The sequence below is a fragment of the Meriones unguiculatus genome, chromosome 18 (genome assembly GCF_030254825.1).
Source record: "Meriones unguiculatus strain TT.TT164.6M chromosome 18, Bangor_MerUng_6.1, whole genome shotgun sequence".
NCBI classification, from domain to species: Eukaryota; Metazoa; Chordata; class Mammalia; order Rodentia; family Muridae; genus Meriones; species Meriones unguiculatus.
The window spans coordinates 54,921,264-55,209,621 of NC_083365.1; the positions used below are offsets into that span (position 1 = coordinate 54,921,264).

General features: G+C 41.9%; 1 protein-coding gene and 1 non-coding gene across 2 annotated transcripts; one reads left to right on the forward strand and one right to left on the reverse strand.

The window, feature by feature from the left end:
* Nucleotides 1-17,520: 17,520 nt before the first annotated feature.
* Phlpp1 (PH domain and leucine rich repeat protein phosphatase 1) lies at nucleotides 17,521-230,656 on the reverse strand. The gene is made up of 17 exons (XM_060371441.1): nucleotides 229,231-230,656; nucleotides 134,565-134,761; nucleotides 128,075-128,200; nucleotides 103,727-103,893; nucleotides 81,038-81,184; nucleotides 80,242-80,472; nucleotides 74,501-74,703; nucleotides 73,184-73,244; nucleotides 70,499-70,594; nucleotides 67,994-68,149; nucleotides 55,327-55,527; nucleotides 51,335-51,497; nucleotides 41,281-41,411; nucleotides 36,281-36,385; nucleotides 24,417-24,611; nucleotides 21,757-21,985; nucleotides 17,521-19,613 (listed from the first exon to the last, which is right to left on the reverse strand). Exons 1-17 carry the CDS (start codon nucleotides 230,654-230,656, stop codon nucleotides 18,441-18,443), a joined length of 5,007 nt encoding a protein of 1,668 aa, XP_060227424.1. The 3' UTR covers nucleotides 17,521-18,440.
* Nucleotides 85,198-85,304, forward strand: LOC132649107 (U6 spliceosomal RNA). Its single transcript, XR_009587541.1, has one exon. It is a non-coding gene; the product is annotated as a U6 spliceosomal RNA (small nuclear RNA).
* Nucleotides 230,657-288,358: the final 57,702 nt, after the last annotated feature.

Below are 288,358 nucleotides of genomic sequence, written 5' to 3' on the forward strand. Positions count from 1 at the left end.
ATCAACACCCTGGTAAGCCTCGCTCATGCACCTGCCAGTGAGAGCCCAGCCTGCCCTCACCGGGATGGCACACCATGGGCAGCCCTTCTCTCCAGTGTAGTGCTGGGAACTGGACATGGGCTCTAGAAATAGGTAGCAGGACAGGCTCCATAGTCATCCTAGAAGAAAGAAGTGGTCCATGCCCTGCTCCCAAAAAGGCTCGGGGGGGGGTGGGTGGCCAGGTGGACCTGCCCACCTGCCCACCAGATGCACTTGAGGATGGTAAGAAACACGAGGGTGCAGAACCCCCCTCACCTTCTCTCCCTTCACCTGCCCTGCCCTCTCTCCCTCAACCTCCAACCTCTACCCCACACCACAGCTTCAAGGTTGTCGATGCATTTTCTTCTCATCACCTGTTGCTAAGGAAAGCCCACAATATGCAATCCCACTTACATGAGGCAGGGTAATACACAAATATAGCCAGGATCGCCAGCATGCATGGAAAGGGCCGAGGGGGCAGGTGAACTGGTGTCGTATGCTTTTTTTAGAAACATGAACTTGTTCTGGACAAGAGTAGGAGTGGATTGCAAACAACAGGAATGCAATCAATGTCACTTGTCAACCAATACAATCAGTCACCTTTAAAAAGGTTTAAGGCCATAGCTTTTGTGAGTTTTGCCAGAATTCTGAGGGAAAACAGATCTGTTACAAAGCTAAATAAACTATGATGTAGTAAAGTCATAAAAACAAACAGACCAGTGGAACCATGTAGAAAGCCCAGACAGCTCTATATTTTGTCACCAGATTAGTGACCCTGGGAGACACTACAGGACACTAAGGAAAGATTTGTCTTTTAAAAATAGGAGGTTGGGTCAATTGAGGAACTTTATAAGGGAATAACGAACCTCTGCTCATAGTCCTCACATATGCAGAAAATACTCTCAGATGTGTTTTAACGGACACATACTAGGGACAGTGTCCTGCCTGTTTTGTTGTTGTTTTAACTTGACGCAAACTAGAGTTATCTGGGACCCTCAGTTGAGAAAACGCTCCCATCAGATTGTCTGAAGTACACTTTCCTGATTGACGGCTAATGGTGCTATGTGGTGCTACCCCAGGCAGGTAGTCCTAAATGTTATAAGAAAGTAGGCTGAAGATAACCGGTGGTGGTGGTGGTGGTGGTGGTGGTGGTGGCGGCGGCGGCGGCACGCCTTTAATCCCGGCACTCAGGAAGCAGTTAGGCACTAGACTACATAAAGAAACCTTGCTTCAAAAACAAAACAAAACAAAAACCAACACACACACACACACACACACACACACACACACACACACACACACAGATAGAGACAGAGACAAGAAAGCTCGCCACGGGGAGCGAGCTGGTAAGCAGCGTTCCTGCATGCCCTCTGCCTTAGTTCTACTTCCAGGTTCCTGCCTTGAGTTCTCGCCTCGATGGAATATGATCTGAGTGTTGTAAACCCAAATAAACCCCTTCCTCCCCGAGTCGCCTTTGGTCTTGACAATTTGCCACAGATAGAGAAACCTCAACTCGGCTGGAAAGGTAGCTCAGGTGGCAGGGTGCTAGCCTACAATACAGTGCATACTGTTGAGAGAGAGGGAAGCTCGGTTCACCGCGCCGTGCCTCAGCGTCCTCGGATAGGGAGAGCTCTAAGCTACAGAGAGAAGGCTGACTTGGGTTCAGGATTTGAGCGGATAGTCTATCAGGGTGGAGAAGACAGGCAACAGGCGCTCGCAGCGGCCAGTCACACGTACCCTTAGGAAGCAGGGAGAGATGCTGCTGCCTCTTTGCTTGTTTTCTTCTTGGTTTTCAGCCCAGGATCCCGTCCATGCAATGGTACCACCCCTCAGTCTCCTCCCTGAGAGCACCCTCACAGACATGCTCAGTAGTTTATTCAAAAATCTTGTCATGTTGACAACCAAAATAAATAATTGAAGGGGGCAGGGGTGGGGTAGGGAAAACAAGCAAAACAGAAGGACTTGGGCAACCAGGAAATTATTCAGCAAGCTGTAACAGGTGTCATATGTCCTTATGCACTTGTAAAAACCCAGAGAACATTATGAGCTGAAAAAAAAAGATAAATAAAATTAAAAAAAAAACATGGACAGAAACTATGGACTTCAGTTAGTGGTGCGCCTTTACACTAGTACTAGCAAGATGACACATTGGCCAAGGTGCTTGCTACCAAGCCTGATGACCTTAGTTCATGCCTACCGGCCCGCATGGTGGAAGTAGAGAACAGAGCCCTACAACTTCTCCTCTGACCTCCACATGGCCCCCTTGCTTGCCTGAGCACATACACACACACCATAGACAAATAAACAAACAAGGTGTAAAAATAAATGTACCATACTAACGGTGTGTGAAAACTGTGGGTGTTGGCGGTGGTATATGGGCACGCCACTTTTCATGCTCATCATTTTCTGTGAATTTGAAATTGCTTATAAATATTGTCTACTCATTAAAAAAATAACAGAATCAAAAAACAAAAAATTGGAAAAAGTATATGTAATTTTTATCACAAAGGACTAATTTTCTAATGTGTAAAAAGCTGAGAAACTGAAAAGAACTAACAACTTAAAAAAGAAAAAATGGCAAAAGATAAACTGATAATTCACTTAAAAATGAAGAAAAATGGTTCTTGAATGCCTAGAAGAGGTTTGGTGAATGCCTTTAATCCCAGTATTCAGGAGGCAAAGACAGGTGGGTCTCTGTGACTTCTAGGCCAGCCAGAATTAGATAGTGAGCGCCTGACAAAAGAAAAGACAGAAAGCCAAGAACACATGTCCCTCATAATGAGACAAGTTAGAAAAACTATACTGTGGTAGCCGTTTTAACCAACCAGCCCACATAAATATTAGAAGCATGTGTGCTGTGCTGATAAGTACAATGAGCATTATATGCTGAGCAGTGTTGGTAAGAATGCAGAACAGGACTGCAGAGATGGCTCAGTGCTCAAGGGAACTTACTGTTCTTGCAAAGACCTGAGATTAGTTCCCAGCCTCCAAAACAGCGAGTTCCCAACTCCCTGTAATTCCACTTTTAGGGATCCAACATCCTTCTCTGGTCTCTTTGAGCACCAGGCACACACATGGCACATACACACAAATAAGCAGTCACAGAGTCGCATAAAATAAATACATTTTTAAAACACAAAGAATGCAAAACAGCATGGTCTTTTGTGAAGGGGAATTTGGTAACATCTTCAGAGTCACTCTGCTTTTACCCTTTGAGTCAGTAACTCCACCTCAAGAAATCTATTCTAAGGAGAGAGTAGGGAAATGGCACCACAGAAGCCTTGTGACATGTGACTCGTGACATAGCAAACAACCCAAATGTCCATCCTTAGAATGAAGCCATCCACCACATGAAGGGTTATGTTTGCCACTGCAGGAAGCAAAGGGAAGCTCCTTCAACACTGACGTAGAGAAATCTCCAAGACCTATCGTTAGGCGGCAAGGGAAGGGATGGGATGCACAACCCTGCCATGGCATCCTACGCTTGGGAAATAGCTTTTGAAAAAGAAACAGGGAGAAAAAAGGAAGTCAGTAAAAACAAATGGTTGTAATCCCGCTGTTTTGAGGTGGAGTTTGGAAGCCTGCTGTGAGGCTGAGGGAAGCCTGAGCTTCATGATAAACTAGAGGCCAGTTTGGCTCAGAACTATAGAATAAGAGTGTATGTCAAGCTTATATATCATATATACATGTGTATACATATATCATAGACATATATCACATATACATATATGCTTTACGATATAGAGCAAGGGGTGGTTGAGTGACGACAACCAGAATGGATCTCTGGGCAGATCGTTCCAATATTAATACTGGAGCATATACTTGTATATACAAAATAAACCCCAGAATCATTAACAAGCACCCCATTTTCTTGGTCCCAGGTCACTGCAGAATAGCACTCTTACCCATACGCCCTTGCCTGCTATACTTTTTTCTACAGAATGGGATCTTAAATGGAATTTTAGAGAAGGTCATGCATTTTTAAACTGTATATTATGAAACTGTCAAGCATGTGGAAATAGAATAGGACCATGAGCCTAATGTCTATGAAGAAGGTGGCAGAAACTCGCAGAGTGAGAATGACTTTGGTCTTTTGTAAAAGCAGTATTTCTGCACATTCCTGGGGAGGGGGCACAGGAGCCAACACCTTAAAAAGCTCCCAGCAATCCAAGTCAGACCAATTTGAGCCTTTAAAAGAACAATGAATGCCATGACTTAAACACATAAAATATGTAAAAACTATGAACACACACGATCAACCAATCAACAGTCCCTAGTAGTGGAACCTAGGGCACTAACTCTTTTGAAGAAAAAAAAAATCAGAACTTATCATGCCTTTTCTGAGCAGACTGTAATTCAGGGCAACAAGAGAAGCTTCGTATTTATGAAAGAAGCCAGCCAGACATTTCCCAGAAAGTCACGTGGTTGACATTAAAGGGAAAAGTGGATCTAGGCTGCATCTCCGTAGATGCTCAGGCTGTACAGGGAGAAGGTGGCAGGGAGTTGGATTTTGTGCTGAACAGTAGTGTCTTCTAAACCCTTGTGTCAGTGTAGGGGTGTAATGAGAATGGCCCTCTCTTGTAGGCCTGTGTGTTTGTGTGCTCAGTCCCCAAACTGGAAGCGTTTGGGAAAGATTAGGAAGTGTGGCCTTCTTGAAGGCGGGCTGTCAATGAATGCGGGCTTTAAGATTTAAAAGTCCATAGCAGGCCGAGTCCTCTCCCTCCCTCCCTCCCTCCCTCTCTCTCTCTCTCTCTCTCTCTTTCTCCTTTTCCCGCTCCCTCTCTCTGTCTCTGACTGCTGCCTGAGGATCAGGACGTGAAGCTCTCAGCTTCTGCTCTGGCATCATGCTTGTCGGTACAGTACTACATCCCCTGCCATGATGCTCATGGGCTAGCAGTGGACTAAAGCTCTGAAACAGTAAGCAAGCCCCTGATTAAAGTGTTTTGTTTTTCCTCTTCTTCTTCTTCTTCTTCTTCTTCTTCTTCTTCTTCTTCTTCTTCTTCTTCTTCTTCTTCTTCTTCTTCGTCTTCTTCTTCTCCTTCTCCTTCTCCTTCTCCTTCTCCTTCTCCTTCTCCTTCTCCTTCTCCTTCTCCGTCTCCGTCTTCTTCTCCTTCTCCTTCTCCTTCTCCTCCTTCTCCTTCTCCTTCTCCTTCTCCTTCTCCTTCTTCTTCTTCTTCTTCTTCTTCTTCTTCTTCATCTTCTTCTTTGTCTTCTTCTTCTCCTTCTCCTCCTCCTCCTCCTCCTCCTCCTCCTTTGCTTCTTCTTCTAAATAAGAGTTGCCTTGGTCATGGTATCTATTTACAGCAACTGAACAATGACTAAGACAGTATCAGCAAGCCTTCAGAGGTTGAACATTTTGCCTACATGTCTATACACATGTAGGCCCATGGGAATACATGAACACTGGCAAGAGTAGGAAAGAGCAACCCCACCTTAAAGTAGAGAGGTTAGAAGGTAGCTTCCACTATAGAAGACCACATGCACAGTGTGCATGAAGAGGGGCCACCACACACCGAGGGTGCTCTTCCTTCAGACTGTTTCACTCCTCAGAAGCTCCTCTGGTTTAGAGGTCTTGCCATAGCCATGGCTGTACAGACGGAGTGCTGAACAGTGCTGATGGGTAATACGCAATGGCAATACACAGCACAGGGAGGTTTCTGCAAGGATCTGTGACACTGCTTTGTTCACCAGGAACTGGTGCCACACAGTCCTTCAGAGGAGCAAATCCCAGAAGATGAACCCCACAGGAAGCCAGATGACAGGAAATGGGATGGGATGCCAACTGAGTCCTTAGATCCCAGGTCAACTACAAACCTCTTCAGGCCTACTGGGTATGGTCCAAGTGCCTGGTAAATTGTGAGCTCTGGTGACTTCTTACCGTCCTTATCCTCAGTGCCCCCAGTGTCTCATTGTCACCTGGTCCAGAGGCTCTGGAAGCCTTGTGCAGAAGTGGTTCAGATTTCAAATCAGTCCACACCTCTTTTCAGAATCTACCAGTTTGCTGAGACAACACACAGGTACGTGCTCTCAGACTTTAACCATCCCTCCGTGTTTGACACCTTAAACTTTGGACATGGTGGTTCTCTCCAACATGCCAGTCTCTAACTTCCTGCCAGTTGGGCCATTTGGAATCATTGCTGGCGTGGAATTTGATTTGTGTGCCTAGGAGTGTCACACCTAAAGGAGGAGGAGAAGGAAGGGAGGAGCTGGTAGGGAGGAGCCCTTGAGGAGGGTGCTCGCTGCTTCCAGAGGCACTGGCAAGTGAGGCCATCACCGTTCAAAAAGCCTGAGGGAACCGTATATCCTCTTACACTGTCACCAGAAGATTCATTAGTTGTCGGCAGTGGAAGAGGTCTCGGACACAAGTGTGGCTGCTCACCTCATGCTCCATTGTCAAACAGAATCATATTTGGGTGGAGAAGCCCTTCCCATGAACCTCACCGTGACATGCCCTCATCCTCCAGTCACCCCTGGAGATCCCTCCACCACCACAAAGCCATCTCTGCAGGTCCTGGCAGTGGTATCTTCTGGGCACCACATGAGACAACAGCTTGTCTTCCTGGTGACCTCTTTCAGTCACCTCTGGCACTGCTGTCCTCTCCTGGCTGTGGGTCTGCCAATGTCTCTTCTTCCTTCATTTGCAGCCTGAGATTCTGAGACTCGCCTGTGGCTAGGTCTCACCCAGGGCCAACGAGGCTCCGGTGTCACTCAGCCACATAGCTGCTACCTATCTCAGTCCCCAGTTCCTGAGTGATTCTGTCAGGACCTGTTATTCTGTTGTGAATAATTACTGCCCTGGCTTTTGATGTATTCAGTAAGGTCATTGAGCTTGTTATGCAGAAAGAATTGAAAAAAGAAGCACCGGCTTTCTCCCCTCTGCTTTCAACAGCTGTGATTTTCCACCTAGGCTGCAAGAGAACAGTTCAGGGGCCATTCTGTGCTTAGGGCTGCTGCCCAGGGATCTTTAGGAGAAAGGGAGGTGGGCATCCTGTGCTTAAGGCTGATGACTGGTATCTCTCTGAGGGAGATGTGACCACAGAGCTCAGCTCACCAACTGACTGGCTGTTGGGGGCAAATGCAAATAGCCCTCATTAAGGCAAACCCCCAGAAACAGGCCAGTCACTGGCCCCTAGCACTGTTTAGGGATTCCTGAATTTCACAAGCCAAGATACTGTCCTAGTGGATTAGAATGGGCTCTAAGGCTGGCATGCGTACTATCCCTGGATGAAGAACAAAATCTGGGGATAGAATCACAGACTCACCTGGAAGGAGTAATATGACAAGCAAGACAGGCAGGTGAACCCAGGGGTAGCCAGGACAACCAGAATCAGGGAGAGGTGAGGAATCGGTCCCAGAGCTACAGCAGGTGTACCTGCTGGCATAGCTTTGGAGTTCTAGACTCCAGGACTGCATCAGAAACCACGCACTTGTATTGCTCTGTTACAGTGGCTCTAGGGGACCAAGGCGGGATGTGCCTGTGCCGATCCTTCCACAGCTTCGCACCCAGAGAGTCTGGAGATTTTCTCTACACATTGCTGAACCTGTTGATGGGCTGCCTCAAAACAGAAGCTTCCTACACTGCAGGGTACTTAATAAACACACGCACACACACACAGTCGCAGGTAATTATTACTGGGAGGTACATGAGCATCTGTGTACATTTGAAATTGTTTCTAGTGCTTCCAGGGAGGAAGAACAGTATATGACCAGATGGAAGCCTCTGTCTTCCATCTCTGTGTGTATAACATCAGCTTGCTCCAGGCTTCCTTCAGCAACACAGTTCTTTATGTTCTTGTGTTAGAAGTGGATCAATCTTGTGCTGGGGTCAATTGCTAAAGGGACATGTAAAGTTTCACCTTTTAGAACAAACAGCTTCCCGGAAGCTTCTGGGAAGCGGTGTGCTTGGCCTTTTAGATGGTTTCTGGTGACCAAAATCAGCTTCTCATGCTTGGAAGGCAGGCACAGAACTGGCTGGGCCACTGCCTCAACTCTGCAGTTTTTAGCATGTAGCATATGCCATTGAGATTTCAAAGCTCTTATTGATGAGTTTTATCCAAGCAGGTGGAAGGGAGGAAGGAACTGGAGGAGGGAGGAAAAGATGGAGGGAAGGAGGGAGAGGGAAGGAGAAAAGGAGGAAGAAGGAAATTAATTTAATAAACTTAAGCCTTTTGGAATCTTGACTTGAGGCAGTCATTTTTTAATGACTTTCCCAATTTATTTCCTGTCCTGTCCTGAAGATGTATCCAGGTAGAAGGGTTGGTGACTCAACATTAGATCACCACAGAGTCATAAAACTAACAGATTCTCATGAGGACAGACACTGGCTATCCCTCCCCGTCCATATATGGATGATGGTGCAGTGAGGGCTACAGACTCTTGTTTGAATCCTCTCCAAACCCTTGGGGGACAAAAGCCATGAATATTCTGGATGCTTAGCTCAAGTCCACTGTGTGAAAGGACTTTTGCAAGCTCTTTGTGTTGTGAGCAGCTGCATGTCTATAGGAAATAATATGGCAATTCATTTTTTTTTCTACTATAAGCATCCATATTTGACATACATTCTGTCAGCGCCACCTTTCCCCCTCAGCTTCCGCTTCTAATATTTAATTGTAACACGCTGTGGTTACAAAAAGCTGAATCCATTGAGATTAAAAAATGAGTTGAAAAAAGTGGAAGAGCACATTCTTTGTGGTGAATACTAATCTTGCAAGGCATTTTATTTCCGGGGAGTCTGCCAAGAGCAAGCACGGAAGAGTCAAGGATTGGAATGAGTCACTGCAGCCCCAGCCACAGGAGGTCGGAGGCACAGACAAGGAGAACAGTCAAGGGCTTGCACTGGAGGCCAGGAAGAGCTGTCACGTGAGCCCTAGAAGCAGAGAAGGTCTCCAGTCAGGTGGCAGAGTGAAGGCCCTCGACAGACTAACCTGGACTAAAGTGCAGGCAGTGTGGGGATCAGGAAACCCTGGGCCAGAGGGTGTGAGAGGGAGCGGAAGAGCCTACCTGAGCAGAGCTAGCTGGACCACATGGGAACAGGGAAGCAAGCCCTAAAGAACAGTTTAGTTTTTGTTCTAAAAACCTACCAGAGACTCCTCAAGAGCTGGTATGGTCTTTTATATTTTAAAATGATGGGTCGGATGGAAAATTAGTGGGTAGCTACCACAAAGGCACCTTTGACAGAAACTCACATGGGACATCATGGCAACTCAGATCAGCAAGCAGTGGATGGTTAAGGATGATGGCTTGGGATATGCCTTAATGATGAGTTGCTACGTGGAGGGATGGGAAATGGATCATTGAATTTGTCTCTGGGATGGGAGGAGAGCCTTCAGGTGTGACTACTGGTGGCATTTGTCATGATGACGACAGTTTGGGAGAGAAAGGTGAGCTTGCAGTGCCCAGTGAGCTATCCCTACGCAGAGCACCGGTGGACAGAGGAGCTCACTGTGCAGTAATATTTAAAGATAATGCCAGGTGTGCTGCTGCAAGCTATAATCCTAACACCACCAAATGGAAAGTGAGAATGAAAGCAGATCCACATGGGATCTTCTGAGGGCCGGGGACCGGCTGGAGTAAGAGCACGGGGAATAAGCTTGAGGAAGTCCTTGCCATGCTGAGAGGTGTCCATCTCTCTAGGCTATGGGTGCTAATTGCCAGGAAAGCAGTCAGAGTCAAATTAACAGAGTCTTGTGTGCTATGCTGAAGATGGGCGGCTCTGTTTGCACATGGGAAGAGGCACAGGGCCTGGTGGCACTTGGGAGGGTGAGGTAGATTGCAAATTTTAGGACCTCTGGAAAATTGGTGAGATCCTGACTTACAACCTGAAAACAAACAAACACGATAAAAGGCTGAGGAGTGTAAGTCAGTGGTAGAGCACTTACCTAATGTTCACGTCAGAGAAAGAAGAGGGGAGCGAGAGAGAGAGAGAGAGAGAGAGAGAGAGAAAGAGAGAGAGAGGCAGAGAGTGACAGACACAGACACACACAGAGACAGATACCCAGAGAGATAAGATAATTTGAGTGAAAAGGGGTACACCAACGGCATTCAAACCTACAGCCAAGGGAGTGATGGAAAAAACATACTAGGGCATTCTTTTCCTGGGGAGACATAAACAAATCCCCATTGACCCCACGTGGAGCACCGATGACAGACCAAAGAAACAATGCTGCTCACGTCCAGCTTGGTGAACCAATGAGTTTGTCGGGATTCCCTGAGAGTATGGAGTACTTGGTGAACTTTCTCACAGAGAATCCCCCGTCATAGCATGAGCTATATTATTATTGGAGTTCTCAAGTGTAGTCAACCTTGCAACTCCTTTAGGCAGGATTACACTGGGGGTGAGAGATGGAGTGGCTAGAATCTGAGGTGAAGCTTTGATTGCCTCCCCTTCCATGCAGGAATCTTAATACCCTCTCTTGTAAGTCATTGGCAGGCAATCACAGCCTGTCTGATTCCATGATGCCAAAGGCATTGTCAGCCTCAGAGGACTGAGCTCCACAACAGGGACTCATGAGGGTGCTCAATAATCTGGTTGACAGGACTTGGTGATGAAAAGGGGGTAGGATGAGTTGGTTGTTCCCCAGTGGTCAAACTGTGGTGAAGGAAAGGGAACCTGACAGGTTTGTGACGCTAAAGGCTGACAAGAAGGACAGGAGCCTCCCTACCTCTAGGGACCATAAGCTTTAAGGGAGAGGAGAGAGGAGAGGCCAAGGGATGGGCTCTGCGGCTAACATCCTTCAGCTCAGGAGGGAAGAAGTCAATAAGCTAAGTGCACAGAGAACCTGTGGTCAGAAGCCAGATCAAAGCAAAGTAGGAAGGAAGGCACCCAAATGTCTACAAGAGGACGATGATGGTGAGCAAGCCATCAAGTGCTGAAACCATCTCTGGGTCAGCTAAAGGTGCTGGGGACTGTGGGATGACCATGGTCTAGTGAGGACCTGAAAGTGAGGTCAAAGGACATAGATGGAACCCGCCTGGGAGGAGCTGGAGGTAGGAAGGACCAGAGTAAGTCCGCTCAAATGGAAGGCTCAGGAAGGAGGCAAACAGAGCAAGAGGTCCCAAGATGCTGAGCAGCTGCAGTGCGTTGAAGAATTCGGTTCTCTAAGCAAAACAACTGCCAATTTCACTAGCTAGGCTGTACCTGTGCCTACTAGCTGGTCTGTGGACTGACTGAACTCCCTAAGAGGAGGGAGCACGGAGGGTCATTGAACCCTTACCTGAGGTTCCAGCCATTTGTTTGCAATTCTGCCCTAATTGTACGTGGCCTGGCGTATGCAGGCTGGGGACAACTGAGTAAAGCGGGTTGCATCTACGTGGCTATGGGGAAGACACCATTCATGCTGGGTGAAGACTTTGCAGCACAACTGTTTTGGGGTCATCCATGCTCCTGTACACAATCCCTCACCCACATCCTGTAGATAAACCCAAAAAACTCATGGGTTGACTGTTGGTAGAATTACACGCACCTCTGTTGTTAGAATCTTCCGGGAATGTAGAAGTTCTTTAGGTCTCCACGGGGGAGGAATTCTGAGGCAGGAGGGTAAGGAAGGTCCAGGAAGAAAGAGAAAGGAGGGAGGTCAACTTAGGTTAGTCTCCTTTAACTTTCCTTAGGGAAGTGCTGACCATGACTGAGCAAGCGGTGGGGGCCCGCAGAGGCTTAGAACTTGAGCAGAATGGGAAGTGTCTAGGCCATGCATAGAGCTGGTCAAGCAGCTCCCAGACACACTGGGGACTCAGGGCTGGATCTGTGCACCAGGCCCATCCAGTGGCGGCATAGGGCCTCACGGATCTGCAGGACAAGCCTCTGGAGCCCTTGGGGCTGCATGTAACCATGGGTACAAGCCACAAGCAAGCCAATGTCCCTGGGGCTGGGGGGCTTGCAGGGCTGCAGTGTTGCCATCACCATGGGGCTTGTCTCAGCTACACATACTTCACACTGGAAAGCCAGAGAGGGACAGGGCCTGCCTTAGTGTACAGCACGAGAGGCATCAAGGCTGAGGACATTTTGGGTAGGTGGAGACTGTTGAGGTCAAGCAAGCAGAGGGTCAGGGGAGCAGGCATGCTAGAGGGTAGCAATGGAGACTGGTGTATCCACATTCTCCCAGGGCACGTCACGGACAGGTAAGCAGACCAGAACCCACTAGTTAGGAAGAGCTGGGAGATGCCTCATTAAGTGTTTGCATGTAGAGCGGCACCGGCCTCTCCCAGCCTTCTGTAGTCTAAGAACTGAGATCTGTGTGAGCTCTGAGCACAGTAGCTCTGACTGCCCTTTGTCCTTTCTGCTTGGTGCAGTGGGCAGAACTGGAGGTGAGCGCAGTGGACTGGAGCGCTCCTCTGCAGGAGGGAGGCCATCTGGGCAGCAAGGTATGGACATCAGACCCTTTTCCTTCCCGAGAGGCACAAGTCAGCCCTAACCCTCACGGAGCAGTGTGGTTGACAGAGCAGGGACAGAACACAGAAGCGCTTTCAATGGCCTGCTGTGGGCTGAGCACTGGGCCAGCTCCGAGTTCTTCCCTGCCCATGTGTCCCTACTCCACATGTCCCTTGTAGATGCATGCCTCTCCATAGTACCATCATTAAACATGTTCCAGAGCTAACCTTTGGGTCCCCCCTCAGGCACTCCACTTAACTGCTTTCACAGAGTGGGGGGTCCTACAGACGTAGGTGCTAAGTTTATGAGGGAGGTAAGACGCTTCTATCCTTAGACTCCCAGAAGATAAAACAACCCCCCATACCCTATCAGGATGCGACACTGTGCCATACACCCCAGCAGGATGAGGCAAAAAAAGATACGCAGACATATAAACACACAGCAGGATGAAACATACACCTAGTAGGAGGAAACACACACACACCACCAACAGCAGCAGGTTGAAACACACAGACACACAGATACTCACACAGACAGACACACAAACACATACTTTGAATTTTTTGCGCTTTTAGCTGTACTGTCAAGTTTTGCAAAAAAGTATCCCAGTTTACCAAGTTGAGTTGGCACTGTACAGAAATAAACAGCCATATTGGTCTAGAAACGTCAAACTTAACTGTTTCCCATTTGTTTGGGTAACACACTATTAATTATGTAAGGTCGTATCTGCATGGGTTTGGTTAGAGAAGCTAAGAAAGTGTTTATTAAACACCACCTCTTCAGAACATACAGTTTGGATTCTTCCCACAAACAAGAACCAGGTGAACTCTTGAAGCACGTCCTGGCGCGCTCAGACTAGAGGCGGAAGACAGCGGGCTAGCCACTTACATTTCTTTTCCTTCCCAATGTTCCATCTTGTCCCTAGTTCTGTGGAAGGAAGCCAGAAAGAACACGACACCCTACACACTGTAATCTGAAGAACACGAAGACGGAATTTTGTTGTGAGCACAAAGATCCCTGCACCCACAAACAACTCTAGGAATGCTAAATGAATGCTAAAATGAACACAGAGTTGCCTCTTCAAGGAAAAAAGGTATATGACCCATTTTCCACCCAGAAGGCTGGGAATGGAGGTCATTGGGTGCTCAGTAGCTTGGTGATGTGAGTTATCTGAAGGCCGGCCATACCTGTTCCCACAGCCAGGACCAGAGGTGGCTAACAGGCAAAATGACCTCTACGCTACTGGTCTGACTGAGATCAACCAGATCCTTCCCTAGACCCTTAGGACGTAGCTCAACGGTAGAACCCATCTTCCTGGAAGAAGTGATACTTTGAGTTGAGTTTCAATGTGCTTGTCTCCTTGAGCTCAGGGGGTTGCATTACACCAGGAAACTTTTTCTGAGTCATAGTGTGCCTAACTATGTTGGCAACAAATTGCTCAAAGTCAGACTCTAGAAGTTGGGACCAGCAACAAAAGTCATGCTGAACAGGACTTCCTTCTTGCCTCTAGCAGATGGATACTCTGCTGGGCCTGGCGTTCACAGAGGCTCCCACAGAATTTCCATTGATAACTGGAGGGCTCAAAGGTGAAGATTACACGCAGGTGACATTCTAACAGAAAAGGAATGCGTGTGTCTGTGATACGTGGCTGTTCCGTGCACGTCGCTGCCCCTACCAGGCCTGGGTCATCTTAAAATGAGGTACTTAGAGCCTGCTGAGGCACTCTATACGTGGCCATCAAACATATGGTAGGTCAGGAGGCAAATCAAGGGTATTGTTGGCTTAGTCCTGGCTTACAGGCAACTCTTAATGCAAAGCTGGTTTTGGCACTTTCAGGCACTATCTGGGAGGCAGTTTTATTACAGAATTGGAAAGGAGTATGGGTGAGTTCAAGGACTGGACATACAACACTGAAAAAAAAAATCCCAACTGCCATTTTAATGTCCTTTCAACAGATAAGACCAGTCATTAGAGGAAAGTCAAAGTTCACCGGAACAAGGCAGGAGACCAGAAAGTGAAAGATTTCAGTGTGAAGCCAGCAGCACTTCCCTGTCCTTAGACAGTACGAATGACAAGAGTAATTCCAGTTGTAAGCAGGAGGGAAGACATTCTACAGCCTTCTTTTGCCCCCTCCCCCTTTACACAGGGCAGAACACTGTGTTCTCAGAACAAAATGAACTCAAAGCCAATACACATAGCCCTTACTCACAGGTAAGTTCAGGGCAGGAAAACGGCCCAAAATAGGGAAGGTGGCTGGAGGGCCATTTGTCCACTTCTTCCCGATGTGTTCAGTGTCTTCTAGAAGGAAAGGGAGCCATCCACCAATTCTGGCTTCTGACATTTATGTGGGGCTAGAGTCCACCTGGTACTGACCTAGAGCCTTAAGGCCTCTCAAAATCAGCAGTCATAATCACACCTGAGCCAGACAGCCCAAGTCCTGTGCAGGCTTTGAGCCATCTATGGATTCTTGATCAAGGCTGAATAAACACTCAGCCAGATGGGGCGTGGAGGAGGGGGCAGCTCTCCATCCAGGAAGGCCAGTGAGGCAGGGTTCTTCCCTAACTGAGCAGGACTCAGTGTGAACTTTGCTCTAATTGATACAGCGAGTAGGGTAAGGGGATGGAAAAAGAAAAGAAAAATAACCAAAACAAAACAAAACAAAAAAAACCCAAAAAACAAAACCAAAAACTATCCCAAGTACGTCAGAGCTATTTGCACTTTCAAACACTTATCCAACATACCGATCATCATCGTCAGAGGCCAGATCAATGACAATGATGAAAGCAGTTTGCCGAGTCACTTGCACAACATGGGGGTTATGGAGAAGAGCTGAAAGAAAGGGGAAAAACAACAACTAGTATTCAAGGACGAGAAATACAAGGCCCTTTCTCCACCAACAGTTCGTCTTCTCTTCCATTTGCTGCTTACAAAGGCGTGTGTGCTGTGCTCCCGATTTTCTGAGCAGCCCAGCTTCCCGCTGGAATAATGACGTCTGTTACATGGAAGGCTCCACTGAGCCACTGACCTGGCAGTGGGGAGGCAGGTACAGACCACACAGCCCCCACTTTACGGAGAGTCTCTACTTTGCATCAGGGGAGGCCTCAAAAGCCCCTTTGATAAGTGCTCACGGAGAGTCGACCCTCTCCAACAGGGCACATTCTTTTTCTTGGTTAGGGCCAGCGGTGACATCACAGATGTTACTCTGCAAGACTACAAGCACACCACAGCAGCTTTCTGCTTTTCTTTTCCCCTAACCCTAGGGAAGGCAGGGTTAGACAAATGCTGGTAGTTATATTCTGGCTGCACGCTATTTCTGTATTTTAATTTCCCACGGGAAGTGCCCATCATAGGAACCAATGACACCTCCTCACAAAGCACAAGCTGACACAAGGAACAGCAGGCACTAGGAGTTAATGCAGCATCTCTGCCATACTCAGTGATGAGGATTACTTTCTAGTCCACGTTAAAGAAAACTGTTAAATAGTTTTTGTTTTGTTTTTTTTTTCTGGCAGAATGGAGTCCATGCCCCTCGTCCAAAGCTACACTCACCAGTAGGTGGCGCTAAAACAAAATCAATCAAAAGAAAGCAGGCCACACTGGTTGGGTCCCTGGCCCCAGAGTGGCCTGATGGACAAGGACAGAAAGCCTGGAGGCCCAGGATCTGGCAGACAGCATGTGGCTGAAAGAAAAAAGAACTGGTGTCCAGGTCCCAGTAAGATCATCAGTCTCCTGGGCGCTTGTGGGCCTAATGCTTCCTCTTCCCCCTTCATGCCCTTTCCCAGTGGTCTGGATTTCCTCACAGGAGGCAGAGGAAACACCCCTCAGGGAAACCCTTTCTCCTGAATACTCACTGTGCAGATGTCATGGCTTTGGGGGGTCTTCACATATTAAGTGCTTTATGTGAAAACCCAGTCCAGTTTTATAAGCAGCTTTACCACTATTAGAAGGTATCGTGGCTAAAAGAAGGGAATACATTCTCCTTAGGAAATAACTGGGGAGGCTCCTACATAAGAGCGCGGACACTTACTCTTGTCTGTGCCTCTTTAGTCCCTTCACATAGGTGCAACATAAGAAACTTCCTCTCTGCATGTACTATGTACCCCAAGTCTCCAAAGGGAACTTCTGTCTCCGCAGTTCCTTACATGCAGTGTGTACGCAATGTCTCAATGACAGAATGGACAGCAAGCACTGATGGTCCCGGGCATGCACAACCACACCAGCTCCATCTTGTTGCTTTCTCCCACATGTCTGCTGGTCCTGGTGGGTGGCTGCTCTGAAGCCATCATGGAGTCCACAAGTATTGACTCTGTTGACCACTGTCCACAGGTTCTGACCTCTCTGGAAGACCCATACGGTGGGTCCTCTTCTGCAAAGGTGACAGGTGAACTCTGCCCAGTGTGGGGATTTAGGCACTGATGAATTAGAAAGTCAGCCCAGCTTGACAGGAAATAAGGCACTGAGCAAAACTAGCAACATGTGTCTGGCTTCTCTGACCTATGACCCACATGGTGATACACAGTAAGGAGGGAAGGGCTAGAGGGTGGGGCAGGATCAGGGCCCCTGGGATGACTCTACTTCCAGTCTGAGGCAGGGGGCCTTGTCAGGAATTCAGCTCCGTCAGCTACTGGGTCCAACACCGTGCTGGAATGAATTAGCTCTTCTTCTGTGGCCTCAGGCAGTGGTCTGGGCTAGCCAAGGCAGACCTGAAGGGAGACTGATGGACACGGAAGCCACCTGTCTTCCACACACAGCTCTCACTTTGCATGCTTACGACAGAAGGTGCATTGACCTGTTCCTATGATCTCCTGGAGGAACTGAAAGCCAACCTGGCCCTGCAGGAGGTCCGCAGGTTCTCTGCAGGGCTCTGCTCTATGCGGTCTCCATCTAGCCTGCTTTGGTGTCTACCCTGAGTAATAATACAAAGAGAAGAATAACCCCAGCTGTGCATACAGTTGAGAAGAAGCTCAGTCTCACTACCTCATTCACTGCAGCTGAACCTGAATATTAAGGAAACAAACAAACCCCAAACCGTAGTGCAGGTTAACCTCAACCTTCCACCTATTTCTTCCAATCTGGAGCTGGTATCATTGTCTGAAGACATGCCTGAATGCGGAGACAAAAGTAGATGGATCCAGTATTTGTAAATTTCGTATTTATTATAACAAAAATTATGCCATGTCCATTTGTGCATTCTGCGTCAATATAGCTCTGGATGTGTGGATGGTCTAAGGGACTCTGTACAGTCATGCTGATTGTGGCAGCAGGAAGGGACACAATTAAAAATGTCTGTAAAAGGTTCTGGGATCCCAAGGGCAGGACCGTATTATCTGCACAGAAACACGCTGAGCAAATGGCCCACACTGAAGATGAGCTAGGGGGGGATGGGGCGGGGAAGGCTTTTCAGAGGGGCTGGGAGTCAGTTATTTAGGCTGTGTCCTTATACCGAGACTACAAACACTTTAAGCTTCACTATGTAACACTGAGCTATTTACAATAGGAATTTCTCAATCAACTGTTCTCTCAGAGAAAATTAGTGAATCCCAGTGACTTAAGTCACCTGACAGAGTAAAGCAACTCCTAGGAGTTAGTCTCCATATTCTACAAATGTCTATCATTTTCAAGACAAAAAAAAAAAAAAAAAAAAGCCTTTCCCCACAAAGAAATACACAATTACAATATTATTAAATCATTTAGCAATGACAATTTGCCCTGCCTTCCAAACAAACCAAACAACAAAAAGCCATTTTTAAAAATATTACATTATCATTAACTGTTTCTCTGTAATATATTAAACCTTTTGTTCTTTGTCTTTACACATTTGATATGTTAGGGAAGGAAGTTAACAAATTTAAGTCATATTGGTAAAGTGTCACTAGAGAAAAGTGGTAAATATTAAAAGTAACCAATACAAAGAGAACCTACAGAGGAGCTGCAGAGGCGGGCGGGGCGTGTCTGGGAGGAGGGCAGGAGGTAACAGCCCTGGTTTAACGTGAGCCTGGGAGACTCTCTCAGTCTTTCTGGTTAGTTTATTGTTTAGAACAGTGCCCAGACTGGGTCATAGTGGCGTGTCGTAACAGTCTGGCAGCTGATCCGCCTGGAACTGCCTCTGTGGCTGTGGCTGTGGCGGCTGGGGGGGTGGTGGCAGCTGCTGCTGCTGCTGCTGCTCCTGGTGATGTTTCATGATTTCTTTGACTTCCTCTTCCAGCTCCGGCGGTATGATAAACTGATCATCCGGATCTGGCTGAGCAGGGGCTGCAAAATAGCCCCCCGGCTTTCGGAGAGGGGCATCTGCGGCAACCTCTATCACATTGTGGCTCCTTTCCTGGGGAGCGACGGAGCCGTTAGCCCGCCGTCGCCCGATGGTCCCCACAGCGGAGAAGTCCGCCTTCTTGCACAGACCGGACTCATCCTCGTTGGCACTGATGACGATGCCCTCATCGCTGGCCTCAGCTGGCACCTGCAGCAGGTGCTGCTGCCTCTCCTTTTCCTTGGCCCGGCCGCAGTGAATGTCCACTTCCACCTCTACCCGGCTGCCATTGCTGAAGACGCCCTCAATGGGTTCTTCATCATCACTGTCAAGGCCGTTGTCGGAGAACGCGCTGGAGAAAGTGGCACTGGACAGCTGACGCTGGAAGGAGTTGGACAGGCAGACTGGGTGGAGCATGCAGCGCTGCTCGTTGGGGTAGGCGGGGCTGCTCTCATTCAGGACTCCAGATGGGGGCTCATCGGAGGCAGTAGAGCCCACCTCACTACTCATCTCAGAGGTGGACAGTTCACTGCTGATCTCGGATGCCATGCCACTGCTGGAGGAGGGCACACCCAACCCGTCTGGGGGCCGGTCCTTGATTACCATGTTGACAGAGGATGGGAAGATTCCGGGGCTAGGGGGTGGCATGCTCCCTCCAGCACTGAGCTCGCAGCAGCAGAAGCTGTCTTCAGTGACACTGAGCTGCACCACCACGGCACTGATGCTGTCATGGCAGCCGTAGCTCTGGGCCAGAGTGCACAGCTTCTTGGCAGCAGCCAGAGCATCCGGCACGTTGCGCACGGCTTCCACGGCCTCTTCAATGGATAGGCTGTCCCAGAGCCCTTTGCTGCCCAGGATGAAAAACTCATCCTGTGGAGTCAGAAGCACTGACTGGACGTGGGGGCGAGGCACCACACTGGGGTGGAGGAAGGTGTAGCCCAGGATGCGTGTGGATTCTGTCACTCCATTGACCTTGCCATCCTAGAAAGGAGAATTTCCAGAGAGACAGTGAACACAGAGCACATGTGGCTACCAAGCTGCCCACCTTCCCTCCCCCTTGCCTCAGGGCCACTGACTGGGCCATAGGAAAGTGCTGGGCATCCCAAGGAGGAGGCTTATGTGCCCTATGTATGGAATGGCTAAAGTGTAGATCTGGGATTGTAAGGAGCAGCAGGAACAATAGGAAATTAAGAGGGACCACATTTCTACGAGGTGGTCAGACCGATCCTTTCTCTTCGTGACAAGCTGATGTCTAGCCCCACGTGACAGGCATGCTCACTTGATTCTAAGGAGGTAAACCACCCCATCCAGAAGTACCTATGACAGGGACGGTTCAACCTCATGACTCTGCCCATCAGCACAGCCAGCATGAGGAAAGGTTAGGGAGTCTTCTGTGATCCCCCAGATGTTTGGGTCGCAATGCTCATATGTTTGGAGAGGCAATGTTAATAGAAGTACCCATTCTTAGGATTTTCTTGAACCCAGCTTCCAAGGTCAAATGTAGAAAGTAAGGAGCCTTTTCAAGCTAATGCTGTTCAGACCAGCGGCCAAATCCAGGCCACTTTCCAGGTAAAAGATAAATACTTTTAAAACCTTAGCTGCATTTGCTGCTGTGTTCTCTACCTTCCAGGTCTGCGGGTCTCGGCCTTACAGCCATGTCCACCCACAAGGAAGCTCTACAATGACGAACGCAACTTGTGTGAGTTTCTGGATGAGCAAGTGCTTCTGGGAGAGAGTGGCCCATGCTGCAGCTCCACCACCTGCCTTTGCCTGGGCATTTCCAGTTTCTTGTCCCTGGGTGCCTTTCCCACTGACGTGACCCCACCAGCCATGCTTAAAAGCAGGTGGCAGTGTAGGAACTGAGACGCGTAAAACAGGCTTTGAGGCATTTTCAAACTCTCTCGATCCTAGTAATAAAATCTGCTCCTGCCTGGTGTGGGGTCTGGCGAGAAGCACCCTGCTACTCCACCACCTGTCAGCTTGTGCTGTGAGGGCATTTTCAAGGTGCGGAAGGGATGAAGTGGAAACCCTTCACTGTGAAGGCTCAGCAGAGCAGGCAGAAGTGAGGAAAAGAAAAGGGGAGATCAAGGCTGGCCTACACGGCTGCCTTGTGCAGAAGACATCTCCGTTTTTGGTGTGACTGCTCAGTTCGCCATATTCTGGACCACTCTGGATGGTCTGCTACCTAACCTGTGTGCATCAGCCTTGTTAACCCTCATTGTCTGGGACAGCCAGGGAACTAAACTTTGTGGTGCGCTCAGCACTACCTTTTTCTCTTCTGGATACTAGCCTTCACCCCTCAATCTCAAATTGTGCATTGTTCTGTGAGTTTTACAGCTAAGAGGAGGTTAGGTTCTTGTGAGCAGATGTGGGTATTTCCAGGCTAATGGCAGGTGGCCAATATACTGGCGAGCCAGTAAACAAAGAACTACAAAGCAACTTTGGAAGTTTCACTGCCAACACTCATGCTATACTGTTAGTCTAGGTTTGTGTTTGTTTTGTTTTGAACAGCAATACTATTGCCACTTGGGACTTGGTCAATCTTTGTTGTGGGACTGTGCCCACACTATAAGCTGCTTAGCCATATACCTAGCTTCTACTCTCTATATGGCAATAGTACCCCAGTTTTGATGATCAAATGTATCTCTAGGCCTTGAATTTTTCCCTCGTGCCCTTTGAGAACAGTATTACTCAACTGGCAAAACAGAAAATAGTTGTATACTGATACAGACAACAGAGTTTATGTGTCAGACTACCCCTAGAAGGTGAGGCTGGTATCTGTGACTCCCACTTTACACATGAGAAAACACAGGCTTACGAGGGTTTAAAGCTTATATCCTTCAAGTGGCTGAGCTCAGACACAAAACCAGCAGCGTGATTTTAGGAGGGAGATCCACTGGCACAGTACCCATGAAGCACTCCCGCCTTCATGGCACCTGGTCAATGCCTGATTACTCTACAGTAAACTACAGTGACAGTCCACAGTAATCTAGAGACAGCACCAAGGCATTCACTTTGGAATACCATGGATTTGGAATTAGAAATCTACACTAATATCAAACGTTTCCTGGAGTCTCCAGCAGGGGGCGTGGCTCTCCCTGTTGTCTGAGGAAAACCCTCTCACCTCAGTGATGATGGCTTTGTGTTGCTTAATCCTCTTCCGCTCTTCTTCACAGCTCATGATGTATGACCTGGACAGAGGCAGTGGCTTCCCATTTCGACAGAGAACCGTTTGGCACTTGCCAACGTTAGCAGAGGTCAAAGTGAAGGGTCCTCCTGGGTCCACAGGGTCATGCTTGATGTGGCACAGGACGGCAGCACCACCGAGCTTCTGCCCAGCAGTGCCCAGCTTCCTGAACCCAGAGAGGAGAGTGAATACTCAGCTGCGGCACCACACACTGCTCATTCAGAAGAAAGATGGCACCAGTGCACAGGGAGCAGGCGCAGCCCTGCTGACCAAAGCTAGCTGGCTTCCGAGAGAAAGGTCTCCGGAACCGGACAGTATACGTATTCACAGGAGAGGCGTGTGCTCACGAAGTGGCGGCAGTGAACCTTTTGGTTAAAAGCCACATGCTGACCGGCCTGCAGTGTCTAGCCTGCGGCCCTGAGCCAGCTATATGGCTCCAGCACTACACTCCAAACATTAAGAAAGAGCTGCTTCTCTCCCCGTCCACCTCGCCACGTCCTCTCTGCCCTACACAAATCACAACAGGCATGAATACAAGGTATAATACACACACTGCACACTGACCCTAACCACCTTCCTTCTGAAGGATGCTGGCTTGCCCTGTGTAGCCAAGGCTTTCTTGATCAGCACTGTTTATTCTATAAAACCTACTGGAAAGGATTCTGGTATCAGACACAAGTGTCTTTCCTTGACCTTCCATTGTCCCCTAACCCATGTACTTATTGAATGTTTGAAGCACCTACAAATCTGGAGCATCATAAAGAGCAAAGCACTCTCTTTGATCACAGGTCCTACCAATGCTCATTCCTCCAAGCCTCCTGCAACGAACCTTGACAGTTATAAAAACAGAAACAAAAACAACAAAAAACTACGTCTCTTGCCTAATGAGGGCAGGAAAGACCCTGAAGCACTGTCAGAATCTAAGTTCAACGACTGGGAACAGGAGCCATGGAAACCAGGGCCACCTAGCCACACACACTTGACAACTTAGGCACAGAGAACATGCAGTTAGTAACTCTGAGGACTGATGTGCTCCCTGGTCCTATACCCTGTTACCTGTTATGGACAATAGTCACAAAGAAGACCCTGCAGGTGGGCCTCCCGTACAGATTCCATGACCAGATCTGAATGCTGCATGCTTCTAAGGTAGCATTACCTTCAAATACAAAACGGCTTGAACAGAAGTTTGTAACCAGAGTCTGCTAGAGTGCTATGTTGAATGTATGTGTGTGTGCGCGCACGCGCGCACACATGTGTGCATAAATGCCTCTGTACGTCTTTGTATGACATGCTGCGTGTCATCTGGGACAAGGTGGTGCTGAAATGTAAAATGTACTGTGTGGCCGAAGTATCCATGGGGGTCTCAGGATCCTGCCTTTACAGCCTATTGGGCCTTGGGGTACTTTGCTTTACCTCTATATACTTTGGTTTTACAAACAAGATATAAAGAGTAGCAATGCATATCTCACTGGGGAAAAAAATCAGGGCATGTAAGGTAGTTAGAACAGTGACTATTTGTTAGCTTTTATCACTGTGCTCAATTGCTGTCTGTACCCACTAGGAATCTGGCAGACAGGGGGTGTGCTGGAAGCGGGGCCAGAAACCTGCCTGCCTTGGCTCTGCATGAGGCAGACACAACTGTGGAGGCTTCTGGGGACAGCATTCCACAGCAGACACTACCTATCCTGGCTACAAAGCCATCGTCTGTGTTAGGTTACTCAGGGGGAGAGGAGGGAAAGAGAAAGACCTCAACAGTGCTGCAGGTTCCCATACACAGGATCCCCGTCAGTAGGGATCCTGTCAGAGCAGGGTCTGCAGTACATATTCCCAGTGACTCAGTGAGGCAATTCCTTTACGATCCATAAAACCCTCAGAGTAACAAAAGGACGAGAAACTCTTCCAATAAAGAAGTCCTCACAACATTTGTCCCTAAGGGCTCAAGTGGCACGCCCTAGTTCTTGCAGTGACCTTTAGGTGCAGGTGTAAGTGACAGGCAGCAGCCTAGGAGCCTGGAACACGTGCATCAACACTGAATAAGGGAGAAGACAGCATATAAAGAATGTTGTAAAACTAGCCTAAAATTTGACCTACTTAGTTTCAAACCAGTGAAAGCATTTCCTATTGGTCAACAAACTGGGAAAGAAATGATCCATTCCAGAGAGACATCCACACACCATTCAGGAAGATCTAAGCTGTCCCTGTGGTTGGCTGGGTGTTGTAAATGAAGAAGATATGTTATCAATAGAGGCCATGAAGTCCCAGCTCTCTGAGAAATGAGAGCGCTGTCACTCACTTAAGGAGTATAAGCACATCTCAGACTGAACCCTATGCCAGCCCTAATAATCAAACAACACAGACGGCCTGCATGCAGCTGCAGCAGCCAGCCAAACGCACACTGAGATCATCGAGTATCAATTTCTAATAAGACAGAAGCACCAAACAAGAGCAAGAAGCGGGACCTAGTGATACAAACTATAACTTCAGCACTCAAGAAGCTGGGGCAGGAGGGTTCTATGTTCAAGGCTACCCCGGGTTACATAGTAGGACTGTGCCTCAAAATAAACATAATAAATAAATAAATGGAAGAAATCATTTACCTTTGCATGACAATAAATGTATTGACCATGTATTCTTCCTCATTTTTCGTTTTCTGAAGCTCTTCAGCCAAGATGTCACTCATGGTGCACTGAAGGAGGTAGGGTACCTCCACATTCCGGTCTCCATCAAACACACCATAGAGGGCCTCCCGATTGTCCCGGAAGTTGTTCACAGACAGTGCTGCCACACACAGCCTGCGGAGTAAGACAGCATTTGTGATGAGCCCACCCGCCTTCTCTTTCTTATGCCTAACGCAATTCTCTCTGTCTCTAAGAATGCCCTGGCTGGTCTCTTTCTTCTTGTCTCCAAAAGGATTTGAGTAAACAGAGTTCAGATGGTTTGCATGAACTGATTTCTGTGTGGCTTCCCTTACCCTCTCTTCCAATATTAGTATTTTTAAAAAATTATTTAAAAATTTAAAAATTATTTATTTTTAATTTTTACGTGTGTGAATGTTTTGCCTGTGTGTATGTATGTGTAATATCTGTTACCTGTGGAGTCCAGAGTTATAGGTGGTTGTGAGCTGCCATGTGCTACAAGTGAACCCAGGTTCTCTGCAAGAGCAGCATCTGCTCTTAACTGCAACCATCTCTGTAGACTCTAAAGACTCATTTTGAATTATTTGTGTGTGGTCTGTGTTGGAGTGATGCTTGGACACATGAGTGCAGATGCCTGTGAGACTAGAGAGATCAGAGCCCCTCAAACTGCATTTACAGGCACAGCCTTGACTGGCCTGAAGGCCAAACTGGGAACTGAGCTTGACTCATCTGCAAGGGGAATATGAGTGCTCCCAACTGCTAGACCATCTCTCCAGTTACAATTTTATTTCTAATGGAGAAAGAGGAGAGTAAGAGAAATGAGAAATAATATTAGGATATAGCCTCCAACCTACACATACGTATAATAAATAGTTATTAAGGAGAACCTCCATATCAAAATAGAGTGACAAATAAAACATGGGGAGGTAATAAAGAGTGTGAAGTGCTTGGAAAAGAAAAGCTCAGCATTCAGCCCATGGTGCTGGCCCTGCTTATTCCCTGGGAAAGACTGAAGCTGCAGGAGGAAGAAGACACAGTGTTGGATGGGGAGGCCCAGGACATTGAACATAGGAAGGCAGGATTTGTCTCCAGAATAAAACCAAGAGGCCAGGCACAACACAGGCCTATAATCCTAGTACGTGAAAGGCTGAAGTGAGACAATCAAAAGTTCAAGGCCAGCCTAAACTACCTGGTGAGACTCTGCCAACAAACCCTACAAAAACAACAGCCAACAAAAACAGAGAGGAAAAAGGATTTGGAAAGAAAGTCAGGGCACTAGAGAGTGGTGGGATAATGTCAAACAGCTTAATATATGAGAGCGAGAGCCTTAAAAAGAAGAGAGACATAAGAACGTTACACATTTATAGCTACAATTTTGATGAAAACTATAAATGTATGGATACAAGAAGTTCAATAAACTATAAATGTATGGACACAAGATGGTCAACAAACTATAAGAGGAATAGGAAAAAAAAAGCTTAACTGAGAAAGAACAAAATCAAATTGCTTAAAATAGGGGAAAAGGCAGGAGGTTGGGGTGTAAGACAAAGCCATGAACGGCAGCAGATTTCTTGTGGCAAAACCAGATGAGACGACTGCAGAAGAGCATCTTTCAAGTACAAAGCAGAAAACAGTCTAGATTCCCAACCAGTGAAAACAGCTTGGAAAAGTTATGGCTGACGACCTTTCAGATGCACCTGAAGACTTCACTGTAAGAAACACAGAAAGGAGATTTGCTCTCTGCCGAACAATGAAGCCCAATGTAAAGGACAAGTGGGAAAGACAAGTGTTCTTGCCAAATGGGATGTGGCACCTGCCACCTGGAGGCAAGGGAAGCTGTTCACACCCAACAATAAATACGATGTGTTCCTCCCCTGCCGCCTTATATCTGGCTCAAAATGTCCGTGGTCCTGATGCTGAGAAACATTACTTTAGAAAGTAGAACACTCAGCTAAAAATACTAACAGTATATTTTGGAATTTTATAACAAATGGGGAAGTAAAAACGCAAGACAACAGTAGAACAAAGGTAGATGGAGAAGTTGAGATGTTTCTAACATTCTTTATGAAGTGATATAGAATTGGAGAGAAGCTGTACTAAGTAAAAGATTATACTATAATGATGCACACACACATACACCCTAAGGAACACACACACACACACACACACACACACACACGAAGATATCATGGAAAATGGGGATAAAAGCATTTAACCCAAAAGAATTAAGGAAAAAAAAAAAAAAGAACAGCTAAGATTTTTTTTTTTTTTTTTTAAGAAAATAACCAATTTGCAGGCAAATGGTGGGAACTAGAAAAGATCATCCTGAGTGTGGCATCCCAGAAACAAAAAGACACACATGGTATATACTCACTTATAAGTGGATATTAGACATATAATACAGGATAATCATACTAAAATCCTTACACCTAAAGAAGCTAAGCAAGGAGGAAGACCCTGGGTAAGATGATCAATCCTCATTCAGAAAGGCAAATGGAATAGACATCAGAAGAGAGTGAAAACAAGGAACAAGACAGGAGCCTACCCACAGAAGGCCTCTGAAAGACTCTACATAGCAGGGTATTAAAGCAGATGCTGAGACTCACAGCCAAACTTTGGGCAGAGTATAGGCAATCTTATCAAAGAAGGGGGAGATGAAAGACCTGGAGGGGACAGGAGCTCCACAAGGAGATCAACAGAACCAAAAAAATATGGGCCCAGGGGTCTTTTATGAGACTGATACTCCAACCAAGGACCATGCATGGAGATAACCTAGAACCCCTAACACAGATGTAGCCCATGGCAACTCAGACTCCAAGTGGGTTCCCTAGGAATGGGAACAGGGGCTGTCTCTGACATGAACTCAGTGGCTAGCTCTTTGATCACTTCTCTCTGGGGCCAGGGGCAGGCTTACTAGGCCACAGAGGAATATGATTTAGCCAGTCCTGATGAGACCTGACAGGTAAGCTAGGGTCAGATGGGAGGAGGACCTCCCCAATCAGTGGACTGGGGAAGGGGCATGGGAGGAAATGAAGGAGGGAGGGCAGGGTTGGGAGGGAAGAAGGGAGGGAGCTGCAACTGGGATACAAAGTGAATAAATTGTAATAAATAAAAACATTTTAAAAAAAAAAGGAAAAAGAAAACAAGCCAGGCTTGGTAGTACACACCTTTTATTTCTGCACTTGGCAGGCAGAGGCAGGTGGATCTTTGTAAGTCTAAGATCAGCCTGGTCTAAAAAGAAAGTTCTAAGATAACCAGGGCTGTTTCACAGAGAAACCCTGTTAATAAATTGAATCTAAACTTTAACCTATTTTCATTGGGTATAAATAAAATATCTAAAAAATTATCCCGCCGCCAAACCCAGAAAAATCAAACTGGATAAAAGCAAGATACGACTATGCAGTGCCTAGTATAAAGAGCATTTTAAATACAAAGACACAAACAGGTAGAAAAGTATTAAAGTTAAACACCAGCATATCACCTTCTAGCCACTGATACCCAGAAGCACTTGGTACCTGGATCCCCAGAGGCCACACCTGACTGACTCAGGTAGGGTAGGTGTCTTCCTGTCCTTCATTGGTCTCACCCCCAGCCCTGCAGCAGCCTGCCTGCAGGTAACACACCTCCCCTCCATTCCACGGACCCAGCTTAGCTCTTCTCGAAGTCTGCTTGCAGGTACCCTTTCTTGCACCTCAACTGCACTCACTGGACACTCCAACTCTTGTTCCACACCCAGGGTCCTCCTAGCCCTATCATCTCTGTCTTCCAGACACATACTTTGTCCTATTACGGCCTACTTGCCCCCACTCCCCTGTCTCCAACTCTCTGGGGATCCCACCTTTTGGTGTAGAAAGGATTCCCTACCTCTTTCTCACAACCTTTCTCAGCCATTTCTTCTAGCTCACTCTATTCTTTTCTGCCACCCACAGACAAGGGAATCAAAAGCCACAGCACTTTCCTAAGATCCAGAGAGGGCAGCAGAAGCCAAGGAACGAAATACCCATCTGACAAAGACAAGACCAGACAGCATCAGTTTGAATCACTGCAATTATCCTAAGTCCAGATGCCCAGACACCAATGCAACACTACAAACAGAAACAGCCAAGACACTATGCTTCCACCAGAGCCCAGCAAACCTGCTACAGTAGCCCTGGGAAAGGAAGCACAAGAGAAGAACTTCAAAATAGCTATCATGAATATGCTCAAGGACCTTAAAGAGAATATGAATAAATCACCCAATGAAGACAGTAAAAATACACAGTAGAATGAAATAATGAAAACATTTCAAGACATGAAAGTAGAAATAGAATCACCAAAACTAACTAAATAAATAACTGAAATAAAACTAGAAATGAAAAATTTAGGGAAAGAAGAAGCCAAAATATTTTATTTGCAGATGATACAGTTTTACATATAAAAGAACCTTAAAAATCCACCTGGCAACTTTTACAGATGAGAAACACTTTCAGCAATGTAGCAGGATATAGAGTTAGCACACAGAAATCTTCCTACACACAAATGACAGACTGAGAAAGAAATCGAGGAAACACATTTTACAATAGCCTCTCTCTATATATATTTCTTGGGATAATTCTAAGCAAGCAAGGGAAAGAATTGTAATAATAAAAACTTTAAGGGACTGAAGAAAGAATGTGAAGAAAATACCAGAATATAGAAAGATCCTCTAAACTTATAAATGGGTAGGATGAATACTGTGAAAATGGCCAACTTCCAAAAGCAGTCTACAGATTCAACAAATCCCCATCAAAATTCCAACACAATTCACAGAAACTTAACAAAAACAAACAAACAAACAAACAAAAACCCAACCAATTTTCAGCTTCAAATAGAAAAACAAAACAAAACAAAATTCAAGATAGCTAAAACAATCTTGAATAATGAAAGAACTACTGAAAGTATCTCCATCTTAGATTTCAAGTTGCACTACAGTAACAAAGCCAGCTTGGTTATAGCATACAAACATGATTAATGGAATTCAACTCAAGACCTATACATAAGTCCACACATGCCTGTGGGTACCAGATTTTTTATTTTTTTTTGACAAGCCAAAAATAGACACTGGAGAAAAGACAACATCTTCAACAAATGGTGCTGGTCAAACTGAATGGCCATATGTAGAAGAATACAAATAGACCCATATTGATCACCCTACACAAAACTCACCTCCTGATTGATCAAGGACCTCAACTAATGCCAAATACCCTGAATCTCGTAGAAGAGAAAGTGGGGAATAGTCTTGAACTCAGGAGGCAACTTCCTTATCAGAACATGATAGCACAGGCACTAAGAACAATTGCCAAATGGGACCTCATGAAATTGAAAAGCTTCTATGTGGCAAACTACCCCATTATTCACACAAATTGGTAGGCTACAGAATGTAAAAGATCTGTACCAACTACACATCCAATAGAGGGTTAACACCAAAATATATAAAGAACTAAAATAACTGGACATCAAGAAAATAAAAAGCCATTAAAATGGGGTACAGAACTAAGTAAGCAGAGAGTTGTCAAAAGAGGAAACACAAATGACGGAGAAACTAAAGAAATGTTCAACATCCTTAGTCACTGGGGAAATGCAAATTAAAACTACCTTGAGATTTCATCTTGCAGCACATGTTGGGAAGGATGCAGGGAAAGGGGAACACCTACTCACTGATGGTGGGAATGTAACCACGTTCAGTCACTATCGGGATCAGTGAGGTGAGTCCTCAAGAAAGCGTGGAATCTATTCACCTCAAAATGCAATACATTGGAAAATGACATGAAATGGACAAATTCTTTGAAATGTATAAATTAGTAAGTTCATGTTAAGCAGAGTTACTAAAGAAAACAGCTCATATAACTAAAGAAATGAGATGTTTGATTAAAAACTCTAGAAAATTCCAAACTGAATGGCCGGAATTCTCCTTCAAACATTGAAGAAAGATCTAAAGTTCACTCTGTACAAACTTCCAAACTCCCTAGTTCATTTTATAAAGCCAATGTTACTATGGTATCAAAGATAAGAAATGACATGAAAAAATGAAGATCAATATTCATCATCGAACACAGACTTGTTCAACAACTTATCAGCGACCTAAATTCCTCAACGTGTAAAAAGTGCCAATATAACATAAACACATGGAATTTATCTTTGAAACACAGGCCCAGCTAACATTTGAAAGATAACGAAAGCCAAAAAGATGGCTCAGTAGTTAGAAATACAGTTAAGAACTGCTTTTGTAGACACAGAGCTAGTCTGTGTCAAAAGATCTAGTTGTTTGAGAGTTTTGCCTGCAGAGATTTTTTTTTTTAAACCATAATACTCAACAGAGGGTTCAAACTGAAATTCAGTTTTCAAACAAGAAGGGCCTGGAGTGACCCTTAAAGCCTTATCTTGCCTTTTATTGGGACTATTTTCTTCAAGCAAACAAAGATTAAATACATTTATGGAGAACAAAAGAAAAAAAAAAAAGAACTGCTTTTGTAGACACCTGGAGCTTAGTTGTCACCAACTACATCTTCTGGCTCCGAACCCCTCCTAACTTCAGCTCCAGGAGGAATCTGATGACTCTGGACTTGGCACCTATACTTATGTTAACACACACACACAGTTACACAAAATTAAAACAAACATACTGACACCAACCTTTGAGCAGGGTGGGGTGGTACACACCTTTAATCTAGCACTTTGGAGACAAAGCAAACAGATCTTTGTGAGTTCAAGACCAGCCTAGTTTACACAGAGTTCCAGACCCACCAGGACTATATAGTGAGATTGTTGTTATTCAAGACAGTACAATAATAAATAATAAAAACAATCAAAGCAGTCTACCATATCAGACTCAAAATGGAAAAATGTGGTAATTTCTCATACATAGCTAAAGAATTTGGCAAAACATGATATCCACCTATTCAAAAACAGAAGTAGCATCTACTCTTTTGCCCCCAAGTGATTTGATCTTGTGCCAAGTAGAATGCTGGCACAAATAGGGTCAAGAGTCTCAAAGCCCCGTCCCCTACTGAGGAGCTACTGGCAATGGATGGCTGCTGGGAGGGAGAGTCACTCTGTCTTGAGGGTTGGCGCTGACAGTTCCCATGCCCCAGTGCACGCCCTACCCCCACTCCCCAACACATACAGGTGGCACTAATTAGATTTTAGTAGCTTATAAAAACAGACAATACAGGAGCTCTACAAGGACAGTAACAGATCCAAAAAGTCTGGGCACAGGGGTCTTTTCTGAGACTGATACTCCAGCCAAGGACCACTCATGGAGATGGCCTGAAACCCCTGTACAGAGGTAGCCTATGGCAGTTCAGTGTCCAACTGGGCTCCATAGTAATGGGAACAGGGACTGTCTCTGACATGAACTGAATGGCCTGCTCTTTGATCACCTCCCCCTGAAGGGGGGAGCAGCCTTACCAGGCCACAAAGGAAGACAATGCAGCCAGTCCTGATGAGACCTGATAGACTAGGATCAGAAGGAAGGAGAGGAGGACCTCCCCTATCAGTGGACTGGGAGAGGGTCATGGGTGGGGAAGAGGGAGGGTGGGACTGGGAGAGGAGGAGGGTTCAGGGGGGATATAAAGTGAACAAACTGTAATTAATAAAAAAATCCCTTAAAAAACAGACAATAGATATAAAGTTGGGGGAGGTATTGTGAGCACTACGTGGGGAGTTAGAGAGGAAAATGGAGGGTAGTCACGATCACACTTCATTTTAGACGTGTGTGACATTCTCACAAATAAAGAAAAAGTGCTGGAAAGGTAGCTCAGCAGTTGGGAGCACTTGCTGCTCTTGCATAGAACCTGAGCTCAATTCCCAGCACTCACATGGTAACTCACAGTCATTTGTAACTGTGATTCCACAGGGACCTGATACCCTCCTTTTGACCTTCATAGGCACCAGGCATAGATGTGGCTCACAAACATAAATGTAGGCAAAACATTCATACACACAAAAAATAAATCTAAAAATTAAAGAAAAAAGAAAGTTCTATCTATCCATCCATCCACCCACCTATCTATCTATCTATCTATCTATCCATCCATCCATCCATCCATCTATCTATCTATCTATCTACCAACCTACCTACCCTCAGTTTGACACAAGCTTGGGTCATCTAAAAAAGGACTTCAGTTGAAAAAATGTTTCCATCAGAATGGCCTGTAGGTTAGTCTGTGGGACCTTTTCCTGGTTAATGGTAAGTGTGGGAGGGCCCTGCCCACTGTGGGTGATACTACCCCAGACAGGAGGTTCTAGGTTATGTAAGAAAGCAGACTGAGCAAACCACGGAGAGCAAGCCAGTAAGGAGAGTTCATGGTCTCCTCTTCAGTTCCTACCTTTAGGTTCCTGTCTTGAGTTCCTGCCCTGCCCTGCCTTCATGATAGTCTGTAAACTATACCAAATCCTCTCTTCCCCAAGTTGTTTTCAGCCACAGTGCTTTATCACAGCAACGGAAAGCAAACTAACAACTGTGTTTAAAAAATATCTTAAAAACTCAAAGTAGTTCCTTTAAAATCAAGAGTGAAATAAGGTTATCTATTCTCCACTGAAATTCAATATAGGGCTTCAAGCCTAGCTACAGCAATAAGACAAGACAAAGAAGCAGAAGGGATACAAACAGGAAGGAAGCATCAAAACACCCCCCCACTTGTAGACAATAAATCCTATGCACCCCACAAGAAAATCTCAGAACTGCCAACAATTTGCAAAGCAAGAAACAAAATCAGCAGCTTCTGTTTAACAAGATTTCTGAGATGCTGAGAAAAAAAAAATGGAAATAGTGTATAATAGCTTTTTTAAAGCTCATAATAGCTTTAAAAACAAAATATTAAACAAACACTGATAACAATAAAACACACGGTAATAAACCTACCAAAAAAGTGAAAAACTTCTACAATCAAAATCTTAAGACATTAAAGAGAGTCATAAATACTAGAAGATGGAAAGACTTTTCATACTGATATACTGGCAAAATTAGTTTTCTGAAATGGCTACAGTACAAAAAAACAATTTAGTTTCATGTAATCCCCATCAACATTCCAAACATTGGAATAAACAATATTGGAATAAACAATCCTAAAATTCATACACCAACAAAAAGGCCCTGAATAGTTAATGCAACTCTGAACAGATGAACAATGCTAGATTTCAAATCACAGTACCCAACTAACTATTATAGAATAAACTACAAGGTCTTCAACAAATACAGACATACACACCCAGGGAACAGAACAGAGGACCCAGAAATAACCCATGCAGCTACAGCCACAACATGTGGCTGCTTCCTCTTCCTCCCCTATTTGTTTTAAAACAAAAATATCACTGACTCCATTTTGTGTTGACCACCTACTCCTGGGCATGGGATCTACCCTGAGGTGTGGTTAATATACCCAGTGACCCCGCTGGGGAAACCTAATTGCAGCTTTGTGGTCAAGAGTGGGAGTCTTTGTCCACTTCCCCTCTCAATGCTGGGACCCCAACTGGCTTGAACCTGTGCAGGCCTGGCTGCACCGCCATAGTCTCTGTGGCCACAAAATTTCTAACCAAAATGCTGAAAGCATGAACTGGAGACAAAATAGTCATCATCAGTAAATGATGCTGGGAAAACATTACATCCACATACTGAGGAATGAAACTAAATCCTCATCTTTCCTCTGTACAAAAACAAATTAAAAACTGATCGAAGACTTTACTATAAGGCTTAAAACTCTAAAAAAAATAAACTCAATTTTATAATCATCTTAAAATTTTATTATTTTCTTTGCTTGGGCACAGTGAAGTAGTTTTTTGTTTGTTTGTTTGTTTGTTTTATAATAATACAGGTGGACACTCTTAGATTCACTTTCTGCCAAAGCTTCCCAAGTGTTTTAGTGTGAGACAGGCCCAAATTACTCAGCTGCTTGGGTTCCTGCAGCGGATGTGAACCTACCTGAGAAGAAAACTCTCCATACAGGGAGGAGGAGAGCAAGAATAGACATGCACTGAGACTTGGAGGCAAAGGCACCGCAGTTCTCCCTGTCTTTGAGGTGGCAAACAGCTAGCTTCTTGCTGAGATGACCAGTTTGTTTAAAAAGAAATAATACACACAACACATCTAGAGATAAAAAAGACAAAACAACCATACCCCGCCCCCTCCAAAACACATGTGATCAGTCCTGGCATCATCAGACTCAAAAGCCTGAAAGTAAAGGAAGGGCTGGGGCCAGGCAGTGGTGCACACCTTTAATCCCACCACTCAGGGAGCAGAGGCAGGCAGATCTCTGTGAGTTCCTGGTCTACATACCAAGGTCCAGGGCAGCAAGGGCTACACAGAAAAACCCTTTCTAGAGAAAACCAACCAACCAAGCAATCAATCAAATAAAGTGAGGGCAGGTGCACTGGGGTTAGGAGGTTTGATTTGCCTCTGTTTTTTGATCTAGCTGATGGCCTGGAAGTGTGTTCACTCCAAGATAGATCACAGGCCAGTGCATTTGCCACTTACACACTTTTCTCAACCTTAAGGTAAAAAAAAAATATGCAGGAAAACCAGATCCAATTGTTGCTTGCTTAATTCAGATAAGTAGACAATAAATGTCCTAGAAGTAGAAAGCAACCACATCCTGGAATTCATGAGACAGTTCCTTTAGTCAAACATACAACTACCTCCACAAAGACACCCTTAGTGTCCTGAAGAATGTGCCAATCTCACAACACAACGAGAGCACAGCGTGAGGTTCAGCCAGAGCCCGGGCAGAGTGGAGGCAGCTCAGGTGTTCTGCCTTTGTGGAACAGTGGCACAAGGCCAAATTGCCCCACAGGGAACCAGGAAGGCATCCGCGCCTTTCCTATGCCCAGAAAAGCACAACCCTACTGTTTACTCCCCACAGAGGGCATTAAAAAGTCTGTGGTTCGCAGCCCTGGGCACTAGAATCACCTCAGATACTTTAAAACTTTCTAATTAAATGAGTGGTGAGGGGGCTGTGAGGGTCTCTCTGTGTCTTTCCCTGTCTGTGTTGGTTTTTTTTTTTTCAATTCCCCGGCCTCCACCTTCTGAGTTTGGGGATTACATGCCCATATGGGAATGCTGTTGTTTTATCTGACTAGTTCTAACTACACCCAGGATTTAATGAGCTTTTATTGGATCATTTTTCACTTTCTATTCATTCACTATTTTCAATACTTTGTGTTCTTATATCTTAGCCAAAGAAATAATGACTATTCTACTTTATAGGATTCTTTGCTTTTCTAATCATCATAGCTCCTCATACAATGTAAACAAGTCTGTGATCAGCTTGATTGCATTCTTAGGAAAATCCACATTTGTAACTAGGAGAGGGCTGATTGGTGAAAACAGGTTATAAAAAGAAATTCTAATAAACTTCTCCTAGTGACAAGAGAGGCAGATGAGGGAATCGAGATCAAAGGCTGCCAATCTACTTAGACTATGGGCATATTCCAGTCAGCCGGGAAAAGTGATCTTGAACATAGACAATCAGCTACTTCTCTCTTGGTAAACAGGCTTCCCAGAAAGATAAAGGGGCTTTTCAAAGGAGCAGAGATACATTTCAATCTCTAGCCTTTTCCAAACACTGGAGTCTTACATAGATATAATGTGTCAGCTACACGGTATCCTAGCAACATCCCTCACAAAAGGAGAGTATGTGATGCCAAGCAGGTCCCCTGCCTGGTGTTTAAACACTGAGGGTGAGACTCACTCTGAAGAAACATGCTCTAAGAAACTCCACAGGAGGAAAGGATGTGTTACCAGGTCTGCGAACCAAGAAAGGAAGCAGACGACAGGCAGTTTTGGTCCCAAGTGGGACAAGAACACAACGTACTTGTTTTTTACTCCTGATGCTTCAGTGTAACCATGACTCCATACTGCTGGGGCTCCAGATGCATCTCCTGCTGAAGGCTGGTCAATCTTGAAGCAGCGGATGTTACTAAGGAGAGAAAAGGTGGCAAGAATCATTAGGAATGGATGAGAGCTGCCACCCTCACCTGAGAAATGAAACTGCCAAGCGGTCTCCACCTTTGCTGTGTCTACTGTGAACGAAACACTTATCAGCGTCAGGAGCCTGCTCCTCAGGTGCTTTACATGGGTAAAGAGAACAAGGGCATGGATGCAGCACAAACAGCAGTTTTCTTGGTGACTATAGAGCGGCAAGTAGAGACTGACAGATTGCACACTACCTGTCTGCTCTTCTCTCAGTCTTGGCATGAGTAAGCACAACTTAGGACAACAGGAGATGCTCGGTTGATAAAGTACTTATGCCAGCTTGAGAACTGGAGTTTGACGCCTAGAATCTACACAAAAAGTTATAATCCCAGCACTGAGGAGGCAGACAGGACCCTTGGTCAGCCATCCTAGCCTAACGGTGAGCCCCAGGCCCAGATCCTGGTAAGAGACCTTGTCTCAAACAACAAAGCAGATGGCTCTTGAGCAATTAGGTTGATCTCTGGCTTCCATGCATACCTGCACATACATGAACATGAATACATACATACTTAAATAAAACTAAACTTAAAAGGAAACAAAAATTAAGTATCACGTTAAGTTATTATTCTTACTCCATGAAAAGAACAAATACCACAGTTGGGCCATGGTTAGAGAACCCTGTAGTGTTCATCTTCAGACCCAACTCTGTCCAGATCAGCCGTTCAAAGAGCCAACAAACACTACTGAGGACTTGGCACAGCCTAGATCTCCAGTTTTTTCCTTACCATCTACATTTAGGCTAAAAAAAAAAATACAACAGGCATACAAAATTTCATTAATAAATTACTAGTTCACTGCATGTTCTAAGATGTGAGCTTCAGATCCTCCCTCAGCTGTTAAAGGGTTCAATTGAACCAAAGCAGCAACATGCAGTAAAAAGGAGGAACTGCTCACTGTTTTTAAAGCAACCTATCAGATATCGCCTAGTGCTGCTGGGCAGGACATGCTGACCCATGGAAGGAGCCCTGCGAATGAGAGTGGGCACAATACAGCCTATTTATTGCATTATTACTATTGGGCTTTCTTTGCATAATTTAAACAAAAGAAAAAGTAAATACATGTATCATTTCTTGACAACCTAACTCTCTCTCTTTTTTTTTTTTTGGTCAGGAATCCAAGAATTTTAAATACCAGAATATTTTACGTAAGAACCAGTTAAAATTTATCTAGTGTTCACTCTAGTTGTAGAAATAGGTCACTGGAATTTCTCTGAAATTAATAAACTTAGCTAAAGAAAAGGTTCTAAGGGCTGCAGAGGTGGCTCATTGGGTAAATGGGAGTTGCTGTTTAAGGAGGAGGACCGGAGGACCCCACACTCACAAGGGGCTGGGCATGGCCGTGAGCACTGTAACCCCTGTGCTGGTTGTGGGATGTGGGGGTTAGGTAGGGACAGGAGGATTGCTGGGGTTTGCTGGCTGTCAGCCTAGCCACAGGTTTGGTGAGAGACCCTGCCCCAGAGTGGCAGAGCAGTCACCCCACACCTTCTCTGGCCTCTGAGAATACGCTTATGCGTGTTCAGGTGTGTGTACCCCCACCTCCACACACACAGTATACCCCAATTACTAGCCCACTTGGAAAACAGCTGCTATTAATATAAAGTTAATTCTTCACTTCATAGTGGGCTGTAAGTCCTCTTTTCAACAGTTTCAATCTTATCAATACAAGGCATAAAAAGTGAAAGTGTGTTGTGAGCTCACCGCAGGAGCTAGCACTAAGCTCTGTAAATGCTGTCATGTTCCTGTCTTCATCTGTCACACACCTGTGCTACCCTCCTGATTCTAAGGACAGCTGATGCTCCACTTCCAAAGACACCAGTAACCCTTACAGACCAAAAAGTTTTCTAATCATTACAGGAAAAACCTGAACGTCTCTGACTCATTCAACAATCTTTTGTAAGGAAGCAATCAGCTCTCTAGTTTAACCATGTAAGTGAGCAGGCTTTTGAGAAGATGGCTATGGGGACTGTCTGACATCCTGGCATCTGGAATGGGACTGAGCCCACGAGGCTCCGGCCAGGGAAGACTTCCTCTATGCACTCACTCTAGCTCCTGGACAAGTCCGATAATCCCTGGTCACAGTAATGTGTGGAAACTTCCAGAATTACTAAGAAAACACAGTCTCTGGGACTAACCAGAAGGTAACATTTTCAGTATTATGATTCATCCTTACTAATTATTTTTTAACTCTGAGAGCACAACGCCTTCACCACAAGAGGTAGGTCACTCCAGTAACATATGCTCATGCAAAGACTTTAACAGATTTATTTATGCAAATCTAACTGTGGGAGACTTTCCTATCATCTAGTATCTACTACCTATTTGTCTGCCTATCTACTTACCTACCATCTATCTTTCTACCTATCTATCATCATGCATCTACCACCTATGGCAGTTAAGCATATTGTTCTAATTATGTCACAAATATTTTCAAGTTATTTTATGCTAATTCTAAACACAACTATAAATAAGATGATAATTATCTCTGTGCTTAAAATACACACTAACTTTTTAAAATGAAAGCCTGAACTGAGGATTTAAGAACAGTTGATGACTTCTGGGGGATAAAGTCGGTTTTCTTTGAGGGTGTGGTAGGCTGACCACATTCCAGTGGATGGCCTCACACCTAGCAGTATATGAGTGGACTGGTTATTTAAACCCCACAAAGTTTCAGGGACTGGGAGGTAGAAGTTTATCTAGAAGGAACTGGGGGGAAGGGCATAGGTTGGGGATAAAGAAGCAAAAAAAAAAAAAAAAAAAAAAGAGAGAGAGAGAGAGAAAATGAATAAAAAAAATTTAGTACTACACAGACCCCTAACCTAAGTAAGAGTGTTTCTAAAGGTCTTGACAGGATGGGTAAGCCACTTTTAAAGGAAGCTGAAATAAGCTGGCTTCTCTTACAGAACCAATCCGAAATGTTCAAATATTTGCTTTTTTTCTTGATATGCTAATAAGCATGAACACCTTTTGTTTGTACTTCTTTTGTTAAATATTAACAACCTTGGCTCATTTTCTATTTGAATAAAAACTTTTTCCTTTTTTGAAAAAAAAAAAGGGGGGTTATTTTATTTTATGCACATGTGTTAACACGTGTGTGCAGGTGTCTGCTTAGGCCATAAGAGGTTATCAGATCCTCTGAACAGCATATGCTCTTAACCACTGAGCTCTCTCTCCAGCCCAAATAGAAACTTTTTTACTGGCTTATAAGAGTGCTGTCCACTAGCAATATCAAGACTTTAAATTAGTTTTATAGTATTTCTCATGTGTGTTTAGTAGACTAATATGTAGACTAATATATATGTACATTACTACACACACTGATTTCTCTTACTGAAAGTTCCTCAACCCTTTCTGACATAAAAATAATTTCTAGCTTATGAACAGAGTCAGATAATTTTATTCTACCTGAAATTTATCTGGTACAATTTCTCTATACAGCTAGTCCATATAAGGAGAAATCTTGATACAGTTCTTTTATATCTCTTGGAAATAGGTTCTCTCACTCTGTAGCTCAGGCAGTCCTGTAAATCACAGTATACCCTCAGCTGACCTAGAACTCATGGCAGTCCTTCTGCCTCAGTCTTCTCAGTGTTGGTTTACAGGTGTGAGCTATCACGCCTGGCACTGATCAATAAATACTCATGAAGATGAAAATACATGTTGATATTTCAAGGTACTCTTAGCTCTTGAACATCTCAGAGATGATGCCAGCCATTCCTGTCAGCTTAAAGGGCATGAGGAAACCAAGGTCTGAGGACTGAGGGAGTTAGGCTACACTCCCTAAACAGTGAAGAAAAAATCAGGTCTTCCCAGTGCTCTTTGTTTAGGGCGCATTCTGCAGTTATATACCAAATTAATTTTTTATTTAGTAAGTATTTAAAAAGCCAGCAAGTGAGCTTTAATTGGACCAGGTGGGTTCTACCCAGGAAGCTGGTCTTTTTTTAAGCTTTGATTTGGACTACCCAAAAGGTTCCTAATGGTCCATTCACCAAAATTCTAATATAGTCAGTTTTTCATAACATATCATGGATGACTTCCAGCAAAAGAATCCAGCAGCATATTATAAGAACATATGGCAGAAACAAAGACTACGCTGTTCAAGAATGCTATTTATAAAGGCAAGAGCCGACAAGCACATAGGAGGAAGCAGAAAGCACTCCACAGGCGAATACTCTGAGTATTTGCTACCTATCCTTTGGGGTAGGTTTTACATGTGCACATATTCACATGCACAATGCACACAGTTAATTTGAAAAAATGGGATAATATGTGCACAAATCTCTTTGTAAATTTTCTTTGTCTAATACTATACTCTAAAGAGCCTTTTGGTTACTACTATAGCCTGACATTAGGGTGTTAATGTATAAAATATTTGCAAAGCACAAGTTATTTAATTATATTAACTATATCTGGAGTTCTGCGATGAATATTCACACAGTGACATCTTTTCTACTGACGCTACATTAAACTTCAAGTGGTCACACTTTATCAACATCTACCATGAGCTCTATCAAGAAGGATCTAACTGCAACTTGTCTGCATTCCCTATTATTATTTTTCGAAGAATCCAGATTTTAGTATCTAATACCTTCTTTTACATCATCTACCTCCTTGGAAATCTTTCAGTGACATTTGCATTTAAGCATCACCATCAGGTTAGCAGGAGCCACTGGGATGTATGCTCCCATCTTGGACCATACCTTCTTTCTGAGTTCTCTTCTTCTGTGTAGATGGCTACTAAGTCAAAGGAATCTTCCCGTTTCAAGTGTTTATGAAGCCGTAAATCCCACTGCTAGTGAATGCTGGGGTGGGGGGTGTGACACAATGCTTCACAAATACTTACTTCAGCAGCTCCAGGCTTTTGTGGTCCAGGGTGAGGCGAGGGTTTCCAGTAAGGTCTAGCTCTTGAAGTTTAGGTGGCAGGTTTTCTGGTAACGTGATTTCACTTAGCTCATTACAGCTCAGGTCCACACACTGAGGGAACAATGGAAACAAGAAAGATGATCTGGAGCGGCTATAGGTTCCATGGTTGTGCTCTGCAGATGAGCACTGGTCAGAAAAAAGGCAGCTGCCTGCCACTCTACCATACATTTAAGGACGTGGCTACATAAACTCTTTTTACTTGCTTAGACTGCACTATTCACCTTTTCCCTTAATGCTTATCTCCGCATTTAAGATAAAGCATTAACTGGAAAAAAGGACTAGGTCTTTTCTCATTGCTTATATCTGTGCCTGCTTGGACCTTCAAGGTTATGTCAACATTAACATGACCCCAAAGGGCCTTCTCAATGCAAAACAAAAGATGAGGAAGACATAGAACTTAAAAAACAAAACAAAACAACTCCCTGGCAGCCTACAGACTGGGAAAAGTTCTTGACCAACTCTACATCTGACAAAGCGACATAAGGAACTCAAGAAATTAAACACCAACAAACCAAAATATCCCAATTAAAAAAATGGGTATAGAGCTAAACAGAGAATTCTCAACAGAAGAAAATTGAATGGCCAAGAAGCACCTAGGCCTTAGCAAATCAAAACGACTTTGAGATTCTAGCTTACACCTATCAGAATGGCTAAGACCAAAACCTCTCAAGTAACAGCACATGCTGGAGAGGGTTTGGAGAAAGGGGACCCTCTTCTATTGCTGCTGGGAGTGCAAACTTATACAACACTGTGGAAATCAATCTGGAGGTTTCTCAGAAAATTGGGAATAGATCTACTTCAAGACCCAGCTATACCACTCCTGGCCATATAACCAAAAGATGCTCCACTATACAACAAGGACACTTGCTCAACTATGTTCATAGCAGCTTTATCTATAATAGCCAGAAACTCAAAACAGCCAGGTGTCCCTCAATCAAAGAATGGATAAAGAAAATGTGGTACATTTACACAATGGAATACACTCAGCTATCAAAAACAAGGACATGGGGTGGAGAGATGGCTCAGAGGTTAAGAGCACTGGCTGTTCTTTCAGAGGTCCCGAGTTCAACTCCCGGCACCCATATGGTGGCTCACAACCATCTACAATGTGATCTAATGTCCTCTTCTGGCATGAAGGCACACATGCAGGCAGAACGCTGTCTACATAATAAATAAATAATTTTTTAAAAAAATAAACAAGGACGTGATGAAATAGAAAATATTATCCTGAGTAAGGTAACCCAGAGCCAGAAAGACACACATGGTATGTACTCACTTGTAAGTGGAGATTAGCCATAAAGTACAAGACAGCCATGCTACAGTTCATAGATACAAAGAATCTAAGTAAAAAGAAGGGCCCAAAGAAGAATGCTTGAATCTCACTTGTTAGGAAAAATCAGACATCTGAAGTAGATGGAGGAAGGGACCTGGGTGAAAGAACAGTGGTGAAAGGATCAGGTATGGGGGGAGGGTTGGGAAGAAGAAAGTGGGGGGACATCTCTGGGATGGGGGATGCTCCCCAGAGTCTATGCTGGTGACCCTAGCTGAGACTCTCAGCAGCAGGGATACGGAGCTGAAAAGGGTCATCTCCTGTAGCTAGGCAGGACTTCCAGTAGAGGGAGGGGGATATCAACCCCCACACAAAACCTTTGACCTAGCCAAACAATTATTGGCATGCCACGGAGAGCGCCCACTATTAATAATATCCTGCTGTACTTGCAGACAGGAGGCTAGTGTAACAGTCATCTGAGTGGCTTCACCCAGCAGCTGATGAAAACGGATGCAGAGACGCACAGGAAAACTTTAGGTGGCACTCAGGAAATCTAATGGAAAAGGGAGAGGAGGACTGAAAGAATCAGAGAGGTCAAGGACATCCCAAGACAACCTACAAAATCAACTAACCTGGGCCCATAGGGGCTCACAGAGACTAAACCCCAACCAGAGAACTTCCATGGGACGGGCCTAGGACCCCCACACATACATAACAGATACGTAGCTTGGTCCTCATGTAAGACTTCTAACAGCAGGAACAGGGACTGTCTCTGACTCTGTTGCCTGCCTTTGGATGCCCTTCCCCTAACTGGACTGTTTTGCTTAGCTTCAATAGAAGATGTGCCCAGTCCTACTTGACATGCTGAGGCAGGCTGATATCCATGGGATGTTGTCCCTTCTCTGGAAGGAAGTAGGGCATAGGGAGAGTGGAGAGGAGGGAAGAGGGCGGGACTAAAAGGAGAGAAGGGAGAGGAAGTTCCAACTGGGATGTAAAGTAAATAAATTAGTTAATGAAAAAATATAGACTATAGTTAATGTCTAAAAACAAACAAACACAAACATCAAAAAAAAAAAAAAAACAAAATAAAACAAAAAACCAAAAACCTGGACAAGAAAATAAATAACCCAATTACAAAAAGCTGGGTACAGAACTAATTGGTTTTCAAAAAGTGAAACACAAATGCTGAGAAAGACTTTAAAAAAATGTTTTACAAGCCAGGCATGGTGGTGCATGCCTATAATCCCAGCACCCAGGGAGGCAGGGGCAGGTGGATCTCTGTGAGTTTGAGGCCAGCCTGGTCTACAAAGTAAGTCCAGGACAGCCAACACTACACAGAGAAACCCTGTTTCGCAAAACAAACAAACAAACAAACAAACAAACAAACAAACAAACAAACTGTTTGATATCCTTAGCCATCAAGGAAATGCAAACCAAAACTACTTTGACATCCTACACCAAAAGATGTAATTTGACATATTCATATCAGAATGGCCAAGATTTAAAAAAAAAAAAAAATGACAGCTCATGAAGGCAAGGATATGGGCAAGAAGAACACTTACTCATTGCTGGTGGGAGTGCAAACTTATACAGTCACTATGGAAATCAGTGTGGCAGTTCCTCCGGAAGCTAGGAAAAGATCTACCTCAAGATCCAGATATACCACTCTTGGGCATATATCCAAAGGTCTCTATATACTACTACGGGAGACACTTGCTCATCCATATTCATTGGTGCTCTATTCATAGTAGCCAGAAATTGGAAAACACCTAGATAGCCATTAACTGATGAATGGATAATGAAAATGTGGTACATTTACACAATGGAAAATTACTCAGCTGTTAAGAAAATTATGGAACTTTATGTAAATGAATGTCACTAGAAAAAGGTCACCTTGAGGGAAGTAACCCAGATCCAAAAAGGGAAATGTTGTATGGTCTCTCTTCGATGTAGATGTTAGCTTTTAAGTTTTAGCTATGTGTGTTTCAATCCAAATAACCACAGAGCTTATGTGCCTAGTAAGGGACCAGTGGGGAGGAGGGGATCTCCCAAGGTAGGGCAGAGAGGTTAGTGTTATGAAAAGATAAAAAGGAAACTAGAATAGGAGGATCACGTGGGGGAGGGGATGGGAAGAAGGGGAAAGGAGGGAACATGCCGTGGTACGACTAACACCAAAGACTGTTTGAAAAACCATACAGAAATTTACTATTTGTAGAAGCATGCTAAAATATATAAATAGGACAGAAACCTAAAATGGAGTCACCACATAATAGGGGTGACAACACCCCAACTAGACATCTCATGCCACCAAGTAAAACTTCCAGTGCCAGGAATTTGTTACATTTTTTTTTTTGAGACCATTGGCTCAACAATGTTGGGAGACTGAGTACTTTCTACAACTTGCTGGTCAGTCTGTATTGCTGAAGAAAACACTTATGTTATCAAACATGGAGAGGCTGAGCTAGTACCCAATTATAAGCTATGACTTGTTTCATGGTACTAGAAGGTACTCTACACGCTTCTGGAGGAAAAACGGAATCATCAGTATCCTCCAGCTGCAAACTCTGAGATCTGCAATAGCAACATGCCTGCATATATACTGGTGCAACAGTGGCACAAATGACAGTAACAAACAACTTTTTGATTGGATTTAAGGCCTACTGCATGAGATGGAACCCGTACCTAACACTGCCAGAGTTGGCAAGAACCTGAAACTAGGTAGGTGACCAGCCTACGGAAAAACCTGTAACATTATTCTGCTAAGGAACATAGCAATAAAATGATATCCTGCTATAGCCATAGACCACTGGCTCACTGTTCCCACATTAGAGAGTGCAGCAGATGGGAATTAACCAGAGACCCACAACTGGACAAAGGCAGAGAAGTGAGACACTTTGGAGGACTCAGTGCTTAAGGAGATGCCTTCATCAAATCCCTCACTCAGAACTCAGACAGCTATACAGAGTAGTAGGTGGGAAGATAGCAAGAGTCAGAGTGGATGGATGACGCCAAGAAAACTGTTTTCAGACACAACAGGATGGACACACATATGAACTCACAGAGAGTGTGGTATCAGGCACAGACCTGTACGGGGTTCAAGCCAGATGGGATCCCAGTACTGACAGGGGGTTGTGGACATCAGTCCCACTGCTAACCAAGAAGTTGTTCGCAAGTGATGTCAAAGGAAAAATAAGCTTTCGGTAATGGGGTGTCATTGGGAATATTAACCACACTCCAGGCAGGCCACGTGCTCAGAGGTAGTTAGATTTCAAAGGAACAAAGTCAATGGTAGTTTTGTGGACTTTTGCTTCATTTTGCTTTGTTTATGGCACTTTTTCTTACTGGTCTTTTGCCTGTTTGTTTTGATATTTCCTGCTTTTTCACATTTATTTGTTGTTATTTATTTTTATTTTTGAAAGACAGTGAGAAAGAAGAACAAAGCTAGGTAGGGAAGGTGGGAGGTGCTGGAGGAGTTGGGGGAGGGCATAAACAAAATATATTAAAATTAATTAAAATTAATATAAAAAATTAATTAAAAAGTTCATCCACTGAACTTCCCCCAGACATGTAGGAAATGATTCATGATGCAGGAACACAGAAAAGAAAAAACTACCCTGGAAGGCTGCATAGTTGGTCTTAGGAATGCTAACAGCCAGTCAATAGGACAAAGAATTGGCTAGGTCAGTTGGGCAGGCAACCCATCTCTATCATCTTATATGTGACTACAAAAACCTTGAATTCTGAAATCACCACAGGAATGTTTGTCAGTTTGAGGCAGAATCAAGGTCTAAACTATAGATATTTCATTTTTTAAAAAGCTAGAGAAAAAAGATGCCTAAGAAGAGAAAGGTAAACAACCAGAAGTAGGCCTACCAACTGACTGAGCAAACTCTTCACTGTAAGTAAGAAGCCAAAGTATAGCATTGCTTTTCAAATAAAGGTGTACTTGGATATAATTATTCAAATGCAATTAATATTTAAACCCAATCTGAAGGTAGCTTTCTTTTCAATTGCTATGTACTAACTTCATTGATTTTTCTTGAATAGATTTTGGATTTAGTTATGAATATTTAAACAGACAAAAATCACAAACAGTGTATATATTTGTTTTCTAAAAGTCTATACTCTACCAAACAGTATTCAATTCTCCCAAATATTGTATATCCTAATATAAGAAATAAACTGCAAAATTTGAATTGAAGAAAAAGCATCCTGTATAACCCTAGAACCCTTGCCCCAGATATAGCCCATTGCAGCTCAGTATCCAAGCGGGTTCCCTAGTTAGGGGAACAGGGACTGTCTCAGACCTGAACTCAAGGGCTGGCTCTTTGACCTCGCCCACCCTCCGAGGGAGGAGCAGCCTTGCTAGGCCACAGAAGAGGACATTGTAGCTAGCCCTGAAGAGATCTGATAAGCTAGGATCAGATGGAAGGGGAGGAGGTCATCCCCCATCAGTGGACTTAGAGAGGGGCAGGGAGGAGATAAGGGAGGAGATAAGGGAGGGAGGGTGGGATTGGGAGGGAGTGAGGGAGGGGGCTACAGCTGGGATACAAAGTAAATAAACTGTAATTAATACAAAAAATAATAATAAATACAAAAAAAGAAAAACCTTCCTGTATTACAGATCAATTTTTTTCTTTTTACGTTTTAATACTGGCTATGGGTAGTCTGCGGCAATGTTACAGGCGACTGGCACATGCTTCTGTGTGCTTTGGTTTTACTCAAAGATCGTAGAGAAGAACCAGTATTTTCATGGTAAAGGAAAACGTTATTTTTTAAAAAGGGTAAAGCATTAAATGAAAATGAGATGAGATTTTTGACTGAAAAAGACCTGAAAGAAATTGTGAAGTCATCCCAAGCTGTCTTCCACAGGCCTTAGAGCAAGAGCACTCTGCCCTTCACCCACAGGAAATGCGAGCATGAACGGAGAGCATCCATGGCTGCTTCTGAAGTCCATTCCCAGTGCACCTTTGCACAAGAGCGTCGGTAAGCACTGGCCCCGTTCCTATCTACTGTAAGGTGAGGCACAGCCTTGAATCCAGAAGTATCTGGGCAAACTAGAGTTTAAAAACAGATGGAAACATAACCAGCCAGAGTGCCCCAATTTCATAGGCATGTTGAAATGTAGCCCAAGCTTCCCATTGGTCAGTGCCTGGGGAGGCCAGAACCAAGTGGCTTTAATGGCCACCTTCTGCTTGCTGCTTCTTTCCCAAGCCCTGTGATGGCGCTCTGCCCCAAACGAGAACTGACACCAGACTCCATGGCTGTCAGAACATTTCCTAGATGGCTGTTCTTGTATCTGATTCCAGGCCTTGGACGCTGGTTCCTGGTTCCTGCTGCTGTGTGTGCACCACAGAAGCCACCCTGACTTCAAACATCGGAGCCCAACTACTCTACCCACCTGCATCCTGACCTAGCTGCTTTCCATCCTCTGGTTTTCTGATGAATGCATCCTTTCCTTCTACCTTAACCCAGCCTTCTCCCCAGACTGTGAGGAATCTTTACAACAAAGCACACTCTCTCAGCAAGCAAGGTTGCTTGGTTCAGCTAAGTCAGGCTGAACTCTCAACTGACTTCGAGCTTGAACTCTCCTCCCTTGCTATCTATTTTCAGCTTCTTAGAGGCACTGATTAAAATAACTTAAGAGTCCATTCCTCAGGGATGAGCTTACGCAGCATGTCCACAGAATGTACAACACATACGAGAACCCGACAAACAGCACTTGCTGACGTGGTGTTGAAATCCCACAGCATAAGACATACTGACCAAGGTCTCATTACGGAACATCTATTTCACTCGCTTAAAAGAAATTCCACAAAAAATTACAGTAAGTTACTAATTTAAAAATTATTCAACTGAATATTTGGGTTTTAAAGCAGAAATACTACATTAGTAATGTAGCCTCTATGCAGTTCAGTGGACCCCAAAACAGAGAACAAATACCAGTGGCACAGCCACCTTGGTTTCTGGGACATGCCAGCCACCAATGGCCTAGAAATGGAGCCAGGCCCAGGTCCAGCCAGGCCAAGCCTTACGCTGTGATGTGGAACACATTTTTCTCACTAGCTGACTGAAATTAGTTGGTTATAGGGAGTTAAAACTAGCCTGGATACACGAGACCAGGTCTTTTAATAAAATTCATTTATTATTTTTTAAAAATTTATTATAGTTTATTCACTTTGTACCCCAGTTGTAGCTCCCTCCCTCGTCCCCTCCCAAACCCACCCTCACTCCCTCATCTCTGCCTATGCCCCTTCCCTAGTCCACTGATAGGGGAGGTTCTCCTCCCCTTCCTTCAGACCTAGCCTATCAGATCTCATCAGGACTGGTTGCAATGTCTTCCTCTGCGGCCTAGCAAGGCTGCTCCCCTCTCAGGGGGAGGTGATCAAAGAGCCAATCACTGAGTTCATGTCAGAGACAGCTCCTGTTCCCCTTACTAGGGAATTGACTTGGAAACTGAGCTTCCATGGGCTATATCTGTGCAGGGTCATGTCTTAAAAAACAAACAAACAGGAAAACAAAACAAAACAAAAAACAACTAATGCTATGAAGGAAGCTATGAATAGACATTTTCCTTTGCAGTGTGGTACTTAAGGGCACCTGGTGAAAACAAGCTAAATAAACCATTATCTTACCCTTTAAAATTATTCTGTTATGTTTTATAACTGCAATGAATATAACACCTTTATGAGATACACTGCAACTACCATTGTACTTTATTTTTAAGGAACAATGTGAATAAAATGTAGAGTATTAGGCTCAACAATAAAACTATTCTTTCTGTACTAAAAATAGACTCTATAGTCTACGAGCTGAAGAGGTGTCTTATTCAGTGAAATTACTTTCCCTGCAAGCTTGGTGACCTGATTTTGTCTCTAGGACCCATGTGAAGGCAGAACAAGAGAGCAACTCCACACAGGTTGTCTTCTGATCTCCAGCATGCCATGGTATACACATGCCAATACATTTATTGTATATGTATGTATCATACATACATAATAATAACAATAAAACAATTTTAAAAGAGGCTATAGGCTTTGTTTTGCAGTGAAGACTTCCACAGGTTTATTAATCATTTGAAACCAGGAATTTATTTTTAGAAAGTTGAAATGTGTAAATATACCATTTAGACTTATAAAAAAAAAAACAACTTTTTTTCAACAGCAATTTGGGCACATAAAAAAAATACTTGCTTTTACTCAAACTCCAGCCACCTGCCTCCTAAAAAAATTAATATGGGAAATGATACAGCATACAAAAATGGAATTAAAGGAAACTGATTTAAAAGCAGTACCAGAAGCAAGCAAAAGGGAGTTTCAGGGCAGCAGAAATGGCTCAGCAGCTGAGGATACTGACTGCTCTTGCAGAGGACCAGCATCTGGTACTCAGCATCCAGATGACAGCTCACAATTTCCACTTCAAGGGGATCCAGTGCCCTCTTCTGGCCTTCACAGGTACCATGTACACATAGAATACATTTTCTTTTTAAGAAGCAACACACACATACACACACACACACACACACACACACTAAAACGAAACTTTAAAGGGGGGGGTATAAAGTGTGCTATATAGAAAATAGCAGAAAAAAAGGAACTCAACAGAAATAGTAAGTACGGATTTTAGAATCCAGAAATTTAAGGAAAAAAAGCTAAGATAGGATTAGCTTTCACTCAGTAAGACCATATTTTGGCATGCAGATAACCTAGAACAGATATAGCCCATGGCAGCTCAGTGTCCAAGTGGGTACCCTAGTAAGGGGAACAGGGGCTGCCTATGATATGAACTCAGTGGCTGGCTCTTTGTTCACCTCTCCCTGATGGGGAAACAGTCTTGCCAGGCCACAGAGGAAGACAATGCAGCCAGTCCTGATGAGACCTGATATGTTAGGGTCAGAGGGAAGGGGAGGAGGACCTTTTCTACTAGTGGACTTGGGAGGATATGAGGGAGGGAGGGTGGAATTTGGAAGGGATGAGGGAGGGGTCTATAGCTGAGATACAAAGTAAATAAACTGTAATCAATAATAAATTAATAAAAAAGGAAAATAAATCATAAAAGACCGTATTTTGTAGGCTACAGTAAAAATCTGAGAAGTAAATGTCTATTCCTATTCCCCCACTTCTCACCCTATGGGTGCTAAGTCATGATAGTCAGTGTTAATTGTCAACTTGACAGAATCTAGAATTACCAGTGAGGATTACCTTGATTAAAAGAACTGATATAGAAAGGCCCATCTGACTTGTAGCAGGCCTACCTCCTGAGTGGGGGGGCTCCTGTACTGCATACATAGAGACTACGCTATGCCCAAGCACGCACTCATCCCTCTCTCTGCTGACTGTGAGTGCAATGTGGCTAGCTCCAAGCTCTGCTGCCCTGACTGAGAGCTCAAGTCAGTCCTTTCTCCTGTGAGCTACTTTTGTCAGGGTCTTTTACTGCAGCAGGTAACACTAATTACGATGTAAATACTGAAACTTAGGGCTTCACACTGTATCGATTTGTATTTTCAACAGGATATTTAAAAAGAAAGCAAACAAATAAGAAAGCCCACACCAGAACGAAATTCTCTGCACCTGAGACTTACATGACATTAAGCCAGGCACAAAAACTCAACAGGGACAAGGTTGTGTGGAATCTCCTACTAGCATGTCAGCCTGAGGGAATGCCGCCACAGCCCAGCCCCCACAGAGTCTGAAAAGCCACAAACCTTGACTTCCGGGAGCTGCATCACTTCAGGAAACACTTCGATGCAATTGGAGTGAGCAATCACTGTATGCATGCGCCTGCAATTCATGATTGTTGTTGGGATGGCTTTCAATTTATTCCCACTGATATCAATTTCTTCAAGTTCCTCTAGTTTTGCCATTTTACTAAAAGAAATGGATGGGAGAATCAACAATTAACTGTACAAATGCAATGAGAAAAAAGTGGAATTTATGACTTTAAAGGATCACTTATAATAGTCATTTTTATAGAAAATTTTCACTGTTGCTTTTGAGAAGCGAAACGTTTAATCATTTCCTTTCCTTTTACTGAACACACACTTAAGCGCAACTTTTAAGCTGATGACAAAAAAGAAAGTGGAGGTTCTTTTCCTCTCAGAATTTCTTGTACCATGCAGCTTAATCTGAACTCCAGTGGGAATCCTACTTCAACTCGTCAACAGCCAACATTAATTACCGTGCCTGCTTTGAGCTTAGGCTGAGAGCATAACTCTTTGTGTTGGGATGAATACTCAAGAGGATGCAGAGGACAGTACAACAGCTCTTATTAGGTGAGCTTTTGTCCTCAGATCCAGCACCCAAACCATAGTGGATTACAAAGTGGTGGTGAGGAGCAAGGTAGGTTGAAAGACATCTAATTCGTCTCTTCTCATTCTAGAAGAGCCTTCATTCAAGATAATTCCAAAAGGAACTCCTTTCATGTCTTATTCATCGTTTATGTAGATGGATCATCTCAAACTTACTTTAGTGACATTTTAATGTAATTTAGCATTTTATTTAAGAATATTTTTCCAAATGTGTAATTTTAATCATTAAACTAGGGAACACTTTAAGAACCAGAGTTGCATGCCTTTTCTGTCAATCTGGAGGACGTAAGTTCTTCACCAAGACAGCATTCACCCCTCAGATCCACTTCCCACCTGCTAAAGAGTGGTCAAAGACTGTGGGAACCCTCATGAGCTTACAGTCCCTGGCATTATTTCTACTCACGCTTCTCCCTGTCCCAACACATTTAAAAAATGGACCAACAAACACTACTGCTGTGTCACCTCTCAAATGTTAGAGATTATCTCTTTCTTGTCTTGATATAAACATATGCCTCAGATATAACAGTAAGTTTTCTTATGACATCATGTCTTTTCATATCATAAAACACATCCACCAGGCTATGTGGTTATACTACAAATAATAATATAGAAGCATGAGGTAGTTAATTTAATGACACTTGGAAATCATATGTATTTTAATATGTTGTCCCTCACATATTAAAAGATATATGAAGAAATCAATGAATAATGAGGCATGAAAAATAAAGGAAGATATGGAAATTAGGCCCGAGTAAGAAAGAGTTTTCATTACTCAACACAGAAGGAAGGCAGCTTAGCAACGTTTGACCGCTAGAGCATGCTCACAACCATCTGGTTAGTGGGCTATTTGGAGGGAGGGAGACAGTCTTGAGTATGAGAGATGCTACATCTCATGACCCTATGAGAGAGAAATCATAGCTAGATTATTTTTTTTCCAAGTACATAAAAGTCTTTTGTAAACTTCATCTTGGTGATTAACACTTGGCATGGGTAAGGAGGCATTGCCTCAGAGCCAATGATCACTTTTCACACAGGTGGCTGGGATAATCTCTTGTGCACTGTGTAAAAGGTGCCTTCTATTATTCAAATATTGATCTCTGTGCCAGCCCAGAGCTGAGAACTTTGGTATTGTTAGTGAACATCTTCTCCATCACCTTCAGACTAGTTTAATAAAGAGCTGAATGGCTCATAGAAAAGCAGAAGAGGATAGGCTTCTGGCAGAAATAGAAATGCTGGGAAAGAATCACGTTCCTGGAGTCATCAGCCAGCCATGGAGAAAAAAAAACAGGTGCTGGTGCTGAGGAGAGGTAACAAGCCACGTGACAGAACGTAATTAGTACAAACAGGTTAATTTATGTTATACGAGTTAGTTGGGAACAAGCCCAAGTTAAGGCCAAGCTTTCATATTAATAAAAGGTCTCCATGTCATTACTTGGATGGCTGGTGGGTCCAGACAGTCTGGTGATAATTGGTGTCCAATGTTGATAACAGATACCATCCAAAGAGATTTTTAGTCAATTAAAAAACATGAGAGTGACTGTGCCCATTCCCCAAACATTATCTTTGCATTCCACGGTAAAGTACAAATGCATAGAAGCAGCAGTTTAACCATCAACATCAAATGATGGGGAGATGGGAATGAAAAACCAAAGCCATGTCTGAAGTCAATGCATCCCCCTCTTTCTTCAAAAGACTGGGAGGGAGCCCTGGCAGCACAAAGAATATTATTTTGATTTGGTGCCTAGGCTGAGCTGCAATGACCAGCAGAATACCACGAGGGTAGTTTGCTCCTTTGATGTCTAGGTGTGTGTCCCAAGTCCTAACTTGTAAGATAAATGTCAGTGAAATGGAAGTAGAGTAAATCCTCTTGGCAAGCTCAGTGTATGGGGCTTTGTGAAGGCAGAAAGAATGCTACTGCTCCGAGACCAAACAATCAGACTATCCTAGGGCAGTCCTTTACAATGTCAAGCAATTTCTATGGTAGTACAGGTCACCACTATATTTTTGTCTTTTTTTTTTTTTCCTTTCCTTCCTCCTCCTTTTTGAGGTGCTAAGGAGAGGTGAGGAGCCATGTGGCAGAACATAATTTGTATAAATGTAGCATGTCTTCTGCATGCTATGTCAGCTTTCTGACCCTGTGCTACACCATCCAAGTTTCCTTGTATGTGTGTATGTATGTGTGTGTGTGGTATACATGTGGGTGGTAGTGCGTGGAGGCCACTGAATGTCTTTTTCTACTTCTCCCCACTCTGACTTTCAAGATAGTCATTTGTTTAGTGGTCTACTATGAAGGAAGCAAAAAGTTCGTAGGCCTTCTCACTTGAACATGGAGCCCAGCGATTGGCAAAGCTGGCCAAACAGTGAGCAGCATCTGCCTGCCTGCCTTCCCAGAGCTGGGGTTACAGTCATATGTTGGCATGCCTGCTTTTATGTGAACTCCAGGGATTGGAAGTGGGGTCCTCATGATTGTGGTGTGAGCAATGGACCCAGTGGGTCATCCCAAGCCAGGTATGAATAAAAATGGGTTCCTGGTTTACATGCCAACATGTTCTTTCATATACACAAATGGTGAACAAATGATTTGACTATAGGTAATATTCACTAAGTGCTCAAAAAATACCATAAAATAAATAAAAAACTACCCATGCAGTTTTACTCAATACCACATAAAAAATCAATAGGTTCAAATGGTCTCAAAAGTTGCTATTACCAACCTCCTCGACGGGGGAGTCTGCACTAAGTGCTAAATATGAACCGAATCCTATAACATGTATTTTTAAAATTTATTGCTTGTTTATATGTATGTGTCTGTGTGTGTGTGTGTACATGCTTGTAGGTATTTAGCAAGTCCAGAAGAGGGTGTCAGGTCCTCTAGAACTGGTGATATAGTTGCTTGATCTAGATTTGGGGTGTTAAGAACAAAACTTGGGTCTTTTGAAAGAGAAGCAAACCTCCAACTACTGAGTCATATTCTAGAAAGCTCTATGTCGTCTCTGTCTCTCTCTTTCTCCTTCTGTATGTGCAAGTATTTTTAAGAAGAAAAGCCTGTTTAAAAAGTGAAAGTCTCTGCATGGCGGTGATATACACCTTTAATCCCACCACTCAAGAAGCAAAGGCAGGTGGTTCTCTGTGAGTTAGAGGCCAGCCTGGTCTACAGAGCTAGTTCTAGGACAGGCAAGGCTATATAAAAAAACCTTATCTCCAAAACCCAAAAGACAAAAAGTTGTTCTAAGGCAATACTTGTGGATTTCAGCTTGCAAAAAAGAGAACTATAAATGAGGGAGGAAGAACAAACATACTTGACATCACTTTGGGCTGGAGCTTCCGCTGTGACATCTCCCCTTCTGTGAACATGTATGTAAAAACGTCACATTACAACCCTCTGTTACCTTGCTGGGAAGCTCTGAAGCCGGTTGTAGGCCATGTGCAGGATCTTCAGCCGTGGGTGCCCTGTTAACAAGGGCACACACTTATCCGTGAGGCTGTTGTTTGTCAAGTACAACTCCTGTAGTATGCTGGTCGTTTCCTCAGACAGTGTGGCTGGAGGCAGGGTTTCCAGTTGGTTCGCAGATGCATTCAGGAACCTCAGGCTGCAGGGGCAAAATGCAGGGAACTTCATTAATAAGCTGGAGCTCCCTCAGCAAATCCACAAGCTACAAGAGCGGGCAAAGGTAGGAGCTAGGTTTAGAAACAGGAATTGGTTTCAGGGAATTCAATTCAGGAGGCGTATGGATCCCCAGCCTACAATCTATGGTGAACATAACAGCAATCTGAAATTAAACACGGAAAAAAAAAAATCACCTTTTACTGAAATTCAAAGATCACACAAAATGCTTCTTTTTCTAGCTGGTAGAGAATGGAAGAGGCAAGGTTAATAATCTGACTTAGGGAAGAAAGCAGTAATCACTTCTTTTTAAAATAAGGAAGTACTTATACTCAAAACAATTCAGTTAGATCACAACAAAACTGAGGTGATGTGTTCCTTTTCATTATGATGTTTGTACACGTTTTACTGTCAAATATTCACAGCAATCTGAAGGAATCTACTCTGTAGCAAAATAACGGACTACTGCTAGCAACAGGAATGAAGAATTACAAACAATGAATCAATGGCTGAATCTCACAAAAACAGTGGTGAGAGCAGCCAGACACAGCTGGCTTGGTTACATCACTACGGAAGCCAAAGACAGACAAAACCACTGTGTGGTAATAGTTGTCAAGGTGGCTACAGTGCATGGGTGCGTAGGAAGTCAATACAAGAAGTTGTCAGATGTTTCTATCTCCTTGGACTGAGTGTGATTATACAAGTATGTTTACTTAGATGGTCACCAGGTCCTACCCTCAGGATTTTCCTATGTACTTTCCCATACTTACAGTATACTTCAGGAAGATTAATACTCAAACAAGCAGGCAAGACAATATATGCTGCCATGGTTACCAGATGATGGTGTGAACAATGGTAAAATACAAATAACAGGTTTATACCTATGATAACTCAAATCATTTCCTTCCACTTACTGTGAAACACAGGCTCAAGATCAATGCAGTGAGGACAGTGAGAGAACCCTTGCCTCAATAAGGTTCCATATTATCCAAGGGGCAGCATCGACAAGGTGAGCAGAGCATGTCACAGTTCTGGACTCAGATAGCAGGTGTGCATGTGCAGCAGCAAGGCATGCTGTGCTCAGCACACAGAGTCACCAGCCAAAGTGGTGGACAACTCCACCTGCCCACCACAGAGACCTGCATAAGGACAGACACCTTTCTCATGGTGCAAAAACATTCTGGTTTAACAACTAGTCAACATGCAGAGAAAAGCGACTGCAAGAGACCCAGCCCTACAGAGGACATCAAATCACACCCAATCATCCAGGCTCAGGGAGCATCACGAATGAGGAGACAGAAAGACTAAGAGTCAGAGGTGGTGGGTGTCTGTAATGGTATATACTCACTCATATAGACATGCAATACAGGATAAACCCACTAAAATCTGTACATCTAATGAAACTAATCGAGAGGACCCTGACTAAAACGCTCAATCCCCATCCTGAAAGGCAAAGAGGATGGACATCAGAAGAAGAAGAAAACAGGAAACAAGCTAGAAACCTGCCACAGAGGGCCTCTGAAAGGCTCTACCTGCAGACTATCAAAGCAGATGCTGAGACTTATGGCCAACTGTTGGGCAGAGTGCATGGAATCTTATGAAAGAAGTGGGAAATAGTAAGATCTGGAGAGGACAGGAACTCCACAAGGAGAGCAACAGAACCAAAAAATCTGAGCACAGGGGTCTTTCCTGAGACTCATACTCCAACCAAGTACCAGGCATGGAGATAACCTAGAACCCCTACACAGATGTAGCCCATGGCAGTTTAGTGTCCTAGTAATGGGAAGAAGGACTGCCTCTGACATAATCTGATTGGCCTGCTCTTTGATCACCTCCCCCTGAGGGGTGAGTAGCCTTACCAGGCCACAGAAGATGACAATGCAGCCACTCCTGATGAGATCTGATAGACTAAGACCAGAAGGAAGGAGAGGAGGACCTCCCTTATCAGTGGACTTGGGGAGGGGCATGCATGAAGAAGGGGATGGGAAGGTGAGATCAGGAGGGGAGGAGGAAGGGGCTTATGGGGAGATACAAAGTGAAAGTGAATAAAGTGTAATTAATAATAAAAAAAAAGAAAGAAAAAAAACATTTTTTTTCCAGCTGAAACAGGGCAGGTGAACATAAGTTCTCACAACAGCAATGATAGCACCCACAAGGCCATTGCAAACTCAAGCCAGAAAAAACCAAACACCAATCCAAGCATAAAGGGGACAGGTGAGCATAAGGTCCCACCACTAGCTGAGGGGATGCTGGTATTTGACAGTCGTCCGGAGATGAAAAGTTTTTTTTAACCATGTGTCCCCACGCTCTAGGACAGCCCCCTTCAAGACTATTTGGGAAACACAAATTAGACTCCTTAGATTAGAGGGAGGAAGGAAGAGTCTGAGAATGAGAACACAAAGGTGGACGGGTAGGTAAGTAACAGCTGATCTGGTAAAAGTTGAGCACATCGATCACATTGTATCAAATTATCAAAGCAGTATTCAAGTATTTTAAAATCCATCTTGGTTTAAACATTCGATATTGATTCCTTAGCATATGTTGAGGAAAAAAATTTTAAAAAGAAGAATATAGAATGTTGGATACAGTTATTTTTCTCTTGGAATATTTTAAAGGCTTTCTATCAGGAGCCCTTCCTGGTACTGTTCCTCTCAGTGCTCATACTCTAATTTAACACTCCAATTCTGCACACACACCCCACACCTATACACACACCCCACTCCACTACTCATCTGAGGAAAGCAACTTCCCCCAAATAGAATATTTTCCATCAAAAGAACATGTATTCTTTTGACATTTAAAGAAGAAGGGGGGGTAGGTAAGGGTTGAAATGGGCTGTAGAAACCATAAAAAAATCACAGGAAATTATAGCTGTGCGTTACAGACTAGAAAATAAAAGGTCATTCACTCAGTTTTCAAACTGGTCTTAACTTGGAAAAAAAAAACAGTTTTTGCTAGAATTCTTTATTTTTTAGGCTCCATTCCTACAAGCTGACTTAAATATTCCAGTTACAAACTTCCTCTGTACAAAATTAGAATAAATTAAAATGTAAGGATTGCATTTTTATTGCCTTTAAGATATCATGGAGCGGTGTCAATTGGGAAACCATCTAACAGCTATTAAAATACAATTCTCTACAAAATGTGCAGTTAAAGACACAGAAAAGACTGAAGAGAGAATGAATTCATGAATATTTGCATATTTTTAGGTCAGAAAAGGGAAAATGTTGTTTTAAAAACACTGACACATCACTGCTTATCCATAAAGCTGCAAAAAAAGATTTTAAAAGCCCTTGCATCTGAACAAGAGGAAGAAAATTATTTCCAAGGACTTCTCATTGGTGGCTTGAAATTGCCAGCTTTTATGGTACTCTCTACTCTCCACAGAAAATTAAGAGTCAGAAAAACCTCATACCACACTCCTCTAAGAAATGAAGCTAAGATAGTTGGAATTATGGGCGTTAGTGCCAAAGGATGGTTTTGACCCACATAAAGCACAATTCTGGTAATGCTAAACATGTGGACGAACACAAATTTTATTTTATCGCGATTTCAGGAAAATTAAATGCAATAGCCATTTTCTTAAAATAGTCTTTCTTCAATTTGAATATTTTACCAGGAGCCAAATTGAATAAATTTAATGATCTAGATGCCATTCTTCCTCCAGAAGGAACAACTAACTAATTTAATGTGCGAAACTGTCCAGTGTAGAGCAGCTGCCTAAAAGACTAGCTGCATTAACCCTCTCCCTGTCTTTATCCTACATTCCTCAAGACATGATGGTGTTAAGTATTCGTAAACTTCCCCTTACCAATTTCTATAATATCAGCATAAAACTGTTTAATGTGCTAAGAAATCTTTCAGCCATGTAGCTCCTCACGACATAATTGTCTAATTAAAGAAATGGCAATAAAACGCTATCTGTGTTTTCATTTATAAGCTGTTTTATAGAAAGCAGAATATGCCTCTATTTTCCATCTCCCTGGATGTTCTCATTATCCTAAAGATCTCACATGTTTCACGCAAACGGAAACCGAAGCCGAGAAAGGTGGATCACTTGGCGGTGGTCATACAGTGATAGTGGCACGGACAGGATTCTGTCAGTCTCAACAGACCATTGTTCCTAACACATCTCTACAGAATCCAGATGTAAGAAACAATACTAAAACCTTCCGCAAAGCCCCTTTCTCCAAAGCTGCCGGGGTCTAGCAGGATCTGCTGAAGCAGTGTGGAGACTGTGTTCACAACACATCAGACTCAATCCCTATAATCAATAAACAGCTCTCAGCTCAACACCTCTTCTTAGCAGAAAGCTAAATGCACAGATATGGTTCCTGCCCAAGAGCACTTGGGAAGCCACAGCAGGACTGAAAGACACTTTCTGCCTCTGGAGCTACCGTTCTGCCTCGGCTCACTATCTGCCTGGCTCTCGGTTGTCTTGTTTTATTTGATTTCCAGAAGTTCTCAGATATCCTAAAAATTTACAGACATCCTATCTCTGTAGAGGAGTGCAGGGTTTGGTGCCACAACAGACTTAGCCTGTGGCAGGATGCCAGATACCGTGCGTATTTGGACTAAATTTGGGATAGGTTGTAGGCCTTGTTCTCTATTTTAATCCAATGGCCAAGAATACAAAATATTCTACTTTTAGGCAGAATGCTATTTCTGTGGCCCATGTTTTAAGGTGTTATAGAATACAAACTACATTTCTTGTTATTATTTATCTTTCAACATCTACTTTGACAAAGCCTCAGGGCCTTTGCAACACTTGATGATGGTTACTTAGGATACATGGCCAGCCTATACAGGTAATACAGACGTGTAACTCCAAGTTCATGCAACAGCACTTAGCCTTACTCTGTGATATACAGTGATTTATGCCATTGTGGGCTTTCTGAGACAGCGTTTCACTGGATAGCCCAGTCTCACTTCAAACTATATATTCTCCTGCATCAGCCTTCTGAAGGCAGCTCTAATTCGTAAAAGTTAGTTACAATTCACTATGCTCATGTTATATCCCACTAAGCATTTCGAAAACATGATCACAATTATTTGTTGTTAATTATTTGTTGTTACTCTACTACAGAAGAGTAAGGAATGAGGGTAAAGGACACTCAACCTTACAAATTCACATCAATGTTATCTGGAAGTCCTAAGGACTTGGACAATATAACTTTAAATAAACCCACAGGAAAACAATACATATTTAACAAGCTGCTAAACTCAAAAAATTAATTTTAATGGCTTAAGTAGTTAACACTGATCCAGTACTGCAGATACACCTTCAGACCAAATCTGACCTGTCCTTCATGAGGCCCAGCATGTGTTCTCCTATACTGTGTTCCTATTTTCCTCTCACTAGTCTGTGTCTTAGATGACTTTAATACCTCTGAAGAGTTCTGGATCACTACTTTGTAGAATGTTACTTCATATGGGCTGTTCCATGGTTTAATAACGATAGAATAAGGCCACATAAAATTGCGGTGGCCTTCACAGGCTCAGATATTTGAATATTTGGTCCTCAGTGCATGGGACTGCTTGGGAAGGGTGTGGACATGCAGCGTTGCTGGGGGAGGTGTCACTAAGTGGAGACTTTAGGCTTTCAAAGCCCACACTACCCACGCAGCTCTCTCTTGCTGTCTTTCTCTCTGCCTGAAGAGAGCCCAAACGTTGTACCATTTTCAGTGCAGCGTATTAGGAAAAACACAAAGCCAATGTCACACTACTGTCAGCTTTAACTCAGATTACTCGGTCTTACCAATTATAACCACTTAAATTTCCACCTCCCGTTCCTGCCTTGTAGCTAATAAATTTGTAGGGAGATCAGTTAAGACTGTTAATATTCCCTTATGATATTTTCACTTTAAATTTATTTATCCATTTTTATATGCATTGGTGTTTTCTGTTCATCTTCTCCTATGTATGTAAAGTCAGACAACAACTGGCAGGCATTGACTCTCTCCTTTTACCATGTGGGACCCAGGAACCAGCTCAGGCCATCATCCTTAGTGCCTTTAGCAGACGAGCCCTCTTGTTGACTCATTTACTATCTTTTGCTTTCAACAATTTTGTTCAATAATGTTAACCCTCTCTTTACTTATAGTTAGCAATTTGAAATTAAACTGAAATTTCCTATTTATTTACTCATTTTTTTAAAACTTTGGGCAAATAAAGACTTGCAGGCATTTATTTTATTCTATGGAGAATAGTTCATTACTCTCATTTATCACTGAAACCATCTCAGAGACAGCATGTTTTCTCACATACTTTTGAGTTCATCTTGTGTTTTGTCGGCTCTAGTGCTAGAATCGATCCTGCTTTACATCTGTGTTTTTCAGGGTGTTTTGATATTTTCTTCATATAACCTTTGAACATTTCGTAAGTTTATTCCTAAGCATCCAATCTTTCTTGATGTCATTTAAATGGGACTCTGCAATCAACATACTCTCACTGGCTATTGCTTGTACGTATGAAGCCCCCTGATATGAATTTTATATCCTGTTACTGTACCCAACTGAAATGTTTAGAATGAGTGACTACTACCAACTCGAGATTGTTCAGGTATACTATTACGTTTTATGAAAAAGAGAACTCTTAGCTCTTTATTGCTAAGTCTCATGCCTGCGCTTAATTTTTGCATAATTTCATGGCTAATATATCCTATATAATAGCAATGGAAATAGAAGGCTTCCTAGTCCTGTTACCAGCCCTAAGCAGAAACACCCCAGGGGTTTCTATTAAAAAGTGGCTTTTAGAATTACAGTGTATGTACACAGAGTAATGAAGTAACCCTATGGCTTCCCATTAAAAAGTGAATTATGGTGTTTGCATGTAAGGGCAATGAAGTAACCCGCAATGCCTATCTTTTAATGAAAACCTTTTTCACATCATAATTCATGAAAACATACACAACATTTTGTTCATTAATCTATCATCTAATGAACATGGGTAACTTTCACTTTTGAGGTGAGTTTAATTCAATCAAATGCACTGATGTGTGTATGCATATGCTTCTGCGTGCCTGTGTGAGTACTTCTGTGCGATATCTGGTCTTAGCCATTATGAGATTACACACAGACACATATTTTTCTTCTATAGAATAATTTTTTAAAGGAAAGAGGTTTCGTCCCAACAGTTACCTAGTACTTATACCCCATTACTAAATCATTCCACACACACCTGAAAATGGTGTGTGTGGGTGCACATGAAAACATGAGGTCAGTGCTGAACTGGGTGCTTTTCTCCTTAGCTTTTTAGGCAGGGTCTCTCACTGAAGCAAGAGCTCACTAATCCAGCTAAATTACCTGTCTGGCAAGCCCCAGACATCTTCCTGTGAGCCTCCCAGCAGTTGGGGAACAGGCAGGAGCCACCACTCCTGGCTTTCTGCCCTTGGGGCTAGCGCTCGGGAGGCCTTCACGCTTGTGTGGCAAACACTTTTCCCACTGGCCATTCCCCAGGCTGTCCCTTTGAATTTTTATATGATCATTTACTGACTGACTTACCGATTTTCTACTGTAAGGTCTCCAGTTTCCTGCCAAAAACAATTCTTGGGATTGCAACTGTAAACGCCAGTTCAGCTCAATGTTTGTACCATCATCTCCAAGGACCTAAACGTAATGCCAATCGTTCCGTTCTCTTCTGCTCACGTTAATTTACCTCTAACTTCGAAGTTCTTCTCTACTGCATTTTCAGTTTTCACATTTGAGTTTGTTTATTCTTAAAAGAAAACTGACTGACACAAAAAGCTTAGGTCATAATTTCGTCATGTTGCTCCATTATTACTTTGCATTAATACTTTTGGGGAGTCTGATAACTATCTAAATATGTGCTCTTTAAAGTCCCTTTATCTTTTTAATACAGCCATGATAGGTTTTATTTTTCAGAATCTAAATCTATTAGATCTTAGAGTTGATCACTGAGTTTTTCCAAGTACATAAACAGTAGTTCTTTTCAAATACACTTTTATGAGAAAAATGTCTTGGACTTTAAATATTTGTAAATTTTTTTTCTGTCCCACTACTTTCCTTCAAGCTCTCAATATGTAAATTCTGTTTCTTTGGGGCCAGTTTTTCATGTCCCCTAGTTCATCTCTAACCCTTTTATTTCTTCATTTCACTTTCACTTCTCTGCTTTCTTTAAGCCTCTTTCTGAATTTTTATTTAGAAGTATTACCCTTCCTCCATCTGGTAATATGCTGCTCATTTATAATGAGTTCAATGACCTCTCTTTGAGTTTGTGTTTCTGTGCTTAACCTCCAAATTTTTTATCTTCTGTATCCCCCAGTGCTCACGAGTATATTTAATTTTGCTTGGAATGCTGTCTTAACAATAACGTAGGGAGGATGTGTGTTCTTTTGTTTTTCTTAGGCACTGTTACTATCCATATGATCATCATTTCCCTGTTTATGCTCATGACATCTGGTTATTTACAAGAGTCTTTGAAGGATTTTTAATTATGTGTACATGTGTGCAGGTTTGCTGTATGTGAGTACAGTGCCTGTGGAGGCTAGAAGGCATCACACCTCTCAGAGCTGGAGTTATAGGTAACTGTGAGAAGCAGAATCTGGATGTTGGGGAGTGAACCTGGGTCCTCTGCAGGGGCAGTACGCCCTCCTAAGCACTGAGCCTCTCTCTCCTACCTGTGAGGTTCTAAGTCATTGGGACCGTGCGCTATGCTAAGCAATTTTGTCTGGAATGACAACACATGGATGGTGCGTCCTCCAATGTTCTGTTCTCGACCTTTGCATTCCTGCTTTGCTTCCTTTCCCTTTCACCAACCCAGTGACTGACCCTTTACACTGCACTTACTGTGCCTACGTTTTAGATGTTAACTGTGGGTCCAGACTGCCAGCTCCCCTCTGCTCTCCTGCTAAGTGTCTCATTCTGTTTTGGTTTGATATGAAGCCTGAGAGTAAGCTGGGAGGAATGGAATTTGAGACTGCTTGCTGAAACCTGAAGCTTACTTCTTTTTCTTTTCGATCTATCTCTTTTGGAGCTCAGATGAGAGAACCTGTCAGTCAGCGGCAGCTAAAAGAGCAACGTTCCTTACACAGCTGCTCCAGGTCAGCAGCTCACAGTCTGCATATGCTTCATAACTGTCCAGTAACTCTCAGAGGCTCAGAGGCTCATCTTCAACCCCCGTCACTCTTGGTTAAGTGGGTCAGGCATAAATTCAAAATCTAACTACAAGGGTTCTGTCTGGAATTCACAGTTGTACACACCTCCCATCCTAATGCATCTTTGTGGTTTCTTAAGAACAGGTACCTTTTTTTCTGACCAGTACCAGAGCAAACAATTCCAGCTCATCTATCATGAGAGCACTAGTATATGTGTGACAAATGTCAGCAATGCCTCTGAGAGCACTAGTACGTGTGCTAGTTAAAGCCACCTGGACCATTCCAGTTAGCCCTATGAATTAGTCATCAAAATATGACACCTTTCAAAATCATGTAGTTGGCCATCCTCTGCCGTTCACCCTTTTCTTCCCCAGGTTCAAGGAAAATCTTGGAAATCTTCTGTGTAGTGTTCTAAATCTCACTGGCTGATTCTCTCCTTTGACATACTAGCCAGTGGATTTTGATGCTAAAAATCCCCGAAAGTGCCACCATGTACAAATATTTGAGAGACACGGGAGATGAAATATATGCCCTGTCCTATGTGCCACTAAACAATTTCTGTGGATGAGTCTTCTTTTGTGGAAATCTATTTGTCAGCAGAGCCTCCTGCAGTCACCTTGAGCTTTCAGTGTTTGGGAGACCTCGCATACTATAATTGTGAGACTGCCCTTGTTAAACATGTCCATTCTGGCTCTAACAGCTAAGTCAGTAGAACTAAGATAAATGCCAGGAATCTGCAAGTTCTCTAGAGAATTCTAAAGACATGCTTTTAGAAACAGTTTTAATCTACCGCAACCCTAAAAACATCAAAACTTCAAAGATAGCTTGCTTTAAAAAAAAAAAAAAAGTGGGCAACTCAGCTCTTCAAAATGCCAGAAATATCTGCCTTTGCCAAAAGGCACCAGTTGTCATGGTCATTTGATTATTCTCTTCTGATTTTCTGTTCTCTTTTAGTTCCTTTGATATTTGTACATATTCTGTGTGAGTCACTCAAACTTATGGTTTACGGTGTGACTAATATGCTAGATAGATAGTTAATGAGCACAAGAGAAATACCATGAACCTCACTGGCACATAGATGTCCCCACCCCCAGCTCCCACCTTTGGGCATCCCTCAGTCTACTCCAACCAAGTATTAAAATAGACCTGATTCCCACCACTCCTGGGATCTAGGCACCTTTTCTTTAAAAACATTGATTCCAGTTTTATTAGTTGGACTAATTCCATTGGAAAAGCTGTCTGGCCATCAAATGTGCATGAAGACACTAGGTGGACAGGGGATCAGTCACTGCCAAGATTCCAAGAAGGAACAGAAGGATGGCAGTACCCCTGGCTGTGACTCATCCACTCTAGCAACCCACGGGGAATTACCTAGCCTTCCTCTGACCATCTGCCAGTGACAGCTAGGAGTCTGAAACTCCTTCAGTGTTTCCATCGCGAGACCTCTCAACACAGAGCAGAAGGATGTTCCATAAGATGAGGATTTGAATTTTACCAGGTTACCCAATAGAACCAAATCCTGTTCTCTCTCAAGATACAAAATCACAATTTCTAAATATGTGGTCCGTCAAATTTCACACCCCTCTACAACTGTGAGCTATGAGCTTACATTTAATTGTTATAAGGGTACATGTACTTATATTTACAGTGTGACATTTTAAATCCAGTGTAGAGTATAAACTACCACTTTTGAAAAGCAACTCAAATCTCAAAGGTGTATGTAAAAATTAAATTTTTACACTGGTGATCAAGCCATAAGAATGCTAATAAGATGGGCCCTAAGCTCCTGGAAGAAAATGAAAACTTTACTAAAAGTCACCTAATTGAAAGTAATTTCCCTATTTGGTTACCAAATAACTCTGTTAACAGGGCAAGCAGATTAACACATACTATTTCTCAGTTATAAATTTTAACCTAGAGCTGGAAACAATTTTTTATCACAAAAATATTTTTAAAAATCTATCTATTGTTAAGATTTGAATTACGGAGCAAACTGAAAGAGGAATTTAAATGGTTACAGTAATGCTTAGAGCAACCTGTTAAAAACAGATAGTAAATTCATTTTGTCATACAACCACAAAGTGTTCTTCCTCGTACCAATAACCCAAGCTGTCCCTATTTTCTGTCTTTTCTATTTTCTTAAATCTAACTCCTATTGTATTCACTGTACAGTTTTGTTTTCAAACTATGCATTAGTTTAAACAAATTGGTGGTAACAGTTAAAGTCAATCATTTTCAGTGTCCCACAGCATCTAGCACTGTAGCTGAACCATCAACTATGATAAATCACAACTGAATCCACGTACAAGAAGTCTGTGACAAGCCTGATTCCTCAAAAGCCCCAACACTCCGGAGGCTTCTCTGACAGCCACTGCTTCACCTTCTTCAGTGCTTGCAGACCCCCACTGCCGACCATAACTCAAAGGGCCTACCTTTCTCTCCCCCTTTTCTCCATTTTCCTCCTCCTAGCAGCTCCCAAGATTTATAGCTTGCCTACTCTGTGGTTTTTCTCTCAACCTCCAATCATTTAAATGTTCACTGGATTTCACAAAGAAAATAGAATTTCACTTCACATTTAAATTAATCCCTCATAAAACCAACTTCTTCAAATGCTTGGGTACAAGTTATTGTTCAAAAGTAATTTGCTTAAATAGGAGAGGAAGCTGAGGAAATAGCTCAGTGATAAAATATTTGTCTATAATCCAGCATACATCAGGCCCTGGGTTCAATTTCTAGTACCTCAAAAAATTGATATTAAATTTTTGATTATTGGGAACACCCACCCATTGGGGGTGGCACCATTCCCAGGGCAGAGATTCCCGGATTATGGAATGGTGGAAATGAGTTGAATACTACCATGGACACATTAGTGCACTGTTCTCAGCAACTGACTGTGCATGTCATATGACCGTGCGCTTCAAATTCCTACTGCCTTAACTTCCCTATAATAAAGGGATTATAACCTGGAATTGTGAACCAAATAAACCCTTTCTCTCTTAAGGTGCTTTTATCAGGGTACTTAACCATGGCATTAGGAAATGAAATGAAGACAATCAGATAATTAAGCTAATCCTAAAAAGGCCCGCAGAACTCCTGTCCAAGGAGCAGTATAAGACTTCACATCCCATTCCCACTTATTCTTGGTGCAAAACTCCTTTCTCTACACAGAGCAGTGAAGTCAGTAAAGATCTGCAGGATGCCACTTTCTCCATTCTATACACATGATAGCTAAACCATTTATTCACATACCAGGGGAGATAATGAAGTTCCCACGATGATTAAATCATCGGTGACAGACACCGTCAGGTAAATTCTGAAGACAGTCAAAATGCTTTACCTGTCGGCCTTCATGAGGAGGTTAGGTGGGAGTTCAATGAGCTGGTTATGCTGTACATCCAAGACTTCCACCGATGTCCTCTCTAGCCTTTCAGGGAGCCTTGCCAACCGGTTGTGTCCTGCCAGCAATTTCCGGAGACTACTATTACAAAATAAGCTGGATGAAAAGGGACAAAAAAGCAGAAAGCAACTATTTATACAGGGCTATCTTGGGATGAGCATTAAAAAAGAGTAAGATTTAAATAACTATCATTCCACAAATTATACATTAATTCAGGGGAAGCCAACAGGTCATTTTAATTTATTAATTGTAGTTAATATATACAAGTGTCTTCCCTCTATATATGTATAGCACACGGGTGCCTGGTGCCGTGAAGGTCGAAGAGGGCATCCAGTCCCCTAGAACTGGAGTTACAGATGGTTGTGAGCCACCATGTGGGTGCTGGGATTTGAACTCAGTCTTATGCAAGAGCTGCCAGTTCTCCAAACTGCTGAGATATCTCTCCAACTTTAGCAGGTTTATTTTAACACAAACTTGGAGCTATTTGTATTTCAGTACTTTCTATATTTGTTTCCTAGAAGGAGACACTGAAGAGCTTAGTTTAATCTTGATTGACAAGGTGAGCATTACACAGCTGTATGCTTCTCCCACCCATAGGGTTAATTTCATGTCCAGAGTCTGAATAAACATGGCTGAGCAATCTTTAAAGATGACCAACAGGAAACAAAGTCTGCAATGCATGAAGCTTTTATAAATACAGCCAGAAAAAGTTGCATTTCACTTAATTTATATTTCATAATTCAGTCTTTCCCTGTTCTCTCCCCAGTGCCTATATGTTTTAGGAAGCCATAGCTTTATCCTATACCAAAGTACACACGCTCTTTTACAGAGAATGGAACAAGTGGGTTCAATTAACTGCAGTATGAATATCAACACCTACAGTGCTTCTGCATTAGAGCTAGGTACATCTCGGGCACTGTGTATGTGTGTGTGTGCATTCATAGAGACAACATAGGTGAGCACTGGCTATCTTCCTCAATCATTCTCTATGTTTTTGAGGCACAGCCTCCCACAGAACCCATGGCCCACCCACCAGGTAAACTGGCTGGCCTCTGGACTATAGGGACCCACCTGTGTCTGCTGCCCACTGCTAAGGTAACAGCCACGTGAAAACACGCCTGGCATTTATAACGTGGGTACTGAGGACCCAAACTCAGGCCCTTCTTCTTATGGGACAGGCACTTTATTGACTGAGCCATCTCCCCAGGCCCTGGTCATAATCTTACGAGTCAACTAAACGAAGCCTGAAGTAAAGATCCAATAAAGGCTAAGCTGAATGTTACTTATCATATATGCATTGACATTTTTGATTGTATATTAGTGGAAACAACTTTTCTCTGTCCTATGACTGGTTAAAGGTGTTGAAAAACACTGAATTTAAATTTTGGTAGCAACTGGCCGTCAATTAAGTTTAAATTAAAGTTAACTGTCAGTGCCGTGGTCAGAAGGGGCACACATCAGATACCAGGTGTCACACTTATGGCAGCACTGGGGTGAACACTACAGTCCTCACAGAACATCCTCCACAACAGCCGGAGAAAGACTTCTCCTTGTTTACCAACTACCTGGGTAGCCACATTTAACTGGAAAAGATTTATGTATATCTACAGATACAAGAAATCATCACATGGCTACCGTAAAAATCTTATCATTAAGGAACAAATTATGATGGACTGGCGAGGTGGCGCAGTGAGTAGAGCTCTTGCTGTGAGGCTGACAGTGGGCATTCGGATCCCCAGAACCTGCAAAAGCCGGAAGAAGTGGCACTCATGTAGGAAGTCCTTGTGTGTGCACGGGTAAAATGCAGATCTCCACACACTCCAGGGCTACTAGCCTGATGTAGCATTGGTGGGTAAAGACCTGACTTCCCAGCTGGACAGTGAGGACTGACTCTGGCCCCCACGTGTGCAGTGTGTACATCCACCTCTTTCAACGTTACTTAAAACAAAAATTATGAGAAGGTAAGTGTCAAAGGAGAAAAGGTGATTGTAGATTTCCTACTTCAAATTAAATTTCAAAGAAAAAAAGACAATCTACTCTTTGGAGGTTTAGCTAACAATATCCACCTGCCTTGTAGCCCACTACCACCAAAATTATATCCTAGGAAAAACAAAAATTATCTAGGGCAAGGTAGACAGACAGAGGTAGAGATTCTAAAGGAATTACAAATCCCAGAGGTAAACCACTTATAATGTTTGCTAAGTCTCCTAACATTTCTTCTGGTTTATTCACACTTTTAAACAAATACCACCAACTGGAATGGATTTACAATGTCAGCCTGACAGTCAAAGGCTTACTTTATTCTTCACCCACGACAATATGTAAATAAAAAACAATGAATGTGTTTTAATACAGAGTCTCTTGGGATTCATAACATGCTAATACAAACACTAAATCAGCATAGTATTTTATTTTGTATCTTCTCATTTGATCTGAAATACCTACCGGGCAGGAAGTTCACATATTTGATTATGGCCAATATCCAAAACTTCTAACTTCCGGCTTTCACATACCCATTCAGGCACATTTTCTAGGCAGTTTCTAAAGAGAATAATATAAAAATTACTATTTTAAAATTTAAATCTGGTCTGAAATATGTAGGGGTTTTTTTGTTTTTTGTTTTAATTTCTATGTGTCTGTGCGTGCATGTGCCCACTGAGGTCAGGAGAGCATAGGATCCCTGGAGCTGGAGCTAAAGGCAGTAGTCAGCCACTGGTGTGCTGGCAGTGAGCTCCAGTTCTCTGCAAGAGCAGCGCATATATTTTACTACTGGGCCCGCACTCCAGTACCTCAAATACAATTTCAGAGAAACAAAACTTTAAAATTCAACATGGACACAGCATCAGTATCACCTCCAACACCTAAAAGATTTTCTACAAGTCTTTAGAGACTGCTGCACACTCAGAAAGACGGTTACTATTGAGAAAATACACAGTGATCCAGTTAAGTCAAGTAATAAACTGACACATTTTTATTTTCAAATTTGCAATTTGTCATTGGCATTAAAATAATTCCCAATTCTACTTGGCATCATGGAAATACAGCTATTGAGAAAAATAGAAAGTGAAATGATTCATTAACAGTTAAAACTTAGAATTAATTATTTGGAAATGTTTACTTGGGAATTTGGCAATAATTACAGTTACTAGTTACAGTTACTAGAAACTGAACCAATAACAACTTTATTAAATTATCTGACCATTAGAAAAATATACTATACTTAGATTTCTTCCTTTAACCTTTAAATAAAAATATGGGAAGTAACCAGGTACACACAAAAACATATAGGTATTTCTCCCTTCTTCACCCCTCAGGCAAGGGATGCAAGCAAAGGCCTCACACATGCTCATCAAGATGACTTCATTATGAACAGATGAACAAATCTGAGGAAGTATGATGCTTGGGAAAAGGGCAGAAAAACATTTTAGAAAAATGGCAGACTGATACATGAAGTTAAAAAATTAAATTATAATAGTTTTGATTAAAATAGTAAAATAGAAGGCATTATTTTCCTATTATTTATATAGGTACACACTGCTGTGCTCCAAAAAGTGTTTAATTTTATAATAGTTAACTCCTAAACACAGATTAGCAAGATAGGGAAGCAGAAAAGACCCAGACATGAGATTTACAATGAAAGATGAACAATATTTAAGTGACAAATTCAGGTATCTGGCCTAGGAATTTTTTAACTGATTTATTTTTATTAATTACAGTTTATTGACTTTGTATGCCCCCTGTAGCTCCCTCACTTCTTCCCTCCCAATCTCGCTCTCCATCTCCCTTCTCCACTCATGCCCCTCCCCCCAGTCCACTAATAGGGGAGGTCCTCCTCTCCTTCCTTCTGATCCTAGTCTATCAGGTCTCATCAGGACGGGCTGCACTGTCTTCCTCTGTGGCCCGCTCAGGGTGAGGTGATCAAAGAGCAGGCCAATCAGTTCATCTGACCTAGGAATTTCAATGGATACCATTTACCATTACATTCTAGATGTAAGATGAAAATAGGTTCACTCTGTAATCAGCTCTCTGAAATATATCTGCACAAGGTATTTATATGTAGCTATGTATACAAACATGTTTTCATTTAAAAGCTAAAAAATTAAATCCAGAGTTGCTAAGAGGGGTGGGATTAAAAACCAAAGAACTTATGTGATGTTTGACTTTAAGTTAATAAATGAAACCGTAGAAACTTTTCTGGAAATTCATGAAACAATTCAAAGAACTTTATACCTAAGTTATAGTAAAGTTACAATTGGAATAATTTTCCCAATAGCTGAAAACCAAAAAGGTGCTTATTGTTAACATAGCTAAATTTGTGTACTTTCATGATGAAAGGTGAAGTCCTATACTGCCAGCTCACAGTGCCCTTGGGATTACAAAGGGTGATCACTCACAAGCACAACACAACCTGTACCCTCAAATGGCTGAAGAGCTGGCATCTTCAGAGAGCCAGAGGCCATGTGTTCTGAAACTCTAGTTATTTCCTTACTGAGTTTGAATTTTAGTGGATTAAAATTACTGGTTTCACTTGTGTAAATGCATGCTACAGACAGAGTTGGGCCCTTACATCATCAGGGAGAAACAATATATTTTTGTATTTTAGGCACTGGAATAAGTGAGGCTCATTGCAAAAGCAAAGCTGAATTGACGTCAGAGGCTCTGCCTACCTAAAAAAGCTAAGAGCCCAACATCTGGAGCTTTTGGCAGGTACATGTGTGTACAAAGTGACAAACAAGAACTTAGAGAAAACACACAAGATGGGTTAATGTATGTAAAGGGATATTGGAACCAAATCACCTTGAAGTCTCCAATATTTCAGCCCCAACCTGAGGTCCAAATTGTTCCCATGGTGGAGGGCTCTACCTCAGAGGTAGGGGCTTGCTTAGCTTGGATGAAGCCCTGAGTCTGAACTCCAGTTGGGGTGGGGGAGTGGCATCCAAAAGGCAGGCATTTGGGCTTTTTGTTTAGTTTTTTAAGTGAAACTTTAGATTAAGTTTAATTTTTATTATTTTAAAATAATTTGGATTTTATTTTCTTCAAAATCTATAAAAATCTTGGGGTAGGCTCAGATAGAAACATCTAAAGAACTCTCAAAGAAGCCAGGAGTTAAGTGAGAAGCTGTCTTCTTACCTGGAGACATCCATGTAAGACAGGTAATTCGGAACCGGGTAAACATCAAGCTGAACGAGCTCTAGGAGGGAAAACCACAAATACATTACTATGAACGTGGCTCTGAGGGAGAATAGCACTGCAGTTTTGCTGTCCTCTGTGTACTGTTTTCTTGTGTAACTTTAAAATTGCAGGAGAGCAGAGACATCTTCCAATACCATGTAAGACATTCATTCTCTGCTCCTATTTGTTTACATGGTTTCTCACTGTTAGGAGTGCTAACCTGTACCTAAAACATCACTCAAATGAATACCGTAATTTTAATACTCACATAGTATTCATAAAAGCAAAGGCTTCCTGCTTTTGATCCCTCATGACTGAAGAGCGAATTCTGGAGAGTCATAAATGGGGTCTGCTAATCAAGTTAGCAAGGTTTCCGAACTTTATGAAATGGACACCACTGTCTAGGTAGGGCTCTGTTCCTTGGGCCGAGCAGTTTCTGGAAGGCCTGCTCTCTTAGTTCACAAGTTCATCTAGCTGCCCATTCTGGTTCCAGCTGTGAGAGGCTTATCGATTAGCTTTTGGCCCCCACTCTCCTCTTTACACCGTTTGAGACACCCACCTTACAGTGGATGAGGCACTCATCCCAATTACCCTGACTGCAGGTTCTCTTAGCTCATGTGAAGTCCATCTTAGTAGGCTGGATAACTGGTGTGTGGATTTTCTTGCACCTCTCTCATCAGTGTAACTCGCCTACTGTGCTCTCTCAGGTTATGTCTGAAAGTGTCACTTCTATCACACACCTTTCTTCCTGAGGATCTCTCCTAGATCCTATGAATTGTACTGTATTCAAAGTCTCACTATCCGACTCACACCACACGTCCTATAATTAATAAACAAGCCCTAAAATTAACAGCCAAGAATCTTACTTTTATGACATTCCAGTGGGTACATAGTTCAGGTTTATCTTAGTAATCCCATTGTCAGTAGAATACAAAATTGCAGGTCTTGAAGGGGGCCTACAATGGATTTTCCTTCCACCCTCTAGTATTTAATCAAGGAGCCAAAGTAACAGTTTACTTTGCCCCTCACTTGAAGCAGAAGAAACAAATGGCGAGTAGGAACAATTTTATTACAATACACAAAACAAGCAATACACAAAACAATTAAATTGTCCCTTCTGATTCTGGTAAATACCAAGTGAACAATCTTCTTTTATGCCGTTTATCTTGGAAGGATTTGACACTTATCTTAGTAAATGAGGAAAGAATAACGTCAGTAAGGCACAGGTGATGGTGCCAGGTACACGGAGCAGCTTGGGCGCAGTCTGCCACTTACCGTTAGAAGAAGCATAGAGTGCTTTTAGGAAATAGCCACAAATGTTCAATGTCCCCAGCTGATTCCGTTCGCAGTGCAGAACTTCTATGTTGTTGAAAATCATGGCATCCAGATCAGTAAGTTTATTGTCTCGCAGGTCAAGCTGAGTGACGTGCTGCACGAAGTCCACTCCATCTGCTGCCAGCTTTCTGAGGATGTTCAGTCTTAAGGAGGAAGGATACAAGCACAAGCGACTTAACTACAGTACTGCAAATAAACTGCTGAATCCAAGCACTGTGCAGTAATGAGAAAGGACCCATGTCTCACCATAGTAGAGTTGTCTGTTCCTTCTTTAATCTTAGCATCTGGCCTTGTTTAACTGGCAAGATTCTCTAGTTATTTTTAGCTACAATTACAAGACATCTAGGCCTTTATGATATATTTTGAAACACAATTTAGGAGATAAAGGCTGGAAGAGGAGCAAGTCTTCAAGAGAAGAAAAAATATCCACTTACACACTTACTTCCAAAGAAAGAAGGTGAGAAAGTATAGACACCATACTGTAAAGAACTTTGGAAGCAAATCCAGAACCACCAGAGACACGCTACAGCTACAGTGGCTCCCTAAAGGAAGAGATGGGATGCACGGAAAAGAAGATGGGCAATCACAAAGAAAAAACTCAAGGATAATGACTTCAGGTCACATACTGAATGGGAGCACCAGAGATGGAAATGTAGGTACAGCGATTCTTGATCCTCAGGATCAGGACTGAGAGCCAAAGCTATTTCCACACATGGAATACTACACTACTTAAAGAGCAAAGCGCAGAAGACACTGAACACTGGCAAATAGGAGTTATTGAGAAATCATAAAATAAAGGACATCAATGGGGATCAACAGTTTTAGAATGGATTGAAACATAGGAAAAATGGTGGGTTCTTCTACCATGACAACTAGTTGGTTAACTGGAACTATTGCAGATGAGATGCCAAAGACAAGCATTAATGGATCAATATGACAAAGATATGAAACCGATTTAACAAATATAAATTAGTTTCCACTTCGAGAAAATAGATAAAAATGTCACTTCTTGGTACCAAGGTTGGAAAGAAACAATTCTCCCAGGTGAGAAAGCACTGAGTGTGTACACTTGGTTAAGGCGCTGGTACTACGCACACAGTTTAAGACCAGATGTCCTCTGCAGTTTCTGCCCTTTTAAAAACAAAACAGAGCTATGTATACGAACTATCAAGAGAATCATCAGAAGGCCACCGAGCGAAACACAAGGCTGAGCAGCAGCACAGGGCTAGGATTTGTCAACAACCAAGTCAGCACACGGCGTCTTCAAATGTCCCTAAAGTGATGCTTTGTTTCCTTCTGTTCTTGTTCTGGGTTGCAAGAATCAACATTTGGCTTTAAGCCAGAAATTTCTCTATTTCCAAATGTTCAATAGACTATCAGACTAAAAACAAGCCTCATCTTGGACACAACAGAACTGAAGGAATTTAAAGAATCTTTCATGTTCTCTACCAAATATACTTTGAGTAACCATAATGACATTATCATCTTCATTTCCAACAGCAACCCGCTCACAAGTTACTGCTTTGGTACTAACATGATAAAAATCTTTATTTTAATGAGAAAGTCTAGAAAGAAAGGAAAGGAAAAATGATGTTCCTATGTGTGGAAGAGTAGCCAGGAGAATTATCTTCTAGCTCCAGGTACAAACCTTGACCAATAGCCACCTATCTCTTATCTGTGAAATGAGAAAAAACATCTTTCTTATTCTGCAATATAGTTAGGAAATTGAAAGAAATGTCTGCATTCCAGTTCTATGTATACTGTGAAGGGCTGTGGTCATGATGATGATGAGGATAGGAGAGTGGCAAGACAAAGTGCTTCACAATGTTCTACAGGAGAACTCTAAGTATGTGATGGGTGCTGCAACAACGCACAAAATACAGAGAACCTACAAAGCAGATGCTACTGAAAAGAAAACACTCATGTGAATCCCGGGGTGTGAATGGCAGGGAGAAGCAGGTCACAGGGAGCTGCACTGTGGCCTCCAAAGGCAGGAGCAAAGTGCGACCTTCAAGCATACTACAGACTAAGCGGAAGGAGCAGTAACACGGCTGGCCACGCTCGTGTGTTGCTCTTTTAACAGTGTTTACCAAGGGCTTCACCTACAGATGCTAACACTGGGGGATCAAGGATGAGCAAGAGCACTGCCTAAGGGGCAATGACAAGGGACCTATCTTAGGAATTTCTAAGACACCACGGTTCACCACACACTTCCATCAAATGTGATTTGCTATACAAATCTAATACATCAGCTTTTTCTGTACAATCAATCTGTCATAAAGTGCTTGAATACAATAGCTATGTCAAATCACTAATTCTAAAATATGAGTTTCTAGCTCATTTTGGGAAAAAAGAAAAGAAATGGTTCCCCAGCCCACATTGGAGGAGACATGTGAGTGGCTCTAAGACAGAACCTTACTTGTACAGGACTTGTATGGTAGTGGGCTGAAAGCAGATAAAAGAGCTAGGAACACTTAGCTCATGCTTCATAGGTACAGGAGAGTATGTAAATAAAGAGAAACAAGGATACATTTTCCAGCTGGCAACTGAAGGGAAATTGGTCCCAAGGAAGACAAAAAGAGCTAAGGAAACATCTAAGAATGATTAAAATCAAGACGGTCAAGAAGAAAGATGAAGCTGTGAGTACACCCCACCCAGAAGGTAAAAATGCAGAAAGAGAAGCCAGCTAGGAAAGAGAATTGGGACTAGCTACCGCGGGGGCAGGGATTCTTAATGCTACAGAAGAGGGGTTTGATCAAAGACTGTCAATGTGGGAGAAAGGATGAAAATAAATGGTAGTTTTTTAAGTCTGAAATAACATTTCTTTTGGAAGGACATACAATAAAATTAGATGTTTGCAGCTGGGTATGGTGGCACCTGCCTTTAATGCCAGCACTGAGGCAGGTGGATCACTGTGAGTTTAAGGCCAGCCTGGTCTACACAGCAGGTTCCAGGACAGTCAGAAGATTACACAGAGAAACCCATAATTCCACAAACCCACAATTCCATAAAGAAAACAATAAATATCAACTTAGAGGAAACTCTATACCATGTTACTCTACTAGCTTTCATTGAAAGTGCAGGGCAGAAGTACAAGCAAATCTGCAATTTGCCCTCTGCTTTAGCACAGAAACCCAGAAGGATGCAGTTACCTATGCACTCAGTATTTACCAAATGTCCAGTGTCTCCTCTGATGAGCAGTACCTACCCGATGGCAGCAAAAAAGTCTCAAATTAGAATTAGCAATCTCAGGACTTCACAAAGCTCTAAGAAATGTTACTTCTAGACACATTAGAGCAATCTTATCTGTAAGTTCCTTCAAGAAAAATGACTGCTTTGTCACATTTACCACAAAACTGTGAAACTGATCTCAGGCTTATTACCTGAGGTCAGTGTCCATCATTGCTGGCTATAACAAAGCCCTAACACTGAGTCACTGAAAAAAAAAAATGGGACTAAATTCTGAAATAAGAAATTATATTCAAACAACCCAGAGTTGAATAACATTACATTAAAAAAAAAATTAACCAGGCAAAGTGCTGGTCCTTGTCTCAGTCTAAAAAGTTCTCAAACTCAGATAAATTACAATTTATATTTGCCAAAATAAGAATTCTAGCCCTGCACACCCTTAATACTCCCCTAGTTAGGAAAGCCTGCCTGCTTTAGGGTGAGGAGAAGATAAAACCAAGCAGTTCTGTTGACAGGATGTATGGTCCACAGGCCACACCACGTAAGGGAGAAGAAAGGGAGAAGATGCAGCTACTTTACTGAATGATGCTCAGAAAGCACCTGGGTTAGCGAGAGACGAAGGTGGGCTGTGAAACAAGAACAGGCCCACCTTCCACAAGCAGCAAAGATGCCAAGAGAGACAGCTGAGCAGGCTTCATGAGTCAGGACAGCCCTCAGTCAGGTAACAGCTGAACATAATCCCCGCTGGCAGTGCCCAGCAATTCAACTTAATTCTCTCCACAATTCCATAAAGTAGGTACTATTACTAACTGTAATTTGTAGATGAAAACCAGAGGCATAGAAATTAAAGCACTCGAGATTTACAATGCCTAGTAAGCAGACATTACCTTCTGGTTAATGGAGAATTAACTTAGTTGAAAAAGTACTAAACTAAGCAAGCTAACATTAAAGACTCAGTCTTGTATACTGCTTTTAAGGAGTTAAGTCCACGCAGGCACTTGTCTTTCTTTTAAAAAGGTAACATTTAAAAAGCATTCTCCTTGGGCACATATCTATGGCTCAGTTGTTAAGAGCACTTGCTTCCTTTGTTATGGACCTGAATTTGATTCCTGGAAGCTACATAGCAGCTCACATTTGTGTGTAACTCCAGTTCTAGGAGACGTGATACTATCTTCTGACATCAACAGGCACCAGGCATGCATGTGGTGCATACATGCATTCAGGCAAAACTCTCATATACATAAAAACAAGATAAATAAATCTTTAATGGAATGAAAAAACAGATCCTCCTTGTGTAAGGCTTCTCTGTGATTAAAAACTAACAGAGCCTTGCCTACCCAAAGAATGACTAAGCATCCATGGTCAGCAAAGACAGGGCCAGAAGGTTCACATTGGGTTTAAGTGTGATCTCTGATTTTACAAGGGATTAGCTAAACTTGGATCTGACAGGAGATTATAAAATTTATATTTTTGTGAAGAATGTTTGGATTTCCTCAGGGTCTGCTGTTATGTCCCCCTTTCAGTTTCTGATTTTGCTGATTTGGATAGTTTCTCTCTGCCTTTTAGTTAGTTTGGCTAAGGGTTTGTCTATCTTGTTGATTTTCTCAAAGAACCAGCTCTTGGTCTCATTGATTCTTTGAATTGTTTTCTTTGTTTCTAATTCATTGATTTCAGCTCTGAGTTTGATTGTTTTCAATTGTCTTACTCTTCTTGGGTGTGTCTGCTTCTTTCTATGGCTTTTAGGTGTATCATTAAGTTGCTTGTATGAGATGCCTCCAAATTTCTGGAGGCACTTAGTGCTATGAATTTTCCTCTTAGCACTTACTCCCATAAGTTTCGGTAAGTTGTGGCCTTCATTTTCATTGAATTTTCGGAAGTCTCTAATTTCTTTTTTCTTCCCTGACTAAGCTGTCATTGAGTAGAGAAATGTTTAATTTCCCTGTGTATGTAGGCTTTTTGTTATTTCTGTTATTGTTGAGGTCTAGTTTTAGGCCATGTTGGTCTGAGAGGATACAAGGGATTATTTCCATCTTCTTGTATTGTGAAGAATGGTAAGCAAAGCTCAGAGCCACTTGAATGAGTTTAGAAGAAATCAAAACAATTTAGCTTAATGGATACTTTAAAAAAAACAAGAAAGAAAAATATGAAGAGATGCTGCACTGTACCAAATGGCTCAGGTAAAATACAGATAAGAAAGACTAAGAACACTCTCCACTGTGTGCTCGATGATTTTCAGTTAACATCAACAGTTCTCTACCCCAGTGCGCCTACAGACTGATGCAAATTCAAACTGGGTTCAAGTTTACAAACCAAAGCAAGGTGGAGTCATTCATCAGTGGAATTTTTTTAAGGCAAACTTCAGGGATGAGCAAACCACACAATTTGACATTTCCTCCCTCTCAGTGATAGCCCACTAACCAGACAGTTTGGCTAACTCACCGCACAATACAAGCAAGTCACTCAAGTGGGATGTATTTCTCAAAAGAGGTTACCTTAGGTCCACGTGTTTAATATGAGGCATTCTTCTTAAAGCCTGTAGCCTGAGGGTCTCCATACAGTTCCCAGCCATGCAGAGTTTATCCACAGCAGTCAGCTTCTCCAGTACCTCTGGAATGTCAGTGAACTCATTAAAGGAAAGACCCAGATAGTTGAGCTGGTGCATCTTCTCCAACTCAGCCGGGAGAGAGTGGAGAAGATTCCCATCCAGCAGGAACGTCTGCAAACTATCAAAAAGGACAAGGGTTACACAGAAGAGTGTACATTCTTACACTTTATCATCAACAGACAAGTTCATGACGATCATGTTACTACAGGGCTGCAAAATGCACAAGAACAAGGCAGCAGCTAACAGTGGACAAGGAGGGGGAAGATCAGAAATAAGGACCTTAACCTTCTATTAAAATGGGAATTGTTACCAATCTTCTCAACTGCAAAGGCATACGTGGAAATGTGATAACTGTAATACAAACCAGCCCAAGTATATATCATTCCCTTTTTTTTTCCTTAAAATTAATTTCTTAAGACTTAAAATTCAATGACTCAGAAAAGAAAATGGAAACTCCTTCCATTTAGATGCACTCATTCATGAAGAACCTCAGTTGAAAACAACTGTATTTGATTTTCATTCAGCTTCTCTATACTCTTTAACAAGTGAACTCTACATAGACCAACAGTGCCTTAGTGCTAGGTCTGAGGCCGACACCTCGTTGGCAAACATAGCAAATTAATCAATATGATGTGCCACTTCTAAGCTTTCCACAAACAGCCCCGGTGGTTTAAAGTACTCACTTCTGCATAGCTCCAACAGCTGCTGGGACTTCTTGCAGGGCATTACAAGATACATTCAGCTCTGCTAGGGTTGGAATGCTGCAGACCGCTGATGGAAAGGCTCCTAGGTGGTTATTGGAAAGGTTAAGGCTCTTCAGTTTGGTGAATCTACATAAAACAGAAAGAAGAAACAAATGTCACAAATGCATGGCACAGCCTTGAGGATAATCCTGCTCAGCTCCATGGTCTGAGGGAGAACTCGAGGCCTTCAAGGTTTAGGAGTAGCAAAGCCAGAGAACAATTCTCGGTCCAAGGCCAGTGTTTTAACTAAAAGGTACACATATTCAGCAAGACCTTTTGCTGTAAAATCAAGCTGACTGAGGCGTAAGTTCTACTGGAACTTTTTAAACTGTACTGCCTTTTACACAATTAACACCAAGTAAATGGCCCTGGGAAGGAGCCTGAGCAAGCAAAGCTGGAAAACATGGCTTTCGTTGTCTTAGACAAGTGCAAAAATTTTCCTCTCACCTCCAACCCTACCCAGTATAACAAACTATCAAAGTCAGTTTCCTGGACGACCAAGGCTCTGCCTGCCCATTCAATACAGCACTTGATGCCGCTGCCCACACAGCCTTCTCAAAGATCTCATCTCAGTAAGGTTCATCACAGAGCTTCCAAACTCTCTCAACCCTCTTCCTCCATATGAACATTTTCCCCTTTATCTCTTCTCCCCCCATCAGACCAGTTCTCCTGGCCAGTATGTTGTCTTATTCTTGCTCTATAATCATCGTCCCTGAAAATCTCACTGTTGCCTGATCAGCTCACTCAATCCAATCACAAACTGCCTTTGCTCTGAGCCACCCTACCTCTTCCATCAAAATATAAATTTACCAAATCTTTATTCCCACCCCAATAAATCCTTCCACCTGCTTTATTTTTGGTAAGGTCCTTTTATTTTCTCAGTTGTCCAAGAAACCAGGAGCTGTCTTTAATTTTTACTTCTGTATGTACTCACATTTACACTCTGAACATCATTTCTATGTGAGAGGAGAGTCAATAAAATCTTCCCAAGACTTCCCCAGCCTAATACTTGAAACTAATACTTTACACTCTGCCAAGAGCAGACATATGATCACATGACCTATTTACTGAAATTTATAATGAAAATATTAAGCTGTAGTCCAAAAGAAATTTAAATTTTTATTCAACGTAGAAAACTGAAAATGTACCTACTGAACAAGGTCAGAGTCTTGGCATTATTTTTAATAACAGCTACATTACTGGATACATGAATATAGATATTTTAGTAATTTAAATTGAAAAAGGCAAATTATTGTTTAACTGAATCACCATTTTTAAGTTGTTTTCCATGTTATACTTTGATCCATTAGCTCTTCAAAGACACTTTTTATTGCTCTATAATCATCTTCCTTGGAAATCTCACTGCTGCCTGATCAGCTCACTCAGTCCAATCACACACTGCCTCTGCTCTGAGCCACCCTACAACACCCTCCCAAATACAAGGTAAGAGGACAGGCTATGCTATTCTTAGTGCAGCAGTTTGCAATGGATGCTTGAGGAACCTCCAAAGAGGCTTCTAAGACCCTTTCATTAAATTCCAAGGTCAAAACTATTTTTACAATACAAGGACTCACTCCACATGCTTTTGCTGCCTGTGTTTTCTCTTAGGGATCTAACAGAAGTTTCAGCTTGCATGTGCTTGTGAGAACACACCTGACTGAATGCACCAAGAATCCAGATAGACAATAAAAGACTTGAAAAAATAGAAAATGATGACATCCATTTTGAAATTTGCGTTATGAAAAACTGTTTTCACTAAAAAGTCAGTATTATCTAAACTTTATCTTGCTTTTTATACATAAATCTGCTTGAATTTCTAATTAAGTAAAAACATCAGAATATAGAATTCACATAAAGGAAGGCTACTGATGTTTTCCAAGTTTTGAGAGGGCAAGAAAGTCCTGGAATAGGGTTGCCAGATAAACTACAGAATGTCATTAACTATGGTATGCAGACAGTTAATTTTTTTCTCATTAAGTATGCATGGGATATACTCAGGTTAAAAAAAAAAATTTGTAACTCAAATTTAATTGGTCCTTGCTTCATCCCTTCTCCCCCTCAAATATGGCAGCTTTCCCTCAGAAGTCTTTGTCACTGCAGATGAAACCACATTCAAGCAAAACAGTGGCCCTCTTTCTAGATGCTTTCCACACTTAGTAAGAACAGGGCATAGCTTGAAATTTTGTACACTATCAAACTGAAAGTTTAAAAATATCTAGAAAGTAACCGATCCAATAGACATTATCCACAAAAAGAACAGGATTTCAAAGTCAGTACGAATTAAAGGGGGAAACAGAAAATGTGGCTTTTGGAGAAGTCAGTAATGGTGCTGGACAAGGTAAAACTCACTCTACAAATATAAAGAAAAGGAAGTACAATTATTTTCTGAATCAACTCAGTGACAAGGAACTAAAGGACTGAGGCCAGAAGTTCTCAATCTGTGGGTTCAGACCACTGGAAAACACATATTTCTGATGGTCTTAGGAGCTGAGTCATTGCTCAGTAGTAAAATTACAGTTATGAGGTCACCACAATATGAGGAACTGTATTAAAGGGCCACAGCTGTGGGAAGGTGGAGGACCACTGGCTTAGGTCATGGAAGTGGTCCTTACTCTTAGGGCCAAGCATCCTCTAAAGAACAGAACAGGACTTTCTTGCCATGTATCAACAGATACAACAGCAGTTGAAAAGGAGGGAATCCAAAGTGAGGTATCCGCATATAAGACACATACTGGTCGGGGAATCTCTCACCCAAAATAATTGGAATCATAAGTACTATAGATTTGGAGGAGTATAGCATAATATATAGTCTAATGCATGCATGTATGTATGCATGTATGTATGTATGTATGTATAAAACAGTACTTGGGAGATTTTGTCAGTATGGACCACTGGTTGAACATTCATGGTCACATGTTCCAAAATATTTATAGAGTATCATAACAATACTCAAAAAGTTTCATATCTCTGAGTATTCCAGATTTCAGACTTTTAATTAGGGAATAGATTTCGACTCCTAACACTAGATATGAGAGAAAAAAGGAGAGGCAAGAGATGCTCTGAACAAAGCCGGGGGTCAGAAAGGGGGTAACGTTATTGTTAGACAACTTCCTACTGATTAGGGGCATCGCGTTCCTTGAGGAAAGTTTGCTCTTTGCCAGCAGGATATCTCATTTCTTCTTTGCACACAACCACTTAATAAACTGTGACCAACAACCACCCAACAACCCACCCTGCCTCTTGATGCCTAGCATTTATTATATACCCTCTGAAAATTCCCCAGAATTCCAAATGTCACACAATCACCGAAACTATCTGCAGCTGGCAAAATCATGTCCTTGCTGGAGCATGAGGCAAACCACAGTAAGCTGCTGTGAACAATGTGAACCAGTCCCACATCTCCACATTAAAATAAAAACACACTCTTATAATATTTCTGTATTTAAAAAAAAATTCCAAGTATCACTACAGAGCCACATTCAATGTGGACACTCCTGTCTTTTTCTAACCAGAGTTTTGAATCTGTAGTGCTGTAATCTGTTTTCTGCATATACAGAAGAACTCCAAGAAGTCTAAGGTTTAGAGTTGCTGAGACAGACGAATTTTACTGCTGGAGAATTATGACTAGGAAAGTTGGGTTTTTGGAAATAATCTTTACTCTCACTGTGCTTTTTCCACCTCTTGGAAGAGTTTGGGGGACTGGCTGTTCAGGGATGGATGATCCAGGGCGTAGAAAATGTGGCCAAAGGGATTTGTGAGAATACTTGTCTATCAGAGTCAGATCCCACAGTTCGCAGCTCTAGAATAGGAATGTAAGTAGAGGCCCACATCCGATGTATTTCAAAGTTTAAATTATACTCAAGCTAGAAAAATGTGCAATAAGTTCTTTTCCTCATGTCAAATATACAGTGCCCCATAAGTATAGATTCAGATTACAGGCTCTGGGCTCCAATACTATACAGCAGCAGCCAACACCACTTTGAAGTTATTTTATTTCTCAAGCTCACAGATAAAATGGCAACACGTAAGTTGTGTGATGACATAGATACAGCCTTGACTCTAGCCATCTTTCAACACAGCACTGTTAAGAATTCAATATAGTGCTCGCTTCGGCAGCACATATACTAAAATTGGAACGATACAGAGAAGATTAGCATGGCCCCTGCGCAAGGATGACACGCAAATTCGTGAAGCGTTCCATATTTTTAATAAATAAAAAAAAAAAAGAATTCAATATAATTCTATCACTATACAATATAAAAACTATCATGTCAGTATATAATATAAAAACTATCAGTCACCATTCTTAGCCACGAATAAAAAAATATATTGTAGAAAAAAATGCTATCTTTACACTCATTTTCTCCAACAAGAGTGGACACATCAGCCATAGGAATAGTATTTCAAATACCTTATCTATTTACACAGAAAACAATTTCAGAATAGTGTTCCCAAACTACCAAAAAATATAAAGACTGACTTCACGTTCCAAAGTAAGTAGTCTATTTCAGAAAAAGAAAAGTAGCCGTTTCCATTGGGCCCACAACAGAGCTCAGAGGGTGAAATAAATCAAAGTAATGTGCACACAGAGCCTAAAACAGAAAATCTTGATCATTAAAATGATGCTGCATGATACAGCGTACAGCAGTAGACTGAGCAGACAGCCGCAACACTTCAGGAGTTGAGATTGACCTACCCCAAAGCTCTGAGGAACATTTTTGCTTTTCAGCACTACTAGCACAGCAAAGTCCAGGCCTTGGATAGACTCCAAAATTTTCAGAGACAAGATCAGTGACTATGGTTTGTTACAAGTTTGCCTTTCAAACTAGGGACATTAAAAGCCCCATGTATAATGAAGTACATGATTACTTGTTAGGAATGGGGCCTCAAGTGACAGGTGCAAAGTGGAGTCAGAGACAAGACAGTGGAATGAAAATATCCATAGCACTACTAGCCAGGTTGATGCAGTTCCTTATTCTCACCCTTCCTCTATTTACATCATAAAAGCACTAAAACCAGACAGGAGATGTTTACAGTGCTAAAACATCTAGGGCTGTCATGTATTAGTCTGTGTTATGAAGTCCTTACCTGTTCCTTTCTGCAGCTTCAGAGAGATAACCAACAAGCTGCAGAGAGGAAAAGCTATGCTTAAAACTGTTACTGGGGAAGCAGGGAAATCATTACTTTTGTCCCTTCCTCTTAAATAGGGCAACAACACACTGTGCAAATGTATCACTGTCTGTGCCGGCTAGTTCTGTCAGCGTGAGCTAGTGTCATCGGGTAGGCGGGAGCCTCAATTGATAAAATGCCGCCACAAGATTAGGGTTTAGGTAAGCTTGTAAGGTATTTACTTAATTAGTGATTGGTGGGGGAGAGACCAACCATCCAGAGGGAGGGGTCCTGGGTTCTGCTCCACGGAGAGCAAGCCAATAAGCAGCACTTCCCCACAGCCTGGCATCCGCTCCTGCCTCCAGGTACTTGTCCTGCCCGAGTTCCTGTCTTGATGTCCCTAGATGATGAAGTATGGTATAGAAACATAAGCCACACTCTTTTCTCCCCACTGTGCTTTTGGTATAGTGTTTCACCACAGCAATAGTAACCCTATCTAAGACAATGCCTATACTTAGTTTTAAATAAATTTTTAAACTAAATTGAGATATACTCCAAATACCCCCTTATGCTGACGGTATTTAAGTCTGTAAAAGTTGTCTTTTATAGACTTACAGAGTGGTTAGTTTCTTAAACTGATCACAAACGCTAAAACACATTGACTTATGTGCACAGGGTGCCCACTGTTACCTCCCAAATGGAAGCATCTGTAAAGCAGGGCAACCACAGGCCTACAAGCTTGCTTCATTCTGGCTTCCTAAGAACTTCTTAGGACAAACACACCACAGCTAATGAGGAAGACCTGTTGGAGGCTGCGCTGATGCTCATTACTGGCCCTCTCTGTAAACCTGCGTAAGTCATTATACCTGATTGGCTAATTAAAGAGCCTACACCTGGGCAGGGCAGAATGGGGTAGGTGTGGCTAAGGTTCCTGGGCTTTGGAGAATCCCACAGGTATCACTGGAAGGACAGAGGAAGGAGGAAAATGCCAGGATGGGTTAGCCTGGAGAAAACACAATGTGGGCCAAGGAAGGGTTTCAGTAATTGTATGAAAAGGCCCAGAGGAAAAACTATAAGCAAGTACCATGGGATTATGGATGAAAGGTAGTCCAATTGAGGAGAAGTAAGGTGAAGGGTATTGGATGGGGGGACGAAGGTGATTTGGACAGTGTAGGTAGGAATATATGCCCAGTCCAAGGTGAATAAGGCAATTATGAAATCTAACAGGTGTCTGTGTCTTATTATTTGTGATAACAGGTTAGACAATACTGCTGTGATAATCACAGGGCTAATAAACATTATATAGTCCAACACCCATTTTATTAATTACTACAACATAGAGTCATTTTTATTCAAGGACTGGAAAGAACAAAAGCTAGTGTTCTACAGCATCAAAAGTGAGAGAACCAAATAAATACAAAGGTAAAACAAACAAAACCCCTGACATTCTTCATAGATTGTTTCCTTCTGGGCTTATTTGTCACAGTTATAAAACATACTTGATTTTTCTAATTCTTAGAATTTATTCAAAGTTCTGTTTGTACTGAATTGCACGGAATAGGTAGATGAATTTGTACATGTTTAGGAAATAAAACCAAATAATATGATGATTATTTCAGACATGATATTAACTAGTCTTTGTTACACGTAATTTTATTACTTTTCGTCAAGAACTAAGTACGTTTATGATAAAACATAGCTGGGTTTTGCTTTGGTCAGGTTTTACTACTAGACATTGAACCCAAGGACTCACTCACTAATGCCAGGTACAAGCTCTCAAGTGAGCTGTGCCATTTTCCCTAGTAGTTTTACTTTTAATCATATCTATAAGTACTCAAAGTGAGCATCACAACAATACCTAAGAAGGGGAAACTATCCCTGCCTTCCTCAATGAATTTCTTGAGCCATCTGTCCATCATCATTACTATAATTGTAACTATTAGGGCAGAACTCACATGGTAAGCAAGGGCTGTACAAGTGAGCTACATTCCTAGTCTGTTTTCCTTAATTATCATCCAACATCAGTGAGTTCATTAAAATGATTCTACAATGAAAGGATTTCCATTTCAGAACATCTGCTCTTGTTTAAGTTGTAGTTTCCCTAGTGCAGAACATAGAAATGGGAAGTTCATTTTCAACATTACATCGCGAAGGAACTGTGTGAAGACTTAGCTTGGGCTTGGTCCTCACTCTGTATCAGTTCTAAGAGGCAACATCCTCAAGAGCTCAGTGGCCTCACTGGAGAGTTGTGAGGCTGCTGGAACTGGGAACACTCACTGAACGGGCTTCCATAAGAAACGCTGCTTTTATTTGATAACCAGAATAACACACGCTCGTCTTAGTATGGTAAATTCTAGGAGCATGGAAAGAACAAGTTGTAAGCTTCTCCTAATTCTTTCTAATTACATCCTCCCCTGACAGTAGATAATTTGGTTCACAGCCACATCTGCTGTACTGACGATTTCAATTTTATTGCTGGGGCTGTTTAAGCCATAATTCTGAAATCCAAAAGATCCTGAAGAAAAAAAAGTCTTGAAAGCCGTGGTGGCATTGACTCAACTGGTACCAAGATGACCTACTGACACAGATGTTTGTTTGTTCTTTAGAAAGAAAAATGTGCTGGTGTGTCTGCCTCCAAGCCCCACTGATGGGGTCACGTATGCAAGCTGTAGTTTTGTTATGATCTGAAAAATCCTGCATTCCAAAACATAAATGGTCTCAAAAGTGTTTGAAAAGAGTGTGAATTTGCATTTCTAAAACTACAACTGAAACAGAAAGAATATGTATAATTTAAATTTGAATGCACGGTTAATATTTTAAAACAAAACCCTGCAAGCTCACACTCCACATCAGCCACATCACTTCCTCCCCTTCCTCAAAGGCTGTCACTCACATGCAGTGTTCTAGTCCTTCCAACTGTCTCTAATCTAAGCAAAGAGGACAACAGCCCACTTTCATCTGTCTCTCAGTGAAGCTGAGTAACAGTCACAAAATGTCTTTCACCTGCTCTGCTCATTTTTCAGTGGACTTTGAAAAGGCCTTGTCAGTCTGAGGAGCTCTGAGCTGATCTGCGTATAGTGTATGTTGGGAATATTCCCTCCTTGTAGTACTCCTGTAGTTGACTACTATGTGCCTTTTGCAACACATTGATTTGTAAATTTTACTGACTAAAATTTATTATTCTTTCTTTTATGGAGCCTAGATTTTTGTTCAGTTTTTTTTTTCCATTAAGAAGGTTTTCTTACTTCATCTCAAAGTGATAAAAGCCACTTAAAACTTCTTTTAATATTTACACTTTTAATAATTTCTATATTTATCTTTATTCTGCGCCATTTACTATTTCTTTACTACTAATTTTTAGTTAATATACTGAATGATGGCATTTTCATTTACATTGTATATTGCACTTTCGACTTGCCCTTCCTTTCCCCTGCTAGTTCCCTTCCTCCCCCAAAATAGTCATCTTTCTGTTCTCATGACATCTGCTTTGTCATCATCATCGACTGGTAGGAGCAGTCTGTTTTCTTTTAGCAGCTAATTACAGTAACTATGTACACCATCTTTTTCTGACACTTATTTAAATAATTTATACAATGGGGGAGAAAAGGATTGTTGCTGCTTAAACAAAACAGAGAAAAGCATGGGCAACAACACGCAGTGTGTATTTTCTGTACTTTTACAGCTTCCCAAACCATGCCTCGCTGTTCTGAGAGCCCACCTTGAGGTTTTCAGCTGGTAAAATGGTGGAGAAGACCATCTACTAAATACGTAAGGTTTCTCTTTAGAAAGCAAACCTGAGGAGGGACCCAAAGCCCTCTTCATAGTGTTTAGGAATACATGACCTTAAGAAACAATAGGTAAGCAACACCCTTGACTTCTGTCTGCTCTTCAGACCGAAGCCCTGGCATCTTGTCAGGTGTGACATAACCAACTCACTAGACTCATGAACTTACTGTTATGCACGCTTTGCCATTGCCCTTTGAGCTGTACTGTTTACCTTGACTTATAGAGTTAAAAAAAAAAAAAGCATAGGGTTGTACATGTAGGATCTAATCAGTAAATGTTCTTGTTTCAATGACGTTAAAGAAGAATTAAAATATAAGTTTGTCTTTTTAGGGAATGCTTTAATTTGCCATCCAGCGGCATTCCTTTGTAATTATTTCCAACACTGAGTATTCTTTTTCTTTCTTTTCTAACTTCAGAAAAGCGCTGCTTGTGAGTTTCCTGGTCTGGACTGGCCCGATCTAGCAGGTACAGAGCACATGCTCCTCCTCCTGGATTTTACTTTCTGTAGCAATCCTTTTGCTCAGAGTTGGAGCAGATCTTTTTGTAGCAGTAGATTTAAATTTTAAGCCAAGTGAAATGTTAATATGTTTATTTTTATTTTCTAGTCATATGAGAAGGTGTTATGTTTATTTCACTGGCTCCAAGAGTCATTTATGGTGTTGAGAATTCAGGTAGGGTGGTTTCTATTTGCTCAAACGTTGAGAAGCTGGTGGCATGCCACATTTGATTTGTGTACTTCTGAGCATGAGAAGAGAGGTGGGTGCTCCCTGGACGGGAGCAGAAGAGCATACATAAACCCATGTGGCTGCATCTCAGAAGGTGTAAAGGGCTGACCATGCCAAGAAGTTGAGAAGAGATGCAAGTTCATCTCCAGGAGAGTGTAAGGACAGGGTAAGTGCTGGATGAGGCATGCCTTCTGAGGGGCAGATGTTCCCAGTGAAGCTGAGGCTGGACCTGGGAACCAAGGGTTTTTCATGTCCCCACAAACAAAGCCCCAGGAAGACCATGAGGTAGAAGGTATTTCCTGTTACCCCCTCTGCATGCAGGTCCATGAGCCTCTACCATACAAAGAACTCTGCTCTGTGACTGGAGGGCCTGACTGAAGCCTGAGATAACAGAAGAGGCTCAAATGTCCGTATTAACACCAATGTGAGCTGAGTGTGGGCAGTTCATGAACTTTCTTTTGAGAAACACTGATTTAGAGGGCATAAACTACAGAGTATATATACATAGAAATACTAAGCAAGACAAATTCATACAGAAAACAAAGGCCTATGGCGGTAAAGACTGGCTAACGCCTTACCACAGAGCACCTTAACAGAAAGACACTGGTGTTTACCTAGAAAAACTTCAACCTAAATGAATAAAACAACACAGGACGCATGATTCGTATTTATCACAAAAATAATACCTCCCCTTCCTGTCACTCCTTACATGGTAGGGAAGGGTGGCTAAATTCAGGGATAAGCAAAGCTATCCTTTATCCAAGTTGTTCTGTTTGACCATTGTTCATTTTAAGCCCAAACACCACCAGAAAGAGGGGGTGTGCTCTGCTTGTTGCACAGGCCACCGTGGATATCCTGCTGGGTAAGTGTCATCATCCAAACCTCCCATTCAAAGTTCCACCTGAATGGCATATGGTGAACTGCATCAAAATTAGTCACTAAGGACAAAAAGCAAACTCTTCCGGGATGTTATTTTGTAAAAGTTACACAAGCGTGTGTGAACACTGGGCGTTAGCTGTGTGTCTGACAGGAAAAGGGAAGACTACTCTAGCAGTGTGCTCACACTGTCCACCAACAAGACAAATTCACAAGCCATCAGCAATGATGCCAAGGATGTCCCCCATTTCCAAGTCACAAAGACATTTATTACCCAGTGCCATAATATAGGGCATCTGCTAACTGACCTCACACTCATTCTTGTCCCCAAGGAGATAGGCAGTGAACGGCTGACTGCAACTCAGAACAGCAAATACCTACAAATACTGTGTAGTACTAGACTCTTCAAGTTAGGTTAGGCTTAGAGAATACAACAAAGAGCTTAATTAAAGCAATGGGAAAATGGAGTTGCACAGAATAAAATAGCCGAATTAGAATCTACCAGAAGCTTTTAAAGTCACTATTATTCACCACATATTTATCTGGAAGTGGGATAAAAGTTAAAAAGCATCTTACATGACTCCAAGAAATCACTTGTACAAAGTTAACACAGCCTGGGTGATAATAATCTTTTCCTTTGAGTTCCTTTTTAGAAAGTGCTGTCTTGAGAAAAAAAGAAAACAGACCATGACTGCTAGAGGAGCTGAGGAGGCAGAGAAAGCTGAAAGGAAGACTAAAGACTGCACAATCCCAGAGCCCTAAGCCATCTCAAGGCTTTCCTTTGATCCAGAGATCAGGGCAGGAAAATGGGAAGCCTATGAAATAGAAAGCATCCCAAGAGGATCTAAATTCCATTTGCAAAGCTCAGCTGTGCAAGAACTTTGAGTGTGGGTAACAGCTAACTGGAGGGGGCATTCCACACATTCTCTAAAATTCCTTAATCTTCTGGCAAGCCTCAAAACCCTGTGCTGAAAATCTCCAATTCCCCCAGCAGCACCATGCGCTGGCTACCTTCCTCCTTCGCATGAGCGAACCCTCTCTTCAGCGATTCCCTCCAACCTTTACAGCCTTTCTTCACATAGAAGACTGTGTCCCACAAGGCTGCAGTATCCTAAGTACTGCAATCGCAGACTGCAAAATGAGACCACTATTTCCCTAAGGTCAAGAAATTCACAAATAGATGTCGATTTGGAAATTTTTCTAATGTTTATTACAAGAGGTGTAACAAGCAAGTAAGTATAGAGAATGTTTATAAATCAGAGGATGAATGAGCACACAGAACTGGAAATAACCACACTATTCAGGACAGCTTTGGAAATGTGCTTTGAAGGGCAGATAGGACAGAAGTCAGACTAGAGCTTAGGAGGTGGTTAAGGCAACAGGACGGCATCTGCTAAGGGAGTGGCAAGAGAATGTGAAGTATTTTAGAAACTGGTGGTAGTTTTTGCTTTGCATTTTTCCCCACTTTTAGGGAAAAAAGAAAACAAAACTTATCACACTGTCCATTTAAAAGTTATTTTCTCTTTTCCAGCTACCAATTCTTCATTACAAATCTCTGTGTCATGTTTCCTGAGTGGTCTCATTATGCAGTTTTTTTTTTTTCATCAAACCTTCAACCAAAGAGAAATGACGAATTACCAGTTTCATTTCCTTTACGAGTTGCCACAAAAGCCTGTTGCAGAGAGGCGGCTTATGAGTAACACAGGAGTGAGTGACTAACCGCAGTTCCCACTGCCCTTCTCTCATCTGCTCATTCAGTGCACTGGATGGTCCCCTAACAATGGCAGCCAGCTCTGGGGGAACCGGATTTCTACCTGTTAGGAATTCAACGCTGAGCAGAGCAAAGTGGATAAACAGAATAAACAGTTAATAGGGTCAATTCTCTCCTAACAAGAGAGAGTTACATTATCAGTCTCTAAAACAAAAAGTAAATTTAATCAAAGGTGTAAAAGTTAAGGTTATATACTACTATTTCTATGCTTTAAAAAAAGCTTTCACAAACTATTTCATAGAATTCTGTGAAACTGCCAAGGAATAAATAATCACACCAGAACAACAGCAACAAACAACAATAACAAATTTCTACTGAAAGAAATGTTGGCTAAAGATCTGGTGATACCTCCTAGGCATATGTCCAAATTATGCTCAAGTATACAAGGATATTTGCTCAACCATGTCCATAGCAGCTTTATTCATAATAGCCAGAACCTGGAAACAACCCAGATGTCCCTCAACAGAGGAATGGATACAGAAATTGTGGTACATTTATGCAGTGGAATACTACTCAGCAATTAAAAGCAAGGAAATCATGAAATTTACAGGCAAATGGATGGAATTGGAAAAGATCATCCTGGGTGAGGTAGCCCACAAGCAGAAAGACACACATAGACTCACTTATAAGTGGATATTAGCCATATCATATAGGATAAACATACTAAAATCTGTACACCTAAAGAAGCTAAACAAGAAGGAGGACCCTGGGTAAGATGATAAATCCTCATTCAGAAAGGCAAATGGGATGGACATCAAAAGAGGGAGAAAACAGGGAACAGGACAGGAGCCTACCACAGGGGGCCTCTGAAAGACTCTACCCTGCAGGGTATTAAAGCAGATGCTGAGACTCATAGCCAAACTTTGGGCAGAATGTAGGGAATCTTATGAAATACAGGGAGATAGAAAGACTTGGAGGGAACAGGAGCTCCACAAGAAGAGCAACAGAACCCAAAAATCTGGGTCCAGGGGATCTTTTCTGAGACTGATATTCCAACCAAGGACCATGCATGGAGATAACCTAGAACCCCTGCACAGATGTAGCCCATGGAAGATCAGTGCCCAAGCAGTTTCTCTAGTAAGGGGAACAGGGGCTGTCTCTGACATGAACTCAGTGGCTGGCTCTTTGATCACCTTCCCCTGAGAGGGGAGCAGCCTTCCCAGGCCACGGAGAAAATCAATGCAGCCAGTCCTGACGAGACCTGATAGGCTAGGGTCATATGGAAGAGGAGGAGGACCTCCCCTATCAGTAGACTGGGGGAGGGGTATGGAAGGAGAAGGAGGAGGAAGGGTGGAATTGGGAGGGGGACGAGAGAGGAGGCTGCAGCTGGGATACAAAATGAATAAATTGTAATTAATAAAAAAATAAATTAAGTTAAAAAGATCTAATGGTACATTTATCTTTTTATATGTGCATGGTTGGAATGTTATAATGAAAATTATTAATAATTCATATGTGATTCTCAAGTCACAATACAAATTTCTAATGATATTAAATACTACAAAATTAACAAAATGACATGAATAAATTGAATCCTTTGATGATAGCTAAATACTAATGGCCTCAATTCTCCCAAGCAAAACACACAGACTGTTAGAGGTGTCGATTCAAGTCTGGAAAGTAAACATGATTTCCAAGTCCTTGTGCCTCTGGGCAATGACCTGTACTGAGACACATGGGCAGCTGCAGGGGAAGATACAGAAAAGCCTACAGGTGCCCTATCTTGTCTGTGGCTTGGCTCCAAAAGGGTAAAGCAGGGAAGTGAACTGTTCTAGAAGTCAACACAGCGTCTGCCTCTCCCAAGATTGTATGTACACTTTTCAGAAAGTTTCAGGCACAGGGAGGGTCTGGAGGAGGGCTCCACTCTTTCTGTTGCTGCTACCTTTTATACGGTAGTCTCTGGAATGTTCTCTCCGGCTTTGTATTCTCCTGACTCAACTTCCTGTCCAACTGTAGTCCCGAGTCCTTCCAGGGTGCAAAGGCATGATGATCAATCACCTTCTGCAACTCCGCTCATGCAGATGAGGGACCGTAAGACTCTGCCTATCTTATCACTGTGGGAGAGAAGGCTTTGGTTTTCCAGTCCTAGGAATTGGTACAACTCCTGTGTCACAGGTAGTATAATTTGAAATCATTAGATATACCAGAAGAAACAAGTTTCACAAGATTATAATGTAAGGCTTAAATAAGAGCAATATGATTAAGCTAATCAATGATCTCAGAGAGGACAAGGGCAAGAAAAGCCATGGCCATATTTGCATTAGGAAAGTCATGTTCACAGCCTGCTTTCAAGACTGTTTAAAAGGCATTCTGGTCTAGTACTATTATTCTGCTAAATGGACATAGTAATTAACTGTTCCCTAAGTTCTTATCTTTATACACAGAGACTGATGCATCCTCACAGAAGATCTTTTTGTTGTGGATGACAAATAATACAAAGACCTACAACTCATCAACATGCAAAGAGACTAGGTACTCAGCTTTATAAGGGTAAGCTCTATCACAGTCCTTGCAGCAAGGCTCAAGGGTTTTTGAAGAGGAGGTGGAAAGATTTTCAAAGCCAGAGCGACTAAACATCTGCAGCAAAATACTATTTAAGAGGACAGTACAGCGGCACACGTGGCTTCACGGTGGCTGTGACTCTATGCCAAGACCTGTAATGCTAGCCGATGTCCCAGCAGGGATGACCTCACAGTGGCTATGACTACAACAAGACCTGCACAGGCTAACCAACATCCCAGCATGGATGGGGCTTTTATGCAGTTCCACCCCTAACTGCAGAGCTCCTGGCAATTGATGGATGCTGTGGGAAAGGAGGGTAAGTTTTTCACAGGTATTGCCCTAAATAAGCTCCAATGCTCCTGTTTATTACGCTACAATCATGCACATACAAGCAACATTAAGTGGACTCTGTGGGTTTAAAACCAGACCACATTATATGAAGGTGTTCTGATGAAGTCTCCAAATAATGAGGAAGACAGTCCCAAGTGGCCATCTCTTGCCACCAAGTGAAGCTTCCATTTCCAGGTCTGGGTTACATTCAGTTGAGTTATTGACTAAAGGGAGTCCCATGAAAATCCCCTAACAACCCAGGCTGTTGCCAACACAAACTGGCAGCTGAAGGCAACACCCATACACTTCTCTGAACATGGAGAAGTCCAGCTAGTGTCCTTGGTACAGGAAGGTACTCTGCAGGCAGCCAAAGGAAAACATGAACAGCAACCTAGTACAAAGTCTGTGGTCTAACATCTACCTACAGATGACACACCCTGTGGGAGTAACCACCCAATTTCTCATCTCACTGAAGACCTACTCTGAAGATGGAGTTCAGACCCAAAACTGCTTGGGTGACCAAGAAACTAAGCAGAGACTAGATAGCCCAGAGACCTAGAGTAAAACCAAATACTACTGGTAAAAGTAGTGATGACATGACTCCTAATAATATTCTGCTATACTAATATAGTCATAATCCCTGTACAGCCATCATCAGAGAAGCTTCCTCCTGCAGCAGATGGGAACAAATACAGAGACCCTCAGTCAGACATTATGCAGAGAGAGCGGCAGACAGACATACAGACCTTGGAACACACAGCTCTAAATGAGATCTGTCTGTTAGATCGTAAGTAGCTTCCCTCAGTGCCCGTGGCTCCTCTCCGCACCTCTCACCCTGCCCCTTACCCTAACCTCTCCAACCCAGGGGCTGAACTTTGCTTCCCTCCACCCAGCCTCTGATCCCTATATAACTCCACCATTTTGCCCATGTGCTCTTGGTCTTGAGTCACTTTTGGGTGGCTTGGCATCTGCCTGCCTTGCTTCTGAATCTCTCTTGGTCTGCTTGGCTCCTTCTATGCTCTCTTGCCCCTCCTCCTGCCATGGCCTGGTTTAGTCTGGACTCTTCCAGATGCCTCTGGCTGTGTTCTCTCTCATATCTACTCAACCATATGAAGGAGCAGTCATGCTCTCATTTCTCATTCAGTCTCCATTCCATCCCTCCCCTCAGAGGTCAGGAAACCTCAAGGAAGACAACGTACAAACAGTTTAAGAGGCAGGAGGATGGAGGGCACCAGGAGAACACAGCCCTCCAAATTACGAAAGCCCTTGAACTCAGAAACTGAAGCAGCAAGCACAGGTCTGCACCAGGCCCTCTGTGTATATATAAACAGATACACATACATACTACATACATACATACATACATACGTGTATGTATATCTGTATATACATACATACATACACACATATATATACACAGATACACAGATATACATACACATATGCATGTATTATGTATGTGTATCTGTGTGTATATGTGTGTGTATGTGTGTGTGTATTTTGGCATTCAGTTTAGTGTATTTATTGGATTCTTGAGTGTGTGAATGAGTGATTCTCTGATTCTTTTGTGCCTTTTTGGGCTGTTTTTCTTCTGTTAGTTTGCCTTATCCACTTCTGACTTGATGAACATTTTATCTTATTATATTTTATTGTCATGTTTGATTGTTAGGAGCTTGTTCTTTTCTATTGAGAGAGGAAAAAAGAAAATTGTCTAGTTGGGGAAGGGAGGAGGAGAAGGAACCTGGAAACTAATCAGGATATTTTGTATGAGAAAAAAACTATTTTCAATAAAAGGGGAAGGGGAAAGACAACATTAAGTTAGGAGGCAAAAGCGGATGTGTGAGCTTGGAGAGAAACTAGAGGGAAGGGAGAGGGGTCGACTTGATTAAAGCACAATATACGTACAGATTAAATTCTTAAGCGACAAAAAAACACCTTAAGACAAACGTTAGCAGTCAGGGCCCATGCTAGCTTTGCTTCCCTGTTGCAGTCTATCCAGTGTAAGAGCTGAGAAGAGGGCTCTGCCCCTTGTTGATGGACGGCAGTGATAGCAAAGAGTAATCGAAGACAGGTGAAATGTGTTTAATAACTTCTGTCTAACAAAGTAATTTTCCATATATGGAGTTAAATAATTTAAGTGTGATCATAAGCTTGTGAACAATTTATTACAGCATCAGCTTATATACTAAATAGAATGATTAGTACATTAATCTTGTTTTAGGTAAAGAAATTTACCTTAAATTATAAACATTTCAAGCACGATGGACAAAACAAGGAGAATGAGCACACACAAATTGTTCCTGTCTGAGTGCAGTCCCCACACTGAGCTCTCCAAAGGCGGCAGGCACCGTAAGGAACTTTTGCCATTCCTTTACGAAGGAGGAAAGAAGATTTCACCCTAAGTCTGCCCCTGTCATAGGATTGTTTTGAACTAAAGAAAAACAGTAGGCAAAAAAGATGCCCGCTGGTCCCATTAATTTTCCTGAAAAACAAGAGAGATGTACACGAACGTTATCCTCCATATGCCTGAGGGAGGAAACACTGTTAGCACTGAGATGGGACTCAAGGGGCAGAGGGTTCTCTACACACAGACCTTGGCAAGGTAATGGCTATCTCCTCTGGAGTCCCTACTCCTCCTCTTCCATAATGAACTCCCTTTCTCAGTCTGGTATATAGGCCTAAGGTTTGCTCTTCTCCAGGTCTTCATTTTCCTGTCAAGACTCCCATGTGTTTGGAATAATATAATGCTTTTCTCTTGTAGAAAAAGGTAGAGAAAGACACTTGCAAAACATACAAAGTTTTGATTTCCTTACACAAACTCTAGATCTTTCAATGACCCTACCCATAAAATTTCAATGAATGGAAATTGAGAAATTACTAAAAAAAAAAAAAAAAAAAAAAAACCAGAAAAAAGCTACATACATCAGTTTGGTAAGATATCTGAACATCAGTATAGTTCAGTACAAGTACGCTCAGACAATTAGCTACTACATTAGAACCAGTAAAATTAATTTTTATGAAGAAAAGTTAAAGGTCCTTCAATAAATAAAACAGCAAAAACTTGTCCTCTTGACTTTACAAAAAAAAATTATTAAAAGTAAGTGTCTATCGCAAACAGCAATGACTTTTATTACGACTACTTGGTTCATTTAAATGGAGATGGAGTTGGCTATGTGAAAGAAACGTAAATAATACAGGATAGTTATTAGTGGCACAGAATCAGGAAAGAAACTATTAAAACCACCAGAAATTACTGTTGCTTTCCCTTCTAAATGCTGAACATGACGTTGAAAAGTTCCAGTGCCAATAAAGGAAAAACAAATACTGGAAGACCCAAGAACAATGTTTTCCCTCTGAAACTGCTGACCTCTGTCACTTTCCAGACTCAGAATGCTGGTGCAAACTCCAACTTAAATGTTCTTTGAAAACTGATCATTTGCTTAAGATGAGTATTTACATTTAAATGAAAATGTAAGACACACTGTACTTTAAAAACAACTTTTATCTATTTTATTGTATGTAAAATTTCTTCCTAAAATATTGAAATCAGAATTTGTCTTAATAGAAGTCTAAAACTTAGTTCCTTAAACTTAGTTAAAATATGAAAATAAATTACTCTCATTACCTTTCAAACAGATTCCCAGTTAAACATACACTAGGCATTTATTAGCATAAATTTCTTATATATACACAAAAATAAAAATTAGGAAATTGAGAGTATGGCATGTCAACACACCCCAAACTCTATGAACATTAAAAATGTACATCACTGGGTAAATGCAGGGACTCGTGGCTACGCTAGATGCTGAGAATAAGTGATGGCTGAGTGCTCAGTCCTAACCAGGTCATTTACACCTCCCTCCCTAACCCTGGAAGCACAGCCTGGGTATCACAGCCACTGCCACAATGATCTCAAGACAAGACTGGGCCTGTCCTTAGACATCCACGGATCAAAGAGGGGCTCAGGAGTCCTACTTCTCCCTGCTGACTACTGGCTCCTGAGGGCTTCTGCAGGAAAGACCATCACTCTGTGCCTGTGTACCCACAGGTGAGCCCAAGCTCCAGTGGAGAGCGCCAACTCTGTAGACACAGGTGGTCCTGGTTAAATTCAGCAACTGACAAACACAGTAAAAGATGTTAAAGAAAGGAAGGAAGTTTAGGAAAACAGGACTGTACAAATGTATGAAAAGGATGGTAGGATAGAGAGTCCTGACAGGGGTGTGTGTGAGAGTAACCAGAACGCAATATATACGGATATGTATATATAATAAATATATATTACATACATGAACAATATATACTGTATTAAATTATATAATATATAACAAATTCTTATATATATAACAAAACTTGCTAAACTATAATTTTAAAATGTACATTAGTGATTTCTGAACTATATTTATGACTTCCTTAAATATATATTATGGTTTTAATCCCTGGTATCAATATATGTACATGTGTGCAAGCATCTTTACTATTTACTTTTTAACTTTGAAAAGATGAACAACAGGCTGTCACTCAGGTACTGCATAGAAAGGTATTGAAGGAGGATGTGGTTTGAAGCCTAGGTTATCCTCTGAAGGGCACTGTAGCAGCATCCTCACCTATGTCTCAGACCTCACAGACCAAGTCTCTTACTTATACCTGCTCAGCCTGAAAGCAACAGAGAACAAACAGCTCTTTTATAATATAAAATGTGATACCCTTCTGTCTTAAACCAAGTCATTTGAGTAGCCCAGTCTGGACTGCCTGAGACAAATATACCAAGATGACTGAATACTCTGTTTTGCTTTTCACAGAGAATAATGTAAGAGAAACTGGATACATGCACTCACTGTATGATCCATTTATATAGACAGGTAAGACTGAGTCAAGTGTCAGAAGCCCAAACAGATCATCTTTTGGTAACAATGGAGGCAGTGGGTCAGAAAGAGAGCTGCTATGTGCTGGTAATAGTTGATTTCTTAATATGGATAGTAGTTATATGATGTATTTGGTATGTATTTGGTAGGAACCCACCAGGCTACATGCTCCTGTCCTATATTTTTGTTATACAGCTAAAAAAGAGTATCAAAGATGCCAGATTCTCTCCCCTGTGCCAGGAAGAGAGTTTATTCCCAAAGAAACTAAACCAGAGAATCACTGGTTCAAAGGTATCAGGTTCAGCAAAACATTGTGTTCTACAAAACAGGGAGAGTAGACAGAAATCCACACGTAAAGCCTTGAGATTGTGCTTCTCTTCCTCACTCAGCTGAGTCTTGGCATAAATCCCCCAGACAGAAGCCAAAGGATTCCTCTCAAGTGAAACTGCCACACCCTGGAGAAGAGGTACACTTCCTGTCTCTGCTATGTGCAGGCCCAAAGAGCAAATGCCTACACTGGCTGCAGGAGCGGGGCAGTCTCCAAGTACACGGTGTTAAGAATGCTCAGTTCTGTCAGGAAGCCTACATGAACTAGGAAGAACAAATGAATACAAAGGAAAAGAAGAGCAAGCACACCAGAAATGCAATCACAGAATTTAAGTTCCTTAGCTGGGAGCAACAGTTCCTTGCTAACAATGGTAACAGTGAATGCTAATTGGATCAAAAAATGATAGCAATATATCAAGAGAATGGGGAAAGAGTTGTGTTTGAAGCATGAAGCAGGAATAGTATGAGAAAGCAGAAGAACCAAGGCCTTACCTTCTTAAGACAGTAAGCCAGCACTGAATGTCCAGCATGGCAGTGTATGCATAATATTTAGAAAGAATGAAGAAAATAGCAGATGCAAATGGCAAAAAAGTGACTCACTTGAAAGCAGGACTTAGGTGGAGGGGTGTACTGGAAATTTAGTCAACTATTTGTTATAACCTTGTTTAGTAGAATTTTAAAATTTACATACAACTTTATTTTAGTGAGGGAGAAGTATACACTTTTTAAAACACAAAATAAAACAAAATCATAAAAACAGGAGATAAGAAACAGGTTAGCTGTAGTGGGAAACCACAGCAACTCCTCATTCTGCAAAGAATTCCAACCCCAGGTGCAGCTGGCAGCACAGGAGCCTCTGCGTGCCTCAGTCATACATGTGTGTCCATGTCCATGTGCACTGTGCGCATGTCTGCGGAGAGGAGTGAAGGGAGAGTTCAACAGACAGCTCAGGAGTCACAGGATGGGGTGTGGAGGGGGTGATCAGGTGTCTCAGGCAACTAGGAGTCTCTGAAAGAAACAACGGGCAAGGTGGGACACCTGGACCCCACTGAACTCGGGTCCACATGGACATCAACTTACTTCACAGATACTCGCTTTTGAGGACATTTCCTGTAAGTGGTAAGAAACTCATCCTACATAGGTCTTGACTTTCGATTACTATGGAACACTTAGGTAGAAAAACAGAGTAAGTAATGTCAACCAGACATTTATAATTCTATCTGCCAAATGTTAACGTTTTGCCATATTTACCTCTATACTTTTTTCTTCTTAAAGAAGTAAACGTTACATTGAATCTGTAGATTGCTTTTGGTAAGATGGCCATTTTTACTATGTTAATCCTGCTAAGCTATGAGCATGGGAAATCTTTCCTCTTCTGATATCTTCTTCTAATTCTTTCTTCAGAGACTTGAAATTTTTTTCATATAAGTCTATAAGTCTTTGACTTGCTTGGTTAGGGTTACTCCAAGATACTTTATGTCTTTTGTGGCTATTGTGAAGGGTGTTGTTTACCTAATTTCTTTCTCAGCCCTTTTGTCTTTTGTATACAGGAGGGCTACTGATTTTTTTTTTTTTTTAGTTAGTTTTGTATCCAGCCACTTTGCCGGTCTAACTGGATGTCCACATGTAAAAAAAAAATGCAATAGATCCATACTTCTCACCCTGCATAAAACTAAAGTCCAAGTGAATCAAAGACCTCAACATAAAACCAGAAACACTAAATTGGTTAGAAGAAAAAGTGGGGAAGAGCCTAGAACTCATTGGCACAGGAGACAATTTTCTGAACAGAACACCAACAGCACAGGCTTTAAGAGCAGCAATCAATAAATGGGACCTCATGAAACTGAAAAGTTTCTGTAAAGCAAAGGACACTGTTATCAAAACAAAACTACTGCCTACAGATTGGTAAAGAATCTTCACCAACCCTATATCTGACAGAGGACTAATATCCAGTATACATAAATCTCAAAAGAAACAGTTTATTCTGAATAGATTCTTGAAATTAGAAGGAACAACAATAAAACTCATTACTCGTTCACAGTCTATTTGCAGATATTCCAGGGAATGAAGTTTGTTTAAAAAGAACTGCTCTTATGTAAATCTACCCAATGAATCACCACAGCCATAATTTTAAAGGCAGGAAACCTTATGGAAAATTTCAAAGTGATAGCTGATATTGCCCTCACTATAAAGCAAATTATTACCTTGCTTTCTTAAGGGAAAAATGCAGATACATTATACCTGTCACAATAGTAAAGAGACCATTGCCAAATGGGCTGGCCCTGTACTTGTCTGGTTCCCCCAACCCTTCCCAAGGACTCTAGCCCTTCTGTACGCTCACCTTTGTAGTTCACCAAGTCCTCTGGCAGCAGGGAGGCTGGGGTTTTGCCTTAGGAAGTTTTGTTTTAAATTGAGATGAGTAAGGTCTTGGCTGTAGAAGAGGTTGGCAGGAAGGTGCTCAAGGCTACAACACGAGAGGTCTACTGAGCTTATGCGCTGGGATGCAACCTGGAGGGAAAAACAGTGAGTTTAATTCACTTTGTTCTGTGAGTTATTGTCTAGAGATAAAAATAAGATGTCCCCCTTTGGGAACCCAGGAACACCATGAAAGTAGCCCTTCTTGTCCAAATACAAACAGATAAAGTGTGTGTGTGTGTGTGTGTGTGTGTGTGTGTGTGTGTGTGTGTGATCTACACATACACTTGGCACAAAACAGAGCCTACTCCTATAAAAACCACACTGGAGCATGCTTAAAGTGACCTAGCACAGGAGGGGCCGCATAGAGCACAAGTTCTCTCACTAGGTTTAGTGATGTCACTAGTCTCTGGTACAGGTGGTTTTATTCCTAAGAATATCAAGTTAAGAGACTTCTGAACAAACTAATGCAGGAGTTTAGAGGAAATACACAATCAAGAGCTTTGCAGGAAGACAGATTCTAAGTATATTGATTTAAAAGAGGGCAGAACAAGAAAAGGAGCAGCAATGGCTTCCTACTCATTGCAATATCCTTTCATAAAACATAATCAGATTCCATTACTTGCCTGCTATATAAATGCCTAAAACTGTTAGTCCACAAAGTTTCCATAAGATAATTATAAATTTGTTGTGCTTTTGTCTCATGTAGATGCTTTGCACAAAACAATTCTATGTACATGATTATCTAGCTATATAATGCCTTATTGGTTAAATGACTCCTACCCAGGCCAGGCAGGATCCCAGGGTTACAAACCAAAATGCATGATGGAGATACAAAATGTACAGGGTAAGTTGGACATCTAAAATGTTATGTCAATTTATAATGAAAGTACATAGACTGAGCCCATTCATATATCTTAGCTCTTTGGTGGTGCTGTAATATCATAGTTCTAACCTTCCCCTAACTTAGCCTCTGACTTTACCACAGCTTTTGCAAAAATATAAACAAACAGATACTTTACTTTTTATCTGTGATCAACCTGATGTACTTTTCTTTTACCAAATTCCAAGTTTCTTTTTCCTAGCTAAGAAAAAGCAGAACTGAGTCCTGGGAGTGTAGCTCTGGGCCCATAGACAGAGATTCTCTCCAAGGCCCACCACCTGGTCACTGAGGTAAGGTGACCAGACAGATGACTGATCTCTCTGAGCCTCAGTTTTCACGTCTGTGGGACAGGTATAAAAACACAGCATCTAGTCCCACCTTCATGCCCAGAAAAACCATCAATAAATGTTGCTGTTATTGCTATTCTTACAAAATAGAATTATTCATATTTAATATTCACTAGTACTCAAATTTCTTTGATGCTAAAAAACTCTTCAGGAAGAAGTAAATATGCACGAAACATACTTTGCTAAAGTCACATTTGAAAGTAAAAATACATAAATTATTGTGTGCGTGTGAAAGCAGAAGGGTGCCGGTATGCAAAGCCTCGAAGAGATCCACCTCAAATGATCATAGAAGTCTGGGTTGGCATTTCAGCAATTTCAACTTCCCTTACATTTGCACCACTAAAAAAGAAAATTCCAAAGAGGGCCAAGTTTTGAGGTAAACCAAAAGGATTTAAGGGTTTGGGGTAGGGACAACAGATGTTAATGTACAAAAAGCCAGTTCAAAACCATCAGAGCCACAAAGGATTCCTATTCATGAGAACCATGCAAGATGCTATATGTAGGAAACTGGCTGAAGTGTACAGTCAGTAAAGCTATCCATTCAAAACTAAGTGCTGAGCACCTACTGATAAATCAGACAGAACAGATCCTGAGATGCAACAACAAAACAAGACATTCTCAGCCCTCATCATATACATACCAAAGGGAAAGGTAATTAATGATAACTATTGCAGTAATAAAAACTACAGAGGCTCAGAACACAAGTTGAGGGTCAGGAAAGCCTTCCTAAGGGATGTGCTATCTAAACCTGAATCGAGACTCAAATGGAAGTCTGTGGTTTGGGGATTCTGCTTTCCACTTTATTTATTACCATCTCCCCCCACCCCATCACAATCTACACGCAAAACCCTAGAGGGAATTGCAGAGTATCCTGATCCTCTGGGCACAAGGGCAGATAAGCACTGCAGGTCTGAGCAATGGTAGTGTTCCAGCTGCTGACACTACAGGCTAATCTAATAGCTACTGATATAGCTAATCAGACAGAAGGCAGAGAGGACCTACCTCAGAAACCACAGCAAAATCTCAAGTGATTTGAAAATTAAAAGTAACCTATACTATTCTACATATAATACTAGTCCTGAAAACATTCTAAATACACACACATGCAACTTGCAACTCCACATATTATATATGATAATGGTATGCCCAATAATGCCTGCTCATATTGTACTAGTGATTGTTCATAAGGAAATGAAAATAGGAAATGGAGGACAGGAGATTTTAAATTGATCTTTACTGTTTGCTCCTTGTAAGAGGGACAACAGAATATACAAGGTAACTATCAATGTGCTAAAACTTGGGAAGGCCAGTACATGGACACCAGAGAGAGGGAGGGAGAGAGAGAAAAGGAGAGAGAGACAGAGAGAGGGAGAAGCAAGCCTGGGGCTTCACACATATTAGATAAGAACTCTACAACTGAGACATAACAGCAGCCAAGAAAATATAATCTCACCTCTGTACTCCTCCTGTGTGTCTGAGAACACATGTGCATTTAATTTGGAGGAAAAAAAAATGACTTCAAAAAAATGGTGGAAGTGAGGAAAAGAGCTTTCTGGCTTTCCTTCTACTTAGTGTTGTACTTGCCATGTGTACCTGGGGCATTTCCTCCTCTGTGGCTAATAATACCCATAGCCATCTGTTACGGGCAGATGGGGGAGGGGCTCCAAAATACACACGTCTGCTCAAATACAGTGGCTATTACCTTACATGCCCAAAGATGTGATTAAGAATCTTTACCCTGCATCAGCCAAGTGGACCCTAAATACAAACACACACACACACTTTGAAAGGTGTGAATGCGGTTCCTGCCCTTCGCTGAATTTGCCTTAAAATAAGTTTGATAAAAAGGCCTGATGGGTGAAGGCCTATAGGTGCAGGAAGATCAGCAGGCAGCCAAAGGCGTCTAGAATACAGAACGAGTTCAAGGACGGCTTGAGCAACTTAGCAGTATCTTATCTTAAAATAGAAAAGAAAAGAGGATGTGGTATGGTACATGCCAGCATGCACAAGACCCTGTGTTGGATCCTGAGCACCACCAACCCTGGGCAGGTTAAGAAGCCTTACTGTAGAGACCATGCAGCAGTAAGAAGGCAACAGTAAGAATATACAGAAGAGCATCACAGTCTGCACACGTAGCCAACAAAAGGTGTTTCTCAGCACATGCTGGCATAGGGAGAGTCAATGACTGAGTTCAGACCAGAAAGAGGTAGGGTCACCCCAGATCTTATGGGGTATTTTAGACCATTCTAAGAACTCTGGCCTTTAATGTAAGCAAAATAGAAAACTTCAAAAGGTTCTAGGAAGTACAGCATGGTCACCGCCATACTCATGTAGCTTTCTGGGTTCCATGTCTCTAGGCTGCGTGCTTGTAAAGGAAAGGGTTGCTTTATCTTGTTACTGAAACAACCACACTGAGCACTAACTATGACCATCAGGATGGTGTGCAAAAAGGATGGTCACTGGCCCATCTCCCAGCTCCTTCTACCACTTTCACAAGTTTATCTCTGGCCTACCTAGTATACTGTTCCCCTGGAGATTACTTTGATGAAAACACATACTATTTTAACAGAAGCCTAGCACTGTTCCCTTTGGACAAAGAGAAAGAATTAAACTTCAAGTTGTCCTTGCTCCATTCCTCATTCTTGGCTACAAGCTGGTACTGTTGGAGGTAGGAGGAAGTAGGTGCATTCACAGGATAAAATCGGCCAGCAGGGTCTCATGGGAACCATGGTGGAAACAGGAACATCTATAGTATGAATCCCATGTGCAACAGCCATGGGGCAGTGAGCAGCCAAGGAGACCATAAAGGCTACCACAAGCTTCTCCTTTGGCCAGACCCATATCCTAGGACCACAACAGAAGGAGTAAGTATATCAACACAGAACAGCCAACGTGCATCTCACCCAGAAGAGAAACTCAGTATAGTGAAGGATCAACTCCTATCGTAAAGCTCAAGTAAGTTAAACTAAGTCAAAGCTCCAGGCCACAACTATGCTTGGCCCAGGGTGTGAACCACTATTAACCTCATCTATCAGGCCAGGGCCTGGACAACTGTTAGATAACACCAGGAAACCAGGGAGGGAGGAGGAATATTCTGCTAACACCCAAGAAAAATGGGAGCATAGCTAGAGCACAGAGAAGCAACCCTTAGAAGAAACATAAGCTTGGGTGTGAAAAAGAAGCAGTAGCAGGACACGCACACTCCTCCAGAGAAACGGGAGACATCTGCTGAGCACACAGATTCCACAGAAAGGGTGAAGGCTGGTGGGATCATCATTCCTTGACGCCATGGCTCTGCCCACTCCAACCCCAAATCACTAGTCCAACTGAACAATAGTTATTCCCAGTGAATAATCGAGGAACGTCAAATCAAACCTGAGAAGTCTATAGGAAAAGTGCACACACACACACACACACACACACACACACACAAAAGTTACAAAAATCTGGAAAGTGAAAGAAACTAGCCTATATGGAAAACGCCTAACACCCCCATTCTGGAAGGGATGTCTCAGGAATCTCACAACTGAAATATAAAACGCCCTTTGCAGAAGCCACAGTGCGTGCATCACACGAGCACACTAGCCCTTTTCATGGTGACATTAAATTTCTTGATGCTAATTATCATTTTTTAAATTCTGTTTAACAGATACAGAACACCTATAAAATTAATTACAGGTCTTTTGCTTTGTGTGCAGTTGCTGTTTTGTTTTCTAAGACAGTCTCACTGCATCCTAATAAAAGTATATTAAACAAGTAATTTTGGACATTGTAAATTTCATCTAGATTATCAATACTTTAACATTCCTCTTCTTTCAAAAGTTGAATGATTGAGGGCATATATTAGAAATAAAGCATGTAAACTTACCCTCCATTCTAAATGACTAGCAGCAATGAAATGTAAAGCTAATGAAGGAAATAGGAAAATCCAGAGACACAGGTAGATCACAGACAAAAGTTAGAGAGGATCTATAAGAGGAAGAACACAAGAAGGGTGGAGGTACCATGACCTAGGGAGGATGGGCCTTCAGGCTCAAGAGTACACAAAGTATCTAGATAATTGCTCAAGAACCAGGTCATAGCAGTCTAGAAAAAGCAATGAAGAGAAACAGACTAAGAGATCCTACCAGGCATTCCTAACTGTCTGCCATGGAAAGGGAGTAGATGGAGATGACGAGAAGGAGGCATCCTCACACTACCAGGTAACCTGAGGGAACTGGTCCATATATATGACAACATAGGCAGAGCAAAGGTCACGGCCAGCCATAGATATGGCTATCCCTCCACTAACAAATGGCTATGGCATAAGGGACAATGCTGCTGCACCTGCCCAGTGAACTCACTGTGAAGCCTAACCTGAACATATGAACCTGACGCCTCACACTTCCAGAGTCAGAAGCATTTGAACAGGGCCAGCTTTCCAAAATGACACTCATAGTTAATTCCCCCACTCCAGTCCCTGCATATAAACCCCGCAAAAAAGCAGACACTCACTTGGGTGGAGATCAAATCTGAGCTCAGAGTACCTTCTTCATTTCCTTATTAGCAAAATATGTGTAAAAGATGTTCCGAGACTGTTACTAGCTGAGTATAGTCTAAAAGGTACAGCTACATTGTCCCAAAGATAGCACCTTCTAGACAAGGAGAAACAAGGCATAAAATACACCTCATACTCTAACTTTTGTTTTACTTATATACATACAAACTCAAACAGTTCAACAATTGCAAGTAAACTACTGTTTTGTAGTTAGAAAACTGAAAACCAAAAAGGAAAAATGGTTAACTTCTGGGTTCCATATGCAAGGTCTATGTGTTGAATATACAGTTCAGATTCTTTTCTAAACATTTTATTATTTCTTATTTCCTAAATTTATTTATTAGACCAATGAAAATTATAGTGATAATCAAAATGCAATGCTCTAGGCTAAAAACAATGAAACTCCTAAAAATAAACAAACACAAACAGGAGATAAATAGCCAAGCACAGTGGTACACACCTGTAATCCCAGCACGCAAGGAAGCAAAGGCAGGTGGATCTCTGTGAGTTCAAGTCCAGCCCAGTCTACAAAGCAGGTCCAGGACAGCCAATGCTACACAGAGAAACCCTGGCTTGGAAGGAAAAAAAAAAAAAGATAAAATTTTAAGAAAAAAATGTGTATTTAAGTCGGCCTAAATCTTCAGACAAAATTTTTCAGCTTCAACAACTATTATGAGTAAGGCCAGGAATAAGCCTTTAATTCCAGCACTTAGGAGGCAAGACAGGTGAATTTCTAAGTATGAGGATAGCCTCTAGGTAATGCCTTGCAGGTCAATCAGGGCTACATAGTGAGATCTTGTCTCATAAAGAAGAAAGCAAGCCAGCAAGCGAACAAGCAAAAACCTCTGCATCAAAACACATACACATGTGCACACATATGCAGGTGTTCGTGCACACATACACACAAACAAGAGCACACACAGGACTGTGCACACGTGCATAGTAAATATGACTAGATCCTGCAACACTGGCACCAACTTAACCTGCCCTGGGGAACCCAGAGGGCATCTTGTGTTCTTCAGTGTGTGTTATTAACATAAAAATGTGGAGGGGCTGATCTCCTGTGTCTTCCAGCAGTACATGCCAAAACGCTGCTTGGAAACCACCTTTTAATATACTATTAGTAAACTGGATTCTGCTGACAGCATCTATGGTACAGTGTAATCCTGTCAGTAAATTTTAGTTGCTGTGCACATTTCAATTTACAACTTTTGTAGAACAATGAAAGTACAAACAAAAGAGCAAGGCAGCAAAATGTATTACATACAATAGTGCAAGGACTTGATACTTTCATCCCTTTCTTTACAAAGTGGTGGTGACAACGGCAAGAGATATTACATTGACTGAGAAGCCAGACCTCACGACTGTTGTGAGATCCATCCATTAGCTCTCACAAGGCTGCTGGGAAGTAGGTGGAACAGGTTGCTGCATAATAACAGCGAAGTGTTGTTTTTTATTATGAACTATGCACATCACTGTCAATATAGCATGAATTCAACTAGCTGCAGTTGTGAGTAACAAATCTATTAACAACTTGGAGGAAAATAAACACAAAGCCTGGAGAACTTTTGTTTCTGTGTGTTGGTCTCACAACATTAATGAGTAAGTAATTTACTTGGTCCCCAGTTTCTAAAGCCAGGAAAGCAATAGTCACAAACTGTGGTGCTCACATAGTATCAATGCATCTGTCAGCACACCAGAACACAAAAGAGGGGAGCTGCTACACAGGGGATCTGAAAACCAAGTGACAGAGAAAGCAGGTGGAATTAATTCCCAGCAATGCTTCTGAAAACACACTGCTGGAAAAAGATAAGTATGCACAAGGACACAAAGACCGGGGTAATTCTACAACACTTAAGGGGATAGCAATTGGAAAAGCAAGTAGAATTATCCTGTTATACCAGAGAGAAAAACAGGAATCAGTACACAGGAATGAAGATCTCAGTTCACTTATAAGACAATAACTGATGTGTTGGCCCTAAAAGAATCTGATCCTTTTTTTAATTTTAAATGTTTATTTTTAATATTAATTACAGTTTATTTACTTTGTATCCCAGCTTTAGCCCTCTCCCTCATTCCCTGCCAATCCCACCCTCCTTCCCTCATCTCCCTGTCCCTCTCTACTGTCCCTGTCTACTGATAGGGGAGGTCCTCCTCCCCTTCCATCTGACCCTAGCTTATCAGGTCTCATCGGGACTGGCTGCAATGTCCTCCTCTGTGGCCTGGTAGGGCTGCTCCTCCCTCAGGAGAGGGGGAGGTCAAAGAGCCTGACACTGACTTCATGTCAGAGACAGTCCCTGTTCCCCTTACTAGGGCATCCACTTGGAGACTGAGCTGCCATGGGCTACGTTTGAGCAGGGGTTCTAGGTTATATCCAAACATGGTCTTTGGTTGGAGAATCAGTCTTTTCTGAGATATCTGTGCCCAGATATATTTGGTCCTTGTGGAGTTCCTGTCTTCTCCAGGTCTTACTAACTCCCCCTTCTTTTATATGATTCCCTGCACTCTGCTCAAGTTTTAGTTATGAGTCTCAGCATCTGCCTTGATACACTGCTAGGTAGAGTCTTTCAGAGGCCCTCTATAGTAGGCTCCTGTCCTGTTTCTTGTTTTCTCCTACTTCCAGTGTCCATCCCATCTGTCTTTATAAGTGCAGATTGATCATCTTACCCCGGGTCCTCTTTCTTGTTTCACTTCTTTAGGTGTATAAGTGGACATTAACCAGATAATACAAGAAAACCATTCTATAATCCACAGACCTAAAGAAGCTAAATAACAAGGAGGACCCTGGGTAAGATGATCAATCCTCATTCAGAAAGGCAAACAGGATGGACATCAGAAGAGGGAGAAAACAGGGAACAGGACAGGTGCCTACCACAGAGGGCCTCTGAAAGACTCTACCCAGCAGGGTATTAAAGCAGATGCTGAGACTCACAGCCAAACTCTGGGCAGAGCACAGGGAATCTTACAGAAGAATAGAAGGATCAGGAGGGGACAGGAGCTCCACAAAGAAATCAACAGAGCCAACAAAGCTGGGCCCAGAGGGCCCTAAAGCGACTGATGCACCAACCAAGGACTACACATGGAGAGGACATAACCCCCCCACCCCCGCCCTGGCTCAGATGTAGCCCATAGGCAACTCAGTCTCCATGTGGGTATCCTAGTAAGCGGAACAAGGGCTGTCACTAACATGGACTCTGTTGCCTCCTCTTTGATCACTTCCCTGGTGGTTCAGCCTTCCAAGGCCACAGAAAAAAAGGATGCAGGCAGTCCTGATAAGACTTGATAGGCTGGGGTCAGAGGGTAGGGCAGGAGGTCTCCCCCTTTCTGAGGAGTACGAGGGAAGAGGGGGGCGGGGGGGAACTAGAAGCAGATGAGAGAGGGGGCTACAATTAGAATGTAAAGTGAATAAATGATAAAAAAATAAATTAAAAAAACCCATAAAACTGAAAAAAATTTCAGTTTTTAAATTCTCCCCTTAAAACTTAAATGTATTTTATTAAAGATAATATTATACAGACAAAAATTTACATTATTTTAAAGTATTAATTACGGCAGTATGGATACCCATCCATCCTTCTATAAGTGCAGCAAAAATTGTTTGAAGAGTTCCACCAAGGTTTCTAGTTACAGAGATAATAGCAATCATTGGAACCTGGAAGAACAGTACCTCATACAAATAAAGTGAAAGATGTGTTTTCTCTATCTTCCTTCTAGCTTCCTCACTTCCCTGGTGGGCTTGGCAAGAGGAGGGCTAATTCCAGCATGCTAGAGAAAGAACTTAGGAAGGGTGCAGAAACTGGGAAGGAAAGTAGAGGAAAAGGGGTGGGCTTGAAGTGGTAACAACCTCCATAAATACACAGGCACTGCATCAGATGCTTCTATTATGAGAAACTCTACTCTTTGTATAAAACTGGATTCTAGAACTTTGGAGAAAATAAAATTAAGTAGTTTTAGGCTGATTTATCTTACAGTTAAGTGAAAACCCCTTCTCTGGAACAACAAAACCCTGTGGAAAAACAAAGGTACTATTAACGTAGGTGTACCTAAAGTATGACCATAACTACATAGGAATTAGTCTGCTGTTTTACTAACTTAATCAGTTTTGTACACCACAAACAAATTTAGGCAATCCAAAATACTTCATTTCTGCCTGAATTCAGAGTAGAATGTCTAAGTTCTCTAAATGCCTATTATCTTATTGGTAATTGGGGAAAATTCCAATATAGCTTTTTTCTATAATGAAATCCTATCTATAAATAAATCGCAGTAAAGCTTCCACAGGAGAGAAGTGAAACTAGCAGAAAACAATGTACAGAGGCATGCGCACTGTGCATTAATGTCCGTTGTACCCTTCTCAGACTGCAAGGCCAAAAATTGGTCTAGCCTGTACTCTTGTGCTTTAGCTTTTCGATGTTTCTTCCACACTGCTCAGATAGAGCATGACCATGTCTATATTTTATGACCTTTCCACAAAATCGACCTCTGTGTGGAATAAATTTTAATCTTGATTTTTGTGGTATAGTGATATGAATGAAAATAGCACCCATAGGCTCATATCTTTGAAAACTTGGTCTCTAGTGGATAGACTATTTATTTAGGAAGGGTTAAGAGGTGCCTTGGTGTGTCATTGGGGGTGACCCTTTGAGAGACAGTTTCTGTCTCTGTCTCTCCACCATTCCAAGTGTCTTTGTCTCTCTGTCTCTCCTCCTTCCCAACCTTCCTCTCCATCTCCTCTTCTCTCCTCTCTTTCTCCTTTCTTTGACTCACGGGCGGCAATCAAGATGTGAACGCTCAGCTGTTCCTTTGCTCCACCATCATGGACTCTGACCCCCTATAACCGTAAGTCAGATTAAACTCTTTCTTTTAGATAAGTTAATTTGGTCACAGTGTTTTAGCACAGAGACAGAAAAGTAGTAAGACAGAAGTCAGTACCAGGAAGTAGGCTATTGTCCAGACAGGGCTGATCATGTTGCATACTGTTTGTTTGTTTGTGCTGTGGGGTGATTTTTTTAAATGTAACTGTTGTTTGTTTTTGAGGAATGTAGAAGTCTTTGGGTCTTTGGACTAGGAAATCAGTTGAACACTGTAAGCAGGGATTAATGGCCAACTTAATAGGAGCTTGGAAGACAGGGGTGCTGTGAACAGTATGAATAGACAGCTAGCTCAAGAAGTTTCAGAGAGGAACAATTCGCAATGTGGATATAGACCACTCTGACATTTTGGCAAAGAATGTGGTTGTTCTTCTTTGCCCTTGTCCTAAGTCTGCCTAAAGCTAAATTGAAAAGCAAAAGACTAATTTCCTTGGGAGAGATTTTAAGATGTCTAATATTGTCTCTAATCACATGATTATTAGTAACCACTCTAATGCAGCTCAATAATGAAAACACCAAGAGGGATAAAAAAAATAAAAATGTATAGTTTGCAAAGACTAGAACCAGGAAATTTAAAGTAGGAGCCAAGGCTTGGGCTAAATGAGTTAAGAGGCATAAAGAGAGGCCTGATCTGAAATAGAATAAAGGAAAAGATGCCCTGAGGGCACTACTAAAAGGGAAAGAAAGGCCTGAGGGATTTTCTGCCCCTAACAAGCAACAAAATTAAGCAACAAAATCACATTCTGCAAACGTGATTCAAGGAGGCCAGCTCCATCCCAAAACTGCAGTCAAACTTGGCAGTGTTGTCCACATGGTTTTGGCTTTAGAGTCATAGGCTACAAGAGAAGGGGGTGGGGGGTCATAGAATATTCCTCTGGAGTTAAAGAGAGCCCCAGAGTCCAGGTGTGCCCCTGACAATCCATTGCATGAAGCTATGAAAGTGAAGCTTGGATTGTGTTAGAGACCCCCAAAATGTTGGAGATGCTGTAACTGTGGGATGTCTGCCAAACAGAGCTGCATACAAGGAATGGAGCTAGCCCAAGAGAAAGAAGCATATTGCAGGCAGCAAAGCTGGAAGTGGGGGACCATCAAAGAACTTTGATGTCAGACATGGAGCTACAGGATTTGAAGTTTTTCCTGCTAGATTTCAACTTTGTTTTGGTGTAATATTTCTTCATTATGCCCTCTTACCTCACTTTGGAATGGTTATGTATATTCTGTGCCATTGGCTATTGGAAGTATATAATTTGCTTTTTTAATTTTGATTTTATAGGGGGTTATAATTGAGAGCCTTAATTCTCAGAAGAGACTTTAGACTTTTTTGTAGAAATATGTGGTATAATTTGGAGGCCTTTTCCAATTACCCTCTCCTGCTCCCAAATAACTGACCCAGAGACCTATTAGATTTATTCAACAAGCATTTAAAGCACTAGGTCATCTATTCTAACCCTCTATGCTAGTCTGGCTACTTACTAGCACATGCCTGGAATTACTTGACATATTGTTCCTACCTGAGGTGCTTCTGCTCCATCAGGTAAGTCCTCACAGCCAACTCCTCATGGGTACATCCTTTCACTCTCTCTTCTTCCTTCTTCTACCCCTACCTCGTGGTCCCTGAGACCTCTAGATTGGGAACAGAAGTCCAAATTCTGTGTCCCCTCCTGCCCAGCTACAGGCTGCTCAGCTTCTTTATAAACCAATCAGACATAATTGGAGAGCAATCTTTACACAACATTGATAAATGATCATGGCAGTCCTGACTGCAACCACATCTTGGGGCACAAAAATCAGCATCTGAATATACAGTGCACAAAACATCTTCCAACATTTTTCAAATTGTATTGGATCAAATGCATTTTATATTAGGAAATAGCTACAAGCCAATAAGAGTCAGGTAGTAGAATGTGGTCGTTTGAATGGCAATAGTGGTCCTCACAGACTGATATATTTGAATACTTGGTCTCTTGTTGGAGGTTGGTCTGATGCCTATTACTAGCCCTCAAGATCTGGTTACACCTATCCCTGTTTGTAAACCTGCCTAAGACATACCTGATTGATTGATACCTGGGCAGGGCAGAATGGGTGGGCATAGCTAAGGTTCCCAAGGTTAGATAAAAGGAGAAACACAGGAGACAGACTGAATGGAAGAGAGAAGAAACAAGAACAGCATGATGGGTTAGCATGGAGAAGGAACCATGGAAGTTGGAAGAAAGGACTTCAATAATGTCATGGAAAGGCCCGGATGAAGAATAAAGGCACATATTTATAAGATTATGGATGGGAGGACAGTCCAGATAAGGAAGATTAAGGTGGATGACATTGGATGGGAGCTGGAAGATGGATGGTGAAATTACTGAGACAGTGTAAGTGAAATACCTGCCCAGCCCAAGATAAATAAGGCAATTATAAAATCTAACAGATGTCTATGCCTTGTTATTTGTGATATCAAGTTAGATAATACCACCGTGATAATCTGAGGGCTAATAATAATAACATATAGCACAACATCACTTTTACTTTACAACAGTCCCTGATGGGTCTAACTTTTTAAGAAGGATTAGGAGGGATAGTTTTATTGGAAGATGCATGCCACTGGGAGTCGACTGGCTTTGAGCTTTCAAGAGATTCACATCATTCCCAGTCTGTGTATGTGTCTCTCTCTCTCTCTGGGTGGCAATCAGGATTTGAGCTCTCAGCTATTCCTGTGCTCCATCGTGGACTCTGACTTCCTGAAGCCACAAGCCGTATTAAATGCTATCTGTTATAATTCGACTTGTTTATGGTGTTTTATCACAGTGACAGAAAAGTAACAAAGGCATTCTTCAAGGTTTGTTTTGCTCCTGCCCTTAATAATCTTCCTATGCCCCAACATCTCATATTCAGTTACCAATATTTTTCAGTTATCACTACAGAATTGGTACAAAAGCAGTTTTTTAAGACATAAGCAGATATGCACATCAGCAAAACCTTAGGTCCTCTTCTGATTCTACAAACTTGGTGGCTTACCCTTGGTCAAAGGACCCATCATTGTTTAAAGAATGACTGTGAAGCGTGAATTGTGAGTTTCCAGAAAATTCTTGTGTTCTTCAGAAGAATGATTCTAACAAAGCTTCTTACTTAGCATTAGAAACCCAGTGTAACACATGGAAGCAGGGTCCCTAAAGCACTGGGGACAGGCCAGGCTGACTGTAGACTGCATTAAGTACACATTATAGATGACTAAGTCACACTTAAAGTGTCCCTTGCAACTTCCACTAATGACGTGCATCCATCTTAATCCTGTTACACACCAGTGGCTTGACTCTAGTGGTCAAGTAAGTATTCTCTGAGTTAAATCTGGACCTCAGAACATTTTTTAGTACATGAAACTGAAAGCTCATTATGGCTCACCATAAAGCTTATTTTTATTTAAAGGGTGTCACTTAGTCATCATTTCACATAATACTTAATTCAGAAGAATTCTGCTCTGCCCTTCACAACAATGACTTCCTTCTCAAATCAGTGTCCTGAGACACTTATTTTCCTTTGACCGAGGGTAATCTCAGTGTCCTGAGACTTAAAATACTACCTTTCTATGTAGAGTTACACAGCAGGAACAGTAACAGCAGTGACATGCCTGCTAGGAAGTCAGTCTGCCTGCCAATGTAAGTCTGCAACTGCCAATACACTGCCTACATGAGCACAAAAGCACTCAGACAAGCCAAATGGCCCTGATGAAACCCTGGTCATCACACTTTTTCATTAGTTAATGTATTTATTTACTTTACATCACCGATCAGATCTTCCCCTCCCTCCTCGCCTCCCCTAAGGCCCCTCCCTTCTCAAAGAAGGGGAGACCTCCCATGGATGTCAGCATATCAAGTAGTACTGGGCACATCTTCTTCTGTTGAAGCTAGTCGGTTATCCAGTTAAAGGAACAGGACCCAAAGGCAGGCAACAGAGTCAGCTCCTGCTGTTAAAAGTCCCACACGAAGACCAAGATGTACATCCATTACATATGTGTGGGGGTCCTAGGCGCATCCCATAGAAGTGCTCGGGTTGGTGGTTTAGTCTCTGTGAGCCCCTATGGGCCCAGGTTAGTTAATTTTGTAGGTTGTCTTACGATGTCTTATGATTCCCTTGACCTCTCTGGCTATTTCAATCCTTCCTCTCCATTTTCCATTAGATTTCCTGAGCGCCACCTAATGTTTGGCTGTGGGTCATCTGTTTTCATCAGCTGCTGGGTGAAGCTACTCAGATGACGGTTATGCTAGTCTCTCTGCAAATATAGCAGAGTATTATTAATAGTGTCAGGGGTGGGCTCTCTCTCATGGCATGTGACTCAGGCTGGGCCAGTCATTGGTCAGCGGAGTCAAAGGCTTTGTGGATGAGTTGGTGTCCCCCTCCCTCCACTGGAAGTCTCTCGGCATTTCAGGCCTACACCCCCTGCTGCTGGGAGTCTCAACTAGGGTCTCCACCATCAACTCCGAGATGCCCATCTCCACCAACTTCTGTTCTTTCTCCCAGTCCTCCTCTCTCCCTACACCTGATCCCTACCTCTGTTCTCTCACCCCCTCTCCCCACCACAATTCCCTCTCTCCATCTACTTCAGATGTCTATTTTATTTCCTATCTGAGTAAAAATCAAGCATCCTCCCTTGGGCCCTCCTTGTAGCTTAGCTTCTTTGGGTCTGTGGACTTTAATATGGTTATCCTGTACTTTATGGCTAACATCCACTTATAAGTGAGTATATACCAAGCATGGCTTTCTGGGTCTGGGTTATCTCACTCAGTATGATCTTTTCTAATTCCATCCATTTGCCTGCAAATTTCATGATTTCCTTGTTTTTAATGACTGAATAGTAGTCCACTGTGTAAATGTGCCACAGTTTCCTTATTCATTCTTTGGTTGAGGGACATCTAGGCTGTTTCCAGAATCTAGCTATTACAAATAAAGCTGCTACAAACATGGTTGAGTAAATGTCCATGTTGTATGGTGGAGCATCTTTTGGGTATATATCCAGGAGTGGTATAGCTGGGTCTTAAGGTAGAACTATTCCAGATTTTCTGAGAAACTGTTATACTTATTTCCACAGTGGTTGTACAAGTTTGTACTCCCACCAGCAATGAAAAAGTGTTCCCCTTGTTCCACATTCTTGCCATCATGAGCTGTCACTTGAGTGTTTGATCTTAGCCATTCTGATGGGTGTGAGATGGAATCTCAGAGTTGTTTTGATTTGCATTTCCCTAATGACTAATGATGTTGAACATTTCTTTAAGTGCTTCTCAGCCCTTAGAGGTTCCTCTGTCCAGCTCTGAACCCCAGTTTTAATTGGGTTATTTATTATGTTGGTGTTTAATTTCTTGAGTTCTCTATATATTCTAGATATCAGCCCTCTGTCAGATGTAGGGTTGGTGACGATAGTTTTCTAGTCTGTAGGCTACAGTTTTGTTCTGTTGACAGTGTCCTTTGCTTTTCAGTTTCAGGAGGTCCCACTTTGCTAATCATGTTTTAACCATGTAAGCCAGGCTATTTTAAGGTCAATGAGGTCCTCAGAAGAGACCATCATGGGACATTTCCTTTCCCACAGAAAACTTGGAAAGGGGCATTATTAGAAACAGTGCAGGTTGACAATTCATGATCGAAAATGGTAAAATCTAAAGTAATCCAAATATTTTGAGAGACAAGTAGAAACTATCCTGCATGATCTAAGGTGACCAGCAGCAGCCAAAATACAGAGGCACTAACTATACTGTACCAAATGACCTTCATGCTCTCTATATACAATATACACTATAAAGCAATTCCAAAGTTAAATTCAGGGTCTCTTCCCTAAGGACAGCTCACTGCGCATGTGCAAATATTTCCAAATCAGAAAAAAAAAAATCAATCAACCAACCAACCAACGAACCAACAAACAAACAAAAAACTGAGACATTTCGAGTTCCTAACACTTAAGGTCAGAATTATTCAAGCCAAAATCCTACCTGTAGGTTTCACTGCATTCAAATCAGTCGTGTTATTGTTCGAAGTCTGTAAGTTGGTGCCAAGTGCTAAGTTATTTCCAACATCTTTTAGCTAATCAATAATTGAAAACATCCAATTTGCCATAAAGGAACAACTCATTATTCTTTGAAACCCATTTGTAATAGCAAGCACAATTATCTCAAGCAAGGCTGGAGAGATGGTTCGGTGATTAAGAGCATTTATTGCTTGTGCAGAGGGCTGTAGTTCAGTTCCCAGCTCCTTCTAATGCCTTCTTGGGTTCTTCAGGTAGCCCAAGTACGCAGATGGTACACATATATCAAGCAAAACATTCATACACATAAATATTCTTAAGAATTTAAGGAAAAAAATAATCATTATCTGAGACGTTTGTTAAACATGAGAAAGGAGTGGTTTGTGGTTATATTTCTAAGACATTTCTCACTGTACAGATTTGCACACAATCAGAGAGAACCCTATACTGTATTGGAGATATGCAGAGAAAAGAGGTACACAGTTTAAACAGCATGGCTATGAACTGTTAGTTGTGGCAGGTGGGTTACAGGCATGTTACAAATATTATCTCGACTTCACAGTATTTGACAATTCTTTAATTACAGTTAAAAACACAAAGCTGATATGGCCCAGGCCTACATTTCCAGCATTTGGAGGCAGAACAAGAAAACTGCCACAATTTAAAGAGTAGCCTGTGGCTACAAAGCAAGTACTAAGTCAGCCTAGGCTAAGCAGTAGGACCCCCAACCCCACCCATACCCCACCATACTCCCATCTTACCCGCATCTCACAAAACAAACAAAAGTAAAAACACATATACACAATGCTAAACTAGTAACCCAAATCCACTTTTAGCCTTCGTAAATTAATGAAATATTAAGGTTACAGATTCACAAGAAAGAATAACTTTGAAAAGAAATCATGGGATTAATCAACATGTGTGAAGAGAGCATTCTCTAAAATTTTGGCTACAAATGTGGACACATAGGTTAGCATTTCCTCGGTGGCACAGGTACATCTGAGGGGAGGCTGTCCTCCTACCACAGTGAAAACACACTAGACACATGACTGCATGATGAATAAATACACTCCTCTTTTGACTTTTTATACAAGATGTTTACTGAATTTTTAAAACATGCTGCACATTCAGATTTTAGCGATGACTTCAAAACCAATGTTGTAACCCTCCCAAAGGATTCTTAACTAACAAACACACACCCAACACAATAAACCCAAAGCTCCTGCCTTTGGCAACCAATCTTAAGTGCTACAATTACTCTTCAATAAACTTTTATCAACTTTCCCAAAACCAACTGATATAACAAAAACATTTCTCTACAAGCTAAAATCCAAAAGCATATACTAAAAATGAAGAACTTCCTTTTAAAATTACTTATCTAGTTCGTGTTGATTTAAAAGTCACTAAACTTAGATTTTTCTTTATGCTGCTTATTTTCATAAATCCTTTTCAAAATGAATCCTGTGTTCTCTCAATATAAAGAAAAGGAAAGATGTTTTTCATAGTGACCTTGAATAGGACTAAAAAGTAGCCAGTTTCCTAATAGTACATATAAGGAATGTAAGTAACAACCAAAATTGAGAGTAAAGCCATGTCCACTCCACCCTCTGTTAGCAGCCTCATCCTATTCTCCCTGGATTTGGGGTTAAAGAGATTATCACGGTTATTCCCAACACAGTGGTTTACAGAGGAGTGCTCAGAGCCTCATTATATAGAAATCTGACCCAAATGAGTTCTTGACTCATTTCTTCTGTAACAGCTCATTATAGATCCTTTGGGTTTTTTTTTTTTTATCAGTAATAATTTCTAAAAATAAAATGATAAAATAAGATGAAACAAAATGAAGTATTTGCAGTGTTGGAGAGCTAACAGGACCTGGCACACACTGGCCAGGTGACATGCACCCTGTTAGCCACTCTGAAAGTTTCTCACTCAGGCATCTGATGTTTACAATTGTAGAAAGGAAAGAATCTGTTTCTAATGTTGGCACTATGCCATTCCCAGATCCTGGTCTTCTCAGATAAATATCTGTCACTTTCCCAAAAAAGGTTCCATGATTGAGAACATCAGAATATACCTCACTCAGATAAACAGAACATGTGTTCTCTTATTTGCTGGAAACAATATGAATGAATGAATGAATGAATGAATGAATGAATGAATGAAATATTTAAGCAACTGCCTGATCACTTGATGATGGCAGAAATGACGGTCATAAAATTAACTTAACATAGCCAGGTGTAGGGGGCGGTGGCACACACCTTTAATCCCAGAACTTGAGGAGGCAGAGGCAAGTAGATCTCTGTGAGTTCAAGGCCAGTCTGGTTTACAGAGTGCCTTCCAGGACAGCCAAGGCAAGGAGAAACCCTGTATCAAAAAGCAAAACAACAACAATCCCTCCTCCCAAATTAACATATTTGTTTAGTCATACACACATACACTTACTATGCCAGTGTAGATCCATTACACATACAATTCATATAAGCCACAGGAGACAGCATTATTTTTCCCTTGATCAGATAAAAAAACTTAATATTTGAATCTCAGGTACAACTATAAAAAGGAAGTAATGGGATAATGCCATATTCAGACATTCAAATCACTAACCTTCAGTACACACAGCTCCTCCCGACACTCAAAGCCTTATTTAGAAAGCAGAGATGTTAAAGCTCCCATTCCAATTAATTCACTCAACAATAACCAAAGTAATTAGATCTAAGACCCTCCGCCCTCCTAGAAACACACATTTTGGAGATATGAGTGTAAATGGTGCTACGTATGCACACGGCACTGTCTTCTACCCAGGACATCACATTTCAGCACACAGACACCAAACACATTCTTTTGTTTTTCTGGTTACAAGGTTGCACGCCACTTAGGCTGGTCTCTGGGTAACCCAGACTAACCTTGAAATCATGATCCTCCTACCTTGGCCTCCCAGAGCTAGGAATACACATGTGTGCCACCACTCTTGGCATTAGGTATCAAACACTTCCTGTGGAGCAGGCAGAATCAGCAGAAGAGAAAACTTGCAGAAGTACCCTCTCTTGCCTGCTACCTCCATGTTCTCACTCATATCACAAACACCGTACCTCTGCCCCTCCCCACCATACTCCACTGCCTCCCACTGAAGAAGTCTGGTGTCTACATCTGTTCATGATTTAAGCAATTAGAATGAGAGGCTCATTAGAGAGATGACAGCACTAAATAACAGAGATGGCACATTAGCCAACCACAGCTAAGAAAGTACTAACCCAGCTAACACCTGACAACCAATCACCAAGCTGGAAATTAGCATTTTCACACTCTTCTCAGGAGACAGCTCATGACTCTCTCACGCTTTGCTTTTCTGTCTGCTCCTGTATCAGAAGCTCTTTGGACATTCAAATCATATATGTGGAATACAATTAGTGCTATAATTTCCAGCTGAGACTTTAATTGCTCACAATTCAAAGTAAAGGTCTAGAGGGTATGAGATACGTATTGCTGACTCTGTGTGTGTGTGTGTGTGTGTGTGTGTGTGTGTGTGTGTGTGTGTGTGCGTGTGTGTGTGTGTGTTTGTGTGTGTGTAGATTAACCCAGGGTCTTGCACATGGTCTACCACTGAGCAACAACCCCAGCCCTAAAAACCATTCTTTACTTTTTCCTTTTCCTCGCATTCTTTATATAATTTATTGGCAACTCTGTCAACCTCCAAAACACATCCCCATGGGCCGTTTTCAAGGCCTCTTCAGTTTTTCTACCACAACTGTGACCCTCACCTCTGCTAGATTAACCAGGCTCCTTGCTTCTGTCTTACTCAGTTATCACACGTGTAACTTTACAAAAGAATGTTCTGTGGTGGTTTGCCATTTTCTGATCAACAGAACTGAAATGCTACACCACTGTATCGCACAGACCTCTGCCTATTGTGACTTCCCTTTCTTACTTAAGACTCCAGCTTTGCAGGCTTCGGTTCCTCATGTATCTTCATCCTCTACCTGGAAGGCCTGTCATCCCACCAGCTCTTCCAACAGTCACACTCTTCTTGCAGGATGTTTCATTTAAATGCCCTCCTTCCCCACTGCTGTGTCCCAGAACCTTGTATTACTCATATGAGAACCTGCTAACTTGGTTTTTTACATATTTTCAAATTTGATTAATTTTACTTATTTTTACATTTTATTATGTAAGTGTTTTGTCTGTGTGTATATATATGTATCACATGCAAGCCTGGTACCCAAGAAGGCCAGAAGAGGGCATCAGAATTGGAGTTACAGTGAGTGGTGAGCTGTCAAGTGCAGGGAGCCAAATTCAGGGGTACATTTAACCATTTCCCCTGCTCTCCAGTCCCATTAATTTCTTGTCCCTTTACTTAAGTAAATCCTTAAGTAAATGCTTACATAAATCCTACAACTGATAGGAATTAAACTTTTCTTCATTATATTCTCAATGCACAAATCACGGACCTGACCAAAAGAAGATATCGAGTTAAGCAACTTACCAACTGTATGGTACTCAACAGATAAAACCAGTAATCTTTTTTTTTTTTTTTTTACAACTGGGTCAATCAAAATAATATTCTGTGTTTTACTTGGCAGTTTACAATTTTCTTGTCTACACCCTCATCACTATTTAAGATTTGTATCTCAGGGGCTGGAGAGGTGGCTCAGCAGTTCAAAGCACTGTCTGCTCTTCCAGAGGACCCAGGTTCAATTCCCACATGACAGCTCATAGCTGTCTGTAACTCCAGTTCAATGAAACTGACACCCTCACGCCAATGCACTCAAAATAAAATTAAATAAATTGAAGGAAAAAAAGAAAGAAAAAGAATGGGTGGTAGGCACACTTAGAAAAACAAAAAGACTATCTCAATTCTGTTTAGTGTAAACAGCTCACACCTGGCCTAATCTACTACTATGTATTTGGTCTACAAGATCAAAAGTATTTCCACATAGGTCATTTTACAACTAAATTGTATTCCTGAAAACTGTCAGTCATAAAAAATAGATTAAAAAAAGTTATCATGCAGCAGAGAGGACAAAGCATGACCAAATGGAATATGGTGCCTTGGATTAGAAAGAGAACAGAAAAGCAACTGTAGGACATATGCAGTCAGATTGATATGCCAATAAGGGCAGTCTCCTGGCTCTGATGAATGCGCCATGACTCCATGTGCAGGAAACAGAACAAGGGGGATGTGAAAACTGCCCTGTACAACATTTACGTAAATATAAAATAATGTCAAAGTAATTTAAGACAAGGTTTATGTCTTAGTTCAGAAGAAATTCCTTTGCTTTGACAATATGCTGGCCTTTTATTCTGAATAAAGGAGAGAATCCAACAACTGATTTACTGCTTTGAATCCACAGTGTTACTTAACTGTGAATACACATTTTAAAACTATTTAAATACAAAGCATATTATTTGATCCTTGTCTCCTAATAGCTGTAAGCACAAGGTGACCTTGAAAATGATTGGACAAGTATGTGTGCACTTCGTGTCACAGTTAGCCCGCATATAAGACTACAGGGGAAGTGCTATCTTTGCCATTTCCAGCTACAGACTGCTGCCCCGTGAACTCAGAACCTGTATTTGTCTTAGATTAGGAGCATCTTCTAAGTACCATCAACCAAAACCTGCCAATGCTTTTCTGGAAGGGAGAAAAGCTAAAGATTCTAAGAGCCAGCCCTCACCAGAGAACAGCAACTCGCCTGTCATCGAAATGAGGGAACACCACAGAGAGCCTCTGAAATGACAGGCTCTAGTTTTCCATTAACTGCCTCTACAATTATTTTCTTACTCACTTGCTTGACAAATAGCTCCATCATGTAACGGTATGAATCATACTGAACTTGGATAACAAATTGGATTGTAAATTTTAAAACATGACAGTGAATTCTGTGGTAATGTTCCTGCACCCCAGAGACCATCATTTAAAATACACACCCAAAACCAAAGCACTTAGTGCAGCAATCTAGCCCATTACTTCACAATAAGATGCAAAAATGCCTGCTCACAGAGAATCTGAAAAATCGGCACTTACTTATCTCCTTTATAACGCCATTCTGGTTTAATACACAGGTGCAGTATTTCACGAGACAAACACATATGAACAACACACAAGGGCCTACAGGAATATAAAATAGCCAGAAAAAGATAAAAAGAATGAAATTACTCAAAAAGGCAGAATAAAAGGAAGGGGTGGGGGAAGACAACAAACGTACGAAAATACAATCAGAAGACACAGGAAGCTTGGAAGCTTGCTATTGTGTCCTGTGCTTTTGTGTTTATCCTATCCCGGGTCAGTCACTGAAATACTCTCAGTCTATTGTTGTTTGTCTGTAACATTAAGATAGCCTTTCCAGTTTACTCACTGAATGTATGGTTTGCTAAAATCTCACACATAAAAATGTTTACTTATTATTGTTTTTAAATGGGTATGGGTGTTTTATGTACATGCATGTCTATGCAATGCTGTCAGAGGCCAGAAGAGGGTGGCAGATCTCCTGAACTGGCGTCACAGGTGACTGATAGCTGCCATGTCAGGGATGAGAACTGAACTCAGGTCCTCTAAAGATCAGCAACTACTCTTAACCACTGAGCCATCTCTCTACCCCTGTATAAAATTTGTGAAGGCTCATTTTCCTCATGTGGGACTTATTTGAGCGACCATATTTTTAAGCCTTTATTGGTGCCATTTCCGTATCATGTGTAGAAGACACCATCTCACAAAAGGGCCCTGGTACTCTGGCTCTTACGATCATCCTGCCCCCACTTCAACAACATTCTCTGAGCTTTAGGTGTAAGAGCTGCACTGTCGATACATCCCGGTCACTTCTTCGTCTTGTGACCAGTTCTAGATCTCTGTAACAACCTCCGTCTACTGCAAAAGGCAGTTTGTTTGGTGAGGTTGAGAGCTACACTTATCTGTGGGTAGAAGAGTAAGTATTTACAATACAGGTACAAATTGTGTTGTTTTAGGAAAGTGACTGTAGTATGTTCTCTCTAGAATCCATGACCTCTCTAGCCGCAAGTAGCTGGCTAGCTCTAGATTTACAGTAGCAGGTACGAATTCCTTTCCAATGAGTGGACTTGATGTCCAAGACAGCTACTAACTAGACCAAGAAATGAATGCAACTACTGGACCACTGTGGCTACCTTGACAGGCCAGTCACAGGTTTCGCCCCAGATGAAGAGCTACAGGCAATCAATGGCTGGTACAAAAGGGAGAATCCCTTTTCTTCAAGGATACTTCCTGATAGTTATCCATTCCCAAGTCAGCAACACTAAATGAACTTGGTAGTTGTATTACACACACACACACAACACTATACCATACCAATAATAACGAAAGAAGTCATGAGCTTGAGAATGGAGTTGGAAATGACTTAAAATACTCAGATAAAATTCTCAAAAAAAAAAAAAAAAAAAAAAAAAAAAGGAGGGAAAGAAACAAAAAAAAATACCTTAATTTTTAAAAAATGCTGTTTGGGGGCTAGTAGACAAAGCCAGTGATAAAGAAAAATTGATGGCGGGACCCATATTTAGCTTTTTTAACACTAAAAGTTGCTAGTCATTAGCATATATGAAAGAGAAAAACAAAGTGTAGAAAACTGTGTTTTGGAACTAAGTGAGACACAAGCAAGTTCTACTTACCTTGGAGACTTGTCGCAGCCACCTTAAGTACTCCGTGAAAGTATCAAAGCAGATGTAGTAAGTCTGGCTTTGGGGCCCCGAAGAGCTGAATGCTAAACAGTGCTGGTGCTTTTTCACTTCTTCCACCTAGGAAAAGATGCAGAGAAAACAGGTAAACCAGAGTGCAGTGCAGAGGTGGCTTCTTAATCAGATTTGCCTCTCTCTGTCCCCACTCGTGCTCCCCTTACTATTTACAGCCAATCTTAGTTACAAGGAAATCAAGAAAGGGGGATTTTTATCTTCATTAGAGTTCACCACCCAAGTGAAATTTCCTCTTCCTGTTGAAAACTGGTAAAAACTCTTCCTTTCTTATTCTTTATGTAAATATCTTAACAACAGGGCTTTGGCCTTCTTCCTCTTATAGTTAAAGTAGAAAACTCCCATTCACAGTATATTCTTCACAAAGAGAAAGAATTAAATAAAACATGTTACACAAACTCCTATCATTTTCTTGAGAAAAAATTACCCGACTATAAGCCAAGTCACAAAGAATGTACAGAAGGATTTTTAAATGATGAACAATGTTCAAAATATAATCATCTCAGAATTCACTAACGAAACTTAGTTTAAAATCTGTGTATGTTTAGAAGGTGAACAGCACGCTTCTAAAGCATCCGTTTTAAGAGCTGAAGACTTCCAGGGTCTGTGTGCGGGCAAGTGTTCCAGGACACCTACGAACCCAGTCCCATACATGACACACTTTTCAACTATGTACTCCTAATCATTTCAGAGCCTAAAAATATACATATAACCTAAAAAGTTAGAACTCAACAAATACATGACAAAATCTATGGGATGAAATCAAGAAAACACGGGGAAAGTTAATATATTTTAATATTTAGAAAAGAAAGTAGAAATTAATTTGCTTAGCATAGAACTTATCAGCAAGAAAATTCAAAACCAAAAACTGAATGAACTCTATGCTAAATGACAGAAATAAAATAGAAACTGGAGCCAAAAAGATGGCTCAGTGGTGAGCCGACACTGTGCTCCTTCCAAAGACCTGAGTTCCATTCCCGGCACCCACACCAGGCAGCTTACAGCAACAGCCTGTAACTCCAGCTCTCAGGGATCTGACTTCCTCTTCCAGCATCCACAGGCACCTGTACTCATGTGTATATGCTCCCTACATACACACAAACACTTAATTAAAAAGAAATTACATCTGAAATGTAAAAGAAGGATGTGATGGTTCAATGGATAAAGGCACTTGCTACCCAGCTCAACAACCTGAATTTGATCTCCAGATCCTACATCATAGAAAAAGAAAAGCAATTCTCCCAAGTTTTCCTCTAACCTCCATACCTACACTATAGCACCCATGTGTGCCCACATGTAAATAACACTATAATTACTAAATTATGGTAAAATGTAAAAAGATAATCAGACACATAAACCAGAGAGGGTGTAAAATTACACCCTGGCAAACAGATTAGGCACCATCTCGTGATGTGAATATGTTCACATCCTGGAGCCAGTAACTGCTCCCAGGTGCATACACTCAGAAGGTGTATTCTCAGGTCACTGCAGGAATTTGGATTGAGTTCTTCACTGCTCAGGGCCTGTCTAACCCATCACATGAGATTTTACTCTGGAAACCCTTGCTAGCACTTTTAATGCCAAGAGTATCCTCTGCACCAAGGACATGGGTATTCATCAACCCTTCACCTACTTCTAAGCATTTGCCAGATCTCTTACAAAAGTTAAGTCAACATAAGTAATTCTGGCTACAAGCATCTGACAAAGGAGTGGCATGTGTTCCTATTTCAGATCTAAGTATACAAGAGCAAGGCTGTAAAGACAGCACTTAACAAGCCACCAGTCATTCATTACAAATACCTAGAGCCACAGCTCCAATGTGGGTGGGAACAGGAAGGTGGCTAGAGCTTCTTGGCTTGCAGTTTGGCCCAAGAATTGAGCCTGAGATTCAGGGAGAGACCTTGCCTAAGAGGAGCAGGCAGAGAGTGACTGAAAGGATACTCAGTGTCCTCTTCTCACTCGTACTCATATATGCACATGCACTCACACGGACACACAAATGAAAACGAGTGTTCAAATGGACAGGAACCAGGAAATGACAGGACCATTACTTTTTCCTCTGCCACAGGTCACAAATATTAAACAATAGACGAACGGAATATCAGGCAGGGTCCCTATAGAAATGTACAGAAAGAGAAATCAACTCCAAACCCTAGCAATTCATAGCGGTCTTGTGATATGAGCCAGAAGTCACGACTGGAAGCCATCAAAATCTAGTAGTTAGTTGTGCTACCATAGGATAACTTCAAAGCTAGATCTTTGTTGTTTAATTTCTGGGTGCCCTGTGCTCCCTCTGTGAAGTATATGTTCTTGTCCCTTCACCACAGGAAATACTGTCAATTGTTGACCCATTGTCCTGTCAGTGTCCCAGGGGCCAGAGGCAACAGGCCCAGCTCCCATTGTCTGCACCTTCCTCAGTCTGAAAAGTTCTCCTAGACTTTTCAGGACCTCGACTCAAACCAAAGTGAGATTCATAGTTTTGATGCTGAAAGAATTTAAGAGTAGCCAGTTTGTGAAGCAGGTTGGAATTTAATAAAAAAAAAAAAAAAAAAAAAATGTTTTAGAGCAGGTTTAACCAAGGAAGTGAATAATGGGTACTAAAAAGAAAGCAAGGTACACCCCTAGAGCCCAATGGACTTCTCAACAAAGAACTGCAGGAAGTAAGACAAGCCCAATGCCAGTACAGGCTCAAGGGCAAGTCGCCTGTTCTCTGTTATGAATGTCAAAATCATTTCCACATAAGACCAAATGTCCCTGAGCTCAGAAGTTCTCGTGTAAACAATAATTTCTGCCTTAAAAAAATATATTCACCAGGAGGCATATCACTCTAAGATTATGTCAACAATGCTATGGGTAACAACAAAAATCTGGAAGCAACCCAAATGTTCATCAGTAGAAAAATTACTTTTAAAATTATGGTAATTGTGAAATATTTACAGATTAGAACATTCAGAAATGAAAACTACAGAAACATGAAATATATACAATGAAAAATCTTTACCTCAAAAGAATGTCCATCATCCTCCTAATCAGGCTGTTCCAGTATTTACTGGGCATTGTGCTAAGTGATGTTTGCTATCTGCTTCTGTCTATCATCTGCCTATGAACCTGGTACTTATTCTTTTATTTTCGTTTGCTATATATCCAATAAACTCACTCATTTAAACCTGAAGGTATGGCCATCGATAATTCTCTGTATTGTCCAGAATAAAAGGTAGACAGTTATTTCATTTATTATTCATTTTTATCTAAATATATATTAAAGCCTTACTTAAATATATTTTCTAAAAATCTGTTTAACTCTAAAGAGCAAATTTAGCATGACTACACAATGAATAAAAATGTATCTGAAAAGTATTTTTCAACATTTTAAGAGTGATTTAATTAATGAGACTCTGATATGATTGCAGACAGAAGCCTACCAGAGTTGTCCTCTTAGAGGCTCCACCAAGCAATAGTTCGAAACAGATGCTGAGACCCACAGCCAAGCACTGGGCAAAGCATAGGGAGTCTACTGGAAAAAGAAGGGGGAAGGATAAATGGAAAAGGAAGTGACAAAAGCTCCACAAGAAGACTATCGGAGCCAACCAACCAGGGCCCAATGGAGTCTGAAGCACCAACTAAGGACAGTGCATGGTCTGGACCTAGATCCTCTACTTCTAAGTAGCCAATGGCACCTTAGGCTTCGTATGGGCCCACCAGTTAGGGGATTTGGGGATCTCTCTGACATGGACTACATTGCCTGCTTTTTGATCACTTCTCCCTGATGGGACTTCCCTACCAGGCCACAGGGAGGAAGACAAACTCAGTCCTCAAGTGAATAGATGAGCTGGGGTGTCTGGGTAGAAGACACCTGTTTGAAGGAATAGAAGATAGGGGATGCAGGAGGGGGGGTGGGACTGGGAGGAGAGGTGGGGGCTATGACCAAGATATAATCTGAATTAATAAAAAAAAAGAAAAGAAAGATTGCTTTAACTTTTTATAAAATTGCACTTATATTTGTGTGTCTGTGTGCACGAGGGCCAAGGTGCATATGAAGGTCAGACGACAACTTGCAAGAGTCAGTTCTGTCTTTCTACCATGTGGGTTCCAGGGATCTAATGCAGGTCATCAGGATTGGCAAGTTCCTCTCCCCATGGAGACAACTCACTGGTAAACTTTCTTTAACAATGAAGCCATTTGTTATTTGAAAATTGTAAACTAATCATGTTTTGCTGATGTGGAAAACTGACACCTCAGCAATTGCCACAGGACTATGACCAACCTATCCCACACTTCACGTCTAGCTCTTCCACATATAAACCAAAAAGAAAAGGGGGAGGGGGGGAAGCTCATGCATTCAATCTGTTTTCCCTTTACCAACTGGAACAGAATGACAAAAAGAAATAGACACACATGAAGGAAAGCTCAAATTACAAAAAGTAAATTATTGTCTCCTAACTGGGTCAACAGGTTTTAAAGACTCAGTTTTTCAACAAGCTCCATTATTTTAAAACAGTGCAAAGCAGGTTTGACAAGATCTACTTGTAAAAAGCGGAAGCTATTAACTTTCAATTCAGTCAATAGTAGAAGCCCATCCAATAACAGGCCTGGGAAACAGGATGAGTCTGAATGGCAATGCTAATTATACCAGGATTTTTCTGACCTTACCTGAACATTCCACGTGCTTTTTCTCCTCTCTGAGAATAATAATCTTGCTCCCACTGTATATGTCAAAAGATTTTTCACCCTTCAAGTTCTATTACTGTTACATCTTTCATTACAAAATTCTCTCTTCCCTAGAGAATGCTGCCCTTTTACTAACCTCCCACAGTGCTCTTGCTTTCTGGCTCTCTTACCGCTTTAATGCAGATGATGATGTATCCAGCCTGCATCTCCTGATATGGAATCAGAAGCTGTTCAAAGTTGGTGACTCCCATTTCCTAGTATCAAACAGTGTCTTCCCCCACAAAAGACATTTAATAATGTCACATATATTTACCCAGCATCATAAAGAGACAGACTTTAGGTCTAACAGCAGCAAACATTAATAATGTTTGTATTTTCAAATAATCATCCATGATGACAACATGAACAACAAAACTTTCAGTAATCCATGAAGTAAAAAATGTTAAATAATGAGCTGCACTCGATGGGCTGTGGATATGCTCACTTGGTAGAATGCTTGCCCAGCATATGCCAAGCCTGGGTTCAATCTCCATACCACATGAAACTGAAACTGGGTGTGATGGCACACACTTGTAACCCCACACCTGTGACCCCAGGCAGGAGTGTCAGGAGTTCAAGGTCATCCTTGACTGCACTCACCAATCCTTAATGCTCAGACAAAGGCTAATAAGCAATGGTTTCAAAATGGAAGAGTGAATAGATCTAAATCTACCTCCAGTCTGGCTGAAAACCCATTGTGAAAGTCTTCACAGCCATCCTAGGACTAGGGTACACTAGTAGAGCAGAGAGCAACTAGCACGGGGCACTCACAAGGACAAACCATACTACAAAGCTGCTGAGCATCAAAGCCTCTTATCACTATGCAGATCCAGCCTTACCTTCAATTCTGACTCTTAGAATAGAACAGACATTTGTCAACTTAAGTTTATATTTTTACCCTAATCAAAAATACTTATTTTTAATTATTTTTTCTCTAATTGCATTCTCCACCTCCTACCTCCTTTTTCATATAAGAAGGGGGGGGGGAATGCTTGTTTCATATGTCCCCAATTCCAGCAAACCTATTTCTTATCTAAATCTTTCCTCTTTAATAAATTACATCATGTGAAAGCCAGCAAATATTGACATGTGATTATAGTGATGCCACCTAATTCAACAGAGAATTTAATACTTATTTAAAAATAAACCAGCAGAGAATTTAATATGTCCACAAAAAAAGTGGTTCTATTATATTAGCAATGGGCATAAACTAGTCAAAATGCCCATAGAAAAGCCACCAATAATGTTGGAAATATCTGTCAAGTGTATAAGTAGCACTTCCAGTTCAAATATATAGCTAGCCATAGTAATAAAGATGCCAATCCTGCTAAGTCACTACACACAAACAAGCAGAAGGTAATGGAAATCTAGTCAGGCTTCAGCACACTTGTGTATTCCTACACTCAGACTTGGGCATGGTGTCCTGTCCTATGAGCTACATGCTCAGTAGAACAAAGGATGCCTAATTATAACGGATTTATCATCTACACTCTAAAACAGAACAAGGACATTCTGCCAATCCACTTTCTCTTGTGATCCAATGGCGCTGCTATTTTTACAGATCCAGTAAACAATGCCCGCCAGTGGAACACATCAGAAAGTGAGACTTCAGACAAGTCAAATCCATCTCCCTCATATGACACAGACGGCTGGAAGGTCCTTACTAATGCTAGAGTACTCTTCAGCATTCTTGCTTCACACTTACTTTCCCACCAATCAGTGGTAGAACATGCATCTTCCCACTCAAGCTGTCTTTCACAGATGATACTATCAAGCACGTCCCACACAGGATAACCTGGCGTCTTGTCCACCGATTCACTGGCAACTGCATTTTGCCTTTTCGGACATTGTACATTCCTGAGAGCTGAATCCGTTCCGAACTCCCAGTGCTCTGAGGTTTTCCTAAAACAAACACAAGCAAACATGTCACACGTTAGTCCTTAAAACAATCTTTCCCCCTTGGCTATAAACTAGATAAGTTAATCAGAAAGCAAGAGTTACAGGGGCACTAATACAACTAAAGGAACATACAGGCATTGTGGAATTATGGTAATAAAAAAACCCTAATTGTTCCCCATGTGTATTTTATTATCAAGTGAAGAACAACTTTTTTTTTTCTTAAAACACAAGAAAAAGATTGTTTTGGCCTCTTTTTTATTATCTATTTCTTTATAATTTGGTGTATATTTAAGGAGATGGATAGAGGATTTTTCTGGGTGGCTAGTCATTAGTCATTAGTGGCTAGATAGAAAAGAAACATTCAGCATCTCTTAAGTCTTACTGGGATTAACTGCTGGTTTTCTCTCCACACTCATCCAATGCATATTTACTAAAAGTGAGAGGTAAAACTGATTGTTCTGATAGGAACACACCACAAGACTGTGGTGGGGTGAGGCTGAGGACCGCAACATCTGTGATTTGTGGAGAGAGGCAGGGAGCAGCACCTTCGGAGACTCAGGGAGAGGCTTCAGGAGTTCTGAAGATGGAAGTGAACACAGCACCACTGCATTCAGGCAAGTCCTATCAACACAATACAAAAGCTCTACTCTGATTTGACACGATGCTTGATGGAACTATAGAAATATCAACCACTGTCAGATGCTTAATACATCAGAAAGAAATAAGAGACAGATGTCCTGCAATGGGACCCAAATGAGAAATGACATATTTGGAAGTCTAGCCACTGAGGACTGGAGGGGGAAAAAAGCCCAAGAGATATTATATTATTAAAAATTAACAAATAGTTGACAGGCCAGCAATGTGGCCCATGGGGTAAAGGTGCTTGCCACCTGATGATGCAAGCCTGACAACCTGAGTTTGATCCCTAGGACCATGGTAGAAGGAGAAAACTAACTCCCAGAAAAGCTGTCCTCTGGCCTTTACGCACACACACTCCATGGAAACACACACAATAAATAATGAGACTTTAAAGTTTAAAGGAACAGCAACAAAAGACCCCCAGGGTTGACAGATGCCTAATGCTCATCAAACATGGAGCAAAAAGTGCCAACACCACTTAAAACAGACTTCAAGTGTTCTCAGAGAGTGTTGAACCCACCCAGTAAACACAGTTGAGCAGAATGTTATTTTCTAATAAGATAGCATGTTCTCATTTATTTCCTCTTCCAGCATGCCAGAATGTTTTGTAAAATGACTACTGCATCATTCAATTTTATGGTAGCTGGGCAAGGATGAAATGCAATGGTACAGCTATTAGAGCCAGTGCCTAGACAAAACCCATCCTTCCCAAGGTCCCCACAGGAAGGGATCTGTGTTGTTCATCAGTACCAATCATCCCACAGTAAGTAAGGAGCCAGGGACTGTTCATAACACACAGAAATTGCCACTATTGCTATCCTGTTATGCACATGCTCATTTGTGCCAAGAAAGAATGATGCCTGATGTCCTACTCTGCTTTCTCTTGCTGTGATAAACACCAGGACCAAAAGTAACTTGGGGGGGTTTACTTCAGCTCACAGGTCACAGCCCTCACTGAAGAGGCAGGCAGGAACTCAAGGCAGACACATAGAGGAAGGAGCTGAAGTAGAGACTATAGATGAGTGCTGCTTACTGGCTTGCTCTCTGGCTGCTGTATTCAGCATGCTTTCTCATATAGCCTAGAACCACCAGACATAGTACTGCCCACAGTGGGCAGAACCCTCTGTCCATCAGCAGCCAAAAGAATGTCCCACAGACATGCTCCAGACCAACCTGATAGAGGCAAGTCATCAATTTTTAGTTCCCTCTCCCCAAGTATGTTAAGCTGACATCCAATATCAGCTACCAAGTGAGTCCCGTTTAAGACTTCCTGTATGGGACATATTCTCTTTCATAGAGGAGACAGAAGGGAGCAGATAAGGTTCTAAGAAAAATTAAAATGGACTAAAATAGTACACTGCAACGGAATCCCAAAGCCCCATTTCTCCAACAAAGGATCTGATTAAAACACACCCACACCTTCACACACAGGTATGAATACAAAGAAGCACGTATTTTATTTCACTACATCAGAGAAGCTTCAAGGACACTTAGAGCCTATCATGTTTATTCAGATTTGCAAATAACTCTAACAGAGACTAAGAAGGGAAAGTAAAACAAAAACCAGGGTACATAAAGGAGAGCCTTTCAACTCTCCAAATCCAAATACCTCCTAGAAACAGCCCACAGCAAACCAGCAGACACACTGATTAGGCCTTTAATTAGAATGGACATATCAACAATGATTGATCTTTTATTTTCTAGTGAGGAAAGTTTCCCAAGAGTTCCACAGTCAAGGAGCACAAGGGCAAGACAGGTTTGTTCTAGGAAAACACTAAGATCTCACTCTGAATCAAATCCCACCCCCACCCCCACCTCTAGTTGCTTCTCTTCCTGGGTGTTCCACATCAGTCACACCCTCAGAGCTGGCTGAGTACCAGCTGCACTCTGGGGAATATGGAGGTGACTGAGGTTAATATACACCTGGACAATCACACAGGCACACCCTCTTTTGTGTCAGACTTCCTTATTCTCAGACATTGGAATTATTTTAACTCACTGGCAAGTCACAAAATTTTCACTTTAAAATTATTCCGACTGCCAGTGCTCTAACCAGTAACACAACAAAAACGATACTGTCTGCCAATTTAAAGCAGTCAATGCATAGAGTCAGGGCTGTGGAGATGCTACCCCAACTCCTTGCAAGATATTCTCACAATTCAGGGGGCTAGGCTCTGAAAGCAAACATGTCAAGCTGAAACAGAGAGAAGACAACAGATATTTAAAAACGTGCACAAATACTCTCTCTTTTACCTACTCACATGGCCCGTGGCAGAACCAGCAAGATGGTTCTGCAGGTAAAGGGGCTTGCCCCTCTAAGCCTGAAGTTCTAAATTCAATCCCTGGGACTCACATGGTAGGACAGAAAACTCCCACAAGCAGTCCTCTGAGTCCTGCTGCGCAAACATGTATGCATGCATTCATGAATACACATAGTAAATGTAATGTTCTTTAATGGTGATCTATACTAACCCCCAAGACACTGTTCCATGAAGGGGTTAAAGTCCCTTGTAGGAAATTATAACATGATTTGGAGGATGTGCTTTTGAATGACTTACTGAACATTCTTCTCCTGCATCACACACAGTTTTTTTACTTATTTCTTATAGTTCAATTGCTGGCTTGGTAGTGGTAGGAAATGTCCATCACAGGCCTATGCAGGAAAGCCAGTAGGTATGCATGTGTGCATGGCACACACCCTCCAGTAGCGGTCCCCCTGGCTTATCCCTGCAAACAGGCTCCACAGCCTAGTGCTCCAGGTGTTGCCACACATGACTGTGACCAGGCCAAAGCCCACCAGGAGGAGGCATTGCCAAGGTCTCCACAGCACACCGGCCCTTAAGCATGTCAGCCATCATTTCCAGTGACTCGCTCATGGCTACCGACGACTGCTATCGGTGACACCGAGGAAGTGGCCAGTACCCTGGGGACACTGTCCCCCATCTCAGGTCTCCCCTAGGCTGACCCTGGCTGCTGGTCGGCCAGCTTCTTTTTCAGGAAGTCTACCTCCCATTCGTGGCCAGTGTTGGAGTCTCCTGAGCAGAATCCACCCTTCACCCTCACTCCCCCACTCCCAGACCTCCAGAAGCCTGATCACCTGGAGCCTAGCTCCTGAAACAGTGAAGAAAAGCCAGTCACCCATCCTGGCCAGGCCAACACCAGGGCTCCTGTCCTGACCTGGCAGAATCACCAGCCCACCCAAGTTTAAGTCATGCTAAGCCAAAGCCCTTCCCCCTCCCACTCCATCCTGTAAACTAAGAAGGCCACAGCAAGCAACAGACAACAGGAGGAGCTGGAGAGAGCCCTGGCTTGGTTCACAGCACTGAGCTTTCCTGACCCCATAACTGCCTTGCACCAAACAGAACATAAAACTCCCAACAGCCATCCTAACAAAAAAGTCCACATAAGCAAGACCTACGCAAAATCCTAGGGTAGTAAGAAAATCTTCCCTGTACTACACAGCTTAAAGCTGCACATCGCAGGATGTGGTCGGGGACATGTCTAAGAATCACTTGGCCTTCAGTCAGCTATAACAGACATACCATTTTGGAATCCTGTTAGTTAGTCAAAGACAAAATGCTGCTTTCAGCATCACCACCAAACTTTTGGTTTTGTGGCAATAAATCTAAAAAATTTAATACATCTGCAACTCCTACAAAGTAAGATTTTCCTCAACAGATGTATTCTTCATACTCATGAACTTCAATTTTGTACTCACTACAAACCAGCTATTTAATTTTTCAATACCACATAAACACACTTGAAAAACAACATGAAAGAAAGCTATGGAGTCTAGGAGTAAATTTTTTAAATGTATAGAGGGTTAGAGAAATGGCACAATGGTTTAAGAGCACTTGGAACCCAGAGGACCTGGGTTCCATTCCCAGCAAAAGGCTCACAACTGCCCGCAATTCCAGTTCCAAGGGAATTCAACACCATCTCTGGGCCTCTTCGGACACTCCTGCATGCATGTAGCATGTACATGCAAACACACACACAGCCACACACACACAAATTATATGGTATATATAATATTCAAAGAGTAAATATGCATAAGCATCAAATCTGACAGAAATGCAACTGGATTTATGTGACCAACCTCAAGAAAATAAAAGATGATACTAAAAAGGGCAAGAGTCTATCAACTTTCCTCAAATTACATTCTAAACATTTTTAAATTTTGTTATAAACAGTACATTACTTTGAGAGAATTTTAATATCTTTTGTACCCTTCACTTCCAGTACTCTTCACTCCTTTATACAGATCCAGCCCCCGTGAGATTATTTTCATTCTGACTCAGTATCTTAGCCTTTTCTTGTGGGGCAGATCTGTAATAATAAAGTCTGTCTGCCTTTGTGTCTAGGAAAATCTTCATTTCCTTTGTTTTTAGTAATATCTCACTGCATGGAGAATTCTTTTCTTCAGAATTCTCAAGATGCCTGTCCAGCCACTGCTAATTAAGTAAGAAGTGTGCTGCCATTTCACATGTCGGTGTAGCGTACGGCACACACTGCCTTGCTGCATCTTAAAGATTTTCTCTTTACTGCTGGTTTTAAGCAATTTGTTTTTTCTCTTTAATACATGGTAAGGGGGGAGGGGGCATACTCATGGGAGCCAGAAGACAATCCTAGGTGTGAGAATCTCTGTCCACACTTTAGTGATGGGTTTCCCCTGCCTCTGCTTTCCTAGGCTAGGAACATGACACCACAGCAGGCATTTTTTAATGTGAGTGCAGAGAGTCAAGGCAAGCACTTCCCCAGTGCCCTGAAACTTGATGGTCGATATATTCCTTCACATTTCTTATATTCAAGGCTTGGAGCTTATGGTCAAACTGAGAATTTTGCCAGTAACTCCTGCTTTGAATACTTTCTCTTAAGGGTTTCCAACTGTACATATACAAAGTTATTGAAATTATAACTCACTGAAATTCTATTTGTTCTCCTTATTGGTTGTGCCAACCACTGTATCTTCAGGTTTACTAATCTCTTGTTCTGTGTTTAAATGTTTTTTTTTTTAAATCTTCACCAAACCTACATCTGACAGAGGGTTGATATCCAGAATATATAAAGAACTCAAGAAATTAAACATCAACAAATGAAATAATCCATTTTTAAAATAGGCTACAGAGCTAAACAAAGAATTCTCAACAGAAGTATATCAAATGGCAGAGAAACACTTAAAGAAACCTTAGTCATCAGGGAAATGCAAATCAAAACAACTCTGAGAGTCCATCTCACACCCATCAGGATGGCTAAGATCACTCAAGTGACAACACATGCTGGAGAGGATGTGGAGAAAGGGGAACTCTCCTCCATTGCTGGTGGGAATGTAAACTTGTACAACCATTTTGGAAATCAATCCGGCACTTTCTCAGAAAATTAGGAATAGTGCTACCTCAAGTGTTACCACTCCCGGGCATATATCCAAAAGAGGTTCAACCATACAACAAGGACATTTTGCTCAACTACGTTAATAGCAGCTTTATTCGTAATAGCCAGAATCTGGAAACAACCTAGACGTCCCTCAGTTGAGGAATGGCTACAGAAATTGTGGTTCATTTACACAATGGAATACTACTCAGTAATTAAAAACAAGGAAATCATGAATTTGCAGGCAAATGGATGGAACTGGAAAAGATCATCCTGAGTGAGGTAACCCAGAAACAGAAAGACACACATGGTATGTACTCACTCATAAGTGATTATTAGACATATAATATAGGATAAACATTCTAAAATCTACAGACCAAAAGAATTTAAACAACAAAGAGGACCCTGGGGAAGGGGCTTAATCCTCAGTCAGAAGGAAAAAAAGGATAGACACCAGAAGCAGAAGAAAGGGAGCCTCCCACAGATCTCCTCTAAAAGACTCCACCCAACAGGGATTGCAGCAAACACTATGACTCTTTTGGACAGAGCACAGGTAGTCTTATGGAAGAAGAAGGATATTATAAAAGTATACAAGGGGAAAGAGGCCCCACAAGGAGACCAACAAAGCCAGAAAAACTGGGTCCAGGGGCCCTACAGAGACTGATGTATCAACCAAAGACCATGCATAAAGAGGATATACACCCCCCTGCCCAGGTGTAGCCCATAGACAGCTTAGTCTCTATGTCAGTTCCCTAGTAAGGGGAAAAGAGACAGTCTCTGACATGAACTTGGTTGCCTGCTCCTAGATCACTTCTCCATGGTGGGGCCACCTAGTCAGCCCACAGAGGAAGAGGATCCAGGCAGTCCTTGATGGGACCTGATAGTCTAGGGTTCCACAGTAGGGGCGGAGGCCATCCCCTATCCGTGGACTAGGGGAGGAGCATAGGGGAAGAAGAGAAAGGGAGGGTGAGACTGAGAGGAGATGAGGGAGGGAGCTACTATTGGGATACAAAGTGAATAAACTGTAAATAACAATAATAATTTCTAGTATATGTGCTATCTCTAGAAGCTCAATGTGGGTACATGCACACAGAAAAGTATCTTCCGCATCTCCCAGCATGCTATTGCTTCACCTTCAGGAGCAGACAAATAAGAAGTATGGGAGCAGCTTATATGTCCTTGCAGTTAACCCTGTCACTCACACTGCTACTGTCAGTTTAGTTAACTGACTGTTTTCAATATAGGTCTTTTTGTTCACATCACTGATTATTTTTGTTTGAATACCATTCACCATGAATTCTACCTCGGTGGGTGCTAATCTGTGTTTCCACAAATAATACAGAACTCCTCTAGGACAGTTATTTGGAGGCAATTTGTTTATTGTAAATTTATTTGCAGGACAACAGTCTTGTGCCAATAATAATGTTAGCAAACAATGCCCTGATGGGTCCTCTTTTCCACACTGGCTAGAAGGAACTTGCCTTATTCCTGGGCTGCATGAGGGTCAAACTTTACCTCTGCCATGCTGTTCAGAGTTTTCCCAGCCATGCATACTTTCCTCACAGGCATGCTCTGATTAGTACTCACTATGGCTTTTTGCAAATTTCTAAAACTTTACCTCCCTGAGCTCCTCTTTCCTCTCTATCACCAAAGTCTAGTGTATGCAGGCTACTTCCTGAAGCAACAGGACTATGAGTTTGTTGTCAATGAAATTTTTCTACTAAGTACTTCCTAGAGTCTTTGTTGTTGTTGTTTTATTTACTTGTGTACTCTGTGTGTGCTGTGAGACTTGCAGAAGTCAGTTCTCTCCTTCTACCATGTGGGTGCTAAGGCTCAACCTGAGGTCATTAGACTCGGCAGCCAGCGCCTTTCCCTACTGAGACAGAGGCTGGAGAGATAGCTAAATGGATAAGAGTGAGAACTGCTCTTCCAGAAGACTTGAGTTCCATACTACAACCCATGTCAGGCATCTCCCAACTGCCTGTAGCTCCAGATCCAAGGGATCTGACTCCCTCTTCTGCAGGACTCCCTCCAGGGACACTTACACATACACAGTCACACAGACACACAAACACATCCACATTTTTTTAAAAAGTGTACATTTACAAATTCTTTTACATTCTTCCTCCAAAAGCTGCTGCCTCCTTCCATTCCTGTTCTATGTGGCTTGCTTCTTAATAAAAAAATGACAAAAGGAACAGTAGCAGCTTGCAACCTCCAAAAAGTAGGTCATAAAAGACACTGGACTTGGATACCACTCACTCTCTCTAGGATTTTATAGAGATAAAACCCTTTTGTGGAAGCCTGCTGCTTTGTCATGAGGGCAGTCAGCAAGGAACTGAGGCTTGGAACCACATGCCCTGTAAGCATGGCCTAACACAAACAGATATCAGTCCCAAAACACTGCAGTCCCTGGGACATATGACTGTGAACTTCGACAGAACCTAAGCCAGAACATTCAGCAAGCTCACATCCCAGCTCCCAACTCAGAGAAACTATTAAAAAAATAAAGGCTTCAAAATATGAGCCACTGAAATTGAGGACACTGACTAGTATAACCTTACTATGTTGTTTTACTTTGTATAAATTAGTAAACCTGGAAATAGTAAACAGAGAGAAAGCAAGTAAGAATAGCACATTAAGCAGTCAAAACAATTTCCAAATGTTATGAGGCTTGTGTCAAAGCTGAACCAAAAACCTAAGAATATCTGAGGACTGTGCAGTTAATGGAGAAATCCAATATGGCCCCAGAATGAGTGACATCACTCAGTGCTCTCACTTCAACTGCTCTATCTTTTGAGCTTAAACACTGATAAACTATGAAGTGTGTTCTTATTGGACTCAAATCCCTAAATCCATTTTGACTAGCTCCAGTGATAGAAAGAATGAATCTAATCACTTGTCTAGGGCCATTTCAAGAGCCAGCAAATAGACTAAAATGACCCTGTAAGAGCCCAAAACCACATCTGGTAATTTCGTCTCTGACCAAAGGTAATGTCACAATGGCAAGCCACGGCAGAAGCTCTAAAACAGACTGAAGTCTGGTTGCTCTTAGCTAATGAAAATGACAACCAGCCACTAACTAGATTGAGGGAGAGTTACTTTATCCCTCAGATCAAAATGCATTAAGTCAGCTGCCCAGTAATTCCTGCTTCTTCCTGATAGCTACTCAATTTGATTAGGGCTATTTCTAGCACTCAAACTGCTACAGACTTTTTTTTTTCTTTATTAATTACACTGTATTCACTTTGTATCCCTCCTGTGGTTCCCTCCCTCCTCCCATCCCAATCCCTCCCTTCATCCACCCTCTGCATGCATGCCCCTCCCCAAGTCCACTGATAGGGGAGGTCTTCTTTTCCTTCCTTCTAATCCTAGTCAATTAGGTCTCATCAGGAGTGGCTGCATTGTCTTTTTCTGTGGGCTGGTAATGGTGCTTCCCCCTCAGGGGGAGGTAATTAAAGAGTACGCCAATCAGAGACAGAGACAGTCAGAGACATGCCAGAAACAGTCCCTGTTTCTATTACAATGGATCCCACTTGGATACTGAACTGCCATGGGCTACATCTGTGCAGGGGTCTTAGGTTCTCTCCATGCATAGTCCTTGGTTGGAGTATCAGTCTCAGGAAAGACCCCTGTGCTTAGGGTTTTTTTTTTTTTTTTTTTTTGGTTCTGTTGCTCTCCTTGTGGAGTTCCTGTCCTCTCCAGATCTTACTGTTTCCTACTTCTTTTATAAGATTCCCTGCACTCTGCCCAAAGGTTGCCCGTAAGTCTCAGCATCTGCATTGATAGTCTGCAGGGCAGAGCCTTTAAGAGGTCCTCTGTGTCAGGCTCCTGGATTGTTCCCTCTTGACTCCTTCTTCTGATGTCCAGTCTCTTTGCCTTTCTGGATAGGAATTGAGCATTTTAGCAAGAGTCCTCCCTCTTGATTAGTTTCTTTAGGTGTACAGATTTTAGTAGGTTTATCCTATATTATATGTCTATATGAGTGAGTATATACCGTGTGCATCTTTCTGCTTCTGGGATAGCTCACTCAGGATGATCTTATCCAGATCCCACCATTTACCTGCAAATTTCATGATCTCCTTGTTTTTTATTGCTAATATTCCATTGTATAGATATACCACAATTTGTGCATCCATTCCTCCACTGAGGGGCATCTGGGCTGTTTCCAGCTCCTGGCTATTACAAATAAGGCTGCTACAAACATGGTTGAGCAAATGTCCTTATTGTGCATTTGCGCCTCTTTTGGATATATGCCTAGGAGTGGTATAGCTGGATCTTGAGGAAGCGCTATTCTTTGTTGTCTGAGAAAGCACCAGATTGATTTCCAGAGTGGTTGTACAAGTTTACATTCCCACCAGCAGTGGAGGAGGGTTCCCCATTCTCCACAACCTCTCCAGCATGTCTTGTCTCTTGAGTTTTTGATCTTAGCCATTCTGATGGGTGTAAAGTATAATCTTAGGGTCGTTTTGATTTGCATTTCCCTAATGGCTAATGAGGTTAAGCATTTCTTTAAGTGTTTCTCTACCATTTGATATTCCTCTATTGAGAATTCTCTGTTTAGCTCTGTACTCCATTTTTTTAATTGGATTACTTGATTTGTTGCTGTTTAACTTCTTTAGTTCTTTATATATACTGGATATTAGTCCTCTGTCAGATATAGGGTTGGTGAAGATCCTTTCCCAATCTGTAGGCTGTCGTTTTGTTCTGAGGACAATGTTGTTGAGTATTTTTGCATCAATGTTCATGAGGGAGAGTGGCCTGAAATTCTCTTTCTTTGTTGGGTCTTTTTGAGGCTTAGGTACCAAGGTGACTGTGGCTTCATAGAATGAGTTTGGTAGTGTTCCTTCTGTTTCTAGTTTGTGGAATAGTTTGAAGAGTATTAGTGTTAGCTCTTCTTTGAAGGTCTGGTAGAATTCTGCACAAAAACCATCTGGCCCTGGGATTTTTTTGCATGGTAGACGTTTGATGACAGCTTCTATTTCCTTAGGGGATATAGGACTATTTAATTGGTTTACCCAGTCTTGACTCAGTTTTGGCATGTAGAATAGGTCAAGAAAATTGTCCATTTCATTTAGATTTTCAAATTTTGTGCCATATAGACTTTGGAAGTAAGACCTAATTATTATTTGGATTTCTTCAGTGTCTGTGGTTATAGACTTTTAAGCCATGAAAAAACTAACAGAGGTTACAATTCATTGTACAAGACTCATTAAGTAATGGCAGAAAATGTGTCCTATCCCCCAGTGGCCTTAATGATTCAGTAAACACAGAGCTAAAGTCATTTAAATGTGGAGAGAAAAATCTACCAGAGCAAACACTCAAATAAGCTACAGCAAAATTAGTTATAAACTTTCAAGTTATAAGATTATTGCTGTAACTGTGTGAGTCAGCATAAATACTGAACGGGAACCAGTTCTAGTGGAAGGCCTCAAACTTTTTAGTATACACCAAAAATCATCTGAAACCCTGCAAATAAAACACAGATTGTAGGGGTTCACCTCCTAGAGTTTTATATTCAACTATTCTGTGTAGGTACCTGAGAATTCACTGAGACTATAGTTTGACAACACCAGCTTCTGGCACAAGGTTGTCAATGGCTCCTCTAACAGAGGCTCTGCAACACAGATGCAAATGGACCATGCTAGGGGAAAGCTTATGTTCCCAGACACCTTTACCTCTAACCTCTACATATCAAGGAAAATGGTAGTTTAGCTGGTTTTAATAGTCGATGCTCAGGTCTCAATTATGATCATCTGCTCATTTCCAGGAGCAATAGATGAGTAGCAATCCTAGTTTGCTTCTTTGTGGCTATAATAAAACCTGACCAAACTCAACTTGGGAAGGAAAGGATTTATTTTGCTGATACTCTCACATCATAGTTTACCATGAACTCAGTGGCTGGCTCTTTGATCACCTCCCCCTGAGAGGGGAGCAACCTTACCAGGCCACAGAAGTAGAAAATGCAGCCAGTCCTGATGAAACTTGGTAGGCTAGGGTCAGATGGAAGGAGAGGAGGACCTCCCCTATCACTGGACTTGGAGAGGGCATGGGAGGAGAAAAGGGAGAGAGGGTGGGATTGGGAGAAAATGCATGAAGGGGCTACACCTGGGATACAAAGTGTATAAACTATAATTAATATAAATAGAAAAAGAAGGAAAGAAAGAGAGAGAAATAAAGAGATAGAGAAAGAAAGAAAAGAAAAAGGAAGGACGGAAGGAAGGAAGGAGGAGGAGGAGAAGGAGGGAGGGAGGGAGGGAGGGAGGGAGGGAGGGAGGGAGGAAGGAAGGAAGGAAGGAAGGAAGGAAGGAAGGAAGGAAGGAAGGAGAGAGAAAGAAAGAGAGAGAGAGAGAAAGAAAGAAAGGAAAGAAAGAAAGAAAGAAAGAAAGAAAGAAAGAAAGAAAGAAAGAAAGAAAGAAGCCAAGCAGGAACCTGGGGGCAGGAACTGAAGCAGAGACCTGGAAAAAAGGCTCTTTAAAGGCTTATTTGACTTCTTTCTTATATAACCCAGGACCCCCTGCCTAGGGGTAGCACTTATCCACAGTGAGCTGTATTGTTGCACATAAATCATGAATGAAGAAAATAACCCAGAAGAAGCCCACGGGCCATCTTAATTGATAGTGCCTTAGGTGAGGTGCTTTCTCTGAAGCAGGTGACTCTAGCTTGTGTCATGCTGACAAAAATCAACCAGCACAGGAGCTGTCTGATATGACTTCTGCTCTTAACTTCTGACAAAGAAAACACATTTGGAAAGCTTGTCAGCCCAAAGTCTCCACCATCTGCTGTTTCCCATGAATGGCAGTCTAACGTTCCTCATGCACAACTTCACACAATACCCTAACAGTCTCTCAGCATCTCCCGAAGTTGTCTTTCTTATTCGAGCCCCCTACTTTCAGTGGCTGGCACCATCACAGAAACACCTGCACTAACTCCTGCTGCTGCCACCTCTATTGTGACTGACAGCAGCCCTGTCCAGGTCCGCAGGTCACCTGTCTGCAGCCCTCAACATCTTAAGTTACCTGTAATCTATTTTCTGACCAAAATAATCACTCTGGCAGACTCTATCACCAACCTTCCTGACTTTGGTACTTCTGCATAAAGAATGTCACAAAGCACAGGAATGTAAGGGTAGAACGCCATAAATGAGGAGAAGTGACTGAACTTCATGGAGCTGGGAAGCTGAGCAGCAAGCAGGCCTGAGGGTAGGCTTAATTCAAATCTGGACTTCTGAAAAACTACAAAGTACTACCTCTTGTGAGGCTTTAGACATCTAAGAAATGACTAATTCTTAAATCGGGGGAGGGACCCTATATGCTGCTAAAATTGACATCATATTCAGCTATTTCCTTCTGATAGAACTGAGTCTCTCAAAGGTAAGGAACAATGCCATGGGTGGAAATCAGGGTGATAAAGCTACACAAGACAATTTCACAGTCCCCTCCACATCAAGTTTTCACTGTGAGATGCTTTTATTAGGAATGGTACCCTGCCATGGACACTCACGGGTCTAAGCAGATACTAAGATAAAATTCTAGCACCAAGCATGAATGACTTGGAAAATCTCTACCACTGTTCCACTCTCTAAGATACAGTAAAAAACCTGACGATATTTCAGTTTCCTTTCCTGATAGATTTCAGCCATGATGCATTCAGAAAATTACAAGGAACAATTTCTATATAACCGTAATTATATTGTGACCAAAAAGTTACAACATAATTCAAAACTCTTTCCACAGTGATTCTCTCTAGGAGGTAGGGTTACGGACTTTATCCCCCACATTATATTATATACCAAATAAAAATTTGTCAAAATACATTTTGTTTATTTCAAGGGCAAAAACACTTCCTAAAAACTGCATTCAATTCCTCTGCTACCTTAGGTAATTTTCTGTTAACTACCATTTTCCCTACAATGTTAATTAGAGATTAATAGTCTAGAATCAAAAGTTCAAAACTGACTTTAAAAGCTACTCTCGGGACAGCTAGATGGCTTGGTAAGTAAAGCTAAGGCTGACAACCCAAGTTCAATCCCTGGACCCACATGATGGAAGGAAATTATCTTCCACCCTCCACACAAATACACATACACACACACACACACACACACACACACACACACAAATAAAATGTAATGCCCATCATCAAATATCTAAGCCTTACCCATTCCAAACATATGATTCTCTCTCAACTTATTAAGAATCTCTAAAAAAAAAAAAAAAAAAAATTATAAAACCTTCCACATTCCTATGATATCCCAGGGGAAATGGAAGGAACTTTAACCTTCTTCAGAGCTACACATAAAAAGGCTACAGAGTGACCACATAATTTTCCCAATTACAGTATTAAAAAGAAGCCAGGCACGGTAATAGATGTCTGTCATCCTAGCACTTAGGAGGTAGAGTGTACTGGAAGTTTTGGTTTAAAAACTCAGTTATATCATGTAAATATGTTTTTGTTTTAATCCCAAGTGTGGAATACGGGATTGCCTTAGTTTATCCACAGCTGATAACAGCAGGTTGGAGAGGGGATTGGTCTTTACCAGCTGGCCTTAACGGAATACTGAGAATTCTGGGAGAGTATACCAGAGTCTAGAGAGATAAAGGGGCTTAGGGGAGATGGGCCAGAGGTGGAAGGCGGCTGCTGGGTTTGCTGTCTGCTAGATATCTTCATGATTTTCCCAAAGAAGCCCACAACCCTAACCAGCCGGAACTAAGTAGAAAGAGGTCTACATCCTCTTTCCCTTCTTACTCTCATCCCTAGGATTGGAGGATTAGAAGGGAGTTGGAGGATTAAGGAACCCTGAATAAAGTATAGTTTAAAAACTAGCACTTACAGTGGAGTCATAAAATCAGGTATTCAAAATCATCCTTGGCTACACAGCAAGTTCAAGGCCAATGTGAACTACATAAGAACGTGTCTCATAGACAGACAGACAGACAGACGGACAGATAAAATGCTCCATTATCAAACGTTTGAAAGAAAAAATCTACTATTTTATACTATTATAAAATTGATAGTTAGCAATTTTTACATTTGCATCTTCTACATACTTGCAGTCAAAATAGAAATACTGTTATATATTCTGCTTTATCCCCTCCAACTTGTATCATATACCATTTTCCAAGCTGTCCGTCTTTATATCTTAAACACTTGCAAACTATGCCACATATGACCTCTTCCTAGCAGATAACTGAGCTTTTATTTTTTATTCTTTTCTTTTTTGGGTTCCTTGGCTGTCTTGGACTCGCTTTGTAGACAGGCTGACCTCAAACTCACAGATCCACCTGCCTCTGCCTCCCGAGTGCTGGGATTACAGGTGTTCACTGCAACACCCAGCCTGAGCTTTTATTCTATGAAGGACTAGAAGTTTTTACCCCAGACTCCCCATCAGTGGTACTGCTTCTCTAGCCACTAACTGTAAAACGGCTGTAAATCAAAGTGAACCAAATAACAAACAAACAAACAAAACCTTCCACTGCTGGGTATTTTTCCTATAGAAATGACCATCATTCCAGACATTCTAATAACACACACACACACACACACACACACACACACACTGTTGACAACAGTATTTGCATATGAATAAGACACGTAATAAGGAACTATTAAAAGAAAGTACCCTAAAAGGAGGAGGGGGTCCATATGTTTTTTGTATTTCTACTTAAAACATTCTAATTTTATTTAGCACTCTGTATCATTGTCTTTTTTGCTCCTGAACCCTTAAAAATAATAATAATAATACTTTTTCACCATAAGAAAAAAAAGGGGGGAGAGCTGTCTCCACTAGTCACTAATACAATCATTAAAAGCAAGGACATACTCAGCCACCAACAGCACAGCAGATGTAAGAACCACAAGCCATCTGCTATTGACGGTCATGGGTCTTGGAGTGCTGGCTATCATATGCTAAATGGAACATACAGCTACATGGAATAGTCTTTTAGATCTAGGGTGCTGATTTAATTTCTTACAAGACATATCCACAAATCAGTCTTTGGACGTCAGGGTGTTCTTTTAATAACCTCATAAATCTATTCCCCCTAGGTTTTAGAGTCCTTCTAATCTAACCCCATCCCCTGGCTTATAGATTCTAGTGTGGGCAAAATATAGGTACATTTCTTTTCTATGTGCAAACTCAAAGCCTAAGCTAAGATGCGGAATTCACTATGTGTTCTGTATGTTGCCTAGTAGAGAAATGAACATAACTAATATATTTAGCCCAATGAAACTATGCAGCAAATTATTCAAACAACAAAATTTCAGCTGAAATTTTGGGAAAGGGAAAGAAAAGCACAGGAAAATGGGTGTCTGTCTCAAAGCAAATCTCTGTGTCCTCTAACAATCTTCAGTTAACATAGCTGAACAAAACATTTGTCTAGAATTATCAACCCAATTATTTCAAGGTTCTCTTCTAAAAAAATAAAGATTTTGTTGTTATATTAAGTATATGTTAGAAGCATGTTATGAAAAAAATATGGATTTAAATACATAAAGAAGAAATGACCTCAAAGAAGTAACAGTAATCAAGCCAGAAAAAAATAATCAGGTGAGAGTTTTGTGTTTACTACAAAAATAATAATGTGTCACTTTTAGTATCTCTGAAAATTAGCAAGCAAACTCAGTCCCAAAACTTACTGGCCATAGAAAAAAGTATTTGGGAGCTCAAACTACAAATAAAGTAGCAAGAACAAAAATCTTTGCAGAAGCATGAATTTACAGTCACCATGAGACCTTAATCAGAAACTAAAGCTCACTTCATTCTCGCATGGTTTACAAAAGCAGCATGATATTCTACAAGTGTGTCCTGAACTCACATTTTTCAATTTCACGTAGAGAGAAATTCTCATTCTCATAGGAGAATAAATCATAAAATATCATTAGTCAAAACAGCACCGAAGACTCTGGGAAATGATTATAATACACCCAGAAAAAGTAATTCTCACTTCTAAAATGACGAACACTACACAATGCAAAATAGATTTATCTTTACATAACTGTACAAAAACTACCCTGTGCTGTATTGCCAGGGACTGGCTAAATTGTTAACAATTCAATTTTTAATTCCTGAACATACATAGCAGTTACATTTTTTGCCTCGCTTGGAATGTAACCAAAGCCACACAACTGGTCCTGACCAACAAAATGTAGGTTGGGACATACATGCCGTGTCTACAACTGCCTATGAAACAGCCCACACTGTGCTCCACATACTTTCCACCCACTGCCCAGACAGAAAGACTCACACCAGCAGATTCTGTGAGGGCTCTAGGGCATGGATAAGCCACAAGACAGAAGTCTAGGTTCCTGTGTCAGCTGAAATGGAGCTGCCTGATGGACAGATAGCCATGGACTCGGTCAAGAGAACTAACAACAAGAACAAAAGAACTATTATGCTATGCCACTTGATCTGTATAGCTGGTTGCTGCATTAACTAAAATCTCTCTATCACAGTTACATTCAGGTTAAAATTAGACCATCACTGGAGCAAGTTTCTAGGTCTGGGAATGCCAAGACTAGGGTACTAGGTTCCTTGTTCGTGCAACATGCAAACAAAGCAATAAAAACCTGTAGGCATGCCTGTTAGGACACACAGATTTCAACAGCATAGCAAGCAGCCCATTCCCAAATAAACAGTGATTCTGAGCTGCTTGCAAAAGACCCCATTTAGGAGCAAGTGGCTACCTGCTGTTGAGCATGAGAGCCCAAGAGCTGCACAACTACCATAAACTGTATAGACTGAAGTAATTTATTATCTCTAGCTCTAGAGTGTACAAGTTTAAAGCCTAGATATTGGTGGATTTGGTTCCTGAGGCTCTCAAGAGAGAAATGGCATTATGCCGCTTTCTTGAATTCTGGTGTGTCCAATGCTAATTCTTGGCATTTCTTCAGCTTGTGATCACCTAACTCATCTTTCCTTCTGACTTCACATCACCACCTCCTTGGTTTGCATCTCTATCCTGTTGACTTCTAAGGGTGTTTGTTGTTGGATTCAAAGACTAATCAATAATGGCCCCATCTTAACTAGTTAAGTCACACTGAGGCGAAGCTGGACAATGATTTTGGAACAGCTATTGATTGTACAACTGGCCTCTGCTTTCAGTCTTATTTTCTCCATTTTTTTAATTCAAAAATTAAGCTTTTACTACTTTTTTCCAGTATTGTAATACTTTTTCAGCAAATGCAGTTGAGAATGTTTATAAAACCTATTATCACCTACTTACTACCATGCAATTCACCCAAGAGAGCCCTAAGTAGATTACAAGGCATAGGTATTGTTTTGACTTGAAATCCTAGGGTAAATGCCCCAGAAATGAAGGCATCAGGTCTCTGGGCATCTTATCGAGAAATCTAAACTAATAAAGGTTCAGAGAGCATCTACTGGGGATTTTCCTGGGAGGCCGCACTGTAGGGACAATAACCTAGCAGAGGGTCTATTCAGCATGTAAACAGACTGGCAGTGTGAGCGCTTCACTCTAAGGTAAACATGGTTTCTTTAACTATTTTAAGAGGAGCTTTAGCAATTGAAAAGAACTTCAAAATCACCATGATCTTGGGAACTATTACAAACTTACCGGTTCAACATATTTTACCGCCTACACACAACTCCTAGCAGAATTAGTATTTATTAATTAAGTTTAAACAAGCTGTTAAGTCAACTTATTATACAGAAGATCTCCATGGTTATTGTAAAACACTGAACATGCTTTACAATGTTTTAAATGAATAGCTAATATGTAAAGTAAAATTTCAATTTAAAAATAAAAGTAATTGCCACAACAGTCGAGTAGCTGCGATGTGCTGACAAATGCCAGTAAACGTCTAAAATTACTTCAATGCACAGCAGGTGAACGGTGAGAAATTATCATCTCTACACACACCAACAGAAGTCAGCCCACATCTCAGCCTCACAGCTACGACAACTCTGACCTGTTCTGCTTCCCAGATATGGCCTGAATCTAAGTTGTTATGCTTTCCTGTAGAACAAGGTCCTCTCACTGCACTCCCTTGCTCCTGCTCTTCAAGTCCCTGTGGTAGCTAACCACACCCATCAGCACCTGAAAGTTATACTTGGGCCTTGACAGAGAACCTATGAATATGAGTTCGTATGTAGGCAGGGTCTCTGCATATGTAATTAAATTAAGAAGAGATTTTATTAGATTAAATCAGGTCCTAACCCATTGACTATAGTCCTCATACAAAGAGAAACTTGGAACACACAGAAGGAATAGCACAAGTGGGAAATGGAGGTAGGGCTGGAATGGCAGTGTAGTAATAAGAGCACTTCACAGGCATGTGCAAGGCGCTGGTTCGATCTGCAGAATGGGGAGAGGAGAAACAGGCAAGGATGAAGTGACTGGGGAGCAGGAGAGAGCAAGGCGAGGCAGAGAGCGTGAAGAGGGAGACCCAAAGGCAGGGCTCTAGGACAGGGTGTAAATTCCTAGGGAAAGACCAGCATCTAGAGCAGCAAGATGAGGAAGGAGAAAGGACAGGGAGGATACCCACCAGTCAGATTGTGGGGGCCAGGCCTGACCAAGCCAGTATAGTGCTTGGATCTTCCTATCCTGGGAAAAAAGATAACTGAGGTAGAGTTGTAAATTTGACATGAGTTTCAGATCAGCATGGTCTACACGGACAGACACTATCAAAAATGGAGGGAGGAAAGGAGAATTGGAGAGAAAAGAGTGAAAAGGGAGAAGGAAAGGAGGAGGGAAGAATGGGAGAGGCACAGCAGAGACTACAGAGTAATGTATGCAAACCAAAGATTATTGACAAATGCCAGCACCCAGAGGCTAGGAAACCTTAGGACGAAGTCAGTCCCTTACTCTAACCTTTCCTTTACAGGATAGATTCTGTGCATGGCCCTGCCTTCTCCTCCTTTGCTTACCGGCTACCATGAGGTAAGAAGCTTTGCTGGGTTTGTACATCTCCACCATGACACTCTGCCTCACTGCAGAAACCATGAAGCCAAGGGACCCCCAGCTGAAACCACAGCCAAAACAAATCTGCTGCCTCTAAGTACATTTCCTCAAGGACTTTATCACAGCAGCAGGAACCTAACACAACTGTCTTGTTATCAGTAAGTGCAATAAGACCTCAAATTCACTTGAACAAAGAAAGCTCAACTCATACATCATCTTGCATTAAACCAGACAGTAAGAGCAACTTTGTAGAAGTTTCAGAGAAGAGCTGACGATGTGGAGAGTAAATGATATGTTGGTCTGAGGAACTGCTGAGGAACTGAGCCATCTCAGCGTTGTTACTCTGGACTCTCTTCAAATAGTTGTCTCTCTTATCTAATATAGACAATACTTCAACTCACATAATCTCATGTAAATTTACAGGAAAACGAAATGTTTTTACAAGTTTTAGAGTTGCAGATATAATTTTACACTAAGATTTGAACAAAGCTCTGCTTAGAGAACAGTAAATTACGTATTTCAAAGAGGATGTCAAATCCTCAAATATATCATTCTAACCCTGCAAATAACATTTATGTACCCCAAATATACAACAGTGTATATAAACAATGCCCCATGAAATCTTTGTTCATTTTCTGTTACCCTTGGAAGTGCTACCTATCTGTTAGAGGAATAAAGAGTTTCTCAAAACCGTAGAACCAATTTTTTTATTTTTTTAAATTCTTTATTAATTACACTTTATTCACTTTGTATCCCCCTGTGGTTCTCTCCCTCCTCCTGTCCCAATCCCTCCCTTCCTCCACCCTCTGCATGCATACCCCTCCCCAAGTCCACTGATAGGGGAGGTCTTCTTTTCCTTCCTTCTGATCCTAGTCAATTAGGTTTCATCAGGAGTGGCTGCACTGTCTTCTTCTGTGGCCTGGTAATACTGCTCCCCCCTCAGGGGAGGTGATTTAAGAGCAGGCCAATCGGTTCCTGTCAGAGACAGTCCCTGTTCCTATTACTGTGGAACCCACTTGGATACTGAACTGCCATGAGCTACGTCTGTGCAGGGGTCTTAGGTTATCTCCATGCATCATACTTGGTTGGCTTAGAACCAAATTTTAAGAATAAAATTGCTTAGAAAATTAACAAGCTAACTTGAAAATATAACAACTATCAGCTCCATTGCTGCAGTCAAATGCTTTAAACAACAAAAGGGAAAACAGGAGAGAAAAAAAAAAGTATGGATAATAAAAACTAAAGAAAAGTACCAATTTTCCTTCCCTTCCAAATCTCTAAAACCTACCTGGAATTACTGCTATAAAGCCATCTAGAAGGAAAAACTAGACTTGGCAATATAAGTTATCGGTTATCAGCTCAACAGACTTACGTAAATTTATCTGTAGATTCTCTCTTCTTTAATGTAAACATAAATATGCCTGAAAGTGACCTAGTAGATTATTTCTTGTGTTCAACATAAACGTATTACATATCAATGCAAAGAAGATTAAATTCCTGACTTTTGTTTTCTTTTATCTATAAAGAGAGGACCCAGGAAAACAAAAAAAGCTGTTTTGCATACAATTTGTATAGTGAAATAGAAACAAAGAATCCTTTAACTCTACGAAAAGACAGCATTTTTAAGTCACTTATAAAAAGAAAAAAATTGAATTTGATGAGTACTTTGAACTATTATTCTTTGATTTGAAACTCAAAACAAAGCAGTGGCAGTTCTCCATGTGAACAGAGTGGCCAAATATTGACTTTATATCAAACCTGGGCATCAGCACTGGCAATGACTGCTCAAATCGCAAGGTGCCATTCAGACTGGAAGATGGCCTGGGTAGTAAAGTGCTTGCTTGAGCACACATGAGGACCTGCATTGTGATCATCAGCATACACACAGAGCAGGCTCAGAAGTATGTGTGCAAGCTCAGCTCTAGACAGGGTGGAGAAAGGAAGGTTTGTCTCAAAAGGTAAAAACGGCAGTAAACAAAGATGCCTCTTCCCTTCACATGTATACACACAAAAGGAAAGGAAAGGGGAAAAGATACTATTAGAAAGAGGGAGGAGAGATATGCTACATTATAAAACCACTAACTGCGCTGTGCACCCTGCAATCACAACACTGAGGAGGGAGGCAAGATCAACAGTTCAAGGTGGTTACCATTAGCTACATACGAATTCAGTGCTAGCCTCTGGACTGCAAATAAGCAAACAACTAGCAAGAAATTCATATTCTGAATATAAAAAATATTTAAAAATAAAAATGATAATCTGTTTTTTTTTAAAAAAAAAAAGCAAAATACTAATTTGTGCCCCAATACATATACACAAACAGATCTAAAGCGCCAACATAAAGTGTCCAAGCTCCATTATGAGGGAATACAAATTACTATCACACTAAGCTTACTTTACCCACCAACCAGAATGGCTGAACTTTGCCAATGAATGACAGCACACAGCAATGAAGGAAGGTAATCAGAAGAAAGCCCAAGAAGAGGGATGACAAGATGGTTCAGCAGGTGAAGGCACTTGCTGTCCAGCCTGAAAAACTGTGACTACATGGGTAAGGAGAATCAAGTCCCACAAGTTGTTTCCTTAACTCTATTAAGTGAGCCCTGGTACACTCACAGACACACATGGGGGTGGGGGGAGACACAAATGTACACTATATATATATATATATATTACATTAATATATATATTAATGTTTAAGGTCTTTGAGAATGAATAATTTTTTTATAAATTCACTGAGAGCGATGTCCCATTTTCATCTCTTCTCTCTTTATGTCCATAGAGTGAACAGTTTAAACCGCATATGGTGACAAGTCTGAGTTTGTATATACTACACATTTACTCTAGAAGTAGAAAAAAGTTAAGACCAGCAGTTGTCCTGAAATCTAAAATTAACAACTGCATATTGAGTCCTAAAACATGGCTGTGCTGCCTGAAGAGTATCTCAGGAAGCTAACTGTGAATCTCCAAAGTCTCCCAGTCACATGTGCTTATTGGTAAATGAAAGAATACTCACATAAAGCAAATGGCACACATTAATGTTATGATGGCATTTGGGGGCTCCTCTCATTGCCCATTTCATACAACAGCTCATTTACCTGTCTTCTGGTTTGTTTTTCCTTTCTCCTGACAGGTAATGATCCAAGACCAGCTGCTTTTGTTTGTCTCCCTAAAAACTCCCTCACTGCTAGGAATTTCACGCAGCAGAGGATATTTCAAGGCCGGAGGAAGGGACATGGAATTCACAAAACAACTCTGATAGTTAACAATTCATCTAAAGATTGTGGCTCAGGAGGAACGCCGCCTGACTAGGATATTGCAATTCTCTGGGTTGTTTTGCTTTTTTAAATATTAATTCGCCTTGAACAGGTGTCAGGTAGACACTTGTGGAGAGCTGGGAACATCTGTTTTCTTACCACTGGGTCTCACCAGGGACCTTTCTGGCTTTGATCAATGAATTAATTACATATAGTAACCACCCAGAGATCTCAACTGAAGAATTTAAAGAGGGGACTGAAGCAATCTTTCAGGAACAAATGAGCAATAGAAAAACAGAAACAATGATTCACTTCTTCATCTGATTTTTCTGGAGTGAGGAAAGCATAACGATAAACCTTCATAGCAATGCAAACTCAACTCCAAATACTCAGGGAGGAGGTGCTGTGTGGTGTGTGAGTGCTTGTGCCTGTGCACATATGGAAGCCAGAGGAGGGCACCAGGTGTCCTGATCTGTCACCTTCTGCTTTATTTCCTTGAGATAAGGTCTCTCACTGAAACATGTAACTAGGCTGACACCAGAAAGCCTCAGTGATCCTCCTGTCTCCAACCCTACCACAAAAGCATGCACACACAAACACAGTTTATAGAAATTCATGGTCATGCCTGCCTTAAAAAAAGGACGGGGTGGGTGGTCACGGAGGTGCATGCCTTTAATCCCAGCACTAAAGAGGCAGAAGCAAGCAGATTGCTAGGAGTTCAGGGCCAGCCTGGTCTACAGAGTTCCAAGACAGCTGGGCTATTACACAAAGAAACCCTGTCTCAAACAACAACAACAAGGGGTGCTGGGATTCAAACTGAGGTCCTCATACTCAGATAGCAAATGCTCTGACCCAGGGAGGTGGCTCCCCAGTGCCAGTCCTAAAATGTTCCTGTCATCATTTCAAAGGGTCTCTCCTGTCTTGACAGTTTAATGTGCTCTACTTTTACAAAAACAGGCCAGTCCTGTGGAGACTTACTAAAAGAATGTATTTTGGTAATTTCCAAACAATAACCTAAGAAATATGCAGAATAGGAGAGAAGTGGTAAGTAGAATGATAGAACATTTGGTTCCAAGCCTTGGGCAAGTTAAGCTCCTTTCTGAATAATATAGAAAATATAGCAATTTCTGAGGAAAAGGCAAGGACGAAATCCAGGCTACAGTACTCAGCTCACAACCCACTAGAATGGAACATCAGTGGGACAGACCGGGAGTCTAGGACCAAGCCACCTGTGTTCACAAGCCTCCAGAGTAACTGATGCATGTCAGTGAAAGGCAGCTTTATTGACAGGAAAAAAGCAGGTTTGCAATGGCCCCAGCTTAGAAATGGGCTTCAGGTATTTTTTTTTCGGCTCTGCTTAAGATTCTAATTCTTTCCTTTCTAATACATCTACTGAGAGTTACTACACACTGCAGGGCAGTGTCCTGGACACAGCTTCCCACCAGTCAGCCTAACAAACACCTTACCATGAACTGATACTTTAAAAATAACCTCAAATGTATCAATGATATTACACTGAGCCTTAATCAAGTTCCAGCTAAGGTAATATAAATCCCTAAACCAGACCATTTTGTATAGGGAAGGCTGAGATATAAAAATGTCTTACATAACTAGGGACACAAAATAATCAAGCTGTACACAGAAATTGAAAAACAATGATAAATAAGAACACTCAGTGGGGGAGGGGGGTCAATGATAAAATAGGAGGTGACATGCTGCTTGGCTTATTCCCACATTTCTTTCAAATCTTTGCACAAATACCAAGAATCCTGCCTCGAGCAGCTGACCCTTAATACCACAGCCTGCCTCCCCCATTCTTGGCATGACCTTGCTTCCCTTTCTCTTTCACAGCACACATCACTTCATCTATTGTAACCTGCTTACACGCCACGTCAATTCTTTAGTATTCTGCTCTGACCAATACGATGAAGATTTGTAGAGAGAACTTTGTATTATTCGTGAACCATCCTGGGCACCTTCAACAGTGCTTGGGACAAGAAGTCATTCAGAACCTGATAACTCACAGTTGGTGTCAGTACGAGGAGGCTATGAGTAAATAGCTACAATACATATGATAGGCTTAATCATATAAGATCCCTCCAGTGACAAAAGTAATAATCTATTCTTCATCAAAGTATGACTTTCATTTATGCATTTTCCTTACCATAATAATTTGAAGACTTAACTAAAACAAATGAGTTAAGACTAATATTATACAATACTGCATTACTGTATATAATATGATCAAACATCAACATTTATAGATAGCCTGGCTAAAAAAAATTCTAAGAAATAGCAATTTGGGCTTAGATTACAAAAAGACAAAAAAAGTAAAATTTATCTTCTCAAACAATTAGCAACACATAAGCAAGATACTAACAACAGTTTTCTGAAACAACTGAGAATTCATAAGCTCCTTTCTGGTTTTCAGGAGATGGCTGACCAAAAAAGTATTTTATTTGTGTATTTGATAAATTCCCACAATGAATAATAATGTGCAAATGCTTTCCCTTATCTTTGTCTATGGATAGAGTCCCTGGCAGTCTATCAAAAGACACCTACCTAACTAGGCTCCAGGAAGAAAAGCTGAAGTTTTCCTATTCTAATCACCTTCAACTCTTCCCTACTTCAAATATTCAAATATTTCTGTCTCAGAGTTCAGCCAAGTTCACAAACTATCTGGCAAAACAACAAAATACAAAGGACCTGAAACCTTGGCAGGCAAAGTAATAAAGGCTAAAGCTATGCTTGCAGGATTCCCGCCCCTCCTCTACTAGCTTCAAAGCCCTTCTTCACTCTGTCAACTCATTAGGGAAGCAATATAACAGTGCTTTAAATAAAATGTATTCTGAAGCCAGATGGGCCGACATGTGCCCCTACTCCCAGGAGTCACCCATCTTAGCTCCCTCTATAAAACTCTGAACAGTTCCTTCCCCATCATATATGGGGGACTAGCACACAAGCCAGTGTTTCCTTAAGGTGCACTGACCAGCACACAGTATTATGACAGCTGCTTAATAGTATCTAAAAGGTTTACAAACTTAAAACCCTAGATTTAACACTGTACTTTCACAAATCCAGTTATGTCTAATACATTTTAGATTCGTCAAGGTATCAACTATAAGCTGTCATCTATTAAAGTATGGTTGCAGAGGGCAAATTAAGAAAAGTGTTCAGCATATGGGAAGCTCAGAAGCAATTCTAAAGTAAGGATGACAAGAGTCAATATCAAACAAGATATCAAGAAACCATTAACACACCTTAGATATGAAAAATAATGGAGCAGCGCTGTGTCTCAAGAACAGTGCTCCCAGGGAACAATGTAAAGGAGATTAGCAACAGAAGTAATGAGAAACCTTCACTACAGCAATGAAACAATAATTCATAGCAGGGAAATAAAGGTTTAGATTGTAAAACAAAATTAGAAAGGAAAAAGTGAATGCTTACTTTCTAATGATGGGATAAAACACCACGACCAAAAGCAACTTGGGAGGAAAGGATTTATTTGACTTTCAGGTTTCAGTTCATCATCAGAGCAAGCCAAACAGGAAGGAACTCAAGACAGAAACCTAGAGGCAGGAACAGAAGCACAGACCATGGAAAAATGATGCTTACTGGCTTGCTCTCCCTAGCTTGATCAGCCTGCTTTTCTTATACATACTAGGACCACCTGCCCTTGTAAAATAACACACACAATAAGTTATAGCAGAGCATGTCAACCATTAATCAAGAGAACTCCCAACAGCCACGGCCACAGGCCAATCTGATAGAAGCTTCTCAAATGATTTTCTCAATCATTTCCAGATGGCCCTAGCTTGTGTCAAGTACCCTGCAGCACAGTTCATATTTTAAGGCTGACAGGAAGATGCCTAAGCGGCTTACTCACAACACATAAGATAGTGCTATCTAGCCCTTTGAATAAAAGGTTTGATAACTATCCTAAAACACTCTCAAATATTTCAAAATAGGTGAACCCAGTGAATAATGAAGAGTCTAGAAATGCTGTACACTGTGAGGTCCAGACACATCATTCTCTGCTCTGTTCCTTTAAGAGCCATCTCTCTACCTAAATCATTAATTTCCTTACAAGTAAAAATACTGTTACTTGTTAAAAATGACTTCTCTCAAGTACTATAAACATGCCTCCTTTGAACGTTTAAATAAGAGAAATTACCACAATGCATCCTGTTTTTAAATTTGTTTTTAGGTTTATTCATTTTATGAATGAGTGAACCATCATGCAGGTGCTGGGAACTAAAACCAGGTCCTCTGAAAGAGCAAAAAGTGCTCTTAACAGCCAAGACACCTCTCCAGCCTCTTTTATCCTTTTTTCAAAAACAAATTGACAAACATAATCTAAATTATTTTAAGCAAAAAAAAAAAAACCTAGTTAAATTATTAATTAAAATCTGAAACAGTAAAAAGCTCTTAAGAAAAACTATGTGATGGTTCATTTTCTCAATCTTCAAAATCATAGAGTATTACACTAACTTGCCAAACATTCCATGAAGAGGTGGCTTGGCACTTCTCCTGGGAAAAGAAAAGAATGTTAAATACACCGGGGTGTGCACTGAGCATGCCTGTGTGTGCTCATACACACAAATGGCTATATGTATGTGTATAAAACTATACGAATGTCACCTTGCATTTTTAAAGCTATCACTGTCTTAGAGAGCCACTTAGCCCCAGCACAGAAATGATGGTTTAACCCAGTTTCTAGCAAAGGTCACTACAAAAAAAGAAGGCCCACTGACATAAAGTAAGTGAACTCAGATGATGCAGACTTAATACTGTAGAATTAGACTCAAATGTTAGGTCACTACGCTCCAGGCTTGAAAATCAATCAGCTAGTCTAACCACAGCAGCTCGAATGGTTAAGAGCACGGACTTAAAGAATCATGCTTGAATCCTGTCCTTAATGTCAGACTGACATCACGGAAGATTATTCATCCGTGAAGTAACGAAAATGAAACTGTTTATCTTTAGTATTTGGCAATTTCTGATATATAGCGAGCAGTCACCAAAACTGTTAATTAAATTAACGCTATGATATATACCAAGCTCTATATTCAAGCTAATGTAGGTTGTGATTGCTACAGAAAAAGTAAAGAGCACACGGTAGGAGAATGGTCCATCACAGGTCAGGAATGGCCAACATTAACTACTGATTAGACCAAGCTCTGTCCTGGGCCCTTAGAATGGGTGATTCAAACTGGCAAGCAGGCAAGCTGGCATGAAGGAGAGTCGGCAGCAGATGGTAAAGACCTAACTTCCAATGTACAGTCATCAGTGAGAGCTGGACCAAAACATCTCTATGCACTTGTGCAACCGCACTCCACACTTGTAAGGCTTATGCATATGTTCTAACAAACTGTCCTCATCATTAAACTCTATCATGAACTACATTCTTAACTGTGGTCATTTCCTTGTGCACTACCTATAACGCTTCAAATACAGGGATAGCCCCTACTTTCAAAAGGAGAAAAAGGAAAGAAATTTAAAAAAAACACTTTGGGCCAGCAAGATGTCTCATAAGGTAAGGTTGCTTGATGTCAAGCCTGAAAACTTGAGTTCAATCCCCAAACCCACACTATGAAAGGAGAAAATAACCTCCTAAAACTTACCTTCTGACCTACCAACCTACACACACACAAACACACATACACACACACACACACACACACACACACCCATTTTTTTAAAAATTTTCATTGAGATTGAAATGTTTAAAAACTTCAATGCAAACTCAGCCTGACAGAAGTAAAAAAAAAAAAAAATCAACAGTTTAAACCCTGTTTTTCAGTGTCTTCCCCTTTACATTGTGTTCAGGGAAGCAAACATTTTTTAGAAACTATCAAAATTCATTAATACAGAGGTAACTTAGAACCCCTGTACAGATGTAACCTATGACAGCTCAGTCTCCAAGTGGGTTCCCTAGTAAGGGGAACAGGGACTGTCTCTGACATGAACTCAGTGGCTGGCTCTTTGTCCACCCCCCTAAGAGGGAGGTGCCTTACCAGGCCACAGAGGAGGACAATGCAGCCATTCCTGATGAGACCTGATAGGCTAGGGTCAGAGGGAAGGGGAGGAGGAACACCTCCCATCAGTGGATTTGGGGAGGGGCATGGGAGATGAAGGAGGAAGGGTGGGATTGGGAGGGAGTGAGAGAGAGGACTACAGCTGGGATACAAAGTGAATAATCAGTAATTGATAAAAAAATTAAAAAATAAAAATGCATTAAAACAAGGTAAGATGAAGAAAAAGAACAATAGTGTTAATTTAGTGAGAAGAGAGTAGCAAAGTGAGAATATTTTCCCCAGAAAAAGTTGATGCCATCTCAGACATCTGAGAAACCATTTATCCTAAAAGGACATCAGCAACAAAATCAACTGCTTCCTAGTTATGTCCACAGAGCACAAATGTGACAGCAAATAACAGTTTTACTTGAGAACCAGAAAATAATCATTAGAAATTGAATAAGTCATGCCTGAGAAAATATTCTTTTCCACAAGCCTTTAGGCTCAAGCACTTTGAGATACTGGCACCTCTCCAACTCCAGAAATAAAGCTTAGTCAGTACAGTGCACTGTAGCCCAGCTGCTTTTTCTGCAGCATGTCGGGGAAGGGAGAGTTGAAAGGTCTATGAGTCAACATTCCTGATTAGAAAAACATATGCTTAGATTTGTAAAAACATCTCCTTGGTTATAGGAATTTAAATTGACTATAACCAGATTGGAAAAATAAGAAAATTTATTTTTATTATTTTTATTCAGATAGTGAAAAATGCCTCGCTCACTAATTAATAAGTAGTATACTCAATAATTAGTAGACTAGGTATTAGGGACAGAAAATAAAAATGGTACTAAGCCAAATCACCTACACTGTTCCCCTCAAGACTACCTCCTAACTTATCAACTCTTAGGCTTTTAGTGACAGTTTCTGCCATTATTAAGTAGTCGTTTCAATAAGCTGTGATTTACTGTCAAAATTCAGGTCCTTAGTAACCTCCAAAGTTCCCTACTGCTATCAGAAACTGACTCAAGGAAATGCAGCTGGAGCATTTTGCTGTCCCAACAGCATCCTACAAAGCTCAGCTAATAAACTTAGAATACTTGTCTAAAGATCACGGAACTAACAAAACATACAAAGACATAGAAAAAGGGCTATCACACCGAGAGAGGGAAAAAGCATACTCCTTTGTAGTTCCAGTCAGTCATGAGCAAGTCATCTCAGTGGAAGAAATGCAAAACTACAAAAGAAACATGGTTAGAACTTTTCATGAGGCTTATGGTAGTTATTAATGTACCTGTACCTTTAAAACTACATGGAAGCAAGCACTATACAGTACAGTCAAATGGTGAGTTGATATAACATACCAGAGATCATGCAGGCACAATAATCATGGGCTAGCCCATCGGCCTCCACATCCACTCCTGCTGAAAATGTACGAACATGTCTCTCTTTTCTAAGTTAAAAACTAGGTATCTGAACAAAGTTTATTTCCAAAGCAAATCCAGTCATCCCACAAAATTCAAAAGAACCACAAACCAAGGAACAATTATTAAGCATTTACCAGGGCAACAATGAAAGTATGCTTGTCTTTGCTTGCCTGGGGATCTGCTGAAAAGAACCACTCAGAGCTCCAGGCCAGTACATCCAAGCTCCTGCCAGGTCTCTTGCCAACTTAGCTCAGCACTCTAGAACAAAGCTAGTTTTCCTCCTTGCAAAATCCAGTGTCCCACTTCTGCAGCAGTAATGCACGTGCTCCCCGCCCAAAAAGCTGTGAAGTCTAGATGACTTCTACTTAGTCTCTGTCAGATCTCTCCAGCTAGTCACTTCTTGCACAATTTTTCCTGAAGGTCTTAGATCCAATCCTTCTACTCTTCAAGTACCCAGGCCCAGGTCTTGATCTTACTTCACCCACGCCCTACTTAGCTACAGCAATAGCCACCTAGCTCCTTTCCCTGTCTCTAGCCTCCTTCTCCTACCAGGAGTCCCTGTAGGTAAATCCACCTGGACGTCTATGCCTTTGTCTAGGTCATTTCCAATCCTTGCAGCTATCGAACATGACACAATGGCTTTCTGAAGGTTGTGTATCATGTACTGATACAGATTACAGAGCTTTATAAATGCGAAAGCCTTAATTCTTTTGGCAATAAATCTTACTGCAATACTTAAGAATGTCATGTAACTTGTCCTGCCTTATCACAAAGCAAATAAACACTGACTTTTTTTTCTTAATAGCCATGGAGTAAGAGCACATAAGAATATAATAAATTACATTCATAAAAATACTGACAAAAAAGGCAGGGGTCCCAGATTGACTGGCTTCCGCTTTATGACGTTACATCTACTGTACCAGAAGTGTCTATCCCTAACATCTGTAGGTTCTCTTGGGGCTACTTAGAGACCTCTTCTAGCATGTTGGACTAAAGTTATTTTAGGAAGTGGTAAGACTCTCAAAACCAAACACCAAATGTGTTAAGTTTTCTCATTTTTGTGACTTGCCTGGCAAAAGCAACCTAGGAAGGAGGGGCTCATTTGGCTCACAATTCGAGGCAGGCAAGTCATGGAAGCAGAAGCAGAAGTAGCATGGCATCCCCATCCAGGAAGGAAGCAGAGAGAAGTGAATCTTGCAGCTCAGCCCCTTTCCTCCTTTTACACAGGCAAGAAAGATCCCAGCTTGCAAAAACATGGGTGGGTCTTCCCTCCTCTAAAGAAGTGCCAAGGTTTGTCTCAAACCCTAGATCAATCAAGTTGACAATATTAGCTATCACACTGAACACATCATATTTACCTTTGTATCTTACCTTTAAAAACTCTCTGAAAACTGGTGGAAGACAGTGGCCCTTTTTTATGCACTGTTCATTTCCTGTTATTCCTGGCTTCAGTTTCATCATCTTTTATCTCATGAAGTCACCAGTCTCATGCAGAATTTGTCTTATTAGCTGGTAAACACCTACTTTCAAACAGGACTCTAACTATAACAAACAACATACAGAGGCCACCGAAGCTGTTGCTATGGAAAGTAACAAAGGTTTGTATGCTTATTTTTCTTGTATTATGTGTACATCTACACGTATAGATGAGTTTAAAACTGGCCTTTCAAGTACAGCTTTAAACTATTTACCTTCATTAGTCACAACTAAAAGACTACATCAGGAATTTATAGGATAAAGAAACAAAGCCAGACAAAACAGGAACTTGAAACAAAAGGTTTGGAATCTACAGATATAACTGGGGAATGTGGACAGTCTGATGCCGGGTGAGACCCTGATGAGGAATCGAGGGAGTCCATCCCACCTTCTGTTCTTGGGCTTTACTACTGCACCCACCCACAGCACCAGAGCACAGCAAGATCAGCGTTCTATATGCCCCAGCCCGCCAAAGAACTTTTAAAAAGAGCTGAGAAAATTCTGACAAGTTATTTTTAACATCCACTATGTATTTGGTTCTTCAAAAGAAAAATACTGTTTTTGCTTTCTTTCAAAGACAACTTGGTATCATGTGACTGATACAGCTAAACAGATACAGAGAAAGCCATCTTAGATCTTTTTATGGCATAATTCTGTAACTCAGAACAACAATATCATCTAACCATATGGAACCATTTAACTGTATTTTTTGTTTTCATGAAAACAATAGGTCATTTTTTTTCATTTACACTTAAGAGAAAACATACTACATACCAGACCTCATATGCTCGCCCACTTCCCACAGGTGCTCATTTGACATGGTAACAGTGTGGCCCTGTGGCTGGCTCTCTGCCTTGACACAGCACCTTGATGTGGTGTTGTTTAATTTAGCTTTATGGGCTTCCCTGCCACAATATCAACAGCTGAGCTGAGAAATACAGTAAGCTGCCTCACTAGCAGGATAAAGCTGGTTTTTTCACTCTTCCCTTATTTGTTTCCACCAAGGTAGAAGGGCCTAGCACAACTGGCTCCTGTCACAGAAAAAAAAGATTATGGAGATAAAAATACATACATAGATAAAATATGAGAAATTTTGTATACAATTATACATACTAGCAAAGGGGGAAATAATATGTGAGATTTCAAAAATCCTAGCAATTTTAATGGACTATAATTTTTCTGAAGATTAGAGCGGTCTCTGAGCACATACAGTAAGTAACTAAAGACAGATAAAACAGGTAGATAAGAATGGCAGTGAATGAGCTATTCCAGATACTCCTACTTGCCTGTATTCTACATAGATAAATAAGGTTAACTACGTGTTTTTTAAAAAGTGAGCAATCTAATCTCAAAACAAACAGAGAGGGGAGGGACATCCTCTTGAAACAAAATACACTCTTACAGTTTCCATGCACTATCAAAAACCAAACCCCATGCCTTCGCAATCATTCTTGTTTCTAAATATGTAAAACAGAACAAGTAAATGGCAGCATGTCTTTAATCCCACTTGGGAGGCAAAGGAATCCAGGCCAGTCTGGTCTACATAGTAAGTTCCAGGCTAGCTGAGGCTACATAGTAAGACCCTATCTTTAACAGGAAGAAGGAGGGAGGGAAGAAGACAGGAAAGAGGGAGGGAGGGGAGAGAGAGATGTTTTAATTAGTTTCTGGTCCTGCTCCTCAGTAAAGCAGCAACGCTGAGTATCGTCCGTCTGGTATGTTTGTGCATGTGAGCACATGTGGAGGCCAGACGACTTCTATGGAGTCAGTTCTCTCCTTCCACCAGGTGAGTTTGCTGGGGATCAAACTCAGGTTCATCGCTTGGCAGCAGCTCTCTTCTCCCTGAGCTATCTCTCTGGTACTAAATTAATTTTTTTTATTAAAAAAAAAAAGAAAGCTTTCACTATACATGTTTTGAAGGCACACTTGACTGAAATGATGCTTTATAAACAGCATTAAAAAGAAAAAAGCTTTTTGTTACCTTTTGACAAAAAGCACAATTTCAGTACAAACAGGGAGCTTGGGGACTGATTTCACCTTAGACTTACCATGGTCCTTTGGGAATAGAGCTGCACTGTGGATCCTGCCTTACCCTGGCTGTCCCTAACAAGTCATCCATCCCAGTTCCTGAATTACTGTCTTGTCTTCTTGTACTCCCAATTACCTGGCTTATCCAGAAAAATGCAAGTGTGCCCAAACTATACCTGAGCAGTGTAAGACAGTTCTTCTAGAGCAATGTGTTTTGAATCAAAAGTTCCTCACCAGCTGATTGTGACAAATAAGTACTAACTTGGTCTCCAGTTAATGACACTGTGCTTTGAGATGCTCTGGGAACTGAGAGAGGGAAGCCAGATGGAGAAAGTAGGATCTCGGAGCTACCATGTTCCTAGCCTATTCCTATCCCTCTGCATTCTTGCTACCACAGCATAAACCATGCTGCTCTGCCATGCCCTGTCTGACATGAAAAAGAAAACTTCTAACCCTGTGAGCTAAAATAAATCTTTTGTCCCTTTTAAGATGGTTCTGTCAGGCATTGGGTCACAATAACAATTAAAGAAACTAAAATAGAAAAGCAGTACCAGAACTAGGGTCATTGATAGGGCTTCTGTGAGGGTTTTTTAAATGGTTTGCAGGAAGAATTTGAAGAAGCAAACTACTCAAGCCTAGGCTGCTGGAGAGTAGAGCTTTTAGTGGGTGATTCAGGTGGATTGTAGGCAGTGAAAACCAAGTTGATGAGGTTTCACATGTGTATAAGGATGCTTCTCTGAACTGGTCTAGAAGCTGAGCATAGAATGCTACAGTAAAGAGCCTTGTTAGCATTGTGCCCATGAAAACTGTGGGAAGTTGGCATAATCTAGCTGAAGAAATGTTAAGTTGCTTGTGACATGGCCACCACTAGCTACTTTCAGCTAGGTTTACAATGAAAATTGGGTACAAAGAGCAAAACTAATAGACTTGGAAACTTGTACCTTGGTGAGAAAAGTCTGTGCCAAGTTGGGTCGGTAGAAGATGTGGCTTCTGAAGAGATTAGTGCCATTAAAAAATAAGCCAAGGTCAGGAGTCAATCCCATAATGGGCCAAAAACAAAACAACGACCAAAACAACCTGCACTCCAAAATACTCACTGAAGATACTATTCTCTAGGTCATATGGTTAGATCCTGTCTCAAATAAGTAAGTAATAAAGTCAAGAATTTTACATGGGACAAAAGAAAAGGTGTTATGATGGTCTCTCAGGAATTACCCACCTTAGGTTCTAGGTGATGAGGACTGAACATATCAAAGACATTCCCTTGAGGAGCAAGTACCTCTAGAGTGCCCTGCCCACATAAGAACACCTAGGAAGTAGGCTCATAGTTCATTTCCTTGAGCCCAGTCACCACGGTACTCAGCCAGCATTTCCCCCATGGCCAGGGGACCCAGCTGGGCACTGGCAACTAACCATGTTGTCATCCCCATCATACTGGTTTTCAAAGCATGACAAATACAAGAGTTATGGAGCCATGGAGACTTCCTAGATTTTAAGAGAGACGGGAAGGATGGCTCAATAGTTAAAATAAGAGGCTGCTCTTGCAGAGAACCCAGGCTTGATTTCCAGCACCCACATGGTGGCTCATACCATCTGTAACTCCAGTTCCTGGGGACATGAAAGCATCTTCTAGTCCTTCTATGAGGGACACATGAAGGATGCACAACACATATGTGGGAAAACACCAATACAAGCAAGTGTGCATGCACAGAACACACACACACACACACACACACACACACACACACGTGCGCTTTTTCACTCACTGGGGAAGGCCAAGGAGACCAGGCAATGGATAGGGGAAGCAAAGTCTGAGTGAATGGTATGTGAAGTTAAGAGGGTAAATCAATGCTATATATAGAAGAGCCTGAGCCCTGGGATGTTGGTGATGCCAGGAAGTAAAACAACTGCCAAGGAGAGCTATATGCAGCAAATGGAGCCACGTCTAAGGAGAAAGGACAAGTGGGCTGAAAACAGCAAGGCCACTGGACAACTGCAGCTCATACTATGTCACTGTGTGCTCTGAATGCCAGACAGAGCTTTTACACAATAGGAGGTTGTCTTCCTAGGTTTGGTCCTCCTTTACTTCAATCCTTCCTCTTATTCTATCATTTCCTTTTGGAATGAAAATGTTTCCCCTCTGATACTATGCAACTTGTCCTTTATTTTATTTATTTATTTTTAACTCAAAAATTTTTATGGCATTAAAATGGTAGTAGATAAATAATTCTACAAATTGAAAACCAGTAGATCTATGTGTGTACACTTAATGCTTATGAGTCACAGCAGAGATTCACAAGAAAGTTAACTAAACAATGATATGGTCTTAGAGAAAAATAATATTGTAAAACCGTTGATTATTCGGACTTAAAGAAACATTTGTAACATGAATTAAAATGTTGAGGCAATTTTCTAGATCTGACAAAGAAGAGTGTTTCTCAAATAAGGTATATCACACAATTACAATACTCAAATCTTTGTCCTCTGATATTCACTATCATGTTTGAATTATGTAGATGTATGCATTAATTTATTGGCAATATTCAGTTTCTCTGAGCAAGTGGCTTGTGTAATTCCCATCCTTCTTGACTCATGTGATGGAGAGGTACACAGAGAAGCTACTTCTAAAGCTTAGGAATACCAGTGAGGTAGTGGTAATTATGTGTAATCCAGCCATTTGGGAGGCAGAGGAAATAGGCTCAGAGCAGGCCAGCCTGAACTGCATGCATATAGAGATGCTCTCAACAACAACATGAACCAGAAGCTTAAAACGGATAGCAAGCATACTGCTTTTTTATTTTTACAAGGACTTGGGGCTAAGAATCTGCCTGCAGTCTCATGGGAGACTTTGGATTTTGACTGTCAAACTATACTGGAATTGTTAGGACTGGAAGTCTTGGAAATGAACCAAATGTATTTTGCATTATGAGATGCCATAAGCCTTGTAGGGACACACGTGGAATGTTCTGGTATGAATATGAAATGCTGCCATAGGCTCTTTGGTAACCAGTTCATGATAGACTATATGCAAAGAACCAGATGCTTTGTGAAAGAGGACATGGCTAAAGAAGGTAGATCACTAGCGACAGGTCCTTGGAGAGATTCTATCCCTAGCCTCTTTCCTGTCTGCTTTCTGGCCACCATGCAATGTGAACTGCTCTGTTTCATCATGCCTTCCTCGTCTAGATGGATTCAACAAAGTTAAAATATATCCTTCCTCCCTAAGCTGTTCTATTGGATATTTTCACAGTGATGAGAATAACAATGAATATACTGAAATATAGTTTAAGGTTCTCTAACAACCAATGCAATGGAAGGAACTTAAAACTAAAGAGGCCTCTTTCTAATTTCCAAAGGAGAACACAGCCTCAGATAAACTGAAATTATTATTGGAAGTTATATCAGTAATCAGTATTGATATAACATGAAGATTTGCTCTCTTGAGACAGAAGGGTATGTGCCAGTGAGGTCTGATTAAGCTAGACGTATTCTCTGAAGCATGTGGCAACTTGAAGCCTCCAACCAGAAGTCACTTTCCTAACTTCCATTTAAGCAACCAGCAAACTAACCATATAGTTCCACACCCTGGGCAAAAGGCAAAAGACAGACTGAAGTCTATGGGACTATGTGGTCTTTCACTTGTATGTGTGGTATGTTTCTATTTCTCCTGCTGAATGGTGACTCAAGCCAACATGTAATGCTAATTGTACCTTTTATACTAAATTTTATATAGATCCGTGAAATAGGAAGACAAGTTACTTTTACAAGAATTAAATATTTTGGATAAAAATCAATAAAGTGAATCAATTAACAGAAAAATAAAGTAGTTTAGAGAAGAAACTATAATAGAGCAATGGCTGATACAAATCTTGAAATAACAGTTCCACTCCTGACCCTCTAAATGTTACACTAGAAAATGCTGCTCTGTTCAGAATGAGGGTTTAGAAGCAGCTTATTTCCCTGGCTCTACACAAAGTCTACAGTGAGGAACGTATTAAAAATAAAAGTATCTTTATTGTTTTTAGTAGTGTTTAACTAGTTTTTTTTTAACGTAACCAACAAAAGTGTACTTCTAGTCATGTTAGTTGAAGTTTTACATGAAAGATTAGCATGCTAAGATACAGAGACAGAGCCAAGTGTCAGCTTTCAAGAAGATAATTCAGTAGCAAAACAAAACAAAACTGAATGGCAGGGCCACCAGGACCCTTTATTCAAATTATTTGCAAAAAGTATAGCTAATATTAATAGCAATTATTAATGGACAGTCTTTGGGGATACAGGAAAAGCTGGCCAGTTTTTATTCATCTCTTTGTAAAAAGCATTCTTAAATTACAGATGATATTTTTTTCAAGAGAATTAGATGCTCAAAGAGAAAGTTTGGTGCACCACTCTCCCCAAAAAGGTACTGGTATACCAAATGTGGCACAAACAGGTAAATAATAACATACCTAAGTAAGGGTCACAGAGCTAGGAGATAATATAACCAAGGCACTCTGAGTCCATGGGGTTAAGTATGGGTGGTATGGATCATGATTTTTAAAAGACCATTATGGTTATAAAAATAAAAACAACAAGCATCACAGTTCAAGTCACAAGGCCCAGGAAATGAGAAGCATCAGATTCATTGGCCTATTTGGAAAAATACAATAAAAATAATGTTTTAAAGTCTGTGTCACTCTAGATGAGTAGAATATTTTACATGTTCACTCCTCCCCATAGACTTTTTATCCACAGGTGTCATTATTAAGAAATGGAGCCAGGAGGTGGTGGTGCAAGCCTTTAATCCCAGCACTCAGAAGGCAGAGGAAGGTGGATCTCTGTAAGTCCCAGGCCAGCCTGGTCTACTGAGTGAGTTCCAGGACAGCCAAGGCTAAACAAAGAACCCCTGTCTTAAAAAACAAAACAAGGAAGGAAGGAAGGAGGGAGGGAGGGGGGAGGGAGGGAGGGAGGGGGGAGGGAGGGAGGGAGGGAGGGAGGGAGGAAGGAAGGAAGGAAGGAAGGAAGGAAGGAAGGCAGGCAAGAAACTCCAAGAAAACAAGAGATAGGCAGATCACTGGGGCTTGCTGGCTTCCAGCCTAGCAGAGCAAATGGGAGCCTCAGGTTCAGGGAGAGGCCCTGCCCCAAAGTGTGTAATCCCAGCACTGGCAAGGCTAGGCAGTCTCTGGCAGCCTGGTCTCCTTGGTGTGACCCTGTCAAAACACAGGGAACCACCCCAATTTTCTTAATGTCGGAGGTCCTCTCCATCAGCTGGCCATAGCCTGTTGGGTTGTTTTGCTCTGATTTGGGCACATTTTTTTTCCTGTATCTTTACAACATTATCTTCTCTTATGTGGGCTCCAAATCCAGTATGAAAAGTAAAGATCCAGCCTTGCCAGTACTAGGATTACACACCTGCAGAACCACCCAAGCAGAAAACTAGTTTTAAATTTACCTTTTTCTCCCTGTGAGAAAGCTTTATGATTTCTGTTATTTTTGTTTGTGTTCATTTGTTTTACATACACACACATAGATACTATAGCCATTTTCCTTTCTGAATAAGATAGCACTGTTGTACAAATAGTATTAAGATTCATAGTCTTAACACTGTCACACCATGTAGCTATCTGCATGCAGATACAGTATAGAAAGAAACCGGAATTATTTTCTCCATTTCAGCCCCAGTGTGCAGCTGCTATAACAAAGCACAACTGCTTCTGTATTCGTATTCGCTTTTCCTGATGATAAATATAATTTGCAAATCATAAATAATTAAATGTTGTAAACATCATTTAAAGCAGCAGAACAGAGGTACACAGCAGGAGTCTTAACATCGCTCCCAGCTTTGCACAAACTGGCCCTGTCCTCTCATGACGGTGACGGAGAGTCTCCAAGCGTCCTTTCTCTGCTAACAGTGACATCACCATTGGCAGGCCTACGCTGTAATTGTTCAGAAGCACAGCGCATCCAAGCTGCCCCCTCTCTACCGTGCAAACACTGTATTTAGTGAGCAATATAAACAATGCATCAATTAGAGTCTTTTAAAATTGAGTCAGACAGAAAAGCATACCAATTATCTAGTTTTCTGTGTTTTACAACACAATTTTAGAGCTATAATTTATTTGCCTTAAAAGTCACAAATAATGACTTCTTCAAATTATTCTCCTTTCCTCTACATTTGTTATATTAATCTTTTTTTCCATAAATATCTATATATTCTGACTTATGACTCATTTTGCCCTAAAAAGACCACATTTCAACTTCTCAATTATATCAACTACGTCAAAAAGAAACCACAATCACTAAATTTAAAACAGAGTCCTAACTCTGCAGAAGAGGAGATGAAAAGACTGTATGAGCCGGTGGGAATGGAAAACACTAAGGCAACCAGGCCTTCTAGACACGACAGGACTGATGTACATATGAACTCACAGAAACTGTGTCAGGATACCCATATATAAGCCAGACTAGGCCTCAGAGTTGACAGAGGAAGTAAGCATATGACCCCATGCCTAAAACAGAAGCTAACTCCAGTTTACAAACCGTACGTAAGAGCACGTCTTATGCTCGGCAGTAGATGGCCAACACAAACGAGCTCAGCACTGTTTGGAGGTTGCTTTGGGGCGCTTTGGTTTGTTTATTTGTTTGTTTGTTTGTTTGTTTTGGGTGGTGTCATAGTGCTTTGTCTAGACAATTTTTTATACCTTACAGGTCTTCTGCTTACATGCTACGGTTTCTGGTTTTATGTTTTATGGGATTTCTGTGTATGACAATTTGTGTGTTTCCGCATCTCTGTGTTTCTTGTGCTTGTTCTTTGGCTCTATTTTTGTCCTGTTCTGGCTTGTTTTTATTTGATTTTTTTTTTCTTAGACGCTTATTTGTTTTCTACTGAGAATGAGAAAGGAAGGGTGTGGGTTTGGGTGGATGCTGAGGAGGGAAGGAGCTGGGAGGAGCTGGAAGTCAGGAAAAGTCACATCAGAATATATTGTATGAAAAAAATCCCAGGATGCTAAAGTGTCTGATTTAAATATTCAAAGCAGGTTGGTGTTCTGTTGTAATTCACTAAAAAAAAAAAAAAAAAAAAAAAACCCACAAAATTTGTAATAATGAAACAACAGGGTTAACAATGTCAGCAACTGCAGAATCAGACTACAGACCATTTTACAAACCAAAGCAGGTTAACCGATGAAAAGTCTCATTTCTTCAACACATGGAAAAATTAATTGGCTTTAACAGTGTGTGAAGGTTTGTTTTTACTATCATTTTGACACAACTTAGAATCACCTGAGAAAAGGGAACCTTAATTGAAGAATTGCCTCAAGCAGAGAGCCTGTGGCCATGTCTGTAAGAGGCTGTTCCCATTGGCCACTGGTATGGGAGGGCCAAGGCCACTGAGAAACAGTACAATCCCTCAGTGGGTGGTCTGCACTGTATTAGCAAAGCAGCCGTGCCTGAGCTGGACACCAGCTTGTGAGAAACCTTCCTCCACGGTGTTGGTGTCAGGATCCAGCCTTGAGCGTCCACCCTGACCCCCTCAGTGATGGGCTGCTGGCCAGAGAGAGTGGGAGCCAAATAAACCCTTTCCTCCCAATTGCTGTGATGGTTGTCACGACCAAAAGCGAAGTTGAATTAAGTGGTTTCTGGTTTTGCACCACTCACATAAAACAAATTGTTCTGAACTGAAATTTCTCTTCCATCCAAAGATAAGGACTGTAAATAAGGCCGTAAAGCCTGTGGGAGACAGCATAGCTAGTACACCAGCTTCACTCTAAGGCAGTAACTAAAAAGGAATCTCCACTTTCACATTCCTAGAATTTCTCTGAATGGTCAGAATATTATGCTAGAAAATTCTGTATCCTCCTATCCCTCCCTGGGAGGACAATAATGCTTTAATACTGGTTCTCTCGACCTTTGGCACCACTAAAATTTTGAGTCAGATAATTCTTTCTTGTGGGTTATAGGATGTATCACTGTCCAACAATAACAAAAGACAGAATTAGTCTTCATAGTTTTGACAACCAAAAATATCTCCAAATACAGCTGACTGTCCCTGTAAGCAAAACCAGCCCAGATGAGAACCACTGCCCTAGAGCTATCCCACTAACTGTCTCTCTGCAGGGCCTAAAGAAAGAAAACGGGCTCAAAGAGTGACGGTAGCATCAAAACTCTTCCCACGGTGTCAAATATTAAAGTGAACTGAGGCCCACAACTTGGAGCAGTGCTTGCTTCACGCCGTCCTTTGCACCTGACCAGCCGACTGGCTCCCTGATGTACCAGCCTCCTTATTTTCAGGTCCGTAAATGACCCATCAGAACAAAACTGTGAGCATATGCATTTTCTAATAAAAGTCTTTCCTTATTTTCATTATGAAGACTATCTACTGTCATTCATTGCCCAAGATGAACGGTGATTCAGATGTATTATCCCTGTAATCCCAACACTTGGAGGCATAGGCAGAAGTCTGAGGCCAACTTGGTCTGCCTAGCAGGTTCCAGGGCAGGGTCTGCATCCTACTCAAAAGCCAAACTAAACGCAGGAGAAAGGACAGGTGGATGGTGGTAGCTCACATTTGCTGTCCCAGCACTTGGACGCTAAAGCAGTAGTATCAGTAAGAGCTTGAAACCAGGCTGTGGCTACACAGTAAGTTCCAGGACAGCCTGGACTACAGAGACCCTATCTATTAGAAAAAGAAAAAAGGTAAGAAAAAAGAAAAAGAAAGGAAGGAAAAAGAAATTAAAGGAAGGGGGAGGGAGGGACAGACAAGAGAGGGAGAGAGGAAGGAAAAAAACTCAAACAACCAGAAAATGTTTTTCTTCAAATCATCAAGTGTGCCCCTTTCAGTCATGCAATCCATGGATATATGTAACACATTATTTTTGTAATAAATGTTACATGTGGTATTTAGTAAAAGACCCAAGGAGCTAAGTCTACATCTAGTAACTATAGGTGAGACCTTTTTTTAAGTCTAGAGGAAAATGCAACTCATCATTCATCTCGGGCAATGAATGACTGCAGGTAGTCTATAGAATGCAAAAGACTTTATTAGAAAATGCATATGCTCACCATTAACACACACCATTTGCATTCTCTCTGAGACTGTGTTAACCACTAAACTACTCAGAGACTCTTATCCACAGCATCAAAATTACTGACATCTGAGAATCAGCGCCTGTCTAAACAGTGGTCAGGCTGTGGAGAGGGCTAAGTAAGTAAAGGCATTTGCTGCCATACCTGACAACATGAGTTTGATCCCTAAGGAGGAGTTGGAACCCCAGGACCCACATGGTGGAAGGAGAGACCCAACCCAATTTTGTGTTCTACCTCCACATGAGTGCCCCTTCCATATATATTTAATGGCATACAATATATCTTATATATATTTATAGAATAAATTCATTTAATTCTAGCACAGACATCAAAGAGTAGACCAATGAAGAAAAAAAGATAGCTCTCTGCTCAAAAACAACTGATATCAAATCAGTCAAAATCACTACATTGCTCTTTATATACACCATCTTCAACAACATGAAGTCATTATCCCTTGTTACTTCTCCAACCCTAAAAAAATATACCAAGAAGCTGCATCTTAGAAACAAATACTTGAATTAATAAATAGGATAAAATTATCTTTTTAGAATCTTTCTTTTATAAATTCCCTTACATTTACAAAACATCCTTAATGCAAAAGATGGAAGTCATATCTAAATTTATGCAAATAAATAGTTGCCCGACAACTATTTACATTCTACGAAATGTTGTATCTAGAAATAATTTAATGTATGTATAGATATATGCAAAGATTCCATCCTCAGATTTTGCTTAGGGAGGGAGTGTCCTTATTCCAATACCCTGTGGCTAGCAAGGGACAACAATGGTTGGTCAAACATTCCTGAGTAGTCACATCTTTTTAGTAGTTTCAAATGATAATACTGTATGCCAACCTTAATATTCTACCACATTCAAATATCAAAAGTCAATCAAGTGAAACTGCCACATTTCATCCCTCTGTCCTTCATAATTTTTGTGACTCTAAATGTAAATGATAATCTGTAATCTGGGGCTTATATCTTCCCTTGCAAATGTAAACAAAAATCATAGACAAGTGCACAAATGGGCAAATCTACAAATTTGCTAAGATCCTCGGACAGATAGGTCCTGGGGAAGAAAAGATAAAAAGAAAACATTTTGTTTAAATGTTTGACACAAACCAACCCCTTTTGTGTCTGATAAGCGTGAAATCATAAGTGTGGCTGAAAATACAGCATTAAAAGGGCCTTAGGACAACAGAGAATCAATCCATGGTCACAACAGAAATACAAAGAGTGTGACAACAATGACAGATCACACTGGCCCAGGCATCTGTGATGGGAGCAACTGGCACCTCTCACCCCACGGTTGTGCAGCCCGGCTTCTCAGAGAATCCAAGTATCAGAATTCACAACTGAACACTTCTCAAGCACTGGCATTTCCCAAGCCAGCTAAGATCTGTGGCTACAGGTTCTTTTCAAGCAAACAAATCACTCTCTCTTCATGAGACTGTTTTGTTTTGTTTTACTTTTTTATTATTATCATTTAGTACAATTTATTCAATTTGTATCTTGGCTATGTCCCCCTCCCTCCCTCTTCTCTCCCTATGTCCTCCTCTAGTCCACTGATATGGGAGGTCCTCCTCCCCTTCTATTTGACCCTAGCCTATCAGGTCTCATCAGGTTGCACTGTCTTCCTCTGTGGCCTGGCAATGCTGTACCCCCCAGGAGGAGGTGATCAGAGAGTCTGTCACTGAGTTCATGCCAGAGAAAACCCCTGATTCCCTTACTAGTGACCCCACTTGGAGACTGAGTCAATGGGCTACATCTGAACAGGGGTTTTAGGTCCTCTCCATGCATTGTCCTTGGTTGGGGTATCAGTCTCTGCAGAGCTCCCAGGGCTCAGTTTTGTTGTTGTTGTTGTTGGTTTCTTTTGGCTCTGTTGGTCTCATTTTGGAACTCCTGTCCTCTTCAGGTTGTTCTATCTCCCTCTTCTTGAGACTGTTTTGATGAATATTCAAGTTAAAAACCAGAGTTGAATATTCATGCTTGTCTTAAATCTAACAAAACTAAAATCATATATTCACTGGTTTTCATGTGAAGCCCAAGGGAGATCTCAAGATCACACTGCAGCAGTTCAGACTGCAGTCAGGCACAGGCCACACAGCAGGTCAGCAGAGCAAGAAGGACCTGATGTACAACTAGGAGCAAAGCTAATGCCCAGGACACAGAGCCAGGCTGGGCAAAACAAGACAGCGTTCCCAACAAGCAAGGAAAAACAGGATCTGTGCAAACACTGCAAACCCCCTTCTAGAAATAGGCTCAGAATGCAGTTTAGATGAATGTTCTCATTTTCTTTCGGTTACTGTGATAAAACACTAACCAAAAGCTTACAGCTTATACTCAGTCACAGAAAGAAGCCACCGCAGGAACTGAAGCAAAGACCATGTAGGGGTGCTGCTTATTGTCCTGTTCCTTGTGGCTTAATTAACTTACTTTCTTATAAAACCCAGGCCCAAAGGTACAGGGTGGCACATTCCCACATCCATCATTAATCAAAAAAATATCCCACAGATATGCCTGCAGGTCAGTGTGATGGAGACAATGCCTCAGGGTCCCTCTTCTCAGGCAATTCTAGTTTATGTCTAGCTGACAAAACTAACTAGCAGTAAACAAGACATAAGTAAATGGAACAGTGCTCCAAACATGAAAGTATTAACCATTTAAACTAACATTAATTCAGCTTTTCTCTTAATAGATGTGTGTGTACATGTGTGTTGGTGTCCTCAGAGGCCAGAAAAGGAAGTTAGATCCCATGAAGCTGGATTTGCAGGTCAGTGTGAGCCCCTTGATGAAAGTGCTAGGCTAGAAACCAATCTCAGCCTTCTGCAAAAGAAGCAAGTGCTGGGCCATCCCCTGGATCACATTTAAGTTCTCCTAAAACCACTAGTTACTGAGCCTGTATGACACAGATTTTATATAGCTTAATTAAGTCATCACAAAATCCTATTAGGCAAATATTATTATCAATCTCACTTCAAATACAAAGAAACTATGTTGTTGTTGTTGTTTTTTTTTTTAAGTTAGTTTTCTTAAACTCAAATAGCCAATGAACAATAGAACCAATCTTCCAACTAAGGCTATTTTTAGTCTAAAGCCAGCGTTCTCAACTGACAACAATAAAATGCCCATAACCTCCAAATGCATGTTTGGCACACAACCCCAAAAGGTTAAAGTTACTGACAGCACCTTGTTGTCGAGGATTCCACTTGCATTTATGACCTTCTATATCTCACACTATCAAGAGGTTGGGAAGGGATATATCATATGGTAAGAGGAAATCAATCCAAACATCACAAGAGTCAACACGTTTTGAGTACTACTACATTACAGAATACGGAATAGAGCACAGTATTCTATAATGTTTCTTAAAACTGGTGTGTGGCTAAACTGGTGGCATATGCCTTTAGTCACAGAACTAGGAGGCAGAGGCAGGGAGATCTCTGAGTTTCAGGCCAGAAACTCACAGAAAGTTTCTAGGTCGCACAGAAAGTTCTAGGTCAACCAGAAATACTCAGAGAAACCCTGTCTCCAAAAACAAAAGCAAACAAACAAAACAAAAACAAACAAAAAAAGATATGTATTTTATGACAAAAAGGAGTTATAAAACCATCATTCACTTTTGGTGGGATGCGAGTTAATACGGCCTTTATGAAAGTCAGTTTGGAGGTTGCTCAAAAAATTAAAAACAGAACTACTACATGACCTAGCTATTTCAGTCCTGGGCATAACACAGAGAACTCCATATCCCACCACAGAAATATGTGTACCCTCATATTTATTGTTGTTCTAGCCAATAAGGCAAAGATATGGAACAACCTACTTGTCAACAGATAAATGGATACTGAAAATCTGGTAATAATATAAAATGGAATACTATTATGCTCCAAACAAAAATGAAATCACAAAATTGTCAGGAAAACAAATGGGACTTAGAATGTGTAATATTAAGCAAAGCTACCAATGTCAAAAAGAAAAAAAAATGCATGGTGTCCCTCATATGTGGAGCCTCACCTACAATGCATACATGTATATATGCAAAGGCAAGGAGGTGGACTTGTGGGTGTAGTGTCACATATACCAGGGAGAGTAAGACAACGTAGCATCAGGTGGTGAAGGTAGAATGAAGAAGAACACATGAATCCTGAAGGATATAAATCTAATTGTTTTTCTAGTTTTAACTGCTGTGGGCATTTTGGGTGGTGGTGGTGCTAGTGGTTTTGTTTCGGCTTGTTTTGTTTTTGTGGTGGGTAAGTGAATATAAAGGTAGTGACGGTGAAAATGTAAAATCAAAGTGCAGCTCCACAGCTTCTGAAGGGCTGTGCTAACTATACAGAAGTTCACTGAGATATGTAGACTTTGGGTCTAGTCAAGCACTCATTTGATTAGCTATGTTAACCTAGCTCCGTGATGTCTTTATTTTCAAGTTCTTTATAATAACTGATTTTTATTTTTCTAAAAAAAAAAAAAACTGACAAACCAGACACTTCAGGCTAAAACTGAAAATATTATCCTAAATTAATTTTGAGCAGGAACACAGTGAGGATCCTTGAACTAATGCTAAAGTCAAGTAAGCACCCTGAAGACAGCTGTCACTGTTCACTTACTTGCCTTCTTCCAAGTCAATGCCTCCCAGAGCTATGTATGCTATAATTACCACAGCTACCGCCAAAAACAAGTGATATCTAAACTGAAAGAATAAAAGAAACGATTTCTGAACTCTTCAGATGTCTTTATGTTCAGCTAAATGAAACAACCTTGACTTTTCATTCTTGCAAAAGCTTAATGCTCTCCAGACAACTATCATAGATACCATATACCCATGAAAAAAAAAAAAAATGACTGGGTCATGCCCAGAATTACATAATTACACACAGTTAAAAGAACTTAATTCAACCTTTCTCTTTTACGAATTACAGAAGTGAAAGCCAGGAGCTTCCCTTGTGATGCTAATACCAGCAGAATTACAAAGGAGCCTGTGCTTTCTGACTCTGATTCTGGTGCTCTCAATCTTCATCATCATGAGTTAAATCAACAAGAAACCAACACACACCAGCAACTTTTTAGCAAATCTTTAATGGCTTGGAATTAATATAAATTTCTTAAAAAGACAATTATCGTTCAGCCATCTGTCTTAACTAGCTGGAAGGAAGTGAAAGCACAACATAACAAATTAAATGTAAGACAGCATCTTATATACGGACACCAGCTCCAGACACAAGAGTATCTGTTTCTACAGTAATTGAATTCTGGACCACATAATGAAAAGAGAGATCAATTATTGAGTAATCTAAATGGCAACTCTATGAATTAGTACCTGTTTGGTCACAAGGTGGCTTTGACAAGTCATTTTACTTCAATGAGAATAATTATGAAGCTCATAGGCATCCCTTCCAACCCTTAGGGAGCAGTCATTATGTGTTTGCACAGGGACACACAGTGATTGGATAAGCAAGCAGACAGGTAAAGGTTGTTCAGAGGACCACTGACCAATGAGAGTGTGCTGTACACTAAGAAGACAGAACAGGTGGGGAGCAAAGACTGAAAGAGACCTTTTCTCATGCTGCTAACGATGATGTGATACCTGAAAAAGGTACAAAGGTCTAAAAAAAAGAGGATTAAAAACAAAAGTGGGAGAAGAGGATTAGAAGAGAAGTATAAAGGCCCGCGCAGGGGTGAGCTTGGTGGCCAGAGACTGTGACTGAAGCAAGGAGGAGAGAGAAGTCCCCAAGTCTGAATGAGAGCAGAAGGAGGTTACTTCCAGGGTGTTTCCATCTCGTTCTCAGCACAATGGGAAACCCCGGGGAGGTCTTAAATAAGAAGCCCAGCAGGATCTAATTATAGGTGAATACCACAGGATGATTAAAGTCTAACCACCCTTTGAGTGTTTACCACCAGCAAAGATCAGCCACATCTAACTAAATGTGAACACCTAACTAGATGTGAACTAAAGCCACATCTAACTTCATAGTGACCAAGGAGTGAGAACTGACTGTAATAAGAAAACAAAATAGTTACAAAAATGATGAAACAGGGAAACTATTAATACTACAAGGAGTGAAAACTGACTGTAATAAGAAAACTGACTGTAATAAGAAAACAAAATAGTTACAAAAATGATGAAACAGGGAACTATTAATACTACAAGGAGTGAAAACTGACTGTAATAAGAAAACAAAATAGTTACAAAAATGATGAAACAGGGAACTATTAATACTGCAGATTCCTGCTACACTGCTCAGAGTATTAGCAGACCATTTTAGGCTAAAAGCATGATATAAACTTTTAGCTTTTATTGAACCGACTAAAGAATTTTTTAAATTTTAGTTTTTATTTTCTGATCATTCTAACAAAGAAACCTGAATAAGAAATATGTTACAACTAAATTGGAAAATGAATGCACTCTAGACTTTATTGATGATACTAGCTAATCTAAATGAGTCTTCAACTGAAGATATTCTAGATTATTTTTTCTCATATTTAACAAATTACACTATAATATTCTCATCCAATATGTTATTTAACATAAAAGATCATCTTAATTTTGCAGCAACTTTCATATATTGAGGTGTTGGCATGTCAAAATTTGCTTCAAATGGTTCAATGGTAGATCATAAATTAACATATATTAAAGGCAGAAGACTATAGAAATTCATGACTTGGAAACAAAAAATATTCACTCAATTGACCATTTGTTTTTATGAACCAAGGAACAGGAATCTGTTGCAATTACAAAGCAAAGAAAATGTCCCTTCCTTCATAATTAAACTGAGTTCTGTGTGATTTTGAAAATATTATGTATAGCATTTGATGAATTACAAAAAACATGAAGCAATGATAGAGACATGTTTAAACTCTGGAACCAGTGGCAACAAGTGGACCAGCTCTAGATTCAAGCATGAACGTAATAAACAGCCATCTGCATTCAAATAACGTTAACTGATTTTTTGCCTAAGTCTCCTCAAAACCTAGAAAATGGGTTTACAAGATTAAAATTGTTAATAAAATTTCTAATAAAGTTGTTTTCAACTATCCCTTTGTTACCATGTAAATTGCATTTAAAATATGGACAAATTTAAAAGAGCCCATTGGGGCTGGTGAGGCAGCTCTTAGGATGAAGGTGCTTTGCCACCAAGTCCTATGGTTCAATCCCAGGGCCCACATAGTACTCCTTCACAGTGTCCTCACTCTGACCTCTACACAAACACCATGGCATGCATGCACACAAGCACACACAATAAATATAACTTCTGTTTAAAAATTAAAAGAAGACAGTGGGCCCAAAAAGTAAATGATGTAATAGAGTATTTTTCCGGGCTTTGAGAAAATAAACAGACATTTCTATGAATGTTTTAAAAACACATTTTGGAAAATTTTCTAAATTTGTTCTGAATTTGTGTTTAAAAGTTACTTTCCTCAGCAGTCATACTTAATCATTTTACTCATTTCAAAGTCAGAAATAATTTCTTTCAGTCTTGGTCTTTCGTCCACAATGACACAGTTCAAAAACATAAACACCAAGACATTAAGCAGGCACGATAAATCTTCTTTATGATGGTACTCAATGCTGGGCTTCTGATTCCACAATACTGAAAAGTTTGGTCAAGATTCATATCCAGTTTTCCACTAAAATTAAGTATATCTGATTCTATAACTTCTAACTGCACTTAACTTTGTCTCTTTCAATTACATGGTTTCTGAAGTCTGTACATAGAATGCTACATGTATAAACAGTTGGCTATAATAATTTCTAGATGTAAGCTATTTCTAAGAGCTCAATTTCTCATAATCTTAGTTTTAATAATCATTTTTTGCAACAATACATTGTACTTTCAAAAGTGTTATTTCCTACCCAAGGTTGATGAACAAGGACAACAGCAGTGGCCTTAACACCTTGCCACCGTGTCTGCTTCCCATCACCCAAGAGAACACAGCTATAAACCAACGTAGACATCCATAAAATCATTAAAACTGTAATACCTAAAGACTTAAAGAGGTATGAGTTTCTTGTTGGGTCACCACCTAGCTGTCATCCCCACCCACACTTTTCTGACCCTGTCACTGAAAAAGCCTACACCAGCCTCTTTCCCAGCTGCATAAACCTAGTATAGTCACAACCAAACTTGGCAGGATAACATGCAGACAGAGAAATAAGAACTACATAAGCTGACATCAATTTGGGATACTCAGAGAATTTTGTGGCCTCTCATTACAGATATTTTCTCATTCCAGTTATTTTTCTCATTCCAGTTATTACAGCCCTTTTGAAGTATTGCTCTTGTTTAAAAATTAGCTCATCTCCCAGAGTCATGAAACACAGTGCTTGATGGCACTGGAAATTGATGCTATGCTTCCTGCCTCACAGGTCATTTTGGGATCTCCTCATTACAGTCAGTCCCTTTCATGTTCAAAGCGCCCAATCACTGTTCTGGGCGTAAAGAATGAGAGGTAATGTTGGGTGTTGGTTTGTTTGGGGGTTTTGTTGTTGTTGTTTTCTTTATTCTTAGCAGCTAAAACTTTTTTTTTGGGGGGGGGGGTCAGGCTGTGGCTTCTTCACCACACTGCACCTTTCAAGACTTTTAAACCTAGATTTTTTTTGATAGTTCCTAAGATAAAAAATTAAAACTGAATACCAGCGAAAACAAATATATAAAATCGGGATTCTTGGTAACACCCCTCTTTTCTCGGATATAGAGGCATTTACTAGATTTTTCATATTCTCCCAGGAGGCTAAGACAACTTAACCTCATATCCACTCTTTTACGTCTGAGGTGGCTAAGCAGCACCAGCCAAACACTGCATATTAGCATCTTTTGTTCCGGCCCACTTTGTGAGTAATGGTGGTGGCAGTGAAAAAGGCTACTTCCGGCAGTGCTGGGGCGGAGGGGGTTGTTATTGTTGTGCTCCGAAGTTCTGAACAGGGTGGAGAAACACAATTTCTACAATGTAAAAACAGTACACTGTCTTTTTCCAAACAGCTGTTACCTACTTATCTATTCGGAAATGCAATGAAATACAAATATTTGGGGGGCAATTCAATCCCTGATGTCTAAAGCCCTGCGCCCACAGTTGTTCATGTGACTCATTACCTCAGCCTATGGTACAGGTGTCATACTCCAAACCATTGAACCACTCCATCTAATCTCGTAAAAACGAAACTGGTTGTTGCCATCTACCTGCTCTGTCTTTTAATATACAAAGAAAGGGTAAAATCCAACAAAAAAAAATGCAAATAACGTCCTTATTTCGAGTTCATAAGGTAGTGAGTATATTCCTGCATATTGGGCGGCTTTCTCAAGTGTAAGGAGGAATTAGGATTTCAGATTTCCCTGGTCTAATATAAGCATATTACTTAAACTTTTGCCATTCTTTTTGGAATTTTAATTTTATTGATCTGGTATTTCCTCATCTGTACAATCTTTGATGCTGTACTAGTATAACTCGGAGACTGATAACAAGTTTATAACCAAAGTGAGCTTTGGTTTGGTTTGCTTTGCTTTGCTTTGGTTTACAGTTCTGGAGAACAAGCCCCAGGCCCCAGGCCCAGACATGTGCTATTTTTCACTTGCTGTACTTATATTCAAATATACACATGTATCCCCATCCTGTAATCCTTTTAGAAAGCCGACACAGGAGGACTACAGGCTCAAGGAGGACAGCTTGAGATCCTGTTTCCAAAAGAAAAAAAAAAATCTCATTTCACACTCAAAGAGTTAGGGTTAAAAAGTTTTCATTTTACTCTCAAAGAGTTAGGGTGTTAGGGTTAAAAAGTTTTATTTCAGAGATAAGGGATTCTTCGTATTAAACCAAAAGAGAATCGATACTTATCAGCCCTATTTCCCTACACAAATTCAAGCCAATCAGAGAAAATGGGAAATTTAAATAGAAGAGGAAGATTAGTAGTTATTGAAGTCGGTCAAAGTGTCTTGGCTTATTGAACTTTGGTGGTATCTTTTCCCTTTGTCTGTCACCAGTTTCCTATCTGGGGTGAGTAGACATTTGTGCACATCTCCCCCATGAATAATGTCACAAAACATCTTTCTTGGAGACCACCACTTCATGCAGTGGGGATCTCAGAGCTGAGCTTCGAGAAAACTATGGCCAGAGCTAGCTGGGACTGAGGGCAATTCCAGCGCTCAGGAGGCAGAGGCAGGTGAATCTATTTGAGTTCAAGGCCAGCCTGGTCTGCTTGAGTTCCAACCTAATCAAGATGAGACCCTGTCTTTAAAAAATATATATATATTTAGAGGAAGGAAGAAGAGGAAAAAAGAAAGCTCTGGTAGCAATATGAAGAAAGGAATGACCAGACATCTATGTGATAGTGTGAACACGATAAGCTCCTGCACGCAACAGTGGAGGTACAATCAACAGTGTCTGTGGAAAAGTGAGAAACTAAAAGGGAGCCCTAAGGAAACGCAGCTGCGAAGGGATCTGAAGGAAACAGCAGTGATGAAGCAGGCTCGGGCTACCTGCACCACCGAGTCAGGACAGACTGGTAAGAGGCTGAATGGGACACTCACGTGATTTCTTGCAATGTGAGATGTGCAAACCTGACTAAAGGGCTGTAGGTGTCCAGGACCACAGCCTATAGGAAAAGCTCATGGCAATCTCCCACTTGTAGGTAGCACCTGATCCTCCTCAAATTCTGTAAGAAACTAAAAGCACAGTTGTGGGTCTTCACACTATATCTCAGAAGTACAGACTTATGCAGAGGAAAGAAGATTCAAAAAAGCCAAGGAAGAGGCGAGCCTGTTACACAGAACAGCTTCACTTGCTGCAAGGTAGCTGTGCTTCCATAACCTGCCTATTCACACACAGAAACACAAAGGTGAGTAGAGGGAGTCTACAGGGGTCGCCATGGCTAAGGGAGAAATCTGTCTTGCAAAGACCAAACAGGCTCGGTCCCTGCAACTCTAGCTCCAGAGGGATCCGATGCCTCTAGCCTCCAAAAGCACCTGCATTCACATGCACACACCCCACACCAGGACAGACAGACGCACAGATACACCACATCTTTTTTAAAATTATTTATTTTTATTTTACATGCATAGGTTTCCTCAGGTACCCTGGAAGAAGTTACAGTTTTGAGGTGCCGTTTGTGTGCTAAGAATTAAAGCAGAGATATCTGCAAGAGCAGCCAGTTCTAATAACCTCAAAGCCGTTTCTCTGGCCCCATAAATCTTTCTTTTTTTTTTTTTTTTTTTTTTTTTAAGTGAGTAAAGAGTCTATGCTTGGAAATTTTCTGAAAGAAAAAAAAATTTTTTTTGCAGCATTACACCATTTATAATAAAAGATCTTGACAAGTATAACCGGGATGGACGTTCCTTAATTTTAAAAGGTATCTGATACATACAGTATAGAAAGAAATTTTTAACCAGCTATACGAATCACTGGGCTAGACTTTGTAGATTTAGCTGCAAAGTAGTAATTTATTAAAGTAACTGTTTTAGGTACTTTATTTTGTAATTCATGTCTAGGATAAAAGCACTCTTTCCCACCATCGCCTCTATTACAACTATTATGGAAAAAATATACCATCACTATTTTAAAGTAGGTTATAAATGTATAGGATAGGTATTTCCTTTGAGTGATATATATTAATTATTAAAAACTCAAACTTATAAAATTTTAAAGTACTCTAATTTTTAAAACTTAAACTCTAAACATAAACTTCCATGAAAAGCATATAACATTACAGAAACAGAAATGGTTTCTAGAATAATATTTAAGCATTTCAAGTTTGTTATCTTGCTTATAAGAGTTACAGAAGCAAACTGAATACATAAAGACCTAGATTCAATTAGACCTGATAAACATTTTACATTACATTTTACAATACACCACACTGTCATCTACAACATCTGCAAATTACAAAAAAAAAAAAAAAAAAAAAAAGTATGGTATTTTAAATAACTTTCTGATTTTGTACCAGGTCACAAGTTGAATAGCCCCAAATTCTGGGTCTTTAAATACAAATTAATCTGCCAGGCTGTGGTGGTGCACACCTTTAATCCCAGCACTCAGGAGGCAGAGGCAGACAGATCTCAGAGTTCAAGGCCAACCTGGTGTTCCAAGCCAGAAGACAGCCAGTGCTATGGAGAGAAACTGTCTCAAAACACACATTCTCTCTCTCTCTCTCTCTCTCTCTCTCTCTCTCTCTCTCTCTCTCTCTCTCAATCTTGTTCTTTAAGATTTGTTTTGATAAGAAAACAATGACAAAAAAAAAGTCTGGAATCTGCAACTCTAGCCTAGCCACAGGTAAGAGCCACAAGTGAGCAAAAGCAGCAGGTACAAAAGCAGAAGGTACATGCTGTGTAAATGACTGCAAAAGGGTGACAGCTCTGGGCCCAGTGCGGTGAGCCTTCTGACCCTGCTCAGGCTCCGGCCACTTCCACCCCAGTGCCTCTTTGTCACTCAGAAAAAAAACTTCTTTCACTAGCCCATGTGCTCTGTCCAAATGCCTGCTGAGGGGCACACGAACCTGGGAATCCCAGTGGTGCCCAACACACTGCATAGCACAGCTATAAGACCCCTGCGTGAGTTCTGCGAAATGTGTCCATTTAACCTTCAACTACTGCCCATCTCCTATTCTCTACAAAGCACATTTAACGTGTCGACCAAACACTAGTACTCAGAGAATGCTGAAAGAAATGCCGTGTTGCTTCTGCATTTGTATTATGCCTTCAGACAAGAGCCATTCATTTACTGAGACAAAACCTCTCACTCGACTAGGTTGGCTAGCCATGTTGCCCCAGAGATCATCTGCCTCCACCTTACAGTGACAGGATTACCAGCCTGGCTTTTTAAAAATGGGTTCTGGAGATCAAACTCAGGGCCTCAGTTAGCGGTCTTCCTCAGCCTAGATTTCTCCAACACAAGACACACATTTGCCATGTACATGTGCAGTCCTTGCCTTATGGACAGTGCCAGTAGGATGTACATTCAAAGCAATTTTTATCAAGTCTTTTCTTGTAAGTCTGAGTAGACCACCAATAACAGACAAAATCCAGCCGTGCATAAAGCTCATTTGATATTCACTCCCACCCCAAACTCCGAAATTCCTACAAAATTGAATTGCATTATCTAGTTTACAATGTAAAAAATTAAAATAATTGAAAAATACAGAATTGGAAGAGAGTGGAAATGTGGAAAAGCCTGACGTCTAGCCGCTGGCGCACTGTCGAGAGGAAGCTGAAGCTTGGAAAGAAAACATAGAAACACACATGATAAAAGCAGGGTTTAAAACCAATTCTACTTGGCTCCAAAACTCATCCATTTTACCAGTTCATGAGCCACAGTAAGTGCAATGCCAGTAGCAAAAAGAGTGAAGAACAATAATAACACCATAAAAAGGAGAGGTGCACAAGCAGTGTCAGGAATGGGTTCCATCTCATGGAGCAAGCCTTAAGGCAGATTAGCTACTGACTGGTTACTCCCACAAGCTCGTGCCACCACTGCCCTAGAATAGCTAGCAGACAGGACGCCATTGTACATCAAAGGGTTTGTGGGTGGACTGGTTTTTATGTTTTCCTTTGGTAGTCTGCAGAGTACCTTTTTATACAAAAGACACTAAAAGGCTGGGGAGAAGGTTCTATATAGGCACCAGCTCAAATTCTCCATGTTCAATGGGTAGGTGTTGTCTTCAGCAATGGGGCCTTGATTTCAGTTTGCAGAAAGCAACCTACATATAGTGTTGACCACAGCCTGTGTTGTTCAGTATTCCCACGGGACCTCTGTGGCCCACAACCCAATTAGATTTAATCTAATCCCAGTACTGGAAGCTTCATTTGGATACAAGAGATGGTCAGTAGGAACTCTGTCTCCCCATTATTTGGCAATTTCATTTAGATTGTCTTCATATTTGTATATATTTTAGGAAGTTTCTACTATATTAGGCTTCCATATTATCTCTCAAATGCCCCTTAATTTTAGCTGTGTCTCCCAAAAACCTTCCCTCAATCCTCTCTCCCCACTTGTCTCAGTCTAGACCCCTCCAATCCATCCATAATTATCTATTGTATTTCCCTTTTCCAATGAGATCCATCTGTTTCCTCTAGTTCCTTACGGTATACCTACCCTCTGTGGTTCTATAGATGTAGCTTGGGTGACCAAGAACCAGAAGCTAGATAGCCTGGGGACCTACTGTAAAATCCAATACTACTGGTCTAAAAAACAGCATAGAAAAGAAGTAGTGATAAAATGACTGCTAATGGCATTCTGTTGTACTCATAGATCAGTGCTTGTTCAGTCATTATCAGAAGCTTCCTCCTGCAGCAGATGGGAACAAAAACAGAGACCCACAGCCAGATATTACATAGAGAGTTAGAGACCTTGGAACACCTAGCCCTGAATGAGATATCCCCATCAGTTCTCTCCCCTCAGAGCACAAGGAATTCCAGAGAGGAGAAAGAAAGAGTCTAAGAGCCAGAGCAGGTAAAGGACACAGGAAAACAAGGCCCTATAAGTCAACATGAGCAAGGCTCACAGGAACTCAGAGACTAAAGCAGAATGTGCAGGGCCTGTGCCAGGCTGTACCAGGGCCAATGTGTATATATTACAGCTTCCACTTCAGTGTTTCTATAGGACTCCTGAGTATGCAAAGGAATGGGTCTCTAATTTTTGTGACCTTTTTGGGGCTCTTTTCCTTCTGCTGGCTTGTCCTATTCAACCTCAATGTAAAATAGTTATTGTTTGATCTTTTATTTTGTATATTCTAATATTATCTCTTAGAAGCCTGTTCTTTTCCAATGAAAGACAGAAAGGTAGTGGATCCAGATGAGAAGGGAAGTAAGGAGGAACTAGGAGGAATAGAGAGGAAACTGTAATCTGAATGTGTTATGTAAGAAAATACTCAATTTCCCCTCATTCTTGTACACAGGACTTCTACTATCCAACAAGCATCTTTCATTGGTTTTCCATCATTGTTAGAATAAATCAGCCACGATGCAAAGTGATGAGGGTAGAATACCTACTTTAATTCTCATTCACAACCAGCTGACAATGATAGCCTCCTTATTTTTCAACATGAGCAAATAGACTCAAAGATATTAAATATCTTCACTTGGGATCTAGAAAGCAGCACACTTGTGATTTAGACTTAGGAGTGTCAGCCCCTGAACTGCTCTTTGTAATAAAAGTCCCTTACTTTTCACGATGGTTGTAATAAACTTGGTTTTGCTTTTTGAAAAAAAAAAAAAAAAAAAAAAAGAAAATACTCAATTTCCAATAAAATAGGAGAGGCACTCAATAAAAAGAGAGAAAGGCACCTGCATAGCAAGACACTTGTAAAGCACTGTCAGCAGGCTGTTAAGGCAGGGCAGTTAGAGGCAAAAAGCCCATACAAAGCCAAGGAATTCCATGATATGGGAGCAGGAGACCACTCATCTAAAGAGGCAGCTCCTTCTTTGGTTCCAGCCTGTAGGTGGGCTTCTCTTTTTGATCTCATTAGGTTTTGCTGTTTAAAAGTTTTTTTAATTAAATATTGCACTGTGTTATATATGTGCGCACTGCCCCTCCATTCTAGCCCCTAGAGTCCTCAACTTGAGAGTGCTGGGAGCACTTGTGCTGGGAGCACTACCACCATTCCTAATTCAAGCAGGAGTAGTCAGGTGTAGAACCCAAAGGGGCAAAACAACTGAAAGTACAAAATTAAATGACCCAATACACACATCTGTTTGGTCTAGGTTGAAATTAGTTATTACCGATATGTTTTGTTCTTAGCTTTTTCATTTCTTAACTTCTCAGAGGGTGCACAAAGAGCAAGAGGGAAGGGAAGGATAAGAACGTTTTTTATGATCAAAGTCTACCTTTAGCAGAATTCCTCACATACCAGCCACAGAGTCTCTACAACATCACCAAGCCTGAACAAGATTAATTTTCATGATATAAAATTAGTCACTTTTTACTAGCTCTTGATTTTAGCCAACAAAACAAGCCAAAGGAAAAGAAATATGTCAGTAGGATTACACTGCAAAACAAGATCTTGAAATTAAAATGAACATTTGACATGTCTAAGAGTTTGACCAAAAAAAAAAAAAAAAACTTAAGCCAAAGTTTCAAACAAGAGCATAGCTAACATAGCCAGCTAACTGTCCATGTGTTCTTGATCTATTCCATGTTTACTGTGTTTTTGAATAAAGTCCAAACACTGCAGCCGCAACACAAGAGAATCTCTGAAAAGAAAAGCTGATCTAAGACGGAAAAAAGATTTTTACTTTACAGAGGAGTAAATTTTTTTTTTTTTTAATGTTTCCAAGTATCTATCTTTCTAAACATTTTACTTCAGGCCTCAAGACAATTGTTTCACCTATGTCCTTCCCTTGGTAAGCTGCAGGGCCTCTGATTAGCCCCACCACAGACTCAGAATATTCGTGGGAGTGAATCTCACCTTGTCACTTTCTGAAATTATACTCAGTGATACCGGTTTTTTTGGTTTTGTGTTTTTGTTTTAAACAATGCTATGAGGAACAGGGTGTGGCAGCATACATCTGTAATCCTCAGGAAGTACAAACAGAAGCCTCAAAAATTACAGGTCATCCTTGGCTTACAAGGTTCAAAGCAAGACTGAAATACATTAAATGGTCTCAAAAAAAATAAAATTTGAGGCTGAGGATATTGCCCAGTGGTTAATAGCATTTGCTGCTCTTGCAGAGAATACATGTTTGGTTCCTAGTAATCAAATGGTGCCTGACAACCACTATGACCCTAGTCACCTTTCTCTGACTTCTATGGACACCAAGCACACATGTAGTGCACATATGTACATGCAGACAAAACACTCATACACATTAAATTAAATTTAAAAATAATACAGCTATAAATTGTCTTCAAGATTGTTCTTTCTTCTACATTTCCCATAAAGTACTCATCACAAACAAAAAGGAATCAAACGCACGTTTTTTCTTAAAGTGAGGAGGAGTAGGATTCTACAAGACTCTATTCCACAAGGACCTAACCTTACCGTCTCCTCCCACTGGAGTCACCAGGAGAAAAGTCAATCTGCATTCAGTCCACTGTCTTTAAAGGGAGAGAGACATTTTCAAAGAGATGGGAAGAAGTCTTATTAAAAAAAGAAAAGAAATATATTTAAAAAATAGTTCGCTCAGCAGCATGTACTGTAAATATATTTAAGAAAATGGCTTTTTCTTTCTGAACTACATCAAAAGCCCAAAAGCTGAACAATGAGGAGGAACAAACAGCAGAAGTAGTACAAAGGAGGGAGAAAAACAAAAATGGCCAAGAAATAGTACAGGAGGAAGATAGCACACTGCACACACTAAGTACAAAGGAACCTCAACCTGCAGAATGATCGTTCACACTCACTTCCATTCCCTTGTCCTGCAAATGTCGGTTTACCAGTCATCAATGAGCTGTTTCATTTATATTTCCTTTTGGAAAACTGTTAATAATGACTGGATGCCCAGGCTAAGGTATGGTTTGCTTTAACATATGTTCTCACAGACTGAAGGGGGTAGAGGGAATTACAATTATTTAAAAAAGGAAAAAAAAAGGGAGGGGGTTACCACTCCCTAGAACTCAAAAATGACTTTTCCACTGGTATTTTTTTCAAACCCTTAGAGAACAGACCATTTTACAGTCATAAAAACTCTGTAAGACATTTACCTGAAAATGTCCCTAACCTGGAACTTTGACACTCAGATTTAAAAAGCTTTGCTTCAAAAGAACTAATGAAGACCTTAAGGGCCCGATGCCTAGTGGGCAGTACGCAAAGCGTTTGCAAGGGTGCTTATTTCGGTTGCTGTGTTCATACAGTCTATATGTCTAGAAGGTTCACGCTCAAGACACAGTGAGTGCTGACAGCTGTAAAACTAGGGAACAGTACCAGGGCACCTGAGGCAAGCCAGCACTCCAAGGCAATCTGGATTTCCCTGCCAGCTGAGAATGAAGGGGGACAGGGGTGGCTGTGCTAAAGAACTCAAAAAAGAGAAAAGCTATAAATACAGCCATTGCCAGTTTTAAGAATCAGCACTCTTCCTGGGTACCTCAGAGAAAACAGGGCCACCCGAAACATCAGTCTGGCCTGCTTTAGAGAGGCAAGGAGAAATCAGAATACATCTTTTCTAAAATCTCAAAGAAAACACAAGACACACAGCAAGAGAAGTCAGTGTGACATTACTAACATAGTTCTAGTAGTAAGAAATGAAATGGAAATTAAATTTGTATTTATCTTACCCAAGATAAGAAGGAAACTATTTCAAGAGGCACTAGATGCAATAGCCAAGCTCTGCTTTGCTACAGGGAGGCTAGTCAGTCTCTGCTTCAGTAGCTGGTAACTAATGAGAGATGATAAATTCTCAAGAAACCCAGGCCTTGTCTTTTCTGTAGTACTCAACTGACACCTACTATGGCATCATGCATATGTTGATTCTGCACAAGTGACATAGTTCATTCCCTGCATCTACTGAGCTCTCTGAAGATTAGGTTAAAGCCACCTCTGTCTGAACAAGTTGGCTTCTTACGTATTCTCCTACACCCATCAGGCATTAGCATCATCACCATCAGAGACAAACACCTAAGATCATTTATACTCACACAGTATTGAGCACGGCAGGTGCTACTGGTAGCTCATTCCCCTTTTGACTAAAGTTCACTTTTGTTGACCATCCTTCTCTTCCATGTGTAGCCATGTGCTTCAGGAGAATGTCAGCCGACCCCAGTCCCTAGCTCCAACAAGTTGGCTCTGATTGTAGCTGGTTTAGAAGGGCCATGTGAAAGTTCTTCTGGGAGCTAAAAGGATGGCTCAGTGGTTAAGAGTTCTTGCTGTTTCGGAAGACCCACGTTCAATTCCTAGCAACCAAATGGGAGCTCACAACCATCCATAACCCAGTTCCATAGGATCCAATAGGCACACATGTGGTGCACATACATACCTACAAGCAAAACGTTCATACGTAAACAGTAAAATAAATTGTTAAAAATGAAAGTTCTTCCCAATGAAATATAAGAAATCTAACTGTGTGTTCCAAGGAGTGATTTCATAAGGAAAAAATGGCAGTTATTTCCTGCACACCTCCTTCTTAACTACTATCATTTCTGGAAATGCTACCTGCAACTGCTGGAGCAGCTAAGGAAGAAGAGGGAGGCCCACCTGAGAGCAAAGCTCTACCTCAAGATGGCAGAGCTGGGCACGAATTTGAAACCTTAGTGACATCTATCTCTGAGTTCCCAATGGCACCACACACTTTCTGGATCCAGCTCTGAATTCTTCACATTTTGAAAAAATAAACCTCCTTAATCTTGAACTTTGCTCGAGTCAGGCTCCCACTACCTGTCGCCAAAACATCCCAAATGACTCACACTAGAGTGTCACTTCACCTGGGCACAAGGCAGGACTACCTTCCTGGCTCCCTGGGGGCTGGACAGGACCCCTGCAACTCTGTATGAGAGTGGAAGCTTTTTCACATCTAGCAGTGCTCCAGGCACTGTTCACTCCACTGGCCTCTCAAGCAGGATACCATTCAGAGCTCTCTCCTACTCCACAATTATTACGCACGAGATTCACAGGAAATCCACCTATTATATAGACTAAGACATTAAAATCATTGAGAGTTACTAGCTGGTTTAGGGAACCTTGTCTTTTAGAAAACATCCCATTTTTAAAAATAAAATAAACATTAGTGTGAACTTCGGATAGTAACAACCGAAAATGGGAGGAACTGCTTATGAACTTACATATTGAATTACATGTTGATTACAGAATTGTTTATGAACTTTTACATATTGATACAGAATGATCATCAATGCCGAGCATAAGAAAAAATTCAAAGGTTTATTCCTTTGCATCACACTGTATATATAAGTGTATATATATATATACATATATGTTCATATATACATACCATATATATACACATACATATATATGGGCTCATTTGGCTGCATAAGTCATGTCAGATTGCTGGTATTTAGACAGCTAACTCAAAACAAAAGCTGTTGATTGTTGAAACCTACTGTGGTCCTGAAGAAAGATAGCAACTTAAATTTAATGCTTTCCTCACACATTGTAAAATTGACCTAAAGCCATATGTTTTCTTCTCATTTGTAAGTAGAACTGGATACATTCATATGTCATTGTTACCCTTACATCAAAATGGAATAGCAAACAATGGTTTCCATGACCCTTTGACAGACAGCTAAGCAGCCCCACCCAGATACATCTGACAGGAGGCCCAGTCTTTGAACCTGTGGATCAAGAACTAAGTTTCTTAAACACTTTCGATCTATTTCATCATATTCTTCAAAGCACTGTGCCTCTCGATACTATTCAAACTGCCACCTATTCATCCTCTTACCCAAAAGCCTTTGGTGACACCCAAATACATTTATAACACTGACACACTACTGTGGCACTTTGGTTTTTCTTTAAGGCAGTTCAGAAAATTAAAGTATGAACTCAACGTTCCCCACACCTTTCAGAGTGACCAGACATGACGACAGGGTCCCTACACACAGACCTTTGCACCCCAACACTGATCCAGTCTGTCAGAGTGACAAGACAGGTGACAGGGAATGCCTGTTCCACAAGGTTGAAGGAATTTCACAGCAGAACAGAAAAACAGCTGAGCAAGAACTGAGGCACAACCAAGAGGCGAGAATCTAAGACAAAGAACAATGGGCACACTCCCCACCATGCAGAAGGCAAGATAGAGGAACAGCTGCAGGGGTGGACAGGCAGTACAGGCAACAGGCTAATCACATGTAACAAATGCCTCAATCACAGTCTTTTTGAGAATCTGTAATAGGTGACAGCAAGGAAATAACCAACTACCTCCAAAAGAATCAGCCTCGGGATCAGAAGTTACTGTGGATTCTTTCTCCAGAAGAAATCTTCAAAATCTACCAAGCTTTCCAACTAAACTTGCAGACAAAAAATATTACAGTTTTTAAAGCCAAAACCATAAACCACACTGCCATTAGTCTAATTTGTAGGAAGATAAGCCCACAAGCACAGGGCCAGTCAAGGCATGCATCAGGAGGGGTGAGGTCAACTGAAGTTAGAAACTTGGGCAAGTACCCACGCTATGCTGTAAGGAAACAGTAACAAGTGAGAGTCTAAAGTCCCACTACTTGGTAGAGCACCAATGAAGCTCCATGAGTCTTGCTGAATAAGAAGTAGCTCTCACAGGTTCTATGTTAAAGACTTGGTCTCCTGCATAGGGCAGTTTTAAGATGTGCTGGAAACTCCAATTGGTAGGGCCGTTCCTGTCTCAGGATGTGCTCTAGAAGTAAAATATCACTGCATAATAACATCAAACATGTCTACAGATAAACTTCATTTACCACAGCCATAGGAAAGTAAGTAGGGCTAGGGAGGTGGCTGGGTGGCTAAAAGCAGCAGCTGTTCTTCCGGAGTACCCTAGTTCAATTATGGCCACTAACAGCTGGAGTTTGCTCCAATTCCAGGGGCCAACACTCTTTCTGACCTCTGTGGACACCAGGCACACACACTGAGCACATACCTACATGCAGACAAAACACTCATACACATAAAATAAGATGTTAAGAGGGAAAAAAAGAAGCAACTAATATGCCAGCATTCTACAGCAGGACAAAAGGCGGAACCAGGGAGTCCTTGGAAGCTTGTGGTCTATCTAGCCTGGAATACACAGTGAAACCGTAACCAAGCAGAGTGCAGACAAAGACCAGTGTCATCCTCTGACAGCACACGTGTACTATGGTACACAGGCACCTCCACTCATACACACAGCTAACATGTGAACATATAAAGAAATACATGCACACTTTTTAAATTTTTACTTAATTACAGGCTTAAATATAGTAAAATATCTCAGTAACTGTCAATCTCAAGTCACCACAAAAATGAAAAACAAAAATTCTGCACTATTTTTCCCAAAAAGAACTACTGAATGTTTGGTTTACCATCTGTAATCCATCTGACGGCTTTCTCATGTATCCAGTGGACTCCACCCATAAGCAATCTTTCAATCACAATTCTTAGAGCACTGTTTTTATATGTACATAGTTTATTTCACAGTAGAACTGCCACAGTACTCAAGTATGTTTGTCACTGTCATTTGCATCCAATTATTCAGTGGCATTACTTTCTAGCAAATACTTCACAGATTTAAGGAGCTAATTTTCTTTGTTTAACTGTGCAGCCAGCTTTAACAAGGCTCTAATATGATCACACTTGAACTGACCCAAATAATCCTTTAGAAGATGACTACCCCATTCCATCACTCTACTTTGCAAGATGTTCCATCAACAACAGGAAAAAAGGAGAGAGGGAGGGAGGAAGGATAGGGATGGAGAATAGGGACGGAAAAAGAAAAGCAAAGCTCAACTGTTAGACCAACTTGCCTTAGGTTACAGAACTATGGCTAAGGAGACTAAATCTTAGCAATTCAGCACTTATGCACCACTTATTCATTCTCAGGAGTGGGTCTATATGCACACTACCAGCAGCTTCTCAAAAACAAACAAACAAAAACATCTTAAATCATTCCGTTCTTCCTCTTTACTTCACATAGCACAGTTCTGCATCCACTGGTGAAACACAGCATATTCTAAACCAAACCCAGGATAATATCTATTTTTAAATTGTGAAAAGAGGGAGAAATGGCATTCTTTAGCCTCTTTTTCTTCTCATTTGGATTTTAAAGATGCTTGTCTGAATCCCCTTGCTTCTCTCCTACCTTCATTGCTAGTACAACCTTAAGAAAGAAAACAGTCCTTTAAGTACATTCAGTCAGAGGAAATAAATCCTTTAGAGCACAGGGACATCTATTCTCCCCTCCCCTGCTACCCTCAGCTGACCTCAAGCACTTTGTTCCAAGTGCTTGAGAACAGAGACCAGAAGACACATTTTCTGTTATATACCAGGAGTTATCAATCCACTGGGTCACCTGAGAATCTCCTTTAGAGCTATCTTGCCAAGTTTGCTTTTTGTCTGGAGTTTGGTTTTGTTTTAAGGAACAGAGGAAAGAGAAAAAGGAAAAGAGATCCTCACAGCCCTCTCCATCTTACCCCTCCCCCACACTACCCCAAATGACTGTGAGAACTTCCTGAAGTGAGAACACTATGAATAGGGTCTGGCATGCAGACAGGAAAGATACTGCAGGCCTAGGAATGCTCTGAATGAGGCTTCTATGCAGCCATGAAACTAAAAGGATTCAGGAGCTACACAAAGGGCCTGGCTAGTTAATGGATTCAGTCCTTTATTTTACAGTATAATTAGGCAGCATACAAATGAAAGGCTTTTCCAAAGAGCTGAACTGAACTAACAAGGCCAGTCCCCTCTACACGCTAGCCCTCCTCCATTGAGTTGATGCTGCTCCACTCTTAGACAAACACTTTGGGGGAAAGTTACCATATATAATCATTTAATCGACCCATCTGAAGAAGTATGAATCATTTTTTACACATTCAAGCTTTATTCCTTTAAAAGTTCTCACACACAATTTGTTTTACAGACAGTGTTCAGACAGGGCAAAGCTATCTCCTCATTTCCACAAACATCCCACACACCTCACACTCACTTTACAAAATAATAATAACATAGTCTCCAAGCAATTCTGCCACAAAGCCAACTTTTCAGATGTGCAGCTGTCCTTAAGAATCAACCCACAAGCCGGGCATGATGGCACACACCTTTAATCCCAGCACTGTGGGAGGCTGAAGCAGGCCGATCACTGTGAGTTCGAGGCCCAGCCTGGTCTACAAAGTGAGGTCATGACTACACAGAGAAACTCCTGTCTTGAAATACCAAAAAAAAAAAAAAAAAAAAAAAAAAACAACCCACAATTTACTCTGGATCACTGACATCAGTATCAATTCTCAAAACCCAAATGACAGATGATACAGCAAAATGGCTCCAGAGATAAGGATAGAACCAACTCCTGCAGGCTGTCCTCTACATATCAGCCTTCATATATCCATACACCACAAATTAAAAAAGAAATGTAATTTTTAAATTGATAAAAACAATAAAGCGCTAGGTAGTGGTGGCACACAGCTTTAATCCCAGCACTGGGGAGGCAAAGGCAGTGTTCAAGGCCAGCCAAGGCTATACAGAGAAATCCTGTCTCAAATAATTCTAAATAATAACAACAATAATAATAATAAACCAAAAAATCAAAAATAATAAAGCGAACAAACCCATAAATGAACTCCACAAAGGCTCTGCCTGTATCATTTTCTTTCTTTTCATTCTTCTACTAAGGACCCTCAAAAAGGATTGATTTTACATCAAAAACTTAAGGGCAGGCAGCTTTTTTTTTTTAGGGGTAGCAAAAATGTATTAATGAATTACAGAAAAACATAGAAAAGCTAGGAGCTATTAAAATCCCTCTAAATTAGAACTATAGAATAGCATCTTTCCAATTAAGCCATGTAACTAGCTCAAAACACAAGAAAAATTAAAAAGTAATAAAGACAAAAGGCAAAAATCTAATGGAAAGAAAGAAAGAAGCTGAAATGGAGCAAAACTCTCTGAAACAAGTAAAAATGTCAAGTGCCATATTTTCAAGACTATGAAGACATTTTCCTTTCCACTGTATTTATAAAATAGTGTGGTTGGTCAGGAGCCTGCCACACAGGGCCTCTAAAAGGCTCTACCCTGCAGGGTATCAATGCAGACGCTGAGACTTATGGCCGACCTTTGGGCAGAGTGCACAAAATCTTATGAAAGAAGTGGGAAACAGTAAGATCTGGAGAGGGCAGGAACCCCACAAGGAGAGCAACAGAACCAAAAAATCTGGGCACAGGAGTCTTTTCTGAGATTGATATTCCAACTAAGGACCATGCATGGAAATAACCTAGAATCCCTGTACAGATGTAGCCCATAGCAGTTCAGTGTCCAAGTGGGTTTCATAGTAATGGGAACAGGGACTGTCTCTGACATGAACTGATTGGTCTGCTCTTTGATCACCTTCCCCTATTGGGGAGCAGCCTTACCAGGCCACAGAGGAAGACAATGCAGCCACTTCTGATGAGACCTGATAGACTAGAATCAGAAGGAAGGAAAAGAAGACCAGTGGACTTGGGGAGGGGCATGCATGGAGAAGGGGAAGGGAGAGAGAATTGGGAAGGAAGGAGGCAGGGAGCTATGGGGGGGGATACAAAGTGAATAAAGTGTAATTAATAAAAAAAAAAAGTGGTTGTAGTACCATCATATACAGCAGCAAGTGTGCTGTGATGGGGGGAAACCATAAAGGGAGCAAGTGGAGGAAACAGAGTCGGAAGTTACCAGTACATAAGCCCCACAATAACTATGTCCTGGTCACTACTGCCTGCCCATGGCACATACATCCACACATGGATACAGTTAACACCATTTGTCAAAAGACAAAGGGTGGAAAGTGAATGTTATGGGATGAATGCACATGGCAGAGTTAAGGCTAGGGTTAAGCCTATTTTCACTGCTATCAAAAAATACTCAACAAAAAATTTACAGCCGGAAAGACTTATTCTAGCTCAGTTTCAAAGTTCCAGTACAAAGTTAACTGACTACCTCCAGTGCCGAGGCCTCTAGCAAAGCAGAAACCCTCTGGAGCCTGTGCAGGAGACTATTCCTCTTATGGTGGGCAGGAAACAGTGAGGAAAATTAACTGAGGACCAAGTATAAACGTCAAAAGACATGTACTCAGAGACCCTACCTCCCCATTAGGCTCCATCCCCTAAAGTTTCCAGAACCTCCCAAAATACTGCTACCATCTGAAGACCAATGTTCAAGAGATGATCCCACGGGGACATTCATATTCAAACAATAACACACTACCTAACAAAGCAGAGACATTGTACTAGGGTTCTCTAGAGTAACAGAACTTATAAAATGAACACACACACACACGATTTATTGAAATGACTTGCACACTGCAGTCCAGCTAATGCAACAGTGACTGGCTGTGGACAGAAAGTCCAAGAATCCAGTAGTTGCTCAGTCCACGAGGCTGGATGTCTCAGCTGGTCTTCAGTAGATGCTGGAATCCCAAGTAAGTAGGCTCTAATACCAGTGAAGAAATAGATAGGTGGGTTGAGGGTATGTAGGCAAAGTAGGCAAAGAGCAAAAGCCTCCTCCTTCCATGTCCTCATACAGGCTTCCTGCAGAAGGTGCGGCCCAGATTAAAGGAGTGCCTTCCGGCCGCAAGATCCAGATCAAAGATGTGTGTCCTGACTAGAAATGGATTCACCCACTTCAAACCAAGCAAAAAAATCTCCCACAGATTGTAGTTCATTCCCGACGTAGTCAAGATAACAATCAACAATAACCATCAAACATTTTTACATCTGAGGAAAGCTCCCATAATTTTTTTCTACTTGTTTTCTTTTTCTCTAGTTATTATGCAAGGTAATCCATAAACCATGCAATGCAATTCTGTCTTCCTCTTGGGAACTCAAAAAGCAATCCAGCAGTCAGCTCTGTAATTTTAACACCAGTCTGTCACTGAAACTGTTATTTGCAACTCATACAGTATTTCGGGTTCTAATCTTTAATTAAATCATAATTTTTGTGTAATTTGTGAAAGCTCATCATTGATATATAGGAAAGAAAGATTAACTAATATTCACTATTTGTAACTAATTTTTCTAAAAAAAAAAAAAATATAGTCACAAGGGTCACTGCTCAGTTGGCAGAGCGCTTGCCTAGCATATATGAAGCCCTGAGTTTGATCTGCTCAGCATTGCATATCGTGGTGCACACCTATGATCCCAGCACTCAGGAGGTGGAGGCAGAAGGATCAGAAGTTCAAGAGCATCCTCTGCTATACACTAAGTTCAAGGCCAGCCAGGGATACACAAGACCCTGATGCAAACAGTAAGAACAGAATCACAGAAAAAGGGGCAATTATACCATTAGGAGTTTCCTTTCAACTAGAAATCCCCCACAGATTTAATGGGCCAGTGATTATCACTTCAATACTGAAAATGCTTTGAAAATGGAGCATTTTATTGAGTACTAATGCTATTATTAAAATCCTACTCAAAGTATGCTCTAATTTCTTTTAGTATTACAGCTCTACCCAATAACATTCCCCATAAAGATAGCACATGTTCAGTGGCTTATAGCTTCCAACATCCACACATGCTACTCAGGACCTTTAACATGGAACCACCTTTCAAAGGCACCACTTGAGAAGTTCACAATAACAAGCATGCAATGGCTTCTCATTTCTATGAAATGTTAGTTTATGAATGGTCTAGAGGCATTCAAACTACATTTTCACACATTACTACTAGGTAATAGAAGCTCAGACTATGTTGCTGGTAGGTGGCATATTTTGTTTCTCATTCTCAATCACTGTAAGTAAATATTCTCCTGAATTCAATGTGTAAAAGAGCCTGACCTGGTCCACCCTTTTTATTAAAGGTCAGAAGACATGCAGATCTAACAGCTACCCAAAAAGAAGAAAGCTCAAAAGCATGTTCAGATTTAAAGCTTAAATATAGATTTATCTTAAACAAATTCTATTAAGCCCTAAAATGAAATACTATTCTTCCCTTATGTAATTCCTGCTTTCAATAATACTCAAATACTAAGTTTAAAAACATCAAAGTAGGTATGATAAGACATACTTATCAACGACCACTGCATTGGGGAGCTTGAGACAGGAGAAACACAAGTTAGGAGCCAATGTGGAGTATACAGAAGTTCTAGGCCAACAGACACTGCTTAGAAAGACATACATACACACACACACATGCACATATACATTCATACATACACACCTTGTCTACATACATACACACACACAACTTGTCTATATACATACATACACACACACCTTGTCTAAATGTATACATACATACATACACACACACACACACCTTGTCTATATGTATACATATATACATATACATACAGAATTTATCAGGCACACTTCTCAGATCCTCTTCAAGTATGAGCTCTGTCCATGTCCTTTCCTTGTTAATACAACAGTGTGTTAACACAGGCTATAAAGCAAATTAAGGAATTCAAATTCCAAATTCTTAGGGTAAGGCCAAAAATAAACTGGCATCTCAAGAAATCTATCCACAAATTTATATTATTAATGTATGAACTAAATATTTGTATATCTATAAAAAGATTATATCTACTACTGTATAGCACTATAATAACATAGCATGATAATAATCACCTTTAACACAGCAGTGGAAGAAGAGGAGGTAATAACATCACTGAAACTTCAAACATCATTATATGTCCATGATGTTTTTTTCTGGTTTTTTTCCTTGTAATTTCTCTCCTGGTACTTTTTTTTTTCCCTTGTTCCATCTCTGCTCATTCAACAAGAACTGGGGTACTTAACAAAAGAACCATTCTGCTAGGCTTTAAAACTATAAATACCAATTTCCACAGTCAAGTGGGAAGGCCCTGAGAATAAAGCCACACAGCACACTGAGTAAGGCTTATGACAGATGGATAAAGCAGAGCTCATCGGATGGCCTTCTAACTACTATCTGACTACACATCAATTCAAACAAAAAAAAGCACCTTCTCGCAGGGAAATGTGCACAAAAAAATTAGTTATCATACATCCAAGAAAGAAGCAGCATAGAAAATTATCTTGGTTGCTCTAAGTCAGGGTTCACAAACCAACAGCGAGCCATGGGAACCATGCAAGAGAACCACACAGGATGCGCAGAAAGCACTCTGGATGAGGTGGGGAAAAGGCATCCTACTCACCAGCTGCAGCCTGGTGAGCTGAGAGATCTTAATTCTTATAGGAAATTTACAATGTTTAATTAATGACACTTCCTTTTGAAAGATTTCAAATTGTGTCCGCTTTAATACAGCAGGTAATGTGTGTCATATGGAGCCCAGGGTACCAGTTCTCCACACTCTTCTAAATTCTCCAAGAGAGCCACAGGAGACCTGCTTACTTTTCTAACTAATTTTAAATGTAAATTTCTCCATAATAAATCCTAAAACTGCTTACCTCTTTCCTGTTCCTGATAAGTTGATGTCTTCAGAATAAGGAAATAATTCAAAGGACTAGGACAACCAAGAAAAATGCATGTCTTTATCCTTGAATCATGGTCCCTAGTAGTGTAGCTGGTGAGGAACAGCAGGCAGCTCGGACAAGCTGGAAGGATGAAAAGAAGCCTAGTACACTGGGATTATCTTCCTCCTACGCCCCTACTGTGATGATAAAAACGAAATTACAGGTGATTAATGGTGACCACAGCTGACCTCAAAAAGGATATCCTTAAAGAATATTAAAAAAAAAAAAGTCAATGGAATGGTTTCTTATTATTCTTAAAATCAACTCCAAAACACTAACTGTGCCTCTAAGGCCTGTGTCTTCAGACTCAAAAAATACTTCTGACCTATTTTGTATTGTATTTAAGATGGGGGAGTAGAGCTGTGAACAAATGTGATACAAGCAGAAGCTGGCCCCAAGTAAGTACCTGCACTCTGGTTCCTTCTGTCTGCAGTTAATCCCAATTCCTTCACTGAAAATCTCCCTCTAGATCCTTAAGGCCTCCAGCCTTCACACGTCTATTCCTCTTTCTGGAATGCTCTTCCACGTAGTATCTATTCCAAATACCGTATACAGTAAGGATTCACAACATACTCTACTCCTGGTGGCACATATCACAATTACAATAGACTATACAAGTAATTTTTTTTTTTAATTGGGAGGTGAGACAAGGTCTTGCTCTTTAGGACAGGCTGACTGCCAGTTTGCAGCAACCCTCCTGCCTTGCTTCCTGAGTGGTAAATTGCTGGAAGGTGACACCACATCTGGCTTAGTATTTGGTAAAGCTGCTCTTTACTCTGAAGTCCCGAAAATAGGGACCTTATCTGTCTGATTACAGACTGACATTTCAAATGCACCAAGTTCAAGAAATCATAAGGAAAGGGGAGAACACTCCTTGTGCTTTTCTTGTGATAATAGGTGCCTTGTTCAAATTGGTTTAATGTTCTGGAAAAAAATCAAGGGCTCTGTCGGATTCATGTTTTCCCTCAACCTCCAAAACACCTTATACCACCCACCTTGGAAGGTAAGCCCTCCAAGTGTTTGAGCTGACTGAGCATGTGTGTGTTGGGGGGGGGGAACGGTATCTCATATTTTTAAGGTTTCTGTTACCACTGATGAGTGACTTTTGAACACAAATACAACTTCATGCCAATAACTGCTGACCTTGTAAATACAAAGTTCCTGCGTAAATCAACAGCAAGAGAGTGCAGCTATCCCACCAGTCCTGTCAGAATTCCAGGTCCAGAGGAGTCCTGCTGGAAAGCGCACATTTCCCCAACTATTCTGTCTGGTGATTTGATGTGAAGAATTAACAATCTTTCTCAAGAGCTTCTCTCCTGGTCCTGAATGGCTTTTTGAGAAACCTGTGATTTTAGTTGTGACCAAGTTTGACTAAGCAATGAGCTAGAAATTTATAGAAGCTGATTCAGTCAGTAAAGAGTTTGTATGCAAGGGTACAGACACAAATTTGATGCTTAGAAGTGAGGTAAAGGGGCACATGCTGACCATGGTGTCACAGGCAAGAGTTTCTTTCACAGCCCTTAGGAAGTTTCTTAAGAGGAAATTATGGAAGCCAGGGAGGGGAGACGGTACAACCAGTAAAGTGCTTGCCATACAAGCATGACTGCCTCAGTCCACTCTGCAGCAGCCTGGGAAAGAGCTGGGCATGGTGGGACATGCTTGGAAGCCAGCACTGAAGAGGCAGCGTCGGGATCCCTCAGGCTTGCTGGCCAGGCCAGTCCAGACTGGAGCGCCATGAAAGACACTCTCAATAGAGGTGGGCGCCACCTGAAGAAAGACACCCAAGGTTGATCACTGACTTCCACACACATGCACTTACACACATGTACACACAGAGAAGAAATGTACAGATACACTGGAACTTGGATATAAAATACCCAGATCTAGGAACTTGTGTACATATTTGAGGAATTACATTCTTAAGAACAATCAAAATAATGCCACAGCTGGACCTCAATTAGTAATCCCTGCATATAGTCCAGTAATGAGCACAAAATACGAATTCAATGCTGTACAATTAAGAAGGAAAATGACATGGTCAGCAGTTTCTTACTGGTATTTATTACTTAGAATACATTAACTGTCCTCTATATCATCCGGTTTGCATATGTGTGTATTCGAATATGGGTGTGTATGTGGACGCATACACATAGATATATTTAAATTTTACCATGGCCTTATATTATATTTTATATTCTATATTCTTTTATATTCTATAAAAAGATTTAAACTCTATACCACTTTTTTAATCTAAAAATGGGGGGGAGGCATTCACCAAACAGCTCTTATCTGCAAATATAATCGAATCACAGGGAAGAAAAAAAGCCAAATTTTTCTCCAAAGTAATCCAAAGGTGATTTTACAAATAAAAAAGAAACAACAGAGAAAGCATAAACCCAGTCGGTCATTTTCTAGGAGATATAAAGCATCTGACTATGCCACCTACTTCCTCTCCATCCATGCCTCTCTCTCTTACTCTTAGAGACTCACCGACTGCTATCAAAATAACCTGCCCAACGCAAGCAGCCAAATCTACAAACCATGCCTGGCAATCTGTTCCTAATCTCTTGTTTATCCTCACCCTCCTTCCAGTGCACGATGGCACACTCTAAAGCTGCTCAGTAAAGCCGGACCTTTAGAAAAGTCAGCAGCAATTGAAAACAGTCACAAATTCTCAACATTTAAGGGTGACTGACCCAAGAAAAGGTACACTACCGTAAATATGCCCAATTCACTAAAAAGTCTGACGCCAAATGAGGCCCAACTCTGAAGTCCTAGAAAAAATTTGTTTTAATTTATGGGTATGTGGTTGAGGCTGCTTGAGTTTTTGCACACCAGAAGAGGTGTCCTGGTCCGCTAAAACTGAAGTTACTGACAATTGGGAGCTACCTGGCATGGGTGCTAGGAACCACACGCTGGTCCTCTGTAAGCAGTAAGCGCTTAATTGCTGAGAACCCAAGAACCCTTTTCTTCACTCATCCTCTCTACAGTCTCAGGGAAACATCTGGATTGTTTAAGGTTAACTCCATAGATCCAAGTCAATTCTGCTTCTGATTATTTCCTTCAGCATTTTCCTCCTTTATTTTTCTTCTCCATTCATCCCTATCCTTTGCCTCTGTCTCTTTCATCTCAGAATAGAAACAATGTTCCCCCAGGACCATTTACTTCTACTCTGCCAGTGAGGTATATCTTGTATGTGCTCAACTTCACAACTTGTCAGGAGTTCATTTTGATAAATCTTCACTTGTGGAAACTAAACTTCAGATCAATACAAAGACTCAATGATTCCTCATGTCCTTTCCCAACACTAACTCTGAAAGACTTAACACCAAAAATTAGCCCCTGTCTGCCTATCATAGAGACGACATCTCTTTCATGTCTGGAATTTCTTTCGCTCAATATAACCCATCAATACTCTTTAAATAAAAGCATTTCTCAGAGCTACTTCCTCAGAACTGTGTTCATGCTAACATTCCATGCTGGTTACTGTATGTCAACTTGACCCAGACTGAAATCACCTGGTAATTAAGGAACCACCTCTATCAAGGTCGCCTTTATTAATGGTTGATGTGAGAGGACCCAGCCCGCTGTGAGCAACAGCATCCCCAGGAGAGCCTGGGGTGTACAAAAAAGCAGTCTGTGCAAGCCATGGGGAGCAAGCCAGTAAGCAGTGTTCCTCCGCCGTTACCCTTCGGGACTCACCTCGGGTCCCTTCCGACTCTCCTTCATGACAAACTATAAGCTGTGAATGAAATACTTTCCTCTCCAAGCTTCTTTTGGCTTGTGTTTTACCGCAACAAGAGATGCAAACTAAGGCACATTACACTCCCAAATTCCATCAAAAGCTTTAACTAATACTCTAATGTAAATGATCTCTGTGCTGATCAGACATACCCGATGTCCTTCAGTACCCCAGCTCAACATATTCAAATTCTAACTTATCTCCCTCACGTATTTAAAGAGTCCTCAAGTTATTAATTGGAATACAGCCACTCCCCCTGAAGCCAGGTGAAACTGACATCGAGAACCCTGTCCGCACTGTTTGCCACTATATCTCTACTTCTCAAAATGGAAAACATATTCAAATTAGTTCAGAAATGATTTTTTTTTTAAATCCTGACTTCACACACACACACAAGCACATACTGCACATATAATTAAATACTAAAATCCAACAATTCTATGCTCTAAATAATTCCTGTACGTCCATGGGTTTTTCATCTATACACATCCAAATATATTCAGTCCACAGCCCAGAGGCCATAATAGCTATTAATGTAGCCCAACATATCATAAATTCACTTAAAACATGAAGGGTTTTGAACTCTGTGGGAAACAAAGTCAAGTCAAAAGGCCAAAAGGTTGGGCACACCCTTTTTCTCATGGAACTAGGTAGCAACACCCACCCTCACCCCACCCCATAACTTTTCCCACATACCCCTACTTCCTGGTCTACTCTTTCCGATCTTCAAAACCTGTGACCTCCCACAACCAAAGCAGAGGTGGTTATTTTCCTATTCGGCACAACCACCACAACCTTAAAAATGGCAGAGACCTTGCTGCTAAATCTTTTCTTGAGGCAAAGGCAACAAGGAACACCCCTTGCTGGTAACAGGAAGAAATGGCAAGAATGAATTCTTGTTGACTAAATGCTCTACTCACAGCAGCCTCCCAGTCTAGGGACTTCCTGCAGCTCCTCGTCCAGCTCACTCGCTTGACCCTAACCTTCCTTTTTAGCCCATTACTACTGCTAACCTCCTCATCTAGCCCTTCACCAGTCCAAGTTATTCACCATTCTTGACCCATACTGAGCTGCCATTCACTCTTTGTTTCAAAAAGTCTTTCCCAAAGACAAGCATCTACCTCCTCTTTACAGAACCCCAGTGACCAAACATAGTACAATTCCACCAACTTTGGAAACCAACGCGTTTACTGGGTTAGCTACAGAGCATGGATACATAAGTTACATAAAGAAGAATGGGTATCCCCAAAGCAGCCAGAAGGTCTCATCCCAGTATGGATAACAACCTTCTCATAGCTGCACAGATGGAATCTCCCTTCCATTAACCTTCCACAGTCAATATACTCTCGTACCTCTGGAAGCTATGTACAATTGTGGCAGAATTATATACAGCTAAGCTGGGACACACTAGAGGGAGTGACTCAGGAGCTAAAGAGGACCTAAGGACTCTCCCCAACCCATCCTTCTATGAGGGAAGGTCAACAGATCCAATCTCCAGGTCTCTTGCAAGTAGTGAGACCTGGATGAGAACCGCATGCTTGGAGGACAGTGTTCAATACTTTTGTACCTTTCATATCCAGTCCTTTCTAGGAAGCACTCTACTTTGAGGAAGTTGGATGGCAATTGCCTATATAAGTTCCCATACCACCAGACAGAAAAGCATTGCCATTCAAAAATAACACATCCTGAGAACTTCATATATTTAGTAAAAAACATTCTTCTTAGACCTGTTCAATTGTGTCCCAAGGCCATAGTCAGTACTCACATTTATTCTGTATTTGTTTGGTTGGTTAATTGGTTTGGTTTTTTCAAGACAAGGTTTCTCTGTGTAGCCTTGGCTGTCCTGAAGTGGGTTTGTAGACTAGGCTGGCCTTGAACTCAGAGATCCACCTGCCTCTGCCTCCCTCAGCGCTGGGGTTACAGGCATGTGCCACCACATCCAGCTTTTATTCTGTATTTTTCCAAAGGGACTCTCGTAAGTTAACTAAGCAAAGTTTGTCACTTTTCTGAGTCTACACTTAACTAACCAGTAAAAAACAACAAAGCCGCATGGACACTTGGAAGCTGGTGTAAACCAAAGCTGCACGCTGAAGGGAGGGCTGCAGCCGGCTCACTCAGACCTCAGCAGAGCCAAGTCCTCCGATGTACAATCTGAGAAACAGACAGGACGCAAACCCTCACTCATGTCACCGACCTCCAACTATAACAGCCAGTCTGTACATTTTACTAAAGGAGTGATACCTCACACCTACTACTTTCATACACCGACCCACAATCCTCATCACCCAGACCACAAATTAACCCATTTTATGATTTCTACCACCAGGCAGTTAGCTAGTGAATCCCAGGATGGGTCTATAAGTCCCTTTTCCTCCCTCTCACCGTCCTATTCTGCACCCCAATGTCTCTCCTGAGCCACACCTGACTCTTACAATCAATCCACTCCCAATTCCTAATGACTCCACCCCCAATTTATTCAGCATCAGCCCTTCTCAAAGTCTACAATGTCCTTGAAAACATGGGGATCCTGTTAAAATGGTAACACCTGGGACACGTGGAGTCTGCATCCCTAACAAGCTGGAAGAAGCTGCTGGTCCAAACAGCGCGTTTCAAGGAGGAAAGCTCCAGAAATGCTGTCCTGGAATACAGTGCTGACATTCTTAGCTTGCAGGCAAGGAGGACCCTAGGTGACAACCGTGAGTCATGAATTTTCTAAGCCCAGGTTTCTATGAGAGGTAAAAACGGAACTAGTGGTGAGTGGGTGGCACAGACCAGTAATCTATTTAGCACTATGGGGGCTGAGGCAGGAGGCTGCAGAGTTCCCAGGCAAAGGAGGATTACGTAATGAGACATTATCAGAAAGCATGAGGGAGGGAGCAAGGAATGGCTCAGATGTCCTCTGATCTCTTCTAGTGCGAAGATTCTAAACCCTCTATGATGTCCCCAAGGCTGTCACCCAATTTACACCAGTAAAGCCTGGCAAAGCTATATCCTTGAGTGAACATTACACTTCAATCATCATGCTCACCCAGTTCTGACTTGATAACTATCTACAGTGTTGGTCTATTCTAAAAATAAAATAAATGATTCTATAAGATAAGAAGTATACTGTGCATGGATTAACTATAAAGGTGCATTTCAAAGCACGTTAAAGATAAATGAACACTATTTACGCCTTAAAACACCAGTATTATCTGGAATAGAGTTGAGCTAGGCTAATCTGTCAGTTCCTTAAAACCAGGCCTGCAACCACATTGTTTTGATTGCACTGAGGGAGACGCAGCGCCAATTCTCTATTAGCTACACACTGACTGAGGATGGAACACAAACATCCTGACCATACAACACAATCCCTGCTCTCTGAAATGGTCTTTTGTGTGGTGTCTTCAGAACAACCTTGTCCTCTTAAGCAGTTCCAAGATACACACTTACAGAGCATTTGTCCTCCTGTATTAGAGAACAAGGGCTCATTGAGCTTCTCCTTGTGATCACATGTGCTAGTAACTATACTTAGATCTCACTGCTGATAGCATGTCTGTTAATACATCCCATGAAATCAGCCTGTCAGGTATGGATACTGTGGTAATGAGTCAGCTAAAGTCTCTGTAAACATTTCCAGAGGGCAAATCAGTGCTAATGGTGGTGGAAATGCATATTGGCAGATAATTAGCTTGAATGCTGAACAGTCTGCATTATAAGTATTTTCATTTGACTTAGAAGCATGACTTATTTTTGTCAGACAAGATCAGAAATATTTTATGATATATGTCAGAATCTTACAGCTGATGTGAAAAGGCAAAACGAAGCTCTTCTTCCAGGGTTGTCATTCACATTAATACATAAGGCAGTATTTCACAGAGCCAGCTAAGGAGAAGGTAATTCAAAAGACTGCATTAGTAAAAGCTTCACCTTGCCAATGAGAGCAGCAAGTTGTCCTCCACCTGCTGTGGAATGTACACACAAACATATACTCACATATAGATATATATATACACATATCTACATACACATGCACATATACAAATACACACTTATACACACATAAATATACATATCTACAAACATATACATATGTCCTATGCATATATACACACACATATATATACACACACAAATATATACTCATTCTTATCTATATGCATACACACATATACAAATGTAGAAAGCTCACATGCACATACACACATATACACATATACAAATAAATACTGTAACAAAAAGTTTAAGTGCCCTACCTGTGGGCAGTGTTAGAGCCAGCAGGGGGAAAACCCAGTAAGTTGGGTTTGTTTATGTGAACACCTAAGAATTGTACTTTCTCCTAATCATCACGAGGTTTAAAGGATAAAAAATGGTCCATGAAGTTTCAGACAGGAAAACTCTAAAACTTTTTAAAAGCATCTGGTCATGACCCAGTTGGGTATCATTCAAATTTTACATTAACGTGGTCAACACATGGCATTAAAATGCCTTCTTTCAAAAGATAAACATAGTATTTCCCATAAAATTCCTTACTTAAAAATAAAACATGACAGGCCTTAGAAAAAGAGAGAATGTCTTCAGTATAACATGGGCCACTGCAAAGCTTCAGGTAGCCTCAACGTACACACATTCACATCTAAGCAAAATGGTAAAGTTAACAGATGCTTGCCCGAGAACCAAGACACTAACAAGCTGTGATGCAAAGGCAAGCCCCAACTAATTCAAGCAAATAAAAATGCCTGGGTGCCTAGGGGAGTGCTTGGCACATGGTGGAGATGAAACTGGGGTGACTAACCCTAACAATCCAACAGGATCTCAAACTAAACCGTCTAAACAAGTTAGGAAGTAAGGCAGTAATTACTCCTTCCGGCCCTTCAAGGGCTCAAGTTTTCCCAGAGTGCACTCTGAGCCAGGTGGTGGTGTTACCCGCCTATAATCCCAGCACTCGGGAGGCAGAGGCAGGCTGATCTCAGTGAGTTCAAGAACAGCCTGATCTACAAAGAGAGTCTGGGTCAGTCAGAGCACACTCTCTGTAGTCAGGAGCCCCCTTCTTTTCTGCTTTTAGAGTAACCTGTGAGAACCATGCTTCCTTCAGAAATACCACCTTTCGGCTGTAAATGTTACCATGCCTCCAAAAAGTGCCCCAAAGTGTTCAAGTGTCTCAGGCATCTTAGGAAAATCCTATCAGTCACCTCAGATTAAAAGCACCTTTGACACCTTTGACAGATGCTCAATAGTAACAACCAAATGAAAGTGGTCCTCCATAACTGATCATCAGGGCCAATAACAGTATATCCCCATCCCCGTTCTTCCTTAATGAGCCCTAATTAACACTCATTAACATCGGTGGCAATTTACTATTGCTAAAAATAACACAACTGCATTACATTTATGTAACATCTCACAGTTTACAAAGCACCTCCACATATATCCTCAAATCTCAACCTCACAAAGTTCTTTCAGATGGCTTTTTTTAAATCACCCTTTCTCCCTCTCTGACAAATGAGGCTGAGTGGAGTTAAAGGATTTAGCACAGGCGTCACATTAAGTGGGGAGGCTCACAGTCAAACGCAGACCTACAGTCTCTTCCCACCAAAACCGAGCAACGTGTGGCCAACTAGTACCTGGTGTGCAATACTGTGCTCCCGGGCACTTTCATTCTTGTCCCAATTGGTCCCCAGCAGCCTTACACAGTAGGAAGTAAAGGAAGGAGAGCTGATGGCTCAGTCAGAACTCAAGCTCGGAGCCTACTTGAGTTCCAAGTCTGTGCTCCCCAATACCAAAGCACCACACGTAGCCACAGGGCCATACTGTGTTCTACATCAGATAAAAGGAGACACTTACTAGTGAACTAGTTAACGCTGCCATCAGATATATGAGCCTACATTTTACCTCTGCTCTCTATGCAAATCCAGACAGACTGCAAACTGGCAACTCAGTTTGTGTGTCTGCAATACTGAGGGAGAGCACTGTCTACTTCATGGAGTTAGGATGAGGATTAAATTAGTTAATATTTATGAAGAACTCGAAACAAGGCCACAAACTTTGATGTTTGCTAAATAATGACTACTACACATTTTTTCAAATTATACGGCAGATTACAAAAACACTGAGGCGGTTTAAATCTTTTGCACTAATTTTGCAAATTAAAAGAAGTGATCTCTGCTTTGTTATTGTGGAGGATAAAAAGAAATGTTATTGCTGTGCTGGTTATTTTGCGTCACTTTGGCACAGCCACAGTTGTCATCTGGGAAGAGCGAGCCTCTGCTGAGGAACTGCCTTCATCACAGCGGCCTGTGGGCATTTTCTTGATTAATGATTGATAGGGGAGGGCTCAGCCCTGTGGGCAGTGCCACCCTGTGCCAGTAAACAGCATTCCTCCTCAGCCGCTGCTTCAGTCCCAGCCTCCACACTGCTGCTCAGTGTCCACCCCTCATTTTCCTTTTGAAAAACATAAGCTGTAAAGTGATTCAAACCCTTTCCTGCCCCAGTTGCTTTGGTCATGGTCTGTATCAGAGCAGCAGGAAGCAAAGAAGACACGTGCACATAACTTAAATCAGTTTGTCAACTACAATGTTATTTCATTCAGTACCTCAGAGCAAGGAGTCTGTATATTTCTCTCCTAAGCACGGATGTATTCAAATCTAACATCTACTTCCAGCAACGATGATTTAGAACCTCAGCAGTACAACTAAAAGCCCAAGACCAAGTGTAGTGGTAGACACTTGGAATCCCAGAATTTAGCAAGCTGAGGCTGGAGGATTGCTGTAAGTTCAAGGTCAGCCTGGGCTACACAGCAAGAACTTAGGTCAAATAATCCTTAAGAAAAGAAACCCAGTTCTCTACCAAGTAAAATCTTGTAAAGCCAAAAGTCCAATACCACTACAATTTATATCTCGCGAACACTTAATAATTAAGAACAGTCACCAGATTATGAAAAGATGCTTAACAAAGATGATAGATGCTCTAATGTGATTCTTCTACATTTAACATCATTGCTTCAACCTTCCTCTATCCCTACTTTATCATTTCTGGCATTTTGGGGAGATCATGTACCAGAGTCCATAAAAGCACCAGTCCCAGTATCACAATACTCTGCTACATCAAACCACACAAATGTGTGTGTTTGTAGGGGGGATTAGTATGGGGGAAGTACAAATGCACATAGAGACTGACAACAACCCCCGGTGTCATCCTCAAGAACACCACCTAATTCCTTTCAGTGTTTCTGATTGGCGTGGAGCTCCACTGTTAGACTCTCCTGGCTGGCCAGCATAGCATGCCATATGGACCAACCTGTCTCCCCTTCACACGCTACCATAGCCAGTATTTGAGTGTTCTAGTGATCTAGGTCTGGTCCTGCTGGCAAACCAAGCGCTTTACTGACCAGGCCATCTCCCAGTACTCAGATCGTCATGGGATGAGGATGTAGCTGAGAGTACAATATACACTGCCTAGCATGCATGAAGCCACTGGACTCAATCCCTAGTACCAAAACACGCTAATAGTAATTATGATTGAATCATGATCACTCTTCATGCAACTCCTTCCCAGGTCAACCAGGGAAAACCTCAAAGCCCCAAAGGCAGCCAGGCCTACTGACTTCAAAAGGCATCTCAGCTGTCCATTTTCTAAATTCCAAAAATAAACTGTATTTCACAATAGCCTTCAGGATAACTGAGATTTCTCCACAAAGGGAATTAGAGGAATTTTTGGTAATTTAAATAAGAAACTGAGATTAATGCCTAATCAAAAGAAAATTATTATTCCAAGTGTTCAAAATTTGAAACACAGAATTGTTTTTAAATCTTCTGTAAGCCAGGCACAGTGGTGCATGCCTATAGTCCTAACACTCAGAGAGGCAGAGGCAGGCAGATCTCTGTGAGTTTGAGGCCAGCCTGGTCTACAAAGTGAGTCCAGAATAGGCAAGGCTACACGGAGAAACCCTGTCTCAAAAAGCCAATAAGTAAATAAATAAATAAATAAATAAACAAACAAACAAACAAAATTTCCTTAGGTGAAGGGAAGGAATGGGTGGATATGACCAAGATACATTATATACATGAATGATTTTTTTCAAATGGCTTTAGGGCCAGCAAGTTGGCTCAGTGAGTAAAGGTGTTTGCCACCACCCCTGAGCACCTGAGTTCCATCCTGGGTCCCACATGGTAGAAAGAGAGAACTGACTTCTGCAAGCTGTCCTCTGACCTCCACATGTGCAACGATAAATACTAAGAAAAAGATGTAAAACTTACTTTGATCTATAAATGAAAAAAACTATATCCAAACAGTGTTTACATTCTAGCTCCAAACTAACTCTCAACCTAGTCAATAAGGAATACAAAAGAGACAATCAAATAAGCCTGTGTGTTGCCACCCTTTAGGCAATAGTGGTAGAAGCTGGAGAGATGGCTCAGTGGTTTAAGAACACTCATCGAAAGCCCAGTGTAATGGAGCACACCTTTGATCCCAGCACTTGGGACACAGAGGCAGGCACTCTCTGCGAATTTGAGGCTAGCCTGGACTTCCAGGCCGGCCAGGGATACATAGAGAGACCCTGTCAAAAAAAAAAAAAAAAAAAAAAACACTCACAGTGAACTGGGGTTCAGTTCCCAGCACCCAGGTCTAGTGGGCTCACAACTACCTGTCACTCCTATTCCAAGTGTTCTAACACTCTCTTCTGACCTCTGCAGGCATGGTACTCATGTAATGCACATACATAATACATACAGTCAGGCACATACATGTACATAGAAAATAAGTCTTCTTTAAAAGTAATGTCCATATAGGAAGTCAAAGCATAGGGAAAAAAAAAGTAGTAAATGGACTGAGTAGCCTTTGATCTCTTGTTTTTTTTTCCTCAACAAATTCAAAAGTTACTGGACAGAAATACTCCATAACATAAATCTGAATTTCCTATCAAATAAAAAGCAAAACTCTCTGAGGAAAAGAAAAGTTTTCTCAATGAGTAAAGAAGACAATTATTCAATTTAAAAAAGGGGGGAGGGGCAAGTTAAATCTCCTACTTCCTATCTTAATCAAACAATAGATAGATAACTGAAATTACAGCAAGAATATCTGAAAGGACTTTTACAGTTTTAGGATGAGGAAGACATTCCTAAGTATGACAGGGTGTGGGAACTCAAAGGAAAAAAAATCGATAAGAAATTAACAGATAACAACAATGTAGTGTTTTTTTTTCCCTAAATGAACCTCCCAAAGAGATTTGTAAATTATCAAGAGATGAGCACCCCATCCAAAACAGATTAGTGACATCAACAGGCACTCACACTGAGTTTCTAATATGGAAAAACGTTCAAGGAAATATGAATAGTAATTTGTTAAGGTTTTTCTTCCTCGAGAATACGCCATGCACATACTTCACCCACAAATACAACCATCATCAACCACCTAAAAGCACAGTGAGAGCCATGTGTATACATGTGTGTATGTGAATTCAAGACAGAATATGGAAAGACGTGTGCATAAAAGCCTTTCTTATTTAAATATGAGTGTCAGCTCAGCCCAGCCATCCCATCTTTCTAAGAAACCATCAAGAGAAATACCTCCCTTGCTTCATTCAGCATGTGGGATACATACTGAATCGTCCAGATGCGATATAACTTGAGCCTTTCTTTTTTTTTTTTTTTTTTGTACTTCTGTACTTTGAAAAAGGTTTCTGTTCTCACACTAAAAATGAACAGTAATCTTCAGGGAATCAATTGACTCAGTAAGTTAACTTCTATATAGAAAAGTAAAACTTTTGCTTAAAGAAATGAGTAAATCAAAATGGAAGTGCATTAACAGGAAATCTCTCTTAAACCCTCTTAGAAATACCTGGAAATTTGTTTCCAGAACTCACAAATTATGTTTTTGTTACTACAGATGGTAGATAATAGATAGATAGAAAGATAGATACATAGACAGACAGACAGATAGATGATAGATGATAGATACAGACAGATAGCATATTTAAGGATACAGACTTTAAAACTCAATACACAACAGAAATACAAAGATCAATGAACAAAGTTTTTTCAGTTGTTCACACTGTACAAAGGTAGAACCAACAGGTCCTTCAGTAGCACTTAACATAGGTACTGGAATAATCAACTGCACAATTAACTTTATAAATTAAATTATATGGAATTTTTAGTTTTCATAGTATGGAACAATTTGTATATTTCACATACAAAGGAAATGTATATGGAACAATTAATATGCAATATTTTTTGTACATGTATGCTTGGAGAGAAATTTGTTTTTCAAATACACTCTAATTTTTTTAAATTCTTTTTTGAACATTTGCATTCTTCTAACTACTTCAAGTTGAAGCAAGATTCTAAAACTCAGCCTCTCTTCAGCCAAGCATTTTAACTTGTATCCTAACTCTCCCGAAGGGTAGGCAGCATCAATGATGAAATCTAATCTCCCCCTGCACAGTGAGTGCCCAGCTGCTGGCTTCTCAGTTACAGGGTCCCCCCACAGTCTGTCACAGTGATAATGCCACCTCGCAAAGGCACTGATTAGAAGCAGGCAACAGAGAAACTATGAAATGTGTAAAGAACAGTTTCTAAACTTTCACACTGAGTAATTAAAGCATAAACAACATCTAAAAATAGTTAGCTTTCACTAAAAATAATGAAAAGAGTCACTAAAATAGTGAACTTTCCTTACAAGCTCACAATGTGGAACCGGACCCTGGAGAGCCTATTAAAATCTGTCTGTACTTAATTCTGATACTGACTTGATCTGTGAGTTTACTTTCCTCATCTAGTAAAATACAACTGTACTAAATTATCTCAATTTTCTGAATTCCCTAATCTGATAGTGTAGTGGGACTTTTCTTTTTCTTTAGTGCTTTTCCTCCTGCCGACAACGGTAGGTACTAGTGCACGGACACACAGCTCACCACAAATTAAAACTGACCAACCACAGCTGGAGAACGGCTCAGTGGTTAAGAGCACCGCTGCCCTTGCAGAGGAGCCAGCTTCAGTTCCCAGAGCCCACAGGGCAGCTTGCAGCAGCCTCTAACTCCAGTTCCAGCATTCTGGTGCCCTCTTCTGGCTTTCATGGATACCTACCTACACACACACACACACACACACACACACACACACTCACTCAGGTGCATACACACATACATACACATAAAATAAATAATTCTTTAAAAAATACTCAAGCAGCGAGTTCTTAACAATGAGGTAAACTATACTCCAATAAACTATGTAAACAAGATTGTAAAGGGAACTTTATGAATGAATTAGGAAAAGGATTTAACTTCAATTCATCTCCAGCATGCTAGATTTTACTTTAGGAAGCATCAATGATAATGAGAATAAATAAAACATTGTTTATCTTCTTTAGTCTATCCAAACAGACATCTCCTTTGACTGCAAACTTTGATATATTAGATATAAGCCCTTTCTAGCTGATTTGACAGTTTTGAACCAACAATACAGAACTCAATACAACAACTTTCAAAATCCATGGAAAATCAGGCTTTCTAATAGTGTCTGAGAATAAGAGTCTGAAGAGATCTTGGACTTGCCCTACTTCCAGGCGCCTCATTTTACAGATGAGGAAATCACAGCCCAGCATAGGTTCAAATGAATGCCCAAGTAGATCTGCTAGCTCACACCTGTGGCCCCAGGAGGGGCAGGACAGAAAGATCTCATGTCCAAAACCATACTAGGCTACATAGCAAGACTTGTCTCACAAAAACAAGGGCTGAGGAGGTGGCTCAGTGGTGTAGAATTCTTTGTCTAGAATGTACCAAAGGCTACTGAGTCCCTCCTCAGCATCAGGGGGGAAAAATGCCCAAAATCCTATCAAGTTTACCAACTCTAAGAAGAGACTGGTTTCTGCAAACCACAATACCTCACAATCATAGTTTCCTCCCAATCAGACTATGAAATAAGAGAACTTTCACCCCCAAAATGTTGTATTTTGATAAACGTTTAGTTCACTTACTTCCTTGTCCCCACAAACATACACAGAGCATCAACCAAAACAAGAACCCCAAGATAGCTCCAACAACAACAACAAAAGGCACTGCCAGCCACACTCTTATGGATAAGGAAAAAAATAAAGAATAAAAAAATAAAAATAAAAAACCTCTCCCAAGATATACATTTCTTACAGCAACTCCTGAAAACTCAATCTGTGCATAAAAATCTCAAGATCTAGACCAATGTTTCAGACGTTAACTAAACATAAAACCCAAAAATTAAATAAATAAAAAGTAATAAAAACCCGCACAGATCATGCTTACTGTTGCTGCGTTTAAAAATATGCCTGGTACTTAACAGGAACGTCCAAATGTCGCAACCTATCACTAACTGAGGGGGAATAGGAAAAGATCTATTCTCCAAGTGCTCTTCACCAAAGATGAGTCACCAGAAACACCGACAAACAAATCTCTTCCTGCTTGGAAAAAATGAGAAAAACTAAAGGGAAAACAAAACAAACAAGCAAAACCACTCATTCAAATTCACTTATACTTCAAATTTCCAAAAAGAATTTTCACTGAGTATCAAAATGGTTCACAACTAAATTATTTCCAATTATATTCAATCTTCCATTGAATAAACTTATATGCCTGGAAATGAGACTAACTTATTTTAAGTCAGGCTTCATTTAGAAAAGTTTATGGCAAAAATTCTGGAAATTTCTTCCTTTTGCTGAAATATTTATGTCTTCAAACACAAAATATATACTACATACAAATAAAGCATTTCCTCAGTGTTCTCACAATACTGCAGTTACAGAAGCCGCTAGACATACTTTATCATTAGAGGTTTTGTAAGGAACAAAAACAGCATCAAAGGAGAAACTATTTCAACACAGATATGTGGGGCAGCTATGCTTTATTTCCACCTAGCATACAGAAAGTGTTCCAGAACGACTCATGATAACAGGAAACCATTACACCTAAAATACTTAAGCTGTTCTTCCTTAATTGGTGACAGCTACCATGCATGATAAAAATTACTATACCACATAACTTTAAAGATCTATGTCACGGCTAACTGAGTATCCTAATGTTCTTTAATCAAAGTACCATTAAAATCCATTCTTTCCAGATCCTTGAGTTTTCAGCTTACTAGAATTGTCTAAATCCTTAATTGAGGCTTCATGTAAAACTAAACAGTCAAACAGCCTTAGGTTAAAAATTCCTAAAAGTTGACCGGGCAGGTGTTTGGTTTGGTTTGTTTATTAAAACTGTCTTTAGAAAACCAAAGGTAAACATAAAGAGTCTGCCTTAGAAGTGATGACTCCTAATAGGCTAAGGTCAGATGGAAGGGGAGGAGGACCTCCCTTATCAGTAGACTTAGAGAGGAGCATGGGAGGAGTTGAAGGAAGGAGGGTGGGTTTGGGAGGGAATGTGAAAGGGAGCTATAGGGGGGATACAAAGTGAATAAACTGTAATTAATATAAAAAAATTAATTTAAAAAAAAAGTGCAGGACACTAGGCTGGACCCAAACCTTCGGGGCCAATGCACCACAAGCAGAGGGGACTACAGTGGAGAACTGCAGAAGGTGGGCTGGAGGGGCCACATCTCCCCAGGCTGGTATGAGGCATTTTGATAAGACCTCTTCCTCAACTTTCACAAATGCCAGATGTTTTTAAAGAAACAGCTTTCCCACTGAGTGGACTTGCAGAGTTTATGGCTAAGCATTCTCCTGTCCAGAGAGACTGGGCTGCATAAAATGTGACACATAACAAAATCATTAAATGCATGATGCCTCATTTGACAGATGTCTCATTAAATTAATCTCAATGCTGAGGTACGGAATGCCTTTGAAAGAGGGTTGCTGTTAACTCTAGGGAAACTCTGCGGGGAAAATTGTTCTCCCAGAGTCCACAGAGCTCAGTCACGTGAAAGAGAAGATATTAACAGTATGTGGCACATGAGAAATCTCCTGCCATGGGAGAAATGCCTCTGTGTGCATGTGCGTCTGACACATCCCTGGGGGCCCAAACAGGATGGAAGTCAAAAGAATGAGGACACACTCCACTCGCTGCCGAACAAACTACACAAATTCAATTCAACAAACGTTAAGCAAAAATACCAAGATTTACACAAGGCGTAGATCCTATATGATGCCGGGAAATGCTACCTTCCTAATAAATCAAAGCTAAACTCCATTTTGTAAGAGGACAAGAACAAGCACATCTTACACAACTGCTTAAGGCAGCTGATTTGACAATGGATTTGGTTTTGCCGCAGTAGTGCGGATTGACCCCTGAGCCTCACACAGGCTAGACCCGCACTCCTGGTGACTCTCAGCTCGGGGGAAAAAGCTAGAACTTGTAATCGGAGACTTCCCACAGACTGATTTACACCTGTCTACTCGCTACAATCACTTTGTGAGTACAAAACCACCACTATTTTCAAAATGCTTGTGAAATTCAGAGAATGCTTGCTCTCTCTCACACAACCTAAGAATTACAAAATGATACAAGATGTCAACACATACTACTTATTGTAGAGTTCTAGTAATTCTAATTTCAAGGAGATACGCTCTTCAGAGATGGGTATTTTCATTGCCTTAAAAACTCTCAAGTTATCTCTTCAGACAAATTCCTAACGAAGATTTAACAACAAGAAATATTAGGATAAAAAACTAATCACTACGTAAGCTATATCAACTTTAAGTATCACGATTTATACCCGAATTTAGAATGTTTCAATTTTTTCTGTACTGTGCTTACTTGTCAACCTTGGTTCTTTACATTTTGAAAGGCCATGTGATAAAAACAGAATCATCTGCACTTTACAAGAAACCCCACACAGGACTAGCCGATAACAGCACCTCATTATTCACATAGCATGTTTTCTCTACGCTTTCAGTGAAAATTCAAGTGTAAATGAAATTCAGCACCAATTCATAGAAAGTGAGTTGAATTACAAAACAGAGGCTCTCTGCTTGCTAATCTCGGTTCTGCAGTGGATGGACCGAAAACCTACAGCAAGAACCAGATCATCAATCTGAGAAGGCTGACACCAGGGACTCCTCCCTAATGGTTCTTGAAAAGACAAATGAGATCATTTGTGTGAAAGCCCTTTAATATTTTTGAAGGCAATAAAAAGCCAATGTCTGTTTTTTATCAAACGATTTCACATACTTCGCATGGAAAATAACAAATAAATGAACATGAGAAAGTGTTAAGCACAAAAACAACAAAATAAATTAAAATGCTTTGTACTTTCAAAGCACTGTTGAAGCATACACTGGAGTCACATGTTCAAACCACACTGCTCAGTACCACTGTAATTATGGTAATAAGAACCTGCTTGTCATACAATGCGGATGCTAACCACCCCTTCCCAATCTCCATGTAGGAAATCATGTAAGGCTGAGCATTTCCAGAAGAGAAGGAGCGGGAATATGAGAGGGGAGCAGGCTTACTGCCAGGGAAGCCCACATATATGCATCTCCCAAGAGCCGTTACACACAGGTATGCTCTCCATTCTGGCAACAATCTTTCTTGTTGCTGCAGTTTGAACTAAGCAGACAACTAGAGCTAAAATAAAAGGTGATGAAAAAAAATTTAAATAAGACTTTTACTACTGCCCTATGACACCAATGCCCCAGGGAGTCCTAAAGAAAACAGCTTATTCATGCTTAGGTATTCATAACTTAGATCAGCTAACTGAATTCTAAATTTTTTAACTTAAAATTACTCTTTCAGGTAAAACTTAAGATGTGTGTTTTTTAAAGAAAATTAAACATTAGCATAATTAGCAAACTTAATGTAACATTTGTTAAAACCACTTGAATTTCCTAATATTTTAAAACTCAAAGAATGCTCTTGTGATAGGAGCAGTAACAATTTCAAACTAAGCTTTTGGTAACTGTAATTACATAGTATTTCTCATCCAACACCTATTTCATTTAAAGACTTTTATTTTACTTCACCCAAATAAATATTTAACCATTCACTGCAACTGTAAATAGCTTTAAAAGCCCTTAAACAACCTGAGAAAGACTATAAATACTGAAACCTAATTGAACAGTGGCCTTCAAGAGAAGTTTTCTGCTTCGTGAAAATAAGAAATAACGTGGCTGAGAAGAATACAGATAATGTGCTCAATTTAAATATATTTTCAGGCGATCTCAAACTTCCTAGCTATCTCTAACTCCACCTAACTCCACTAGAAAAGACGTGCAACAAGAAATTCAAGAAGGCACTTACAAATTATCAAAGCAAATCTGCACAATTTTCCAGTGCCTTCTTAAAGGAAATCATTTAAAACATACATGAATTACCCTCTCCCTACACAAAAGAACTCACCACCAAAATAGAACACCCTCCTTGTAGCTGTCCTGTGTTCCACTGGAGCACAGAAGCAATTTCTAGGAATCTCCTCAGCCTGGGGTAAGTCTTTACCATAGGACAACGTGCAGATATGCGGGATCACCTTGCAGCCGCGCCCTCCTATTACTAACAAGCATCCTTGTGAAAACTGAAACAGCATCTATTGATGCTGAATTTTGTTCCATGACAAGTATCAGTACAGAGATGCTTAGTAAATGAAGTTAGGCTTAAAATAAGTCCAACTTTGTTCATGTGCCAAAACAGACACTCACACATGTTTGCAACCATCAGACACCTTCCTTGTAGAGCACATGTGCCCAGGCGTCAGATTTGAGCATGGGCTGGATCATTTGTGCAGAGCATCCTCACTTTATGAGTTACTTTTATGAGCATATACACAGACGCCTACATCTATGTATCCTGTGCTCAGACAAATAAAGCAGCAAACTCAGGAGGTAACAATTACCTTTTCATAAACAAACAAAAAGATTAAAATAAACACACCAGAAATTTAAGATTTAACCAGAAATCAGCTCATTTTTAAACTGAGTTGGAAAGAAAACTGCTTATAGCCCACTCAGAATATTTTAAGCACTACTGAAAAGACAACCAAAAAGAACCCAAGATTTAAATTTCAGAACTATGACATCCTAACCTTTCCTACAGATATTTATCCTGATTTATCCAGTCATGAACAAAGCAGAGAAAAGCTTCCTCCACATATAAAAGCGTGCTCAAATATTATCTGTTGCTTATACCTCACTTCATACCCATTTCCCTCTAAGATTAAGAAAGACTGTCATTCTCATCTTAAAATACTCTCCCTTACAAGTGTGATTACCATTTGGTGCCTGTGCAAAGAAATATATCCCACGTCACAAGAGCCATGAAAGAAAAAGATAAAGTTGCTACACCTACACTTTTCTGGGAGAAAAAAAAAAATTAAAAGCTGTATCATCCATTAAGATACTAGCTGCAGGAAAACACTATTGTATTACAATTCGGTTTTCTTTATAAGGCAAACATTAATCAAAATATCCACTTAAGTTCCTAAAAGCTTCAATAAAACTTAGAGGGACAGTTCCTTCAGGAATACTGTCTTTCATATTTCAATATGGACATTAAGGACTAATTCATTTCAACTAAACTGCAACTAGAACATATGTTGGACAAAAAAAAAAGAAGAAAGAAAGAGAGAAAGACACACAGACAGACACTACCAACTGTTCCAGAAACGCTGGAGTCAGGGGGTTGTTAGCATTCCTTTTCATATACATCTACAACACCTCAAGTTTTGATTCTCCATGCTAACTTATTTTAAACAGAAGTTCTGACCACTAAGATCTCTTCCAAGCAGAGAAAAACTCAAGGGGCTTACAAAGCTAAGATACAATAACCACTACCCATTAACTCCTCAACCTAGTTCCAGACAAGTCTCTAGGCAAAAGAGAAGCGTGACGTTGGTCACACCAAAGAGTTCATTCAGGTCATATCAGAGAGGCAGTAGGCACCGACTTCACGAACTCTAGTCTGCTTCAAGTCCCCCTGCAGTTCTGACAATAAAGGCTGTGAGACAGAAACAGGCCAACTCATTTTTTTATGCAAGATTCAAACATGGAGAGGAAACTGAAATAAAGCAATTTAAAAGTGCCTAGGGTAAGCAGCACTCAAAACAACGAACACAGACTCAGCCGGGGTCTAAGGAGACTCAGTGAGTAAATACGCGTGGCAGGCAGTGGAACAAACAAGGGCATCAGTTGACAAGAGCAAAACTCCCAGAGGCCCACACTACACTTACTGCCTGTGAATGGCCAACTGTGGACATCTGCATAGAGATAGGGAAGGCATCATGGAGCAAGTTTTTGTTGGTCACTGTCCTCTATCCATATTAAAGCGTCGGAGAGTTACCCAAAATCCCAAGCTGCCCAAACAGAGCAGAGAACAACCCAAACCACCAGAGACCTGGGGGAAGGCACCTTTATGGATACCGACTGGTACCTCTCTCGGGTTGTACCTGTTTCCTGTATTTCCTGGTGATTTTGTAACCTCGTCCACCCAGCTTTCCCACCTCGGCTCTCGATATTCCACTAAAACTTGTAGATTTAAAGAATGCTCAATTTAGTACCTGCACAGATGGCATGTGAACAAACTAGAAAAGGGCATCATACTGACCCACCAGGCCCCCTGAATCACTTCTCGGTCCCTGACAGGGCTGGAATCCACACATCAAGGTGCAGGCAACATCCTTACCTGCATAGAACCGGATGAGGCAACCAATCTCCGAGTCCATGCCTTCCTCCTGCACCCTCCACAGCTCCCCAAATCCCAGTTGGAAGAGGTAGTCATTTTGGATCTGCAATGGCTTCTCGTCCGCCTCCAGGCGCCGGGTAGTCTCTCCATGGAGCTGCACATACAGGGGGGGCGGCGAAGACGTCTTCTGCGCGGTCTCTCGGATCCTCCCCGGAGTCGACAGAGGACCGCCCGGAGTTGCAGCTGCCACCGCCTTATCCTCTCGGGGACCCTCGCCGGCCATCGCGCCAGCGCCATCGATGGCCCTCGGGGCTTTCGGCTGCAGCGAAGGCGAGGTCTTCGGGGAAGGCGGCCGAGGCGGCCCGGGGCGGCCGGGGCGGTGGGGCGGCCCGGGAGCCCCCGTCGAGACCGAGGCCGGGTCAGTCTCCAGCTCCTCCGACGACGACGAGGAGCCGCCGCCGCCGCTGCTGTAGGGGTCCAGGCGATCCGACACGCTCTCGGCGCTGGGGCTCAGGCTGAAGCTCTCGGTGTCGGAGGCCGGGCGAGGCGCGCGGGCCGGGGAAGCGGGGCCGCCCGCGAACAGCTCCCCGGGGCTGGAGTCCGAGGGCGCCGGGCTAGGGCGGGGTGCGCAGCGCGTCCAGGCACCCCCGGGCAGCGGCAGGTCGGCGGGGGGCGCGCGCGAGGGGGCCCCGACGGCACCGGGAGGGTGGCCCGGGCGCCGGCCGAGCGCGCCGTCCGCGGTCTGATCGCCGGCGGCGGGAGGCGGCCCCTGGCCCGGCACCTTCACCACGCCGCCGCCTTTGTGGCCCAGCTGCAGGAGCCGGGCCGCCACCTCGGCGGCCGTGGTGTCCAGCGTGCAGAGCACCGGGCGCAGGTAGGACGAGGCCATGTGGCGGTCGGAGACGTGCACACAGCCCCGCTGGAGCTGCTGCCTCACCCAGTCCCTGTCCGACGGCTGCAGCTGCAGCAGCTGCCGGTGCTTCAGCAGCAGCGTCTTCCTGTCCAGGCTCCGGGTGCACAGCGACGCCGAGGCCGAGCAGGAGGCCGGGAGGCCGCCGGCGGCCGAGGACGCCGAGGACGGCGACGAGGACGCCGAGGCGGCGGCGGCGGCCGACAGATTCCGCTTCAGCCGCCCTCGCCTCAGCAGCAGCGAGTTGGCGCCGCCGCCGCCGCCGGCCGCGGGCCCCGGGACGTCCGCGCGCCGCCGCCTGCGCCCGGTGCCTCCCGCGCGGCCGGGCAGCGGCCCCGGCGGCGCCTCGCGGGGGGCCTCCTCTCGAGCCGCGCCGCCGTTCCCGCCGCTCGCGGCCGCGGCGCTCAGCGCGGGATCCGGACTCCGGCCGCCCTCGGCCGCCGCCGCCGCCGGGGCTCGGTCGTCAGGCGCGGGCTCGGCGAGTCGCTGTGCCGGGGCTGCGGCGGCGGGCTCCATCGCAGCGGGGCTTCGCGTCGCCCCCACCCCCCCGGCTCGGGAGGCAGCGGCGGAGAGGGAGACGAGGCGAAGGTGGGAGACGGCGGCGGCGCGCGGAGAACGGACGCGCCGATGGCGTTCGGCGCGGCCGTTCCAGGGGATTATGTGGCGATCCGGAGCATTCCGTCGGTGCCTCGGTGTTCCATCCCGCGCGCCCGCCCGTTTCGCCGCCACCGCCCCCCCCAGCACACACACACACGCCCTCCCCGCGGGCCCCGGGCTCCCCAGCGCCAGGCCCCGCCCGCCGCCGGACAGCCTCAGCTCCGGGGAGCTGCGGCCCGAGCTCGGCTCATGAATATTAATGCAGCGCGGGAAGGCGGGCGGGGCGGAGCTTCTCATGAATATGCATCGCTAGCATGACGACATTCCTGGGCGGAGTGGGGAGAGCGGGAGGCTGGGGGCGGGGCCTCAGGGTAAACAAACGTGACGCGTGCGTACGGGGGTGGGGCGGGGCTGTTTCCCAGGAGGTTTCTCCTCCGACCCAGACCAGAGGTGGCGAGAGGGGGACCCGTTGCACTGTGGGGGTTGTAGTTCAGCTCCGAGGCGAGCATTCAGGAGAGACCAACAGCAAACTACAAGACCCAGATACCGTCAGGCTCTACCCACCCTCACCGCCAGCTTCTGGCCCTAGTCAGTGGGTAGTGTGCCCTCTGCTGTTGAACCCTGCTCTGTGTGAACGTTTTTCGTTAACTAGTTTCTTGCCCGCTTGCCAGCTGAGTTTTAATTTCCCGGCTACTGGAGAGTTAGGGCTTTCGGGGACTCTAAACTACATGTGTGATACACAAATACACAGCCTACAGGATCTCTGGCCAGATCTATTTCTGAATTTTTTTCAAGGCCCATGAAGACTTGCAGCATTGAACACACTTCGCAAAAACCACCCAAATTAAGCCCATCTTCTTTCTACCCAATTAGGACAAAATAGCCAAGGATTTGTTTCGAGTCTTGTATACCATTGGTTTTAAATGTAAACGGAGATTAATGACACAAAGCAGTAGATCAAGGAAGAAATGTTAGAATGGAGACATAGGGGTATAGGAGATAGACTAGATAGTCACTTTTCAGACTTTTAATTGCATACTCTCCAGGACCTGCTTTAATTTCAAGAAACCTTGGCCGAGGAGAATGAGAGAACTGAAACTCCTATAAAGGCACCTTGTTTTTAGGTTACCTACGCGTCTCATTGAAGAGGGATGGAGAAAGCAGCCAGGTCAAAAATAATTTTTCAATGATTCTTGAAGTTCCTAAAAATTATTTCCTATATTCTTTTTTTTTTTTAGTCTTATTTTGGGGGTTAGAGATGGCTCAGCACCTAAAATCATGGGCCATATAATAGCTTGCAGAGAACCCATATAATAGCTCAGCCCAAAGGCAGTGCACTCACGTGATGCACAGACATACTTCAGACAAATCACTTCTCTAAATAGCAATAAATCTTTTTAAAAGATTAAGTACTTTCTGGCACTTGGAAGGCTGAGACAGGCAGAACTTTATGAGTTCAAAACTAACCTGCAAGCTCCAGGCCAGCCGAGGCTGCATAGTGAGACTCTATCCCCCACCCAAAAAAAAAACCCGATAATAATAATATCCTACACTTTACCCTTTGATTTTAGAAACTAATATTTATTATAGTAATATTATACACACACACACGCCCTAGTGATAGTGCCCTTAACCCTGGCACTCAAGAGGCAGAGAATGGGAAATCTCTGTGGGTTTGAGACTAGCCTGGTCTACATAGTGACACCCTGTCTCAAAAAAAAAAAAAAAAAAGGTTATAGTAATTATTGCCAGATAACTGTTAGAGCAATGCATTAACTCAAGCAGTTAGTTAAATCCAATTTGCTTGGATTTACAATCACCATGGAAACAGTTTGGCTATGTCTGTGAGGGTGTTTTCAGACCTAAGCTGAAAGTGGGCAGCACCACGTATGGAATAAATGGAATAAAAAGAAGAACGTGGCCTGAGAAGTGGCACCACGTGCCCAGTGGTCTCCTGCCGTCATGCCGTCCTGACATGAAGGCCTCTACCCTCAAACTGTGAGCCAGAACACATCCTCATTCGGGTACTTGAGAGCCTGGTGTTAGGTGTTTGTGACAGCAATGGCAAAAGCAACTATCTCAAAATAAAGAAAAAGTGGATATGCCACACAAGCACAAAAGAGCAGCAATTGTTGAAGCTGGAGAAATGGCTCGGCTGTTAAAAGGAAGAGGGACCTGGGTTCAAGTTCCACACCCACGTGGTATTTCACAAGCATCTGTAATTCCAGTTCTGGGGAATCCAATGCTCAGCCTAGCCTCTGTGGGCCTCCTGTGCATGTGGTACTCAGACACACATGCAGGCAAAACACCCATGTACATAATAAATACAATTTTCAAGATTATTTAAAGCAGGCATAAAGAATTGCAGTTTTGCCAGACTTCATGCATAGAAGCTGTAATCTGAAAGACAGCCTATCTCATACTGCCCGGGAATCCCACTGGCAGGGTTAACATAATGGCAGGAAATGTCCACAGTGTGATCCTAAGCCTTCATGAAGTGACTAAGCAGATACAGAAGGAAAGAAAGAAAATGAGAATTTCTAAAAGAGAAGACTGTCCTCATAACGCCAGATAGGAGAGACACCTGTGGTTGAAACAGCAAATTGGTAAAGAGCAAAGGAACGTGAGCTCGGAGGTTTCTGTATCACGAACTAACATGCAGACGCCCTGCACCAACCCACACTCACTATACAGTGGCTGTGAACAAGAGAAGAGTTCTGATTTTAAAGTAGTAAAAACCTTTCCAGGCAGCTTCCAAATAGTTGGGGTAGGAAACGCATCATCCTGACCCCAAAGCACATCACACAATGCCCCGCCCTCTGAAGCATTCCACGATTGCAATCCACAGTGTTTCTGTCTAGCCACATCCTCTCAGCAATCACTTTCTTGTGGTACCAGGTCCTCCTACATGCTAGGCAAGCGCAAAGGATGGCATCTTTCTTTTAATTCCCCCCCTTCCTTTTCTCACCGTGTGTGTGTGTGTGTGTGTGTGTGTGTGTGTGTGTGTGTGTGTGGTATGTTCATGTTCTGTGCCCTGGTGGACATACGAAAGTCAGGACAAACCCCAGGTGTCAATAATCATCTACCACCTGGGGCCCAGGAATTGAACTCAGGGTTTCAACTTAGTGCCTTTACCTGCTGAACCATCTCGCCAGCCCCTTAGAATCTCATCTTAAAATGTTCAAAGATAATCCTGAAGTGAAACATTGTAAAGCCTGATGTCAACTTGCTAAAATATTTTCACAGCTAAATTTAGACAGAGAGAACATAATCTATTACTTTCTGCTGCATGATTTATAAGTGACTTGCTGCGCTCTGCTCCTAGGTTAATCCTGGGTAGATCCTTCGATCTAAGATAAAAGAAAGCATATTTGAAATTGTTTTCTAATATAAGCAGTTGGAATTTTAATGGAAGCATGAATTGGTAGCTGAGATAGCTCCTCTCTGAACTGGTTAAGGGCTCAGCTGTGTCCAGAAATAAACTCAGAAAGACACAATATACTATGCAATACATTTAGTTTGTACATTATGAACAAGGGATCTAATTATAGCTCCACATTTGTAAATCCCTTGAGCTACTAGTGGTTTACCATCCTAAATTGCTCAATGTTTACTCATTCTATTTTACTACGAGGGACCCATTTAGCAAATTACTGCTCTAGTGCACTAAATGGGCCCCAGGTGGCCAAACCGAATTAATATGTTCTCTGTTCAGTGGCAGGATGAGACTGTCTGGGCTCTCTGAAGTCGTACCCTCCCTCATAAACTTCCAGTGTGAATTCTGCTAGCATCTGAGACCGCCAGTCTCACTTCAGAGTCCATTTATAGATATAGCTTTATAGCTTTGCAGATTTTAGTGAATCTTTTTAACCCCTAATCATCTCTATTTTTTGAGAGGGGAAGGATTGAGATTCCTAACAAATGTCCTTCCTACATCATATCAAAGCATTTCCTGGTTTGTCCATGCCTACAACAGAAAAGTTCTCAAGATAACAATTCCCCCTGTCTTCTGTTTTTCCTTGAAGCAGCTAGGCATTCTTTTTTGCTGCACTGTGCAGAGATTAGAAGAGATGCCATTAGCAAATAGGATAGACACCAGAACCGGTGGAAGAGAGGGAACAAGATGGGAGCCTACCATAGAGGTCCTCTGAAAGGCTCACCCAACAGGAGACTGAAGCAGGTTCTGAGACTCATAGTCAAACTTTGGGCAGAGAGCAGGGAGTCTTGTGGGAAAAGTGGGTTAGAAGGACACAGAGAGGACAGGAGCTCCACAAGGAGACAAACATAGCTAAAATATCACCCCAGGAGCCCCTGCAGAGACTGATGCACCAACCAAGGACCATGTGTGGAGAGGACCTAGACCCCCTGCTCATAGGCAGCTCAGTCTCCATGTAGGATCTCAAGGGGAGCAGGGGCTGCCTCTGTCATGAATCCTGTTGCCTGTTCTTTGATCACTTCCCCCTGGCACTTCGGCCTTGCCAGGCCACAGAGGAAGAGGATCCAGGCAGTCCTGATAAGACTTGATTAGTAGGATCAGATGGCAGGGGAGAAGATCTCCCCCTTTCAGTGGATTAAGGGAATGGGATGGGGAGAAAGAGGGAGGGAGGGTGGTACTGGGAGGAATTGAGGGAGGGGGGCTACAATTGAGATATAAAATGAATAAATTGTAAATAATAAATAAAAAGAAAAAAGGATTAAAAAAAATAAGACGAGATGCCATTAGTCCCCTGGAAATCTTACCCTTTCCCTTCTGCCTCCTACCACACACAGTAGCCTTGGGCTCCTTTCTGTCAATGATAAAGTACCTTGAGCTGAGGTTAGAGATGACAAAAAAGCATCCCCTCATGACTGGAGATTAGAAGTTCAGGGTCAGAATGAAGGCAGCACAATTCTTACTCTCTCTATAGTTTCCAGGGGTTGTCGGCATTGCTTGGTTTGTAGTCATGTCCACTTCTCTGCGTCTGTCATCACGACGCCTTCTCCCTGCCTCTGTTTCAGGGTGATGCATGGAGTCTTGAAGGAGAGTAGTGGCTATATCAGGGCCCGCCCTAATCCTTTCTGACTTCATCCCAGCTGGATTATTCTGCAAAGACCCTGATTCCTGAGGTTCTGTGCAGATGTGAACTGGGGAGAAACACTGAACCCAGTGAATTGATGCTTTGGGCCACTCCTCAGGAACATCAGTCTGAATAAAAACATTAATATTTTTATTAGTCAGTGTATTGATTGTGGTCACAGACGAAGTTCTAAATGGATGTGTATTGTTGACATGAGCACGGGTCATCCGGACCCTACTGCCTCAGATCCATGGAGAATGGCAGAGCCTTCCTTCCCTGGTCCTTTTGTCGAGGTACACAGCTTCCTCCTCCCGGGTGTTTACAGCCTGAGACTGCTCCGGTCTACAGGTCTCCTACCAAGATTGGCTGCCCCTTTCTCCTGATACAATAAAGCCACCTCTTCTATTCAGGTGTGTGAAATGAATGTGCTGGTGAGGAATCCTCTTCAGAGTACACAGCCCACCGAATCCCAGCCGTTTTGTATGAGTCTGTAGTTTCTTCAACCCCCTCATCCCGGTTAGACCAATCTCTAAGCTGTGCAGTGAGTCTCGGCAGTGGGTGAGGGTGGGTGGCTGTGCACACGGCACAACCTGTAGGAGTCGGTTCTCTCCTACCATGTGGTTGTGGGAAGTGAACTCAGATCATAGGCTCGGAGGCACGGGTCTTTTCCTGCTGAGCCATCTTACCAACCCTCTGACTTTGAGAATGCAGGCATCCTCCATAACTAAACTAGAATTACTGTCTTTACCATTCATTTAAGTACTGTTTCTGTGTCAGGAACCAGGTGTGATATAAGGCATTGGGTATATGATGGTGAACAAAGTCTCACTGTTATCCTCCCAGATGTAATAAACAACCATACCATTTTTTCTTTTATGTTTACATTTATTTCTATTAATTACAGTTTATTCACGTTGTATGACGACTGTAGACCCCTCCTTCATTCCCTCCCAATCCTACCCTCCCTCCCTTTTCTCCACCCATGCCCTCCCCGAGTCCACTGATAGGGGAGGTCCTCCTCCCCTTCCATCTGATCCTAGTCTATCAGGTCTCATCAGGGCTGGCTGCATTGTCCTCCTCTGTGGCCTGGCAAGGCTGATCATCCCTCAGGGGGAGGTCAACAAAGAGCCAGCCATTGAGTTCATGTCAGAGACAGTCTCTGTTCCCATTACTAGGGAACCCACTTGGAGACTGAGCTGCTATGGGCTACATCTGTGCAGGAGTTCTAGGTTATCTCCATGAATGGTCCTTGGTTGGAGTATCAGTCTCAGAACACACCCCTGTGCCCAGATTTTTTTTTTCTCTTCTTGTGGAGCTTCTGTCCCTTCCAGGTCTTTCTATCTCCCCCTTCTTTCATAAGATTCCCTGCACTCTGCCCAAAGTTTGGCTTACACCATTTTTTAAAGAGTGCTTCAGAAAACAAACACCGAGAGGCAAATCTCAGCACAAGGTGTGTGGGGGGGTGTCCTCTAAAATCAAATCTAGCTAACTTCATAATATTCTCTTCTCCCTGATATTACAGTAGTTCATTACCAGATCTCAGACTGGCCTTTGGAGATCACAACCCTTCACTCCCAAGCTGTCTTTAGCTATTCTAAAGACAGTTACAGTAAAATAAGAATGTAGCTTCAAAAAAAAAAAAAATCAGTAACTTCCAGCTCTCTATTGTCATAGGTACCACCTTGTTACAAAACATGGCCACTGCACCAGTGCTACATCATGTGATCTCGCCATGTCTCTGTTGTAAAAAGGAGATGCCAAGAAAATCGAGAGGGGTTTGTGCCCAACGACCATATTAATACAGTGACAGATTGATAATGAAAACAGCAGAATTGACATTCTCCATATCCTACACAAACTATAGTTTTATACCCAAGCAATATTTGGTGTTCAACGTTGGGAACCAGCCACTCTTTTCTACAATAGTAAAGTATGACCTTGGGGAGACATCTGACCTGCAAATGGCTGATTCATTTACTGGCTTTTGATGTGAACAGGGGTTGAACTGAGCAGTGTCTCTAAAATATCTTATACCACAAACAATAAATTTCTGGTTCTGTCTTAGAAGCAAAAGCATCTAATTTGGAATATTGGCAAATGTTTTTGTGAGTCACAAAGCAGAGACCTTCACATTTAGATGCTATTAATTTGAAACAAAAAAGAATGTTAATACGGATTCTCGCCATTTAAAAGACTTTTTAATGCATTGAGAATAACAGCAGGTTTGTCTGACATTTAAGACAACTGTTGGGTGTTCAGTCCTTTAGAATATGGATTTGTCATGGGAAAGAACCAAGGTAGGAGAAATCCCACAGCTCTTGATCCCCAACTCCAGGGTTTTCATCAGTTCCTGCTTTATGATCCTGGAGGGGTCAGGATCTTATTCACATAGTCCACTCAGCTCACAAAAGCGAAATCCTCTGCTCTCATGAGGATTTGGGCACCAGGGGACATGGATAGGAGGGTGAGAGCAGTTGTGGGTCCTAATCCCAAAATCTTTACCCAGCAATTGGGTAAAGAAACACAACATAGTCCTATCATGAAATACTAATGAGGAAATGGTAGCAGAGTCCCACTGGCATCGCTGACAAACAGAAAGGTGAAGAAGCTTAACAAATGTGTCCATAAAAGGAAGCATGCAAGGAAGCACAGAACATAGCCCCTGCGTTGACTGGTGCCTTCAATCTTGGACTTGGGTCTTCTCCCAGGTTAGTGATTTATGCATGATACATCCTGAGATGCTGGCCGAAGCAACAGCCACACCTTCCAGTTACGTGACCTTCGTGGTCCACAGACAAGGAGCTACTGAAGAGGTTCTCAACCTGTGGGTCGAGACCCCCTTCAGAAAGCTCCGTCTCTGAAAATATTTACAATTCAAGTCATAACAGTAGGAAAATGAGAATTACAAAGGATCAACAAAAACATGTATGGTTAGGGGTCACCACAACATAATGAAGGTTGAGACCCACTGCTCTCTACAGTGTGCTGTGTTCCCAAAGCCAAAGACGCATGGCTGATGAAGTGTTTTAAACACACTTTCAGCTTCATCATCCCTCAAAGAATGCTGATGGAGAGCCCCAGGGACATTCCCAGTGGTTGCTTCTTGACTTCAGTGTACTTGAGTCTTTGTTTTACATAAGGGTGTTCAGCCAGGCATTCGTGTCTTACATGCTTTCCATCTGTGCATTTTCTGTACTTTCCCTCTGAGAGTTTAAACAACTCTTCCACATTCCTGGAGAGAGGAAGGCAGCTCATGAGATTCAAGAGCCTAAGGAAATACACAAGACTCACGAAGCTCCTCCCTCCTCAGGGTGACAGAACCAATCTGCAGTTGCTGCCAGAGGGGAAACTGTCCAGTGGAGCTGCCTGAAAAATGTTCAGGGAACTGTGGCAACACACCTTTCACACGCCATCACTGTGCAATGCACTTTTGTGATACGGCTCTCTCAGGTCACTTGTGCTTTGGTAGGTGATACCAGTAAACTCCTTGCTCCAGTGTGGTGAATGTGGATGTGTGTGACTTTCGATCTGTTGTCTAGGAAACAGACATTGGTTCACGTCTCCCTGAGGAAAGGTCAGGCCATGTCCCTAAGTGGCTAAATTCAGATAATTTTAAGAGTAACTTAAGTTGGCCGGTGGATTATGAACATAACACGATTCAAGAGGGAACGTTAGAAATCTGTTTAATTGCAAGCGCGGTCATTTCGTTTTGAACTGGTGGTGGAACTCAGCACGTCACACCTTGATGTAGGGCACCACCACTGAGCTACATGCTAAACCCCAGACCTCAAATCAGAAGATAAAAATGCTTAATGCTTAATGCTTTTTCTTTTTCTTTTGGAGTCAGGGTTTCTCTGTGTGACCCCAGCTGTCCTGGAACTATCTCCACAGACCAGGCTGGCCTCTAACTCAGATCCACCTACTTCTGTCTCCCAAGTGCTGGGATTAAAGGCATGTGCCCACCACTGCCAGGCTTTTCTTTTAGCTCTTTATGCGTTTCTACTTATGGAAATAAGTATTAGGGTACAATACATTTTGCCATCTCTGTATCTCCCCATCATTCAAACCACATTTAAATAAGGCACTGTCTGGGGCTCTTTTTAGACGAGTTCATGAGGAAGTGAAAATGAGGAAACATGTACCTATAGCATGCCAGAGTAGGATGATAAGAACAGAGCACGCGGGGCCTGGCTCAGTGGTTAAGAGCACGTTCTGTTCTCACCAAGGACCCACCTTCAGTTTCCACTACCCACATGAGAGCTCACAACCTTCTAAAACTCCAGCTCCAGTGGGAGCTGATGTCTTTGGCCTCTATAGGCAACTGCACGCTCATGGGAAAACACACACACATAATTGAAAAGGGTATCTTTAAAACGGACGTCACTTAGTTTTTGTAGCAACGTTATTGTTGGTCTGAAATTTAAATTTTCTGGGGAATACTATGTTTTATCTGGCAACTTTATGCCAGAGCCCTGCCAGGACAAGCAGGCATATTTTCTCATTTAATTTTTTTTTAACCCTCTGAATGCCAAAAACGAGGTCCAGCACCCTGGAGAGGTGGCTCAGTTGGTAAAGTGCTTGCTGCACAAGCCTGAGGACCCATGTAAAAAAGTTGGCCGTGGAGGCATCCACTTACAATCCCAGCACTAGGGAGGCCTGCATAAGTGGATCCCCAGGGCTTGCTGGTTAACCAGCCTAGCAAAATCAGTAAGCCACAGGCCCCGTTGATAGACCCTGACTCAGAAAACAAGGTGCCTGACTCATGAGGAACATCAACCATCAAAGGCCACCCTCTGGCATTTGCACACATGCGTAACCTCCACACACCCACATACAATGCATGCCCCGCCCCAGACAGACAGACAGCCCTTCAGAGGCCAGAAGACCTACCATTCTTTCTGATGAGATGGTTTTTTACTTCACCGGTTCCTAAAATTCTCTAGAAAAAGATATGATTTAGTGTTTCTCATTTTTATTTTAAATACATGAATACCGTAAGCAGGAACTTCTCAGGAAGGGCTCCTCTGAGAGGGACACCTGTATAACACATCCTCTGTCTAACACATTCTCTCCTAGCCTGAGCAGGCAGGAGTCCAGCCCCAGCCCCCTCGGCCAGTAGAACCACCTCTCCTGCTTCCCCTAAAGATCTTTTACCACTTTTCTGCTTCCCTTCCCCACAGGGGCAGATATTCCTGCTAGCCTAGTCACTGGCCTGGAGGGTGGTGACTCAAATATGAGTTACTGATGACATCTTCACTTCCTCTCAGAAAAGAGGGAAACAACACGGTCGCCACTCCCCTTAGTGGGACAGAACTTCTGAGCGCTTCCTCCCTCTGGCAGCTCTGAGCCTCATCTTTTCTTGGAACATTTACTTCAGAGAAACACATCCTTTTAAATTCATTATCCTCCCCTTTGGGTTATGCATACAACTTCTTTTAAGGCTCTGGCCAGCTTTATAACTTAGCCTGGGAACCACATCTTTGAACATGATCAAAGAAGAAGATAGTATCCCCAAACTCCAGTTCCCCAGGAGCACTGGAGCCCAACTGCAGTGGCTGTTCCGTTCTGAGCTGTGAAATTGCTCCTGCCTGGGACTCTGACAGTCAAACCCAGAATCTGCATGAAAGACTCCTGTCAGAGGTCTCAAACAAGCTTCCTTAACAAAACCCACAAGCCCATCTGGGTTACTCTGCCACAAAGAGCACAGCCCTAACCATGATCAGACAGCTGACAATCTGAGAACAGCCTCTGTGGAAAAAGCTGAAACAGCTTTGGATGTTGCCTGCCAGTGTTCCCGGAAGAAAAGGTGAGATACAATGGAGAGAAAGGAAGAACCAAAGGAGGAAGGAAGGAAGGAAAGAAGGAAGGAAGGAAGGAAGGAAGGAAGGAAGGAAGGAAGGAAGGGAGAAAGAGCAAGAGATAGCTTTTAAGAATAAAAACTTGAGGAAATGGGAAAATACAGAGAAAATAATTAGAGAATGGTTGATATCTCAGATAACAGGAGCAGAAATCATGAAAGATAATTTTCACAAATTAAAGGGTATGGTGCATTTCTAAGTTGTTAGGAAATTAAAATATCAAGTAGTCAGAATAGGAGATTAAAAAAATAGATGTCATCAAGGTATACCATCACAAAATTCAGAATAATGAGGTCAGAGGAAAAATGGCAAAGCTTCCATGAAGAAAACAAAAATAGTTCTACTCAAAATTTGAGGACTCAGAATTTCTTCAGAGTTTTCAAGCCCCAAAGACGATGGTGCATGCCTTCACACCACTGGAGAAAAAAAAAAAAAAAAAGACCCTCAATATAGTAGAATTCAACACTTGCTCAGAACACTAGCCATTCATTAGGGAAGAAATGAATACATGAAAACAAACTGAAAGGGATTCAGGTAGACTGAAGATACTCTTTTGGATACACAAACTCCCAAGCCTTCTCACTGTTGAGTGAATTTTGCATCTCGGATGCTGCTGGGGAAAACTTTCCAAAAAAGTGACTGAGATACCTGGAAGTAGAGATGGAATCCAGGAAGCAGATTCCAGCTCAAGAACAGGGAAGAGAGTCCCCAAGTCAAGAGTGGAGATCCCCAAATGGAAGGTGGACCTAAAAGGACAGAGAGACTCCACAGACCTCCAGTGAGGTTTCCACGGACATACGGAGAAAACTCCTGGGATCCGTGTATTCTGCATACATTGTCAGTCAGTGAAGAGGTTAGGACTTCCTCGGCAATATGGAAAACAAACAGCCAAGTGAAAACACAAAGCAACTATGAACTGCAGAAGAAAACAAAAATTTTACAAGAAAGAAAGGTTAGTCATAAAGATACTATATGACCTGGGGGTATGTTGGCTGCAAATTGATGTAAGCAAATTTGTTACATCCCTAATTCAGAAGACGCACAGACACAGAGCACCTAGGAGCCTGGGTGGTGAGACCAAGAGTGTCTATAGCAGTGAGGGGAAGGAAGCGTCGATGTGGATAGGGTCCTTGTGCTGTGGAGGAAACACCCAAATAGCTAAAAGGGAAACGGGTGAAAAGCTTTAGACTTTAGGGAGAAGGAAACAGGAGAGCAGACAGCTGCCATTAGAAATTAAAATTGTTGTACTATTTATGTAGTTTTTATTTAGTCTATTGATGATTACATCAACCTGTATGGATGTCTATGAGCCAGAGTCTCACTGTGTAGTGCTGGCTGGCCCAGAACTTACTGTAACCCAGGCAGGCCTTGAATTTGTTTGCATCAGACCCCCTACTTGTGGCTCTTAAGTACTGGGATTGCAAGCAGGTACCACCAGCTACAAAGCTACAGGGCTTTTTTTCTTTTCTTTCTTTCTTTTTTTTTTTACTTCTTCTTTTCTTCTTTTTCCTTTTTTTTATTAATTACACTTTATTCACTTTGTATCTCCCCATAAGCCCCTCCCTCCTCCCCTCCCTATCCCACCCTCCCTCCCCATTCTTCACCCATGCCCCTCCCCAAGTCCGCCGATAAGGGAGGTCCTCCTCTCCTTCCTTCTGATCCTAGTCTATCAGATCTCATCCGGAGTGGCTGCATTGTTATCTTCTGTGGCCTGGTAAGGCTGGTCTCCCCTCAGGGGGAGATGATAAAAGAGCAGGCCAATCAGATTATATCAGAGGCAGTCCCTCTTCCCATTACTATGTAACCCACTTGGACACTAAATTGCCATGGGCTACATCTGTGCAAGGGTTCTAGGTTATCTCCATGCCTGGTACTTGGTTGGAGTATGAGTCTCTGGGAAGACCCCTGTGTTCAAATTTTCTTGTTCTGTTGCTCTCCTTGTGGTGTTCCTGTCCTCTCCAGATCTTACTATTTCCCACTTCTTACATAAGAACCATGTTTGTAGCAGCTTTATTTGTAATAGCCAGAAGCTGGAAACAGCCCAGATGCCCCTCAACTGAAGAATGGATGCAGAAATTGTGGTACATCTACACAATGGAGTATTATTCTGCAATGAAAAATAAGGAAATTATGAAATTTGCAGGTAAATGGTGGGACCTGGAAAGGATCATCCTGGGTGGGCTGTCCCAGAAGCAGAAAGACATACATGGTGTATACTCACTCATATAGACATGTAATATAGGATAAACCTACTAAAATCTATATCTAATGAAACTAATCAAGAGAGAGGACCCTGACTAAAACGCTCAATCCCCATCCTGAAAGGCAAAGAGGATGGACATCAGAAGAAGAAGAAAACAGGAAACAAGCTAGAAACCTGCCACAGAGGGCCTCTGAAAGACTCTGCCCTGCAAACTATCAAAGCAGATGCTGAGACTTATGGCAAACGGTTGGGCAGAGTACAGGGAACAAAGCCACAGTTTTAAAATCAGAAGGATTTTTTTTTCTTTTAGTTGGTAGGACAGAAGAGCTGCAGGAACAGAACTATAAAACCAGATTTCATTTGCAGAAGCATGCTACTGAGGTGATCCATTGAGGGAGACAGCGGAGAGGAACAAGGTTGCTGGTGACAATTTCACAGTTACCGAACCGGGAGGTTGTTAGCCCTGCAGAAAACATGGCGTTGAGAAACCACCAAAGAAAGCGCGGAAACACACACTTCACAAGGGTCATCTGGAGTGTCAGAGGGGACGCTCCACGTAACGAGCAGTCAGGAAGTCCTAGGACAGTAGATGGCTCGGTAAGTAGACTGAGATGGCAATGGAGGTGGGGGGATGGGAGGAGTCAGCAAAGAGACCCAGAGTGTTAGAATACTCAAACATTTCTAAGTAGACTCTGTATAAGAATTAAGTTCCCATCCTTCATTGAGCCTTATATCATTTAAAAAAAATATTTGGGGTTTTAGAATGATTGTGTATTTTTCCAGGACACCACACAAAGAATAAGATCCTGCTTTCAGTGGATACACAGTTGTCTTTCATGGGACAGTAACACAAACCCAGCATTAATAGGAAAGTGAATCTTAGGGCATCTTGTCATTCCTATCCTGGTACAGAGCCCCGTCCCTGCTCTTTAGCCACACAATGATCAGCATTGTCTGTCTGAGATGACTGTTTGAACTAAAGTTCCTGGCTTGGCTGGGATCTTCCTTTTGGCTGCATTTCCCCAGAGATCAGCTGCCTGTCACAGGCTCTGCGCTATTGACACCCCAAACAAGATACAAGCACAGAAAAACAAACAACACCAAGCTGCTCTTCCTTGCTGAGGAGTCAGAGGCTACATTCAAACTATCAAATTTTATATTAAATTTCATCTTGAGAAAGAAAGTGAATTTCCTGGAAGACTCCTTATTCATATTGCTGATTTGAATTCAGGACTTGGAGTCAAGACTAAAAGCATAATTGGTAGCAAATGTTGCTTCATCTCCCCCCCACAATCTTTTCTGTATTGCTTCCTAACATGGCTTGTACTACACTCGCTCACACCCTCCAAACAGATGCGAGATGAACAGAACAGTCTAGTTCTTATTTTTTTTAAAGCTTACTACCACATTTTAATGCTGATTTCCCCATCTGCCCTTGTAACTTACTGCTTGCCTTCCAGACAATTCAATCTTCGACATACCAGAGATAAAATGTAGTTAGAAGAAGGACACAGCTTTGGAATTCAAACATTCCATGCAAGCCTGTCAACAGCACCCCAAAGTGTCTAACTGGCAAATCCATGTGTGCCAGTGTGTTTGGGGGCTTCTCTCTGAACAAATGCAAACAAAATGAATAGTCTTCAGCCGGCAGGGAGGCAGTTTCTGAGTCCCACATCACAGGGGCTGAGCACGGCAGAGGCAGCCTACAATGCGATGGCCATATACCTGTACAGGGCCATTGGCAAAGCAAGTGGATAGTTGAAATGCCATTGAAGATAGATGGAAGAGCGATTGAAATAGAACTGATTGATTAGAAATTTGCAACTACTTATCTATGCTTGATAACACCCATAAAAATGTTTTTCAAAGAATATGATAGCGAGCTCAGTTTTGAATAATACACAAACTTTCAAAGTCCACTGATAGATCAATAACAGATTTGCTTTGAAACTAGCAAACAGAACAGACCCTTCTCCAAGGTCAACTGAACACCATTAGAGATTCCTCCTGGGGTGAGGACAGATTGTGGAAGTGGTTTGTGTGCAGCCTAGGCAGCTGCACTTGCTCTGTAGGTCCTTTGGCAAGAGTTCTTGCTCAGATTCCTTGCTGGAGTTCACAGCAATGTTTTAGAAGGGGAAGGAACCTGGGGCCAAGGTATCTGGGCAACTCTCTAGAGCTGGAAAGGGAAGGGGCTTTTCCAGGAGCTTCCAGAAAAGAAGGCAGTCCTGCCAACACCCTACTGTTAGAGCCGGGACCTCCCAAACTGTAGGATTAGGCATTTGCATCTCAAACTGCTAAATTTGTCGTCCTTCAGTGTAGTAACCAAAGGAACCCAGCATGCAATGTGTTTTGGACTCTTCTTCAGCCCGGGCTGGCCTTTCCCATAACTGTGGCCAACTGAAAGATGACAACACATACCTCTCACATACCTCCCTCCACCAGGCCTATGGCTGCACATAAAATATTTGTAATTAACAGTAGAGAAAAATATTATAAGTACTAGGATCTCTGCCTTGGTTGAGGAGCAAAGTGTCAACAAACGTTTTGTGTATGTGCATGTGATGTATGTGCATGCACAAACATGCCACAGTGTGAATGTGGAGGTCGGAGGACAAATTTTGGGGAGTCAGTTCTTCCCATCCACCATGTGAGTCCCAGGGATCAAACTCAAGTTGCCAGCATGGGTGGCAAGAATGTTTACTCACTCAGCCATCTTGCCAGCCCCCATTTTATTCTTTCCATTTTGCCTGTTTTGTTTTGAGACAGGGTGTCATGTAGCCAAGCCAGCCACAGATTTACTGTGTAGCCTAAGCTGGTCTTGAACTCTGATTCTCCTACCTCCATCTCATCTGCCCAGGTAAGTGGCAACAAATTTTCAAAAACAGAATGCAGTGTGCTTCTGAAGCTCTTGAAAATAAAGTAACTTTTAAAGATGAAACTTAAAGCCAGGAATAAAGATCACTGGACTAGGTATTTTTTCTCCTGACATAGAAAAGGTTAACAACATCCTTGCAGAGGTCTCCAGAAGGAAGGAGGTGGCAGAGTACAAAAGAAAAAAAAAATGTAGTATGCTAGCTCTCTTGGGGTTCCTATTGCTGTTAAGAGGTACCCATGACCATGGCAACTCCTGTAAAGGAAAGCATTTAATTGGAGCTAGCTGCCTTACAGTTCAGAGGTACGCAGGCAGATATGGTGGTGGACAAGGAGCTGAGAGGTTTACATCTTGATCCTCAGGCAGCAGGAGATGACCACCTTATGCCTTGCTTGAGCATATGAGACCTCAAAACCTGTCCCTGCAGTGACACACTTCCTCCAACAAGGCCACACCTCTTAACAGTGCCCCTCCCTAGGAGCCAAGCATTCAAACACATGAGTCCATGGGGACCATTCCTATTCAAGCCACCACACCAGTCAATGAGATCGAAGCAGAAGGATGAGAAGTTAGTTTTCTATAGTATTTTTTTTTTTATTTTTAAAAATGGTCCCTTGACATCCCATCAGTTGTTGAAGTGGAGAGAGAAGTTCTTTGGAGACATTAAATGAGCAGGGCACTGGGGCTCTTTCTGAGTCTCCTGATGTCAAGCCTCTGCATATGTTATATCTCTGCTGACTGTAAAAGGGAAGCAAACTATCAAGTACACACACACGTCACAGCCTACAGGTGCACATCCTCCAGAAATAGCAGCAAACCACTTCTGAGATGTTTTAGTCACCACTGGACCTGGTTCCTGAAAATATTCGCTGAGATTATTGGCTCAGTCTTCTTTAAACCACAATCTAAGGGCCAGACACTCAGATGGGAGTTCCCACCGTCGGAGTGTGAATTCCCATCATCGGAGTGCAAATTCCTTTCTGGGACCACAGGCGCTGAGGTCTTGAGTGGAATTGATAGGAGTTAAGAAATGCTTGGCTTTAGAAAAGCATCCAAGCAAGGCCATGCCTTGAATCTGCACAGACTATGGGATGTTTCTAAGCCCAGTTTTCATCACCCAACCTGAGAGGAGAACATTTTAAATGATCAGTAGTGAGTCAAAGCAGAGAACATGTGCCCAGGCTTCGTCAGCCTTTCAGAGCTGTAGAGGTTTCAAATAATATTACTTTGAGGGATTAGAAGAATTTTCTGAATTTCTATGCTGATATATTCTAAACCCTCAGTTATTTGCTGTTAGGTACAAGCATTTACAATTTTATTACTATATGAATTTTCAAGTATCAATCAGATCATATTCATCACCCTCCCCAACTTCTCCAAGATCCTCCCTACTTCCTAACTCAACTTCATGATCTCTCTGTCTCTCTCTGTTCCCCCACCCCTCCTCTCTCTGTCTCTGTCTCTCTTTCTCTCTCTTTTACACACACACACCTCAAAACAAAAAACTAATAAGACAAAAGTTACCAAAACAAAACAAAAAACTCCAGAAGCTATGGAGTCCATTCTGTACTGGCCAACTGCCCCTGGGCATGAAGCACACCGGAGTGTGGTTGATACCCAGTGACACTCACTGAAGAAAGCTGAGCTTTGCTCTCCCAGCAGGTATCAATTGCAAATAGCTTATTGGTTAGGGTACAAGACCTTGTGTTCATGTCTCAGTTCTCTCGGTGGGGATTTTGTCTGGTTTGAACCTGTGTAGGTCCTGGGTATGTTTATTTTGGATGTAAGGTTTCACAGCTCAGGCTGACCTCAAACTTATAATGCTTTTCTTACCTCAGCCTTGCAAGAGCCCAGATTACAGACATGGTTACCATCTCCCATGGTGTGTGCTGTGTTACCCCAGAGCCCAGCTTTTGAACTGCTCCATCATTCTGGTACACCTCTCCTGCTGCTTATAGTTAGTTTCCACTCCTTCTTGAACTCTTAGCAACTATGCATCTGGTTCCATCTTCATAGGGCTGCTTTCCTTGGGCATTTCATAGAAACAGAACTATCCAATGTGTGGTATTTTATACCTGGCTTCTTCCACCTACTGTGTGTTGAGATTTATAGGCACAGCTTGTGCCTGCATTTTTCTTGTTTAGGGATGGACAATATTCTGTTACATGGATGACGCACATGTTGTCTGTCTAGTCAAAGGAACAGAGTTATTTGGGCTATTTCTAAATTTCTAATCTGGGGTGTGAGATAGACCATGTACCAGAAGTGTGGTGTGTATGTGTGTGTGTGTGTGTGTGTGTTTGTAGCTTATGTATGTGTGTGCACACATATGTTTAGATTTGTTTGCCCATGCATGCCAAAGGTTGGCTTCTGCTGTCCTCCTCCATCCCTCTCTATCCTGTTTTCTGAGACAGGCTTTCAGTGCACCTGAGCTAAAACATCATGTAGCCTGTCCAGGCAGTGAACAGAGTGTCTCTGCTGCTCTAGTTCCAGCGTTACAGATGCACACTGCTGCACGCTGCTTCCTGAGAGTACGGGGGATCTGAACTCAGTCCTCTGGCTTATACAGCAACTGAACAACCTTTCCAGCCCCTACATCTTTACCTTTTTTTTTTTTTTTTTTGGGAACTGCCAAACTTTTTGCCAAAGCACATGTGCCATTTTACATTTTAGTGATGATCAAGGATTCACCAGGTCTATTAAACTTGGCTATTCAACATAGCTTTATCTGAGGTGTAGGCTGTATTGTGTCCCTTACAGAAAGATTTGAAGTCCTAACTCCCAATATCTTTGCAAGGGACCTTATTTGGAAATAATATTTGTAGACTATCCAGTTAAAATAGCGTCATTGGAGTGGGCTTTTATCCAATATAACTGTGCCTTAAAAAAAAAAAAACTGGCAATGCCTTGAACTTGTACTTCTGGCCTCTACAACTATGAGACAATAAATTTCTGCTGTTTAACCCAGTTTCTGGTACTTTGTTAGAGCTCCCTAGCAACCTAAGACAAAACCTCAACCCCAGGGTCATAAAGTAAGATACAAGGTATTTAAACAAATCCATTTTCATCTTAACAAGGAATAAATGGTCTCTTTTAAGGAATAACTAGGAAAACATCATAGCAAGACTGTCTCTAGAGACCATCTCATCTCCCCATTAACTGCAGGGCTGTCTGGGTTATGACCAGCCTTGATGCATGACCTCTTCTCTTCTAGACCTCAGAACACGCTGGGAGCCTAAAGGTGATTACAATACAGGGGCCTCTGTAAGAAAGTGAATTATGGGGGGAAAGGGCTTTGATCAGCCCACTTACCAAAGCAGAAAGTCAAATTTTAAGACATTTGCATTTTCGGATATTTTTACTTAGGTCTACCATGGAAACCAAAGCCTCAGTTATCACTCGGTTTTTCCCTTTCACGGTCCATTTCTGTAACTAACAGCAGGAACAAACGCTGCTCTCATGGCTATCTATGCAAGCACTAGATGTGTTTTCCATTGGCCTCTCCAAATCTGCTATCTATTCTGTGCCCTCCTCTGGGCAGGAGGTCATATGAGCTGGTCCCTCCTTAAAGCCTCTTCCAGAGCTCACCTGGGGTATCCCTGGTGACAGCTGCCAGGGGACAAGGCAAGTGGCGTTCAGATCTCCCCCTCCAACAGCACCTTCTCAGGCTACCCAGGTTGGCTTTCCCAGATGTAGTACCTATCCCTGGCTTGCTCTCCTTACTGTGGTTCAGGTAAGGATGCCCTCCCTTTGCTTTGGAGATATGCCTGAGGGTATGTGATGCCTGCCCTTTACCACATCACAAATTACCTCAATAACTAAACAAGATGCGCTGATGGCTGGATTCTTTCTCTGGGTCAGGAGGCCAGACGTGGTTTAGCAGACCCTTCTGCTCAAGGTCTCTGTAATGAGGAGTTGGCCAGACAGCATTTCTTTCGGGAGCATGCAGCTGTCTTCTGAGCACATAGCTTGGGAGGTTATTGGCAGAATTCTTGCGGACATATGGAGGGCCCTACTTTCCTTCTGGCTGTCAGCTGAGAGGCACTTCCAGTTCTTAGAAGTGTCTATTTGCTCTGCTTTGTGGATCTCCTACAATCTTGTGGCTGATTTCCTCAGGATTCATGGGAGACTCTTTTACTCTAGTCCTTAGTGAGACTTGATCCTAGGCGTAGTGTCCTCTCATGTCTGCTATATTTTATTAGATAGAGTCACATAAATACCCTCCATATTTAAGGCCAGGAGAGTATCCAAGGAAGTCATTGTAGAACTATCCTGAAAGCCATCTTAGAGTGCTTCCTGTGGGGCAGACAGTCAGAAATATGTTCCTAGCCCTTGAGTTATTTCTCCTAATCTCTGGCTGTCTCAGCTACTTTTCCTGTTACTGTATTAAAATATCCTGACAAAGGCAAGGAAAGGGTCTATTTCGGCTCATAACTCAGGAGTTCAGTCCGCTGCAGCAAGGAGTCTTGGCGGCAGGAGCCTGAAGCGGCAGCTGTTTGTATTGTGTCCACAGATACGCCCCTAGGCCAGCTTCAACTCATCAATTGAGACCTGCTTCCCAAGTGACTCTGGGTTGCGGCAAGTGCCTATTTCAACCTAACCCGCACAGCCGTGGTGCACAAGGATCCTATGATTTATCTTCAGAGGATCCAAGATAAGAAATACAATTACGAAATAAAAGCTAAAAACAGAAACAACGTTCTACTGCGGTGGCCTCGCAGTGCTGCAGTGAGGCATGCAGCGGAGTGATACGGAAACATCCCATGCAGGGAATCCTTAGAGCAGCCTCAATCAGCCAGTTCAGGATACACAGTTCCTAATCGGCATGGCTGGGGTCTCATCTCCTAAACGATCCCAGATCCTGTTGTGTTAATAATTAATGTTATCCACCACACTGACCTACCTCGTCTCTCCAAGAACTTCTCCTCAAATCACCCAGTGGAGAGTTCTGTCTGTTCCTCCAAGCCTCTGCCTGGTAAAGCCCTTCAGCACATGGTTATCTCTGTGTCCAGGTACTTTTCTGAGCCTGTGCCAATCTGGACTCTGGAAAATCCAGGCTGCGCTTAACTGTTTAACACAGCAAAGCAAAAGGTGGTGGAGTTCCCTTCTGGAGCAGGGGAGAACAGTGAAAGAAGAGAGGCAAGAGGCAGTGTGCCCCTTCAGAACAGCAGCACCAATATCCCTTGTGTTGCTTGAGAGAAATGCAAGTTCTTGAAACCGGCTCTGACCTGCTAAGTCAGCCAATAATCTATGGCTAATGAGCCCTCTAGGTGATCATTTGCTCTCCTCAGGTTGAAAAACGATTGGCTCCAAAGAGAAGGCTCAAGGGCTAGGAGCTTGCATCTGTCTCTGTGTGTAACAGTAGTGTGTTTTTATTCCTTTTTTGCGTGTGTATGTGTGTGCACAGGTGCATGTACGCATGCATGTGTTATGTATGTTGAAGACAGAGGTTGACTTCCAGTGTCTTCCTCCATGCTGTTGAACATAGAACTTGCCAATTTGGCTAGTCCAGCTGGCCAGCTTGCACTGGGGATTACCTGTCTCTGCCTTCTGAGTCCCACAATTCAGATATGCTGCAAAAGATAGGGCGTGGGTGCAAAGGACCCAAACTCTGGTCTATAGGCTTGTACACAAGAATTGTTACCCACTGAGCCATCTCCTCAGCCCCAGAAGTAGTGCTGTTTCATAAGAGAATGATGAGGAAGGAGGAGGGAAAAGGAAGACGGACCAAGGGAGGATGGGAAAAAAGAAGAGATAATCTCATTGTTCCAGTAACTGACTAGCCATGGTATGCCTATAAATGCTTAAAACTAGTTCTCTAGGGTGTGAAACCTTAGGTTACAAAGCCCTTCTTTATCACATTTGCTAATTCCTGTTGTGTCAATATTGCCACCTCAGCCTTTTAAACATAGTCACATAAAATAGGACTAGGACTTTGTGATGGCTAAAGTTACATTTTAAGTTTAAATTACTGTGCTTAAGAGATCTATAAAGCAAAGGTGCCTCTAACCTGTGAGCCCCACTTCCTCAAGGGAACAGTTAACTTCCTGGAATGCTGGGGGGAGGGGTTCATGTAAGATACTGAACCTTGTATTTTCACTTCTGTAAACAACCGTGGTTGCACTAACTGCACAAAGACACAGATGATGACACGTAGGCAGGGGTTAAGAGGCAGGAAGTGCATCAGGATGGATGCTGGTCCCAAACTGGATGAAAGCGCAAGTAAATAGTCTTACGGCTTTTGCATTTATAAACCCCTGACTAATCTAACTTGGCACCATACTCTGGGAATCTTGTGTATGAACGTGATTGGTATCCATGGTCCTGGCTTGCTTCACATTTGGCTCAAACATTGTGGTAGTCTTATTCTCTCCCAGTGCGCTTAACAACATTGCGAAGAGGCTGGTGTGGGCTCAAGCACATCTACTCAGTGAGGTTCAGGAGACAAATTGTGTGGGGAACTGCGCTCAGCCCAGTCAGACTGTCTGGGAGATGTGTACCAGGCTGCATCATTTGTTCACATGAGGACCTCTCAAGGGTAGTGTTGCTGACACTGGAGCGAGATGATTCTTCGCTCTGGACATCGAATGATGCCTCCCCTCACACAGACAGCAGCTAGTGCCTTTCTTGTCCTCCTTTTCTTTCTAGACATTGACAAATGTCTCCTAGGTGGGGCGAACTACTTCTGGTTAAGAATCAGTACCTTAGTTAGACCATGGACCCTTTCAACTCTTCAGATTGTTGTTTAGAATTTTTACACATGTCTACCCTGTATAATAGTTTAGTTACATCCCACAGTTCTGACTCTGGCAGCCTTCTTCCCCCTGTTGATACTGACTACACTTAGATGGCCTCTGGCCAGTGTGCCAGCGTTTGTTATTCATTTTCTTGTTTTTCTCTGCTCACCGGCCAGATTCTGGTTTTGACAGGGGTAGCTTACATAGGGATACTATTTATATATCTTAGTACTTCATTCCTAGTGACTATAAAGCCAGTTTCTCTCTCTGCCTGTTTTAGTGTCCCTGTTTGTCCTTCTTAACCATGTCTGGGGAGTAGAAGCCACCTCTGTCTTCCTCTGTCTTCAGATTAAAGAATACAATGAGCCACAAGTCTCTAATCCTCCTCTCTCTCTCTGCCCCAAGATTTAAAGAACAACAAGAGGTCCTTAGTTGGAGTATCAGTCTCTGGACCCCCTGGACCCAGGTATTTTGGCTCTCTCCAGGTCTTTCTATCTCCCCCTTCTTCCATAAGGATTCTGGCACTCTGCCCAAAGTTTGGCTATGAGTCTCAGTATCTCCTCCTATACCCTGATGGGTAGAGTCTTTCAGAGGTCCTCTGTGGAAGGCTCCTGTCCTGTTTCTTGTCTTCCCTACTTCCTTTGTCTATCCTGTTTGCCTTTCTGAATGACGATTAAGCATCTTCCCTAGGGACCTTCTTGTTGCTTAGCTTCTTTAGGACTATACATTTTAGTGTGTTTATCCTATATTATATGGCTAATATCCACTTATAAGTGAGTATTTATCATATGTGTCTTTCTGCTTCTTGGTTATTTCACTCAGGATGATCTTTTCTAGTTCTCACCATTTGCCTGCAAATTTCATGATTTCCTTGTTTTAATTGCTGGGTGTATTTAATTCCATTGTGTAAATGTATCACACTTTCTGTATCCATTCCTCCACTGAGAGACATCTAGGTTGTTTCCAGGTTCTGGCTATTGTTCAAAGGAAGCCCATTGGCTGCTCAGTTTCCAAGTGGGTTTCCTAGTAAGGGGTACAGGGGCTGTCTCTGACATGAACTAAGTGGCCAGCTCTTTAATCACCTCCCCCTTGGGGTTGCAGCCTTGCCAGGCCACAAAAGAAGATATGCAGCCAGCCTTGATGAGACCTGATAAGCTAGGGTCTGATAGAAGGGGTAGAGGACCTCCCCTATCAGGAGACTAGGGAAAGGGCATAGGGGGAGAAGACGGAGGGTGGGTAGGACTGGGAAGAGATGAGGGAGGGGGCTGTAGCAGGGATACAAAATAAATTGTAATAAATAAACATATACATATTCTTTTTAAAAAAGAAGCAACAAGTGGCATTATAGCCTTTGTATCGTAAAAACCCTTCTTATATGTTAGACATTACGTACTGATTATATCTGCTCTGAGTAAACAGACCTCACTTAAGAAAACCAAGATGATCTCCACAACCTGTCTGATTTAAAACCGTGGTTAACCAGCTTGTTAAGCAGCTTCAATGATGGAGGCAAGAAAGCCTTCATTACAATTAGTTACAGATATCTGAGTACCTTAAACGAAAAGGCCCCCTGCTCCTGGCTGTCCAGGGTGTGGCATGGGGGAAGCTTACAGTGAGCACCACCTGGGGTTACTAGGCAACTGTCTCCACATTCTGAGCCTCCTGCTTAGCACTTCTCTTCTGAGCTCATTTCAGTGCCAAGCAGGATAATTCCAGCTTAGCATCTCCAAATGTCGGAAGGTCACTGTCGGGGAAGGGCCATATGAAGCTCCCTTCCTTTTGTTTTGTTGCTATTGTTGCTTGTTCACTGAGGGTTTCCTGTGTCCCAGGCTTCGAACTTCAGATCCTCCTCTCTACCTCCTAAGTGCTGGGGTTAAAGGTGTGTGCCACCACAACTGGCTTGTAGCCTTTTTTTTTTTCTTAAGGTTTCTTGAAAAATGACCATCTATTTTTTCCCCTTTAAATTAGTATATTATACACTTAAAGAATACATTCACATTAGGGAAAACAACATTTAATTATGTAAAACAGATTTTTTTTATTGTCAGTCATTGTACGTTAAAGATGCTATCCTTTCCAGTTTAAATAGTACGTAAAATATAAATGAAATATAAATGTTACCTTTTTTTTATGTCACCCTTAAGTGCTTTATATGCCAGGACTTTTTTTCTGGGTGTGACAGCACATATCGGTGTTGATATAATGTTCTTGTGGAATATACACTATTTTCCGTTGTTCATTAACATGCTGATTTCTCTACCCCACTCTCTGGTTTCAATCCAGACATTGAATTGTGATGTTTGTTCTAAGCATCCCCTGTCTCAAGTTTGTGTAAACATGCCACCATTTATTTTCTGTATTGTCAATAAAACAACCAACCAATGCTGAGCAATGGAGAGACTAGGGTGGGACATCCTGATCTGGAGGGGAGGAGAAAGAAGAGAATGGGAGAGAAGTCAGGAAGGGAGAATGGAGCGGACAGGATTTGGAACCACCAGGAAAGATGAACTGGATCAAGGATATGACTAAAAGCAAGTATAACATGGGAAATCTGAATGGGAGGAAGCTATGTGGGCTTGGAGGTTTAGGATGGAGTAATCATTGCCAAGTATTGTGCTCTAGATTAACTAAATAAATCCTAGTTTCTGTGTAGTGATTTGGGTATACAGCTGCTTTAGGAATAACCAATTTAACTAAAAGATAATTCAGTAATAAATATTAATAATAAACAACATACCAGTAATATCAGCACTTAAGAGGTGGAAGGAGGCAGGAGAACAAACAGCATTCAAGGCCAGCTTTGGCTATGGCGTGAGAGCAAGGTCAACCTGAACTACATGGAACCTACCTCAGTAAAACAAGCAAGAACACACAGACGCTTACTTCCAAAAAGCATTCCAATATTTCCTATTTGAAGTGTTTCTCACAATCATTTCCAGTTGTGTCTCTCTCAACTTCTCTTTTGTCTGTCCTTCCTCACACAAGGCAACCACTTAAAAAAAATAACCACGAATACAACAGAACAGGAATGAAGGAGAAAAGTAAAACCATATACTGCAAGAAAGGTCAGTCAAACACAAAAGAAAGCAACACTGAAGCAACTGCAGGTGAAAAGTAACCACATTTTGCAAACAGCTAGCAAAATGGTGGAAGTAGAAGTTTCAGAGAATGAAGCATTACCTAGAACCCCTGTTCAGATGTAGTCCATGGCAGCTCAGTGTCCAAGTGGGTTCCCTAGTAAGGGGAACAGGAACTCTCTCTAACATGAACTCAGTGTCTGGCTGTTTGATCACCTCCCCCTAAGGGGAGAGCAGCCTTACCAGACCACAGAGGAAGACAATGCAGCCAGTCCTGATGAGACCTGATAGGCTAGGGTCAGAGGGAAGGGGAGAAGGACCTCCCCTATCAGTGGACTTGGAGAGGGGCATGGGAGGAGATGAGGGAGGGAGGTTGGGATGGGGAGGGAATGAAGGAGGGAGCTACAGCTGGGATACAAAGTGAATAAACTATGATTAATATATAAAAATTTTAATTAAAAAAGTTTCAGAGATATAGTAAATACTTTATACATCCAACACCTAGTATTTATGGCATATATTAATCTGTGTATATTAAATGGCACTGCTTTAAATCCAAAGAGGCTAAGCTGAATGTGGTGATTTGAACGAGAACTCTCCACCACAGGCTCATGGATTTGAACACTTTTCCCTACTTGGGGAGGTTATGCTGCCTTTAGTAGGTGGAGCCTTTCTGGAGAAAGCGCATCAAAGGGGGGGCCTGAAACCTTGCTCACCCTCCAGTTTACTGTCTCTGCTCTCTGTGAGTGCGGCTAAATTGTGATTCCTCAGCTTCCTGCTCTGGCCACCACGCCCTTCCTGCCACTATGAACTGTGACTCTCTAGAACTCTAAAGCAAAACAAACTCGTTCTTAAGTTGCTTTTGGTCATGCTATTGTATCACAGCAAAGAGTAATACACTCACTGTTATGTGGGAAGGAGAAATGTCCCTGAATGTTTGAACCCTTGGTCCCTGGATGATGCAAGGTTGTGGAACATTTCAGGAGGTAAAGTCCAACTAGAAGAAGTGGATGACTGTGGGGGCAGGCCTTGAGGGTTGTAGAGATCTCTTCTTCCTGGTTGGCACCATGCAACAAGCAGCTCCTATATGCCCCTTCCATAGTGAGCCAAGAGTATCCAGCTGGCATGCTTTCTTCCCCATAATAGAGTGTTCTTTCCAAACTATGAGTCACAAGAAGCCCTTCTTCCCTTAAATTGTTCTGTCGGATATTCTGTGCTAATTGAAAAGCAGAGAAATTGTTCTGATGAAACTGTAATGGTAGATACAGATACCACTCACTTGTTAAACCCACAGGATAATGCAACTTGAAGAGAAGGTTTTTATGCACTAGGCCAACACAACGTTTTTTAAAAAATAAAAGCGACAGCAAAAACTTTGCAAAGGGGAGGGGAGGAAGCAGAATGGGTTCCTCTACTTCTTCCTAAATCTAAAACTGGTCTAAGAGTAAAATCTATTCATTAAAAGATACAAGTATTTGAAATCTGTATGAAACCAACAGTTGATCTAAAGACAGACACATTATGTTGAAAGTAAAAACAATTCAGCAGCAGCCACTGAAGGCTGGGTGGCCACAACATAGGCCTTGAGTCAGTCTATAAGTAAAAGGGTTCTGCAGGGAGGGCCCAGTGGGCGATGTGCTAGGGGTGCAAGCATGAGGATCCGAGTGTGGAACCCCAGCATCCAAATAACAGCCAGACATGAACTGTGCATCTGGAGCCCCAGTGCTGTGGGGTGGCGGGACACTCACCGACCACCAGGGCTTGCTGACCAGCCAGACTCTCAGAAGAGGTGAGCTCTAGGTCCAGGGAGAGATCTTGTCTGAAAAGCTAGCATAGAGGATGAAAGAGGAAAGCATGAGGAGTTGGTCTCTGGCCTCCACAGGTGCACGCATAGGTGTGAGCAGCATCTTCACACAAAGGACCAATCATCAAGAAGATGGGACAAGTAGAATGTGTTTTACCTAGTAGTCAAGGGACGCATGCACACACACACTTAAGAATGAAATAAATCTTTGGAAAACATCAAACATTTGTAGTGTGTGTGTGTGTGTGTGTGTGTGTGTGTGTCTGTCTGTCTGTCTGTCTGTCTGTCTGCATATGGTATGCTCGTGCCATGGCTGAGTAGGGGAGGTCAGAGCACAGCTTGCAGGAGTTGGCTCTCTCCTACTTTTTGGGTCTGAACTCAGGTTGTCAGGCTTAGTGGCAGATACCTGCTGAACTATGTCCATGTCACTGTCTTATTTTGTTTTGTTTGAAACCAGGTCTTGTTCTGTAGCCAAGGCTGGCATGGTGATCCTCCCAACTTGGCCTCACAAGTAGTGAGGTTACAGTTGTGAGTCACTATACCATCGAGGAATGACTTTTTGAAGTTGTAAGCTTTCATTTTAGAGTGATGAAAAGATCAAAGCAGTCCTTGCTTGTGTTGTTAATGTCCTAGGTGCCACCAAACTATTGACTTTAGAATGATCAGTTCAACATTACATGGAGTTTTATGAAACAAACAAACAAACAGGCAAGCAAGCAAACAAACAAAAAAATAACCATGTAATCCAAGCACTAAAGATACTGAGACAGGGGGATAGCCATGAGTTTACTGCTAGCCTTGGTAATATTGTGGGACCTTGTCTCAGGAAAAGGAAAAAAAGAGGAGGTAAGAAGGGAGACGGGAGAGGGAGAAAAGGAGGGAGTCATTTCTGCCGTCTCCTAGTTATCAGTGAAGTGTCACAGTCATGTGCCTATGGGGATGCATGCATGTCCTACATGGCTGTGTGGCTTCTCCCAGGTAAGAGTCATCAGACTTACTGATATGGGATTGTCCTTCTGGGAAGCGGGGAAGGCAGAGAGCAGGAGCATAGAGAATCTGATGGAGGCCAGAGGGGCATAGAGACTGGACTGTGGTCTCTATAAGGTTGAGAGCCAGGCACAGATGGAACAAATGCAGAAGTCAAGAAAGAGAGAAGGCTATGGCTGAAGACCTGGATGGTCAAGGGTATGGCTGAGTTCAGACAGGCTCGTTCCTGGAGAGACTAAGCTGAAGATTGGCCTTAGCAAAAAGTGGCTTCTGGGGTCAGGGAATATTCTAATTGTGAGCCCACCCCTGGTTGAGCATCCGCTCAGCACTGGCAATCCCCTGTATAAAGGCAGGGCTTGGGTGGGACCAGGTATCAGCCTTCAGTATTGGGGAGTGGCCAGGTTATCACTGCAGGCCAAGGTAAGGGGGAGGTGTTAAAATTTAGGTCAGCTATACATGGTGCAAGTAAAAAAGGAGCAAAGGCTTTTGAAAATGATAGTAACATGCAGCAAGCATGTGAGACCCCAAGTAACGCTACTCAGCACACCTCCAAGTTCTGGTAAAAGGCACGGGTCAAAATCAGTCAATTTCATGTGTCATTGCTATAGTAATAAGCACGTAGCCCATGGAAGCCTCTCACTGCATATATATCCAAGGATAACCTCCAACTTCTGACCCTGCTTCCTCACCTCAAAGGATAATGCCTATGGCACAGGGGATTGAACTCAGGACCTTGCGCATATGAGGCAAGTGCTCTGCTAGCTGAGCTACATCCCAGCCTTGCTAGATAACAGTTCCATTATTAGATACAATTTACAGATAAAGAAAAAGAGAGCTGTTGAGATTAAGGAGCATTTCAGGTTATAGAGGGACAGCCAGGGCTCCATCCTTCTTCTATCAGACTTAATGCCTATCTATTAACATCAGAGAAGAGTCCACCTGGCTTTCTTCACCCAGAAAGCATTCCAGTTGAACAGCCCCTGGCTGGCGACTGAGAAGAGCAGATGTTCTGTTCTGCATTACAACTTCAGTTCTCAGCGGAACTCAGGCTTTCTTCATCCGCGTCCTCACTCTGTCCGCTGTTTACAGGAGCCTTTTTAAAGTGGGAACTTATGAGCAGTCTCTCCAATTTATTTTCAAGGGTTGTAAAGCACCATGTGCTCCTTTGCAGAGCTGCCTCCTTGAGAAAAGCTGTTTCTTAATCCGGGAGAGACAAGTGGCAAGTGAGCTGGTTCCAAGGCTTAGAAAACTGCCACCAAATGATTTCTGTGAGAAACCAGACCAAAACACTTAGAATTTTTCTGGAGGATGTGCATGCAGTCGAGGGCTCAGCACTTGGGAAGTGGAGGCAGGAGAATTGTGGTAAGTTCCAGGCCAGCCTGTACTACAGCGTGAGATCCTGTCTCAGAAAAGGAAATCAATGCTGACTGGGGAGATGACCCAGTGGGCTAAGTGCCTGGGGCACCCACATGAGGTCTGCCTCTAGATCTCTAGATCTAGGTGCTGGTGTCAGCAGGGTGGAGACAAGTGGATCCCCAGAATGTGCCAGTCAGTGCAGCCAACAGGTGAGCTCCAGGGTCACTGAGAGACTCTGCCTCAAAAAAACAAAATAAGGTGGAAAGTAGTAGAGAAAGTCACGAGTGCACAGACGTGAGCCAGCATAACATACACACACATACACACACATGTAGGCAGAACAGGAAAAACTGTCAGGTTTATTTTACAGAGAAGATTGAAAGGAGGTCCCTAAAACCCTATGGACAAGATATAAACAAGGACTCCACCAATAAACATGATGTCATGGAACGGGGAAAGCTCACAGGTCTCATCCCTAGACAAAGAGCGTTAGACAACTAAGGAATGCTGAAAGCCAGAGAACTAGTCTTCCCCGGGGAAGAGCCTATGCTGGTTACCCAGTACCAGTGGTCAGCCTTGAAATGACATATACACTCTAGAATAACACACACACACATACTACACACTCAGTCACTCACTCACACTCACACACTTGCACATACTACACACCCGTACACTCACACTACACACACACACACACACACACACACACACACATTTTAAATATTTATGTAACAACAATGGAAGAAAGAGTCCAGAGGACATGAAATTGAGTGAAAGCAAGGTGAAGAGGTCTATGGTAGAAGTTGGAGGAAGAAAAGAGAAAGAGAAAAATGATTTAATTATATATATATATATAATTAAAAATTTATTTATTTATTATTTATTTATTGATTGATTGATTTTACATCCCAGTCACAGCCTCTCCTCCCTTTTCTCCCCCTAATTCATTCCTGTCACCTTACTTCCCCACTATCCTCCCCTTCTCCTCAGAAAAGAGGAGGCTACCCAGGACTGAACCTCATCTATGAATTGGAAACTTACTTGTAAATAAGGGTTTTGTTGGTATAATCCTGTCCAGAATCTAAAGATGGAGTCATCTTGGCTCAAATGTGGGCCAGAAATCTAATGGTAGGTGTCCCTATAAGAAAGAGGTGACAGTTATATGCAACATTATGACATGAAAGAAGGCCGAAGTGAAGACAAAGACTAAGATGCTTTGCCCCATATGCCCTGAAACTTCAAAAACTAAAGAAAGGCATGAGTTGAGTTTCTCTTGTGGCCTTCAGATGGAATGGCTCTATGCTCACCTTCATTTCAGACTCTTAGCCTCATCAAGCTGAGGGTAAGGTCTGCTGTTTTAGCTCACTCAGTTTGTGACACACGAGGCCCTGCTCCTTTAAAGTATATAAAAACCAGAGGTTGAAGAGGCCTGTTGCAGTGCAGTGTCTTCTACACATGAGAGGGACATTGCACACAAGAACTCAGGCAAGAACTTGGCTATCTATATATGACCAGGACAAGGTCAAACCAGTCAGCATTCCAGCCTAGTGGGAGGAGAATCCCTACAGGAATGCGCCCCTAGTCAGTTGCCCGTGTTCCAGGATGGCTCCAAACCTATGCACTTAAGGACAGCACAATTGAACTCAATGGGTTTTTTACGAAATAAGAAGGAAGAGGACATGAAGTGGAGAAGGGGCGTGTTGAGGTGTATACAATCAAAATACACCGTACATAACTATGACATTTATGTACATATACACATATATGTATATGTGTGTGAAAAAGGAGAAATCTTCTTAAATTCTGAGTTACAACGTTAGAAAAAATTGCTAATATAGTTCTGTTTCCATGGTTTCAATTGCCTCACCTGTGCAAACAACCATGCTTCAAAAATGTTAAATGGAAAACTCTGGAAGTCAGCACTTCATATATTCTAAATGGCACCCCATTCTGAGTAGCACAGGGAAATCTCAAGGCATTCTGTTACATCCCTTCTGAGTCATCAATTTGTCCAGGAGGTCTGTCCTGAGCCACCAGCCTGCTAGTCACTCAAGAGCCATCTCCTTTATCAGAATGTGTATCTTTTCAGGGCTTGGGTGTCAGGCTTGATCCAGTCCTCAGGCTTGTTGGGAACAAGCAAAATACACTTAATTCTAAGTATTACCTTTTCATTTTCATCTCCATTTAATCATAGGGAGAGACTAAGTTCAAGGTCCCCTGTCCTAGGGGAGCTGAGGTCTTCCTAATAGCTGAACAGCTTCTGCTGTAAGGAGACAGACATCTCAAGGACAACTGTTGTAGGTGTCAATTAATATTTACTATTGATATATCTTCTGGTAGTGCTGTTAGTCCTAAATAGCTGTATAACCAAATCACCACACAGAGACTAGGTTTATTTAATTAAACTAGAACACAATGCTGGGCAATAGTTACTCCCTCTTAAACCTCCAAGCCCTCATAGTTTCCTAACATTTAGATTTCACCACATTATACTTGCTTTTAGTGATATATTAGGTCCAGTCCATCTCTCTATGTTGTTGTCCCAAGATCTCTGCTCCTGTCTCTCTCCTAGCTCTCCTCTTGCCCTTTCTCCTCCCACTCATTTTCTGCCCTCTGGCTCCTCCCACTCATCTCCTGCCCTCTGGCGCCTCCCATCACTCAACATTGTGGCTAGTTGCTTTATTTTGGCCTGTTTACACAAAGTTGAGACAGGATGCTTAGAATAAGTATCACAATCTCTGGATTGAAACCAGAGAGTGGGGGAGGGAGGTAGAAATCAGCATTTGCATGAACAAGGATAAGGTATATACATTTCAAAAGAACATTATACCAATAGACAACTTGTAAGGACACAGTTGTCTGAGTCCAGGCATCTCAAGGACAACTCCATCTTTCTGACAGGGTCAAACTAAGCTCATGTTCCCAGGCCCAGGAACCAACTCCTATTCTGATTGATGGAAACTCCCTTGCTCATCTCCTCATGAGAGGTCAAAATATGATAGGACATTGCTACGGTCCACCCTGCTCTCCTTCGCTTTATGGTTTCATCCTTTAAATATGCTGTATAATGTCCCTCAGGGCCTCAGTTCAGCTCCTGAATCAGTCTTCAGCCCTGATCAATCAATACTGGCTTGATTAGAATAGATTTTTTTGTCATCTGCATTGACCTGGTATTTGGGTTATGTTGGATTTAAGTGGACCCCACAACAAGGTTCAGATATGCACTGGAGTCGCTGGAATGAACCTCCTGAGGGTACAGGTGACCTACTGCTAAATTACTCCAGAATCCTCCAGCAAGATTAATAACCAAGACTACAGAGACACACTCATGGGGATCATTTGTACAAGAAAATAGGACATCAGCATGGAATCCTTAGGTTGGCTCCTGAATTGTTAGAGGGAATAGGAGACAGCTGTGACCATCTTTGCTTATATTATTTAGATGTTTCTCATCTATCACATTTCCATGCAAAATGTTCGTTCATGTCACCATCTAGATCATCTTCTGTTTTTATATTTGGTCAGTTCTACATAAAACAACCAAAGGACCTGCAGGATGGACCAGCAGTTAAAGATGCTTGGCACTGAGCCTGATAACCTGGTTTGTATCCCTGGAGCTCACACATTGGAAGGATAGATCTGATTCCCAAAAGTTGCCTTCTGTCACCCGTTTTTACATTGTGGCATGCATATGTCTCTCCCGCTTCTAATCATCACCAATTAAATAAAGTGATAAATTGCTGTATTTTTAGTTCTGTGTATATCTGTGTTGTGTACCATAACTGTGCAGGTGTGTGAGGAGGCCACAACTAGTGTCCCCCAGCACTAGAGTTACAGGCAGTTGTAAGCTGCTGGACTTGAGTGCTGGGACCTCAGCTCTGGTCCCTTATAAGAACAGTAACTGCTCCTAACTGCTAACTCATGAATCATCTTCGCCCCCTTTAAAGTAGAAGACAATATTATTTGCATGAGTTTTCTTTTGTGCATCTTGTTGTTATTTGATTCTAGAAACTAAACCAGCTCTGCTCATCATGGGTAAGTGTTCCACTCTAAGCTGCATCCCAAACCTGGCTTTCCCTTTCCCAATCATTAAAAAGGAATCTTCTTTTTTTTGGTATGGTCTGGACTTATCAAAAGATGTGAAGGTGTAAGGATACTTGCTCAAAGGCAGGCTAGTCCTGGATTACGTAGTCCTTTTACATTCTTAACTCCTGTATCACAAAATCCTCATACATCTTTACATTATGATTCACAACAGCAGCTAAATTACAATTATGAAGTAATAAAATGAAAATAATTTTATGGCTGGGGGTCAGCACAACATGAGGAACTGTATTAAAGGGTCACAGCATCGGGAAGGTTGAGAAACACTGGTCCAGCGGGATTTTTTGGAAAACCATGTGAGCATTATGTTGTGTGGCTTGAGGGACTTTGAAGGTGGGACTCTTGATATCCAGTTCAGATTTCTGAGTTCAAGAATGCCAAGATAAAACAAATCGAGGTTGTTTGAAGCTGCTAAGTGTGAGCTAATTTAGCAGAGCAGCAGTAGGCGCTCCTGCGCATTCTCATTTGTTCGGCCCCACAGGCAGAACTCTACCTTCAGCCCTGCAGGAAGAGCCCCACCTTCAGCCCTGGAGACCAAGAAGGGGCTTTCTAGATGTGCAGGCTCAATTCACTTGCCAGGAGACATACAGCAGGAGTTCGAGCCTTCTCAGCTGCTCCTACTCCCTGCAAGATGCTGTCTGACCCTAAGAACCCTCTCCCCCTGGGCCATCATACAACGGTGACAAATCCTGCTTTCGTGAGGACTGATGTGTGTCCAGGACCACGGTGGTGACACGACAGAAATGACCTTAGCCCCTGTCCTGAGGTGAGGGTTCATAGAGCCCCTGGTTTAACTAGCTCTGAAGCAGGTGATAGGACCCAAATGACAACTTTGTCACAGCAATGAGAAAAGTAAAGTAACTGTTACAAGCAGGTCTTCTTTTTTTAAGGGTCACATAAGGCAACATAGCCCCAGCAGTCCTGCTCCACAGCCCTACCCATTGTGGAGAGACTCAAGCACATATATATCCTCTGACAGTTAACAAGGGTAGACAGGAAACAGGTTGGGTTAGTTTCTGTCAGAAAAAATTAAAATTAAAAATAAGAGTAAAAATAACAAGATACACCACCCCTCTACATAAGACTTTTTTACTCTGCTACAATTTCAGGATATCCAGGAATCTCATGGACACAAAGATAACCCAAACAAACCCATATTTGGTTCCCTTGTGTAATTTTCAGAATGAGCAAAGGCGATAAATGAATAACGGGATGATTAATACGGTTGTAATTATTATAATTAACCAACTAAAAGAGGAGTAGGCCCAGCTCCTAGCCTACACCAAGTTGGAGAAGTGCTTTATTTCAGAAAGATCCCTATTTTGGAAGCACGGAAAACTCCGAAGGCCTCATTAAAATAGGCTGCCTCCGCTCAGAATAGCAAGCTCTTACGTGTCACCTCAGGACAAAGCCAGCCTGTAACTCCCAAGGTCTGGAGGTTAACAGTGGGAGCAGGAGCCTAATGACTAGAGAGAGAGTAGCAGGACCCTCTGGGAAATCAGTCTTGCTTGGACATGTGCTTGCTCTGCAAATGGCTCTCAGCTGGCTTGAGGCTGGTCGTTAGACTCTCTCTACCCTAATTAAGCAAGATGTGGGGATCCCATGTCCCCCAGATGTGGGTCGTCTGTTGTTCCGGAAAAGCTCTTTGATTAGTTGGCAAATATGACTTCCTTGTGTTTAAGTGGCTCTGTGCACAGCCATGCATGCGAGAACTGTGGCCAGCCAGACTGCCATGTTTCCCGCCGTCAGAGCCCTCCATGAGGGTGGCAGCGCTGCTGCGGCCACCAACCGTCTGCTTCTTGCTTGGCTCCTGCCGACAGCAAGCCCTTGAAGGGTGTCAGTCAGGGCAGTAAACTAATGCCCTGACATCTGTGGGCTCATCTATGCAGTCGTGCACTATGATTCACGTAATTTCTATGGGAAAATGTTTTCCACATTTTTTTTTAACGATTTATAACTTGCACTTAAGTAGTTGAAGAGAAAGTCTCAGTTGAGGAATGGGACAACTCAGACTGGCTTGTGGCCATCTCTGTTGATTGATGCAGGAGGAACAGCCCCTTGCTGGTGGGCCTGGGCTGTGCAAGAAAGCTGGCTAGGCAGAATTGCCGAGGACAGTCAGGAAGTCACCTTCCTATGGTTTCTGCTTCAGTTTCTATGTGAGCTACTGCCCTGACTTCTTCCCTCAAGGAAGGGTTGTGACCTCAAAGTATAAGCTAAGAAAGTCCTTTCCTGACCAAAGCATCTTACACAGCAGCAGAAAAGCATACCAGAGCATGTAGACATGACATGAAACCGGAGGTAAAACTGTGTAAGAAACAAAGTGCACTCAGGAGAAGGGAGAGAAAAAAGGGGGAGGCAGCTGGGGGTGGAAGAGCATGCTCCGAGTCCATCCTATATATGTGTGAAAAGGGTCTCACGTAGCTTCATATAACCAAGTGATTGCATCGATAATGACTGAAATAAATTACAGGGTGGTACATAAATTCAAGTGTTGTGTACAGCAGAGTGTGTGAACAGAGGCTCTGGAAAAAGGTTTTCTCAGTTCAGATTCTGACCTGGAACCAACCTTCCTTCCTTCCTTTGTGTGTGTGTGTGGGGGGGGGGGGGGGGGTGTAGGCTAGAATTCTACCCTGGGTGTCATTCCTTAAGAGTCATCCAGCTTCTCTTTTGAGACAGGCCTAGGCTACACTGGCTGGCCAGCAAGTCCTACAGATTTACCTGTCAGTCTGCCATGAACACCCTGCAGTTCTGGGAACACAGATATGCATCACATGCCTGGCTTTTCATGTGGGGTCTGGAGGATTGAACTCAGATCCTCGTGTTTGCACAGCAAGCGCTTTCCAGCCTGGGTCATCTCCCCCACCCCTAGGTGAGCCGTCCATCCTATTTTGCATCATTGAGTGTCCACTCCTTTGAGTCTGGCTGCATGAACCTGTGCAGGTTACATGACTACCAAACAGTGTCAGCATAATTTTGGAAGCTTCTCAGTGTTTGTACCAAAGATTTCACGATTTATGTCAGCCTTTTCCACTCTGCTAAATGCCCACCCTTGGGGATGGCAAACAAAAGGCAGGCCGAGCCTAGGTGGACCCTCAAAAGTCTGATGAGCTGGAAGCTCCAGGCATGTCTTCATCAAAGAGGGTAGAGACAGGAAGAAAACAAGAGACTTGATTTGCCGTCCACAGAAGCTGGGGTCAGATATGACCCCCCCCCCCCCCAACTCACACAGCCATGGGCTACTCTTATTTTACCATCTAGCAGGTGAAAGAGATTTGCTTTGCCAAAGGTGAAGCAGAGACCCTCTGACCCAGGATACGTGGCCCAGGAGCCCAGGGATGGTGCCTTCTATAGTGGGCATGGATCTTCTACATCTATTAAAAACCAGCACAATCCAGACATATCGCAGGCAAGTCTGGTGGAGAAAATTCTTCAGTCAATGCTTTTTCCAATGACACTAGGCTGTGTGAAGCTGACAATGAAAAGCTAAGTCAGGCACCTAGTAAGTACCAGCCCCTGGATTCTCTGCATGGGGTGGGGTGCCGGAAGTAACAAACAAAAAGCCACACCGAGAGCTCATCTCATCCTCATCAAAATGACTGTAATCACAAAAACGAAATCTTTGGGGCAGGAGGGGCCTTTACACTGATGCACGGATGTGAGTTACTTCAGCCACTATGGCAAGCAAACACACTGAGATTTAAAAAAAGGGAAAAAAAAAGCCAACCTGACACTAGGATTGCCGTGATTCTGAAATGCTCGTGCTCCATTGCATGACGTGGAAACACATCCCTGGTGTCACTGTGCGGGGTTAGCTGAGGTGGGAAGAGCCACTGTAAAAGTGGATGGCACCACTTGGCTCCCAGACAGCTTCAAAGGGAGAAGTGGGCTGAGCATCACTGCTCATCTCTGTTTCCTGCCTGAGGACACCTGTGAGGAGGTACCTGATGCCCCTGCTTCCTTGAGCTCCCTGCTGTGATGGACTGTACCCTCAAACTGTGACCCAAACTAAATCCTTTCTCCTCAAACTGCCTCTGTCAGGTACTCATTTACTTGAGCCATGTTCTCAGCAGCGATGACTATACCTTCTATAGCATTCTCAGACACACACCTGAAGGCACCTAATGCAACATTCAGAAGAAACTCTCACACACTTGTTACTATAAACTATTGACAGTAGCCAAGTCATGGAACCAGCATAGGTGCCCATCAGTGGATGAACCAGTAGTGTAACACAGATACACGATGGGATGTTAGTCAACCCTCAAGAACATGAAATTATGATATTTGCAGGGTAACAGAACTGGAAATCACACCAAGAGAGTAAGCCAACTCACAAAGACAAGTGCTGGACATTTTCTCTCAGATGTAGAATGGAGACCTTAAACAACAACAAAAAGATGACAGGAAAATAGAAGGGACCAGGCATAGTGGCACAACGCCTTCAATCCCAGCACTTGGAAGGGAAGGGCAGGTGGACATCTGTGAGTTCAAGGCCAGCCTCATCTACACAGTGAGTTCCAGGACACCTAGGGGGCTACTTAGAGAGACCCTGTCTCCAAAACCAAGCAGGCAAACCAGAAAGGAGCTGGAAGGGAACTGATTTGGGTGGAGAGAAAACGAGCAACGAGAGGGAGCGATCAACAGATGGTAAAGGTGTTACATAGGTGACTGAATACGTGTGCTGCCCATGAGCCTGGAGGCGTGCTGAACGTTATCTTGCACAGATAATATCATACATGTTAGTAAGTAAGTGTTTATTGTAGGAGGGCATTCTAAACGGCTGTCCCCAAAGACACTAATCTGGCCGGGTACCGATAATTTACACCTGTGTCTGTCTGATCTGCTGGCTGTTCTTGCTGCACGTGGCAGTACACACCTCTACACCAGCACTTGGGAGGCTGCAGCAGGAGGATAGAGGATTCAAGGCCAGGGTGTGGGCTGTACAATAAAACCCTGTCTCAAAAATAGAAAGTACAGAGGAACACTTCTAAATTAAATTTGCCTTTTTATTTCTAAGGTGAATTAAATATATGATATTTATTGTATAGATGAAAAAATACATGATGCTTATGTTAGCCCTACTATGTGTACCGGATGTTTTTGAACGGCCGGTGATGGTGGCTTATAATATCATCAGCTGTTTCAAGAGGAAAACCAACTCTGCCCAATAATGGCTTTGTCTTCATGTATTCTATGGAATCAGTATAAACAAGCACATTTTGTCAAAGATGAAATATCTGACATTATTGCTAGTTCTGATGTTGATTCCATTTCCACACAGTGTTAAAAATAAAATATTTCACAGAAGTAATTTAAATATGATTTTTTGGAGGAGTGTTGTCCTGTGGAGAAATCTCACATTGTTCATACTGTTAGAAACTCAAATGGTCTTGGCAGCGATGTCTTGATGATGCATTCCACATGGCTAATGAAAGTAAAAATAGACCCGTGGGGTGACGTCAAACACAGAAGCTGCTGAAGCACAAGAGAAACAAGAGTGAAAAGACAGCATAGAGTGGGAGGAAATATTTGCAAAGTGTTTGCCTAAAGTATCATAAATGTCCAAAGTATGTACAGATGTCTATGGGGCCAGCAAGATGGCTCAGTGCGTAAAGGCACTAGATGCTCATCATTGCAAGCCTGATGACCTGAGTGGGATTTCTGGACCTCTGTTGAGGGGAAAAGGAGAGAACTGCCTCCACAGAGCTGATCTCTGACCTCCTTATGCATGCCATGACATATGTGTCCCTGTATCTCTCTCTCTCTCTCTCTCTCTCTCTCATTCTCACTCTCTCACACACACGTTAAATAAAGAAATAAGCACTCTTATGATCATAAATAATCAAACACCATAAACAATCAAAATAATGACCCAATCATAAATTGGGCTAAGTATACACACACCGAGACACACACAGTAACAATTATTTTTAAAGGAGAGAACTCCTGAAAGTTTTTCTCTTGCTACCATATGTGCCATGGCACTCATGTGTACCCCAACCCAGAAAATAAGTCAATAAACATATAAGTGTGACAGAGCAACCAAATAAACATTTCTCCCCAGGAGACAGCAATGGATGACAGACATATGTAATGTACAACTACATGAATGACCCTTGAGGACATCGTGCTGAGTGAACTAAGCCGGAGTTCACAAAAGTGGGATATCTAAGTCCGTCAAACTCACAGAAGTCGAAAATGAAATGGTGTTTACTTCAAGCTGAAAGAAGACAAAAAAAAAAAAAGAAAGAAAGAAAGAAAAAGAAAATGAGGCACTTACTCAAATAGTTTACAGCCACAGAAGATGAAAATGTTCTAGATATTTGTTCGACAACAGTGTGTGTTTAGTTAGCAATACTAAATTTGGGATGCTTAAAACTGGTTATATGAATTAGGTTTATGTTATGTGGCTAGTGGGGTGGGGGTTGAGAAAGGGTGTCATGTGGCTTGGCTGGCTTTTAACTCACTACGTAGCCAAGGCTGGTGTTTAACTCACAATCCTGCCTCTACTTTGTTATGTTTTTTTTAACTAGAATTTAAAAAAAGTCAAATGGGGTATAAATATCTTTAGAGTTGTTTGTGGCATACACATACTTGGTACCCAGTCAATTATAATAGTCCTTAAATAGAAATGTTAGCTGACATAATGTATAAATGTGTGTGCAGACCAAACTGTAAACGTGCCATATTTTACACACACCAATCTATGATGACGCTGATAGTGGATGAAAGCATTTTTGCCTGGACCTTCATTATCATGTCTTGACCTAACTCTGAGCTGTACGCATAGACTGTGTCTCCTTCCTCCCTGCAGTGGAGAAAGCACCCTGTTCATATGAACGGGCCTCTGCAGACCCTGATGTTATCTCACGTTGATTTTCAAAGACTTCATTCACATCTACATATCTCTCTTCTTGTCTCAAATTATTGATTTCTCACCCTCACTCTGACTCACTGTCTCTCCCTCTCACTCATGCTTCCTTCTTCTCTGTGTCTCATGTGTTACAGACTGTCCTTGAACTCAACCTCTAACCAAGGGTAACCTTGAACTTCTGTGTTCTTGGAGTACACCTGCTTTACATGGCACTGGGCATCGAATCCAGGGCTTCATATATGCCAGTCAAGCACACAGCTGGTGATATTATAAGCCACCATCACCGGCCGTTCAAAAACATCCGGTACACATAGTAGGGCTAACATAAGCATCATGTATTTTTTCATCTATACAATAAATATCATATATTTAATTCACCTTAGAAATAAAAAGGCAAATTTAATTTAGAAGTGTTCCTCTGGACTTTCTATTTTTGAGACAGGGTTTTATTGTACAGCCCACACCCTGGCCTTGAATCCTCTATCCTCCTGCTGCAGCCTCCCAAGTGCTGGTGTAGAGGTGTGTACTGCCACGTACAGCAAGAACAGCCAGCAGATCAGACAGACACAGGTGTAAATTATCGGTACCGGCCAGATTAGTGTCTTTGGGGACAGCCGTTTAGAATGCCCTCCTACAATAAACACTTGCTTACTAACATGTATGATATTATCTGTGCAAGATAACGTTCAGCACGCCTCCAGGCTCATGGGCAGCACACGTATTCAGTCACCTATGTAACACCTTTACCATCTATTGATCGCTCCCTCTCGTTGCTCATTTTCTCTCCACCCAAATCGGTTCCCTTCCAGCTCCTTTCTGGTTTGCCTGCTTGGTTTTGGAGACAGGGTCTCTCTAAGTAGCCCCCTAGGTGTCCTGGAACTCACTGTGTAGATGAAGCTGGCCTTGAACTCACAGATGTCCACCTGCCCTTCCCTTCCAAGTGCTGGGATTGAAGGCGTTGTGCCACTATGCCTGGTCCCTTCTATTTTCCTGTCATCTTTTTGTTGTTGTTTAAGGTCTCCATTCTACATCTGAGAGAAAATGTCCAGCACTTGTCTTTGTGAGTTGGCTTATTCTCTTGGTGTGATTTCCAGTTCTGTTACTCTGCAAATATCATAATTTCATGTTCTTGAGGGTTGACTAACATCCCATCGTGTATCTGTGTTACAATACTGGTTCATCCACTGATGGGCACCTATGCTGGTTCCATGACTTGGCTACTGTCAATAGTTTATAGTAACAAGTGTGTGAGAGTTTCTTCTGAATGTTGCATTAGGTGCCTTCAGGTGTGTGTCTGAGAATGCTATAGAAGGTATAGTCATCGCTGCTGAGAACATGGCTCAAGTAAATGAGTACCTGACAGAGGCAGTTTGAGGAGAAAGGATTTAGTTTGGGTCACAGTTTGAGGGTACAGTCCATCACAGCAGGGAGCTCAAGGAAGCAGGGGCATCAGGTACCTCCTCACAGGTGTCCTCAGGCAGGAAACAGAGATGAGCAGTGATGCTCAGCCCACTTCTCCCTTTAAAGCTGTCTGGAGCCAAGTGGTGCCATCCACTTTTACAGTGGCTCTTCCCACCTCAGCTAACCCCGCACAGTGACACCAGGGATGTGTTTCCACGTCATGCAATGGAGCACGAGCATTTCAGAATCGCAGCAATCCTAGTGTCAGGTCGGCCTTTCTCTCTTTCTCTCTTTCTTTCTTTCTTTCTTTCTTTCTTTCTTTCTTTCTTTCTTTCTTTCTTTCTTTCTTTCTTCCTTTCTTTCTTTCTTGGGCAATGGAGAACAAAGATGGACATCAAGACTGTGTGATACAGGGAACCGAGTGTTGAAGTTGGAATGAGACTTTAACAGCAATGCAGAGAACCTCCCTGGGTGATTCAGAACCCATGAAAGTTCCAATTCCCCAGGGGAAGCCAGGGCACCTCCCAGGTATGGTTGGTTCATGGGTGGGGGGTAATGAGATTAATGCTTTAAAAGGCAAAGAAGGCCAGCAAAGTGGCTCACTGGGTAAAGATCTGGCCACACAGCATGAAGACCTGAGTTTGGATCTCTAGTGGTGATCTGAAAGCCAGGCACAGTGGCACATGTTGGTGGCTCAAGTCTTGGGATTACAGAAATAGAAGACTCTCAGGGACACGCTGACCAGACAGTCTAGCCAAATAGCTGAGCTTCCAGGCTCAGCGTGAGACCCTGGCTCAAAATATAAGATGAAGAACAATTGAGAAAGACATTCGATGTGGACCTGTGTCCATCCGTGCCACACACCCTGAGCACTAAATAGATGAAAAGTCATTTATTTGATCCCTACTCTGCTTATCACAAACTAACCCAGTGAGCTTCCCATAACTGACACTGAGTAACTGAATGAGTTGCTGTACGTGGGATAGGAGCTGGGGAAAAGCAGCAAGGACCTGTGCCCGGGCCATGCTGGGAGCAATGAGAGAAGAAAGGAAGGTGGAAGGCTTGTGTTAGGGAAACAGAAGCGGCACTGAGCGATGGGACTAAAATCACCTAGGAGGCACCCATCAGTGGCTAGGCCATGGCAAGGAGAAGCTCCCAATCCTGTCTCAACCAGTAAAATAAAGAAAGGAGTGTAAACACACAGTGCCGCCATGAGATGCCACCAATCTGGCCACGTGGGATGCAGGGAGATGAGAAGGTGAATAAAAAAGGTCTCCGAGGCACCTGGCTATTACTCAGGAGTTGTAGGTAAGGAATCATATTTTATGGGAATGAGGGAGTCCCAAGAGCCCTAAAAATCGTACATTGTTTTGAAGCACAACCCATGTGGAGAATTTTTTTTTTTTTTTTTTGGTACTCTGTCGTCATGAGCTGCTGACTCTAAAAAGACAATTACTTTTGAAACAATTGATTCAATAACTTTAATTAACCTGGAAACCTAAATGGGTCCTTCTGGGACTTTGTTCTGTTTGGCCCATCTTTGAAGACTCTGACCCCATGACTTTCTGCCCTGACTGAGTGATTCTGTACAACCTAAAAGTTTCCTCGGGCAGTAGCTCCCAGTTCTTTTATTTTTATTAATTACACTTTATTTACTTTGTATCCCCCATAAGCCCCTCCCTCCTCCCCTCCCTATCCCACCCTCCCTCCCCATTCTTCACCCATGCCCCTCCCCAAGTCTCCCGATAAGGGAGGTCCTCCTCTCCTTCCTTCTGGTCTTAGTCCATCAGTTTTCATCAGAAGTGGCTGCATTGTCATCTTCTGTGGCCTGGTAAGGCTACTCCCCCCTCAGAGGGAGGTGATCAATGAGCAGGCCAATCAGATTATGTCAGGGGCAGTCCCTCTTCCCATTACTATGTAACCCACCTGGACACTAAACTGCCATGGGCTACATCTATGCAGGGGTTCTAGGTTATCTCCATGCATGGTACTTGGTTGGAGTATGAGTCTCTGGGAAGACCCCTGTGTTCAAATTTCCTTGTTCTGTTGCTCTCCTGTGGAGTTCCTGTCCTCTTCAGTTCTAATGGACATGTCCTGTGTGTCTCAACATTACTTACCTAGCAGGAGGGTGTTCTGAAAACACTCTCCCAGCTCTGCAAGGCTAACAGCGAGCCCTGGGCAGATGATCCTGTTTCACAGGGTGAGAAATGGCCATGGTTTAGTTTGAATAAAATACTCACAATAGTATCTTTCTCTGTCTCTTTAAGCTTGAATTCAAGTGGAAGTTGTGTGTAAGAGGCCCACCAGAGACCCTAACCTCTCTCTCTGCAGTGGGCTAGTTGTCAAGGTGTGGCCACTGGTGGCAGCCTCAGCCCTGAAGGAGGAGGTACTGGAAATACAGATTCACAAGCCTACTCAGGCCAGTTGAATCAAGGCCTCTGCAGCTAGGCTCAGAGATAGCATGCTTTATTAACACAAACCCTTGGCCACGGGCTCCAGTTTGAGAACTACCAGACCTCACTGTAGGTAACCAAGCTTGTTTTAGATTCGGCCTCATACAAATCCTTTCATGCATGCAACTCCATGTCTTGAATTATTTGCTGTGAGTGATCATTGTGTGTCACTCACTCGTGGCCATTAATCATTTCTCTCTGGGGAAATGAACAAAACAGAGGAGGTATCAACTCATGGTTCTCAGTTAAAAACAAGATGCCAGTGGGACTCAAATCCCAAAGAAGCAAGGAAAACAATTTTCAATACAAGTGTGTCCTAAATAATATTATAAATAACATAACAAATACAAGAATGATCACTGGATTTAAAAAAAAACAGAGGTCATTAGAAAGGACAGATTTAGTTCAGATGAGGATTCTATCATGACTTGATAGAAGAAATGAACAAAAGAGTAACGATGGTAAGTTGAGGTTCTCGTTATAAATAACTCCTCGAGGAGGTTTTACTGAGGAAATTGGGAGTGGTGGGCTGGCAATTGGGTGAGAATTTATCATCAAGGGAAGAAATGTTTAAGTGATGGAAAGTGCTAGAACATATTTTATGTTAGTGATAAAAGAAAGAAGTTTGAGCTGGGGATGTAGTTCTGATTACCCCTCACCCATGAAGCAACAATCCCTGGCTTCCCCTGGGGAATTGGAACTTTCATGGGCTTCTAAATCACCCAGGGAGGTTCTCTGTATTGCTGTTAAAGTCTCACTCCAACTTCAACACTTGGTTCCCTGTATCACACAGCCTTGATGTCCATCTTTGTTCTCCATTGCCCATGATTATTCCCTTTAACAGGAAATGCATCAGAGGTGCCCATGCTTTATCTTATTTGACAGTGTTGGGTCTGCTTTTTTCCCTTCCCTCTACAAATCAAACCTAGGTCTTACACATGCTAGTCAAGTACTCCATCATTAAACTATATCCAAGACAGGATCTCACCATCTAGCTCAGGTAGGCTTAGGATTTGCTTAGTATATCAGGCTGGCTGTAAACTCATAAGCCTTCTGCCCCTCAAGTGCTGTAATGAAAGGCCCAGCCCCAATCTGCTTCTACTTATTATTATTATTACTACCAATCATTATTTAATGACATGTATATGTATGTGTTTGAGTGTGGATCTGCTGTGCATGTGCCTGGAGATGCAAGAAGAATGTAGGATCCCCTAGAGCTGGAGTTACTTAAGGTTGTGAGCTAATGTGGATGCTGAGCGCTGGTCCTGTGGATGAACGGTATGTTTTCTTAAGTGCAAGGTCATCTGTCCAGGCCCAGGGTTTTTCTCTTGACCAAGTGTGAGTTCTGGGCTTAGCATAATGTCTCCCACATGATATACTTCCTCTAGGATTGATTTGTAGCTGGAGGAGAAAAAAAGGCACAACAGTGCAGCCTCCCACATTCTAAGAGATGCACCATTATGACACCATGTGCAAACACTCTAGTGTACACTTGCATAAACACAGATGGTAGGGCATTGCCATCCAGTGCTGTGCAAGGAGCCCAATGGGTGAGGCTGCTGCCTATGTAACATGCTAAGCATCTTTAAAAACAGATAAGAATGAGTACAGCCTAGAGGATGAAAGAAGGTGTTTCAGAGCAACACGTAAACCATTAATAGGGCCATTCAGTGTCATTGCCAAGTGTTCACTGCAGATGATTGACCAGGTGATGCTTATCTGTGACTGGCAGCACAGCTGGTTTGTTTGCACAAAAACACTCAGGTCGTACATCCTGCTAGGATGTCACTAGGCAACAGGGTGTTCCAACTCCAATACAACCTTACGGGACCACTATTCTGTATGCCGTGAGTGGTGGAGTGAAGCTTTCTCATGTGGTACAGGGTTGTATTGTGATTGATTCCAAGGCAGCATAAACCATTAGCTATGTAACTAGAGCGGAAAGATACATGGCACACCTTTATTAAAGCTGTCAGCGGCTGGTGAGTTCCTTCCCACATTAAGCAACCATGTCTTCTACCCACTCTAGTGCTATGATTTGGGGAACCCCCAGAAAAAACAGTGGTACATCACTGTCCCTCACGTCATAAAAGTGACTATAGCAGCTGTGTGTCACCTTGTTTTGCTCCTCTCCTTGGCAGTGTCAATGTTGCACTTTATTTTCACTTATTATAATGTCTCTATTGTGGAGTGGGGTGCAGCTCAGTAGGCGGAGTGCTAGGCTAGACGCACAAAGCCCTAGAATCGATCCCCAGTACCAAAGAAAAATGGTGCTTGCTTGAAATCCCAGCATGGAGGAGTCGGAGGCCAGGAGGATCAGAAATTCAAAGTCATCCTCAGATACGGTGAGTTAGTTTAGAATCAGCCAGCCAGAGCAACAGGAGACCCTATATCAAAGCAAGCAAGCAAGCAAGAAAGCAAGCAAGCAAGCAAGCAAGCAAGCAAGCAAGCAAGAAAGAAAGAAAGAAAGAAAGAAAGAAAGAAAGAAAGAAAGAAAGAAAGAAAGAAAGACGAAAAACTGCATTAAATAATTAAATAACATTGGGGGAGTGTTGTGTTTTTAGAACTCTTCCATTCTTTGACTCTAGCACCTAAGCAAACCTGTTCTGATTTTCTCTGTTTCCTTCCAGGCTCTATTCTCTGGAAAGCAGCAAGTTTTACATATTATTTTGTTGTCTTCTTTTTAATGTTTTTTAATTTATTACAGTTTATTCATTTTGTATCACAGCTGTAGCCCCTCCCTCATCCTCTCCCAATCTTGCCCATGACCCTCCCTCAGTCCACTGACAGGAGAGGTCCTCCTCCCCTTCCATCTGATCCCAGACTACCAGGTCTCATCCAGACTGGCTGCATTTTCTTCCTGGTAGGGCCACCCCACTCGGGGGAGTAGTGATCAAAGAGCCAGTCACTGAGTTCAAGTTAGAGAGAGACCCTTATCCCATTACTAGGAAGCCCACTTGGAGACAGAGCTGCCATGGGCTACATATGTACACGGGTTCTAGGTTATCTCCATGCATGGTCCTTGGTTGGAGAATCAGTCTCAGAAAAGAGCCCTGGGCCCAGATTTTTTGGGTTCTGTTGCTCTTCTTGTGGAGCTCCTGTCCCCTCTAGGTCTTTCTATCTCCCTCTTCTTTCACAAAATTCCCTGCACTCTGCCCAAAGTTTGGCTATGAGTCTCAGCATCTGCTTTGATACCCTGCTGGGTAGAGACTTTCAGAGGCTTTCTGTGGTGGGTTCCTGTCCTGTTTCCTGTTTCTCCCTCTTCTGATGTCCATCCCATTTGCCTTTTTGAATGAGGATTGAGCATCTTACCCAAGGTCCTCCTTTTTGTTGCTTAGCTTCTTTAGGTGTATAGATTTTAGTATGATTAACCTATATTATATGTCTAATATCCACTTATAAGTGAGTATATACCATGTATGTCTCTCTGCTTCTGGGATACCTACTCAGGATGATCTTTTCTAGTTCCCACCATTTGGCTGAAAATGTCATGATTTTCTTGGTTTTAATTGCTGAGTAGTATTCCATTGTATAAATGTATCACAATTTTATATCCATTCTTCAGTTGAGGGACATCTAGGTTGTTTCCAGATTCTGACTATACCAGGGGCAATCAGCCCTGGACACCTAACATAAGTGAAATTCAAGAAGATAACCTTACATCTATGCTTATGACGAGAATAATGGAGGAAACAAATAAAATGTATAAAGAAATAGAGGAAGATAAAGTCAAACAGATTATGGCCTTCTGTAAAGAAATACAGGAAGATGCAGCCAAACAGTTTGTGACCTTCAGAGAGGAAATAATTAAATCACTGAAATAAATAAAAAAAAAACAGAGGAATGTTCAAACAGGTGAAGGAACTGAAGGAAAAGCAGGAAAATACAGTCAGACAGGTGGAAGAAATCACCAAAATGGTTCAAGATCTAAAGATAGAATTGAAAAAAATTAAAGAAAATACAAATGGAGGAAATCATGGAGAGGAAGAAGTTAGGGAAGAAAACAGGAACTACAGAGGTAAGCATAACCAACAGACTAGAAGAAATGGAAGAAAGAATTTCAGGTGTGGAAGATACAATGGAAGAAATCAATGTATCCATCAAAGAAAATATTAAATCTAAAAAATTCCTGACACAAACCATGTAAGAAATCCAAGACAACATAAAAAGACAAAGCAGAAGAATAATAGGAATAGAGGAAAAAGAAGATTCCCAGCTCCAAGGCCCAGAAAATATTTTCAACAAAATCATAGAAGAAAATTTCCCCAATTTAAAGGAGAGGCCTATAAGCATACAAGAGGCCTACAGAACACCTAATGAACCAGACCAGAAAAGAAAATCCTCCTGCCACATAATAATCAAAACAGTAAGTATACAAAACAAATTTAAAATACTAAAAAGCTGCAAGGGAAAAAGGCCAAGAACATATAATGGCAAACCCATGAGAATCACACCTGACTTCTCAAGAGAGACTATGAAAGCCAAAAGGGCCTAGATGGATATCATGCAGACCTAAGACAACACAGATGTCAGCCCAGACTACTATACCCAGCAAAACTCTCAATCATCATTGATGGAGAAAACAAGATATTCAATGACAAAAACAAATTTAAACAATACCTACCCACAAATCCAGCCGTACTAGAAGATACTAGAAAGAAAAGTACAACCCAAGAAAGCTAACCACATTTGGGAAAACACAGGAAATAAATATCCTCACTACAGCAAAACTAAAAGTAGCCAAGCACACAAACACACTACCACAACCAACGTCAAAATAAGAGGATCTAACAGTCACTGGTCATTAACCTCTCTCAACATCAAGGGACTCAACTCTCTGATAAAAAGACACAGACTAACAGAATGGATGCATAAACAAGACCCAACAATCTGTTGCATACAAGAAATCCACCTAAGTCACAAAGACAGACATTACCTGTTGTCTGCTTTTTAAAATACATATATTTTAATAATTCATTGAGAATTATACAATGTATTTTGAGCATATTTACCCCAATTTCTCCCCCTCAACTCCTTCCAGACACCACCCCAACTTCATGTCTTTAAAAAAATATTAATAAGCCACTCATTCCAGTTTATGGTGTTCATATATTTTTAGGGGTGTGACCATCCATCGTGTCAACCAAGGAGGAGCCACACCCTTAAATACTGGTTCTCTCTCCCCCAGGATCTCCGAGCTGCTTAAAGTTCACCAGCTAAGGGTGGGGACTCATGAAACCCTCATCACTCCGCTGACTGCTGTTCTTAGGTAGGCAACCAGAGCAGCTGTGAGTTCACAAAAGCAGTGAAATACGTGGTCCAAGTGCAGAGAATGAGTGAGTGTAGAGGACTCAACCAAAAATGGGATATCTATGTCTCATCCTCTCCCCAGGCTCAAGGACCATCTTGGAAGAGCAGGTGGGAAGACTGTAAGAGCCAGAGGTTGAGGAAAACCTGAGCAAAACAGCACTTTGTGGATCGGGCAGTCTTACAAGACTGAGTCACAGAGCATGGATAATTCTGTGGTCTCTTGCTTGCATTTTATCACCAACATGTTGTTTTGAACGCACAATGTTCAATTGCAACATACCAGATAATAAGTTACAATCACACAACTCCACTGAGTAAATGATTTGTGTGTCCCTTTTAGTCACATCTAGCCTCTGCAAATTATTCCTTAGGATCAGATTCCAGGAGTGAGTGGGGTTACTGTGTGCAGGGGAAAACCTCCTTGATTATGACCCCCAGACCTACCAGAACTCCAGACTTAGTGCTCAAGTACAGCTTGCAAACGTTAGTCAAGGTGTCCGCAAGAAAAGATGGATGGTTCCTTCAGCCATTGCACTTGACAGGGTTTTGTGGAAGCTGTAACCATATATAAACCCAACAATGTTCTGTTCATGTCCACTTTTGATCTGCTGCGTTATGGGCACAATATGGAAATCTGTGTCACCTGTTCCTAAGCAACTTTGAAATGCCCTGAGCTTTTCTATTTTTTTTTTCCTTGCAGGTGGACCTTTCTGGGGATATATAATTGTACATAATTTACCCAGCTCCAAACACTGGAAATTGGAGACCGTAGCACACAAGTAAAAATCATTTAAAAAATCCTAAAGTAAGCTCTCAAATATTTAAAAAAATTAAATCACGTTCATTTAAAAAACACATGTATATTTGGGCAATAAGGAGGATGCTGAATTTTAGAAATGTTGAAGTGAGAAGGGGGCCAATTTTGGTACCCTAACCCTACCAGTGCAGTCTCAGCTCATTCTCCACCTCCTTGGAAACTGTGTGTCAGGAGGCGCAAACTGCATACCCCCCCATCTTTGTAACAGACACCAGTTCTCATCCTTCTTGCTGTTTCACGGTGGGTGGGAGGTAAAATCAATAATGAGCCTGGAGACTTAAAAAAGTCTAAGGACAGTACTAGCGTTCAAGGCAAATATGCGTCAGGGATGCTGTCATCACTAGCATATCCCAAGCAAGCAAGAAAGACATTACTGCTAAAATTAAGAAATTGAAAAAAATTTGCTGATGTAGGTCAGCTCAGAAAAACAGATAAGATTTTGGATGACTGGTTGGTCATTAGCACATCAAAGTTTTAGGCTAGTCTAGATAAACTGGCACTTTGATTTCCTGAGAAAACATTCAAAAGTTAGTAAAAAAAAAAAAAAAAAAAAAAAGTGAATATCTACTTTCTAAAAAACAGTCTCATAAGTGTGTAGAAAAAAATTGGATTTGGTTTCAACCAGTGTGTGTGTGATGTGTGTATGAATCTATGTGAGGTGTATGTATGGTTTGGGGGGTCTGTATAGTGTGTTTGTTGTTAGCGTGTGATATATGTGTGGTGTGTGTTATGCATGGTATGTGTGTATGTATGCGTAGAGTATGTATACTGTGTATGTGTGGTGTATATATTTGCATATGTGTGGCATATGCGTGCTGTGTATGGTATGTGGATATGTGTGTATGGTATGCAGAGGCTCTGTGTGTGCATGTGTTTGTATATGTATATGCATGTATGGCGTGTGTGTGTGGGGTCTGTATGGTATGTGTGTATGGTGTGCATCAATGTATGGTACGTATGTATGTGTATAGTGTATGTGGTGTGTATGGGTTTGTGTGTGGTCTTCATATGGTGGGTGTGTGGTACCTATGGTGTTTGTATGTGTGTGTGGTGTCTCTAGTATGTGTATTTGCATTTGTGTGGTGTATGCGTAATGTGTATATGTGTGTGTATATGTGTGTGTGGTGTGCATCATCTCTGTGAGTGCATGTGCCTGTATATGCATACATGGAGTGTGTGTTGTGCATATATGTGTGTGTGTTGTTTGTGTGTTTGTTCTGTGTGTGTGTTGTGCACTGTGGTTTATATATGTTTGTGTGTGTATGCTATGTGTGGTGTATCTACTTGGTTTTAACAAAATCTCAATCATTTGATCTTGCCAATAAAGACTCGGAAGCCAGAAGCTTCGGTGAAAGCCTGCTAGCTCAGAGAGAGAGAGAGAGAGGCAGAAAGAAAGAGAGAGACAGACACACAGAGAGACAGAGACAGAGTCAGAGAGAGACAGAGAACCCAGTTGACCTTCCTCCTTAGCCAACATCCCAACAGAAGAAAAGCTACTTCTATACAGCGACTGAAAAAACAAAACAGACAAAAAACTCAAACTGAATGTCCCTCCTTTCTATTTCCTGTGCACCCCTCTATCCATCCTATGACTTCCTCTTATTCTGTATGTATTTTCTATCTTCACTCCCTGTCAACTGGTTGTTTGCTTCACCTTTTGACCTGTGGTTGACTTTATTTAATTCGGTTTACAATACTTAAGCAGAAAGTTCTTGGATTCAGGGTGTGTATGAGGGCGGAGCCACACCACGACTGGAAATAGGCTTTTCTAGTAAACAACATAATCTTATGGGGTTCACAGTGTGATCAAATATCCTGCAACATTTCACCCTTTTCGTCTAAGTAAAAAGGAAAGATTTTAACTCCATGCAGTAAAACTATTTATACTAATGAAGCTCTTTCTGCCAAGCTCTCCACAGTGTGCAGCTTGTGTATTTTTGAGTTCTGTAAAATGTTCATGTCAGTCTCATATGTATTCAGCAGTCTGAATGGCCTGAGCAGTTTTTAGTCTGAAGCTGATCTTTGGGTGGTGTTTGCCAGTTTAGTGGCAAACACATCTCAAAACTATTGAAATTTTTCATTCCGATGTCAACACATTCTTACAGTATATTGGTTGGCCTAGTTTCTCAGTTTTTTTCCATAACCCAGTGTCTCTAGCTGCTGTTGTTCTTTCTTCACTAACATTAAGAAAATTTAGAGTTAACTAAGCATTATTTGGTCTATTCCTGGGTGTCTTTACTCTCCCTTTCTGTTTAATAAGCACCTCTTTTAAGGTATGATTGGCTCTTTCCACAGCTGTCCGTCCTGTAGGATTGTATGATATACCAGTAATGTGCTCTATATTATAATATGTAAAGAGTATCTTCACTTTACTGGATACATGTGTGGGAGCATTAGCAGTCTTAATTTGTGAATGTATTTCCTAATTGCCATTATTTCCAATAAGTGTGTAATTACACAATCAGCCTTTTCAGAACTTGAAGCAATTGTCCATTGAAACCCTGAGTAAGTATCAATGGCATGGTGCCTGCACCTTTGTTTTCTAGATATTGCAAAGTGAAACACATCCATCTGTCAGATTTCATTTCTTTTGGTCTCCCTAGGGTTACTTACAGCAGGTAATGGAGTTTAGTTATACAGAGAACACATAGGACTTTTTGTTGTTGTTGTTATTTCTCTGGCTTGTTGCCAAAAGATAGAGAAATTTTTTCTTTAAACTTTTACTATTAACATGACATTTTTCGTGACATTTTGAGGCTTCTAACACATTTCCTATTAGTAACTGATCAATCTCTCTCTCTCTCTCTCTCTCTCTCTCTCTCTCTCTCTCTCTCTCTTTGTGCCAGTGGACCTGGCAAACCAGTATGAGGCTGAATATGAGTAATACATAATGGATAGTTTCTACTTCTGGTGGCCTGTTGCAATTGCATAAATAACTAAGTGAATCCTGAGTTTTCAGAAGTAAATTCAGCAGTTTCTATATGCAAAAAAACTCTTTATGCTTATTGAGATCAGTAATTATATTAAGAGATTCGGGAAGATCTAATAATACCATCTTCTCCTGGCAGCACCTTCAGTCTACTTCAAAGAAGATGATGGGCATCAAATAAACAAATGTGGCAAGATAGCCATCTTTATCTCGATTGCTGAGAGCAGGCTGACTGTCAAAACTGTGAACATGCGTGACCCTGAGAAACTGACTGTCCCTCAAAATTCCTGCTTTACAGAAAGTCTGTCAGATATTCTGGACCAGTAGCCTGAAGATTAGATGCCCCAACAACACGGAGAAACCTTTTGGCGACTGTCCAGGCAGTCAACTGTCTCTTTAATTTCTATTTGTTCAGAAGCTGCTTGCCTGCACCTCTTCCATCTTAGCTAATTTTCCTTCTGAAATCTGTGATGGGGTTGAAGACTAGATAGTTATAGTCTTTAATTGTAGTAAAATGTTTTTAGGTTGATATGTAACTTATAATAAGAAAGTGATTTAGGTACAGAGCTTTGAACACAAGGGTAGGACTCACTAGACTAGAATACATAGTGGAATACTTTCTCTAAGATTGTCAAATGCAAATGGACTGACATTGTAAATATAATTGTTACTTAATAATTCTCATAATTATTTTTATTCTATATAGTTTTTTAATGTTAGAGAAAAAGCCAATTTTTTTTTAACAGAAAGGGGAACATGCAGTGGATATAAACATGTTTTTGTTTTATCCCAAGTGTGACATGTGGAAATGTTTTTGGTATATCCCCCATGGAAAACAGCCCCCCAGTGAAAAGGTGTGTGATGTTTGTCAGCTAGAAGCTGTCGCATGCAGGGTTTTTGAAAAAGCTAAGCACATATGCTGGGGTGAAAGTCTGTTAGCTCAGAGAGGAAGAGAAAGCATCCAGCTGGCCTTCCTCCCCAGCCAGTGCCACAAAAGAAGAAAAGCTTCTTCCCCACACCAACTGAAAAAATAAGCAAGCAAGCAAGCAAACAAACAAACAAACGAATGCCCCTTCTACTTTCTGTGCATCTCTCTTTTTGTCCTCCTGACTTCCTCTTACTCTCTGTTTCTCTTTTTTTTTTTTTTTTTTTTTGTATCTTTATTCCCTGTCAACTGCTCTGCCTCTTGACCTGTAGCTGACTTTATTTAAATCCTGTTTACAATATTTAAGCAGAAAGCTCTTGGACTAAAGGTGTGTGCTAGGGCTGAGTCACACCACGACTAGAAACAGTTTTCTTTTCCAGTAAACAACATAATCTAGGGGTTCACAGTGTGATCAAATATCTACTTGTTATAGTGTGTATGATGTGTGTGTGTATGTGTGTGTGTGTGGTATGTGTGTGTGTGATCTATCCACTTGTTAGTAAGGTGTTCGTGTGTATGCATTTGCTTCTCTTTCTTCCCACCCTTTATCTTTTATCCATATTTATTTTTATTACTTTATTTATCTTTTATCCATATCTATTTTATTATTTTATTCATCATTATTTTATTTATCATACTACATAGTTTGAGGCCAGCTTGGGCTACATGAGATTCTATCTAATAAAACAAATTTACAAGCAAAAAAGCTAACAAAAATTCCTCCTCAAGCTAGAACCTTAAATTAAGTCATATAGTTACCAGACTTAGGATCACAGCCTGTGCCCTGGCAAGCCAGGTTCAGCCCCCTGTCCCCAATAAGCCAATTTAAAAGCCAAATTAATAATAAAAAGCAAGGAGGGATATTTATTCAGTGTGGCCGCATTGGGAAAGACAAACAGATCTAGCGAAGGCATCCCAGCCATCTCCAGGGTCCTAGCACGAGGTTTAGGCAAAAGCAGAGGGGAGGAGTTAGTCCTGGCTAAACAGGCCTGGTCATGGTGCAGTCCTGCCTATCTTGTCTCTGCTCCAGTCTCTCCTACAACAAGGCTGGTAAGTTACCCACACCGTGTGAAACCCCTGCCTGGAGCTCAAGGTTCTCTGTCTGACGCCAGAGCTGAGATGTCCCTTTTCCCAGCATGAGATTCCTAGAGGAAATTCTAGTTCCCTGGGGTGCCTTGTTTCATGGTCTGAAAGCCTTAAGGAGGAATGTAAGTGTCCTTTTAGAATATCCTCATCCCTGTCAGGCCAGGGATGAAGTGTAAACAACTGTTTATCAAGTGTAAACAACTGTTTGCTCAGCCTACTATTTTGATAGAGTCTGTGTCTGAGAGCAAAGTCATATCATGCACCAAAACTGGAAACTTCAAGGAACTGTAAGCACGTGACAGTTTATAGCTCAGGGAAGCTTTTCTGGTGTCTCAGAAGTCACATTAAAAAACCAAATGATGGTTTCTAATGTTGTCTACATCCCTGTTTTAATATCTTGAAATTGGCAGATAGGGATTTCAAACAATAATGACCGCTGATTCATTAAATGATTCAATTCCAGTTTATAGACATTATAAGTCCTCAATAAAACAATGAGCAATTTAAACACCACATTACCTAAACAACAAATACTTCCTTAAGGTAAAAAATTATGTTTGTAAAGAAAACGATAGCGATCTTCTCTTCTTTAGCCCTCAGAAGTCCACAGCAAGCTGAAGCATGTAAGGATGCGATATCTGTAATCGTGACATACTTTAAATGATACTTATATCAGAATATTACCAACAGTGGCTTCTCAATCAGCTTGGTGTTTGTCTTAAAAAGTGAGATGAAGGCAGGTATGGTGGCACATGCCTATAATCCCAGTGCTCAGAAAGAAGGTATAGGCAAGAAGATCAGGAGTTCAAGATCAGACTCCCCTTAACAGTGAGCCTGAAACCAGCTCGGACTATGATTGCTCCTGTCTCAGGAAACCAGGAGAAAACAATAATAACAACAAAAACAAGGGGCTATCGAAATGGCTCAACCAATTAAGCGCCTGCTATGCAGGCATAAGGTATCCGAATTCAGATACCCAGCACCTTATAACAGTATTTTCTCCTGCTGGATGCCCACTGAGGGCACAGGGATGGAAGAGCACCCATAAGTTTGTGCCAATGAAGCTGAGCAGTGTATAGTCTAAGCCCACACTTGTGACACTTCACTGCGATAATTTTGTCATTCTTTTTTGTTTATTTAGCTTTTATCTTTATTTATGTCAACTGTGTTTATCTGTGTGTATTCCTGTGGAGGCAAGAGGAGGGCATCGGTCTCCTGGAACTGTAGTTGGAGTGATTGTGAGTTGCCTAACATGGATGCTGGAAACTAAACTCAGGTCCCCTAAAGAGCGGAAAGTACGCTTAACCAATAAGCCATCGCTCTGGCTCTCATTTTAACTTATATTATAAACATGCCACCATTTATCCATTGCTATACCATGGTGAACATTCATGGCAGAAAATAACCCAGACTCATTATTGTGTTGAGACCTGCTCTTCGGATCATAGCTGAAACCGTTCTGCATTCAGGATCCATCTTTGTTCATGAGGTAAAATTAAGTTCCATTTTTTAAAACTCTGCTTCCCAGAAGTAGTTATCCATAGCTGACACTAACAAACCCTGCTGGGTGTCAAGTTAACCTACACTAACAGACCCTGCGGAGGGTCAAGCTGACCTTATATTTTACTGTGGCTCAATGGAGTCGTAACTCATGCTCTGTTATCTCCACACTTGGTTACACTCTGGCTGCACTCTGGAAGACCCTAATCACCACCTCACTTACCTCACAGAGGACCAATCAACTTAAAGGTTAACTGATAATACTTTG

Bases quoted from the DNA above. Each gene is read 5' to 3' on its own strand.
- Phlpp1 (XM_060371441.1), bottom strand. From the start codon at position 230,656: ATGGAGCCCGCCGCCGCAGCCCCGGCACAGCGACTCGCCGAGCCCGCG. The intron at 41,412-51,334 runs GTTTGTGGCTTT...TTGTTCCCTCAG, and splicing joins TGCAGCTCCCGGAAGTCAAG to TGTGTGGACCTGAGCTGTAA. The intron at 21,986-24,416 runs GTAAATGATTTC...CTCTGGGTTCAG, and splicing joins ACATTTATTGTCATGCAAAG to GAAGCTGGGCACTGCTGGGC.